Below are 234,218 nucleotides of genomic sequence, written 5' to 3'. Positions count from 1 at the left end.
TCAGGAGCAGCTGTAGAGGAGCCGGATCCGCCCTGCATTCTGAGCCGGCAGCTCCCTTGCAGCCCAGTCCGGCAGCACTGTGCAGGGCCAGACCGGGTTTTGTTGTGCTGGGGAGCGCAGCCATGTGTCCGGCTCGGCTCGCACAGAGCCCAACACCCTGTTCTGAGCAGCAGGGTAAGGGGGCCAGGGAGGTTCTGGAGGGGGCAGTCAAGAAACGGGGGGGGGCTTTTTGGGGGGAGTGGAGAAAGTTTTGGGCAGTCAGGGTACAGGTAGGGGGTAGGGTCCTGGGGGGCAGTTGGGGGGGGTCTTAGGAGGGGGTAGTTAGGGGACAAGGAACAGGGAGTCTTAGGTAGGGGGTGGGGTTCTGGAGGGCAGTTAGGAGCAGGGGTCCCAGGAGGGGGCAGTCAGGGGACAAGGAGCGGGGGGTGGGGAGCTGGGAATTCTGGGGGGGGGCTGTCAGGGGGCAGGAGTGGGGAGAGGGATCGGAGCAGTCAGGGGACAGGGAGCAGAGGGGTTTAGATGGGTTGGGAGTTCTCGGGGGGGCTGTCAGGGGGCAGGAGTGCGGAGAGGAATCGGAGCAGTCAGGGGACAGGGAGCAGAGGGGTTTAGATGGGTTGGGAGTTCTGGGGGGGGCTGTCAGGGGGTGGGGAGTGGTTGGATGGGGCGTGGGAGTCCCAGGGGTCTGTCTGGGGGTGGGGGTGTGGATAAGGGTTGGGGCAGTCAGGGGACAAGAGGCAGGGAGGCTTAGATAGGGAGTGGAGTCCTGGGGGGCAGTTAGGGGCAGGGGTCCCAGGAGGGGGCAGTCAGGGGACAAGGAACGGGGGGAGGGTTGAGGGTTCTGGGGGGGCGGGAAGTGGGAGGGGCAGGGGCGGGGCTCCTCCCGTCCTCTTTTTTGCTTGCTGAAATATGGTAACCCTATATTAGACATGGTAACCCTACTGCTGACTGAATCCTCCTGTTCTCTCCAGAACGGGTCCAGCCTTGCCAGCAGCAGGACAAGCGTCCCCTTCCCATGTGCCTCAGCCCTGCCTGGTCAGACGCCATCACCTGTCAGTCCTTGGCCTCCCAGGCTGCCAGTGATGGGAGCAACTCTGGGTGGTGGCTCGGGTGACACAGACACCAGACCACTAGGAATTGGGTGCGGCCCTGTGGGACAGGAGAGTCTCGCAGAGGGCACTTGGGGGACTCTCCTGCCCTTCCCAAGAGCAATAGCACCCTGTCCTAAGAACATAAGTCTGGGATGAGGCAAAGCTTGTCATTAATTAGCCTGGCTAAAGAGCTGGGTGGAGCTGCTCCGGGGACAAGCTGGCTCGCTCCTGCTCATGGAGGTGAATTCATCTCCCTTCCCAGGAGCACCTGCTCTCCCTTTCATTCCCCACCAGGCAACTTGTGCCAGGCCAGCGAATGGCCACAGGATGGGAATGAGGCCTGGGCCCCGCCCCAATCTCCTGAGTCTAATGCAGCTGCTCACCTTGTCCCCCATCAGCTGCTGGGTTTCCCCCAGGAGGGAGTAGGTGACAGGGAGAGAGACACACACACATTTGTCCTTCTGGTTGCAGGGCTTGTGTCCTTCCAATCCCATTGGTGGCTGCACAGTGGGCAGAGTCCTCGCTGCGTGCCCGGCGCAACAGAATTGCAGGGCGTGGTGTGGAACACAGAAAGAGATAGAGAGACTCATCCTCCAGCCGGGGTCAGTCTGAGAGAAATTGGCTGGGGTCCCAGTCTCACTCTTCTAGCGGGTGCCATTTCCCAGCTGGGTTCCTTACCCCTCTGGTGCAGCAGCAGCTGGTAGAGCCGGTAAACCCCCTCCCTGGCCTGCCGGCTGATGTCCTTGGCTGGGTCACTGACGGACAGAGCTAGCTGTGCCATGTGGTGACCCATCCTGGGGAATTCGGCTGAGTTCTAATGGACGGGAGAGGGAGAGGGGACTCCATCAGCATTTTCCTGTCAGCTCCCAGTCCCCCCCGGGCCAGGACTCTCCTTCCCCTCAGCCCCTCTGCAGGAGATGCTAGAGCCAGACCCTTAATTTCCTCTGCCCCCAAGGAAGCCTGGAGCACAGGGCTGTGGGCAGGGCCCTCCATGAGGACTTGCTTCCCCAGCTGCTCCAGGATGACAGGGAGGCATGAACCTGGAGCACAGTCCCCTTAAAAGCCCAGAGTCACCACTTAACCAGGACAAGAAGAACTTGACTCAAGCCAGGCTCACTCTCTGCTCTGACTCTGCCTCCCCAAGAGGAACACTCCTAACCCACAGCCCCTGCAGCAGCAGATCCTACAGCCCGTCGGAGCCAGATCACCTACGCCTGGAGTCAGGAAGCTGGGGTCAGAGGTCACTTATGTCAAACTCAGGGAGGGTGATGGTGAATCTGAGCAGGGCCGTGCTGCTCTTAACGGCCCTGGCTCTCTCTCGCGGCACCCTGGACACGATCCAGTAGTTAATGTGCTGTGGGGAAAGGAGGCAGATCAGGATCAATGGGCAGGTGCACGTATTGTGGAAATGAGACACAGACACACACCCATCCCCAGGGGGCTGAGACATTGTGCGCAGGGTGGAATATCTGATTCATTGATTGCAGAGCTTTGGAAGAGGATTGTTGCCCGCAGGACGATTCTTGAATCCTGCAGGTCACAACTTGTCATTGTCTCTCTAGACTGGAACAATGTTCAGTGTCGGGGCTGGTCCCATCCTCCCTGCACTCCTGATTCCTGAACAATCCCCTCAGAAATCTCAGGGCCCGTCGGAGAGACGGGCTGATTCTCTGGGACCCTCCTGTTTCTCTAGGAAGGAGCCTGTGACTCTTCTCTGAGGACCCTCTTCTGGATCTCCCAGGAGGGGTTCAGACTCTCACTCCCCAAGCCAGCCAGGGGCCCTGTGGTTAGTGCTCAACACAACCAGGCAGAGCTCTGGCTTGAAGTCCCAGCTCCTTCCTCTGTCCTTCAAGGAGGAAGGGCCTGACACTGCATTGCACTGACTGCCCTGACCAAGGATGCCCACTGGGGGCTCAGCTAGGAGGACAGACTGGAAAATGGATCTAAGAGTGAAGGTAAAATTGCCCCCACCCCTCTCATCGGGCTCACCTCCAAGATGTACTGGAGCCTGTCGGTGTCTGGGGACTCTGCCAGCAGGTTCCCCAGCATGGCGTCCAGGAGGTCTGGCAAGACCCTAGGCAGATCCTGAAAGCAAGGGAGAGCCATGGGTCAGAGTTAGGGAAACTGGGGCTACACCTGCCACAGGATGGGAAGTGGGGTCTCTGGGAAGCACTGGTGAGACCCCAAACACATATCCTGGCCTCTCTCATTCACATCCCACTGCAGGCAATTAGCAAGGATTCATGGCAGGATGACAGCTGGCTCTTCAATCCATGACTTTAGCTGATCTACCTGCACTTGGGTGGTGTCCTTCTCCATGCCCAGGGTGAAGACGGCGTGCAGGGCAGCTCGGAGGAGGTGGGTCTCCAGCTCTGGCTCCAGGGCAGGTGTCATGGTGCTGGCAAGAGAGAGGAGCCGGCATTAGACTGTGCAGTGCGGGGATGGGACTGGCACCAACATGCAGGTGAAACTGCAGGGAAATAGGCACAGGCTGGCGAGAATGGAAACTGAGGCACCGAGCCAGGGAATGACAAGGCCAAGGTTTCTCAGACAGACAGTGGCAGGACAGGAATAGCACCTGTTCCCTGGACCCTGCTGCCCCTCCTGTATCTGATCCTGGGTGTGAGCCTCTCCCCAAAGCCGTTGCAATGTTACTGGAGTGAAAAGAACAGCCCAGCCAGGAGAGAGTGAACCTTCCCCCCACCTCTGCCAGAGGAGCCACCCTTGGGTGGTGACCTGGGAGTGGGAGGGGCAGTGACACCCAGCCGTGGGCCTAAGCAGCACTGGGGTTAGGGGAACTGGGCGGGAGGGTCTCGGTACCTGAGGTTGCCCACAGCAATCAGGGAGTTAGCGAGGACGTCGCCGGGTGGAGAGTTATCAGGCAGCTCCTCAATGAGCTCCTGTGAGACCCAACGGAGACAAAGGAGCGTGTGAGATTCGGGCCACACTGACACTTCTCAGTGAGGAGATTACACAGCCAGGGCCCCACACAGCCAGCAGGATCCCCCCACCTGCCCCCCGCTCCTCCGATTCCTGCCCAATAGTGACCACTCTCCGAGTTTCTCCCGTCTCTTCTCCCCAGTCTTCAGCCCCAGCAATCCCTGCCCTCTGCTGCCCCTCCAGCACCAACAATCCCCCATCCATTGGCCTGGGGAGACCCCTGCCCCTCCCATGTCTCTGTCTTTCCTCCAGCTGCTGGGCACCGTGTCTCGCTCACCACAATCCTCTCCGCCACAGCCGCCTTGCAGCAGTGCGGCTCCAATGTGTCCTGCCCTCTCTGCTGTGCAGCGAGACGCGGGGTGGATGGCGAGCAGGAACACGAGCTGCTGGGCCTCCTCCTGCACCCACCAGGAGTGGGGTTAGGGGAGAGAGAGCCAGTTAGCCAGGGTCCTCCCTGCCCCACACAGCAGCTGCAGGACTCAGGCCTGAATGGGGGATAGTGGGGACCCGCCCATTGTCCAAATCACCCACCACTCCACCACAAGCAGGGTCAGGAACTGGGACAGTGCCTGTGGGGGGAGGAGACCCGGCTGGTGTGTGACAGACACCCCCACCTCTGGGGTCCCAGATCATGGAGGAGAAAGGTCCCCATTAGGGCTGGTGGATCATCAGGGACAAGGCCCTCTGCAGGGGGTCAGGTGCTGGGAAGGGGCAGGACAGTCTCGGTTCCAGCACAGCTGGGATACGTTTGTACCTTTTCTCCGCCTTGGAGCTGCTCTCGGCTGTTATTGAGAGCAGCCTCCTCTGTGGCCACGTCCACCCATTCCTCCTCCTCGTCCCCTGAGTCCCTGGCGGTCCCTGCACCAGGGAGAGAAGGGGACAGGGTGACGCCTGCTGCCACTTGGGGGAAGGACAGGGGCACGATGGGGCAATGTGTCCCCTTCCCACCTCCGGGACCCAGGGCAGATCGGGCCCCACACTCCCCCCTCTCAGTGATGCCTTCAGCCCCCAACTCCTTCAGGAGCCCATAGCAAAGAGACCCCCCCACGCTGTCCTGGACTCCCTGGGAGGTGCCTCCCCCCAATTGGAGCACCAAGGACCAAAGTGGCAGCATCTAGTGTTAGTGGGGTTCATGTGGCTCAAGCCAGACCCCTGGGCTGGGGACCCGCCCCCATAGCACTGATTGAGGGCCTGGGCCCAGGATGTTCACAGCCCCGCCCTCACCTCTCTCTGAGCCCAGCCTGACTCCTCACCTAGAACAAAGCAGCGGCGTCCATCGGCCTCGCTGCTGCCCGAGTCCCAGGCACTGCTGCTGTCCCATGGGGAGCGGGCCAAGCTGCTGGTGGTGGGACAGGGATCCTCCACCTCCTGCCCTGGGGAGGCTGGAAGGTCCTCAGTGACCGGGCAGGGCGATGCCTCCTGCTGGGAATCAGGGCTGGGCTCCTGGGGCCGCTGCTGCCCACACAACATGCCCCAGAGTCACCCTGCCCGGCTCCCCTCCTGCGCTGGGTCCTGCCTGCCCAGCCGCAGCCTGGCCCAGCTCCATTTCGACCTGGCCTCTCCCACCTCGGTGCCTGCGCTGGGAGCGGGTTTTCTCCACCAGAAGGCTGGGCACTCCCACCTCCTGGCCTGGCCGGGAGCTCCTTCCCCGCCAGTGGGGACGGAGGAGCCGCTGTGCTCCTGGGGAAGATGGCAGCTGCTTCCCTCAGGCTCTGGGGCCACCTGCAGAGCCTTCTTCCTGAACATCCTCAGGAGCCTGGCCATCCTGGAACCGAGCGGGGAGCGGGCGTGAGTCTGGGGTCAAGGCAGCCTCTGACTAACCAGCCTGTTTGGTCCCTCCCCATCCCTGCCCCAGCCAGAGCAGCTCCTCCTCCCACCATAGGGGTGCATGTAATGCAATCTACACGCACTGGCAGGAGTTCATTGCATGATCTGCTTCCTGCTGTTTGGTTCTGGGCTGTTGGAGTACGGGCTTGCAAGCATCTGTGCACACATATTATACTAATTGCATCTAGACCACATCTCCCTAGTTTGTTTGTGAGAATGTCCTTATTAACACCAAGATGGATCACATCTACTGTTTACCCACCTCCACTAGGCCCGTAACCCTGCCAAAGAAGGAGCTAGGATTGGTTTGGAATGATTTGTTCTTGACAAGTCCATGCTCACTAGTCCTAAGAACCAAATTGTCCTGCAGGTGCTGACAAACTGATTGTTTAATAAGGAGTTCCAGTATCTTTCCAGATATGTTAATGGATGGGAAGACGTTCTTTTTGAGGGATCTCTGACGAGAACTGGGGCACAGCACTTAGTTTGTTGAGGCCATAAAATGGAGACAGGCACCTCTTCTCTCCTCCCAGCACCCCAGATACCTAAAAAGGTGGGACTCACATCCCTCAATGGGCTTTAAAAAAGACAATGGTTACAATGTGGCCTCGACCATTTCTGGTTTCTGCAGACTAGATGTTTTAGCAAAGTTTAGAATTCCTTGGTGCTCAATACCGTGAAACTCCCCTTTCTCCTTCACAAAGGGCTTTAACGCCCCTTATCTCACCGAGGCTCTCGACTGCCCAAAGTTGGAGAATTGTCCCTGTTCCCATTGCAGAGCACCCCCCACGACACACACACAGAGTCCTCCTGGTGGTGGGAGGGGAACAGAGGAAAGGACAGAAGATGTAAGAGATGAAGAGAAAGGAGGGAGGGATGGAGGAAAAGGTAAAACAAAAAGGACAAACCCTAATGTCCCCAGTGATTCTAAGGGACAAAATCCCAGGTGGGGAATAATATTCGACCACCTTAAGCTAGTGTTTTCCATGCCTAGAATTCAGCTGGCGCCAGATGCATAAGACTGAACAGGTTCCAAACCTCTCGGAGGCTCTTACCTTCTAAACAGGGATGTCTGTTTTCTAGTAAAATCAGGAAAAACAAAAGAGAAAACTCAAAAGAGGTTCCTCCTGGTGCTCATATACGTGAACCTAAATACTCTGTCAGTCCTCAAAGAGAGAGACCTCGAGAAGGAGACTTGCTGAAGCAAAGCTACAGGGGACCCTGAGGTTTCCCTGGCCCTGCGCCCCTGTCCTGCCTGGCTGATGTCAGCATCTCTCTGTGAGGTCACCACCTCCCCAGCACCTTTGACCAATAGGCTGAAGTCCTGCAAAAGGCCTTTGTGATGTCACTGCCACACCCACCCCTCCCCTGCAGTGCTAATGTTCTGCCGCAGGCCAGACACTTTGGAGGTTTGAGCTACTCCCTGTGGATCACCCCACTCAATGAGTGTTCATTCTAGGAAGCAAGCCAGCTAGACAGTAAAACATCACAAGCTGCTCCCAATGCTACACTCGGTTTCTCAGAAATGAGTAGACTTTATGGGCAGAAGAGACAGAGCATCTAATCTGACCCCCTGCATATCACAGGCCTCCTGTCTACCACAATAGCTACTGTTGGGGTAAACACATTCCAGAAAGGCATCTAGTCTTTATTAAATGACATCAAGAGACGGAGAATCCACCACTTTCCTTGGTAGCTTCTTCCTGTGGTCAATCATCCTCGCTGTTGAATATTTGTGCCTTATTTGTCATAGGAATTTGTCTCTTTTCACCTTCCAGCCATTCCCAAACCTCAGCCAGTATTTGTAGGTGACAAATCTCATGAATTGTCACAGATTGCGGTGTTACTAGAGGAGGTTTTGGAATTAACTGATAAGTCACTGGGACCAGATGGCATTCACCCAAGAGTTCTGAAAGAACTCAGATGTGAAATTGCGGAACTACTAATTATGGTTTGTAACTTGTCCTTTAAATCAGCTTCTGTATCCATGACTGGAAGATAGCTAATGTAACGCCAATATTTAAAAAGGGCACTATTGGTGATCCCGGCAATTACGGACCAGTAAGTCTAATGTCAGTACTGGGCAAATTAGTTGAAACAATTGTAAAGAATAAAATTGTCAGACACATAGAAGAACATAAATTGTTGGGCAAAAGTCAACATAGTTTAGGTAAAGGGAAATCGTGTCTTACTAATCTATTAGAGTTCTTTGAAGGGGTCAACAAACATGTGGACAAGGGGGATCCAGTGGATATAGTGTACTTAGATTTCCAGAAAGCATTTGACAAGGTCCCTCACCAAAGGGTCTTATGTAAATTAAGTTGTCATGGGATAAGAGGGAAGATCCTTTCATGAATTGAGAACTGGTTAAAAGAAAGGGAACAAAGGGAAGGAATAAATGGTAAATTTTCAGAATGGAGAGGGGTAACTAGTGGTGTTCCCCAAGGGTCAGTCCTAGGACCAATGCTATTCAATTTATTCATAAATGATCTGGAGAAAGGGGTAAAAAGTGAGGTGGCAAAGTTTGCAGATGATACTAAAGTGCTCAAGATAGTTAAGACCAAAGCAGACTGTGAAGAACTTCAAAAAGCTCTCACAAAACTAAGTGATTGGGCAACAAAATGGCAAATGAAATTTAATGTGGACAACGTAAAGTAATGCACATTGGGAAAAATAACCCCAACTATACATACAATATGATGGGGGCTAATTTAGCTACAACGAATCAGGAAAAAAGATCTTGGAGTCATCGTGGATAGTTCTCTGAAGACTTCCACGCAGTGTGCAGCGGCAGTCAAAAAAGCAAACAGGATGTTAGGAATCATTAAAAAGGGGATAGAGAATGAGATGGAGAATATTTTATTGCCCTTATATAAATCCATGGTACACCCACATCTTGAATACTGTGTACAGATGTGGTCTCCTCATCTCAAAAAAGATATACTGGCATTAGAAAAGGTTCAGAGAAGGGCAATTAAAATGATTAGAGGTTTGGAAGGGGTCCCATATGAGGAGAGATTAAAGAGGCTAGGACTTTTCAGCTTGGAAAAGAGGAGACTATGGGGGGATATGATAGAGGTATATGAAATCATGAGTGATGTGGAGAAAGTGAATAAGGAAAAGTTATTTACTTGTTCCCATAATATAAGAACTCCACTAGTAACCTCCCTCCAGCCTGACAGTTCACCTTTCAGTACGACCCGTTGTAGTCTCCCCTTTAACCAGTTCCTTATCCACCTTTCAATTTTCATATTGATCCTCATCTTTTCCAATTTAGCTAATAATTCCCCATGTGGAACCGTATCAAATGCCTTACTGAAATTAGATCCACTGCGTTTCCTTTGTCTAAAAAATCTGTTACCTTCTCAAAGAAGGAGATCAGGTTGGTTTGGCACGATCTACCTTTTGTAAAGCCATGTTGTATTTTGTCCCAATTACCATTGACCTCAATGTCCTTAACTACTTTCTCCTTCAAAACATTTTCTGAGACCTTGCATACTACAGATGTCAAACTAACAGGCCTGTAGTTACCCGGATCACGTTTTTTCCCTTTCTTAAAGCTAGGAACTATGTTAGCAATTCTCCAGTCATACGGTACAATCCCTGAGTTTACAGATTCATTAAAAATTCTTGCTAATGGGTTTGCAATTTCATGTGCCAGTTCTTTTAATATTCTTGGATGAAGATTATCTGGACCCCCCGATTTAGTCCCATTAAGCTGTTTGAGTTTGACTTCTAACTCAGATGTGGTAATATCTACCTCCATATCCTCATTCCCATTTGTCATCCTACCACTATCCCTAAGCTCCTCATTAGCCTCTGAAAGACTGAGGCAAAGTATTTGTTTAGACATTGGGCCATGCCTAGATTATCCTTAACCTCCACTCCATCCTCAGTGTTTAGTGGTCCCACTTCTTCTTTCTTTATTTTCTTCTGATTTATATGGCTATAAAACCTTTTACTATTGGTTTGAATTCCCTTTGCAAGGTCCAACTCTACATGGCTTTCGGCCTTTCTCACTTTATCCCTACATGTTCTGACCTCAGTAAGGTAGCTTTCCTTGCTGATCACTCCCATCTTCCACTCCTTGTAGGCTTTCTGCTTTTTCTTAATCATCTCTCTGAAATGCTTGCTCATCCAACTTGGTCTACAACTCCTGCCTATGAATTTTCCCCCCTTTCTTGGGATGCAGGCTTCTGATAGTTTCTGCAACTTTGACTTGAAGTAATTCCAGGCCTTCTCCGCCTTTAGATCCACAAGTCCTTCAGTCCAATCCACTTCCCTATCTAATTTCCTTATTTTTTTAAAGTTAGCCCTTTTGAAATCAAAAACCCTAGTCACAGATCTATTTTTGTTTACCCTTCCATTTAGTTTAAACTGAATTAGCTCATGATCGCTCAAACCAAGGCTGTCCCCTACAACCATTTCTTCTAAGAGATCCTCACTACCCACACCAAATCTAAAATGGCATCCCCTCTTGTTGGTTCTTCAACTACTTGGTGAAGGAATCCATCAGCTATCACATCTAGGAAAATCTGAGCCCTATTATATTACTAGCACTTGTCCTCCAGTCTATGTCTGGGAAGTTAAAGTCTCCCATGATCACACAATTCCCATTAGTATTTACTTCATTAAAAACATTAAAGAGGTCTCTATCCCTATCCAAATCAGACTCCTGTTCTAACAGACAGCAAACCCCCCAAAGACAGGGATAGAGCCCAGGAATCGAGATGGTGGGGAAATTTCATTGAAACCGTTTCTGTCCGAAAATCCCATTCAAACTAAACCAGTTTGTTTCTTGAAATCATATCAAGTGGCATGAAAATTCTTTGCAAAAATATTTTGTTGCAAAACAAAAGCATCTTCTGTGTCACAAAAAGAACAGGAGTACGTGTTTGTCTCGTCGCACACAAAGAGGAGACACTTAGATCTCAAAAATTAGATAAGATGTTTCAGTCTGAGCTAAGTAGTTGCTGCTCTTAACAATTGCAACATAATAAAATACAAATAAAATAGACTATTTCAGCCATTCTATTATGTCATAATCTGATCTGAGTAAACATGATAGGACACCTCATCTTATGCACTGCTCCTAGTGACGCTCTCCAATAGATCCCCATCCTCCACCTGTCGGGAGGTAGGTAGGAGCGGATTGTTATCCCTACTTGAAAGAGGGAGAAGCTAAGGCTGAGAAAGGAGAATTGACTTGTCTTAGGTCACACAGCCAGTCCGTGGCAGAGTTGGGAATAGGACCCAAGAGCCCTGATTTTCAAACTAACCATCGGATCTTGAATTTCAGACATTGAATGACCTGAATAAAGTGCTCTCAAGTGAGTTCCAGACCAGCAAGGGTTCATAGTAATTATTCAGCAAGTATTTTAGGAGAACTGGAATGGTAGAGAAAATAATGAACTGCAGAGAAGCAGCAAAATTTGTCGAACATATGACTGGTTATGACTATTTACTTGGTCTTAAAAGAAAACAACAGGGACCTGAGTCTCCTCCCTGTCAATAACGCCCTGCTCAGCCAATCAGGGTAGAGACCGAGGGGCGGGAGGATGAGGGTTCTCACCAGAGAGCCCAAAGGATGGCCCAGGTCACAGCTGGGGATCACTGTCTGAGCACTATTTCAGCCCCACATTTTTCGGTGGACCTCCCACAATGGGAGTTGTAGAGCAACCCCCACAACACACACACACCCCTCCTGGTGGTGGGAGGGGAACAGGGGAACAGACAAAAGAAGTAAGAGACGAAGAGAAAGGAGGGAGGGACGGAGGAAAAGGTAAAAGAAAAAGGACAAACCTTAATGTCCCCAGAGATTCTAAGGGACAAAATCCCAGGTGGGGAATAAAATTTGGCCACCTTAAGGTAGCGTTTTCCATGCCTAAAATTCAGATGGCGCCAGATGCATCAGACTGAACAGGTTCCAAACCTCTCAGAGGCTCTTACCTTCTAAACAGGGACGTCTGTTTTCTAGTGAAATCAGGAAAAAGAAAGGAGAAAACTCAAAAGAGGTTCCTCCTGGTGCTCACGTACGTGACCCCTAATACTCTCTCAGACCTCAAAGAGAGATCTCGAGAAGGAGACTTGCTGAAGCAAAGCCACAGGGGTCTCTGAGGTTTCCCTGGCCCTGCGCCCCCGTCCTGCCTGGCTGATGTCAGCATCCCTCTGTGAGGTCACCACCTCCCCTACACCTTTGGCCAATAGGCTGAGGTCCTGCAAAAGGCCTTTGTGATGTCACTGCCACACCCACCCCTCCCCTGCAGTGCTAATGTCCTGCCACAGCTTGCCAGGCAGGGCTGTGAGCGATTACCGTGAGTGCTAATGGATTATGGGTGCTCAGCCTAGCCGTATGTAACCCAAGCCGTGTGTGGAGATAAAGGACACTGCTTAATAGTCTCCTGAGAGCCTGCTGTCCAAGGGCACATACTGTTTCAAGTAGCATGGCTGGAGCTGTGATAAGGCCACAGAGCCAGGAAAGCTGAGAGCAAAGGTACAGGATATTTCTCCCCTTTACAGCCGCCTTCTCATTTGGTACCAGTCCCATGGCCAGCAGCATGCAGGTCAGAAACGGGAGGCCACCGCTGGTTCTGGTCTGGCTGTGAACGGGATGAGGGAAGAGATGTGAGGAGCTGGAGAGTGAAGAGGTCTAGGTTGGGCAGAATTAACCAGGCCTGTCGGCTGGGCCTCCCCTTCCCAGCAGCTAAGCCAAGCGTCCTCGTTCTGAAGACATACTATTTACGGGAGTGCCCACAATGAGCTCGGTGCTTTCCTGACGTTCAAGGCGGGCCGTGCCGGAGAGCTCCCAACCCAAGGATGGAGCTAGAAGTCAGGGGAAGGGGACCACCAACCAGGCAATGTATCCACAAGCCAGTGCTGGTGTAGGCTTGGGTCAGACTGGGTGGAGGTAGCTTGGCAGTCAATGGAGCTATGCCAATTTACACCAGCTGAGGAGTTACCTCTGCGTCTTTATGAGGGACTTGGCTATGGACAGGGCAAAGGCCTTGCAGATGAGCAGAGAGAGGCTGGATGTGGCCAAGTGTGGAATAAGCGAGGGTGGGACCTCCCTTTGGCCACCACCAGGGCACTGTGTGTCGGGGTGGGGAGAGCAGTCCCACAGACTCCTGAGAGGAGCGGGTTTCATGCTGATAGCCTGGCACACTGAAGTTCTCTGCTTGCACTCAGAGCAGCTACAGATGCAGTGCTTCCCTCATCCTGCCCCTGCAAAGTGCCTCAAACCCTCCCTGGAGATGCAGGAGTAATAAGACAATTCAGGCTTTAGACTCATTTATTTCTTAGCTTCTCTGCTGGGACTGACAGTGAATGCCCACTCTGTGGTGGGTCTGCGATGCAGATGCCAATACTACAACTAATACTTTACATGTGGATGTATAGACCTTTTGAGGATCTCAAAGCTCATCACAAAGGTGGCTAAGCATAATTAACCCCCGTGTACAGCTGGGGACACCGAGGCACAGCTCCCACAGTGCCCAGTTGAATGACTTGCCCGAGGTCACAGAATCAGGACTAGAAACCAGCTCTGACTCCCAATCCCCCGCCTTGACCACTAGATCACACCCCCTCCTGCTAGAAACTGGACTGAGGCCACCAGCTCAACACATCACATAGCCACTGAGCAGACAGGAGTGGAGAGTGACTTGGTCCCCCCTAACCTGGGCCAAATAGTTCCATAGAGTTTAAGGAACATAGGGACCATTTGAGCATCTAATCTGACCTCCTGCATATCACAGGCCATTACATCTCACCCAGTGACCCCAATATGGAGCCCAGCAATTGGGGTTAGACAAAAGCATTTCAGTCCTTGAGAGACTAGAACCAAAGCCAGGGAAGAAGCGGGGGGGAGGGAGATGGGCGGGGAGAAGAAAGAGAGGGAGGCCATCAGTGGGAGGAAGATGGAAAGGCCTATTGGGAAGAGGAGACACTTCTTTGCTGAGTTTCCCATCCCTTCCCTGGAAACACCCCTTGCGTGTGAGGGGCTGACTCCAGCCAACGGGCCCCAGCCTCTGTCCACAGCACCAGGGCCTGGATAGACGAGGGGTCGGCCACCTTTCAGCAGTGGTGTGCCGAGTCTTCATTTATTCACTCTGATTTAAGGTTTCGCGGGCCAGTCATACATTTTAACGTTTTTAGAAGATCTCTTTCTTTAAATCTATAATATAGAACTAAACTATTGTTGTACGTACAGTAAATAAGGTTTTTAAAATGTTTAAATTAAAATGCAGAGCCCCCCGGACCGGTGGCCAGGACCCAGGCAGCGTGAGTGCCACTGAAAACCAGCTCCCGTGCCGCCTTCGGCACACGTGCCATAGGTTGCCTACCCCGGGCTAGACCAAGGGACGTTTCCGGGGAAGGACCTTAACAGAGACAAAGCAAAGGGCAGCGAGGGTTAGTTTGGGTGAATTTCAGTGCACAGGAGAGTGGCAGGCTGTGATGCAGGCACGTGCAAGGCAAGCTCCCCCCTCCCACCAGTGCCTGCCTGGATACCCTCACCGCTCTGCCAGCCCTGGCTGCAAGCCCCCCCCCCAGCCCGGCCCGGGCCCCCCAGCCCGGCCCGGGTTTGCATGCACCGCTGCTCCGCTTTGCGGGGCCCCAGCGCCCCATGCCTGGACTGAGGCTCCAAGCCGGGCAGGGCTGGGTCCTCAGTCCCGCTAAGCAGCGCAGAGCAGCCAGCGCCCCCTGCTGACCGCACCTCGGCACTGCACCCACAGGAGGAGGAGGCGGCCCCCGTCCCAGATTCGCGCATGCGCATCAGCTACCCGGAAGTGGGGGGGGACAGACCCTCCCCCTCCCGCAGCGTTTCCCCGTCCCTTGGCCTCCTCGCACGTGCGTGCCGTGCTGCCTTTAGGGCGATCACGTGACTCGCGGCGGGCAAGATGGCGGCGGCCAGCGGGAGGCGTGAGCGGCTCTGAGCGCGGGGGGCTCCATCTCTGAGCGGGGAACGGGCGGGCCCGGGGCCCCTCCCCGCCATGTCGCGCCTCATCGTGAAGAACCTGCCGAGCGGGGTGAGTCCGGGGTGGATGGGGATGATCCGCCTGGGAGGGGCCAGCCGCGGGGTCCCCATTTGCGGGGGCATAGCCCCGAGGGGGTCCCCATTTAAGGGGTAGGTGGGGGAATGGGCATAGACCTTGGGGGGAGTCTCCTCTTGGGGGGAGAGATAAATTTGGGAAGGGGGGTTGGGGGAGGGGGAAGGATGGCTGTAGTCCTAGGCGGAGGTGGATTGTGGGGAAGGGGTGGGCTTAGTCTGGGTGGTGGTGGTCCTACATGCAGAGGAGGATAGGATGTAGCCCTGGGGACGAGAGGTGAAGCGAGGGAAGGGTCCAACTTGGGGAGGGATGGTTAGGGTCCTGTGGGGGAGTAGAGGTAAATTGGGGGATGCACTTGGCAAGGAGGAGAGGAGGATACAGTCGGGGGGGCGGTGTCCCATGTGGTGCAGTGTGTGGGCTATAGCCGTGGGGGTGGGAGGGGAGGTGAGTGGGGGTATCCCATACTGGAGAAGGGCAAGGAGAGTTTGGGGCCGGGTTTAAGGTGAGTTGTTCGGGCTGGAGGGACAAGGGTTAGGGGCTGCCTCTAAGTTGCAGGACTAGGGGGCACAAGTTGGGGATTGCGCTGCATTTTAGGTCTGAAGGGTCTCACTCACTAACCATTACGCTAGGATTCTTACCCTGGGCAAGGAGGAGCTTACTTCTTAGGCTGAGTTGTGGAAGTCATGTGGTGGTTGCTGTTTGTTCTGGGTCAGTGACAGACTTGTGCTTTACAAGGCACCAATACAGAGCTCCTGCTCTGAAGATCTTGGTGTGACAGACAGATATAGAGACAACAGGGCTGGCTTGCAAACTGAGAGGGAATTGGACTGTTCTCAGTATAACTTGTACTTTAATATTAGGGTGATGAGGGCTACAGCAGTGGTGCCCTAAACATTGTGTTTCTGAGGCATCATAAAGATGAAGCCCAAGTGTACTTCGACTGTGAGCTTTTCAGTGCAAAGACTTGTCTATAAACCACCTTCCACCCTTTTGATGTGCCTCCCTGATGCCCATCCTCTTTTTGCAGATGAAGGAAGATCGCTTCCGGAAGCTGTTTGCAGCCTTTGGCACGCTGACTGATTGCAGCCTGAAATTCACCAAGGATGGCAAGTTCCGCAAGTTTGGATTTATTGGCTTTAAGTCCGAAGATGAAGCCAAAATGGCAATGAATCATTTCAACAAAAGTTTCATAGACATGGCCAGAATCACGGTGAGTTGGCCTTAAAATGAAATGTTTGCTTCTTTCTCTGGGAGAAGTTTGCTACTTGATATTATTTTACTCTTTAGGATGAATTAATCGTGTTTGTGTATGTAGAGGAGGAGGGGAGCTTCGCTAAACTCAACTGGCTATACTTCAGTGGTGGAGCCTTGTTTATGGACTGATTCTCAGGCATCCCGGTGACTTGTGTTAGTAATTATCCCTGCTGCTGTTCATGGAGCCAGGTTTGATTTCTAGTCTCTTGCTCCCCCCCAGCAAGGGCTAGGAGTACTGTGGAAGCTAAGGAAAGAGTCCTTTGCCCAGTATCCAGCCTGAATAAGCAGGCTATGTACTGGGCAAATATGTGGGAGATAAAATCCTTCCCTTCCTCTGTCCCCACGAGCCACAGAGCAGCTGTGGAGCTGTTGACTACTTGGGCCCAGTAGCTGGAATATATTCTCAGACTCCATTCAGGGGTTGGGGACAGGAGGATCTGCCGTGTGGATACTTCAACGTGATCAACATGGCATTCCTCCAGCATCCTATTTCCCTGGACTCAGTGGGACCATACCAGTTCCTCTGCCAAGGGAGCCACTGCAGCGGTAGGGCATGATCTTCAGCATTTGCTCTTCAAGCAGAGGAAGGCAGGTGAAAATCTTCTTAATTTGATGGTAAGGGGAGCAGTCCGACTCAGGTCTGCAATACAAATTGAATCGGTTGAGTTAGTCTACTCTATCCTTTGCTCCAGCCGTGCTGGTCCAGGCTAACCTGATTTAAAGTCTCAGATTTCTGGGCTGAAGTTGTGTGTACGCTTCTTAACGGTATTTGAGAAATTTACATTTTCTCTTGTTCTATGGAGACAATGCACTGGATGACAGTGGAGAACATAAGTTTGTTTAAATATGTCCAAAAATGATTAATATAATTACAGGCTTCCCTCCACTGAAGAACCATAAACATATGGTTCTGAATGGGCCCTTAGCATGGTAGTGTCTAAGCCTTTCTGCTTTAAATGCAACTGAAATAATAAAAAGTAGGACTTGTTAAAAGGGGGCTCCTTGTTGGTGGCTCTTTTCAGGTAAAAAGAACAGGAGTACTTGTGGCACCTTAGAGACTAACAAATTTATTTGAGGATAAGCTTTCGTGGGCTACAGTCCACTTCTTCGGATGCTGTAGCCCATGAAAGCTTATGCTCTAATAAATTTGTTAGTCTCTAAGGTGCCACAAGGACTCCTGTTCTTTTTGCGGATATAGACTAACATGGCTGCTACTCTGAAACTTTTCAGGTAGAGTTCTGTAAATCATTCGGTGACCCATCGAAGCCCAGAGCTTGGAGTAAACACTCCCAGAAGCCTTCTGCACCAGAGAAACCCACCGATAAGCCCAAAACAAGTCCAGCTCCCACGGAGACAAAGAAAGTAAGTCACACTTGCTTTCCTCGGGTATGCGACATGGACATCAGAGACTTTGTCTGGGGAAGTGCACCCTGGTGGCTGCAGCAGGCGATCTGGAATTCGGGGATCCCGTGTCCTATTCCTGGTTTACCATTCGCTTGTGATCTTAGTGAGCACTTTCTGCCTTTTTCCTGATCTGTATAATGGGGTTCGTGGCTATCTGAAAAGTATGTGTTTGCTTCTTTCAGGATAAAAAGAAGAAAAATACAACAGGAAACTTAAAAGAGGTGAGTTGAGAAGAGCAGCATGTGAAAATTGTCCATTTGAGAAGAGTTTGATATAGAAAGTATGGGGTAGAAATTGCTGAGTAGTCTCTGCATCGATCCTGTTCTCGGAGCCAGGACTTCTGGGTTCTGTTCCCAGCTTGAGCAAGTCACTTGACCTTTCTGCGTCTGTTTCCTCATCTGTAAAATAGTGAACTTTGTAGTTGTCTCTGTTGCGTGCTTAAAGTGCTTTGACATCCTCAGGTTAAAGGTGCTTTATAGAAGTGCAAAATACTTATTAGACCATTAAGAATTTCACTTGTTGCCTCAGAGTTACTGTCTGCACTTGTGTTTAATTAGTAGCATTATAATTAGGAAGGAGTACTGCTTCCAAGGCTGTTGATTCAGGTGAGACAGGTGGTTTAACTATGATGTAGCCTATAACACTGGATGTAAATGGAGCATAATTGTCCGCATCTCATGGAAGGGAAATCAGCCCTGGCAGGTGAAAAGCAGACTCCTTCCCTTGAGATCTTATCTGCGAGGAATTACACAGTGACCCTGATCTAAACTTGGCTACATGCCCCAGTGTCTGTCTTCACTACTCATGTGTGTTGTTTTTTCCAACAGCTGGAAGGAGATGAGGCATTCAGAGAATTTTTGGTGGTTCATCAAAAACGGACTCAAGTGGCCACTTGGGCTAATGACATGTTGGCAGAGGAGCCCAAGACTGGGAAATCGAAGCCGGTGGATGATTATCTGAACTTTGACTCGGATGAGTCAGAGGAGCTCAGCGAAGAGGAAGAGGGCAGGGGCAAATGCCACAAGGAGCAAGAAACCACAGGCACCAAAAGTAAATTTCTCCCTCGGCTCTGTTCATCCTTCTCTTCAATGGTGTACTGATGTGGGGCCTGATCCTGCGGCATGCTGAGCAGCTCCTGGAAAATGCTGTGTGCCCTCAGATCCTATTAGAGGTGTTGGGAATTGCAGTAGCTCAGCACCTCACAGGATCGAGCCCTATATCCCAAAAGAGGAGATACAAACTGCGTAGTAACTATGGTTTCAGCACGTTTTATCAGTGTGGGTAACAAAGGGTGAGGCCCTCAGTCCCTCTCCACTGAGCCTCCACTGAACTGCAGACTCCCTGGTTCATCTGCCCAAGTGAATCTCTCCCATGCCTCAGTTTCCCCTCCCCTTTATCCATGTTGTCTGTTTAAATTGTGAGCTCTTTGGGTCAGGGATTGTGTGTGCATACGGTACCTACCACAATATGGCTGTAATTTTGATCAGAGCCTCTAGGTGCTACTGAAAATCAAATAATTGACTGAACTGAACTCTTTTTTAGGTGACACATTTAAGTAACTATCACAGATTGAGGTGTTCATAGAGAGGGTTTTGGAACAAACAAGAATAACAACCCCTAGCTCTTATCTAGCACTTTTCGTCAGGAGATCTCAAAGTGCTTTACAAAGGAAGCCAATAACTGGGGAGAAATGTAGGTCTCCGGTGAATCAATGAACAATGCACATATATCCTGGCCACGTACCGTGCTTCAGATTTCAGCCGAGAGTCTGATACTCGTCTGCCTATTGGTCTCCATTTGCAAACCAAAGCCAGCTCCTCTATAAGTTGTGCTCGCGGCAAGTCCGTGCAAAACCACACTTGTATTACTGTTACCTTGGCTCCTTCCCTGCCACCCAACTCCATCTTTGTTCACCTGTCACACCTTGTCCTAAACTAAGATGGAATTTTCTGGAGCAGGGCTTGTCTTATGCCTGTATAGTGCCTCGCACTTCAGTGCCTTGGGTGCTGTAGTGATATGGATAACTAGTAATGAAGAACCCATTAACGTGTTTCCATGTCCTTGTGTATTGCTGATCCAACTTTTTAAATAGCAGAGTGTTTTTAGTGCCAGGGAAAGGCCGACAGCCTGGAAAGCCAAGTTGATCCCTGTAGGATGAACGTTAGCAGAGCAGGATTCTCCCCGCTGTATGGAAAACCTCAGTGGCAGGAGGGAGGCGTTCAGATCCATGGCCTGTTTCGCCCTTGGTCTGTTTGCTGAGAGAGTGTAATGCCAATTGCACTGGTGACTTGTGATGGGACCCCTCTCTGCTGGGAATCACCAGACCATCTAATCAGTATCACCCAACAGCCCATTGGATAGTAACAGCTTCTCATCCTTACCAGCTGTGGCTGGATTTGATCACCTGACCCGAGAAGAGGCAAGGGGATTGGTACTGGGATGTAAAACCTGAGCCATCCTCTGGTGCCTCCTGTGCATATAGGGCGTCTGCTCTTGCAGTAGCCCAGCTGGGCAAAGGGCATGTGGGGGCTTGTGCTGCTATGGGCCGTTTGCCCCACTGGGGAAATGGGGTGTGTGTGCATGCCCAATATCTAATGCCCATCTCTCTTCTCTCTGGCAGTAAAGAAGAGCCCCAGAGAGAAGGCAGCTGCCAGGGCAGAGCTCTCCGATATGGATTACCTGAAATCTAAAGTGGTGAAAGATTCCTCGTCTTCCTCAGCCGAGGAGGAGAGTGAGGAGGACCAGCTGGACAGTGAGCAGCATGAGGGGGGAAGCGAGGATGAGAAGGAGCCCAGCAGCTTGGAAACTGTCGGTGCCCAGGTGGAAAAAGGGGCAGAGCTGGAAGGACAGAGCAAAGGGCAGGGGACAGTGGTGGAGAGGAAGAAGAAGAAAGGAGCAACATTGGAGGTATAACCGAATTAGAGCTGGGCCTGAGTTGTAACCCTGGGTGCCAGCTCCTGGCTCTGGAGTTGAACTTGGCAGCTGCGGTCCATCTCCATTCCTACGGGGAGAGATTTCCAAATCTAATGGTCTGTGTCCTCCTGTCCCTCCCGTAACACTGGGTTTGCAATGAATAATCACTGTATCTATTCTAAATAGATGCATTTGTGAGAGAGGGAGGATGGCCCGGTGACTAGGGACTTGGGAGACATGGGTTCAAGTGCCTTCTCTGCTCAGGATGCTGCCAGGAAACACAGGCATGAACGGGGACATCACGGGGAGAGGGGAGCAAGGTCTCCTTTCATTTGAGCGATCTCATAAAGGCAAACACTGTACTAGCAGCCATTCAGGATGTAGCAAGCACAGATGCGAAGTTTTGGGCCTGCACCTGATTTTAGTCAAACCCAGATATAACACAGTACATGGACAGTTTGTGTTTTGGGTTCAGTTCCCTTCTGTGCCACAGACTTCCTGTGCAAACTTGGGCGAGTGTCTTAAACTTAGTGTGTCTGGCTCAGTTCCTCTGCTGTACAATGGGGATAATAGTTGCCTACCTCACGGGGGTATTATGAGGTGCTCTGACAGTACAATGATGGGGGGCCATATAAATACCTGTGCTTTTGTTTTGTATGTCTCCCCGTTTAGCGTTTTGTCTCAAAGGGGCAGTTTTCCATAGTGGTCTCAAAATCAGTCCCCTTGGTTGTCAAGTTGTGGGGCAGTGCATGGAGAAATGTGAAACGGATTAAATTATTTGACCATTGAAGGGAATTTAATGGTACGTTCCCTTACTGTTACATCATTAGGCTAGGTCAGATACTCTGAAGTCTTTGGGGATGTAATTGGAGCCATCTTGTCTAGTATGCCCTTGTCTAGTATGCCTTGTTAGTCACAGGATGCCCAGGGCATATGTACAGGATTACTGCCCTTAGTAGTGATTAATCCTGTGTTTTACTGTCTCGCCCAGGTTGCACTGTAACTGACTAGACATGCTAGCCAAAACTTTGAAAAATGACTAGAGATTTTCGTTGCCCAACTTGACCGACCTTGAAGAGGCCTGAATTCTAGAGGATGGGTGGTTGGTGCACTCCGAAATTTGGAGCCCTTTAAGATGTCTCACATACAGTTGGCCACGCGGAATCATCAGCTGTTTTATGAACACTCTGGCACCTGTGACTTTCCCTGACTCTGGGGGTTGTCTCTAAGTACCCGAGCAAGGAACGGGCAGAAACTGGGAACTAGTTATCTGCATGCAGGCTCAGGCCTTTGACCTTAAATAAGGCAGGAACCTCATGGAGTAACAGAGCTGCAGGCCAAACTAGGGCAGGTGCTGTATATATGTGGGATCTGTTAGACCCACTGGAGGGCTGAAAGCTTGAGGCTCTCTAAGGCAGGGCTTGGAAAACCTACTGGCCTGCCAACTAGCCACATCTACATGTCAGAAGCGGATATAAAAGATGAGGTGGAGATCCAGGGGTAACCCATTTATGTGAATCCCAGCCCTTCCATCTCCAAGCTTCTGGGATTCCCTGATTGCTGCCCAAGGGTGGAAGGGATGTTTGTTTGTCTTTCATATCCCATGTGTGCCCATCAGCCGTAGTGTATCAGTGCCTAACTGAACCCTCTCCCCACCTCCAGCTGTTGGAAGGGACGAAGCGCTGTTCCTCTCTGTTTCCGCCCTATCTGGGTCTCCTGACTCTGTATGTGAGGGGTGGGAGTGAATCATCTGTTACTCTGTCCTTTCCCCAGCCTCCTGCTTGCTGGTAAGACTAGCTCCATGGCATCAGGCCTCCAGCTCTCCTATCTTTACACTGTGCGGCCGGCCACGGTTGTCTGTCTGTTGGTCCGGAAACTGTTCCAGATTAAACCTCTTGCTAAGGATGACTTTTCAAATGTTGTCTCTCACTTTTTCCTCTGTCCACCTGAAGAATCGGGCCAACCCCAATGTAGCCACCACGCCGTACACAGTGAAGCTGCGCGGTGCCCCGTTCAATGTCACTGAGGTACGTGCTCTGCCATCGTGGCCTTCCCGCTCCCTCGTTTAGGGCTTAAATCGTGCTTGCAACAGGGAAGAGGACGATGGTCCTTGGATTCCCAAGGTCTGCCATTTAGCAGTCAGCAACTTAAACCAGCAGGTGCTGTGCAGGGGCTTCTAGGTATCTGCAAGTTAATGGGTTAGTTATGAGAATGGAATCTGGCTTGGTATGTTTAGACTGGGGGGAGGGATAGCTCAGTGGTTTGAGCATTGGCCTGCTAAACCCAGGGTTGTGAGTTCAATCCTTGAGGGGGCCACTTGGGGATCTAGGGCAAAATCAGTACTTGGTCCTGCTAGTGAAGGCAGGGGGCTGGACTCAATGACCTTTCAAGGTCCCTTCCAGTTCTAGGAGATGGGATATCTCCATTAATTAATTAAAGACTGTAGAGAGTCCCTTGGACTCTAAGTCTGTCCCTGGCTGTGTTTATGAAAGGTTTTTGTAGGATCTACTCAACATTCGTAACATTTACAAAAGTAGGCCCCCGAAATCTGCCCGACTTGCTAAAATTCTTGTTTTCCTCTTTTCTATTTGCAGCAAAACGTTCGAGAATTCCTCTTGCCCCTGAAGCCGGTGGCGATCAGAATAGCAAGAAACGTACATGGGAATAAGACAGGTACTGGCTGCGGGGGGTTGTGCATTGTGGGTGCAGGAGACAGCAGAGATGTCATTAGGAATGCTCTTTCCGTGCCGGCCTTTGCTGTCTCCTGTAGCTGTGGTTCCAAATCGCTACGAATTGCCCCATTTCTCATACCTCAAGTTCCTTTGACTTACTCCAATCTCCTTACCTTAGGCTAGGTCTACACTAGCGGGAGTGTCGACCTAAGATATGCAACTTCAGCTACGCGAATATCTTGGGTCGATTTACCTGGCCGTGAGGACGGCGGCGAGTTGACTGCTGCCGCTCCACCGTTGACTCCGTTTCCTTCCACCTCTCGCTGTGGTGGAGTTCCGGAGTCAACAGCAGAGCTATCGGGGATCGATTTTATCGCGTCATTGATCGATCACTACCCGCCGATCCAGTGGGTAGTGTAGACGTACCCTTAGAATGGAGTTATGAGGAGTGACACCATCAAAATGGTGTCCTTTGCCCTACAGCTCTGTTCCCTGTGTGCAGTGGGCCACTTTGGTTTGCTTTGCTGACCAGTGGGATTTATTGCTTTCTGCAACTCCAAGCCCCGCAGAGCCAAATGGGAGATGGCTTCTGTTCTGGTTCATGCATCTTCTGTAGAACTGTTAACTGGAATTTGGTTAGAGGTCCTTTACCTTGAGGTTCAGCTCTTAACCACACCTGGAACCGAGTTGGGTCATGGTTATTGGTGATGGTGCGTGGACCAGAAGGGACGCAAAATGAATCCAGGGCTGGTAGTGTGTTTCCAATGTGTATTGTTTTCTTTTCATAACCTTAGGGGGGTGCATCTTCTATCCCGTCATTCATTCGAGGCATGTAAAAACACATGGAACGCATGGGGTGTAGCTGCCAAATCAGTTTACGACCATTTACATGCACACAAACAAGAACAAAAGTCATCTTAAGCAATCATTTCTCTTTAATGAAAGATCCCTTCCTGTCTGAAATCTGATAGTTGGTTTTCAGCCCAGAGTCAATTTGTAATGGGAGCTAAACACGTGTTTATGGAGATCCAATACAGAAAAAGCTGGCATCGTTAAGTTGTGCTTAACTGGCTAGTTAGTGCCAGTGTGTGTGTACGTACGCACATCCGCATACCCCAGGTGGTGCTCAATTGAACCTGATTTCCTTCCAGGTTACGTCTTTGTTGATTTCAACGGCGAGGAAGAAGTACAGAAAGCCTTGAAACGAAACAAGGAATACATGGGTAAGGGCAGCTTGTAGGTCCTCGTTACTGACTGTAATGGGTCTGTGGGTGTTGTGATGCTCTGCTGTAAGCCCTCTTTGCTGTTAAAGTGTCAAGTGGATTCTGGTCTGTCTCTTGATTTTGCTCTGGCAGGAAATGATGTCGATCACGCTCGCAGACCAAACGCAAAGAGCAGCATGATCTATAACCCTGAGTCTGTTGCTCAGGTTCATTAAAGAACCAAATGCTAACCTGTCGCAACCTAACCAAGTAGTATGGGGTTGGGAGAGCAGGGCGTGTCATATATAAGCTGTCGGACTCTGGCCCAGGTTGGTATTGGCTTAAAGCTGTCGTCATCTGCTGACTGGCTGGCCTCTGTGAACCAAGTTAGTGAATTTCAGTCCAGTAGCCACATCACAAAACCCACTCTTTCAGTTGGGAGTCTGAGCAAAGAGGTCAGGGATTGGCTGGGTCTTGGGCACTCTTCCCTTTTCTTCCCCACAAGTCCCACCATGACAATGTGACCGAAGCTTGCTGTGCAGCAGCCTATGCTGTATCTCTGTCTCTGGCTGCATAGAGAGCTCTGACCTGTCAATGTAGCACGTTTCACCCTCACTAACCCTCCTGCAAGAAACCTTTCGGGGAGCAGTCCCAATCTTGGGATCTCTGCTGTACAGGCCAAATGCTGCAAGCTCGCTCTCAAAGTCACTTCTCTGGTATCTTCAAAAACGTCAGTGCTCTGGGATCAGAAGCAGTGGGCAAGAAACGAGGAATTCTGTCTTCTCATACTAAATGACACTGAGATGGGTACCATAGAAGCCGTTACAGTAGAACTCCAGCACTTTTGTAGCTCCTGGTGGTAGGCCAAAGCTCCATTATGCACCTGGGCGAAGTGTCTTGGTCATTCCATTTGTCTTAAACCTAAAAACGATGATTTAAACCTGGCTGAGATGGCACAGTGGGTTAGTGCTGGAGCCCTGTGTTCAAATCCTGCACTTATCCCAGTCCTCAATGAAAGCCGGTCCTATATTGCAAAACCATTATTGCATGGAAGCCCAGGACTGGAATGGAGAGAGGTCATGAGAACTAGAATGCGCTGCCCTGACTCTGTGAGGCGTCTAGCCAGTGGTGTTCTCTCATTTTGAGGTGCAGCATGCTTTCCCCAAAACATCATTAACATTCTTCTCCCAGAGATGGGGTGGGCTGCATTCATTTGGTGGGGGGGAGGGGGCATTCCACAGGAGGTCAGTGGAGTTTTTCCAGCTTACATCGGCAGTACATTTGGCTCAGTATCTTTGGAGACGACCATATGTTTTCATTGTCTGGGCTCACGTCCGGCTGAGGCCTTTGGAAGTGCCTGAGAGGTAAGGTTCCCCTCTGTGTTGTGTGTGGCAGGTGGGCGCTACATTGAGGTGTTCCGAGAGGAGAGTGGGCTGAAGATGAAGCTCACCCGGAAGGGCGAAGACCAGCCCTGGCAAAGGAGGAAGAAGGCTGATGAGGAAGAGGAGGACCTCTCTGAGTCAGGAAGGCTCTTTGTCAGGAATCTCCCTTATACTAGCACCGAGGAGGACTTGGAGCAAATATTTTCCAAATATGGTAGGGAATGGAGCTCCACTCAGCTTCCTGCTTCCCCCCAGCAATCTGAGGGTTAATCATCAGTGCTCATTTGGGTGCAGGGGAGGAGACAGCTGTGGTACTCTGTTAGCCTGCAGATGCCCAGATACTACAGGGATGGGCACTATTTTAAAACTAAATCTTTACAACTGGAACCCATTTCAAAACTCACGGTCATGTTTGACCTCCTGGTTGGCAATCTCTGTATGGAGGAGGCCATCTAGGCTGAATTCCCTTCCACCTCCATGACATCTCCTCCTAGCTCAGGGTTGAGTAGGATTTATGGAGCCCCAGTGTGCCACTGGAAGAGAGAAGATTGGGTGATGAACTGCCTCTCCTTCTGGCCCCGGATAGATCTGGGTGGCCTGTAAGTTGCCTAGTCTATGCAGCGCATCAAGAGGCCATGTTCCTCATGTCTAGATGCCTGGGGAATCAAGGCACATTGCTAGTGGGGATGTTATTCCTGGGGGAATTCTGCGCCACTGTGCATGTGCAGAATTTATGTCCCCCACAGATTTCCTTGCTTCCCTGCAGAAAAATGACTTTCTGTTGGGGAAGCAAAAGGAAGCCACAAGAGTGGTCATGTGACTTTCCCCAGCAGTGTGTTTTGGGTGCCCAGGACAGCTGGCAGAGAGGTAAATCACTATGGGGCAGGGGGCGGGACTGGGGAAGACTTGGCTGGTGGCTTCTACCCTGCACCTGGCTCAGCTGCCAGGCTGGGCTGGGGAGGACGGGACTTCCTCTTCCCCTGCATGGCATCTGGGGCCGGGTCAGACCCACCCCCAGATTTCTTCCCTGGTTGCAGGAAGCTCTGCAAACTCTCTTACCCCCCTGCTTCCTGTACCCATTGCTCCTCAGCTGCAGGGGTGGGTTCCCTGTACAGGGAGCTGCTCCCCCATCCGCCCAACCCCTGTAAATCCAGACCCCCTCATACCCAACCCTCCTGCTGAGCCTCACTCCCCTGTACTCAGAACCCCTGCAATGAGCCCCAATTCCCCTGCACCTCGACCACCCCGACGAGCCACCCGCATCCCCACCCCACCGAGTCCCCACTAGTTGCACCTGGATCCCCACCCCACTGAGTCCCCATCCTGGGGGAGTGGGGGTGGAGATGTACAGTGATCTCCCACCTCTGGGCAGCCAGTGGCCTGTGCTTCCCAATGCCTTGCTGGAGCCTCCACATTTATTTGACAAATAAAATTTGCAGAATTTTAAAATACTGTGCGCAGAATTTTTAATTTTTGGCACAGAATGCCCTCAGGAGTAGGATGTGGGGGAAGTCGGTATTCCTGCTGGCTTGTACCAACTTGGTAAATAAAGGTTTCCGTATCCATGCGGTCAACCCTTGAGCAGGCCCAGATTCTCTGAACGCACATCTCCTTGCACGTGCTAAGCTGACCCAACTTTCGGGCTTCGTTCCATCAGCTGGGCTCCTGCAGAAGACACCAGCTCAGAACCCTGCTCTGCAGTGCCTGAGAAGGGGGCATGTCTCATGGAAAGGATTTGCCTTTTGCAGGTCCCCTGTCCGAGATCCATTTCCCCATAGACAGTCTGACCAAGAAACCCAAGGGATTTGCCTTCATCACCTACATGATCCCAGAGCATGCAGTGAAGGCCTTCGCAGAAGTGGACGGGCAGGTGTTTCAGGTACAGTGACACTAACTCGCCTGCATGGTTAGGTTGTGGGGGAAGGGATGTTGGGTCACGGATTATTGCCAGAAGGTCAAATGCGTCTGGTGGTGCCACGGTGCGCTGCTCAATGGGATGCTCAGTGCATTGAGGAACAGAGCGCTGTCAAGATGGGAAGGGCGAGGGCAGTAGTGTAGCAGCACCAGTTTGCGTGGGCCAGTGGGTTCCAAAAACTCCAAGCTGCTGCTCGCTCGGTGCCATGCAGAGATCATATGCTGTTACCAGAGGGAAAGAGGTTGGAGTTCATTGATCTTTCAAACTCCCTGTTGGGCTGCTCTGGTGCGTTGCGTTGATGCCAGCTTGAAGTGGCAGAGAAGGAAGGGGAGGTCCTCCCAGGTCAGGTTGAAAGGCCATTGTGGGAGGAAGTTGCATGGGAGTGCTGCACTGACTAGTTCATCTTACCTTGAGGCAGCGAGACTTTTTTTTCGTGAATGTGGATTCAGAGGCACTAGGTCTTGTGCTGTCTGTCTCCTAGGGCAGGATGCTGCATGTGTTACCTTCCACCATAAAGAAGGAAGAAGGGGAGAACCTAGATGCTGAAGGATCCTCTTCCTACAAGAAGCAGAAAGAGTCCAAGGACAAAGCAAACAGTGCCAGGTACAGAGGGGAGTGGCATCACACAGCAGGGGCCTTTTGTTTTAATATGGCACTAACTGCAGAATTCCCCTCTGGGACCAGAATTGAAATGTGTGCGGGGTATATTAAGGAACAGGGCCAGGAAAATGACCATTACATTGCCCCTCCCTTGACTCTAGTGTCCTCGCATCTTCTCTCTTTCTGGCCTCGGCTCAGCCAAAGAACCGGGATGCTTTTTTGGCTCATAGGAGTTGCCTTACCAGATCAGTCCTTCTAATCCAGTGTCCTAACTCCAGCGGTGGCAGGCTAAACAGAGCCCAGCCAATGCTCTGTAACTGTGTAGGAGTGAAGCATGTCCTATTCCACCGAAATGCAGCCTTTCTGTTTTCTCTCCCACTACTTACAACCCGCTTGCTCCCCCATCCTCCTCCACATTTTATCCTCTACCCTTCCTCCCATTCAGTTTGTGATCCTTGTTGGCCCGCTGGGTGTCTCTTCTGTGTCACTCTGAGGCAGATGCCAGTTGGAAGGTGTGAATGATCTTACAATTTAGGCCTCTTATTTAATTTTCTCTTCCTCGGCCTCTAGCTCTCACAACTGGAACACGCTGTTCATGGGCACGAACGCTGTGGCAGATGCAATCGCACAGAAGTACAATGCCACCAAGAGCCAAGTTCTCGATCACGTGAGTTGGATTCTAGCTGGGGAGCAGCGTTTCAGTCTGTGGATGGAAGCGTGTGGCCTGCAGCTTAAAGGCTGCCGCTTTGGGTGTCTTTCTTCGAAGGGTCTTAGCACACCTCATGGTACCATGAACTACGTTTCCCTTAGTACACGTGTCCATGGAATGCAGGGTGGATTTGATTTAAATCAATTTAATTTAAATCACTAGTCAGGAAGACTCAATTTAATCATGGTTTTCTACATAAAAGTGCATTCTTGTATTAAGGTTATAACAACAAACATTGTCTTCACAACTCAGAGATAGATGTAGGTTTCATTTTTAGAAGGTACACACTATACCTTTTTAAAGTGATTTATTTTGAAAACTTTTCAGATTAGTTTTACAGCTATATCAGAAAATAAATGATTGGTTATTTCATTTACCAAAGGTAATTAAAGCAGATATTTATGAAGTCACTGGCAGGTGAACTATCCAATTCAACAGGTTAATCATTAATATTTGGAGGATTTTCTTGCCATGCTGTATTAAGAGGAGAACATCACCAGACAGACATTTAAATTGTTTTGTTTAACTAAAACAACAACGTTATGTATTCTGGATTTTTTTTTCAACAGCAAACATATAATATTTTAACAAAACAAGCATGAATTTTTGAATTTAGTTAAACATTCAAGTTTTTTAAAATAGGTTTGTTTTTGTTTAAATTGTTTTTAACTAAAATAGCTAAATGAAATATTTTTTTTAAAAAAACAACAAACTTTTTAAAAAAACAACCACTATCATTTTTGCTGTTAACAAGCACGTTATCTCTGGGGACAAAAATCCACAGTTTGAGAACTGCAAAACTAAGCGTCTCTGATGGTATCTTCTAGACTGAGCACTGAGTCCCATTGGGTAGGTAGAAAGATTAACCTAAATAATCTATACAGAAGCCCCGGGAACTCCATAAAATTGGGTTCCTAATCCATGAACTGTTGGAACTCATTTACAAAACTTTTCTTAAACATGACATGAATATATTGTCTCATACTATAGAATTAGAATTTATAATCCCTATTCCATGATGAGATACATTATAGTTCAAAGGTATCTTAATTAAAATGATCTTTTGCTTTTTGAGGGAAAAAAACAATGATTTAAATAAAAATCTTTTTTTTTTTTTTTTTAAAATCATTGATTTTTATCCACCCTGATGGAATGGCTCTTGCTGCATCTCAACTTTTATCTAGACTCTTAGCTCTTTTGGCTGCATAGCGCCTTCATAGTGTGAACCCAAGTGCTGCTGTCTTAACTCGGCACTAACAACTCGATGTGGGCGGTATCTGGGAGTTCATCTGAATGGGGGTCACTTGCAGAGTGCTAAATGGAATACAAGGTATATCCAGGCACCTGGGTCATCCAAGGCAGCTCTTTTTACTTAGCAGTGCCCGACATTCCTTCCTGTTCTCTGGGGCGGGGGGTTCAGTAGCACTCGGCATTGGCCTAACGCTGCTCCCATTGAAGTCAATGGGAGTTTTGTCATTGAGGTCAATGGGAAGCCAAGTTAGGTAGATGCTTGGTGCGTTTGAAAATCCCGCTGTGAGTGGTAAGCGGGAGGCTGCAGCAGGGTGCCAGGTGGGTCCCAGTGGTGAACAGGGGATAACAGGCAAACTTGGGCCTGGTGGATAGACTCCGGTTCAGGAAGCAGGAGCCCCCTCTCTCAAGCAGGTGGCATGTGGTTTCTACCCGCATCTCTAGGCTAAATGAGGACATATTGGGCAGTCTTACAGCGGGTGTTTCAGGCTTTAAAAGGAGCAAGTATGTTTCACAAAAATCATTCCTGGCTCTGCCTGCATAATTGGAACAGTATTCACATGTGTCAGCCTTTCACCTTGGAAGATCTGCAGTATAGCCCACTGAAGTCAGAACTGACATGCGTGTGAAGTCTCCATCTCGTTACTGTGGAAAAGTGGTACCAAGCACCCAGTGGCTGGGCTGGGTCTGGTCCCTGTATGCACGTTGTCCAAACCACATGACTTGCATTCTGTAGAATCTGACTGCTTTTATTTAATACCCAAGTAGCTCCTAGCTCTTGTGTGAAGAGAGCCTGTGGGATGTGATGGATGTAATGTTGGTTTAGGCAGCATGGCACAGATTTCAAGGTTTGCCCTGCTCAAGTCACTATATTCACGTGTGAACTCTGAAACCTAATGAGAGATCAAAGGGCAGATATTCAGATAACTTAAGTGCACAAGTATAGTAGAATCCCTATTTGAACTAATTGAGGGTTGAGGAGTTCATAAAACAGAAGATCTCAGTTACAATTTGTACAGTGCATAAGCTGCAGTATGGCGCCCTGCATCACTTGTTCTTCAAACCAGTGCAAAGCAATTTTCAGTGCATTGACAGCATCAGAATGTGCAGGGATGTCGACTTGTTCTTCATTAACATCACTTTTGTTGCGTGATAATATTTTTGGTTTTGTTTTGGTTTTTTTGTTTTTTTCCCCTCCCTGTGGGGAAAAAATGGTTCCTATAACTGGTTATTCATAACACCGGTGTTCGTAAAATCCAGGCTGTGTTGTATGTGCCTAATTTGCTTCACAATTACTGCAGTTGTGTGCTCATAACTACACACAAGTGGCCAAGTAGACACCAGCTGAAATAGCTGTGGTCCTAAAACCACCCTACGTAACACTTTACTGCTGCATTCAGCACCATTCGTTTCACTAGCTGAGGACTGAATCGTGTCCTCAGTTACAAGGGGTGGAATTCCCATGGGAGTTGCATCTGCGTAACAGCCCGGTATGTGGACCTAAAAGCTGAGTTATGGCCTACGAGTCATCAGCTAACCTCAGGATGACGTCCTGGCTTGACGGAAGTCAGCGGAGCCAAGATTTCATCCTCTGTCTGTATGCAAACCTCCAGTTAGGCCCGAGTCTGAGTGGCCTGGGTGTTGCAGGTGCTCGGCACCTCTATAGTTTAGGCCTGTTATTACTGGAGTAGTTTACGCTCCTGGCTTCGTCACTCTGTGGATTTCACCACTGTTGCTCTCGTTTGCAGGAAGGCAAAGGCAGCGTGGCCGTGAGGGTAGCTCTGGGCGAAACCCAGCTAGTCCAGGACGTCCGCCAGTTCCTGATCGACAATGGAGTCAGCCTGGATTCCTTCAGTCAGGTGAGGCGCTTCAGTAGCTCCAGCTCAGCAGAGACCCTGCTCGCTGCAGCAGCAGATGGCTTATTTCTTCTCACCGTAGTGTCCGGATATTCAGGGGGTCGGGCGTTCAGGAGAGAGTGTTGCAGGATAATGGCGTGGGGGTGCTCTCTGTGTAGGGCTGGGTCACTCATCCATAAAAACTTGAATGGGTGAACAGCAGAGAGAACAGTCTGTACGTTGGCAGTCTGCTCCTGGCTTAGCTGGGTGCGAAGAGGATTGGGAACATTGGCCTTTCAGCTCTCTTGATCACATGGTGCGCAACACACACAAAATGTGAGGCTCCTTCCCCCTCTGACATCCCATTGTTTCCTAGTGCTTAGTCCTTACAGTGCCTTGGCTGGAAGCTGAGGAAAACCCTAAACTTTGGAGTCAGTGGCACTAGGATTTGGAATGTTTCTTCTCCAACTTCCAGGGAAGGTGAACACATTTGACCTGGCTCCCTTCAGCCTCCTGTCATTAGAAATCTCCCTTCAGGGCTTTTCAGTCTGCTTGTGTTCTCCTCTGGGAGTGGGGAGGGATAGCTCAGTGGTTTGAGCATTGGCCTGCTAAACCCAGGGTTGTGAGTTCAGTCCTTGAGGGGCGGGGATCTGGGGCAAAAATCTGTCTGGGGATTGGTCCTGCTTTGAGCAGGGAGTTGGACTAAATGACCTCCTGAAGTCCCTTCCAACCCTGATATTCTATGCTTCTGCAACTCCATCAGAAGCCTCAAGATAATCTCAAAGAGATTCTGAGATGCTTGAGTATAAAAATGTGAACTACATAGTCCATACTCCATTTTTTTTCTGGTTTTCTGTTTTACAGATATTGGGTTTTTTTGTTTTTTTGTTTTTTTTGTTTTTTTGGTTTTTTTTTTTTTTGGTCCAGTTTTGAGTAGAGTAAAAACAGCCATGTCTGAAATGGGTGCTAGGCTAGAATAACCGGCACGGCATCTTTGCATGCTAAACATCGCTGTTCACAGACCTCATCAGCACAGCTCCGAGGATAGGGTTTCCTGGCTGACGGCTGGTGCAGGACCAGCTGAACGATCACAGCTCATTAATAGTTCTCAGCCTTCCCGCTCCAGCCCTTAATATCCACATGTAAGTGTTAAATAAGTCAGTTTAGGGTTATGTACTATCTTCTCCCCACCCAAGTATCTCAAATGGTGGGGGGTTGATCCTGATCCCCTCAACTCTCATTGAAGTCAGTTGCTGAGATTGCTCAGCCCCTTGCAGGATTGAACCCTAGATTCACCCACCACAGAAATGCGTCCAGCCTGGAGTGGGACGTGGCAGCTGTTTGAATGCCCGCAGCAGTACGGAGCTAGCTGAGCTGCAAATGGAGAACAGCGGTGGGTGTGACTGTATTGTACCGTTGGGAACTGATGCGCCCTGTGAGTGAATGGACTTTGTCTATTGGGCCCCCCTTTTCAGGCTGCTGGAGAACGGAGTAAAACTGTGATCCTAGTGAAGAACCTCCCTGCCGGTACTAAAGTGGTGGAGCTGGAGGAGGTCTTTGGCCCACATGGCAGCCTCGGGCGAGTGCTGCTCCCGGAAGGAGGGATCACAGCCATTGTGGAATTCTTGGAGCCCACGGAGGCCAAGCGAGCCTTCACCAAGCTGGCCTACTCCAAGGTAAGCCTGGGGACAGCAACGTGCACCATCTGATGTGGAACTCGCATTTCGGGATAGGGGATCCAGGCTAGGCGGGCTAATGCAAATGCACCCTCTTCTCTGTCCCAGCATTGGCACTTTGAGAAGCCAGGTAGGAATCATTCGATCAGGTATCAGTATCTTAAAGCCTCAGATGTAATCATTAGTAATCAAATTCAAAAGGGTGCAAGTTCTTGCTCAATGTGGAGGGGCTGAGGGAAGCAATCTCTAGAAGTGGGGAGAGGATCAGGGCACTTTTAGGAGAATAAAATCCCCCTCCCCCATGTTGCTAGCAAAAGTCACCGCTGTTAGCAACGTGCAGCGTAAAGTCTAGTTATAAAAATCTCCGCTGTTTCTTGGGCCTTCGGTACTGTTCAAACTCAGCCCTAGAGAAGGCTGCTGAACCCCTAGTGAGAACACACCCTGCGGGTAGAGCATGCGGCTGTGCCTTTAACCTCCAACCAGCTTCCGTCTCCTGTAATATGTCCCCTGAGAAGGTAGAGCTGAGATTTGAACTTATGCTCCCTCCCCCCCATCCCCAAAGACACTTCTCCCCTGTCTTGTAGACATCCCTTGTATCTGTCACCCTTGCAGTTTCAGCACATCCCTCTGTATCTCGAGTGGGCTCCCATGGGTGTCTTTTCCTGCCCACCCCCTGAGAAGAAACAGCCTGAGATTCCAGGAGAGGAAGGAGAAGCCAGGCTGGGAACTGGTAAGAATTTTGACTTGGGGGAGGAGGTATTTACTGTAGTGTGTATAATCCTGCTCTTCCTGTAGAGCAGTGGCCATGCTGTTCTTGTCCTAACTGGATGAGAACCTCTGCCTTACTTGAAGTCCCCTCTTGAAGTTGCTTTGAGGATCGTGTGTCTAGAGACGAGCAGAGCTTCTCTTCCCCCATCATGCTGCAGGGCGCTCGACTGCTGACCTGGGAAAGCAGCCGTCCCTAGATCTAAGCAATACATTAGTACACTTGCTTGCTACTGCCATTTTCTCCTTTTGGGTTTTTGGAAGCCAGTGCTGGTGTTGGAAATGGGGTTAAGATTTGGCGCACTAGCGGGGTTCAGTTGGTAGCATGTGTGAGGTCAGAGGGGTGAATAGAGCCAAGCTATTAAGCAGTGTGGGAGAATGATTGTGGCTCAGAAATGCAGGGGCAGCGTTATTAATTTGTGTTACCATAGCACCCAGCGGCCCTCGTCACAGACCAAGACCACATTGTGCTAGGTGCTGTACAAGCGCACAACAAAAATACAGTTCCTGACACAAGCGGCTTACAATCGAAGTACAACATAAGAGGCAACAGATGGCTGTTGACATGCTGGGGAGTACAAGTGAATGGTGAGAGAGTGTTGGGCAGAGTGAGTGGTAGAGGTCTGTGCACACCAACAGCCTGACCGTTGCCATGTTTTGCGTAGGCATCCTGACAGAGGAGGGATCTGCAGGAGGGGAATGAGGTAGGTGAGCCGTTTATGGGCAGCGCCTCCCAAGCATACGGAATAGTGCAGGAGAAAGCACGGAGGGGTTTGAAAATTTAAAAAGTGGGCAGTGGAGGATGGCCTCATGGGCCGAATGTCGCCAGCTCAGCAGCAAATGAGACTCTATGAAGGGCCTTGAAAGTGATGCTTATCTTTGATGCGACAGAGAAGGGGGAGCCGGGGAAGGATGCAAAGAGTCAAAGCGATGGGCAAGGGAAATGATCTTTGAAGCCGCATTCTGAATGGCCGCGAGCGGGGATTTGTCAAGGCCAGAGAAGGATGCTCCAGGAATCAAGCCGCGAGGCGATGAGAATTTTGTAGCTGTGTGCATGGATAAGAGGGGCCGTATCGTAGAGGTGTTATGCCCAAAGAATCGGCAAGATTTAGATGCAGCCTGGATGTGAGGACCTAGAGAGAGGTCTGAGTCGAAGATGACACTCAGGTTGCAGGTTTGGATGGTGGTATCCCATCGTTGAGAAAGGAGGTAGCGGGGAGGGCTTGCAGGGGAAGATTAGGAGCTCGGGCTTAACCATGTTTAGCTTGAGCCGGTGTTTAGAGATTCATGAGGCAGTGTCAATGGCAGGCTGAGTTTTTAGTCTAGACAGGAGACGGGGCTGGAGTGAAGAGGTATCTCTGAGTTGTCAGCACAGAGGTAGTTGTTGAATTTGTGTTTGCCAATGAGATTACCCAGAGATGAGGTGCAGAGGGAGAGGAGAAGAGGACCAAAGACAGCCCTAAAGAACCCCCACAGGGAGTTGAAGGGTGGATGAGGAGGATCCCCCAAGGAACATGCTAAAGGAGCGATTAGAGAGGTAGGAGAGGACAGAGTCAGGGAAGCCATGGGAGGACAAGACTTCAAGAAGAGCACAGATGTCTGTTGAGATGGCTGCCAGGTCGAGAAGGATGAGGATGGAATATTTGATAGGATAGAGAAGGGGGAGCCAGTGAAGAGATGCAAAGAGAAATTGCTTGCTTAGACTTTCCCCTTATTCGGCCTTAACGCAAATGCAGTGTGGACCAAGAAAATGTGCATCTTGCTTGGTTGCAATAGTTATTATGCTTCATGTGCTTTAGTATTAGTTCTGGTATCCAGTCCCAAAATTTGCAAATTCCTTTGTTGAAGGAGGGTGATTTGAGGAGTTTCAGGAAAACTAGGCAGATGAGATTAAAGCCAGGCCAAAAAAAGGCAGGAATTGTCTGGTTGAAGACCTTTTTTCCTGCTCCTGAAACACACGCATTGCTAGAAGATGGCACTCATGCCCAGGGCCGAACAATGTAGCAATTGTGCTAGTCTCATTGCCAGTCTCAGCTTTGTGTCTATGAAGCCCAGCCAGTAGGAGAATTTTGAAACCAGTGAATGTTTCTGGCTTTGTGCGAGGATCTATGGTGGCTTCTGTTAAAACTTCTGATCTTGAGCCTTCAGCAGCCAGTCAGGGGGAACACAGGGCATGGTCAGTGCCTTGAGACGCTCAGGATTGTTCCTGATACAGTAGTCTCTCGTGCTCAGTGTAGGCCATTTTTAAATGTCTTGGTGGATGGGACTCACTCCACTTGCAGTGGACATGATCACACTGTCTAGGATCTTGCCTTTAGTTGAGGCACTCCTGAGACTGTCAAATCTGGTGACTTTAGAGGTAGCCTCCCTGGCGCTTAGATACTGAAGGGACAGCTTTTGGGTAATATTTCTGCTTTAGAAAGGGTATTATGATGATCATTATTATTATTATAGCCCAGACCCGAAGAAGAGCTCTTCAGAAGCTCGTCTCTTTCACCAACAGAAGTTGGTCCAGTAAAAGATGTTGCCGCACCCATCTTGTGTCTCAGTTATTCCAAGAAGCAGCATAAATAGCTTACAGGGACTCTACACAGGCCACCACCCTGACTAGAGAGTTCTCTCCTTGGGCACGGTTGGTATAAATGGAGACTGAACTCTACAAGGAGGGTCGGAGAAGCAGTCCCAGAACAAGAGGACGAGCAAGGCCAAAACATGCAGCAGTGCTTGTGGGTCTCAACCAGGTCAGGTCCCCATTGTGCCAGGTGCTGTGTGAACATATAGCAATTAGTCTCTGCCCCAGAGAGCTTAGTCTGAAAGGCAAGACAGATGAGATGAATGAAAGGAATGGTTTTCGGGGAAGGATGAGATCGTTGTTACAGCATCTGACTAGGACTTGGGAGAGCTGAGTTCAATTCCTGACTCTGCCACAGCCTCCCAGGATGAGTCACTGAAGCTACCCAGTGCTTCAGTTTCCCCATCTGTAAATTCGGGGCAGTGCTTTCCTACCCCACAGAGGTGTTGAGAATAAAATCCCTCGGTGACTTCGGGGTGATGGGATACCATGGTGATGAGGGCCCTATCAGTACTGAGATAGGAAGGAAGGGTGAAGTAACACCAACAGTAGCTGTGATGGGGCGCTTTAGTATAGACAAGTATCAGGAGGTCGCCGTGTTAGTCTGTATCCATCTGAAGAAGTGGGTTTTTTTACCCACGAAAGCTTATGCCCAAATAAATCTGTTAGTCTTTAAGGTGCTACCGGACTCCTTGTTGTTTTAGTATAGACAACATGACATGAAAGCAGATCGACCCCCTCCCCCAAACTTTATAACAAAGCCTGTTATTGACAGAATTTCCCCATCAGAGAGAGGGGATCGACACAGCTGAGCACATGCCTGTTGTCTGCATGTGTTACATGGTGCCCTCCTCTAAGGGTCTAAAGAACCTAATTGAAGGGCCAGGCCTGAGGATCCCAGCTTTGATTGAACAAAGGAAGGTAGCACCAGGCAGCAGGGCCCAGACCAGCTGATCGCCTGGCTGGCAGGTCATGGAGCAGCGTGTGCATTTGTGTGCTTGCCTGTGTTAATTTCAAGCCCCACTGCACGCCTTGTGTGGGTGAATTCCCACTGCTCTTATGGTAAGGACGTGACCTTTTTTATGTCTTTCCCCTCCCCATCCCTGGGGCTTTTAGCATTGCTCTTGCATATTTGGGGCCTTAAACACTTTTAAAACCAGTACGGAAGGAGGTTGGAGAGCTGAGGGTTTATTATTTGTATTTATTTTTTTCCCTGGAAGCCTTTTCAAGACCATCAGGGAGGTGGAGGGAGCTGATGAAAAGCTTTTCCCATTCCAAGTCCTGGGGGAGGGACAAAGATAGGGGCAGCTGTTTTATCTCCCCATAACCGAGACCCTCACCTCCAGATAAAGGGCTTTAAGCACAGGAGCTCCTGGAAAGCTGCTTCGGTTTGATAATGGTCTTTGCTGTCAGCCTCTGGCACCGTATGCCTGGGGGAAGGTGTGGGAGGGAGGCAGCAGTAAATTCCTTAGTCTGATTACAGCAGAGCCCCATGTGGCTGTGTGTGACTGTTGTGCTAACCGTAGATGGAGGCACCTTTCCCCCACCTTAAATCTTTCCCCTCTTCCAACCCAGTTGTCTTCAAAATCAATGAATTTTCTACTCAAGTTTGCTGGTTTCCAGCAATTGCTAAAAGTTTCTCTTGCAATTAAGAGTGAAAGTGCTTGGCCAGAAAAAAAAAAAGACTCTTTTTCAGGGCAGAAGAAATTTCCAGTTGATCACTTGTTGCTCTGACTTGTCTGGTTCTAAGCAGCTCTTTAACCAAAGCAGGGATCTGGGTCCGCTCTGGAACCAACCCAGCTCATGGCCCTGTTGTCTCAGAAGAACATTCCTATTCAGCAGGATAGCAGATGACCAGCAGTTTTGGAAGGGCTCAGTACAAAGGGTAGATGCAGTAGGAAGGCCAAGCTAGGCATACGTCTGTGGCACCATGTCCGCCTTCCGGCACCTCTCTAGTGGAATGAGTCAGATCCTTCTCCTCTTGGAGACCATAAAAACTCCAACCACCTCCCGGGAATTGTAGTGGGGCGAGATAAGGCTGATTCAAAGCCCCGTGCAGTCGGTGTCAAGATCCCTGTTAACTTCAGTGTGCTTTGGATGAGGCCCAAAGGCTTCAAGAGATCTTACACCTTCCTCTGAAGCATCTTACGCTGGTCACGAGGTGATGTGGTTTGGCAACTCGTGCGTATGTGGTGAGGCCTGGAGAGAGCTGTTGGTGCCCAGTGCTGGTGCATGCCACGCTGGAGTGAGAGAGGGGAATTGCAGTCAGCAGTGGAGGTGCCCAGGGTAGGCACTAAAGCTAAGGAATTAGGCAAAGCACCACATTTGGTGCTCGGATACAATGGTAGTGGAGGGCTAGGTGAGCCTTTAGAGAGATTGGGGGTATAGTGATAGCGGTATGACTGCTTCTCGGCTCTCTGTTGTTTCTGGAGCTGCCTTTGGGTTTGCACCCCAGCTTTTCTGCAGAGAAGGGAGCCCAGGAGCCTGGCTGTTGGCAATACCTTCCTCTCTGAGTGGGTGTGTTTCAGTCACTCTTCTACCTTGCCTTGGTGCTGGGTGGGAAGGAGGACAGCATGTGGGTTTGAGTTGCTGATAATGCCGGAAGCCAATCATGGGTTGTTCACTAACGCCAGCATTTGGAATGGAGATGGGAGCAGGTGGCGGATGGAGATGTTGGAGTTCCCCACTCTGCATGTACATCATTTTCTGGGAAGCTTGGGGCACAAGGCAAATCTCCAGTTTAGATTCTGATATTAGCCTCACGCTCTGCGTTGTGCATCTCTCCTGAGCCTGCCTTTCCCTTTCTCACTCCTCTCCACCTCCTTTCTGGACAGCCTCTCCAACATCCTCAGTTGTTGAACAATGGGTGTGAAAGGGCCTTCCTCAGAGAAATGTGAAGTTCTTTTCCCCTTTCCTTTCCTTTTTCTTTTCTCTTTGAGGCAGAGATAGAACGGCTGCATGTTCCACTGATGTTAAAAGGACAACGTTATCATTGTTGCCATTTCCATTAAAGCATAAAAGGGCCATTTCATGCCAGAGCTCTTGAAGATTAATTAGAAGTTTAATGCATTCGGTTTGTTTTTTGAAAGTGGAAAAAGGCCGGGGGAGTCTTTGTGGTGCTCGCTGTGGTGAGCGAGTTAAACGAGTATGAACAAAAACCCGTGAAGATCCCTTTCATGTACACAACTCTTTAAAACCTGGTTACAGCCCCCAACAAAATGGAATGAAGCAGAAGCTGTTCACGAAGGGGATGTGTTGGCACAGCGAACGTGACTGAAGATTGGCCCATAAACTATTAAAAAATGAGACCCAGCATTTGCTACCCTGTTGATTCTAGGATGTTGTGCAGAGGGGAATTCTGTTGTCTCTCAGTGCTGGAGGTTCCTTTGTGGTGCACTAAACTGTAGCTGAGGTGAGGCAGTTGTGTTAGTGATGGCGGTTCCCAGGTGCTACTCTGTAATATGGTGAGTACCAGGGAACGCTACAGCAGAGTCATCATTAACTGTGGTATTTCAGAAGAGCAGTACAATTGTGTGTTGATTCCCAAATGCTATGATCTGTATTGTAGTTCAGCTGAGTAAGGTCTATAGATCATGGAAAATAAACTAACAGAGCAGATGCGCTACTGTATTGGCCGGGTGCTTTAGGAGCATGGCTGCCATCTTGAACCTGATCCTCAGCTGTCCTTTTATCCAGTCAGTGAGTTGAATATTTTGAGGTACTTTATGCACCGATGCAGGAGTAGACCTTGTACGTCAAATACTTGATTAGCAGCCTATACTGGCGTAGTAGTGGGTATTTCAGGCCATTGTTCAGGGATACTTGTAGAGCTGGACAAGAGCCCAGGGTTGAAGCAAGTATCTACCTAGGCTTGTCACCATAGTGTCTGGTCTCCTGGGAAATAGGATGGCGTAGGTCAGAATTCAAGGATGTTAGAAGAACAATACATGGCTTACACTAGCTATCCATGCTCTGGCTGCGTGTCCAAGACCATCAAGTTCATCCCCAAACTGTTACTAAATGCACCTGGAGAAATGAGTCACTGTAGTCTGGGCATTGATGGCTCTGATGGTGGGGTCAAAATACAATAAATCTCTTCAGTCTCCTGAACTGCCTGGAGTTAGTTATGTTTTATGGTGTTTATGGTTTGTTCTCTTGCTTTACAGCTGGTGATGAAACTGAGGAAGCTAAAAAGGGCTCAGAAAAAATAGCAGTAGACGAGGAGGAGGACGAGGACGAGGATGAGGACGAGGAGAGTGTTCCAGGATGTACACTGTTCATCAAAAACCTCAACTTTGCCACCACAGAAGATACGCTGATGGAGGTGAACAAAGGGAGAGGTGGTGGGACTGGGTGTTGCATGTATCCAGCAATGTTCTGTTTAGATGGAGCAGCTCGGTTTGAGTGGTTTGGTCAGGGTCAAACAGTGAGTTTGTGGCTCAGCCTGGATTTAAGTCTTTCAGCTGCTCTACTGTTTGGTATTTTAAAGCTATCAATAAAGCATTCGTCAGTACATATCTTTCATCCGAGCCTCTACAAACATTGAGCCTCCTCTGGCCCTTATGAGGAAGGTCTCATAGCCATTTTGCTAGGGTAAAGAGTAGTAGAGAGGTGAAGTAGCTTTCCTAAGGACATACAATAAGTCAGTGGCAGAGCCAGGAAGAGTAACCTGAAGTTCCTTCTGTTTCCTTTCCCAGCCACTAAACAACTCTCCCTTTTGCTGGTTGGAGACAGTAGATGTAGCTATAGACCATGCTAGAGCTTGTTCTCCAGCTTGGTTGTGAAAATATTATCCTGCCCAAATTGGGGCTGGTGGTAACTTTGAATGCCCAGAGAATCATTCAGTTGGGTTTTTTCATTCACATCAATTGTCATGTTAGAGGGCAGTCGAGTAGACTGTCTACCTGGAAAGTTTACCAGCCCAGGCAGTTTTCAAAGGCTAACTTAATTGCTTAGACATCGCTAGCAATCCATCTCCAGACTACAGGGTGTTACCCCATCCTGTGTCCCAGTAGAGGTGCCCCATTTCCCTTCTCTTTCATGCCTCGCTCATGGTTGAAACACCAAATGTTTCAATAATCTCCCATACAAGAAGTCAAAATTGGAGGAAACTTATCCATCCTCCTTTTTACTGCCCTATGTATCATGAATCCAAAGGCCTTGAATTTGTAAAGTTGATGTGTTTAAGGGAACCACAAATTCCTGTAGATTCACCGGTACCTAATTAGGTCCAATCCCTTCACCATACCTTATATTTATATTAGGACTGTGCAGCATAGAATTAAGCTTGGCAGAATTCAGTTTTTATTTTTTATAATTTTGATGGATAATAGCAATGTTGATTGCTAGCATTTTTTTGTTTTAAACTTTCACAGTTGTGGGAAATTATAGGAGGGGTTAGACCGGGGGAGGGGAGCGGGGGTAGTGTCAAACAGTTATTTAATGACAGTAGATGTTGAGATTCAAAAAGCTAAAGCTTTCTAGCTGTTAAAACATAAATTGTCAACGTCACACGTCAAAATATACAAAGTAAAAGTCCTTAAACTGTAGTTCTCAAGCAGCATTTTTCATTGCCTGTTTCAGTTTTGATTATCATTGATAGAAATATGTTTGTGTGTGTGTGTGTGTGTGTGTGTGTACACAGTGAAATCCACGTTTACCGACATTTGCCAATAAAAATCGAATCCTTCCAAGCCTACATATAACACAGCCGGGCTGCCACAGGCACTTTTTGGTACCTCCCATGCAGTACTGGAAAGAGAAAAAAATCTAAGGATATTGTAATGAATTGGCAATTGTTAGACAGCTTTTGAAGGAGCCAGTGTTTGGGTGGAAGCATTCTTTTAAGTACTTCGGTATTCTGTAGCAATGATCTAAACCACTGCAGCTTTCCGTAGCTAGAGTGCAGTGTGTTGGATAATTACTGAGAGAGTGTTTTAAATAAAGGCTGTCACAATAGAATGCATGACGTATGTCTTTTCCTTGTTCAGTGTGCGCGTCTCTCTGTGGGTTGACTTTGTCTGTTTCAGTTGCTACAAAAGGGGAACGTTGTCAAAGGGTTACACTTTAATTACAAAGAGAACTAAGGACCGTGTAAAATTCTTTGCAGACGTTTTCCAAAGTGGGAGCTGTGAAGAGCTGCACGATCTCAAGGAAGAAAGACAAAGCAGGTACTCCTATGAATCGCTGTGCATTTCCTTCTGCTTGGGTTGGTTGTGGTGATGCCTTGTGCATTCATCTGTGTGGGCAATTGGATAGTTGATGTTAAAAATCTTCATTATGTGCCCAGAAATGCATATGTTGAATGACTGAAAACGTAAGCCCTAAAAATCAAGTGCTGATTAAACCGGGAAGGTCATGCTCCAAGGTAAGTATTATAAACCATGGTGGGACTCGTAGTGGGTCAGATGAAGGCTCCATGAAAATGTCATAGGCTCTACTTCATGCCATGGGCTTGTGAAGAGTTCAGTCAGTTTTAAAAAGAAACCTCACAGGCACATCTGCCTACCCAGCCCCATGTTTGCTCATGATCTGTGGTACACACATGATCGGGTTTAAGGACAGAACCATGTCTGGTTTCACTCTTACCTTCCAGGACAATCAACTTCTGTCACTGAAGAAGGACTTCTGTAGCTTAGTGCCATCCAAGTTTGGAAACTTGCCATTGTATTTGCTGCTCAGGGCCTTGCTTATGGATCCCTGAAGTTATGATACCATGAGCCTGTTTCCTAAAAGAGTTGCATGGCCTTGGGTGTTGAAAATTTTTGCTGAATAAGGAAATAATTAAAGGGCTGTAGATCAAGTTAGCTTTTCATCGTCATCTCTAGCGAATGGCCCATGCTTCAGCACATAATCTTGAACTGATAAGAATGACCATATAGGGACTATGCTAGTTTGCATTTCTTCTGTGTTGCTCAGAGGGACAAGTGAAATTTAGGGCACCACCTAGGTGATAAAGGGAAAGACAGCAGCTAATGTTCTCTGGCTTGTAAATAGATCTCAATCCTTCCCTCCCTTGCCAAGACATTTGCACAGCGTTTTGGAGAAGACCTAATATGTATGAGCCCTATGCTCCTGGCTCTGTAGCAGCAGTTAGTTAGCTGCTTCTATATCTGCGCACTTGCTGTACTGCTGACATCCCCAGTGGTGTGGATAACCAGCAAGGGATGAAGAGTCATTCTGTCAGCTGCTGAGGCCTTTGGAAATAAAGGGAGAAGGCTCTGCCTGGCAAGTGGGAATAGGGCCACCCTAAAGGGCTGACACTGTTTTTACATTAACCAATGGGAGAGTGGAGAGCATGAAATCGTTGGTTCCTTTCCCCAAATTAATTGAGCTCCAGGTTTGGAATTATTTAACAAGCCGTTTCCATTCACATATATAGGACGAGAGTTCAGGCCCCCATATGCTGGGCACTAAATGTACGCAGAGACACATCCTCTCACCCCAAAGAGCTTCCCCTCTAAATACGACAAAGGACATATTGTCTCCACTTCACAAATGGTCAATGAGCACATGCGGTTTAAATGAGCTGCCTATGGATACCTGGGATTTTTGTGGCAGAGCCAATTCTCTTCTGACTCTTAAACCAGGGCTCTAGCCAAAAGCCCATCCTTTCTGCCGAGGGATCTACCTAGACGACAGACCAATTTAAGGGTCCATTTATAATTGTTTTTATTGGCTTGTGCAATGTATTTCCTCCTTGATGGCCAGAGTGAACTCTTTGGTGGGTTTCAGGTGAAAAATACAGTCAAAACTCCAGACTCAGATTTTACATCCATCTAAAAGGAAGCATACATTATTACGGGGGGGTAACTTTTGTCTGAATCAGGCACGTTAGGAATGCCCAGAGAATGCCTGTGTCTGGATTATGGTGAAAATTTCATTCTAAAAGTTTACCACTGCAGCAGTGCAGGAAAACCCTGTACATGAACAAATTTGTATGTAAGCAGTATGATCACTGACCTTTTATGTGCATAGCTATCGTTTCTGTAGGACCGATGGTTAGTGTTTTGTTTAGTTGCATTCACAAAAGTTACATATGAAATGGATTTCCACTATACCCAGGTGTTGTACAACTTTCGTTGCGTCATCCCCAGGGTGACTGTATCCTGAAATGTCACAATATCCGTTAGTTTTTTAATTCCCCATGGCTCCTTTGGGGCAGGTTTAGTCCAGCAAAGCTCACCCCGTTTCTAGCAGCGTTGATTCACTTTTTCGTTGTCTGTCATTAACCAGTCACAAGGGCCTATCCATTGTGCAGGCCACTATCAAATGCTTTTCGCCAAAGCGTTTATGGGGCTCTTTCCTTCCCTTTCTGACAGGAACTTTACTTCCTATGGGCTTTGGATTTGTGGAGTACAAGAAACCAGAGCATGCTCAGAAAGCCCTCAGACAGCTCCAGGTAACCATGGGTGACGCAGGCAAAGGGGAGGAGTGGGTGGGTCATGAGGCACCGAGAACCCTTCCAATATTTGTTTTTCAGTAGTTATCTACAGGCTGCGACTGAAGTCAGAGCCCCATTGTGCTGAGTGCCGAACATACCCCTAGTGAGATGGTCCCTGCCCCCAAAGGGCCCACAAACTAAAGACAAAGGCTGGGAGGGGAAGTAACTCACTCAACATCACATCAGTGGCACAGTTGGGATTAACTCAGGTGTCTTGACTCCTATGCCAATGCCCTGGCCATTAGACCACACTGCTTCCCCATCTGTATTGTGTACTCTTCACCTGTATTAGCTGCGCTTGGGTGAAGGAGAATTGAGATGTAAAACTCCTTCTCCATTTTTAAGGTCTCTTTCTTTTTGCAAACTTTGTAACTTGCTTTTTTAGGGTTGCTCAGTAGATGGCCATCAGCTGGACGTGAAGATCTCCGAAAGGGCCATCAAGTAAGTCTGCCTGATTCCTGTCTGACTTCTCTGCACCAAATAGACTTAAGCAGCAACAGCCCTTGATTGCCCAGAATGGCTCGTTCATTTCTTTACAATATGGTTGCTGATGGCGCTTTGTAATTCAGGTGGTGAATAGTGCCAGTCTTAAATACACATTACTTGGTAGGCTGGAACCATCCTAGCTTATGGAACAAATGTTTTTCCTGGGCTCTTTCAGATGATCAGGTATAGGTCTTCAAAAATAGCAGTTGTGATGGTGGTAGTCCAGTGTATTAACTCAAAGGTGTAGCCAGTTGTTTGACTGCATGCGCTGTTTGTTCTTAAAAATGTTAGAGACCAAATAACTAATTTTAGCCATATTTATTGTCTAAAGGCAAAGTCGGACAATTTGAAAAGGAAGCATACATATCTTCCCTCTGGGAAGCAATCCTTATCTGGCAGCGTGTTCACCTTGCGCACAAATTGTGCTTCAAAGATACACATTGCAACTAGTAGTATTTATACTATGTTCTTTTACAAGTTACAGAATGCTTTGCATATCACTTAAAGTTTAAGTTTAACCCACTGGTTTATGCCAGCTTTGTCCTTAGCACCTCCCTATATTTTCCCATATCTTGGGTTGAATTGCTGCATTCCAAGTGTTGATGAGCCATGAAATACTCCCAAAGTGTACTTGGTACAAAGGGTTCCTGCATCCTTGCTTTGACAAGTTTCCTATTTTCGAATGCCAAAGCTGATTTCTGCTTTGCAAAGTGTTGTGGGATGTATGACATAGGTGAACAGAATTGTGGGAAGAGCATAATACATTGTTAACCTAATTTCCCATCACTGATGTATATTCTATTAATACTGTGTGCATAATACCTATTAATATGGTATATTTTTGGCCAACAAGTGGATAGGAATAAATGAAATTTGAGGTGGGAATCTGCTTTTATTAGACTAAGTACAAAATAAAAAAGGAAGCACTGAGCTTCTGGGAATCGGAAGAACGCAAAGCAACACTAAATGATTTCACCACTTAAGTGAGAGAGGCTAGATCTAAGGTGAACTAAACTAGAAAAGTTGTCACAAGGGTCTCCTTGGGGTAATTTGCTATTCTCCTCCCAACTTCTTAAAGAAAAACATCTTTCCACTGTCATCCTCATCTGTCCTGTAGATGATATTGTTCTGTGCCCCTTCCCTCACGCTGAAGGCATCTTTGTTAGACCAAGGGGAGCTGCATGGGACTTCCCTTAAGGGCCCATCAGTACAGCTCTTCGGCTGCAGTGGGGTAATGCACCACTCTGTACATTAAGGCCCAAGAATTGCTTCCACTTCCTGCTGGCTTGGACAGCCAGAATCCGTGTCTTGGAATCAAACCTGATGGCTTTACACAGAACCATGAACTGTTCATGCTATTTACAGCCTTTCAGAGACCAGCTAAAAGTGAAACTAAAGGCACAACCTGTGCTTCACTTACACTAATTTAGCCAGTGTTACAAACTTCTCCATGTTGTACCAGAGCAGGTCAGCAAACCAACGGAAGGGTTGGTTTGTTCCAGAATGGTAATCCCTAGATAGTGCTTTATTTACTTGTCTTGAAATAGCACCCAGCCCAGAAGCCCCTGTCAGGATTTGGGGTCCTGTCTGCAAGATAATGCACAAACACATAGGAAGACTAGGATCTTTTTAAACCAATGAGGCAGATTTTTATATATTCCAAGTATAACTGTAATCAAACTGTTCTGTTCTCCCACCTGGTCTACGAAGTGTCCATTGATTCAAATAAGAAGCCATTGAGCAGATTGATCAGGAAACTGGACTCCAGAATGTCTAGATTCGTAAGCTGGAAGGAACCAGAAAGAGAGAGGTCTGTGTTGTGTGTTGCTCTACAGTGTAACTTACCATGTCTCCGTTGATTTACAGGCCCACTGTGACACCATCCCGCAAAAAACAAACGCTCAAGAAGCAAAAGAGCTCCAAGATTTTGGTCCGAAATATCCCATTCCAGGCAACCGTGAGGGAAATCAGAGAGCTGTTCAGGTAAAGAAATCTGCTGCTGCTCATTTACTCACTGGGGCATTGGTGGCTGCTTTTGGCAGGTGACCTTGCTGTCTGATCATAAATAGTCCGGAACTTGTGAGATGTGTATTTAATGCAAAGATGGACGTATGACATGAAATAAGCAGATAACGCCTCTGAGCTCCACTTGGAGCAGGAGCATGTAGGGGGGGAAGGGGAGGCGCATCAGTGAGCGGGTCGTAGGGTCTTCATCCTGAGGGCCAAACTGCACCAGCCTCTGCCTGAATTCGAGTAACCTGGGGCTGCACTAATGTACACCACCAGTATCTGGTCCCCTAGGGACCATGTGCCCACTAAGGATCCACACCGAGATGCCCCAATACATCCCTATCTCTTCTGACATGTTCCCTGTGCTGCCTTGGTACAGCTGGTGCAGGAGCTGAGTTCTGTACCCCAGCTCTTCTTGACTGAGGCAGTTCTCAGCTGGTGGGTAACAGACAGAATCTGGCTCCTTTGCACCTCTTAAGCAGTGCAAAGGGTTCAGATCATAACTGAGAATCTGGCCTCAAATCTCTCCTTGTCCAGAATATGTTCCGTGGCTTTCCCAAGAAAGTGAGGTGTGAGGAGCCAAGAAATTGGCCAGACAGCAGATAGGATTGTTTTACATACAACTAACCAAATTCCTCCCCAGTCCTGTACACGTGACACCAGAGTTTGTGCACGCCCTTTGTTAAGGAGCTCCCAAAGCTTGGTTCTCTAGCAACAATTAACCTCATATAAAATGGCGTGTGCGTGTAAAGTACTTTCTACAGGACAAGGGTTGCCCCAAGATTGGGGGCTCTTATATCTTGTATGCTTGTACTTTGACTGTATAGTGATAGAGGGCCTAAAAATGGTCTAGGCCCAAAATTTGGATCTTAACGTTTTTCAAACTTCTTAGGATGGGGAGGAAAATTGCCCCTGGATTTCTAATCATACGAGACCTGTCAAGTCCCAAACTTAACTCTTTCTGCCAGTTGTAGAGCAACCAACTTGATGCGTCAAATTGCCAGTGCTCAGCTGGTATCCACAGTTTACCGGCCAATAGTCCAAATTATAAACGGCGCCAGGTTGGCTTTTGGTTCTGTAATATATTCAGGGGACAAGAGGAATCTGTACTTGTCCAAAAGATAAAAGCTCAGTACAGAGAGATGTTTTGTTTCATGTTAGTAAAAGGGCGTTGAAAAACCATGCATGGTTGAGAAGGTGGGGGTATGGGAGCAGTTTGATGGTGTCTGTTTTAAGGAACAGAAGGCTTCTGTAGCCCATTATCAAAAGCGTGTTAAGAACAATGCATGTTAATCAGGAAGCAGTGTTCCACCAAAATGTCAGTTTCACTTAGTTACACAATATATTTAGGAACACATTATTTATCTTCAGAACAAAAGCCAGCAAAGAGAGAACTCAGCTGATTTAATAATCTCTACTTATTTTTCAGAAGGGCTAAAAATTTGCTCACAGTGAACATTATTAAATGCCAGGCGTTCTTCTGGGGCTTTGTTTAAAATTGTATGCCTTTGCCATAGGTTTAGATCCTTTGGTGGGTTTCTTTTTGATAATAATTTTTTAGTTTAAAACAATTCTTTGGAACCAGAGGCATTTCCCTCACCAAGGCAGCAGGGGGCACTCTTAGTCTTCCCAGGAAATAAAGGACAAGAGGGGAACTGCAGTTGTTGCTCGCAGACAATGACACTGCAGACCAATGGTAGCTCTGCCTGGAGAGGTTAAAGGCCTTGTGGGACAAGCCTCTTCTCTGTTGTTTCACATGTTAAAAAGCCACTTTCCAGCCACCCAAGTGATGTCCCATAACCCACTTCCTTTACTCCACTTCTGAATTATTGTCTGGGCAGGGTATGAAACACAGAAGGTTTAAAATCCTTTTTATTCTATAAAAAATGTCTTCACCTTTCAAGCTTTGTCACGTGAGCTCTCCCTTTTAAATCTACCCAAGAATAGGTGTTAGCAACGCTAGCTGTTTGAAATGGACAATGATTGATTTGTTTAAACAGTGCCGACTTTTGGAGGCTTACGTTCATGGATTGTTCAGAGTTGCAGCTTACTCTGTTCCTGTCTCTCTTCTAGTGTTTTGTCGATTCAAAGATCCATCATCACAGTGCTTAGCCTCTCTGTGGAATGAGGATTATGGTTTAGGATGCAATACTAGCAATCTAAGATATGTATAAAAGCCTGCCTTGTCCCTGCACTCCTGTGTTGTTGCTCTCCTCTAGCCAATTCAAGCTAACCTTGAAGACCTGCACCTTGGTCGTGGTAGTGGTGGGTTTTGGATCACTTTAACAAAACTTTCATAGGAAGAGGGAGGATGAAGACAAACACTTCTAGAAAATCCATGCATGGGTGTTAAATTAGTATTGCTTTCACAAACCTGTAGCTTGCAGGGGATTCAAGGTGCATGTCTGGTTTCAGAGGTTTGGGGATAAGGTTTTAATCCATAGGGAGTGCGTTGGAAAGTGAAGGTACTCCATTTTCTTCATGTGCATTTGGTGATGGTGAACACTGCTGGATTGGCAGTCCTGGAGTCTGAATCCTTTGTCTAAGCATGGACAACACTGGAATATGTTTTCCTCATACTGTATCTGTCGTCATACTTGAATCCTGGCCTGGAGGGACTATCTCTAATAATGAGGGTATTTCAGGCTGTCTGCTCTCTTTGCTGATCAATTTATATCTGCCCTTTTCCAATATGGGAGAGGGGAGACAAAAAACGTGTCTCGGGTGAAGACTTTTAATTCTTTGATACTATATTGAGAGGCTCTTAAGCTGTTATTTTCAAAAACGATTAATGATTTTGGGTGTCTAATTTGAGACCTGTGAAAAGGCCTTATTTTTCAGAGAGCAGTTCCTGAGCAATTTCTGAAAATTAGGTTCCTTTAAAACGTGTCATGCTGGTCCCAGATAATCACCACTTCCCGTCAGAAGTCTTGATCTTAATGCTTTGTTTCATAGCCATATCACTTTCTACACCAAACTTAGAGCGCATAAAAAATGGAGGCATTATTGTACAGACTCGCATCACTGAACATGAAGTTACAAAGATTTTTCCCCTCCTAAAATAGGAGCAACTAAAATGGAAAAAGGTACTTTACATTTTCTCTAGATCAAATAGGACTTGTGGAGGGGTGAACACTGTAGGCTGCCTTCGTAGAATTATAAATGCACATGGTGCACACTCCACTGAATAAGAGCTGTCATAAAATCAGATTCAGAAAAAGCTGGTGATGGGGTCGAGTGGGGCTTCTTTCTGGAGGAAACATAAGGTTTTTGGAAACTTGCATGTAAATTGGGCAAGATGTATAAACCCTCTTCTAAAATCAGAACTATCTGTCACTGCCCCATGCTTCAGATGAGCAGAGGAAGAAAAACAGGCTGCCCACTAGCCTCATTATTTGCCTTTGTCCATTTAAAAAAAAAGATCGAGAAAATCCCCAAATTCAAGGTTTACTTCCAGACTAAACACCAAGTTATATAGCTTTATATGCAGATTACGTTATTGTACATCCGATCACCTCCATATTCTACCTGTAGGAGTCTAATTCATACAAATTTAGTAAGGCTTTCTGGTTACAAAATTTGTATGGACCCTCACCCTTAACAGGAATAAGGTTACAGCTATGGGTGCGGGGAGGAGAGACACAGCTGAAAATAGTGCCAGCACATGGTTATGGTTCCTAGGAATAAATATCGCATATCACATTGCTATGTGGAAGTAACATTCTGTTTTAGAGAAACCAATGGGATTAAAGATTGGAATATGATACTGGACAGGTTTAATGTACTAAAAATAAATGGTCTGTCCATTTTATTCTTTTTCAAAGGCTTTGTTGCCTATTGTCTTTAAAACAAGCGTCCCCCCCCCCAAAAAAAACAAAACAAAACAAAAAAACCCCACAACTCACTACGTAGTGCTTTTAGAAGAGCAATCTAGCTAAACTAGCCAGGACAGAAGTGCCCTCTGACCGAAGAAGTAGAAACCGTCATGAATCTAAAACTATATTATTACAAGGGGCAAGATTTGGAAATTGGATCTGTTCTTCTGGAAGAAAAAAAAGGATGGGTGAAGGATACAGTTGATAAAATAGGTCGATTTTTTTTTTAACTAAGTCTTTATAAAGTTATTCTTACGTCGTTATTCATTTCTTCAAAGCTTGGAATGACCTATGAAAATAGGAGTTGTTACCAGAACGAGCTCTTCATTCCTCATTATGAGGGAACACTGAGATATAATGAAGCATAGTGCAAGACACACTTCATGTTCACACCTTTCTCCAAGTAAGGGAGGCTACAGGACTAGTGAAAATTTTCCCTTCCCCAAGATATCTTCCTGCACTTGAACCCATAGAAATTTTCACTAACCAAAGGCAGAAGAGAGAAAATTGTCGATTAATGGACAGTGAGGTTTTACTCATATAAGAACTATTAATTGGTACGTTCATCTCCTATATGCTCGGGTATATGACCCACAAAAAATGCTTAGATAGCTAAGCACCTGACACCGATTATTGTACTGTGGCTGCAATTTTAAAAGTGGGAATGGTTATTTTAAATATTTTTAGTTTCAAATGAATTGCTAAATCCTTCTAGCAGCTTAATACCCAGTACAAATCTTTCTGATCAAATTATTTTCACTCTTCAACAGTTCAAAATATTGTGCCATAGAAGACTCCTCCATACAACCTCTGGAAACAAAGACTAGGCCGACGTATGCGCATTAACAAACAGGATTGCTATTAATGCTAATATAATGCTTTCTATTTATTATATTTATTACCCCTGTAAAACGGAAGCAAAAACAGATCACGTATGGGAATATAATGCCGACTAAAATTATTGTGGGATGTGTCAAGTTTGAGTGGACTAAAATGCATAATCAGTGGAAGGATATAACACAGATAATCAACTTGTCTGTATTAGTGCTTGTCTACATTTAAAACACTGCACTGATGTAGCTGTACCGCTGTAGTGCTTCATTGTAGACGCTACCTAAGCCGATGGGAGGGATTCTCCAGTTGGCGTACTTAACCCACCTCCCCAAGAGATGGTAGCTAGGTCGATGAAAGAATCTTTCTATCAACCTAGCGATGTCTACAGGGGGAAATAGGTTGGCTTAACTACGCCGCTCAGGGGTGTGGATTTTTTACACCTCTTAGTGACATAATTAAGCTGACTTAATTTTCTAATGTAGACCAGGCCCTCAGAATGTCACCTAAGGACCAGACTGCATTTTCACATTCGTTCAGGACAGTAAAATGTTAATGAATTTTGTCAAAGACCGACGAAGTGGGTATTCACCCACGAAAGCTTATGCTCCAATACGTCTGTTAGTCTATAAGGTGCCACAGGACTCTTTGTCGCTTTTGTCAAAGACTTGGTGTCTGTCACTGAAGATCCATAATTAGCGCTGGTTGGGAACTGGAATTTCCATTCTGTGGGGAAATTCTGAAATATTTTATTCTGAGTCTGATTGAAAAGCTGAAATTTCCCATAAAATGAAAATTTCAAGGCACGTCAATTTGGGACTATCAAAATACTTTGGTAATGTCAAAATGTTTTGATTCATTTTGTTTAGCTTTTATATTATGTTAACGTATGTAATATATACATATAAAATATTTTAATATAAAAGTTGAAACAAACTGAATCAAATAGTCACAATGAAACATTTTTACCTTGTTGAAATGAAAGTCTAAACAAATTGTTTAGACATTTCCCCAATGAAAAACTTTGTTGAATTTGACATGTCACCATGAGATATTTAGGTTTCAGTGAAACTGCATTGGTACAGCAGGTCAGGATTAGCAATGTACCAATGCAAAAAAAAAAAAAAAATTAGTATGCATGAGCAGAAATAGCACAGGAAAACCTGGTAATCCTGGAATGACCAAATGCTACTGCCACTTGTCTTTAGATTTATATTTAATATCAGCTTTTGGCTAGAATTGTTTGAAGAATCATATTTGTGTACGAAGACACACGAACACCCTTTGTCTCTTAGGGAACATTGGACTGCCCAGGGAGTAAATTAAAATGTAAAGATGCTGCTGTTTCTCCTGGTGCTGAAAGCTACAACATTGTGTCTTATTTTTTTGTTAGAGCATGTTCAGACTGAGGAAGGAACTAATTAGGTGGTTGAATATGCCACAGATTTGCCTCTTGGATTTTCCAAAGAGACCCGTGTACTGAATGCTCATCTGAATGACGGCCTCTTACGAGGTGGATAATGTTCCTCTCCCAGTCTCGTTGGTGGATTTCCTGTAATGATCACAGTGCTGAAGCTAGCTGGAATGACCTGCTTGTGCTAGAGTGGGAAGGATGCATGGCTAATGTGGGCATTGGTTTATCTGAGAGCAGCTAGGTCCATGGATAATGCAGTCCAGATGATATGCCTGATAACCAGGCAAATGTCTAATTTCGAAGTGGAGCTGAAGTCCTCTTTCCTACCCGTATTTTTGTCAGTGGGTTATTGTTAGAAGGTGGTTGAAGAAGAAAGGAAACAGTGGTTCTTTGTAAAGCAGGGTCTGTAAGCATAAGGACCAGAGTGGGCCAACCGCAGAAGACAAAAGGGTCATTGGGGAGGAAGGCTTGGTTGGTGCAAGAGGCGCATGAGCAGTAGGGTTGTGCAGGATTATGAAGGTGAATCAGGAGCTTGAACTTCCTCAGGAAGAGGAGAGGAAGTCGGCGAGAGGATTTTAAATGGAGTCATGTAGGCCAAACGCAGTGCTCGTAAGGCGGGGACCAGGAGCAAGGTGAGAAGCAAAGAAGGGAGGAGATTGTAGTAATCAAGGAAAGTGAGGACCAGGACATGGACACATGGATTTTAGGAATAGGAATGAAGAGGTAAGGTTGGGTTTTAAAGATGCTGAGGAAGAACTGATAAGATTTGGTGATTTCATCTACTTAACTGACTGCAGAACTGATTTCATTGGGTCTATCTGTAGATGGTAGAGCTAGACTAAAATACATCTGAGATGTAGGTGTATGGTGTGTGTCTACACTACGCATGAATTCATGTGTATGTAATCTTTTGTATAGGTTTGTGTTGCTCAGTCTGTACATTCACTAGTGGAAAACCTCTATTCTGGAGGCCCAGTTTCAAAGGTGGCACCTAAATACAGTATGCAGATCCTATACCTGGACATTTATTATAGGTGAATTAAAACAATCTTTGATGTTTCATTTAGGGCCAGATCCTAAACTGGCATAACTCGGAGTAGTTTGTTTGTCAGCTGAGGATTTACCCGTTAGTGTTTAATTCTGGATTTCAGCTTCCTGTTTAGGATCCTGTGTTGGACAGTTGGGATCCTCAGGTCTGAACACACAAAGTGTTGCAACTAGGAACAAGCCCTGTGTGCTCTGCAATTGCACAGGTTGAAGAATTGTGATGTAGAATTTAAACTGGAATTTGATCTTTGAAATATTGCACTTCTAGCCCTTATGCTTGTGTTCTGGCCCATGCATCCTCTCCCTGATTAGGTGGGGTTTGTGGGGGGCAGGCTGGGGAGCACGGATAGGAAGTGCTTTTAAAAAAAACAACAGCAATTGCTTGAAGCTTTTTCATCAGTGCATTTGTCCCAGCTACTTGCCCTCACCCTTCCTGACTGAGAACCTCTGCGCTGTAGGTGTCTTTCCGCATTGCCTCACAATCCTAAAGGGATGGAGTTTCTCTGCTCGGCTGCACTTCCCCCTCCTCCAGAGCATCTCTGGGAACTGTTTCTTCCTGTAGGTGTGTGCCTCCTGCTAGGAGAGTGAATGGCAGCATTCACAACAGGTGGGAAGAGGCATTCATTAACAGTGTGTGGGTTGGGCTGCAGTGGCCTCACCTGTTGCGTGATCTTTGTCCCTTTTGTTTTTAAGTCTTTTCTTTTCTTTTATCCCTGTTTTTTTGCTCCCTGATGGAAATGACTAAAGATTAAGTGCTGGTTTTAGCCTCTGTTCTTGAGGCCTGTGTACGCTACGGTTGCGGTCATGTCTGGTTCCATTCTATAGTGTAGACAGCACTCAGCCCTTGCACATGTCCAAGGCTTTTGCACATTTCAGGGACACCCAATCTGCATTAGTTGGTGGGGCAGGGAATATCTTATGTTTGTACAGCGCCTGGCACAATAGGGTGTCCATTCCTGATTGAGGCCTGTTGAGGCTATTGCAATATAAAGAATAATAGAACAGTGTTGTAACTTGCTGTGATTGTGTTGCTGTTGTCAGGGCCTTAACAGTCTGCCCCTGGTGCATGCTTACAACAAGGTCTAACCCAGAGGATTTACTAATAGTTCCACACACCAGCTTCAAAACACCAGGTTACCTCTGACAATAGGAAATTGTGCTTTCCATAAAAGTGCTTTTATTGAAATCAAATTGCAGATGCAGATTCGAGAGATACTAGTACCTACTTTCAGATGCAAATGCAGGGATTGTGCACGTCTGTGTCTGTCACCACATTAGAAAAGTGTCCATGGTTTTTATAAACGAAGATTTTCTTTCTTCTTGAGGTGCTGGAAACCCGAACACAGCAGTATTGGACTAGTGCATGAGAACACGCAAATGAAACTGACCAGTCTAGTTTCACTGGCCAAGATGAGCCATGTAGGAATCAGTTAAATGGGTTTTCAATGTTCTTTTTAAAAATTGAAACTGAAAAGTGTTTAACAGAAGAATTTTTTTAACGCTGTCTTGACAGCATTACTTCAGTGGATCTTTCCTTTCTGAGGTCTGAATATTAATCACAGTCGTTGGTTTTAGTGAGTTGCTAACAATCCAGATCGCGAGCCTCCTCATTGCTCCCCTAAACCTCTCTGCTGAGCCATTTTCAACTGCCTGTTCTTACTCCGGCGGATTGTCTAATGCAAACTAAGAATTTCCAGGGTCCCTCAGTGTGATTTTTGCTGATCTGGCTCTCACCGATGCACTAAGCTGAACCTAGTGATGGGGCTAAATTAGTTTCCTACACCCCGTTCCTTGTTTTCCATCAGTGCTTTTCTGTTTTTTTTGCTTGAAATGCCATGTTCAAACGGGTTACCCTCTGGCAATCTCCCACCACCAGCCCCACGCCGTATCTGTGCTGATTGGTGACTCTAAGGTTCGTGTGTGCATGAATGGGTGCTTTTTAAGTTTCTTCTTCATAGGAAGCAACTTGCTGAGCCCCAATAATCTAGTCCAACATCTCCTTTGGATACCCATTTAGTGCTATTCATATTACAAGGTGGTGTTCTTTTGCCTGACCTGTTAAAAAGAATATTTTTGTCCTCGGGCAGAGGCAAAGCATGCGTGTTTGCAAGATGCATGCTTGACTATTAAGATGGCTTTTAAGTTGGCCATAAGGGTTTTTAGAAGCTGCTATATAGAAATTGTAGTTGCCTGACATCTAAAGCTGCTCGCCTCTAAGTTTGTAATTCAAGGAACAACCAAGATGGAAAACAAGCATTAAAAAAAAAATCCGTTTCTATTTTTAGATTTCTTGAAATGTTGAGAATGAAAAGCACTTTAATTTTTTGCACTTTCACCATGAAGCTAGACAGGTCAATTTCACACTCTTTTTCAGTAGTACATAGTGTGTTTTATTTTTCAGTCTTCCTCCCTTCATGGGAATGTCTTAACAAAATTGCATTCTATTAAAGACACCCAAATGCTTTCCATTCATGTTGACACTTGCAAAATCCATTCTTTGCATTGTTTTAACAAGCTGCATCATTGGACTGATGTTATTGATGTTCCTTTCAATCCAGTGGAATTTAAAATTCAGATATTTTAGCAAGTCTTCGCTCTCCGTGCTTGTGAAAAGGCACAGTACAGTTTTATAAACCGCTTGTAAGTTGTCCTTTCCTCCCAGGAACCTCAGCCTTGCAGGTGAACGGATACCTAGCTTTTACTTATTTTTGCCTCTTACGGGAGTGGTTTGAGGAATGGAGCCCTCGAAAACCCTGGAAGAGCAGTTGGAATGTTCAGTGTTCGATTTGGTGTGAGAGGGAATCACGCAGCAGCAGAAACACTGCCCCGCCCCATGCCCAAAGCCGCCATGGTGAAAAAGACAAGTCAGATGGAATTGAGACCCATCCTTATGTCACATGACCAAAGCATGGATGAAATTAGAAGCCAGCCTGACTCTTGCACTAGGAGAGACCTTGCTGAGATTAAGGGTCGCCTGACCAGACTGGAAGTTGTGAACCAAAAGGAAGCTGCAGCATCCATTTCTGTCTGTGGCTGGAAAAGGTCAAGTTAAGCTGGTTCTGTGGTAGCCTCTTAGGGCTGGCTTTCTGGACGTCAGATGGCAACTCCCAACTGCTCCAATTTATAAGCTAAATATAAGCAAGGAAGATAAAAGGAGGTGGATAAGGATATGCAACAGCCAGTGCCTGCCAGTGGAACAGTACAAATATACTGCTTAGAGGAAAGAATGAGACAGGGTGGTCTAGTGGATAAAGAATTGCACTAGGTCTTGAGAGACCTATTCCTGGCCATGCCGCTGGCCTGCTGGGTGACTTTGGGCAAGTCACTTCCCCTCTTTTTGCCTCAGTTTTCCCCTCTGTAAAATGGGAATAAAGATACTGACCTCTTTTGTAAAGTGCTTTGAGATCTACTGATGAAAAGCTCTAGATAAGAGCGGGGTGTTTTTTAGAATTAAAAGCTCTTCCTCATCATAGTTGATCCCACTCACCTTGTCAGATTTCAGTGGCCTCCTTTCTGTTTAGTAGCCTTGATCACGAGAGCTCCCATAGACTAGTCCGCTAACAAATGGTATCTGGGCACAGAATATCCTCTCCACTTCCCTTGGGTTGGGGCCCTTCTTGGCTTTTGCACAGTTGCTTCATCCCTGTGTCCTGGCTCTGAGGTCTTTTCTGCTACCCTTTATTATATTTGGGGTCGGGAAGGAATTTTCCTCCAGGGTAGATTGGCTGAGCCTCTGGAGGTTTTTCGCCTTCCTCCGCAGCATGGGGCAGGGATCACTAGCAGGAGGGTCTCTGCCGATTGAAGTCACTAAAACACAGGATTGGGGACTTCAACGGCAGAGTCCAGGGAAGGGGTAGGGATGGTTTTATGGCCTGCAGCATGCAGGAGGTCAGACCAGATGATCATAATGGTCCCTTCTGACCTTAAAGTCTGTGAGTCTATATGAGGCAATGATCTAATCCTTTATTCTGAACAGTCTAGGAGCTGCATTTTCTGACTTGACCTGGGGGGTTGGAGGAAGGGGCAAATGCCTCATGGTTTCTAGCTCCCTTGTGTGGAGATTCCTTTGTGGGATTCATCTGAGGTCCACCACTTAGGCTGGAAGGAGAGGTCAGTCCAGGGACTCCTGTATTCCAAAGCCCAGGGTGCGATCAGAGCACCTCCCCAGACCGGGCCCAACTGCTTCTAGCAGAATCTGGCCTTTGAAAAAACTTACTCTGCAATACAATTGCTTACATGGAGCCAACTGCATCTTCAGAGCTGCTTCCCTGCAGAATTGCCGCTGTTTGCACCTAAAGCCCATACACATACTGCTGCGTTTGTGCCCGAGTGGCATGCTAGCAGCAAAGGGGTTAAAGTGGAAGCAAGGGGTGGAACCAAGGTATTTCAGATGCTCATTATTCATTGCCAACTTTCCCCAAAATCGTATTAATTTCACGCTGTCACGCAGGACTGCGCTGTCTTGCTCATCAGTATCTGGGAAGGCGGGAGCTGCGGTGGGATGGGAAAAGAGTGCACTCTCCCTTCAGAACTGCTGGTATTTGGAAAGATCATTGGTAGCCTCTCTCTGCTACAGCACCGGCCCAGCACGTTCAGGCTGCCTGGGTTCTGGGGGAGGGAGGCTGGATCTAGGAAATGGGAGGGGCACGTCTCCACATGATGGCTTCTGATGATCATTTTCCACCCCGCTGCTTGCACAAAAGCCTCATGAAATTAGGTCTGCTGCAGCAGGCGGGTCTACTCTGCAACCTGACGGCACGGGAGAAGGGCGGGAGGAAACGGCACTACCTGTAGGGAATGAGGAAGCTGTTACACGTTGGACTTCGGTAAAAACCTTCTTTACATGCAATTGCCGTCTGTGACTGGGAGGATTCTTGAAATGGCAGGGGGCAGACGTGCAGTCAGGCTGTGTCTATAAATTACTCTCCCGTTTTAAAAATCTTCCATGGACCGGTCCTCTGCTTACCTCCTTTTTGTCCCTTCACCTAGTCCAACTCTGTTGGTGCAAGAGCCTTCAAGTTCCCGACATCTGGAGCTGGATCTCTGCCTTTGAGTCTTCATCTCCTCTCCTAATATACTGTCTTGTGTTTTATGTAATACCTTTTTCATCTTGAAGGGATCCCACGGCACTTTCCTAACTATATATTTAATAGCACTGAGGGGGTGGAGCCACATCTGGGGCAGAGGGCAGCAGCCAAGCTTGCAGTGTGCTGTACAACAGTCAAGGAGATGAAAAATTGAGTCCAAAATTCTCAAGTCCGTGAGATCTCCACGTCCATCGAAGCAGAGATCATGGCCTTGGCCTTTTACCGTCTGAAAAGAGCCTCTCCTGGGAAACTTCAATTTACCCATCTCGGAAGAAGAAAGGGCTGCTAAACCTTTTCTGGGTTGTGGCTCCAGGGACTTCAGCTGGGGCTTAGACCACTCAACTATCCCCTTGGCCTCATCTGCAAACCTGCCTCTCCTCTCTTGCCAATGCTGCTTAACGTTCTTCTCCCTTTTGTTTTTATCCTGTAGTTAAAAAAAAACCCTTTGTAAAGTGCCTTGGGATGCAGCTTGTCTCTGAGGTTCTACGCAGTAAGGATGTGTGATGTAAAACGCTCAGCTTTGAGAGCTTAGAGGAGTTGCATGTAGACTCACCGGGGCAGATATTTTTTTTAGAGGTGTTGAGCTCCCAAAACTCGAGTTGGAGCTGCAAGTGCTCAGTTTCTTTGGAAATGGAGCCCAGCAGCTTTTTGCCTTCTGTTCCTTTTTAATCTCTTGTTGATCTCCCTGACTCTGAATCTGCATTTTCACGGGTACAGTGAAAGTTGGACCCCCAGTATAGGTACAGTTGCTCCAAATAATACCCTAGTAAGAGACCTTTGTTGGTGCGCTGTGCTTATTGTTAACTCTTTGAGCAGTGACGATTTGCAGGAATACCCTATAGAAACTCATCAGCAAGGTTTGCAGGGTTACATTTGAACTGTGTGAGGCTGCCAGCTCTTACTATCTTCCTTCTCTTATTGTGTGAACAAATCTGTGGGACTATTTCCAGATGAAGATTAAGGGAACTGTCCAACCTTAAAGATACTCTGCTTGAAGAGAGTCAACCTTTCTGCCTCGTTGCTCCTCCGTGCACGTGCTGTTCCTCTAGAAACCCTCCTCTTAAAAGAGAACAAGTTACTGTCTTCAGTCCCTCTTTCCCTAGACATCATGAGCAGGTGTTATGTATATTAGGGAGGTAGCATTGTCCAGTTGAGAAAGCGCCAAACTGGGTGTTGGGAGACCCAAGTTCTGTTCCTCACTTTGTCACTGACTTTCTACTTGACTGAACAAGTCACATCACAGCCCCGTGCCTCAGTTTTCCCATTTGTGACACGAGAATATGCACTTCTGTAAAATGCTTTGAAGTCTATGGAAAAAGCCCTACATAAGTGACAAACACTACTACCTTGTTGCTCCAAGCATCTAGGATTAAGGGGTCCTCCCCAAAAAACTTCTTTCATATGACTTAGGCTGCTCCAAGAAGACTTGCCCGCTTTCTTTAGATTGCAAGCTCTTCATCTGTGTACAGTGTTGTACGCTGTGGGGACCCCTAGTTGTGACCCAGTTTATCATCTGCAGCACATAGGTTTAGAATTGAAATAACCAGAAGATACACTGCTTCCTGAAGTCATCCCTGATCTAGGTCTTCTCCAGCTGATTTTCAGAAGACTGTTTGCTTAAGGATCGCTTTGTTAGTGCAATACTCTTAATTTATTTTAAAGGGCCAACCACACTTGTTCAAACCTCAAACCAGTCTTCGTGGGGAAACCTCATGTACTCAGAGAGGAAGTAAGATACAGATTTTTAACAGATGTGGGTAATTAACCATCGGAACAACTTAATCTTGTGATGGATTCTTCATCACTGGCAATTTTAAAATCAAGATTGACTATTCTTCTGAAAGAGATGCTCCAGTTCAAAGAGGAATTAAAAGATGTGGAGAAATTGGAAAGGGTCCAGAGAAGAGCAACAAGAATGATTAAAGGTCTTGAGAACATGACCTATGAAGGAAGGCTGAAAGAACTGGGTTTGTTTAGTTTGGAAAAGAGAAGACTGAGAGGGGACATGATAGCAGTTTTCAGGTATTTAAAAGGGTGTCATAAGGAGGAGGGAGAAAACTTGTTCACCTTAGCCTCTAAGGATAGAACAAGAAGCAATGGGTTTAAACTGCAGCAAGGGAGGTCTAGGTTGGACATTAGGAAAAAGTTCCTAACTGTCAGGGTGGTTAAACACTGGAATAAATTGCCTAGGGAGGTTGTGGAATCTCCATCTCTGGAGATATTTAAGAGCAGGTTAGATAAATGTCTATCAGGGATGGTCTAGACAGTATTTGGTCCTGCCATGCGGGCAGGGGACTGGACTCGATGACCTCTCGAGGTCCCTTCCAGTCCTAGAATCTGTGAATCTGTGAATGTCCTGGGGGCTGTTACATAGCATACTCCTGGGGGAATTCTGTGTCCAAAAAAATAAAAATTCGGTGCGCAATATTTTAAAATTCTGCAAAATTCTGCATGTTTTATTTGTCAAAATAACACAGTATAATTACACCAGTTTCAATTATTTTGGTAATTTATTTCAAAATACCTGTCAGCAAGTATGTCTGTAACAATACAGACAACAAAAAAGTTTCAAGAATTTTTTTTGACAAATAGATTCCTTACTAGGCATATTAATACAGAACTTTGAGTAATAATTCATTTAAACTACAATACAGAAACATATTTTCTGTACCCCCCAATCAGCCCCCCCCACGCCCCATGTGGCCCTGCACCCCCACTCAGCCATCCACTCCCATTTGTCCCTGCATCCCAACTCCCATTCAGCCCCCGACCCATCCTCCCTCCCCCCCCCCCCCCCCCCCCCCCAGCCCTTCTGGACTCCAGTCTGTGACATCCTCCCACCCCCAAAGCCATGTGCCCCACGCTGGCCGTCCCCGCATGTGCCATGCCTCCTGACTTGGCCCCACAGGCAGGGCGCCGTGAAGAATGCAGCCTCTTCTCTTCCCTATCTGAAGCTGGGGCTGCTCCTGCCCTGAACCAGCTACCCTCTGTCCTGATGCCACAGCAGCCCCTGCTGGGTGAAAGGTGTAACTGCAGCACCTCTCCGGTAGAATGTATTTCCTGCAGACAAGAAAAAATTCTGTGGGTGCGAATTCTCCCAGGAGTAACAGGAGGTCAGACTAGATGATCACAGTGGTCCCTTCTGGCCCTGTAATCTATAAATCTATTCTGCTCTGAGTCAACCTATTTCTGACACGTTAGTCAAAGTCTGTGTTTCAGGTGAAATGTAAAACCCAGACCACGTCTGCTTGTGATCTTTAAAATCTAAAATGTAACTCTTGCCTGCAACCCTAGCAACCAGGTGCACAGACAGATACTTATCTAGGTGCATGCATATTTTGTGAGCATCAGTGTAGGTGCCTAGATTTGAAAATGTAAGCCTGAAGACTTCTTCACCTTTTCCCAGCTGTAGGAATGGGAGCCCTATGTTGACGTAGTCCAATTGTAGCTTTGGGTAATTGCATCCTATTTCCCTAAATTTTCCCTGCAATTTCATTTGGGAGAAATTATTCTCCTTCCTGACTCTCAAAACAGTATGGATGCATTTGTGGCACAAAACAGCTGTTTTGTCCCACCCCAGAAGTGGCTGCATTTCAGCCAGGGGAAAGATCTCTGTAGCGTATACTAGCTTTAAGTGCTTTGGGTCTGAAAATGCAGCTTATAAACATAGAAATGTTTGCTGCTTAGAAAAGGTGAATTCCACTCTCCCTTTATAGGCATGTCTCTTTAAAACATTTGGTAATGGCAGGTTATTTTGGGGTATCATTTCCTTTCCTAACTTCTTACAGGAGTTGTGTGTGTTACATCTCTCTGAGTGTGCAGTGCCAGTGGACTGAGTAGAGCAATGATCCCACCCCTCTCTGATAGCCCCTCATTTGTATCTCATTTTCACGTTATCATCCAGCCCGTGACTGCAAGGCTATTTTGACAGCATCTGTCAGCAAGGTGCAAGCGTCTGCCATCGCCTCTGATTGGGTGCAGACACCTATGGCATTGTGCTGAATGTTATTACAGATGTTTTAGTGGTGAGGGGAGGAGGGGGAAGCAAAACACACACGTCCCCGTACAACGTTCTGAGTCTTCAGTGAGCCGTTCTGTGGTCTCTGGATTCATTTGCATTTTTCTGGCTCCCGCTGGAGAATGGAGCCATAAAATGCTCAGGCAGTGTGTGTGTGTGTGTGTGTGTGTGTGTGGTTTAATTTGTTTTATTTAAGAGGCTTTTAGTTGGGAGGGGGAGAAATGGAAGAGGGTGGTAAAGCCATCTAAGCAGCCACTTAGTCTCGTCAATGTCTATTTATTAAATTAGTGAGGTTACGTAGCCAGGGTTCACAGCTGCTATTAGATGGGCTTGCTCTGCTTACAATATATTGCATGCCAATACAATGGGACCATATTGAAGAGAGCTGTGGATAGGTACAGCTTTGCTTGAGTAAATCCCATTTGTACATTCTTGAAATTTATACTGAAATACTGTAGAATCTTACTAAATTAATACCTGATCAAGGAATAAACCATTTTCCCTCTTCCTCTCCAGACAGTATGAAAAATGTAAGCTACACTAAAGCAATCTAGTGTTACATGATCAAAGTGGACGGACTTCCTGTGCCCCAAATTCAAAGCACGCAGGAACCCTAGTAAACACACAAGTGCAAAGAACACAATTTTGGGGGTGCAATTAAGCTATGCTTTTATGGTGTGATTACGCTAAACATTAAATGGTGATGTCAGTTTGCAACAGTTTATTAGATTGATCTTAGTTTTAAAACGTAGGATACTCTCCTTCAAACACTGGGCCTTATTCTCCTGTATATAAAGGTCCATTTACCCTGCACTGGTAGCGTAAAGGGCCCTTAACATTAGCATAAATTATGTGTAATACGCTTTTACCCCCGCACAGCAGTGTAGTGTAACTGAGGATAAGGCTCATGAATGGAACCACTCATGCTAGCAAGCATGGTTTATTATTCCTTTGTATTACTGTATTGTTCCACTTAAAAATCAGGACTCCCTGGGGCTTGCCACTGTACATACATACAGTGACACAGGCCCCCATCTGAAGAGTGCACAAAGTGTGGAGAAAGCAAATGCTGTTCCTCATCTATAGATGGGGAACTGAGGTACAGCCGTGGTTTGCCCAAGTCCGTGGCAAGGCTGGAAACTGAAACATCTTCGGCGTCCCAGTCTAGTGCCAAAACCACAAGACCATCCATGTTTCCTCGCCTGGTAATAAATATTTCTGCAGAATTTTTCCTGACGACTTTTGTCTGTATATGCTTGTACCATGGTCATATCTGTATGTGTACATAATATACATGAGAGCCCACTTAAAAGGATTAGCTAGCTCTATTATACTAACGCAACATCAACTGCTCATTACAAATGCAAACACAGACTCTTAAAACTAAGTTCTGTTATATAACATGTGGACAAAAGTATTTCTTCACTTCACTTTAAAACTGATTTAAGTTGGTATGACATGTTTAAATTCTGAATATATATATACCATAGATCAGGGGGTTCTCAAACTGGGGTCATGACCCCTTAGGGCATCACGAGGTTATTACGTGGGGGGGGTCGTAAGCTGTCAGCCTCCAACCCCAAACCCGCTTCGCCTCCAGCATTTATTAGAATGTTAAATATTTTAAAAAGTGTTTTTAATTGATAAGGGGGTGGGGGGTTGCACTCAGGGGCTTGCTGTGTGAAAGGGGTCACCAGTACGGAAGTTTGAGAATCACTACATAGATTGCAAAGCAAATCTACAGGAAAGTAAAAGAGAACGAGCTTTGCAGTGTCCATTTGTAAAAGAAGGCTGAGCTTCTCTGTTGTCCGTAATGCTGCTATTTCCAAGGCTGTACACGCTTCTGCTGTTACCCTCCCTCGGGCCGATACGCAAATAAGGAAGTCAACCAAAAGAGCATCTCTTTTGGGAGACTTACCCAACACTTTTTGAGAACTATGGATAAGTAGCCAGAGGTTTGCAGAAATACGATAAAGGTGTCTTGGAAAAAAAAACCCTGTAAAAATAACATTTTCTTGTACACTGCAGTTGTATGCTTAATAAGGTGCTTATAAAGAGAGACAACCTACAGCCAATAGATACTGAGAGACGAGGCTTTATTTGTGTTGTTGAACAGAAACAGACACCCAAATTCAAGCTTCAAATACCAAAAATACTGTGTCTCTGAATGGTTCCCCCTCCCCACCCCCATTTCATCAGACTCTGAGTGGGTATGTTAACTCCATGTACTAATGCTATGTCCAGTCCCAATTTTAAAAAGATCTGAAAGATGGGTGTGGAAGTTTTTTCCTCTTTGGAGTCCATGCCACGCTATCAAATCTCATGATTGTTGTTGTACTCAAATAATGAGAACAGAGGCACTTAATGTGAACTTCATTTTTAATATATTTGCATTTTTAAATCTGTTTTCTTGTCTGTTCTGATTAAAATAATTAATCTGGTTACTTTTGAAGTTCTTTTGCAGCTTTATAGGAATGGAAATTCTCTTACAAATTGTAGCTATGTTCAGATAGGTGTCTGCCTAAAAATATCTGGTGCTTCTGTATTTATTCTCCATCAGATCAGATGTAGTCTGCTAAAACTGAACCTGAAATTAATGTCTTTCAGCTACTAGCACCATAATCTCAGCCTGGTATCTAACAGATACTCTGTGTAACACACTGGCTAAATCGTTGGGGCTTTTCTTGGTGACACGCAAGGCACAATAGAATGTGTTCTCAGTTACTTATGTCCTCCATGGAGCTGAGAATTTAAATGTCTGGCTTTGAAACTGATTCAGAAGGAGGCTCTGGGAGACTGGAGTTGTAGTGTGCTCTCCTGGGACTATTTTTTTAGTTTAAATTATTTTTGACCATAGCTGCAATTTAAACATTGAGAGTGGGATTTTCAAGGGGAGGGTTTTCTAAGGGAGTCGGGCACCTAGATCTCAGGCCTGACTGAGCTATGGGCTATTTTGAAATTCCAGCCTTTGTGTCACTACCGTGGTGACTTGGTGCTTTTGAACTCTGAGGCCCTGCTCCTGCAAGGTGATCTGCACAAGCAGAATTACAATCTAGAGCCCCAGCTCATGTGGGGTGCTCTGCCTGGCTGGAGTTCTCACTTGGTTTCAGCCACACACACTGTCTCGCATGGTTTGGGGCGGTAGATCTTCCTGTTGATACATGTAGGTACCACCTAGTGACCCCAGGGGGAGTTGCATCTGAGAATCAGAAGGCAGAACTTGGCACCTTGGGGTATGTCTGCACTGCAGTTAAACACCTGTGACTGGCCCTTGTCAGCTGACCCAGGCTGCGGGACTGTAACACTGCAGTGTAGATGCTCGGGCTTTGGGACTCTCCTCCCTTCTAGGGTCCCAGAGCTTGGGCTTCAGCCCGAGTGGCTACACTGCAATGTTACCGCCCAAGTCAGCTGACACGGGAAAGCCACAGGTATTTAATTGCAGTGTAGAGACAGCTTTGGAGTTTGCTGTGTGGTGTAATTTTTAGAAGTGGGGATACTGACCTACTAGGCTGTAAAACTGTGCAAACTACACTGTAAGTCCTAGGCAGGTCCAGCGAGGGGCAACCTCCTCTGTCTACAAAAAGCCTTTTCATAGAGATTCTGCACTAATTTCTACTACGCAAAACCCAGGTGGAGGCCTGAATGAATGTGGCCCAGGGGAAAACATCTGCAATGAACTAGAGCAGAAAGTCACCCATAGAGGATAACTACAGCATTCCTGAGTGGCGCCATGAAGGTAAACAATCACCACATGCAAAAAAATCAGTGGTGGCTCAGTTCCTTTCCACCCCCCGTACTCAGTATGAAACTAAGCTGTTAGTTTCCACATGTGCTCTGATACAACGCCCTCCCCCAAATAACTATCTAAGCTGCAACATAAAGCAATATGTGATAGCACTGCCTTTGTTAGGATGGGTAACCCATTCTGCCTTGGGTATTAACAGTTCCACTAACCAAGGGCTTTGTCTGGCATCAATGGAATGAGGATTATTCACCTAGTATAAATACCAGTGTCTTCTTTAAAAGCGTGCTACGAAGACTGAAAGGTGGTACTGAGATAGAAAGACTCTTATGAGCACAGGCCTTGGGAACTGAGCATGGTCACCCATTTTGTGAGAGGGGAGATGTAACTGATTGATCTAAAGGAGATTACGCTGGGATTTTCAAACCACCTAATGGAGTTGGATGCTCAGTTCCGTTAAAATTAACGGGGATTGAGTGTCAAAGCCCCCTAAGTGGCTTTGGGAAAATCTCCGTGTATAAGCATATATAAAGTTTCAGGGCAAGATTGTTTCTAGCTTCAGTTGTGTAACACTAGTCTACAATTTTTGAGAAGTTGTCTGCTTCAGAGATAAAATGTGCTATTTATTATGTATTTTGATGTGCTGAATTCAAATATGACAATTAAAACAACTGATTGGCTACTGTTTCTAAGATCTTTAAGTTTTTACATTTTATGTCTATGTATATTGTAGATAGTAGAGTTTTAATCATAAATTGTAAACCTAGGTCTTTTCATGTGTTTATGGTTGCTTTACATGATATTTCACCTGTCCTGTTTATGTAACACTTTAAAAATCAGCAAAAGGATTATATAAATAAAATTTATTATGAAAGAAAAGGCAAAAAACTATTATGTACATAGTTTAGTCCTATTCAGTGTCTACTCAGCGCTTCTTGGCTTGTCTCTTGTATTCATTAAATGGAGCATCTCTTGTCACTGTCCAGCAATAGTCTGCAAGCATTGATGGGCTCCATTTGCCCTGATAGCATTTCTCCGTTGTTGCAATGTCCTGGTGAAATCGCTCGCCCTGCTCGTCGCTCACTGCTCCGCAGTTCAGTGGAAAAAAATCTAGATGGGAGTGCAAAAAATGTATCTTTAGTGACATGTTGCAACCAAGGCTTTTGTATGCCTTGAGGAGGTTTTCCACCAACGACCTGTAGTTGTCTGCCTTGTTGTTTCTGAGAAAATTTATTGCCACTAACTGGAAGGCTTTCCATGCCGTCTTTTCCTTGCCACGCAGTGCATGGTCAAATGCATCATCTCGAAGAAGTTCACGAATCTGAGGACCAACAAAAGACACCTTCCTTTATCTTAGCTTCACTTAACCTTAGAAATTTTCCATGAAGGTACTTGAAAGCTGCTTGTGTTTTGTCAATGGCCTTGACAAAGTTCTTCATCAGACCCAGCTTGATGTGTAAGGGTGGTAACAAAATCTTCCTTGATTCAACAAGTGGTGGATGCGGAACACTTTTCCTCCCAGGCTCCAATGACTGTCGGAGTGGCCAATCTTTCTTGATGTAGTGGGAATATCTTGCACGACTATCCCATTCACAGAGAAAACAGCAGTACTTTGTGTATCCAGTGTGCAGACCAAGCAAGAGAGCAACAACCTTCAAATCGCCACAGAGCTGCCACTGATGTTGATCATAGTTTATGCACCTCAAAAGTTGTTTCATGTTGTCATAGGTTTCCTTCATATGGAATGCATGACCAACTGGAATTGATGGCAAAACGTTGCCATTATGCAGTAAAACAGCTTTAAGACTCGTCTTTGAATCAATGAACAGTCTCCACTCATCTGGATCGTGAACGATGTTGAGGGCTGCCATCAAACCATCGATGTTATTGCAGGCTACAAGATCACCTTCCATGAAGAAGAATGGGACAAGATCCTTTTGACGGTCACGGAACATGGAAATCCTAACATCACCTGCCAGGAGATTCCACTGCTGTAGTCTGGAGCGCAACAGCTCTGCCTTACTCTTGGGTAGTTCCAAATCCCTGACAAGGTCATTCAGTTCACCTTGTGTTATGAGGTGTGGTTCAGAGGAGGAGGATGGGAGAAAATGTGGGTCCTGTGACATTGATGGTTCAGGACCAGAAGTTTCATCCTCTTCCTCGTCTGACTCAAGTGGGAATGATTCTGGTGCATCAGGAACCGGTAGTCCTTCTCCGTGGGGTACTGGGCGTATAGCTGATGGAATGTTTGGATAATGCACAGTCCACTTTTTCTTCTTTGACACACCTTTCCCAACTGGAGGCACCATGCAGAAGTAACAATTGCTGGTATGATCTGTTGGCTCTCCCCAAATCATTGGCACTGCAAAAGGCATAGATTTCCTTTTCCTGTTCAACCACTAGCGAAGATTTGTTGCACAAGTATTGCAGCATATGCGTGGGGCCCACCTCTTGTCCTGATCTCCAATTTTGCAGCCAAAATAAAGGTGATAGGCTTTCTTAACCATAGTGGTTATACTGTGCTTTTGTGATGCAAAAGTCACTTCACCACAAACACAGCAGAAGTTATCTGCACTGTTCACACAAGTACGAGGCATCTCTGCTCACTTTGGCTAAACAGAAATGTGTCCCTTTGCAAAATCAAACACTGACAAATAAGAGAGCACGACACTGTGTGATTTCTAGAGCTGATCTAGGGCAGTTTGTTCAGCAGAGAGATGTAAGCTTCGTTATGATTGCATCATCCATGACTTCTAGGAATAACATGATGCAATTCATATCATGTATGACGCAATACCAGCTTCAGATTGCATCATTCATTGTTTTGCCTAAAAAGCAAGTACTGTCCAAACCCAGTCATAGATTTATTCATAGGTCCAGTCAAAGATGTATTTTAGTCATTTCTGGTTTAAATTGAGATCCCTTCCCTTTATAACTCACTTATCCTCCGCCATTCCCAAGTCAAGGGTCATATATACTGACCCAATAGCATATCTTGAAAACTAGAGCCAATCAACAATTTTAAGCATCATTTTTGTTCTCAGTGACCCAGAATTAGTAAAGTTTGACTACATTTATTTCAGAAGCATTTTGGCTGTAGAGCAGTGTAATTTGTGATCAGGGTTTTAAAGTACAAGAATAAATTTAGATAGTAAGCAGATACCTGTCACTGATCAACACTCTGATCAAGCAGTTATACTTCCCGCCCTGCAGCATTTAAAAGAATTTGAGGTTACTGTGGACTTAATCGTTTTGGGGGGAACAGACTGAATATGTTTGCAGAGTCCATTCCCAGAAGATCAAGCAATGGAGCTAGCTAGACTTTATAGCTCTTCCAGTTTAATCCATTTCTGTAATTCTCTAATTCCAAAGACATTCCAGTGGGGATCTCTTAGTCGCTATCTCTGTGGACCTAGCAGAGATCACCAACATGCATCTTCCGAGATGGGGCTTGAACTAGGTTTTCCTGCAGGCGAAGTTAGATTATTTGGGCTCAGCCACCCAGCATTCCCCACCTCCCCTACTGCCACTATGGCTAGTTAAATTATTCTGTAGGAGCCAGCACAGTAGAGCTAAAGTACTGTGACAGTTGTACCATGGCAACTGTACCTGTCTATGTCTGTCATTCTCCTCTAGCTGCAGCTGAGAAGCTGTCGAAAAATAATCATTATTTGAAAGGTAGAAGGAGGGGGCGGGGAGGGAGAAAAGAGACAGAATTTAAGACAATACAATTCTGCTTCCACAATCGCTGCAAATCTGTGCAGACCTGGGAAAGGAAATGCCCCTTTAACACTGGCTTGAAAATAAATCTCTTTACAGAATTTAGTATCTTGCACAACATTAAACCTTGCAAAGTGGGATTAAATGAAACAAAATTAAGAAGCCAAACCTGATACTAGCACCTGTTTAAAAATGAGTTAAATGGAGGGATATTGAAATTTTAAACCCCTTCACTGTGCTGCTGAAAGAGGATTTTTTTTTGCCCAGTTTTTGGAGTTATGCTTATTCTGTTTAGCATGCCGCCTAACTGTGTAATTAGACGATAGACTGGAGTAGAATTTAGTGCCCATAATACCAGTTATAAAGAAGAGCTCTAATTATGGACATCTCAGGTAAATAATACATCAGGGGCCATGGAAGGGCATAATTATCGGTCTGAAAACCTGCGTAATTACTAATTTACTGGGAATTTCAGAAAGCTTTTGATAAGATCCCTTATAAGCAACCGTGAAGGAAAATAAACTGAGTAAGGGGCAAAATGTTGTTACATTTCTGAAAACAGTCTAAGCAAGGGGAAACAGTGCTAGTGAATAGCGTCTTAGAGGGCTCTTGGGAGGGGAAGGATGGGTTTGTGGGGAGGGTTCTGGGCTAGTACTAAGGAGACCAGGGTCCTGATCCTGGCTTTGCCTCAAACTCCCTGTGTGGCCTTTGGTAAATGTCAGCCTTGGTTTCCCCCTCTATAAAAGAGGGTAATTGTTACCTATTTCATATGGGTGTTGAGGGCAAATCGATAAGTACTCAGAAGAAGCACATTTGGTGGCCCCTGAGCACCATAGAAAATTCAGTTAACATGGTTAAGACCTATGGGTGGGTATTGGGACAGTCGGGTTTCTCTGTGCTAATGATTTGGAAGGTGGTTATATAGTGAGGTGGTTGTGGAGAGTTGCCAAGTTTAATTCACAGAGCAAAACACCAATGGAGCCCATACCCAGATGGATTTAAATTTCTCTGGGAGAACAGAGCAGGCGGATGAGAGGCGATATATATGGATTAATATACTGGAAATGTATATTACAGTTTTCCTCCCCAAATCTTCTCTCAGATACTGATGGGCTCTGAACTTGTAGGATCATGTGAAGGGAAAGAGACTTAGGAATTGGGCCAAACTGACTTCAGTGGAGTCGTATATTAGACAGAACCACACACAGCTTTCTACCCCGTATGTATCACGTGTTTATTGAAAAGCAGAGGGGACACTTTGTGAGTTATAATCAAATAACACCGTAGCCACCTCACTTGCAGCACTGTACCTAGCGCCCATCCTCCCCTCTCCATACAGCTGTGAGAAGGCCCTGAGAAGGATGCTGACTAGAGGCAGAGAGGATAAAACTGGTGAAATACTGACAGTGTGCTAGGCTTGTATATTTCAATTTTGAAGTGTATTTGTTTCTCCTGCGTTGAGACTTTTAGGATGATGATTAAGGCCTCCCTTAATTTGCGATATTGCGGATCTTGCAATATTAGGCTTCCATCGCAGTTTTGACAGCGGGAACCCAGCCGTATGTGGGGGCTGACAGGAGAAGCCCCTGCCGCCCTGGGCGGCCGACAGCAGGAGCCCCCACTCTCAGCCCCGCACACGGCAGAGCTCCTACTGTTAGCCCCGGGATCCCGCTGTCAGCCCCAGACAGCTGATAGCAGGAGACCCCACTCCCAGCCCTGGGCTCCCACTCTCTGCCCCAGGTGGCTGACAGCAGGAGCTCCCATTGTCAGCCCCACACATGGCGGGGCTCCCGCTGTTGTCAGCTTTTCCAAATTACCGCAAATAACGCAGGTCTGTTATTACTTTCCACAATTTTCCTTGGCTTGTCCGCAGCTCAGCCGCAATTATTTGACAATCATCCCACCATTCAAGTAGGGCCTTAATGATAATGAATGTGTTAAACAAATACTGAACGCCACCTTGGGCTTATCTCCCTGGTGGGATTTTGCTTGTGGTTTGGGGGAGTCCAGGTCTACAAAAGCTGATGCTTAATTCTCTAAGCAGCTACTTCGCCTCTGTTAGCAGTAGATGCAGTATGCATTTCTTCTGTTGTATACCACGCTTCCTAGCTCTGCCGGGATCCTGAAGCTGAGCTCTGGGCTTGCTCCATCTCCCACAGCCATGACATCACGTGATCTATACAGATGCCTTTAATCCCAAGTGTGTGGGAAGGTGTAGCAGGACCCAGCAATAAAACTTCAATCAACAATGAAAACAAATAAGTCAACTGGTGGTCCCGTGTGAGAGGAGGATATTGGCTGACAAGAAGAGGAAGGGGAGAGACATCAACCCATTAGCAGGAGCATTAAGAAAAGAAGGGATTTGACATGACCGTCAGAAGACAAGAGGGGCGAGACACTCAAAGAGTTAGCGCTAGAAGAGCAAAGGCAAGGTTCTTAGCCCTGGTGCTAGAATCCTGAATCACAGGGAGAGAATGCCTGAAAGGATGTGAGCGCCATGGTGGGGGAGTGAGGAGAGGGGAAAGGTAGGTTTGGGACAGCCCCTTAAAAGGAAAAGTGAGAATGATAAGGCAACAGTTGCTGGCTCGTCTGAGCTCAGCAAAGCGGCAGCGAGAGGGATGTGCTGGGATAGATGTGACTGGCAAAGCTAAACAAAAAGAAATGTGCCACCCTTATGCAGTGGCTGAAGAGAGATTTTTGGAAGAGCTGCAAAGAGTGCCCACTCCAGGAGCTTCACTCCCTGCATACTGCTCACTTCCCCAGCAACGTTTTTTTCCCTTTTTGTACCTGTTCACAACATGTCGTTTTATTTTACCACTTGAAGTTGGTCCCATTGACTAATCCCCACCTCTCCCTATATTCACAGTGAGCTCAAAAGAGAGAGAAAAAGCCACACTTCATTTGCAAGTCCTTCCGCTGCGTGTGTCGCTAATGACCACTCTAATTATGATATTGCACAGTTTCCTTCTTCAGGGGCTGCCTAATCCAGCTGCCTTTTGACATCTCATTGGACCAGGGGACGTTTGAAAATTTTTGCGATGAAAAGCAAGTGGGTCTGGGGTGGAAGAGCGACCACGTGAGAGCAGGTCTGATTTTTGGCAGCAACACTTGGTTGTTTCCACCTACTGCTCCCTCTTCTGCTGTATCACAGGTTCGCTGGTGGGCCAGTTCTCAGAGAGGCTTTAGAATTGTTTTCCAAACGGAGGAGCGAAGCAAGAGGGGGGCCAGTGTGTAAGAAAGTGTTTGCAGTGGGGAGCGGGGTGTGGGGGGGAAGTCAGCAGAAATTAGCATGAAAGGCTCCTCTGCCGTGCTGTGGATAGCGAGCGGGGAGATAAAGCGAGAGCGTGCTTTGTGCCTAGCCGGCGACATGATAATTGGCTTTCCTTCCTAGCGAACTTTGCAAATGATGCTCTTTAACTCATTGGCGAGATAAACAGTTGCTGTGGCAGGTGCGCCGAAAGCGCCGTCTGGATGTAATTAGACATGTTCGCAAGAGAGCACCCTGAGAAATCTAACCGTGGCATTCATTCTGGGCACTTCCCATGGGCCACGCCACCCACCCCCTCTCCCTCTCTGGCACTTCTCCTTTTACCATGGAAAGGAAAGTCCTCCCGCTGACTCGCTTCTGTGTTAGTTTGGACCACGTGTGCGCCACAGAATAACTGTTAGGTGCCCTTTGGCTGCAAAACCCCAATTGACCAGCTGATTTTGAACCCTTTCTCTCTCTCAATCACACAGGGCTCGAGGCGGTTTGCCTTGTTTGCAAACCAAAATCACTCTCTTGTGTCTTAAAACTCATCAGACCATTTGGAGTGTGTCATTATTTTTCTTTACTCCTTGAAAATGTTTGCATTTGCATTGCACCTTTTTTTTTTTTATCTCAATGCACTCTGCTAGCACTAATTAATTAAGGAATTAAGCCTCACACCGCTCCATGAGGTTGGTAAATATTATCCCTATTTTGCAGGTGGCAAACTCCAACAACAGGGCTGTTGTGACTTTCCCAAGGTCATACAGCAGATCTGCTGCTGAGTCTAGAATAGAACCCACAAGTCCATTCTCATGTTATAACTATTGGATTATTTAACAGGCCAAGCAGCTGATTAAGGGTTAGCCTAGCTCTAAATACTGGCATCTGCTTGAGCTCTACCCATAAGGGTTAGCACTGGCTTTTAAAGATAGCCACTCTTGATTTTCATGGGATGTTTAAATAGGGTCCAGCCAAACAGCATTCCAAGCTGCTACCATTATTTCACGGAGTAGTCTGCCTACCTGGAAAGCTTGGTGTCGCCTTGAGAGCTAAAATATTTGTGTTTTCTAATTCTACTTCTCTGTCATTCTCAATCTAGTCATATAATCTTCAGGGAAATGAGCTATATAAACTGAATGGGATTGCAAAGCACATACAGCATAAGTCAGGATCGTTTAACTCACTGCTGAAGTGCAGCTCCTTCTGGGGTGGAACATGGCAGTTGTCCAATAGGGCACGCCAACAGTGTAGGTCTGGAAATGGAGAAAAGTTAAGTACCATCTCCATTTGAAACTACAGAAGGGATTAAATAGGCAGAGAATTGTTATGCAAGATGGAATTTGGCCTGGACACCAAGGCTAACAATTCTACTCTTGTTAAAAGTGCCATGGGCTATAAATGACCATAAGTAGGTGGGGCCATCTATTTTCCATGACACCCACAATATGGCACCTCCAGGACAGAGTGCCTCCCAAAACTGTTGTAGGGCATTCGCTTAGTGGTGACTCGGAAGAAAGAGTGCCACATGCAGAATCAGCATCACCATTTCTTGCAGAACCCCTGACTTCCCTTGCAGATCTCCCATCCACGTACCGGCTATGCTTAGCATGCGAGATCACCGTTTGAGATGGCACGTGCAGTCGTTCTCGACTTCTCTTACCTCTTCCTTCCTTAGTAAAGGCGCTTCTGTATAAAGGAGGAATCTGTTTGCTTTGTGTCCAGCGTTTCCCTCTTCCACAAGGCATACCCCCTGTTTCTGGCCGCCTGCCACAATCCTTTCCACAGCACTAGTTTGAGAGGCCTCCACACAAGCCTTGTGGTGTAGGGTGAGCAAAGCGCCAACCAAGTTTGAAGACAAAGGTGCTATCTAATAAAGCCTGGGAAGCACACTAGTTGGGTTCTCCTCCTCATCCATGCTAAGAGGACACGTGCTTGTAACACAGGATTGGGGGGTGAAAGGTGGTGGTCAGTATTTAGTGTCCTGTCCAACAGGATTACCTAGTGCAGACGAAGTCAATCGGTGAGAAGCTACTGCATTAACCTTGTGTTCAGATTCGCCCCTTGGGGGGTTATTGTGGGAGTAGCCCCTTCTTAAGATTGCTTTAGCTCTGCAAGCCAATGCCTGTTCTGCTGGAAAATACCTCCAACAACCTTCTCCTGCCTTATTTCTCAGCCGGGGCTGCCGGCAATAAGAGCGATAGACTTGTTTCAGCATGTCAGAAGGCTTTACTCCATTCCTGCCCTCCTTCCCGTGCATTCATTCATTAATTTTCCGAGGTTACCGAGGAGACATTATTGATGATGATGATAATAGTAATAGGGAAGATATGTGGCAGATTAATTCCTGAACTCTCTAACAGGATTTAAGCTAACAAGAGAGGAGGGCTTTTTTCTCCTTCCTCCTTTCAGATATTTCCTGTGCTGGGGATAACGACACCAAAGAGTGTTAAATTGGTTCTGAATGTCCACCTCTGGCTGTCCACATTCTTGTAACGATTTCATTAGTTTGAATTATCCACGTTATTTTCTTGTAATGGGATTAGCTCTACCGGAGTCAGCTGAAGACCTGAGGGGGAGGAACATTCTGCTGTGTATTTCATTAACTCTCTCATGTAGGGGGTGGAACTGACCACGACTCAGCCCAGGGGCAAAACTATTTGGCAGGGTCCTTCGTTCCAAAAGGAGAAGGGAAAAGAAAAGAGGCCATTATTCCTCTGTAATCAGTAAATCGGTGCAGGAGCAGAGACTGGCAGAATAGTTTGTTGGCGAATTGCTATTTGGGGGTGATGTATTAAAAAAAAAAATTAAGAAAATCATTGCCAAGCGAAGACTAAATTTTGCTCAGATGATGCAGAATTTAGGCCTGATGCTGTAGACAGCATTTTGCAGGTCAGTGAAGGGAGAAGCTACACTGCGCTTGTGCCTCCTTGGGAACTTTGCATTCATTGCCCAGAACGCCCTGTGTTACTGGCAAACTGTTAAATCTTTTCTTGACTAGACTTTGCAATGTAATCAGCACTGGATTTGCTTGGAATGGGAGATGAGCTTTCTAGCATATATATTTGGGGGAGGGAGGGGCATGTCTCAGGGGTGATTCCTTGCAATAGTTAGATTAACCATCTTGTTCTTGGGATGCACTGTATATTGTAGTCTCTTGTGCGACCATTTGTATAGATCAGTGGTGAAATTATGCTCTCCCTTTCCTTTTTGGAGTCTTTCAGCTGAGTTTCCTTTGATTAGCTAGTGACTAACAGCTTATCGCACTAATTCTGATTGATCTTTGCTCAGTGTCTACGGTCTAAGAAGAATGACACCATTTCAGAAATTTATAATGTGAATGGGCTAAATTATGGAAGCATCTAGTACAATCACTGATATTTATGTAGTGCCAAAGGCATGCTAGACACTTTGCAAAGAGGAAGAAAAGCTCCCTGCCCTGAAGAACTTACAGTCGAAATAGATATTATTCAGACGGAGAATGGGATGAAAGGACACAGCAAAGATGCAGAGCAGTCAGGGTTAGAACATGTCTTGCTGAGCCAGCATTTCTTGGCTGATTTCCTTGTGGTGGCATCACAGCAGAAGTAGGTCTTGAAGGGAATTTGAAAGAGGAAGGGGTAAGGGCCTAGGGACAGTATGCAGGGGCAGCTGTGGAAGAAAGCACAGAGATAGCTGTGGGAGACGTGGGCAGACAGGTCATCGAGGCTGAGGTTGGTTCAGCAGTGACTTCAGGTCACAGGGGCAACACAAAAAGAAGAACAGGAGTACTTGTGGCACCTTAGAGACTAACAAATTTATTAGAGCATAAGCTTTCGTGGACTACAGCCCACTTCTTCGGATGCATCATTTATTAGAGCTTATGCTCTAATAAATTTGTTAGTCTCTAAGGTGCCACAAGTACTCCTGTTCTTCTTTTTGCGGATACAGACTAACACGGCTGTTACTCTGAAAGGGGCAACACAATTATAGAAAAGAACAGGTAAATAAGTGCAGGAGGAATATAAAGGAATTTGATGGTGAGGACACAAAGCTTGACCTAAACATGGTGGAAAGCGAGGACACCAGTGGAGGTATCCAGGTATGAGGTGATGGAGCCGGAGTGAAGAGTGTGGCCGAGGGTTGGGGGGAGAAGGAGGGGCAAGGGGTGTCAGCGAGGAGGAGGGTACAGTAATTGAGATGAGGGCCTGGAAAGGACTTTTGGGGGCATGGACAGCAAGATGATGATGGACCTTGAGATGTTATGGAGGCAGGATTTAGACATGGCCTGGGTTGTGTAAGGCAAAAGAAGGGGGAGAGGTCAGTGATGGTCCCTAGGTTACAGGCCTCAGTGACAGGGAGGATGGTTCTTATTGGCAACAGCAACAGGCACCACAGGGGGATGTGTATGTTGAGGAGGCACATGTGCGGCCATATTTATTTGTATTCTCCTTCATGTTCACCATTAAAGAGCACAAGTGCTAACACCAAATATCTGGGGCCTTAGGTGCCAAATAGGCTTTTTTGTTATCCGCCAAACTAAACCAAGGATCTCAGTCCATTTAATAGTAACATACCATCCTCACGGTCAGCAGGCCATGGGCTCCTTCTTCCAAATCGCCTGTTCCCAGCTGAAGACGAGTCTAGCAGCTTCCGTCTGCTTCTCTCTCTGTTCACCCAGTTGGTTAAGAGGAAATCCACCCAATTGCTGGAAGAGTTGACGGTGTGGTGGGAATATTATTGACTTCCAGGATAGCCTTGCAGACAATCTGCAAACCTTGTGCTGCTGAATATGTTTCAGGGGGAGCACTGATGTGCCCCACTAGCTGGGGTCTTGCACAGGAAATCCGCTCATCTTGCTCATTTGCCACCTGTGACTTTTGGCTTGCCTCGGTGAATCCTCCAGGTCTCGCCTCTCTGAGTTCCTGCACTTTGTGGGTTGTAGAGGTGCAGATCGGGGCTTGTGCGCAATTGAGGAGAAGTATGCGACCCTTTCTTCCTGAATCCATAGAGATGATTCACCCCAGTAGGGCCAACGTGCTGTTGTCTTTGCGTGAATGTTGATCGGTATGAAGCAAAGTCACCAGTGCATCTTTTACGGAGTGAGCGGTGATGCACCCGTGGCCCTGTGAGTCCTGTCGCGCTCTGAGGCAGTGTATGAACCCTGGCACTGATGCACTAGGGAGGGAATGTTGGTATTCAGTGTGTGAGGAGCCTTCTGTCTTGGCTCTCACTGAATTGTAATACCAGAACCACTGGGTTTTTTTTACTCTGCTCCATTGGCAGGTATGTAGCACAGTACAAATGAGGGAATTCAAATTCCTGTCCCAACATCTCAGCTCAGTCACTAGTTACTTCAGAGCGTTTGAGCTCTGGTCCTGCCCACGGGTGTCCCATGAAGAAAGGGTCAGTTGCCATTTCTGAGTCTCACTGGTTTTTTCCTTCATGCATAGAGAGGAGGAGATGGTGTGGGTCGCACAGTGTGTCGCTTTGTGTTAGTAGCTCCAACAGCAAGGTTCCTCGCCAACCCTCTCTGATGAGTCCAATGTGCCACACACCCATCAGGGAACCGTCCCCACTCCCCCCAGAGAGAGAGCTGCATTTTCACACTCACACCTGTGAGCAAGTGGGATTTGTGTACATCGCAGTTGGGTATAGGGAAAGGAGGGGGGAATGTCATTGATCTGAGCTGCCATAAAGCACACCTCCCTCTTTGTACGTGTGAATGCATAGCACACCCCTTCAAACAAATTAGAAATGTGAGACCGCCTCCCTTTGTTCAAAGCATAAACTATCTTCCCCGGATAAGGGATATCCCATTCAGGAGAGGGTAATTGCCCCCCCCCACCCCCCAATAGCTAGATGAAGGAATAATTGGATGCGTGAGGTGTGAGTTTCTCCACCGAGGTGGCAAGGGGAACATTAAAGGCCCAGTCTCTCCACTTCATTCACAGCTGCTCGTATGGTAATTGCTGTGTTATGGTTTCTAATTATCAGCACAGTGGGGTGGCTCTTCTCCCTCTCCCCAGCGGGGTCATCTGTGCTGCTGTTGGGCGTCCCGGTGTAACCCCTTCTACTAGGGCGACCATATAGCATATGGGGAAAATCAGGACAGGGGTGGGGGGTAATAGGAGTCTATATAAGAAAAAGCCCCAAATATCCAGACTGTCCTTATAAAATCGGGACGTTTGGTCACCCGACCTTCTACCCAGGCCAGGTCTCTCACCGAGGTAGCCTGTGTGGAGTTCCCTTCTGAGCCCCTCAGCCGCTGCTCCGTGGATACCACTGTCAAGCAGCTCACATCTGGTGGAGCTGGCGTCTATCCCCTCCAACCCTCTCCGTCCCCTACGCCCAAGGGACTCAAACGTGCTCAGCTCCCATGGTGTCGCTTGCTTTCCCGGAGCCCCTCCAGGCGTGTTAAATCTGTCCTGCCACCCGGGTTGTGGGTATGCCCACCTCATGCTCTTGCTGATTTCCTGCACTTCGGGTGAGTCTGAACGTCAATGGGTTTTCAGGTCATCTCCCCAAACAAACAATCCCCAGGGTCAGTACAAATGATTATAATAACGTGGTGGTGATAACAGCAGGAGAGCTAGAGGTGGAGTTCAGCATGTTTCCCTCACTGACCTCTTCCCTGGGCTTCTTGTGGGCAAGACACAGGCCTGGGAGGCAGAAGAACAGGGTTCTTTTCCCATCTCTGTCACAGCCTGCGTGTGTGACCTGGGTCAAGTCACTTAAGCTTTTTGACCCACATTTTCACAGGTATGTAAGTGGTGTTCTGCTCATTGTTCTAACACCTGACTTAGGAGTCTCACTCTCATTGAGATTTCTTCCTGTGGGAGGCATATCATATAAGATCAAGGTATAATTCATATTCTTCTGTGTGCATGTCCCATGTCAAAAGCACTTCTTCATGCTCTTCACACTAGGCAGTGCCACCGAAGAACCAACATTCCAGGGTGGATTTGATTTAAATCAAATTGATTTAAATCACTAGTCAGGAAGACTCGATTTAATCATGGTTTTCTACATAAAAGTGCATTCTTGTTGGTTGTTATAACCTTAATACATATTCTTCACAACTCAGAGATAGATGTAGGTTTCATTTTTAGAAGGTTCACACTATACATTTTTTAAGTGATTTATTTTGAAAACTTTTCAGATTAGTTTTACACCTGTATCAGAAAATGAATGATTGTTTGGTTGTTTCATTTACCAAAGGTAAATTGGGAGGTGAACTATCTCCAATTCAACAGGTTAATCATTAATATTTGGAGGATTTTCTTGCCAGGCTGTATTAGGAGGAGAACACACCAGACAGACATTTAAATTTTTATTTAACTAAAACAACAACGTTAAGTATTCTGGATTTTTTTCTTCAATAGCAAACATAATATTTTAACAGAAAACCATATGTCCCTCACTTCTCATATTTATCTCCAGACTTCTTCTCCTTGTCCAGATCTATTCCGCCCCCAACAATCTTCTATTCATTGAACTTTTTGAAACTTTTCATTTTTAAAGAGAGGTAAGGGATTGACTCTGTACACAAACTTGCAGAGGGACAGTAGAGTTGAGGTCTGTTATTTCTCACCTCTCTATATTTATTTATTTTAAAACATGTTTGCTGTTAACAAGCATGTTACCTCTGGAGAGACAAATCCACAGTTTGAAAACTACAAAACTAAGCATCTCTGATGGTATCTTCTAGACTGAGCACTGAGTCCCATTGGGTAGGTAGAAAGATTAACCTAAATAATCTATACAGAAGCCACTGGAACCCCATAAGAGTGGGTTCCTAATCCATGAACTGTTAGAACTCATTTACAAATCTTTTCTTAAACATTACGTGAATATGTTGTCTCATATTATAGAATTAGAATTTATAATCCCTATTCCATGATGAGGTATCTTTGAGCTATAATGTATCTTAATTAAAACTCTTTAGAGAAGTGTTTTCCTCAAAAAGCATTTTATCAAAAAAATCATTGATTTTTATCCACCCTGCAACATTCCCCTGTTGGAAGCATGACCTGATGTTGTTTGGGCACTGGTCTGGGAGCCAGGAGACCTGCGTTCTAATCTGACCACCGACCTGCTGGGGTGGCTTAGGCAAGTCACTTCCCCTCTGTCTGCTTCTTTTCCCCTCCCACCCTTTGTCTTGTCCCTTCAGACTGTAATCTCTTTGGGGCAGGGACTATCTCTTACTAGGTGTGCATAGACCAGCAGGGCCCCAATCATGGTTAGCTCACCCAGGCACCACTCTAATACAAATAATAATAGAGAAGTACATGGAGTTCTTGTAGTCTCAATTTTCCCCAGCCGCCTTGTGGGAGACTGGTTCACCTCCGAAAACAATGCAATGTTTCTGCCGCGTTTAGACTTGAGCACTCCTGCTCTCCAAGGCTGATGCGTCTCTTCTGTTTTATTCTGTTTGTTTGTTTCCTTAGTACCATCTCAAAGGGGGGGGTTGGGGGGGCGGGAAGAGCTACGAGGAGCAGACGTGCAGATTCATTTTGAGGGTTCATAATGCTACATTTACACACCGCACTGCCTGAGGAAATTGGATAGATGAATGCCTGGTCATGCTGCCAGTGCAGCGGGTTAACTCCCTGGATTTAGCTTATATCATTTCACGAGAGCATTTACGGCCTTTACTGTGTTTAGTCCCGGTCGCTCTTTGGCATTGTAGCATCTCCAACCCTTTTGTGTGTGTGTAGATTTTCAAATAAAATAACACATCTATTCAGACCCAGTCCACATTAAATATTTATTGTCTGCAATTGGTGCATATGTGTATGTTGACTGGACATTGAAAAGAAAAGAAAAGAAAAGAAAGGGAGCTAGAGCTCAGCTGCAGAGAAGGTGGCCTCTTGTGGAATTTCTAAAATGGCAGTGTGTGTGTCTCTCTCTCTCCGGGGGGTGGGGGGAAGGTAAAGTATTCAAAATCAGCCTTTGGCTCTCTCACAAGCTACGTTTCCCTCTGCCCCAGCCCATCAAGGGCTCTGAAGTAAGAGAATAGCTTGAAAAGAGAAGCCCATCGGACAGGAGTGGGAGATAACTGGAGTCAGGTGCCTGATTCTTTAATGCTTTACAAGTTAGGATGCTGCTAAGAGGATCCTCGCTTCCGCGGGGAGTGAAGAGTAGAACCTGTGGGAGATGGGGGAGCTGTGCCCGGAAAGACCATGCTAGCACTGTGAGCCTGCCTGGCATGGCTTTCAATCCCCATGGGCTCCTGTCCTTTCCTGGTTCACAGCAGTGCCCTATGTACAGCAGCTGATTTTAAATACCGCCTGAAAGGAATGGGGAGCTCACCATAAATTGAGGCCGAGTGTGCTGCTGCCTAATATTAAACAGTTAATGAGGAGGAGATGTACTTGTGCGTTCAGCACCGTGTACAGTGGTCCAGCGCAAATCCTCCCTTTCCTCCCAGGAGAGAAGAAACACGCCAAATACTGCAAAGACGTCTTCTGCTGTGTTCGGGAGTTAGGGTGACCAGACAGCAAGTGTGAAAAATCGGGACGGGGGGGGGGGGGGTAATAGGTATCTATATAAGAAAAAGCCCCAAATATCGGGACTGTCCCTATAAAATCGGGACATCTGGTCACCCTATCAGGAGTGTCCAATTGGAAGATCCTTAGTAGCCAAGATCTGTCACTGAATGTGGCCTAGAGAAATGGTACAGCATTTGCCTGCAGTGATCATTCTGTAGCTGTAATGCCTGCAAGGCATACATGAAAGGGGACATCCCTTAAAGGCACTGCCTTGGCTCATAAGTGAGGTGGGTTTTTAGCAAAGTATTGTTACCCCGTCTCTTCTTCACAGCACCTTTGGAGAGCTGAAGACCGTCCGCCTGCCAAAGAAAATGGCTGGGACAGGATCTCACCGTGGCTTTGGATTTGTGGATTTCCTCACCAAACAGGATGCCAAGGTGAGCTTAGCGGCACAGTCCTCTCTCCCTATCCCTCCCCCTTCCAGCCCTCCAGTGATGTCTGCTTTCTGGCCTTTCACTTAAAGAACAACGGCCTTGTCTAAAGTAGGATTCAGCCCAGATTTCAGCAATCAGCAGCTTACTTTATTGTGGCTTTCCTTGGCTGCACTTGGATTGTGCAGTGGTGCATCTTCCTGGGTGCTTGGCCAGCAATGGTTGGACTCATTGCTAATTCCCAATGTAGGCGAGGCCTGAACTGTGGAATTACCGTCTGAGGCCTTCACATACAGGGGAATCTGATTGGATGATCACAATGGTCCCTTTAGAGCTTGGAATCTATAAATCTAGGAGTAGAGTTTTTGACTGGCCAGAGAAGCTGTCGTGACAGCGCTGCTGTCGTGTAAAAACCCACTAAATGGTATTGTGTGGCTCGGTGTTGAATAGCATCGCTGGTGGAACGGACACAGGTTTGGAAGTTAGGAAGATTCCTTGGTCCAGTCCTGGTTTTGTCACTGGTTGACTCTCGCTGGACAAGTTATTCCCAACTTTGAGCCACCATTTCCCATTCATAAAATGGAGATAAAGATACTTCCCTAGTCCCACCCTTTGTCTGTCTTGTCTATTTAATTTAAGTGCTTTAGGGCAGGGATTGTCTCCCACGATTTGTATGTACAGTGGCTAGCACAATGGAGCCCCGATCTCAGCAGATACTATTCTTCTACAAATAAGAATAATCCAAGGAGTTCCTGGATCCCGATTGTCTGGCAGATGGCAGCCTGGCTCCAGTCAAAGGAGTCCTGATTGGGGCTGGAGATAACATGTACTGAGCCTGTCCACCTCAGCACCCTCTACTGGCTGTTCTATGTGTTTATAATTTGTCTCGTATGAGTTGCTGTATCCCGTACCCTGAGGCACGGGGGTTGGGACTTGTGGCAGGGAAAAGCAGCAAGACTCAAAATGAAGGTTTTGGCTTTTCATGCTCTGCTGCTCCCCTTCCTGCCACCTATGCCTGTAAGGGGGACAGATGCATCAGAGAGGCTTCCTAGGCTGTCGGCTTGTCTCCACGGCCCAGGAAAGAGTAAATGCCACTCCCAGGCCTGGTTTACACTGGGCGCGGGGGGGGGGGAGGGGAATATCGATCTAAGTTACGCAACTAAGTCAATGTACTTAGATCTACTTACCATGGTGTCTTCACTGCGGTGAGTCGACTGCTGCCGCTCCCCCGTCAACTCCGCCTGCGCCTCTCGCGGTGGTGGAGTACAGGAGAGCGCTCAGGGGTCGAGACACGATAAATCGACCCCCGCAGGATCGATCGCTGCCTGCCGATCCGGCAAGTAGTATAGACATACCCCCAGAGTCTGTTCAGGCCCTTTCTCCGTGGCACCATTTACTGGCTGCACTGACAATCTTTAGCAAGTCCCAACATGAAACCAGTTCAATGTAAATCCAACTCCCTGCCCCTGGCAGTTCATCCCCAGTCTTCCCACAGAGACTTGGGAGTCCCTCTTTTCCAGGGCCTGCCACCAGACCCACTCTGCTTCCTCTCTCAGGCCCAAACACCTGCTCTTAAAGAGGCCCTGCCTCAAAACAGGGCTGGCTGTCCCCAGACCCCCTGCCTCTAAAGGAGCAGACTTCTCTGTTGCATGTTTCACCTGGGCATCATCCCTCAGATCTGTAGTCCCGTGTGTGACTTCGTTCGTCCCTAGACACCGACGTAGCAGTAACTCTCGAGGGCATAGAACCTGTTGTGCTGGGGCATTGTCCTGCCTGGTCTTGCTAAGAATCCGAGCGTACAGTAAGTGTGCCACCCATCGAGAGATTGCTTTGTGCTTTTCTGCCTTTTAAGGAAAGTAGCTTTGTTTTCGGTTTCTTTGAGGGATTTAATTGTCTTAATAAAGTGCACACCCAAGTTCATTCTGTTGGCCGTCTAGAAAAGAACGAACCTCGTATTGATGGGTAGGATTCTGAATATTGTAAACACTTGCATAACTGGCTCCCGGTTCAGTGCTATGTGAACAAGAGAGGGGGGGAGGCAGGCTGAGAGACCTCTGAGCTGAATTGTTGTGGACTGTGAAAGAAGAACCTATTGTAAGGGGTAACTTGGAAACATTTTGTAAACGGAAAATGTTTGTCGTGTGATTAAAAGCGCTTTTAGTTCCTGTGAACTGCCTTGTCCACCTGTTTCGCAAGCCGATTATGATGACTCCGAGTGAGTGAACTGGAATTTTCATAACAGCATAAAGGAACTGGGCACCTAAGACTCTCTCAGAATCCATTGTGTTTCAAATGGGTCTTTTAGAACCAGATTCTGAGCCCCTTGCTCACGTTGAGTAGGACATTATTCCCCAAGTAGCCTGTGACAGCCAACTCTTGTTAATATGGCTTCTGGTCCAATGGGGCCATGATCACCTCAGATGCTCCTGTAGTAAGATTAATAATCCACTACTGAAATGCAGCCACCTCTGGTGTATGACACTACTGCAGAACACAGCAGCTCTAGACACATTAGAACAGGAACTGAAGGGTATCCCCTCTAATAACGGAAAGTGAGGAATGATATAATGATCAGAATTGGAATGTAGCCAGGGCAACCGTTTTTAACATCCTAACTCTTGTAAAAAAGCACCCTGGGATTTTTAACAACCGCGGGCCAGGTCCTTGGTTTACATCTCTTCTGAAAGATGGATGTCAAGTTTAAAGGGAACTGGTTTTGTGACTGCATGGAGGAATTTGTTTTGCACAGATCAGTGTTGCTAAGCACATTGATTCTGATTAAAGCAGCACTAATTTATTTGTACGTTTCCTAGAGTACTCACTGCAGAGAGTTGGGTTGTTTTTCGCTAATACTGCAAGCAGAGTTTCTGCTTTCTTTCCCCCCTGCTGATATAAAAATACATCTGGTCTCCAAATAGAAATTGCCCATTCAGGAAAGACGTTCAACCCTTTAAAACAAACTTGAGCTCAGCTGGCATTGTAGGGAATGTCCTCAACTGGGACTCTTTCTTTTTAGGACGGAAAAGAAATTTGTCAGCAGTCTAATGTTATCAAGCCTTTGTCCCTCTAATGACGCTGGCCCCAAGCCTCTTATGCTTGAGTGTTTAATAGGGCAATGGGGAATGGAGAAGCAAAGCAGCAGGGTCCCCAAAATTAAAACAGCATTTAGAGATGGTGAGCCATAGCACCCAAGGGAGATTAACTGAGCAGTCGTCCAGTCTCTTGATCTATGACTTTCCAAATCCCCAGGCCATCAGACACCGTTACAAGCGGACTATCTCTTCCAGCTGCACAGCCCAATCCTCAAACAGCTTGACTAGCCGCTCCTTGGTTTTGGAATCCATCGCAGAATTGCCCTTCTGGCTTTCAAAACACCTTCCATCAACTTGTCCCACCGCACCTTCTAGGCCACCTCTTCCTCTCTCTACCTTTCCCTGTTCATTTTGGCGTACCCAACACCTGCCTCCTCTCTAACCCTTCCCAGGGCCTGGCTACCAGTGCTCCCGGCAGCACCACAGTTCAATGGCTCATCAGAAAGCACATTTTGAGCATGTGTGTGATGCTTCCTGGCTGTGTTCTGGATTTAGCTGGCTGGTTTTCTTTAGGCTTTTTTGGAAATGTTTTGCATGCTGTTGGTTCACATCTGCATGGGCTCTAGATGCCTTTTAATGAGCACCCTGGAAGTGGATTACAAATAAGCAACATTTAATTTATTACTGAACTTTACAAAGCATTTTGGGGTGCAGTTTGCTTAAATTTGCAAATGAAAACTGCATTAGGCTGATTTAGTCTATTCACAGCACATGGAGCAGCCATGGCTAACTCAGCTGGCTGACTCTCCCAAAGCCATATTGTAATTTTAGGACTCTGTAAGTGGCACTTAGCTAGCAAAGAATTCCTGCCATAACGAGCTGTTACATTAAGCTAAACCAAACAATGTAAAATCAGACCCACAAGGGTTCAGAAGCAAGTTTTAAGCATGAGAATGTCCTTTTCTCCTTGGACACTACGCCTGTAGTTTTCATGCAAGCCCTGAGGCATTTTGAAAGCCGGGGAAAATCGTAAGGGTGGTGGAGAGGGAAGGATGCTGCTTCGGATTTTCATTTACCTGGCTTGGGTTGTACTAGCAGAGGTTGCTGCTGCTAGGTTGTGGTGGAGTTCCTTTTTGATTTGCATTCAACAATCAAGGGCACCAGGAGCTTTTAAAGGTGTATCGATGTAAAGAGATACTAGTAAGTGGATGGTTAGAAGTCTCTTCCAACGAGTTTCAGTCTTGGGTGAACAGCTGGCCACAGCTCTGGTTATCAGCCAGTAGGTCGGATGGGGATAAAGTGTGATCCTAAGGATTGAATTCACCCAACCTCCTCTTAGAAGGTGACCTGAAAAGGAGAGGGGGGGAGAGAGAGAGAGAGTTGGGTTTTGCTCATTTCCTTTATGATGTAGAAAGAACATCAGCATTTTTTTCTCGGTTTATATTAATGGTATCAAGAATGTCAAGTCTCCTCTTGCCTGTTTTCTTTTGGAGAAATTCCAGAGGTGAGGGTTTGGGAGGAACCTTCTCAGCTCTTGAGATGTAAACAGTCTGAATAGAAAAAAAAATCACTGTCCGTCTGTATCACGTGTGGTTTCTCTGGTGGCTTTGCAATATCTTACTTGTTCACTGGTTGTCCATAGATGCTTCCAGTGTAGACATGACCTGAATTTCTAATGTATTTAAAAAAAAAAAAAAGGAAGGGGGAGGATTAAAAACAAAAGAAGAAAAAAATCCTTGTAGGCCTTCTTCATATCGTCTAAAGAAATTAAAAAATGGCACAAACATATCTTCCCTTCCCCTCCACCTTCTTTTGGTCATCTTGAAGGTGGACCCACAGACACTACAGTTCCCAGCATGCAGACTGGATGGAACATCCCAGCATGCTGGAACCTGTGGTTTCACGGGCAGCACCCTGCATTAACAATACAGGTGGCTGCAAACAGCTTCATTCGATATATATGAGATGCCCAGTTGCCTGGCAGGTGGCCAGCTGGACCCCCCAGTAGGGCAACATGTGGCTGCCCTGGCAATACGTGCTCGTTCCTGGCTGTTCTCAATACAGCCTTTCTCTTCTTCGGGTTGTGGGAAGTGAGAAATTAAAAAGTATAAATTAACAAATGAGACCTAGTGATTAGAGCTGCAGTTGTTTGCCAGGGGTGGAATTGCTCTTTGTGCCAATGTAAACAGCCATCACAATTCCCTGCTCCCGAGTCCTCCCCCTACCCCTTGACTATTTGTTTAAGCCAACACATTGCTCTGCTAATTGGGTAACATTCCATGTGAAAATAGGCCTTTAAAACAACAGCAGCGGCAAATAAAAACAGCTGTAGCTGCAAAAGTACTAGGAGGAGAAAATACACCCAACTGAAAATTAATGCAGCCTTCCTTTTCTAGTTTAGGATCATATAGTTTAGAGAGGAGAAGAAGAAGAGAGAGATGAGAGGTCAATAAAATAATGAATGGGGGAGGGCAGGCAAATCAGGAACTCCTGTTCACACTTTTTTTTTTAATGTTAGAATGGGGGAGACATTCACTGAAACAGGCAATATATTGAAATGGCAATTTTTTTAATGCAACAGATAATTAACCCGTGGAATTCATTGCTTCAGGAGCATTGTAGGAGTCGCACAAAAGGATTAGACATTTATATGGATAAGAACGTCCATGGTTATGTCTGGATAAAAATATATGCAGGTTATAAAGTTGCCTGCTTCAAAGTATGAACCAGCCATCAACAGAGTAGGGCCAGTAAGAAAAATAATACTCCCCCCTTCCTCCCCCCTTTGTCAGGTTAGTCCCTAAGGGTATGTCTACACTGCATTGTAAACCCGCATCTGCGGGATCCGGGCTTGTGGACTCTGTATTTCCAAGCCTGCGCTTGAATGTCCACTCTGCATGATAAACCTGGATTAACGCTTGCTGGACCCAGGTCTCACAGCCGTGCTCACACATCCACACTGCACTACGCAGACCTGCCACTTCGGGTCAGTCGCTCGAGCTGCATCCATACTGCAAAATGACAGGACTTGGACGGACTCAGGTTGTGACCCGTCCCTCAGCAGGGTCTTAAGATCTGGTTCCTGAGTGTTTGCTGAGCCAAGTCAGGCTGATTTGTGAGAGGATGGAAGGGGGGTTGGGTTCAAATAGACATAACCTGTCCTTGCCCTTCTTGCAACTTCCTCTAAAGCATCTAAGATGTCACTGTTAGAGACAGGAGTCAGACTATGTTAATTCTGGTATCCTGACCCAGTGCCAGTCTGAGTAACTACATACAATACTGTCTGTCTAAATTGTCCCTGTTTTAATTGCATATGCTGTTCAAATCCTGTGCTGAATAGTTGTGTAGTGTTGCTGTATGCTGTTAAACAGCTCTTGTGTTGCACCCCAGACATGGCTGCATTTCACTTCCTGGTGAGTTGATGTGTTTTTCACTCTACATATGTGTAAGTCACTGTAGGTGTCCCATAGAAGTCAGTTTACAAACCTTATAATCACGTTTTATTTCAGCCTTATCTGACACATTTAAAAGAACATTTTAGTCTTCCTGTCTAGCCCTAGCAGTGTCTGGGCTTGTTCTGAAGCACTTTGCAGTCCCTTGGAATGAATGGTGCTATAGAAGTGCTGGCTCTGTGTGTTTGCATAACGGGGCCCACTCCTGCAATGTCCCGAGCACAGTTCTGAGGATCAAGCCGGTGTTTCCTGAGCATTCCCATTGATCAGCTGAGGATATAGAAAGTCTGTTGTGTTAATGGTACTGCCGGCATTTGTGCCTTCAATGTCAACGTGAAGTCATGGCCTTCCTAAAGCTCTTTAGCAATAGTAAACAATAGGGAAACCTTCAGACCTTTTTATTGTGTGAGAAACAAAACCACAACAATGAAATAGGAGGCAATTCCATTTTGGGGTTCTGGTGCATCTGGATTTGCTCCCGCGACTTATGCGATCACCTGCATTTAGTGGAAGGGAAGACTTCTTACCCCCAGTAGCTGGAGTTCTCAAAATGCATTGCCTCAGCGGACCTACTTAATCATAAAGCTGTGCTCTGGAATCATGCTCGTGTTTCACACTCTCACTTTGACGTACCAGGAGAGTGACATGGTCTGTGGTGTTGTCATAGATTCCATGGCCAGAAGGGACCACTGTGGTCATCTGGTCTGACCTTTCCCGGTGTGAGAGGCATAGGTGACTGCTCCCGTTCTAAGCAGAAGACCACACTCACGGTTGTACTGCTGTTGTGTTGCGTACACCTGGAGGCAGTGTGGAATGGCACGTCCAACCTGGGCCAATGTTTCTCAACCGCACCCCGTTTTATGTCTCCTCCCCCCGCCCCCACCAAATGCATTCGTAAGAGACCATGCTGCAGAAAACTGCTCTTCCCAGGAGACAGCGCAGTCTTCTAGGGTACGTCTACACAGCAATTAAACACCTGTGGCTGGCCCGGTCAGCTGGCTCAGGCTTGTGGGGCTTGGGCTGTAAAATTGCTGTCTGGATGTTCACACTCGTCCTGGCGCCCGAGCTCGGGGACCCTGCAGAGCCGGAGGGTCCCAGAGGCCAGGCTCAAGCCCGAGCCCAAATGTCCACCCTGCAATTTTTAGCCCAAGCCCAGTGAACCTGAGTCAGCTGACCCAGGCCAGCTGTGGCTGTGCCGCAGGATTTGTACCCCTTGAGTAGCTGGATTTCAAGGGGAAGACTCTGTAATGAAGGCGTTTAGGAACGTCAGCACCTTGTCTGGATCATGAGGTGGGAATGGGCATTGGGGGATGGATCACTTGATGATTCCCTGTTCTGTTCACTCCCTCTGAAGCATTTGGCAATGGCCACTGTTGGAAGACAGGATACTGGGCTAGATGGACCTTTGGTCTGACCCAGTATGACCGTTCTTATGTAACCCCCCTTCCTCCACGGTTGGATGCCTTGGGGTACCAGGAGTCCCTGTAGATTTTTTTGAGGTGGAGGGAGGGTAGTGTCTATTACTTAACCCGTACAGATATTAAGTTTGTTTCCTTACGTGCAATTTCTTTTTCCCCACCCCCCTTTAAACCTTCAGAAAGCCTTCAACGCCCTGTGCCACAGCACACACTTGTACGGCAGGAGGCTGGTCTTGGAGTGGGCTGACACGGAGGAAACAGTGGAGGCCCTGAGACGGAAAACAGCTGAACATTTTCACGGTAATGTAGTAGCATCCAGACAAATGGTAAATACATCCGAGACCAGTACGTCCCTATCTGGCATGGGTCAGACCAGTTCTTTCCCAGGAGCTGTCTGTTCTCGTGGGTTGGCAAATGGATGGTGGAACCTGGGAACGTAACTGCAAGGTGTATTGCTTGGTGGGTGTGGAAACCAAGGATGTCTCCTCTGCTTTGAGAGTAAAGCGCACCGAGGAGCAATGGCGGGAAGCCATGCCCTGGTAATGCAGGTTGTGCCAAAGAGAGGTGGCAGGAAACATCCTGACTACGCTTTTGCTCATGCCTGCCTGTATGCATCTATATGTTAACCCTTTATGTACTTGCTGGAGCAGTCAATCCATGAAATGATTTTCTGCAGTCCATATTGGTTCACTAGTCTGACAGCGCTGTGGGTAATTTCAAATATGTAGGCATCTCAAATAGGTAATGGTCAGGAAGCTGTTTTGATACCCATGGCTCTGAGTAATAAGGCAGTGGTACTGTACAGTATGGCCTAGTGGATAGAGCATTGGACTGGAACTTAGGAGACACTGGGTTCTATTCCTGGCCCAGCCAGTGGTCTGCCGAGCCTCAGTTTCCCCCTCTGTAAAATGGGGGTAGTGCTACTGATCACTTTTGAGATCTACTGATGAAAAGTTCTACATGAGAGCACGATATTGTGTGCTTTGACACACTGAAATGCCACATCCCCACATGCTACCTTAACACACAGCATGTTTAGTGCCTGGAATGGCTACTTTACAAGAGAGACAGGCCTCCAGAAGGAGGAGGATGAAGTCCAGGTAAAAGTGGAACAGATAAGAAGTTGAGAGTTGAACAGACTTGTTTGGATCAGATTCCAGAAACTGACATTCCCATAGATAACCCTACTGCAGACTTGTATTGACAGCCATTGACAAGTGCCAATGCGTTGGTTGGCAAATATTTGTGTAAGAAGCTCTCCCCTGGGTTCAAGGACTATGGTGGAGATCAATGCTCCTCCTTCAGCCTTTCAGCGCAATCTGCCCCCAACAGACACATGCCAGCTGCCTCCAGAAAAAAGGGTTGAGATGAGCAATTCATTCCAGGAAAGCGTTGAAAGCAGCAGTTTACGTACATGGCGATGAGAAGCAAACCACTTCTCCCGCTCCCTGGAATAGAGGACTGCACGGGCAGTGGTTCTTGACAGACATTCAGGTTGGGAAGGCAGTCTCCAGTGAAAGGGGTGCGCCTGGATCCCACCAGGCGGACCAGCTGTTGAATGTGAAGGGGTGACAGTCAGCTGTTGGTGAGAGGCAGGAAAGCAAGTGAGCACTGGAAATAAGACCCAAGCCACTGGTGTGACCTAGATAGCACAAGGGAGGCCGGGCGTGTGCAAATGCCTGGGGATGTCAGTGCACCAAGCAGGAGGAATTGTGCACAATTGTGCTCCAGACATGGCACGTGGAATTGGGATGTAAGGTGGGGAAAGAGGCTTCCTCAGGGTGACCCTAGAGGAGAAGGGGGGAGCTGCAAGGAAGTTGATTCATTTGTCCCTATTATATTTAGAATTGCCTCCCCCTCTGTTTTTGCAGTCTCCGGAGCCCCTGTGCCACCTGGGGGAGTCATTTTAAAAACTGATCTCGACTTTCCCTGGTGTCTGCAGATCTAATAAAAATGCAGACGGCTCCCCCTGCTGTGTCAACCTCCCCCTTAGCCAGCTCTGCCAACAGGTCATACTGGGCTCCAACGGGTGCCCTGATTTCTGTGCACTTGTTCTCTGTCTGTTTTTGTCTTCCCTGCGTCCTTGGGATCCTCATGTCCTAACATTTGTATTATCTGCCATGGATAGAAGTTGGAAGCCAAACGGGCAGCATGTCCCCAGATCTTGGCTGTGGAGCGAGAGAGAGTTCAGTAAGCCACATCGGTTTGGAACTGAAAATAAGAGCAGTGTCTGGCTTGGAATCCTTCTTGGTGTGCGAGTGCTGGGAGATGGGGAAACAGACCCAGTAGACTTCCACCCCTGCCCTCCCTACATGCACACTGGCCACTTCCCCTGGCAGGGGCGGCTCTAGCTTTTTTTTTCCACCCCAAGCATGGCAGTCAGGCGGCCTTCGGCGGCGTGCCTGCGGGAGGTCCCGGGTCCCGCGGCTTCGGCGGCGTGCCTGCGGGAGGTCCCGGGTCCCGCGGCTTCGGCGTACCCGCCGCTGAATTGCCGCCGAATCCGCGAGACCAGCGGACCTCCCGCAGGCATGCTGCCAAAGGCAGTCTAACTGCCGCCCTCACGGCGACCGGCATTCCGCCCCCCGCTTGGAGCGCTGGTGCTTGGAGCCGCCGCTGGCCCCTGGCTAATTGTTACTTCTAGTTGGCATTCAGTTACTTTGTGCTTAGCCCTGTTTTCGGGGAAATACACAAGAGGCTGGACCTAGTGGCCTGGACTCAGGGCTTGAACTGGAGTCCACTGTGAGGGCATCTACTTAAAAGGAATGTTCATGGCCAAGCATCTCTGTGGGACAGTGAGTGAGTGCATTCAGCTGTTAACTGCTTCAATCCCTCTGGCGATGCTGCATTTGTTTCTTTGCTTGGATCGTAAGCCTCTTGTGTTTGTACAACGCCCTGATCCAAATTCGGCCTTGTAGGCGCTTCTGAAATATATGTATTTAATAGCAGTGCACCTTCTGGACCTGAGTTCAGTGGTTGCCCGAGAGCCCAGTGTGACTCTATCTGGGACGTAGCTCATCTCCTAGTGGCCTGGAATTTTCTATTTCAGCATATGGTCCTGCAAAGCCACCCCCAAAGGGAACCTGACAGGGTTACTGGGAGCTGGACGGGCAATGTGTTCCACCAACTCTGCATGCCTTTGGTGTTGGAACGTGTGGGAGACGTAGACCATTGCTGTAAGGATGCAGAAAATGGAAGGGCTAGAAATAAGCATAGGTAAACTGCAGCTGCATCTCTCCCTTCCATCAGCAACCTCTCCGATACACCTTCACCATTGTTTTGGTCAGAATAGCACGTTAGCTGGGGGTGGGGAGAGGCTCATTTTTTCCATTGGTGGAGCCAGGCACATTGTGGGTCTGCGCTGTGCGATACCCAGCTTTGTGCCAATGCACTGCAGTTCTGCTCTGAAACCTCTCTGACCCTCCCCGTCTAGCCCAGCGCTGGAACTCGAATACTGTCCTCTGAGTGATTGTTGTAATAAGTCTAAATGTCTGTGCCTGAGAGCCCCAAACTCGTCATTGGTGACTGAAGCCAGATACGATGAGATTGTAATCCAAAACCGCTTCACCATTTATTCCCTGACCTCCTCCATCCCGTCTCGCCACGCAGCTAGTTGTTACTGTGGCACAGATTGTTATAACCACCCACGTGCTCATCTCTCCAGCCGTGCTTCCTTCTCCGCGCCGGCCGATAAGGGAGCTGTTCTGACCACAAGCACCCATCGAGCAAGGCCGCGGTTTAGATTAGCAGAGTGAGAGTGAGTCATGGAGCGGAACGTTTTTCATTTGTTGCCAGCCCTGAGCATTCCTGCTGAGGGCACACGTACTGTGAACATACAAACACCACCTGAACCCGCTCCGCTCTGCTGAGGCCCCGCGCTGCCTCCTTTGCAGAGAGCACGCTCCATTTTCCTCCTTTCGTTCTGCTTCCCAGCGAGACATTTCCATTGAAGCACATGGTCTCCCCTGCATTTAGTGCACCCCCAGTTCTTCCAAATAATGTGTGGGGCAGCCAGGTTTTTTATGTGCAACCAAGCTTTACTTTGAATTTGAGAGCAGCTTTTACCCACGGGGTCGGGCTCTTGGCCGTGTAGATCACAGCTTTGTTTTCTTTCTCCCGTGTCTCCCAAGAGACAGAGAACACGCACCTTGCAATGGTCGTTTCAAAGAGGAGCATAAGTCGCTCCAAAGATCAGCAGCCTTAGAGGCAAGTTAACTAGAGAGCAGAAAGCGTCAGTAGGGACGGTTGGGAGCTCTGCTTGTCTGGGTACAGCATCTTCTGTCCCTCCTCCCGCTCCCCTGAATTGGATTTCGAAAGTGAACCCACATAGCAAGCAAAGAGGGGAATGCTCTGGCGGACATGTGCGTGGGAGGGAGCTCAGGAGAGGAAGAGAAGTGAGCGTGAAAGCACAGCGGAGGGAAGTAAGTAAGCTGCTGGCTGTGTCTCATTCATCCAGAGTGCAGTTCAAACAGCAGGCTCGTGACTGAGAGAAGCTTTCAGTCCTTTTGCAGGCCGCAGTGCCTGTGAATTCAGCAGAGCGCATATAATAGTGCCAAAAGAATCTGATGCAGAAATCTTTGTTTGCTGGCCTCTCAGGCAGGAGGGAAATGGCTTTGTTTGGCTACACGCTCAGGTTGTTTTTTTAAAAAGTGCCCCCCTTCCTGTTCTTTTGTTAATAGCAGGTAGGGCAGTGCTGTGGGTTAATGCTCTTGCCTGGAGACCTGGGTTCAAATATGACTTGCATCACTAGCAGCCGGCAGCCAAGCCAGCACCCCACCACCATCTCTCCCGAGACTCACTCGGGCTGTGAGCTTGTCCTGTCTTAACAAGCGAAATGGGGTCAGAGCTGGTGGTTGCTTGGATTGAGAGACAACCCCCGCCGCCCCCCCAAAGATCCAGAGTTGCTGCAGGACGTGGTGCTGGTGAGACAGTAATTGGTGCTCTGGGTAAACACTGACATAGCGCCTAATGGCACTGGGGGTGCTGTACTGGTGGTTTTATGTTTGGGTGACACGTCAAAGCAAGGTCCTGACCATGTGTGGTCATTGGAGATCCCATGGCACAAGAAGAGGGGTGACAGCTGTGTTGCCCTGGCCAGTCTTCAGTAGCAGTCCTTGCCGTCTTCCCAACGTTATTCCATTGCATGCATTTCTGAGGTCCCTTCCCCTTAGTACCTAGGCACCACGCCCTGAACTGATTACCTGCCTCGACAGCGAGGAACAGGTCCCTGTAACAAAGCTGCTCACTGACCAGGAGGAATGCAGGTGTAGTTTCCAGTGTGCACAGCCATGATTGTGTCTCATTTACCTGGTAGGGGAAAGCCGGCAGGATGGTGGCGGGAGAGAGCTCACATGGGTCAGGTCTACACTTACCTCCGGGTCTGGTGGTAAGCAATCGATCTTCTGGGATTGATCCCAGAAGTGCTCGCTGTTGACGCCGGTACTCCAGCTCGGCGAGAGGAGTATGCAGCATCGACGGGGGAGCCTGCCTGCCGTGTCTGGACCCGCGATAAGTTCGAACTAAGGTACTTCGAATTCAGCTACGTTATTAACGTAGCTGAATTTGCATACCTTAGTTCAAAATAGGGGGTTAGTGTGGACCAGGCCAAGGTGCCTTCTCCTAGGTAGCATTCTGTTTCCTGGCTCTTAGTTTGAAAGCGGGCTCTGCCAGCCTCAGTGGTGTAGGATGGGCATGGGCAGGGTGCAGGCGAGAGATGATCTTCAGGAGAGCCAGGCTCAAGCCCATTTGGGGATTTAAAGAATGGAGGCTGTGTTATTGAAATGGACCCAGAGTTCGACTGGCAGACCGTCTAGCACAGTGGTTTTCAAACGTATCTTCTGGTGACCCAGTTGAAGAAAATTGTTGATGCCCGTGACCCAGCGGAGCTGGGGATGAGGGGTTTGAGGTGTGGGAGGGGGCTCTGGGCCGGGGCAGGGGGTTGGGGTGCGGGAGGGAGTCAGGGTTCTGGGCTGGGGGTGCAGGCTCTGGGGTGGGGCTGGGGATGAGGGGTATGGGGTGCTCTGGGTTTGGGGAGGCTCAGGGCAGGGGATTGGGGTGCGTGCTTACCTCGGGCAGCTCCTGGTCAGCCGCACAGCAGGGGTGCTTAGACAGGCTTCCTGCCTGTCCTGGCACAGCGGATCGCGCTGTGCCCCAGAAGCGGCCAGCAGCAGGTCCAGCTCCTAGGCGGAAGTACACAAGCAGCTCCGCGTGGCTCTCACCCAAAGGTACCGCCCCTCCAGCTCTGATTGACCAGGAACCAGCCAATGGGAGTGTGGAGCTGGTGCTCGGGGCAGAGGCAGCGCACGGAGCCCTGTGGTCCCCCTGCATAGGAGCCGGACCTGCTGCTGGCTGCTTCCGGGGTGCAGCACGGTGTCAGAACAGGTAGGAACTATCCTGCCTTAGTCGGGCAGCACCACTATCGGGACTTTTAACGGCCCGGTCAGCGGTGCTGACCAGCGCCACCACAACCCAGTGCCTGGCATTCCGCGGCCCGCTACTGAGTCGTCACCCGCAGTTTGAAAACCACTTGTCTAGCACGTGCAGCGTTTGGTGGACCAACATGAGCACTGCTTATGAGGAGGGCTGCTATCCGCCTAATCGGCTGTGGTTTCCAGGTGGCTTTGAGTCCTCCTACAGCAGTAACCTAGCCTTGAGGGCACCAAGGCATGTACCACTTTGACCAGGGCAGCATCTGAGAGGAAAGGGAGAAGGAGGAGGAAAAGGCATTTCTGCCTCCCCGAGCTCGTGCCCAGGAACAGAGATGAGTCCACAGGACCCTGAGACATGGAGAGCAGACAACCTACATTAAGGGTGAGGTCACTATTGTTACCAGTTCTTCCAAGTGCTCCCTTCCACCAATAGCTCCCACTTCCGTATTGCCGGGAGTGAACTACTTTTCATGCTGGTCCCTATTGTCCACAGCCGAGAAGGACAATCGGAGCTCGATGTCCTCTGCAGACTGACAGCGCAGCAGTCCCTTCCTTGAGCTGACGGAGCATTCTTTGCTTCCTGCCCTAAACTCTTGTGCAGCGTTACTGTGCAGTGTTCAAGAGCTGCCTCGTGCCACACCAGAGGGGCTGCCTTTCTGTGGGCAGCGAAGTGATGCCTGTATAGTTGACAAAGCACTTTGGGATCCTTTAGGATCAAAAGTGCCCCAGAAATGCAAGTGATTTGTATTCACTGAATAAGTCTGTAGACTCTGGTCATGTCACGCCCAGGACTGATATGATGAGGTGGTGCCCGTCTGTATCACGCTGCCTTGGCGGTGCTATAAAGGCAGAGCTGCGGAACTACAGTACGCCTGGCTCTCTTACTGGTTATTAATAAGACTTGCACAGAAATGTGAGAAAACCATTAACTTGTCATGGAAGTTTCGGCACATACTAGAATAAGGCAAATGTCTGGGCAGGACAAACACGTGATGGATATTCCATCTCCCTCGCAGGTTTCTGAATATACCCTTTCTAGTCCTGTTGTTCTATGTTTCATGCTAATTGATAGTAAAACTTAAGTATTTTGAAACACGGGGGGAGGGGTTATTAAAAAAGCCCTTTTTCAGTTTCTTCTTCTTTGTGGCTGCAACAAGGTTGTACAGGTATTTCCAACATTAATACCCCATGTGTCCGCGGGTAGGACAGGCTTCACGGTGCCAACAAGGAGGGAGATGGGTTTGTAACAATGTCTCCATTTTTTTAGCAGTGGATGACACATGTTGGTGCACTCTCCAAGACTACTGCGGCCCTCACTTTCACTAAATGTTTGACTTGCACCAACAATAAACTCCATCCTCTTCATAGTGATTCTCTTAGACCAGTGGTTCTCCACGACCAGACCATAGACCTGCGATCTCCTTGATAGTTTAGGAAGGCAGCAAGCCGGTCACTGGTATCAAAAAGGTTGAGAACCACTGTCTTAGACCATATGGATGGGTGCCCTTTTTAGCATTTCTATACATCAAAATAAGTTTAGACTAATAGAATTTAAGGTCAGAAGGGATCACGATCCTCATCTAGTCTGACTTACCAGATAGCACAGGCCAGAGAATCTCCCCAACTGATTCCTGCATCCAGACTATGACTTCTGTAGCTATCTTTTAGAAAGATATCCAGTTTTGACTTGTAGACTGCAAGTGGTGGAGGAACCACCATTGCTAGAGAATTTGGTCCAGCGGCTAATTTCCCTCACCGTTAAAAGTATGCACCTTATTTCTAATCTGCATTTGTCTAGGTTCTTCTTCCAATCGTTGGATCTTGGTTTTTGGGTTTTGCTAGACTAAAGAGTCATCAACTATCAGAAATCTCTTCCCTATGTAGGTTTTTGCAATTGTCATCAAGTCACCTCTTAGCCTTCTCTTCAGCAAACTAAATAGAGAGTGTCTTCAGACTCTCGCTTGTTTTTCAGACCTCAAATCATCTTGTAGCTTTTTTTGAAACCTTTCCATGTTTTTTCCAACTTCCTTTTTGAAAGGTGGATACCAGAACTGGACACAGTATTCCAGAATGGTCTCACTATGGCCATCTACAGGGGCAGTAACACCTCCCTACTCCTAATTGATATTCCTCTGCTTATGCATCCAAGGATTGCGTTTGCCCTCTTATAATATATCAGTATAGCCTCTTTTTAGTGCTCTCTTTTTAGTAACTCCGGTTTGTATACATTTGCTCTTAATACACAAACCAAGGTTTTAAATATTTTTTTCATACACCACGCCGTTAGTCTGTGGAACTCAGTGCTATGAGATAGCATTGAGGCAGGAGCTTAGCTGAATTCCAGAAAAGTAGTAGATGCTTTTATGTTCAAAAAGAACATGGGGAAGAAAAAACAATTGTAAAGGATAGAAACTCTTCTGCTTTAGTATCACAGGGGTAGCCGTGTTAATCTGGATCTGTATAAAGCGACAAAGAGTCCCGTGGCACCTTATAGACTAACAGATGTATTGAAGCATAAGCTTTCGTGGGTGAAGACCAACTTTGTCAGACGCATCTTCTGCTTTAGGGCATAAAACAAGCTAGAGGTCTGCTCGGGTCTGATTTTTAAGCCGGAACCAAACCCAAGCTCACCTGTCCCAAGCCTTCTCCCGGAACCCGATTCAGCGACACTGATGCCTCCTGCCCATGGGGTTGGCGCCGACTGCTGCATGCCCTGCTCCTGCCGCCCACCGCCCCCTGCTGCGCTGTGTGTGCTGTGCAGTGAGAGATGCTGCCATTCCTCGGCACGCTCGCACCACAGCGCGCACAGTGCAGGGAGGTGGCGGCCTGCAGGAGTGAGACACGCGGCTGCCACCGTGCTGATCCCATGGTGAGGAGTTGAGCTGACCCAGCCGCGGCCCAAGGGGTACTTGTACTTGAGTCCCCATTGGGTTTAGGTCAGGTTGCAGGGCTATAAAACAAATACTAAGGGCTTGTCTACGGAGAGATGGGAGAGTTAATTCGAATGATCTAAAGATGTACGTAAAGTGGATTAGTTAAACCACATTAAACCCCTGCGTGAACACTTAATTCATTTCTAAAGTGAATTAAACTAGACTGAATTAAGGCCACTTGAATTCTGACTAAGTGCATCCACACAGGGATTTAATGCGGTTTAATTAATCCACTTGAAAAATTCATTCGGATTAACTCTCCTGAGTGTCGCTGTGTAGACAAGCCCTAACTGGGGGGTGTCGGGAAGAAACTTCCCCCTGTGGGTAGGTTATTATGGGGTTTCTTCCATTTTCCTCTAAGGCATCTGGTGCTGTCCACTGTCAGACACGTGCTGGGGTGGGCGGCCCACTGGGGTTATCTCTTAGGGCATTTCCTATGAGCTTGTATGGCAGCTGCTCTCCATTCAGCCATTCGAGGCTCCATCGGACCCTGCTCCGAGGACTTACACAGGGCTCTGGATTCCTGCAGGGAAGGAGCTGGGTGATGGGAAGAATTTTCCTAGAATATTTTGTTCCTTCTACACTTGAGGCTGCTTTGCACACAAACCAGTGCACGATTGAACTGGGAGCTGAGCCCGGCTCATTTTGGGGTGCACCTCGCTGTCACCACTCCAGTCCTCCCGTGGCCTTTGGAAAATGGGGGTTGTGGATGCTTTCATGGAGTCTGGTCTGTCCAGTCAGTTCCCAGAGGAGGTGATGCCTCAGAGAGGGGGACACATCTATGACCAGACACAACCCCCTCTTGCCTTCGGTAGCCTTTGTGATTCCAGACAGCAGTACCACCGGTGTCGGCCTGCCAGCCTCCCTCGGCCTCTCTCGCTCTGGCAGGTGGTGTTTTGGAACTATTTCCGAGCGAGCCGGTAATATCCTGCACACACTCCCTCTCTCCCGGGAGCTGCAATCCGTGCAGGGAAGGTACTTGCTCCCAATCCAGCTAAATTACTATTGACTTGTGTTCTCTGTGCTCCGCAAACATTTCACTCAGCCGTCACCAGCGGGGCCGGCGATCTCCTGCCAGGGGTAACTTGGAAGGCCAGCTGCGCAGGGCCGTTTTTCCTGCTCTTCCCCATCGATCAAAGAATTAAACTGACGGGAGGGGGAATTTCGCGCTAAGCTGAGGAGAGGGAAAGAGTGACTTTTCATTGGAAAGATGCGGGCGGCGAGCGTGGGTGTGTGTAGGGGTGATGGGTACGTCCAAATGGAAAGCATGTGGGGGGTGGGGGCGCGGTATGGCAGGGGATTTGTTTCATGTTTCAGTGCTAAAGAGGCATAGAAAAAAACAAGGCAGCGAAGCAGCAACATTTTATAACCAGTTCCTCTCGTTCTGCAGGAGGCTGTGGTGTGAACAGACGTGACCGGCCAGATCCTCTGCAGAAGGCTGTGGGGCTAATGTAAAGAATGGGTCAGATCCTGAGATGATGTAATCCTCCATTGATGCTAACAGGATCTGGCCCATTATTTACAATCTGCATCAATGGAGCTGCACCAACTTACACCAGCTAGGGATCTGGCCCAGTGGTACTTCCTGTGACTATCAAATCCAGTGTTGTCATCCTTGCGTCCTTTGGAAGGTTTTTTTTAGAGGCTTTTTGGTGGCCACCTTTGCTAGATGCATTGTAGAGACCCCACCTGTAATAGTGTTTGAAGAGCTCCTCAGCGCCCGTGTTTGTTTTCATTTCACCAGTATGTATCTCCCTTCCCCTCTGCTTTATGCCTCTGGTTTGGTTTTGTTTTTCAGAGCATCTGTAACCAATGCAAACATGTGCCGTAGCCAGAGAGTAAAACCCTGCCGGATTAGTGTGACAGCCTCAACCCCGCCATGTGCTAATCCCATGGTAATTCCCTGTTAGCCCCCGCCCCCGTCGGCTTTTGCTATTGTCTAAAGGAAGCAAATGGCATCGTTAGCAGGCAAACCTTAACCAGCTTGGAGCAGCAGAGCCGCGGCGCATGCACCAAAGTCAAACCAATTTGCTTCCCTTTTTTAGAAGGTGCGCAAATGGTTATGTGCGTTTCCAGCAGCTGCCTGCCTGCATCCTCTCTGGGAGTTCCTAGTCTGGAGAGCAAGGGCCTGCTTATGTGGGGAGTTAGCGCCTGCCTCTAACATATGCAGCTGGACACCCACACTGAGAACAGGGCCCCATTGTGCTGGGTGCTGTACAGACACATAGGAAGAAGCAGTCCCTGCCCTGAAGAGCTCACATTCTAAATAAGCAGAGAGGTTGAGACTCACCCAGAGTCACTCAAGAAGTCGGTGGCAGAGCCAGGACTTGAACCCAGATCTCTTCTACATTGCATCAGGGCAAGTGTGTGTGTGTGTGGGGGGATCCTCGCTGGCAGCTTGTATTTTATTATATTGTTTTCATTTGATGCTGATCCAAGGTGCTGTCTTGGCAGCGCTGCAGATGGAACTCCTCTACCCACAGAGCAGTATGGCATGGGAAAGCGTCCCACACCTGCAGCCCTATCAATGTGCTTTGCCTCCACCCTGCACAGTACAGTAGAGCTCGCCGATGGTTTGACGGCAGCTGTGGCCCTTTTGTTCCCGGGCACGTCTGCAGACGCTGCTTGTTGTTGCCAGTTGCAAGGGACGTGATGATGTACACACTTGCCTACTAGGGCTTGGACTGTGGCGACAGACTTATTTTTCAGAGGCCACCAAATCACCGTCGGGTGGTGGAAACGTTCATTCGCAGTGATCTGAGCTAGATTGCAGCTGACGACCTAGAGGCGGAAGGCTCTGCGTTCCCATCACTCATCCCCTTAGCTGGCCAGTCCCCCTGCAAGGAGGTGGAGAAGCTCTCTCCCGGATAGGGTCCCATTCCCAATGCTCTGTGCAGCCCCTCTCAAGACACTTCAGCTGTCTATGCCCAGCTGCTGAAATCTCCCTGCTACAGCTATGTATACCTTGGCACGTACTCATTTCTGGGGAGCCGGAGCTGTAGTAGCTACTACAGGGGTGTCAGGACTCTTGGATTCTCTTCCCGACTCTGCCACCAGCTTCCCGTGCGACGTTGGCCAAATCCCAGTTCTGTCTGCAAAACAGCAAAGAGTCGGCCGGTTTCTATGCTGGGCGTTTGTGCAGAGTGGCGTTTCAATGAGTTTCTGCTTTCAGCTGTGATTTTAATTATTCAGAATTAAAATTCAAACTGTTGGAGGCCATGCAAGTTCTCTCTCAGGCAGCAGAAGGGATGCAAAGCACTGGAGGTAACTTTGGATATTGAAGGACAGATTTTACAAAGCCCACAGGCCTGCCAGTGAGACCCATGATGTTTCAGCCGCTGTTTATAGGCACTTTAGCAGGTTAGGGTAACAGTGTAGGAGGGTGGAAGGTCCAGTGGGACTTGGGAGACCCAGATTCAATTCCCTGCCCCCCCCCTTCTTTTGTAACCTTGAGCAAGTTACAGTGTGTCTGTGCCTCAGTTTCCTCTCTGTACAACGGGACATTAGCCCTGCCCTACCGCACAGGGGTGCTCAGATGCCGTAGGGATGACAGTCATGTAAATTCCTCAGACAAATGGAAGGCTGAGGACCGCCTGTCTCCCTCTTTTATACCGCCACCATTACAGTGCGGCTGCTGCCTGTGCTCCTCTTTTTTCCCCGTCCCCCTAAACGCACCTCTCGCACAAGCCTAGGTAGTCAAGCAGCTGGCGTGGTATTACCACGAAGAGCCACCAGTGGTGGAACTACCTTCTCCAGCGTGGGGCGTTGGGGCCCAGGTTTGGTAAGCTTCCAGGCACACTGCGCAGCGTTGGAAGCTGAGGAGTGACCCGGAGGTGAATGTGAAGTGCCTAGGCAAACACTTGAACGCTGCCTGATGCAGTGCCCTCTGTCTACATCCTGTGCTCCTGAGGAACTAGTCAAGCTAAGCGATAACCCCAGATCTGGGCTGGGATAAGCGGTGATGTTGATCTTTTGAGGGAGAGCAAGATGAGACCCTCAGGCTTCCTACGCTATTATAATACACACAAAGGGGCCATGTTTGGGTTGCCCTGTGGAACCTCGATTCCGGCCGTTCCTATTGTTTTGAGCGTTTGACTTTGCAACGTTCTTTTAACTCATTTTTTGTCTGTGATGAGTAGCTTATAAAGGGTCAATAAGTGATCAGATGATATGCTGATAGGGGTGGTAAGTGTTAGATAAATGTATCAGTAGAAGGTTTAATTGACGAGCCGTGGCTATAAGCAACCGAATGACATGTTTAATTTTTGACAATTTGCTGTTTATTAAAACAGCTGCCCATCAATTGCTAACCCTTTACAACTATGACTATAACCGTAATATAAGGTATAACCCGTTTAGACACCAAAAAGCAACACAAGGATGATTAGGGCTGCTTTAAATTTTGGAAATTTGGAGTTAATGTTTCTAGTTAAGGTTCCATCAGCAGCCTTCTGATCGACAGCATCTGTCTCCAGTTCTTGGTTCCCCTAGACATATGCAGCTTGCTTCTGATCTCCTTTACTCTGGTATAACTCCGCTATCATCAGCAAAGGTACTCCTGAGTCACCCCTGAAATCTGAACCCAGCCCTGTGTGCTCACTGTGCGCTACATATGAGTTAACGCTGAGGATGGTGGTCGGAGGGTAACCGTACCTCTTCCCGCTTTATGCAGTGTGGAGCGCAAAGTACCAGTTGGACTCGGTGCACGTATATGGAGAGCACGTTATCCCTGTTTCTCAATAACAGAGTGAAGTGTGACCTCAAGTTACAGTGTCCTCCCTAGTGTTGCGTGTGTGTCATTAGGACTTCTGGGGCACATCCCAGGGTTCTTCGCACTTCAGTGAGCTGAGCCGCTGTATGGTTTTTTTGTTTTTTTTTAATTGTAGGAGAACTTGTCTGTCCTTGTGGGCACACAGGGTGAATTGAGGGAAGGCACTAGAGGACTTTCAGCACTTGAGTGGCTTAGCCTGTGTCCTCACTGAAAAGCAGGTGGGTTACAGCCCCAGTGAAAGCCCTGCTGCCCCAGCTAGCCTAAGTTGAAACCATCACCACACTTGGGTGAGAGGGTTTTGTGTGTGCAGGGGAGGGAGATTGGGGAAACACCCAGGTAGCAGGCTGGGCTAATTCTGACATCCCTGAAAATTAGTAGAAAGGTGATCTGAGATGAGTCAAAGATGACTGTGGGATTGGGTAGTATTAGGGGGGCCGTAGATGGCGATCGGGTAAGGATCCTAGGGCAGAGTTAAGGTTACTGGTGGCTGTGAGGTTCCAGAATTTCAGATGTTTCAGTTCGTCACACGTTTCCTTGTCAAGTTTAAGCAAGACACAGCTGCAGCCTTATGTCTCACTTTAACAATGGGAGGGTTGCTCTCTTAATAGATCATTCTAGCCTTCCTCCTGTCTCCAGGGGTCTGACGCTGAGCGGAAGCCATAGCAGGAGAATTCCTCTTCCCCCTCCCCCCCCCATCTCCCCTCCCCTTCGCCTGTCTCCCACAGCATTCCTAAAGTATAGAAGTCGAGGGAGAAATTCTGGCATTCTGTCAAGGAATTAATTGAAAAATAAAATCATTAGATGGGAACTCCAGAAATGCAAAATTGTTTAAGGGGGGAAAGAAGGGGTGTGAGCTTTTGTCAGGTTAATTTCTTCTGTATTGATGCTTTGTGACATTTCCTTGTTGTTTATCTTCGGCAGCAGCTGTAATACTAAAAGAAAATGCACAGCTTGTTCCATTTATTTATTTTACACCTTTCTTCAGTCCTACGGTATGTTTGTTTGTTTGAGAAACCCAGCGAGGCTTTTGATGTCTGAGAGCCGGATTTAAACAGCTGTTCTCCATGTGGAGGTGCGCTTCCTCATGGGAGGAGGGGGGGTAGCTTGTCTGTCTTTCCTCAGCAAACAGGGCTAAAGGTCTCCCTTGGCTGGTGTCACTAAGCTGGGTGATAATTTTTCCACGGATGCTCTCCTGGAGCTTGAAATGAATTCACTCTGGCCACGCTCGCTCTCCTCTGGGTTCACTCTTGGCAAGCATATCGCCCAGGCGGGTTATCCCTAATGTCGCACCTTCCAAAGAAAGCCACCGTTAACGGTGTACACAAGAGGGCTCACCCCAGGTGCTGGTGCCATGATCCAACATGGAGACGGAAAAGCCCCATGTGATTTACATGACAAATCCCAACTAGCCAGCACAGCTCGTGTAACGTTCGTGATCAATCCACATTGCTGGCCCGTGGACACACAAATGTAGCACGTAGCCCTGTCCTGGGTGGATCATCCACCTCCTCCCTGACAAATAGCAGTGGGACCCTCAGTCCTGACTTGAATGCCTCATGGGGGCTTAAATGCCCATGAGCCGTGCTCCTGTATAAATGGATTCAGTAGATCAGGGTACATCAAAGGAGTGGGCACTGCAAGGCATCCCACTGCATACTACTTTAAAGCAATGTGGGCGTTTGCTTCCAAACAAAGGCCTGTCACCGCAGGGGCCGCAGCAGGAGAGGGGTTAAATCTCCCGCTGGCTTTGGAGGCAGTGAGGCGTAGCTGTCGCTCGCCACCCCCTGGAACACCCGGCCCCAGGGAGCGCCCCTTATTGGGGAGTGGGTCGAAATCAGGCTGCGTCTGCATGGCACAGCCCCAGCGTCGTTAACATCAGCCAAGAGAGTGACAGGCATTTAGTTCATGCTTTGCCGCACCTGCCCTTCTGTTTCCGGCTGCCGCCGCTGCCACAGCTCCCATTACCTCCCTGCAAATTCAATTTCCAGAGGCCATTGTGCACTGCCAGAGCCTGATTATTACGAAGAAGCAAATGATAGTTGAGGGCTTTAAAGACGAGCTGCTCAGGAGAGCTAGAGCGGGGGAGAGGGAGCTAACGAGGATGGCGTACGCATCCCGGGGGATCGGGGCAGCCAGCATCCCTCCTCTGCACGCCGTCCAGGGGACATTATCCTGGCGGGGAAGCTGCCGGTTGCCTTGCCCCCCTCCTCTCCCCGGGTCAGTATCCCCCTCCATGTGCTCTCATCTCGCTGAGACCAGGTGTGCTGCCCCTCTCTCCTGCTCTTCACCCCTTTGCTTCCTGTGATGAGCCCCTCTGATAGGCTCCGCACGCACGAATGACATCTGGCTGCCCCCCATAGGGCACAAGTGTTCTCCCTTGTCAGAGAGGAGAACGGGGGATGATCTGCAATCCCCTCCCATCGCCCCCCAACACACACTCATCCTACAGGGCAGCAAGTGGAAGGAGACGGACTCCCTAGGAGCCCTCTCCTGCCCTGCCCTCCCCACTGCTACAAAGACAACCCCACAAGAGTCAGAGCAGTGCGGACGCTTCCACAGCCCGTTCTCTTCCTTCCCACATCCTGCCCCAGGCCCCATGGAGCAGAGACCAGGGTGCAGGCTCACTTGGCCTTCTGCTCCTCTAAAGGTGAGAGGAGACCCTTTCAGCTTGTCTGGGGTGGAGAGACGTGATCAGAGCTCAGGCCTGAGAGCTAGGAACGCCCGCGTTCTAATCCCAGGTGTGGCAGCACCGGGCTCTGAAGCGTTTGAACCCGGTTGCCAGCCCTGTGCACTGCTCAGCCTGGGCAGGGGTTGGGAATGCCCCTCAGAAGCTGGCTGCAGTGAGGTGCAGATGCATGTCTTTTAATTGTGTCTGTCTTCTCTCACCCCGCCCTCTCCTCTGCCATCTGGGCCTGCACAGATTCCCCAAAGAAGAAGAAGCGTGCTGTGGCTTTGGACGAAATCCTGGAGCAGCTGGAGGAGGACGGGGATGACGATGCAGGCGACTAGCAGACTCATCGGCTGCTGTCTGGAGTCTGAGGGTATGTGTTCCACGCAGGGCGGGGACAGGTCCTCTCAAAATTCAGTTGTTTTATTATTTCTATTACGGTAGCGCCTAGGAGCTCCAGTCAAGGATCAGGGTCCCATTGCGTTAGGTGCTGTACAAAGACGGCAGGCCCTGCCTCAGAGTTAGTCTTCGTGTTGGCCTGGATGCAACAGCTGGTCCAAAAAGACAAATGGGGATGGGGGAGGATTCAGGGTAAGGGTAAAATAAGCTGCTTAGCAGAGACTCAGAGGTCACAGCCCACTGCTTGCCTGGTCTTTTCCAAGGCGCATGGGCCTTTTGGCTACAGCGAGTGGCAGCTCTTATAGAAGCAAAGGGCAGGTTTCCTTTCCGTGTGGAAACAGCCCCTGCTCTTCCCTGGTTATCTAGCTCCTCTCATCCAAACTTCCCAAAGCACTTTAGAAACATTAAGTCCACCGCCGGTATTAAGTGTCATGACTGAGGTCTCTCAGCAGGTCAGTTGCAGAGATCGGAGAAGACCCTAGCAGTCCCGACTCTCACTTACCAGATGGCACTGCTTCAACGGCTGGTTGTTCCATTAGCTGGAAGCAGTTCTTGACTGGTTTGCGATGCCCCCGTGTGCAACCTGTCACCCTCTCGCCAGTTTTTTTGTCATGATACTGGGGTGATGGATCAGAACCGGGTCCAGTTCTGGTGCCACGTTTGGGCTTTGGGGTGAAATCGGTCACCAGACTGCTCGCTTTATGTGCTTTCACGTGGCTTTGAGAGGAAAGGGGGTGGAGCTGGAGAAGACCGAATTCTCCCTCACCTGCCCCTGCTCCGTTCGAGGAAACAGATGGGCTGCCAAAAGAGCCTGCCAGAGACCAGCCAGCAGCTGTTGCCACAAAATGGGTAGCTTGGCAATCTCCTTTCTCCTACCGCCACCGCTGACTTGCACCGCCTCGCTCTATCTGTAGGGACCAGGCACCTCAAGGTCACTGAGATGTTACCACGGGGCTGGATGACAGCTGTGCTGTTCAGACACCGCTGTGGCATTCTACAGTCACCTGCTACAAACTGCTCTAGACGGCTGTCGTATTGGAGGGGTTTGGCTAGCTCAGGGCTCGCAGCATGCAGCCAGTCCCCTCTAGAGTCTCGGGTTTGCAGCGAGCAAAAGCGTCGCAGGGATGAAACGAGACTGAGATCTTAGTCCCGTTTCTAGTGGGCAGGTAGCTGCCGCTCCATCGCAATGAAATCCAATTGGACCTCTCGCCATCTCAGCAGAGAGGCCAGAGATGGAGTGTGGGACACAGACAGTGAGCTCCTCTGACCCAGAGGGCTGAACACTCTGTGTATCGTGGTGAGCCAGTGTGTGGGTACCATGCCCAGATATGCCGGCTCTGTGCAGAGAAGGCTTGTCAGTCTGATGCTTCTCATCAGGGCTAAATTCTCTGGCAAAGTAGGATGGAAGTGAAACGCTGTGACACAAAACAAAAGCCACCTAGCCCCAAAGTGGCATGTAATAGGATTCAAGATGTTGCACTGCCTTCTTTCTTTGACTGGTAAGCTACTTAGAGTGTCTTGTTCATGCTGCCTTGAGTGGTAATTGGCATTGCTCCCTGGCGTGGGGCACAGGGAGGGGACAAAGTCCCGAAGGCTCTAGGGAGGATGGAACAGCTTCTGTGGAAACCATTGCACGCTAATAAATAAGCCAGGCCTGCTGCACCCTTCTTTGCCTGCGATTGCAGGTTATAGCTCCCCGCAGCAAATCCCGCGCCCCCGCAGCAAATCCTGCTCACCCAGCACTAGTGCCCACAACCAGTGGTGCTCGTGCAAGGACAGTGGCTGCTACAGATTTTTTTTATGTGCATTTGCTTATGGTGTGGGGGACAGATACGGATGGCACATTTCACCCTTAATGTGAATTCCAGCCTTCCACTGCACGTTTTCAGGTTTAACTTAATATTCTATTCATATAGTTGGTTTTTTGGTTGCTGAGTTTCTAGGGAGACATTTATTTGGGGATTATTTTTTAATTGGGTAGATTTATCGTAAACTCCTCTTCAGTGCAGGTGGCTAGACGTGGCTGCATTTTCACCTTCTGCATGTGCAGACGTGCGCAAGACAGTGCTTCAAATTGTTGCACCAATCAGAAATTTGTGTGTGTATTTAAGTGCAATGACTTTCATTTCTTCCTTAATGATGTGTCAATGCGGCTCCCGCTGTAGGTGCACTGGCCCCTCAGGCACTCCATCAGATGTTTTTGAGGAGCAACATCCATCAGGGCTGTACACATGCCCTATGCCACCTCACGCTCCTGTGTGAGGGCATGAAGAGCTGAGAGGTCACGGTCCCTCCGTTCTCTGACTCGGCAGCGACATGGTTCCTGGCGACTGTCCGACCCACTGCTCTTTCGTGAGCTTCAAACTCATTAGTTTTGTAAAGAGACTTGCATCGCTTTCCTCCGTTGTTAATTCTTTGAAACGGGACATTCCAAAACTAAGAGAAAAAGATCAAGAGACACCCACCCGGGCACAGCAGGGCAGGGTGTTTCATGCTAACTGCCATGGTGGACTCCAAGCCTTCGGGGTTTGGGCTCTACCCGACCTACAATGAACTCATCCCTCTCGTCAATGGCACAGGGATTCGTGCGCCCTGGGACATTGGCTCAGACTTCACCTGCTCAAGCAGTTGATGCCTGTCACCTCAGCCTGGAGGAGACATCCGCCTCCGAGGAACCCATGGGGTGACCCTCAGCAAGTTCTTCTCTGAGCAGACACTGCATCCTGGGGTCTAGCAGTGAGAAGAAAGGCAGGAAGAAAACCCCGTCAAAGTCAGCACTGATGACATTGATGCCAATCACCCAGCACTGGGGCCACCGATGCAGCTGAGTCCAGCAGCCACCTCAACATGTACATGGTGCCACTTGCCAGCTCTGGTTCAGGGCAGTCGATTCTCCAGTGAAACCCCTGGTAGACAAGAAGGTGGAAGTACTGTATCATGTCAGTAGGAGCTGGCTGACACCCTCAAACACTTGAAAAGGGTTTCCGTTCTCAGTCCCCTCCCCAGCAAAGGTCTTCATCACAGATGTGTCAGAGACAGGATGGAGAGCTCACTTGCACCACCTGTAGATCTGAGTCACCTGGTTCCCAAACAACAGGGGGCTGCATGTGCACATCCCAGAACTCAGCCATCAGAGTGGCCTGTATGCCATTCCTGCTTCTTCTCCAAAACTCAGTCGTGGTGATCGTCGCAGACAACATGATGACCATGTGCTGGATAAACAAGCAAGGGGGTGCCCACTCCTCACCCCCCTGCCTCAAAGCCATCGACTTCTGGAACAGGTGCCATCAGAATAGGGTAACACCAGTGGCCCGTCACCTCCCAGGAATCAGACTTGTGAACAGGCAGTTAGTGACCACCACATATGGTCATTGCACAGACCCATCACAAAAGTGACTTCCAACAGTGGAGACCCCCCGAGTCAGACTTGTTCGCCACAAGAGCAACACGCATTGTCCGAACTTTGTCTCCGAAAGAGGCCTGAGTCATTCCGAATTTCTTCCTCCTGCAGTGGAACCAAGAGTGTCTTTCTTCCAATTCCCCTGATTCCCAGAGCGACTTCCAGAATCAAAAGAGGCAAAGCCATGTCCCTGAGTTGTTTTCTCTGATGGTAAAGCAAAACCCAACAAAGGAATGAGCTCAGACTGGGCACAATTTTCAAAATGTCTTGGGGTCTGACGTTCCATTAACTTAAGTTGAAAATTAGGCTCCTAAGTCATCTACGTGCTTTTGAAAATGTTACCTGCTCTGAGGACTGTGTGAGTAGAACAGGTCAGGAAAGGCACCTGCTCATAAACCTCTTGAGGTTACCCAGGTGTCACGGGATGACGAAGGCCAATTAGGGCATCTGCTCTCCCTGCCAATCCTGGGGTGCGCCCTAGTTTTCAATTGCTTTGCCTGGTCTAGTTTTAATATTTCTAAGGAAAAGGTCCCCCCACACACACTCTTTCAGTCTTAGCTGTGTTCTCAGAACTAGCCCCTTGTGTGCGCAGATAGTCTGCCAGCTCTTAGTGGCATGTGTTGATTTTGTGTGATATGTATTAGTGTGAGAGAGGCTGTTTTTCTCTGTGATAGCTGTCTATTGTTGCAAGACTCTTACCAATACGCCTAGCAGTGGGATGCTCATAACCTTACTTATTATTGGACTTTTGTTAAACCCACAACACCGGTGGCCTCCTGAATAGTGACTCAAAACACATCTGGGCCTGCAGCTGACCAATAACCTTTCTAATATGTCTGCCTTCCCGGGCTCCCGTTTGTGACGGAAGCACACTCAGCATCAGGGCTCTGCTGATGAAAGGAAAGGTGGCTACATGACCACAGGAATAATCCAAGTTGGGTTAAATAACTGTCTGCTCCATGCTGTGCGTCTGGAATAAGTACAGGGCCTTGAGATACCATTTGTCCTTTTGGAATGGCTCTAATATAAGGATGCCTCCAGATGCATCTGCTGTTAACACCTTCCTCTTGAGAAGGGAGCAAGAGGAGAGACTTGGGGGTGGGGAGGGAGCAGCATGAGGGGAAAGGACGGTGAGCATTGGTTAGAGCCGGGAATTGCACAGGCAGGGTAGAGTCTGGCAACAATAGACACAGAGCTCTCCCCATGTACTTCTGGCTTGATCCAGAGCATTCTGCCCTTCCAGTCCTTTGTAGGCACCGGGAACAAAGGTTCTACCATCATCCCTTTAATGTTGCCTGCAGCTCCAGTCATGCCGAACTGGACTGTTAAGTATCTACATGGGGAACAAGTATTGAATAATGGACTCTTCAAATAGCAGCGAAAGGGTGAAGGTGATCCAGGGGTTGGAAGTGGAAGCTCGACAAATTCAGACTGGAAATAAGGGGTCAACTTTTAACAGTGAGGGTCATTAACCACTGGAATCATTTTACCAAGGGTCGTGGTGGATTCTCCATCACTGACAATTTTTACAGTCAAGATGGGATGTTTTGCTAAAAGCTCGTCTCTAGGAGTTATCGTGGGGCAGGTCTCTGGCAGGAGGTTACGCAGGAGGTCAGACTAGATGATCACAGTGGTCCCTTCTGGCCTTGGAATCTAGGAATCTGTGAACTGCATTGGTGGTTTTGTTACTTGACCAAACGTCCACTTGGTAATAGGCAAACTCACTTTTGCTTGACGCCCAAGATTTAGGTTCATCTCTGCAGTGGAGCAAGACTAGTGCACTAAATGTCACTGTAGCCCTTATGCAGTGCTTCGCCCTGTGCAAACATGGATTCTCCCAACACTCTTAAGAGGAAGGATGGACATTGCCCTCATGTTGCAGATTGGTAAACTGAGGCACGGAAAGGTTAAAGTGGTGTGTCAGTTTGTCAGGAAGAGGGATGGGGTTAAGACTGATTGGAAGCTCTTTGAGGCAGGGGCACCATCTTCTTGCTCTGGGTTTGTACAACTCCTGGCACAATGGGATCTGGATCATGACCAGACTCCTAAGAGCTACAGTGATATCCATGATTAATAACCATTGTGGCATTCCTGTCTCCCGCTCAGTCCATGGTACCTTTATCTACTGTGCCTTTGGGGAGGGAAAAACAAAGAGAAAGCCCTATTATTGATCTCCGATAGCTGTGAGGTCATCAAGATTATGATGATTTCACGGCATGAAATTGAGAAGACAGGCTGGGTAGAGATGCATCTTTTGATGGGGAAGTTTCCAATTGGCTTGTGCAGATGGAATTTGCATATTTGGAAATGAGAACTAGAAGGCTGGGTGGGGGGGGGGGGTGGAAATCATGTAAAAGATAAGTCGAGATTCTGGTTCATTTTAAATGATTTTTTAAAAGGTATGGCTAGGGAGCGAGTAGAGGAGTGGAAAGACGACAAATAGTTGATATCCATTCTATCCTGATGACAACTGGTGGGGGTCAGAATGGGGGTTCTGACTCCTGCCTTTTTAAAGCACATGTGGAAGACAACTTAAGCAAGGCTTGACGGGGTTGTGGGTTTGTTGGGTGTCCCTCCCCCCTTCCTTTCTTATTGTCTTTTATGGCAGGGCAGATTTCTTGCTGAGCGTCTCTGTGCTGTGTAGCAGCAACGAAAAGGATTAGCGCAAGCAGAGCATGTAGGCTTTAGAGAACAGAGCAGAGTTTGGTTTCAACATCTAATTCAATTTGTTCTGCCGAGATTGAAATATGAAATGGTTGCCAGTCAAACGTTCAAAGGCGCAGGGGAGGGGGGGAAGGGAGCCTTCTCGCATTTAAATTTTAATGAAAATTAATTTAACCCTTTGATATGTTTTAAAACATGTTATTCCCCATTGGTGTACAGGCTTTTCCTCTTTGAAAGTAATGAAGACTTTCTTTTCCCTTAATGATACTTATCTCATTCAGCAGTTGGCATCGGCCAATTTTTCAGACAATTTAGTTTCAAACAAATCTCTTTAATGTTGGTGGGGGAAGCTTTTACCTGTATATACATATATAATATATGTATGCGTGTATGTACATATGTGTGTATTGTTATGGAGGCGCTGATCACAGCTACGCAGTTTTGTGTGTGTGTGTGAGAGAGAGAGAAAATATTATGGAGGTGCTGATCACAGCTCCATGGTACAATTTGAGTTGATTTTTACTCTTGGAGCAAGGATTCAACTTCTTTGTTATGTAAGAAGAACACCATGAAGTCTGCCCCTGAAATTACAGCACTTACTCAAAAGGGATTTTCTGACAACGTACAAGTATATCCATTAATTAGTTTGAATTGAAATGAAATTGTAAATGTGTCCTTTAAGAAATTTAGCACCCATCGTAAGACCTTTTTTGGTCTCAAATGAACCTAATGATGGAATAATACAAACTCTTCTCATTTCCCTTATCGTTAATTCCCCAAATATCCCTATATTGATTTTTAGCCTTACGTGCATTCTCAACATGACCTCCATCTTAATGTATTGGTTTTGGCTGGGAATTATTAGTATTATTTATTATTTGTTTTACGGTGGTACCTAGCGGCCCCCGTCATGGATCACAGAACAAATAAATATATATTTAAATGAAGTGTTGTCAGTCAGATCCTCCGGTGGAGTAAATTGGCATAGGTCCATTGAATTCTGCTGATTTACCCCAGCTAAGACTCCAGCTCAGTTGTGTGTTGGGAAGAAGAGAACTGGAGCCCAAAGACCACAGAGAGGGCGGTGATGACGGGGACAGGGTTTTATTAGAATTGAGCCTTTTTACTGAGTTAGATAAAGTAATATGGTTTCATGTAACTGAGCTTTAATGCATAACTGCCCATTGCCAAAGGCCTCAGTGGCAGCAGTACCTACTATGGGACAACAATAATACCGGCTTAATACAGACCGTAATAAACCTATCAGCCGAGATTTTCAACAGTGATTTTGAGTGCCCCTATTTTTGGGGCATCTTAAAGGGTTATGAATTTTAAGTGCTCAGCAGTTCCTGAAAATCAACTTAAATTGGGCATCCAAAATCACAAACCACTTCTGAAAAATTTTGGCCAGGGTCTGTGGGGTTTCTCTGATCCATCCCATACCCCCGACAGAAGGGAAACCACAGGGGATAGCCTGCAATCCGCATGTAGATGTTAAACCAGCATCCAGGCCTGCTGTGCTGTTGTTTCCCATGCTGTACCCTGGTGTGACGACGAGGGCTTTTATTCATCTTGTGTTGCATGCGAGTCTTACTGTCCTATACTAATCCTGCGTGTACCTCAGTTTCCCTGTGTACTGCACCAATATTTCGGTGGTGGGAATTGGGGGGGTGATTTTTTTGCTGAGGCCCTCGGGGCAGGTGAGGCTGCCCAGCTGTCTGCACATAGGCTATGGCCGGTGCCTTTCATAACCTGAGACACCCAGGCGGGGGATGCGACCAGGTGACACGTTTTGCCCAGGAAGCAGGACAGAGACGAGGAGGAGGAGCGGTGGGCGTGTTGGAGGTCAGGTGGCTGGAAGCTGGGCAGTCTGCTTGCGGGGCCTGGAAGAGGGGAATTCCAGGGCGTCTGGCACAGGACTCACCAAGATGGACTTGGCTGAAAGTCATTGATTTCTGTGCTAACAAGTTCTGTTCTATATTGTGTTCCTGCTGGCTGAGAGTCACTGCGGAGTTGGGGTGCAGGGCCCTCTGGCTTCCCCAGGAGCCCTGCCCAGGCAGACTCGCTGCGGGAAGTGCCCGTGAGGAAGGTGATGCTCAATGCTCTGAGGTCAGACCCAGCAAGGTCGAAGCTGTGTAAGCGTCTTGCCCTAGCGACAGTCTGCTCAGAGGGAGGAGGCTTCCCCAGAGTCCTGACTGGCTTCGTATGGAGTAGTTCCAGAGCATCACCCGGTGACCCCGTGACACCTTGTATTGCTGCCTACTCAAGAAAGCTTGATGATCTGTGTGTGTGTGTGTGTGTGTGTGTCCTTGCATCACTCTGGTACCTAGGTCCAGGTGATTTCTTCATATCTCTACTGCATTTGCCCTGGCCGGAGCATATGTTGTGGATTTTGGCTGCTCTGGGCTCTATTCCAGCTGTACCTTTACAGAAGGGAGAACCTGAAAACCCAGCACCCGTTTGGCTAACTGAATAAAGGCCTGTGACATACTGGGGCACAATCCAGACCGGCGGAGGGCTGTGTCATCCCTGCCCTGCAACCTTGGATGTCTTACAATGCCTTGCTGAAGTAGCTCCCACCTGGGCCGCTCACAAACAGCCTTCCAGCGTGCAAGCCACACCCTGAGTGTCTGTATGTAACTGCAGTCTGCCGGTTACACTCTCTCTCACCAGCCTGGGTTATACTGCAGGGTGGCCCCAGGACACCCCTAGTCCCGGATCTTCTCCCAGAAATGTGTGTCCTGGACTGCCCAGCCCTCACCTGGACAGGGCAAATATTTTAAGTCTGTTATTCCTTTAAGGCAATCCTATACCAGCTTATTATCTTAACGAGAGTTACCCAGACACTTCAACTTAAACCCCCTGGATTAGATAAAACAGTAAAAGAAGTTTATTAACTACACAAAGATTTTAAGTGAGTACAAGTCATGAGGCATAAAAGTCAGAAATGGTTACAAGAAAAATAAAGATAAAAGGCTTTTTAGTATCTACTTAAAAAACTATCTCATTTCCAAAGCAAACTGTCACACCTCCTGCTCCAGCAGATTACTGACCAAACCTTCAGGTCAGGACCCCGCCCCCAGAGTTCAGGGGCAGTTTCCTTTTGTCGTCTTAGATGCAGAAATGAGGTGAGCAGGGAGAGAAAGAGGGGTGGCTTGGGGTGTTAGCCTCTTTTTATAGTTTCCATCCCCCTTTTGAAAAACATTTCCATCTGGAAACTAGGGGACAGTGTCTGTGTGGAAGGATGTTCCCTGCTGGGTTTTTTCCCCCGTCTGAGCCTCCTTGGTTTTGCCTTCCTGCTTGTTAACTCTGATTACTGCTTACATGCAAATTAAGGCAAACATGCGCTCTTTTGTTCGAGACAGGCCTTTTGGACCAGTTTGGTGCTATGTGGATCTTGAACATGCACTCTTAGCATCAGGCTGGGGAATCTTATAACTTCACATACAGTGTTGCCACACCCATTTGATCAGGACAATACTGAGTAGCAAATTATGAGTTTTCAAATGAAACCTGACAAGAAATACCTTGTACAAAGATATTACAGTATTGTGTAGGCAGTGAATTCAGGGGTGTATTCTGTCACAAGACCCTACCTACACCTCTAGGCAGAATTCAAAGAAACCAGTGCAGCGGACACGGTGAACGTTGTTTCCCTGCCCTTTGCTGGGGATGAAGGAAGAACTTGCAGCTTGCCGCGTTGTTGCAGCACACTCACTGCCTTCCCACGTCCGAGCGCCAGCCAGCTGCTGGATCCTGCAAGGGTGTGTGTAAGCTCTTTAGTCCTGTGGGTCGGTGCCGATGGTCATTCTCCTCTGTGTTACTCCTCTGTAACCCTGCCTGCTCTGCTCAACAACCCACAAAGGAAAAGGTGGCCACATCACTCCTTGCGACTTAGCTCTTTTTGCACTTCTCTGAGCAGCACGCACATCCCATGCATTCTCTCCCATTTTGGGTACCGCTGGATTCTCAAAGCAATTGCAAACCATGTGCCAGATTTTCCGAAGAGGATGCCTCCTGTTGAGGCGTGCAAATACTCCAATCTGTAGGTGAAGATGTAGGGGTCCAGCCCAGGTCCCCAGCCTGTCAGGTTCCCTGTAGCTGCACAATAATTGCAGGTTGAAGCAGGCAACTTGGTGTTTCAGCTGAAGTTACCAAAGTCTCTCAAAGGTCAGCTATGGAAGAGCCTGCGGTATTCCCCACCCATGAGCGAGCTCTAGTTTAGAAAAATACTAATAATGCCTGACTTCACCAGTAGATCTCAAAGCACTTTACAGACGAGGTCTGGATTGTCATCCCCATTTTTACAGATGAGGAAACTGAGGCACAGGGAGGTGAAGTGACTTGCCCAAGGTCACTCAGCAGGCTGGTGGAAGAGCTAGGAGTAGAGCGCAAGTCTCCTGAGTCTAGTCCAACGCTTTATCCATTAGGCCACACTGCCTCCCTCATTCCCTTTGACTGCAAGGGCAGCTAGGAAATGTGGCGGTAGTCAAGTTGCTTAACCTCGGTGTCTCAGTTTCCCCATCTATAAAATACCTTGTGTCTCTCCGGCTGGAAACGGCTGCATGCAGTAAGTGCCAGTGATGATTATTGTGCGGTCCACAGTACAAGTCCCCGTTGTTTGTGCAGGTGCGCTGTGATTTCTTTGGGGTTTTTTTTTTTTTTTTTATGTAGCGTTTTGGACTCTTTCCTTAGCTAGTAATTACGTTCTTTCATCATTATTTATGCCCTTTAAATTTTAAAAACCCTCTGCCTACCCTGCTGGAGAACCTGGCATCAATTATAGAAGATTGCATGGCAGCCCGAAACTACTCCTGCCTTGTTGGACTTTCACTCTCCGTGTCATAAGCCGGTGCTGTGTGCATGGGGCTGGAATGTGTTCTTAAGCCTCCTGCACCCAGCAGTCAAAATGCTCCAATTTTCTGAGCTCCTGGGTGGTGTTGGCTCTCTGTCCCGTAACCTCCAGTTTCCATTCCTGCTCCGGTTTAAAGCATCCCTCATCTCACCCCCTCCGTGCCTGCAGGTAACACAATGCTAGCGTCCACCTGCATACTGTGTCCCATCTAAGTGAACATCAGTGCTGATTGGGGCAGATCCAGGTATACTGGTTAACAAGTAAATTAGGGCTGTGAAAAGCCACTGTCCAGATTTTCCTTCTATGGGGTGTGTGTGTGTGTGTGTGTGTGTGTGTGTGTGAGAGAGAGAGTGATACACACTGCCTCCTGTTTTCCCTAAATATATGCATTCGAGAGGGAGAAAAATCGCATGGCAGAGACTGAGATTTCAGATTTATCCATTCATGAATAATAATCAGGCTCAGTAATTCACAGTAAATGGGTATCCAAATTGGCTAATAAGGAAGGCTTTCACCCCAAACTGGAACTAGGAGAGAGGTAGTGAGAATATCAACAAACGTTGGCTGAGGCATATGTGTACACGATGTGACCTGAATCGGTGAAATATGCAAACCAGTGCCGTACGCGGACGAAATAACATAAAAATCTGTCAGCAAGGCATGGAAATGGAAGGGGCGAGTGTGGAAGGCAGACATCTTAACATTCCTCCTGAGGGCATTGGCAGCAACTGCCTTCGGTATTTGACTTCAGCATCTGCGCCGGAGCTGGTGCAGTAGCTCCATGCATTCTAGAGTGAGCTCTCGAATTGAGCTGCCGTTCTCCGTGGTGAGGTTAGGAGCCTTGGTGGAGGAGCAGGGAGAGGTAGGAAATGGCCCCGTGGTTCTCTCCAAGTATATTTGAGCCAGCCTTTGTTGTTCCTCGGGAATGAACGAATACCCCAAACCAAACTGAGCGAGAGGTCTCCAGCTCTTTAAATGATCCGGCATTCTCTGGGAGGTCGAGCTAAATGATCAGAATGGTTCCTTCTGGACTTAACACCTATGAAGTGATGGTTTTTCTGAATTCAGTGCGCATGTGTTTTTGGGGCAGGGAGGAAGGTGTTCTAGCCTGACCAGCAGAATCTGCCAGGCTCTTTAAAAAGCCCAACTTCGGGGTGAGTGCCTCAGCAGTCTGTTCAGGGAGTAGCGGACGCGTCCTGTACTGTGTGCTGGGTTGCCCTTGGTAGTGACGCTGGCTCTCCAGCTAGAGTTGAGGCCATGTACACACCCAGTCGATCCAGAGGAAAGGAATGGCGACCAGACTCTTATCCCTTTGTGGTACAGTTGTTACTATTCGCCTTGAGTTGTCTAGCTCCCAGAGAAACCCTGATCTGTTGGGCCTATGGAGCTCTGAGTCAGTACAGAAGATATTCACTAATCTAGGAACCTCAGTCTCTCCTCAAACCACCATATAGTCCTCCTAGGCTAGGCCAGAATTATCTGAACTATGAACTGTGGAGTAAAGGTTGAAAAGGGCTCGTTCTCTTCCCTATGTCACACCAGAAGATAACGAAATATTGGAACTCCAGAACCTTTGACCTCCACTGTCCCCCTCAGCCATGAATTCTCCTTTCTTCTTGCCATTACCTTCACCAGCCAGAGAGAGAATAAAGGAGTTGGGAGCACAAGGCTGTAATTCACACAAGAGGCTGTGAGGGCATCAAACCATGGCAGTGCAGCTTGAGACGATGGTGTGCAGCAGCAGAATGCAAGAGTGTATGGCTGCCTCTCAGTACCCTCCTACTGTTCTGCAGGTCTACTGCATGTGTCACAAGTGATGGAGCAGTCCCCATCAGTTCACTATAATGCTCTAAGACTGGGGCACCAGGTTGAACAAAGGTACTGTGTAAATGATTGCACACAGCACTGCTTATAAACATAAATGTGTCATTGGAAAGATGAGCAAGCGGAGCTGAGATGAGGTGTACATATAATAGGGAATTGTGCCCAGAAAGGCTTGTTTGTTGCCCGTGTACTCCGTTATAATAAAGGAGGGCACTCAATGGCAATAAATATAAAACTAATAATTGCATATAAAACTATTTCCCTTTTTAACTTGTGGAACTCACTGAGGCAGGATACTGCTGAGTCAAACCTCTTGGTGACATTTTTAATAAAAAATTAGACCTGTGAATAAGACTAGCATGTGGCTTTTCACAGGGATGCAATCAGATGAGCTTTCATCCTCATCCCAGACTATAAAACCATCAACGGACTGAGTTTAGGAAGGAACTTCCTCCCTTGGTACATTGTGGCACATGGAGGTGTATTTATAGGAGGTGTTGGGAAATTTCTCTGATACATTTTGCATTGGCTGCTGTTGGGAGACAGCCACAATGTTAGATTGAAGCCCTGCTGAATTATCTTTTGTCAAGCCGTGATGGCAAGAACCAAAGGGTGCAGGAAGTGAAGAGTTTGAGGGTTGTAAGAGGAGGGGAGTGGATGATGTACAATAGGATGAAACAGAGTCCTTGAAAAAAACAATGGGTTTTATTATATCCGCCTGTTCCAGGACATACAACGACCTCTGACTGGCAGGGACTAGGGCAGAACTTCCTCCATAGGCAGGATTTTCCGAAGTTGTCTCCTGCAAGGTTTCTGGGACTGCTCTGAAAGAGCTGGTCCTGGCCACTGTCAGGCCGGAGACTGCACTGGACTGATCCCATGTGGCAATCGGTATGTTCCTGGAACTGCAGGAAGAGGCTGGAGGATCACTCCTGCTTAGTCACACCTAAACATGCATCCTGAGCCCTTATTCCGTGGCTGCAAGTCATGCTGCCTTTGTCTCCCTGTATGAATATTTCTTAAGGGGGTCAAGGTCCCAGTTCAGTGCAGCAGTTTCTTAAGCACACGCTCAAATCTTTTTGAAGTCAGTGCGACTCTAGCATGTAGTTAAAGTTAAGCATGTTTTTAAGGGTAACATTTTCTAAAATACCTAAGTGACTTAGCAGCTTAAGACCTATTTTTAAAAGTGACGCAGGTACTTATGAGCCTACGGGAAAGTCTACACTACGAAATTGTTTTGCATGGCCATCCTAGCTCCTTTTGTTGACTGTGAGCGACCTAAGTGCTACGCCTCTCATGCAGTTGATTTAGTGGGGGGCTTACATTGGTGGGAGCAACATTGTAGTGCAGATCAGGCCTGAGTCTTATTCAGATTCCAAGAGTCTTTCAGTAGAGCTTAAACTCCTAAATCACCTACATCCTTTTGAAAACTTTATCCTGAGTGTTTTGCTCAACTGAAGCCTAAAAGACATCAAATGCAGAGTATATTCCATTGGCCGGCTCCTTTGCAATTCTAGAAAGCATCTCCCAGGGACCAGGGTCTGGTCTGATAGATCATCAATGGGATATCACAGCAAGTGGCTTGGTTCTTTCACTCGCTGTGCGCATGTGGGTGTGTATATGGGGCCAGATCCATATTTTATCTATTCCCAAGGGAAAAATTCATTGAGTTAAAGTTGTAAATATTTATCAATAACTTACAGGGAGGGGGGAAAAAACCCTTCGTGGAATGTTGTAGTATAAAAACACAAATGGCTGAAAGCCAAGAAATTCAAAGTTAAAGTTCCACTGAAAAAAGGGAAGGAACTATGGAAACTGCAGAGATAAAATACCCAACACAACCTTAGCTCTGCCCTCATCTACCTGCCAGCATGTGTGCTTGGCATGTTTGCTTATATGTCCTTCAATGTAAATCACAATAAAAAAGACACCTTTGCAACGTTCTAGGTGCCCTAACACAAAATTAATGCTATTTAAATGTTTATAACAGAACTAAAATGCTGCTGTTGGCTAGCAAAAATAGCCCCAACTCTCATCTGCTCTGTTGTTGGGCAGCATTTCACAGCTGTTAAATTACTTTTTAGATTAAGGCAAAACCTAGACCAACGTTAACAGTCCCCTTAGGTCATTTACGTAGGGCATTTCTATGGGCCGAGATCAACAGAATGCCGTTTGGCTGGGTTACCACTGATATAACGGTCGCGCCATCCTACGGTGAGATTTGGCAAGATTGCTACACAAAAGTGTGTCTCTTCTTTTCAAATGTAATTTTCTTCTGTTCTTGTGTTTCAAAACAAGCTGAATCTTACAAAACTTAGCCCACAGGGGGGATCGAGGAAGAGGACTGTTTTTCTAAGACTTCGATTTTTTTAGTATTTTGGGAATTCTTTGTCGCATATAGTAGGACTGCTCTGCCCTGGGATCTGTCTGATGGGTCAGCTGCACCCACACTAAAATTCTTGGTGTTTTGGTGCCCAAATTGTCCCCTCTGTATAAGCCCAGTTCCCCTAGATTGTGTCGTCTTTGCCACAGCACCCAGCCTCTGCTATTTGACAGTCCTACACCTTCACCTCCTCAGTCTTTACCTCTCCTCACACTTTTCCTTCTTCCTTGCTGGCAGTCCGGAAACAGATGTGAGCCACAGGGTTTAGAGAGTGGGCAATGACATCCTTTAAACACACAAAACGTGGGCGAAGTGAATGCAACTAGACACGCACCCCTGTGATTTTTGGTGACCTAAAATAACTTCTACACACTCTTGTGAATCAATCAGTTCTTTGTTGTATCTCGAACATGGTGTGAATAAGCAGCTATGAATTATAGGGTTGTTATGACAGAACAAGGAGCAGTGGTCTCAAGTTGCATTGGGGGAGGTTTAGTTTGGATATTAGGAAAAACTTTTTCACCAGGCGGGTGGTGAAGCACTGGAATGGGTTACCTAGGGAGGTGGTGGAATCTCCTTCCTTAGAGGTTTTTAAGGCCCGGCTTGACAAAGCCCTGGCTGGGATGATTTAGTTGGGGATTGGTCCTGCTTTGAGCAGGGGGTTGGACTAGATACCTCCTGAGGTCCCTTCCAAGCCTGAGATTCTATGATTCTGTTCCATCAAAGGGAGTCGGGTGATTGCCATAAACTTGAGTGAAGTTTGGTTCAGCAGATCCCTGATCTGAAACGCATTGATCCCAGTGTACCCCGAGAGAGAGGATGATGTTTCAGTTAGGAGTCCTGGATCCTATGCCCAACAGTACTACAGGTTTCTTGGGTCAAATTCTGCTCTTAAACGTGTGTGAGCCTGGAATGATTCACAAGGCAAGAGTGGCAGCTTCTGGGGTTATGCTAGTAGTAGATGAGAATAGAATGTGACTCCATGGGGGACCTTGGCTGAAAGCTTCGGTGATGCACTAAGATCACCAGTGATGGACATACGCTAAATATCCAGCCAGACCACCTTAAAGCCGTAGCTAGAGATCGATCCAGGTGATGTTTAGTCTGCAAGGAGCTATGCCCCTTAGGCCTTTGCCATGGTGATGATGATGGGACCTTGGCCAAGCCACTTAAATCAACACTTTCAAAACTGAATGCCTGACGATGGGCACCTGAATCAGTTGAGCTTGCTGAGCTTCCACGGGTCCCATCAAAGCCACTGGGCGCTGTGGACAATCAAGACACTTGATTTAGGTGCTTAACTGCAAGTACCCACATTCAAGCCAAACGTTCCAACCTTCCTGCGTCTCCATTTCCCCATCTGTAAAATGGAGTTTATCCCTCTCAGGGATGTTGTGTGGCTCAAAGGCTGCAAGGTGCTGAGTTCTGGCCCAGATCCAGCCAAGCTCCGAAGCGTGTGCTTAAATGTAAGCCCCTGAGGGATCCCACCGACGTCAAAGGGGATAAGCACGTGCGTACGTGCTTCGCTGCATCTTGCAGGATAGAGCACCAGTTCGTCCAAGTTTGAGTCAAGACCCTAAAATGGAAGCCACTACAACGTGGGTTAAAGTGGAGTTACTTAGGAGGGAGCCGGGTGTGAGTGAGAACAGAGTTTGGCTCCGGAAGTCTGTAACAGAGCCAAGAACTGAGCCCAGTAAACCCTGTTCCCCAGTTCTGTGCTTTACCCGTCCTCTGGCTTTGGGTCTATAACTGGGTGACTGAAAGCTGGTGACCCTTTCATAAGACTCTGCATTACAAGCCTCATCTTGCTCTCCACTGAACTGCCGTGTCAGTGGAGGGTATCCTGGGTAGTGAGTAAAGAAAAGGAGTAAATCCACTCCTCTCTTTCCTACTCGCTCAGTCAGGTCGGTGTCACTCATGCAGCAGTTTTCCCTGGATTACCGCACTCAGGAGTTATTACTGGGTTTGCTCACTGAGACCCCTTGGGCTCCATGCAACCAACCCCCTGCATCCATGCTCATCCCCTTCAGATGCAGTGGGGCTGCATCTGAGCATAAGGGACTCCTAGGTGGTGTGCATCGCAGGATCGGGGCCTGGGTCTTCCATGACAGCCCGAGTAGACCTTGGTTTTGTATCATGTGAGGCAAATTAAACTGCAAATGCTTTGTTTTGGTTTGTTCTTTTCTCCCGGGAGCCTGAGGGGTGGGATAAGAGGCCGTTGTTTAAAAGTGATTCTAAGAACGTAGCAAGGGACTAAACGAGAAAATCCCGATTTGCCAGCCACTGAGACAGGGCCGAGGGCTCGCTGAGGGTCAGCTAGAGAAAGCCTGGATGTGAGCTATGTGTTCTTCCGCCAGTAGGTGAAATGGCACTGGGATTTGGGGAGCCCAGGGACTGTCATTCTACTGCCATGTAGTCGTCTTTCTAGCCACGTGGAAAATAACCGCACAGGTTTCACTCACTCCAGGCATCCGGGTTTTAAAAATCAAAAACGGGAAGTTTAAAAAAGAAATCTGTGTTTAAACTGCTGTGTCTTGAGTCCCTCGCGAGAGGCAGTGGCTGCGTTTGCATTAGATAAAGGCAGGAGCGAGGGGGGATGATAGCAGACAGGGTGGCTGAAGGCAAGAACGTTGGACTTAGTTAGAATTCAGCCGTTAGATCTTTCCTTTCTCTCTGATGGCTGAGTGTGATTGACACTTACAAATTACCCAGCCAAAAGTGTCGAGTCTTTGACCCCTGAGTAACATCTTCGGCAAGCCTGAGATTTGCCAGCATTTTGTCATCTAATTACTACAAATCCCTTGAAAATTCACTGGCTGGTGAATTTTTAATGCAGGGCAATTTCAATGTGATGCATTGCCCAGATGGGTACGCGCGTGTGCGCTTTCACTCCCTCCCCTTTCTTTCTCATTCTCTCTCTCCTCCTCCATCCCTTTTGCTTACCTTTATTTTGTGTGGATTAAAACTTTTCCCTAGAATTGGGGAGCAGCAGTGTTCATGTTTAATGGGCATTTCACTTAGTGGGCGTGGCTTTGGAAACTTCACTTAGGGGGTCCGTGTTTCTTTGCCCCCAGCAGAAGGGCTGGCTGCTTTCAGGTGCATTGGTCTGGTCACTTTCAGCCTCCCCCCACCTCCACGCTGCTGATGCTATTTGCACATTGGCCTCTGCTGTGTGTGTATTTGGTGGCAGGACATTCTGTCCTGCTTTCTAAACAGTGATGAAAGGTAACAATGCTACATGGGTTTTTGTTTTGTTTTTTCTGTTCCTTCAGGTCGTCTGCTGATGGACACAGAGAGAGCGAGTGGCATCCATCCACCTCTGTATTCTGCAACCAAGAAGATTTGTTGCCATCTGAACCTGCTACACCAGGCCTTTAAACCAGAGGACCAATTCTTGCTTCAGACACAGGTCTGGTAGCCAGGCTTTTAAACCCAAAAGGGAAATGCACCTTGAATCTGCAGGTGGAAGACTAGCCTTTTTCATCTGCGAGCAACGCATGCCAGTCCACGTGCACCTGTGGAGGGCCCCGTTAAACCAGAGAAGGATTTCAGGCTAGAACATTAACTCCTTCACCTCAGCGAGGCGCACCCCCACCAGCATTGCAATCTGGGGAGCTGGCCCTTCAGCTGGAGAACGCTACCCCTCAAGGGAACATCAGTCGCTCACTTTTGTAACCGATTGTTCCCACTGCTTGAATAATTTAAAAAACATCCGTGTACATTTAAAAAAAAAAATTCAAGACTGTTACTAAAAGCAGGTGAATCCCTTTTTATTTCTATTAACCACAACTGGGTGTTTATCCGAGCCCACGAGGAAGGTGAAAATATTCGTGTTCATCTCTGAGCCTGTCATTTCTGTCCACGCTCGCAGCCAGCAGTGGCCCTTCCCTTCCCCGGTTTCAAAAGAAAAGAGGCTTTTGCTTTTCAACCGGGGGTAGTGGTTTACATATGTACACGGCTGATAAAGTATTTCACTTCGCCCCCTTCCCCCTGGGAATTGCTGTCTTACGGCAAAACTGCTCTGGCTAACAGAGGATGCAACAGATCACATGTGTTGGCTGCAAATGTTCTATTATATATATGTTTTATCACTGCATAGCTTTAAAAAAAAACCCTTCTCTCTGCTGTTGGCCAGATTTGCCTGGTTTCCCAAGGGAGTGGACGTGAGCCCAGTACGATCTCCAGTCACAGTGTCCGCTTGCTCCCTGGGAAGGTGCCTTAAGGCTTCCCTGGAAGGTTACATCTTGTGGCTGCCTAAAATGATTCCAGAGCTTGGGATGTGGTCTCAGTTCGTTCCCATCTTTATTGAAGGGGTTTCTGATGCACTCAGCATTGACCTAACTCTGCTCCCTTTGAAGGCGATGGGCGTTTTGTCATTCAGATCACTGGGAAGCAGCGTTAGGCGGATGCACAGTGCTTTTGAAAATCCCGTTCTGAGCATCAAGTGGGAAGCGGCTGCAGGACACCAGGCATGGCCCAACCTTGAACAGGGACAAACCTGGGCCAGGTAGGGCAGACGCTAGTTCAGGAGATGGTAGCCCCACCACTGCCCCTTTCTCAAACGCAGGGCGCGTGGTTTCCTGCCCTCTTAGATGGGGACTCTTACAGCTGGTGGCTCGGGTTTTAAAAGGAGAATTTTAAATGGCGGTTTGCTTCCATTGAAATCAATGGTACGAGTTGGGCCAACGCTGAGCAAGTGCTTTTTGAAAATCCTACCCCAAGTCTCTACTCAGAGGTACTGTGTCATCTGAGAAAGAACCAGGTCATCTCAGAGGTAACTCCTTGGGCGTGGCGGATCAATCGTAGTTGTGTAGAGGTCATTTACTCTTCGCATGAAGTGGTTAAACTAGAGATGGGCATAGTGGTGTGGTTAGCATTGACTGTGCATGTGGCACTGCCTAGTGCACAAAACTAGTCCCAGTGCCAGCTCCAAAGAGCTGACGGTCTAAAAGATGCACACCCAGGAGTGAGGTCACAGCAGGCAATCTAGAGGTGGTGAAGACTTAGTGGATATTAATCTAGGCGGAGATTTTTCAATAGAGTCCAAGAGGGTCGGTCCTGGGGACGGTTTTGTTCAGCATCTTTATTAATCATCTGCATGATGGGGTGGATTGCACCCTCAGCAAGTTCGCAGATGACACTAAGCTGGGGCGCGAGGTAGATACGCTGGAGGGTAGGGATAGGGTCCAGACTGACCTAGACAAATTGGAGGATTGGGCCAAAAGAAATCTGATGAGGTTCAACAAGGACAAGTGCACAGTCCTGCACTTATGAAGGAAGAATCCCATGGACCGCTACAGGCTGGGGACCGAATGGCTAAGCAGCAGTTCTGCAGAAAAGGACCTGGGGATTACAGTGGACGAGAAGCTGGACATAAGTCAGCAGTGTGCCCTTGTTGCCAAGAAGGCTAACGGCATATTGGGCTGTATTAGTAGGAGCATTGCCAGCAGATTGAGGGAAGTGATTATTCCCCTCTATTCAGCACTGGTGAGGCCACACCTGGAGTATTGTGTCCAGTTTTGGTCCCCCCACTACTGAAGGGATATGGATAAATTGGAGAGTCCAGCGGAGAGCAACAAAAATTATCAGGGGGCTGGGGCACGTGACTTACTAGGAGAGGCTGAGGGAACTGAGGTTATTTAGCCTGCAGAAGAGAAAAGTGAGGGGGGATTTGATAGCAGCCTTCAACTACCTGAAGGGGGGTTCCAAAGAGGATGGCGCTCGGCTGTTCTCAGTGGTGGCAGATGACAGAACAAGGAGTAATGGTCTCAAGTTGCAGTGTGGGTGGTCTAGGTTGGATATTAGCAAACACTATTTCACTAGGAGGGTGGTGAAGCACTGGAATAGATTCCCTAGGGAGGTGGTGGAATCTCCTTTCTTAGAGGTTTTTAAGGTCAGGCTTGACAAAGCCCTGGCTGGGATGATTTAGTTGGGGATTGGTCCTGCTTTGAGCAGGGGGTTGGACTAGATGACCTCCTGAGGTCCCTTCCAACCCTGAGATTCTAGGATTCTATGAAAGAGGCACCAAAAACCCTCAGATTCGGAAGCCTCGTGTGTAATAGTCTCTCACATAGTAATTGCTTTGCCTTTCTCCAGCGTCATTTGTTCTGTAATCTCAAAGCATTAATGAACCTTCTCTGGAGCCCTGTGAGGGGCAGTGTCATGGGTCCTGGGGATACCCACATGTGTGAGGCACCTCGCTGCCACCTGCCCTTAGCGCGAGGAATCCTGGTCTGTGCCTGTCAGCTCTAGGACACCCCTAGCCACAGACCGCACAAGCACTCCCCCACCAGCCTACGCAGCCTCTGCTGTCCCTCTGCAGGTTAGTGACAGATGCCCGACAGCCCCCGAGCCCTCCGAGCGTCCCTCCGCGGTGTCCAGCCCCTGTGCTACTGACACTCTCCGAGTTACCAGACCCGCTGTCCCCGAAGGAATGGTTCGCCCCCGCTTACCCGTTACCCCTTCGACCCCAGCTCTGCTTAACACACAGCGCTGAATTTGTTTACAGAAAAAGCGTGTGTGAGTTTATTTAACAGAGCAGAGATTCAGAGGATAGGAAGCAGAAATTAAAATCATAACACGCCTGCTAGAGCCTAAACTTAACTAAGCCGACATTATGTCATAAAAGCAAAAGCTCACCCAAAATCCTCCCAGTACATTACAGCCGGGCTTTGTGGTGATCTTTTGTTCACGAAGCAAACCCACTGACAGCTTACTTCCTACGTGAAAGATATCTTGTATCTCCTTGCATTCTCCTGGTTACACCAGATTAATCCTTGATCTTAGTCATACAGGACACCCTCCTGCTGTGTGTTCCTTCCTCTAGATTTTGTGATCTCTTATCGACTTTGTAGTCTTGATTAGCTGGTGATTCCGTATGCAAATTAACTTGCGTTGTAAGACACACAGTACACAATGGTCAGGCCAGAAGAGAAGTGTCTCCTGTCCATTGTGTGAATGGAACCTGTTTACTGCCTTCTGCTGACCTGTTTTACGTACCTTAAGAACACCGTTTTCAGTGTGTGAATATATGCATAGCTCTTTACGTATTATCTGTACTTACATTTTGCAGTGATTATGTTGATGAGAGTGAAACAGGCTTTCAGTACAGACCTTCCGTGGCACTCTTTGGTGAACCAGCATGTCAATGAAAGCGGTCCTTGAGTCACAGCCCGTTGTACATAAAGATTATACCCATTTCATAGCCCGTTCTTACCAACGTCTACATAACCAGATAAGAACTTGATTCTGCAGTGACCTCTTCGTAATCCTATCCTGGAGCTGAGCTTTTCAACTGGTCTGAGGAGTTGTTGATATCGATGGGAATTACAGTGGCGTACATTGGTCTCAACTTTCAAAAGCAACTAGAGACTTGGGTTGTCTCCACTATTAAGTGCCCAACTCGAGATGCGTTCAAGCCTAGTTTTCAGAGTGCAGGTGTTCAGATCTCAAGCTGCACCCCCCAATACTGAGGCAGCCAAAGTCAGTTTGGAAAATTTAGGGCCACTCTATATTCAATAGATAGTACATGCAATGGAGGGATAGCTCAGTGGTTTCACCTTTGGCCTGCTTTAACCCAGGGTTGTGAGTTCAATCGTTGAGGGGGCCATTTAGGGATCTGGGGCAAAAATCTGTCTGGGGATTGGTCCTGCTTTGAGCAGGGGGTTGGACTAGATGACCTCCTGCGGTCCCTTCCAGCCCTGAGATTCTATAAACCTATAAGCACTGGTCATTGCATGTACATGTGCATAGGTGGTTTCAACCCATATTTAAAGGAAAACACCAATGTGATATGAAATACATATTTTATCAATATATTTTAGGAATTTTAAAGAGTATGTCACTAAAACCGATTCAGATCTCCACTCCCCCCTCCACCCACCCCCCCCCCCCCAAAAAAAAGGTCAAGAGGAAGCCATCCTCCCTGCAGGAAGTCCAGTCTGATGATGTCATTTGAGACAGCATTTGAATTAATGAGAGGTGGGTGACATTAAACATTGTAAGGTAAGTCCTCCTGATGCTTCTGTAGCAGTTTAATTTAACCAGACACTTGTCTAAAAAAGTAACGCTGTTATAATATCCGGGTTTTTCCTCACGCTCGGCTGTGTTTGCTGTGTCTCAGCGGCATCATCTGACCGGACTTCCAGGAAGTGGAGCCGATGCTATTTGTGTATGGAGTTACTGGAACAGAAAATGGTAAGGCTAACTTTTAAAAGTTGATTTTTTTTTTCAATGTCTCACCTTATTTAAAAAAAACACGTGGCCTAAAGGATTGTCCTAACTTCTACAGTAAAAAAAGAAAAATGAATATAACAATCTGCCATCACAATGAAAAGCTTATAAATGTTTTAAAGGGTGTGCTTAAGCTTCCTGGGGCATTGTGGGAAGTGTAATTAGAGGATCGCCATTCCAGGCTTTGTAGCGCAGAATGCTTGGAAGTTAAGTCTAACCTGCTCTGTTAACAAGTTAGTGCTCGCTCATTTCTTTGGAACTTGACGCACACAATTCCATTCGGGAACAGGTCAGGGTCCGGGAGATAGTTAGCGTCACTTTGTTTGTGTGGATAGTTAAGTGCATGCTCCCTCTGCGGGGACTCCTTAAATGTACATAGGTGGAAGAAACGAAGAAACGTAGCGAAGAGGTGGAAATTAAACTGAATTACCATGAATATGGTGAATGTTACTGACGATGTTGCCATCGGGAAGGCCCAGCCCTTTTTAGCAACGGGTGCTGCCCCTCCCTCGGAATTGGCCAAATGGGAGCAGCTGGTTCAGCACAGCTGGACCTGCTTTGTTTACTGAGACCTGCCACCTGGTGACGCCGCAGAGAGCGGGACAGGAGGTAACCATGATATAGGGCAGAGGAGCCTGTGCGTTCGTGCCTGGTAGGAGTCTACAAGGCCACCTCCCCTTCAGCTGTGGTCTATCCTAGGTACTTTTACAGCCCTTGTCCCATGGTATCTGAACAGATTTATCCCCCTACTGTGAGGTACCTCAGTATTATTCCCCAGGGGGGACAAAGTAGATTAAGCAATTTGCCCAAGGTCACACACAGGAAACCTGTGGCTTAGCTGGGAATTGAACCTGGGTTTCTCGAGTCCCAGCTGGGTGCTGTCCTTTACTAGGCCATCCTCCTTACTGCATGGCCAGCATTAGGATAAAGTACCTCTACTTCCACGGACTGGATTAAGCGGGTCCCATTGTATTTAAATCACCTAAGAAAACAGTGCTGTCTACAAAACCACCAGCTCCACTTCCTGAGCTCCTTTGTGTTCTTTGGAGGTCTCCCAGCTCAGCACTGGGCAGACCTGATCCCACTTAACTTGTGGATTCTGCTTGGCCCAGCACAAGGTGTGTGAACTGTCCTCCCTGATGCGCCCATCTTCTCCCCAACCATTGAGCAAGAGGCTCCAGCTCTCTTGGGAACGTGGCGTTGCAAAGAGCCCTCTGGCCAGCCCCCATGCAGGCAGAGCTGGAGCAGAGTTTATTACATCCAGAAGCAGGAGCAGAACCAGGCAAAACAAAAAGGCAAACAGACCCAGAGTGAATTTGCCCTGCTCTGCGTGCTAGTGGCCGGGCAGCAAATGCGAAGCGGGGTCGGCCAGCGAGAAGTTGGCTTTTCATAGGCAAGAATTCAAATTGTGCTGCTGGGAGTGTCTAGAGAGCTTTGTGCAGAGTTTCTGAGTATGTGGAATTAGACTGGGAGTGAGTGTGAAATTTGCAAAATCCCCCTGGATCTCACAAGGTAGGTATGTCTCATTCTCACCCTGCAGGCAGGCTGTCGAAGGGGGAGTGTATGGGGAGATGGTTTCTCTCCCCCCCCCCTTCTGCTTTTCTGAATGACCATTCCCCCCTCTCCCCCCCCCTAGTTTTTTGCCACTAGGAATCACCCAGGCTTGTCCAGACAATGCAAGGGCAGGGAGTTGTGCAGGGAAGATCATTTCTATGGGACACATGCATTCTCACTTGGCCTCTGTCTGCAGGAGGAGGTGGGGTAGCGGGGAGAGAGAGAGGTGAAGCAATCTAGTGAGAAATGCAACAATAAGAGCAAAAGCTGAGCCACGTCAATCAAGAGCCACCTCGCTCCTTCGTGGGTGAGGGACCTTCTGGGGGACCATGTGCTTGGGAAGGTGTTGGATGATGGAGGTTGACAGGCTCGGGTGAATTGCCCGTGGGTGATCTACAGATTTCTAATGCCCCATCACCAGGGTACCCAGGAGGTAAACAGTCATAAAAAGACAATGGGAGAATTCAACAGAACTGGGTTCCTTCTCAGAAGCAGACCCTGCTGAGATGGGTGGGAAAGAGAGTACATGTGTGATGGCTGCCATCTTGGCCAGAGCAGTGGGGATTGAACCACGGACCAAAGCATGAGCTGTTACAGCCTGAGCTATGAGGCAAGGCTCCGTAGCTGGAGCTATAACAATCCTAACCTCTGTGGATTGGGCACGGGGGGGCCAGTACCACACTTCCTCATCGCTGCCTTCTCACTTGGATGCTGATCGCCACTTCGGACTCCCCTAGTCATGTCGGGTGGTTCCTTAGTGCTCAAGTGGTTTCCTTCATTCCACTGGGGCCAGCGGGGAAATCTGGCCCTTGAGGCGGGACATCCAGCATCTATCTTCCCTAGGAAGTGACAGACTCTCCTGCCTTCCTTGTTCACCGACACTGAACCTGACACAAGAGAAAACCCACCCCGCTTGTATTTAGCCCAGTATTAAAGCAGATTGTGAATTGGTTTCGTCCCTTCCCTTGGGCCCTGTCATGTGACTTTGCTCCTCAGCAAGATGGCCACCTCGAGCACCAGCCTCAGAAATGCCAATTGCAATCACGTCCTTTATAAAACATTTCATCATTTGTTCACCCGGCCAAAGGCTTCTTAGTGTGTGGTGTTCTCTCCTGTGGGGTGGAACCACGCAAGGGAAGGCATGCCCAGTAGTTAGGGCACTAGTCTGGGACTGGAGAGACCTGGGTTCAAATCCCTGCTCTGCCACAGACTTCTGGTGTGACCTTGGGCAAGTCACTTAGCCTCTCTGTGCCTCAATTCCCTATCTGTACAGGGCCCTGCCTCACAGGTACACTAGAGATGGTGAGGCGCTCAGATACTGTGGTAATGCAGGCCAGATAAGTACCTTAGATACTCAAATAGGATGCATTTAATACCAAGATTTCTCAGCACTGTGTTTGGCACATATTCACCTACAACAAGGTGAGGTGCATGAGTTGGAAAGACTATGTGCACAAACTCGCCACCCCTCCACAAACTCTGCAGGTGTGGGGGCAGGGAGGATAGACAGGACCTCCCTGGACAGGACTGCTGACTCTTCAAAGTGCCTCTGCTAGCCCCAACTGCAGCTGCTTGCTGCTGCCGGAAGTGCCTTCTTTTTCACATTAGTAATCGTGGTTATTACGGTAGTGCCTAGGGACCAATCTAGAACAGGGCCCATTGTGCTGGGGACTGTCGAAACACAAGGTGGTAGATCGTCCCGGCCCCAAAGAGCTTGAATCTAAATGAGATGGAAAATGGAGATCCTGGACTTTTCCAACAGTTCCCTTCTTCAGTCAAAGACTTCAGCCACCCTGTCTCTTCCTCCTCCCCATCAGCACCTCTGAGAACTTTGGCAAACCGAGGTTAAATGGGCCGAGGACTGACTCTGGCGTGTCCACTTCCCAGTTTTCTTCTGCATTGTTTCATTCAGTGATTATTTCTACACAAGCTGGATCTGACCCTCCCAAAGACATGGAGTGTTGGTTCTGAGAGGTATTACAGTTGCAACTCTGCTTCTCCCACTGAATCTGAATCCTTCCTGCCCAGTCACATGTCATTTACGGCATCGAACAAGGCTCCACCTTGTTGTGTTTCTAAACTTAACTTTTCCACAAGGATGGGTTGTTGGCCTATCGCTCAGCCCCCAATCTGGAGGGCCAGTGGGCTGCTTTTCTCTGGGTCCCTATCCTCTGGCCTGTTCAGCTTGGATAACCCACCAGAAATGTAAACTGCTACCAGCTGAGCTCTCAGCGTCACTGGAACATGCAAACCTTCTCACCACACCAAGGTACAGTCTCCAGCGAAGGCCTCTCCACTAGAAGGAATGAGGAAAGACTGCTAGCTGTGGGGAACCTCCCGGAAGTCACTTCGATCCCTGCCTCTCCCAGCAGAAATATCTAGACAAGAAAGGTGCATGTAGGAATGCTGGCCATGGGGAGCTCCAGGCTGATTAAGCATAATGCTGAGCACTAATACCACTTCGGATGCTTTTCATAGGAGGATCTCGGAGTGCTATGGACAGAGACAAGGGGCTGGGAGCCAACGACTGATCCACCATGTGTGGAGCAGCAGCTCTGGAAGCCCTGTCAGTCAAGGTGTTCTCTTGCAAAGGAATCACCATCAAAATAGGAGAGCGACGTTTCTCAAGTGACGTACCGTCAGCCTCGCTTTGCTTTCTAGTACTAAGTTCACATGGGATGGAAGTGAACAGGGGTCTGTAACAAGGACCTGATGGATGTAGATTCTAAGCTGCACTGGGCCAGGACCCTGTCATCTTACTTGGCTTGTGAAGTACCTATCTCACTGTGGGTGCCATATACAGAGTAGGAGGCAGGAGTGGGCAAAGGGGCGTTTTCTTTTGTCTCTCTGCAATTTAACACTGATGAATGGGGCACCACAGCCTAACAAACAGCGAAGAGCTCTGGTCAAACCAGACAGCCGACATCACTGCATTGGTAATCTCAGGAGCTGGGCAGATTTGCTTGGCAGTTCGGGCATGCACCTGTATTACGCACCTGTGGCTTCCCAGTGAAATACCAAAGCCAGCCATGGACATGAGCTAATAGCCTGCCACACAGAGAGAGCTTGAGGGGCTGGTGTGAGCCGTCTCCCTCCTCTGTTCACCTCAGTACTTCTGTATTTGTCAGAGGCAGCTACACCCAGGAGAGAGGATTGCACTTTGTATGGAGTTTGGTCCCCAGTGTCCACTGGTCATTGCAAATGCCAGACATGTAGCCCCCGTGAGGCCTCTGCTACCCTTCGGACTGCATTGACTTTGGGGGCAAGGGGTGCATTGCAGGACTAGGAACTGCACGGCTCGCCCACAAAACGGCTTTGCAATTACAGTCGGCAGCACTCCATAAAACCCTGCAGCTCCCGTGTAACTAAGAAGTAATTAGTGCCACTTTCTATAGCGAGTAAAACCCAAATGTCAAACAATAACAAAGCTATTAAGTCGTGTTTTTACTGCATATTTGAAGCAGGACTCGTGTGTGTGTGTGTGTGTGTGTCTGTCTCCTTTCTGCCAGAGCAATGGCGTTCCCTTTGGCTAGATTCATTTGCAGGAAGAGTCCATGATTTTAAAGTGACTGAGCAGTACAGACCCATGTTAATCACACGCAGAGTTCATCCTTCTTGGGAGGGGACATCTGTTCTCTCACCACACAGGGCGCTTTTCTGTCTCTTGGCAGAGCACAGCTCCTGTTGGTCCCTCTCTCCGTGAGGTTGGTTTTCCTGTCCTTGACTTAGAAACTGGTGTGTAGAGGTCTCAGCCCTCAGCGGGACCGTGGGGTATCCCACTGCCTCGCTCTGGTCCGCCGTCAGTCCTGGTCCGGCGGTAGTATGGGACAGCAAACACACGGTTAGGGGCTCAGGTCCTTAAGTAGGGGCTGAGCCAATAGGTCAGGAAAAACCCTGGGCCCTCAATCAGGGAGGGGCAGCAACCACGCAGTCTGGGGCCCAGGCCCTCAAGCAGGGGCTGAGCCAATAGGTCAGGAACCCAGACCCTTAAGCAGGGGCTGAGTCAATGAGCAAGTGGTCCCAGCCTCTCTAGGCCAGGGAAAGGGGGAGTCTGCCACCCAAGGAGTGGGTGGCAGGGGGGACGCAGGCCCTCCCACTCCACTGCGTCCCAGCCCGGGGCCCTAGCAGCGGCGGAAACTCACTGCTGTCAGTGGGGATCCTGGCCGCAACACACTGACGTAGGCTCTGGGTGTGCTGCAGCCAGACTGGGGTCGGCTGCCCCCGGGCTACTTCCACACTCCCCCTCGTAGGGTATCTGGGCCGTACTAGTGTCCTCGGTGCTCTCCACCAGCATCGGTTCCTCCGGGTAGGTAGCAAACGGTAGGTTCGGCTCCTCCTCGGGGATAGCTGGAAAGGGGCAAGCTCAGCTCCTCCTCGGGGTACCGGGCGAGGGGTAGGCTCGGCTGACCTGGTGAGTCCTCAGGCCGGTCGCGGCCTGCTGCTGTCTCCCAAGCGGGAGCTCGGCCGCAGACATCTGCACTCTCCAGCGGTTTGTTCTCCACTGAGCTCTGCAGGCGGGCTTTTATACTTCCGGGTCAGCGCAATGACCTCTGAGGGGCGGGCGCCAGACCCAGTGGCTCCGCCCACATTGGTGTTAGGGGAGGTTCGGCCCTCAGCGGGGCTGTGGGGTATCCCACCGCCTCGCTACACGGTGTCAAAAATATTTGGAGTCGAACAGACTGTCAGAACCAGCTCTTTCCCATGAACGGTTCCGGTTTGGATGACTCTGTGTTTTCTGATGGAAAACCATTTCTTTGGAAAATTCCCAACCAGCTCCAGTCACCATACAATGGTTCATCTCCATCTGCGTGTGTCCCACGTGCGCATCAGTGTCTGTGTGCAACTTGCCTTGGTAAAACCCGCTCTTGGATTCTGACACGAGCCAGCCCTGGGGTCTGTGGGATCTCAAGTTATTGTGAAGGGGAAATCAGATGAGATTGCCACCCCATCCCATAGCTGGATGGGGGCACATGAAGGTCTGGCAGTGGTGTTTCCTCCCCCTCTACTCTTCCTGCTGGCAACAGAAACAGGGCCATTCTGTGAGCTGCAGATCTTTCATGGGACATAGGTCCATGCACCCCCAAAGCCCAGGAGCTGCTGGCTGGGTTTGTGCTTAGGCCCAGCCTAGATTCCAATGCAGATTCTTAAGGAAGTACTTTTTTCCCCCAGGGCTTCTTCAGCAAACCCCAATCAACTGGCACTTGCATCATTCTGTGGCTTACACTCTTTGGTGAGGCTCTACCAATACCTGGAGGCCAGGCAGCAGCTGTCTCCATGGCTTTGGGATTGTAACTTCACCTAGCTCACCAGAAACATCCCTGTCCTTTCTTCTATCGGCCTACTCAGCCAAGGCTCACCCTTCTATTGTGTTCTTCTATGTAGGTTCTTATCCATCCGGTGACGGGACGTGGCTCACCACTGCGGCGCCTCCTGCTGGATGTCCCAGGGATCAGCTCTGCTAGTCAGTATGCCCTCTTCTGGTGGTGTCTCTGCCACCATCACCTCCGCTCCTGGACCCGTCACCCCAAGGACTGTGGCATCCTCTTCAGGGCACAGCCCTCCAGCTGTGTCACACTCGGTTTTCCCCCCTTCCAGGGGAACGGCAGTCCACTGTCCAGCCACTTTTTCCCCATCACGACAGTCTCTGAGCACTTCCTGCAGTGCATTCTTTCTCTTGCCCTTCTCTGAGGGGAGAATCGGGTGTGCAGTGGAGCATTTGGTTTTGATTTTTTAAATGGACACATTGCTCTGCATGTGGAGAAGGCAAGGCAGAGAAGTCCACCTTGGAGCAGAAGGTGGGCAGGTTTGAGATGGTCCTCAGTGCTTGTGTTCATTGCACAGTCTAAAAACGAGCTCTGCCCTGGTGGTAGAAGGTTATTGTGTCTGGGGAGTGGAGTGGTTGACCACAGTCTTTGTCCTGGAGCTTTAGGTATCCTGGGCCAAGGCCACAGAGTGCCTTGAAGCGAAGGACGGAGACCTTGAACTTGACACCTCAGAGAATCATAGAAGTTAGAGATGGAAAACATCGGAGACGGTGCAGTCCGCCCCCTGGCAGTGCAGTGGATGGGTTATTGAGGCTAAGGGACTGCCATGAAGCAGTGACCGTAGCCTCCAAGACACTTTCCCTCTCCTGATGATGCTGGGTGAAAGTTACCAAGTTCGGACGCAGGAGTCCCGACTCCCAGGCACAGGAACTGATCACCTGTCCATTTATTACTGTAGCGCTGCACCTTATCCTCTAATTCGGACTCTGGTTGTGAGTTATTTTGGGGTGTACGTGAATGTAGGTCCTCAGGGAAGTAGCTGGCTAGAGCCAGACATAGTACAGTGCAAGGGCTGTGATCTCCGGTTGGGGCAAGGTCGGAAGCCCGGTCCGGAGCAGGATAGAGTACCCCCAGCCCTGCTCTCTCACATCCGCTCTGCAGCTGCCCCTCAGTCCTGACCCGTCGCACCAGGTCTGCCAACATCGCCCAGTCCTGACCTACAATATCCCCTTGCTCTTCCAGTCCTGGGCTAGTGCTCTCCTTGGGCCTACAGGCCCAGTGATACCAAACTGCTCCATCACTCCATGCTTCCGTGAAACTAACAAATGTGTGACGGGGATGAAATTTCAGCTCAGGTAATTTCACTGGGACCTGCAGCAAAATGTTTTGACTTTGGCTAAAAGGCCAGTGAGTGCCCTGACCTCCTGGATCCTGACAGGGATCTTGTAGATCCTGGGGATCCAGCTCAGACCTTGCAGATCTCTGCTTGAATAGGCTGGCTTGGTCGTGGTCTGTTTTGTTGATGGGAAGGTAGCCAGGCAAGAGCCAAAAGTGGCACTGCCTAGCATATCTCAGGCTGGTGCATGTATCCGGGCCGCTGAGCCACGGTTCCCCGGTTCCTGAGACAAACCCACCCCCGGCTTTACACAGAAGGGAGGCACCGGAGCCTTGTAACACCCTCCTCTGTTGCCAAGGCAGCGGCTGTGGCGTGTCACAGGCGGCGTGAATTATTGCGGCAGCATATGCCCCAAGGCTTTCCGTGTAAAGCCCGGCCTGCAGTGAAATGGGATCCGGGAGCAGGGCAGCGAGGGCAGCCGTAAATCGCCCTTGGAGATGAAGCACAGCGCTGTCCTCTCTGCTGGGGGAGGGCGGGGGGGGCTGTGTTGCAGGTGGGGTGTGCTTGACAGAGGCCACGGCTCTGCATATCTTCAGGCTGCCAGGGTGCACTCATGTGGAGTCAGCAGGTAGCGCTGCATACTGAGCAGAGCGGGAGCGCTGACCTTGGACCTGCGCCTGCCTGCTGCAGAGCATTCCCCACCACTCTCCTTTATTGTGCCTCTCCTCCCTTCCCTCGTGCTGCTTCTCTTCTGCTCTCTCCCTTTCTCCCAACCTGTAGGAGTAAAAGAAAGTCATTTATCTGCCTGGAGCGTTGCTCTAGGAACCGTCTCTTCTCCAAAGCCAAAATCTGGTCTCTTTGTTAGGTAGGATTTTATGCATTTCTGTTGGGCTCTTTTGTTGGTTTTTTTAATGTCTCCAGACTGTAAACCACAAACGCTTTGTCTCTCAAAGGGACGCAGCTCGTTGACTGTAGTTTCAGCTCAAAGGTGGTTTTTTAGAGGCAGTTTCATCTAACAGCTATGCTGGGATGGAGGAGAACTGGATTCTATGCCCGGCCCTGCCACAGATTTGCTAGGTGATCTTGGGCAAGTCGCTTCCCCGCTCTGTGCCTCAGTTTCCCGGACCACCCTTTGTCTTGTCTGCTTAGATCATGTGCTTTTCATAGCACTCTGTGTCTGTACAGCACCTATTTCAATGGGGCCCCTGTCAGATAAGGCTTCTAGATGCTACTGTAAATGCATACAAATAATAGGCTTTATTGTAAGTATATAAAATAAGCCATGTTAGTCTCTATTATGAAAATGTGCATTCAAGATTTTGAACATCTTTGAAAGGGGAGGAGGATGGGGGCTGATACAAGGTTGTGAACAACACGCCTCCATCCCCCCCACAGCCCAGGGTGTGCTGACTGCATGTCAGAAACTGAGCCCGATTCTCTTCTCCCTTACACCCCTCTCACGCCAACACTTCTCCCCTGCTTTCAGCAACACTACTCCTGATTTACACCAGTGCACGTAGGAGAAGGACTCTGGTGACGTGCCTTATGAGCGGCACCGAAAGCAGCCAGTTTCGTTGCCCAAGCGGAGTTCAGTGCACAAAGTAAATGTATGTGTTCAGTGTACGACCAAATTCTGTCCTCGGGGATGTTGGGGGAAAGCTGGTGCAACTCCACTGAAGACAACAGGGCTACGCTGAACTACACCGGTGTGTAGCTGATGGAAGAACTTCACCCTCGTTTAGATTTTAAAAATTATATGAACTGTAGTAATGGCAAGTGTTGTCAGGGCCTCGGCTAGGGACGTTACTTCTCATCAAGGATTTGGATCTTGAGAGGGACACTTTTGAATGCATCTAGGTTTAAACAAAGTGGGGCTACTGTAAAATGCTTTATGATTCAGAAAAGGGCCTTTGTTCAGTGCACGCTGGAAATGGACTGTAGCCATAAAAGGCAGTTCGTTCCCTGATGCATCGGCTCTTTGAATCAACGCTTCGTTCTCGGTCCTGATTTCTTGCCTCACCCTCGTATTGGTCCCCAGACTCAAGGGGAATGTCTCCCTCCCTCCCTCCCAGGTCTCCAAGTGGGGGTGAAGCGGCAGGAGTAGAATCACGTGGGTCACCAGCAGTGGTATTGTCCTAGAAGATCTCCAGGGGCTGAGTGACGGGCGGGAGGAGGGTTGATAGAACCCAGGCAGTGTTACCGGCAAGATGGAGCGTGGCTTCATCGGGGGCAGGGAGTGGGACTCCCATTGACTTCAAAGCCCAGGTTAGATCCTGGTGGTCAGCCCAGCTACATGCAGACTACATCCCTTCCCCAAAGAGCTGACAGCTTAAAGAGACAAGCCACAGAGGGGCAGAAAGGAAGAATCATTCTCCCTGTTTCACAGGTTCAGAGTGGAGGCCCCAAAAATGTAAGTGTCTTGCCTCCGGTCACCCAGGAGGCCTGTGGTAGAATCACTAGGACCATCATTCCTGTCTCCTGTGCCCCAAGCATTGCCCCAAAGCAGCTATGGCCCCCAGACCAGAAAACTGGCAGGGGCGCGGGCATGCCCTGTTGGCTCCACTCCTTCCTTGTATGAGCTTCAGTGCACCCTAATTCCTGTTCTTCCGCTCCCTCTCCAGGAAGTCTGCTGAGCTCCACGGGCTCGATAAAGCCAAGTTCCTGCGATGCTGGTTCCTGCCTGGGCTGTCCTGCCACACAGCAGGTTGTTCTGGCTGGTGCCATTAACACCGGGGCTGTTGGACGGCACTCGGGCACTTAAATGGAACTTTCTGCGTAGCAGCAATTATATTTTAAAATCATTTTTACCTTCTTCTCCCACTCCACACTTTATAAAAAATTTTAAAAGGGGGGGGCACCCCTAAGGGTTTCTGGGAGATCCAAACCCCTAAGACAAGGGACGTTCATTGCCCCCACTTGCTGCACTTACCCGGCCCAGCTCTGCCCCACCCCCCTGTGCCCAGTTCAGCAAAGCGTTTGAACACGTGCTTCTCTGTAAGGGTGGTGGGGTTGTCAAAGGTGCCCGTGCACATTCGGGGCCCAGCTAAACTCCCTCTGGGCCCTTGGAAAATCTCCGGCCTGTGTGCCTAAACCCTGTTGATTTCCGTGGGCCTTAAATACGCGTGTCGAGTTAAGCAGGCACTTAAGAGCTTTGCTGAATCAGGGCCTAACGGAGGCATTGCCTTCCCTCAGCCCTGTTGGAGCCTGTTGGGATGGCACATAAAAATGTGATTGCCTGCCAAATCTGGGCTTTCGTTCTGCTGCACGACCCCCCTAGTGCCTGGGCGTGGGGGGGGAGCACCTTCTAGGCAGAAATGCTGTTCTAGGTGTGACGGACATGGGCATAGGGACTGAGATTTTCTTTTCCCCAGGTGTGCTCCACCTCCATTCTGCCCCGAGGCCCTGTCCCCCAAGACTCCCCCACTTCCTTCTCCTCCCTCAAGGCCCCACTCCTGCTTCGCACCCTCCCTGAGGCCCCTGCCCACTCACTGCTCTCTGCCGTCCCCCAAACCCCTCTTCCAGCCTCCAAATTGCTGCTTGGTGGCACCTCCCATCAGCTGTTTGGTGGCATCTCCAATCAACCAATCAGAGTCCCCGCCAAATAGCTGTGGCTGGTGGGTGTTGAGCCCCCTCTTTTTTTTCCCCCCGTGGGTGGTCCAGCCCTGGAGCACCCACAGAGTCGGCACCTATGGACATGGGAGATGCCGGTAATATTTCATGAATAATATATGTTCCATCTGTCTGATTGTTATGGTGGTACTTGCTGTAGGGTTACGAAGGGTTAATGCCCTCCCGTCCAGGAGACAATTAGCTTCACGGTGCCCTGCTTCCCAATACTTAAAGGGAAAATGCAAGAGTCTTTCCCCTTAGAGTTTACCTTGGTCCATGCTGAGGCCGCCTGGCTGGCAAGCAGGGGTATAATCTCAGGGGGCCTCCAGGCAGGCAACTGCAGAACTTTGGAATGGATGAGAAGCACAGGGGGAGACAGGCAAGTTACAGGATTCCTAACCCCAAATGTTCCAAAATCATGAGGCAGGCTCACCACCAATCACGAGATTGGCTTTCAAATTGTGAGATTATGTCAAAATACTAGATTTGGTTTTTTGAGGGTTTTTTTTTGCCTTCTGCTTTTTGAGCCTCTAGGGTGCACTGGGGTCACATTTTGATGCTTTCTCCACAGCCCCGAGGGCCAGAAGCTTACGGTTTCACTAAGAACCAAGGCTGAAATCGTCACATCTGCACATGACTCCAGGAGCTGGGGCTTTAAGGAAAACAATGATTATCCTGAGACCCATGACAGAGTCATGAGAGTTGGCAACAACTGAAGTTACGTCTTCACTGCAAAAAAACGAAGGTGTGTTCTTCATTTGGGTTAGCTAATTTGGGTTAAAATAGCAATGAAGACACAGCAATTTGGGTTTAAACTAGGGTGACCAAATAGGAAGTGTGAAAAATGGGGATGGGAGGTGGGGTGATAAGGTCCTATGGGGGGGGGGAGGGGAATAGGGTCCTATTGTGACGTTCCCCTGGTGTTATCCAGACCGGTGATCTGCTAGGCCACTCCAATCCTTGACTCTGGGAGCCAGCCTCACCCTGCTCTGCTGTGAGAACCCCCACTCCTGGGCTGTTCACGCACAGCCTCTGGCATGTGAGCTGCTCCTTGGATTGTGCAACCAAATGACACTACCCAATATCTCCGGTCCCAGACACAACCCTAGGAACCTCCATCTTGCAGTGTCCAGTTATGCCCACTGGATGCTGCAAGCTTATGAGTTTGTCAATTTAACAAAGAAATTGATATGTACCAGTCTTGTTCTCCCAAGGGGATTCTCTGACATGCTTAAAACCAAACGCACGGTTTCAAGTAGAATATACAAACAAATGTATTAACTACAAAAGATAGATTTTAAGTGATTATAACTCAAAGCACAAGAAGTCAGATTTGGTCAAATGAAATAAAAGCAAAACGCATTCTAAGCTGATCTTAACCCTTTCAGTGCCCTTACAAACTTAGATGCTTCTCACCACAGGCTGGCTGGTTGCCCTTCAGCCACGCTCTCCCCTTTGGTCAGCGTTCGGTGTGATGTCTGTAGATGGAGGTGGAAGAGAGAGGAAGAGCATGGCAAATGTCTCTCCCTTTTATCATGTTCTTTCTTCCCTCTTGACTTTGCCCCCCTCCCTTCAGGGTCAGGTGAGTATTACCTCATCGTAGTCCCTGACTGACCAAGGGAAGGGGGTGACTCCCTTGAGAGTCCAACAGATCTTTTGTTGCTGCCTAGGCCAGTGTCCTTTGTTCCTGTGAGGCTGAGCTGGGTTTGTCCCATACATGCCCTGATGAGGTGTGAACTGCCCCTCTGTTCTGGGATAGTTTTGCCTGGGCCTGTTTTAAGCCATGAGGACACATTTTCTCCCTCATAACTATATACATGAAATTATAGCCTATAACATTACTATAACAACAATGCTCCGTGCATCAAGACACCTGACACGACAAACTTTGCATTGGATACCACACATTGTGGGGAGGGATAGCTCAGTGGTTTGAGCAGTGGTCTGCTAAACCCAGGGGTGTGACTTCAATCCTTGAGGGGGCCACTTAAGGATCTGGGGCAAAAATCTGTCTGGGGATTGGTTCTGCTTTGAGCAGGGGGTTGGACTAGATGACCTCCTCAGGTCCCTTCCAACCCTGATATTCTATGATTCTATGAATCATATAAGGATGAACATGGGGGTGCAGGGTGTTCTCCGGAGATGCAGAGTGTCAAACCTATATAAGGCAAAGCCCCTAATATCAGGACAACTGATCAGCCTAGTTTAAACTCTCATTAGCAGTGCCAGTTCAACCCCACTATAGCCTTGAGTTGAACTCCTAATGCGTTTACAAGCCACGTTGCTGTGTCTTCATTGCTGTTTTAACCCAAATTAGGAACACCCCTTGTTTTACAGTGCAGACATACTTGCAGGGAAGCAGTCTGAGCCCCAGTCCCAGGAGGTGGGGGTGTCTGGGATAAGCTAGGCCTCCCTAAGCATCTAGGTAAGATAGAGATGCGCATGGATCTTCCATTGTGTTAAGAACCCTTTGCACTGGTGATGCCTTGTTCCTACTTTTGAGATTAAAAATACTTTGTTTTGAAAAGTTTGGTTTGAGGGCCCCATGCTCATCTCCAGCTCCTGATGGGAAGATTGATCCTGCGGATCAATCGCAGCTGATGCCCAGGGAATTACAGCAGAGACCAGCCTGAGAGTGGGGTACTCATGGGTTTGCCCCTTGTATCGTTACAGGCAAAGGGCCTACCAGCTGAGTGGATGTGTTCAGTGAGTTGGAAGCAGGGGTCTAAGGTGCCGCTAGCCCTTTATCTGTGACATAGAACAAGGGGCCTATAACAGATTCTCTGGCAATTCCGAAAAATCAGAAGAGAAAAATCATTTGGGGTTGAACCAAAAATCTAAATTTTTCAAAAGTTTTGGCGAATCAAAAAGTCTGGGGGGAAAAATCGCTTGCGGTCAAACAAAACATTTGAGTTTGATGTTGAGCATTTGTAACCAGTTTTGATGGTTTTTTTTGAAAAATTAAACAGACTTTTAAAATGAAACCGTTTTATCCTAAAAAGCGACAGAGAGTCCTGTGGCACCTTATAGACTAACAGATGTATTGGAGCATAAGCGTTCGTGGGTGAATACCCACTTCGTCAGATGCATGTGGTGAAATTTCCAGAGGCAGGTATAAATATGCAGGCAAAAATCAGTCGAGAGATAACGAGGTTAGTTCAATCAGGGAGGATGAGGCCCTCTTCTAGCAGTTGAGGTGTGAACACCTAGGGAGGAGAGACCGTTTTTGTAGTTGGCTAGCCATTCACAGTCCTTGTTTAATCCTGAGCTGATGGTGTCAAATTTGCAAATCCAGATCCAGACTAACATGGCTACCCCTCTGATACTTGAGTTTTATCCTAAGAAATCAAACATTTTGTTTTGAAAACATCCAAATGAAACACTTTGATTTTTTTAAAAACTACTTTTAGGGTTTTTTTTTTCAGCTGACACAGTTCTGGGAACCAGACATGAACTTGCGAAACATTTCGGGGTCGCCAAATCTGCATTTTTCAACGAAAAAAGTTTCAGACAAAACATTTGTCCCAATTCCATTGGGACAATAGGAAATAAACTGGAATCTACAAAGTAGCTTTAAAATAAAAACAACCTGAAGCCTAAATAAGCCTCCATGTTAAGCAACTTTAAAGAAGGGAAAGGGTGACGGAGCACCTGACATTGCACTTCTGGGCTCGGATGGACAACGGGGGCGACCTGATGGCAAAGACCATCCTAGACACTTGGGTCCAGATCCCCCAAGGTATTTAGAAGCCTGGTTCCAACTGTAATGCATGGGAGTTAGGCTCCTAAATACCTCCGGGGACCTAAGCCTTAAGCCTTTTGCCCCCTCCAAGTTTGCGGCTGAAGCAAGAGACTGTTGTGGGGAGAAGTTCAGAGCAATTAGGCAAAGGTGGTGGAGGTGTCTTTCTGTCCAATTCTTGAAGCACCCAAGTCCCTGCAGAGGCTGGTCAACCCAGGGAGGAGAGGGCAGGAGGGTCGGGAAATCCAGCCTGAAGGGTGCGGAGCTGATGGATAATAAAGGGAAGATTCCCCAGTCAAACCACTGAAAGTTAGTTCTTCTCCAGCCCCTTCCACCAGGCAACTGATGGGCGCTGTATCTGGCTTTTCCCTGTGAACCTCTGCAAATGTTTGCTTGTGCCACCCAGGGCTGAGCTCTGCCAGGGTTGGGGCAACCAAGCTTTGCCACACGGTGCATGCCTGAGCAGTAAGTGAACCTGCTTGGAAATGGAGCCTCCATCTTTACTGCAAAACTCCCTTCTCCTGGAGGAGTGCAAATGGGAAAAGCAAGTGTTCTCCTCCAGTGCTAGCAGCACAGTCCCACAGCGTGGGAACAGTCCCGGAGCAGGAAGACGGGTTGCAGGCAGATGTCCATTGGCAGAGCTTGCTAAGGACTGCACGAGTGTCTCAGGGCAGGAGTCAGGTACTTGGGCAGTGCAAAGCTGGAGACCAGGGCTGGAAGGGCAGGGGGAGCGGCAGGGCATTGGTAAAACTCTCTGGCCTGGAGTCACAGCGGTGCTGCAAGGTCTGGCCTGAGGGCCGCTGGCAGAGTCGTGTGTGGGAGGCCAGAACGGGAGTAGCAGGGGGCTGTGGCTGAACTAGCAGGGGGGGCGGCGGCACGAGGGCAGTTTGCACGGCCCTGCTGCCCATTCCCTATCACCCTCCCCACGGTCCCAAACCCAAAGATTTCCTCAGCTGCTTCCTTGCGGCTTAATTCCCCATCATGCCCGTCAGGGTGCAAGGAAAAGGCGAAAGCCCTGAGGCAGCTGGCCAGCCGTGGGGCTGCTCCCCTTCCCCACCCCCAGGGCTGGCTCTAGCCCCTGGGAACAAGCCCAGCAGCCGGTGTGACAAGGACCGAGTGTCCCTGCTTGTTAGACTCCGAGGAGTGGGCGAGAGCGAGATAGCGCGAGGAAAAGGACGTGTCAAATCAATCATATTTAAACAAAAGCCTCTCTAGCCCAAGGGGCCTTTTAAAAGCTGCTTATTTAATTAAAAGTCCCATTTTCCATATTTATGGCCCTTATTCAGTTAAATATTAACCGCCTGGGCCAGGGCTGGTTTATTCTTTGGGAAGAGACGTGTTGGGAGGTTCATTACTGCCGCCTGGATTTATCAGATAGCCTCGCTGCCAGACAGCTGGATCAATGAGGAACCGTGCTCACCACAAACACGCCGACGCTGCTGGGCAGGCCGAGGCAGGAGGGGTGGGGAGAGGGCAGAGAGCTCGGCTCTTAAGGGCTGGGTGGGCTTCAGGGGGGCATGGGAGGGTTGGTTGCAGGCCATGGGGTGTGGTGAGAAGACGGGGGCAGGAGGAAGGGGAAATCAGGTGTGTGGCCCAATCCCATGTGCGGGAGAGGTGAGGGACCTGTGGAAGGACGAAGTAGCAGGGATATGTTGGTCTAAGGTGGCCCTAGACCCTGGTTTGTCACCCTGGGGGAGGAGGAGATGCCCGGTCTCACTTGGTGCGAGGCCTGTCATGATGAAGGAGGGTAGAAACGCGATGCTTTGGGGTGGCTCAGGGAATTGTATTGGGAAGGGAGTTTTCGTACTGGGCTGTGGATAGCCAGGCCCAGGCCGCCTGGCCTGGAGGGAGCTGCACCCCTTCAAGACCCCGTCAGCAAACGGCTATTTGCCCAGACGTCTCCAGTGGGGGCAGCTGAGCTGGTTGCCTGTGACCTCAAATTCAGGAGGCCTCCCAGGCCGAGGCCTGAGCACCTAACATAACATGAGAGTCCCAGGCCGGGCTTGGAGCTGGCGTCCAGGTCTCTGTGCTGGAGGCCAGAATGCGCGGCTCACTGTCTCCCTCAGCCAGGGTGACGCATTGCCCTGGGGATGAAGTCGCAGGCTCTCATGGGCATTGGGACCAGCCTGCACCTATCCCAGTTGGCTACTGGCTCAAAGCACAGAGCTGACCATGCTCTGGCTGCTTCCTGGGCCTGAGCCGTTGGTGCGAGGTGAAATCTGTCACCATGGCTTGACAGCGGCCGCCGTCTGCATTTGGTGTCAGGGCGCGCTTCTCTCATTGGGGTGAAGGGCCTATTTTACGAGAAGGTGATGGGTCTGAGTCGGTGCCGGATGGCGCTGAGGAAGGACACGGCTTAGCTAACAGGCCGCTCCACCAATGGTCTGGTGGGCCATTGTAATAACCGTCTCTCCACGCTATGGGTTCAGCCCCCTCAGCTTCATCAGGTCAGGCCACCTAAAGCTGAGACAAACAAAGCTGAAGGGAAGAGGTCTATGGAACCAGCAGCAAAGTCCCAAGCTGCAGCCTGGCCTACTTAAACGTCTTGTCAGGAGTGAAAAAATCACCCCCCGACAGGCATAGCTGGCAAAAGCCCTCGTGTAGCTGCAGCTATATCGGCAAAACAGTCCTTTGGCCAGCATGGTTCATTTGGGGAACTGGTTTGAACTACTCTGGCAAAAGGACTTTTCCGATGGACAAGCTGCCTCACGGCTAGGAGGGTTTCCCCATAGAACTACGCCAGAAAAGCCTTTCTAGTGTAGACAAGGCCTGAATCCAAACCAATTCCTCTCAGTTACTTGCTGAAGGTTAAACACCAAATCTGGGGGAAAGGTGGGATTAGAACTCAGGCATTCTAGTCTAGTTAAGAGCTTTAGACCATGCTCCCGTTTCTTAAGCCGCTGCTGCAAAGTCTGGGGCTATAGGAGGAAAAAAGCAATCTCCCCCCCCCCCCCTTTTTTTTTTTTTTTTTTTCCTTTTTCCACACCACCTTTTTCTGCAGCTTCAGCAACAAGGACACTGACTTTTACACTAAGCAAAGAAAGAAATTTCACCCGGGAGAGGGAAATTCATGAACGTCTCAGTCTTGCCACAGGTAGTTTTGAAACTTAATTATAATTTTTGCCAACCCCTACACCTTGCATTAGTTGGCAAAAAGAGTACACGCCCAGGATCAAATTCAGACGCCCACCCCAATGTTCCTTGCATGTGAAAAACTGACCATGCCGGACCAGACCTCTGGTATGTTTCTTAAACTCCATGGAAGAAGGCCCAGATCTATACAAAGCTGATCAGACAAATACCCTGTTTCCCCGAAAATAAGACATCCTCCGAAAATAAGGCCTACTTACAGTTTTGCCTCTCGTTGTAATATAAGGCATCCCCCCAATAATAAGACCTCCCCGATAATAAGGCATCCACCGATAATAAGGCATTTTTCATTTCTGAAAAATAAGACATCCCCTGAAAATAAGACCTAGCGCATCTTTGGGAGCAAAAATTAATATAAGACACTGTCTTATTTTCGGGGAAACAGGGTAGAACCGATGAGTGGGCTTATGCCACATTCCAGACCTGCGAGATGAAGGTAAGCAACAGGCCCGTCTATACTGTCAAACCATGTTTGAAAAGCAACCAGAGACAGAGCGGTCTTGTGCATTGGGCACTCGACTAAAATGCAGGCGTAGAGCAGGTTGGAATTTTTTTTTGACATCATTTCTCCATCGAAAAATGACATTTCATAAAAAAGGGGGGGGGGGATTTTTTTTGCAGGAAAGCGTCAGTTTTGATGAATTTCCCATTCAAAAAAAAAAAGGGGGTGGGGGGCCAACATTGTCAAAATAGCCCTTTTTGATATTGTCAAAATGAAAAGTGCAGTGCTTCGATTTGAAATGATTTTTGGTTTCAAAATTTAAGTTAATTTATAGTTAAAAATAATAATAGTAATAAAAGGCAACATTGACATGAAATGTTTCAAAATTATCAAAACATTTAGATGGAACCAAGCTGTTTTTGGGGGGTGGGTGGGCGGGGAGGTGGTGTTTTTTGGATTATCAGTTTGTGAAAAATTTTGAGATTTTGACTTTTCATCCTGATTCATGATAGGAATTTTTTTTAAATCTCCAAATTTTTCCCGTTTCCTGCCCAGCTCTGCTCAGGAGACCTTCGGTCTAGCACTGTTTCTGCTACTAATCTGCTGTGAGAACTTGCATGAGTCACTTCTCTGTGCTTTCTCGTACCATTTGTCTGTCTTAGCTATTTGATTGTGAGCTCTTCAGGACTGCGACTGTCTCTTTCTGTGTGTTTGTACAGTGTCTAGCACGGTGGGGGCTTGTTTGGTTGGGGCCTCTTGGTGCTACCATCCTGCACATTAACAATGAGTTTGAATTAAACTTAAGCACAGTTCCAGATAAACCGATTTTGAATTCAGTGGAGAAAGCTCGACACCTGGATCCAAGTGCAGGGGTGTTCTGGGCTGGAGATGTGGTTCTAGTCTGTAGCATTTCTCCTAGTTGAGAAGAGACAGGATTCAACTGTCATGAGAATAAAGGAGGTTCTTTATCAGAGCCTGTGGTTGTCCTTGAAAGACTAATGTAGTCTGTGCTGTCTCATTTCACCCACACAGGGTCTCCCTGAGTCCTGGCTTAGACTAAATACTATCATACTGTATTGATATTGCAGTAGCATCTAGGAGCTCTCATCAGGGCCCTGTTGTGCAAGGTGCTGCACATACATAATGAAGAGATGGTCCTTGCTGTCAAGAGCTTACAGGCCAAGGGTAAACAGTTGTGTGATTGGCTGCTGACTACGCTGCAGGGTCCATGTCTTATATTCTGACACAGGCAGGAACTTAGGATCCAGCATGGTGAATAGAGTTTGCACTGAGAGCCAGACTAATTCTGAAACTGAGTGAGCTGGAAGCTCTTTAAACCAAATTCCAAGTCATTTTTCAAATGTGGTTCGAAGGTCCGCGCAGACAGGACCTTTGTAGAAAATGCCTTGATTCTGACAATGCTAGTAAATGCCTTTTGGCGTAGTTCATACCAACAGACTTCAGCTTTTCTAGTGGGAGGGAAGCAATGGTCATAAGTGTTCTGCTTTTCCCGTGCTCCTTATTGGCTAACCCCAATGGTTCCTTAGCCCCAAATTTAAATGTCCGGTGGATTATGATTAACCAGGCCTCGTACTCTTTGCTGCAAGGCTGTGTTTGTAGTCACGAGAAGCCCAGCAGCAAGGTTAAGATATGACTTGATCCCAGTCTATAAATAGCTACATGCGGAACAAAGATTTGATAATGGGCTCTTCCAGCTAGCTGACAAGGGTGTAACATGATCCAATGGCTAGAAGCTGAAACTGGACACATTCAGACTGGAAATTAGGCGTACATTTTTAATAGTGAGAGTCATTAACCACTGGAACAACTTACCACGGGTTGGGGATTCTCCATCACGAGCAATTTTTAAGGCAAGATTGGTGACAAAAATGATTAGGGGTTTGGAACAGCTTCCATACGAGGAGAGATTATATAGACTGGGAGTGTTCAGCGTAGAAAAGAGATGACTAAGAGGGGGATATGGTAGAGGTCTATAAAATCATGAGTGGCATGGAGAAAATGAATAGGGCAGTGTTATTTACCCTTTCACATAACACAAGAACCAGGAGTCACCCAATGAAATTAATAGGCAGCAGATTTAAAACTAACACAAAGAAAAACTTCTTCACACACGATGCACAGTCAACCTGTGGAACTTGTTGCCAGAGGATGTTGTGAAGGCCAAAAGTGTAACTGGGTTCATAAAAGAATGAGGTAAGTTCACAGAGGATAGGTCCATCAATGGCTATGAGCCAAGATGGTCAAGGATGCTGCCTCATGCTGTGGGTGTCCCTCTGACTTGCAGAAGCTGGGATTGGACCACCGGGGATGGATCACTCAATAATTTCCCTGTTCTGTTCATTCCCACTGAGGCATCTGGCACTGGTTACTGTCAGAAGACAGTACTACCAGACCATCTACTGGGCTAGATGGACTATTGGTCTGACGCAGTTTGGCCGTTCTTATGTTCTAATACTAGATTTGTTTTTAAAGTATACACTCTAGTTCTAACGGGTTTTAATTCAGGGAAATCCAAAGGCCTGTGTTGCACAGGAGGTCAGACTAGATGGACGCAATGGTCCCTTCTGACCTTGGAACCTATGAAGGTGCCTTCAATAACCAGCTTTGCCCTCCAACATCCATGCGCACGGAGGGGTGGTCCCTGCAGTGCAGTCAGCAACCAGGCCCATGACTATTGATACTTGGACTGTTGGGGCAGGGGCCCTCTTGTGTTCTGTGTGTGTACAGCACCTAGCACAATGGGGGATCCCTGACTGCAGCCTTTAGGTGCTATTGCCCTATTCCATGTGCTCCCCGTTCCCCCAAAGACCCAGGGGCTAGTTGCTCATTGGCTATCTCCAGCTCCATGATCACTCTGAAGCTCCAAAATTTACATTAAATTAACAGCTGGAGCCAGGCAAAATATTCTCTCTCTGGTTTCAGTCCAGGCCCCAAAACAGAGCAGGGAGCAGAAATAAAATATTATTTTAAAAACAATTACACCACTTTTTTCAGGCAAAGGGATGTGGAGAGGGACCGAGATGGTAGGAGCCAGAGGCCTCAAGTGCCAGGCCTAAGCACACCCTAAGGTTGCCCCCAGGACAGACCGTGTGCCCTGTGTGAATGAGAAGGGGGTGGCTATGTGGGGGGGACACACAATAGCTGCTGTTGCCATCCCCTCCAGAAAGGGGGACCTGCTTCTGAACTCTTGTTGCTCCCCCTTGTCATACAAGGGGCGCCGCGAGCCAGTATCCAAATGTCACGTTGCTTGACAGCGTCCTGCAGCCCCCCACCCTGTGAAGCTCAGGGATGTCACCTGACATGCCCCCCCCGGGGGGAAAGGAGGGTGGGCAAAAGCAGCCTCCCGCACCAGCCCATCGCGGGCAGAAATCTATGTCTCATTTTCATATCTAGCACACCAAAATGACACCAGACCACACAGCCGAGCCCCAACAGGGACCTATGTGTGGGGGGGCAAGTAATGAAACAGAGCTAGTCGTTTTCTCCTGGGAGGCGGGGTGGGGTTGGCGCTGGGATGGGGGGAGAAGGCGAGAGTGAGCGAAAACTGCGGGGCTGGTGGAGAAAGAGAGAGAGAGACACCAGGTTATCAGAGAAGTGTGAAGACAATAATGCAATCTGACATTTCTGAAATGAGCCCCCCTGGTTGCCCTGGCAACGGCTCACGTGGGAGCAGTTCCCGGGAGACGGCTCCGAGATGTACTATAAATGATGTTTGATTAGAATTTAAATCATTTAGGCGGAGAGAAGATAGGCCTTTTGTCAGCAAGGGGACCTCTGGGGGGTCAGCTGCCGAGCAGCTGGGCTCGAGTGTATTAGCCCCGGCCGCGTGTTTCGCCAGGGCTGGGGTGAAAGGTCAGCCGGGGGGTTGATTACTTTTGCCCTCTCCTTCCTGCGAGTTTACAGTAACCTTTCCAGACGGCCAAAGTGGGATCTGGAGGCCAAAGCAAACACTGTGCAGCGAGTGGGGGGAGGTGGGGGCAGTCACACTTTGGTAATGTAACTGGCTTCTCAAACTCAATATACTCGGAGAGATCGGGCCAGAGCTCCAGCTGCCATAAATCAAAGATCCATTTTCACACCAGTTTGCTTCGGTTGAGGATCGGGCCTGCGATTTTACTTCCTTTGGTGTAGGATTGCAATCGTGCCTCTTGTGTAGAATAACAGGGACATTTCAAAAGTCAACTTTCTCCCTCTTTAAAGTTTTCCTGGCCTAAAGCCTCCTGTGTTGTCTTGAGACCTGTAGTGTTCTTCCTGGAGGAGAAGAGACAGGGTGGGGGTGGCATGGAGATAAAGGGGATGGCTCTTCATTAAGATTACTGGACATAGAGAAGCACCTGGGGTCCTCTCTGCCTTTCCAACTCTCGGCCTGTGCTGCCGAGTCTTGGCTTTGTCACAGAAGGAGTGGCTGAATTTGTGATTGCTTTGAGGGCTTGCATTCCTTTGATCCCAGGTGCATCTTTTAGTGCCATGTGATCAGCAGAAGATGAGGTGGGGGGAACCAGTAGATGAGCAGATGGACCTGATGGCCCTGCTAGTTTCTGAAAACTTTAAGCTTTCATTTAAACACCAACCAACCAACCAACTTCTGAATGTGACCCGCCGTAATGCTGTCTACTTAAGTGTATGGGCCGACGCAAACAGTATGTCCAACAGAGATGTGAGTGGGCCCTGTCCATGGCAATGTGGTGTTAACTCTTGAACTCACCCACCAACATTGCTTACTCTTGCACTGTTGATCATTTTAGCAGGAATGCCTACACCCTGGGCAGAGGATTCTCTGAGAATGTGAGAAATGAAATGGGCAACACAAGGCAGATAATAATATATGGAGATATACCTATCTCATAGAGCTGGAAGGGACTGTAAAAGGTCACTGAGTCCAGTCCCCTGCCTTCACTAGCAGGACCAAGTACTGATTTTGCCCCAGATCCCTAAATAGCCCCCTCAAGGATTGAACTCACAACCTTGGGTTTAGCAGGTCAACGCTCAAACCATTGAGCTATCCCTCCCCCTCATGACATAAGAAAGCATCTGAACTCTTACCCTGAACTAAAACTCAGGCCTTGGCTACACTGGGGCTGTACAGCGCTGCAACTTGCTGCGCTCAGGGGTGTGAAAACGCGCCCCCCCGAGCGCAGCGCTGTAGAGCGCCAGTGTAATCAGCGTCTGCAGCGCTGCATGCTCGCTCGCAGTGCTGCAAGCTGTTCCCCTCGGAGAGGTGGAGTACTTGCAGCGCTGCGAGAGAGCTCTCGCAGCGCTGGCGGCGCGACTACACTCGCACTTCACAGCGCTGCCCTGGCAGCACTGTGAATTCTCAAGTGTAGCCAAGGCCTCAAATGGAACTACATTCCATCCCCCCACCTTGCAGGATTGAAAACAAGTTATAATTGCTTTTAAAATAATATTTTATTTCTGCTCCCTGCTCCATTTTGAGGCCTGGACTGAAACCAGAGAGAGAAGTGCTGGGGTCAGGAGGCTGTTCTGGCAGGATCCGTAGCCTGAAATAAAGCAGGAAATATTAGAAATGTCGCAAGGAATCCTGATGTTGGGATTTTGCAGACTCCACCCAATACAACATCCTTGCACAACTGTAACCCCTGGGTGAGGATGTGTTACGGGTCCCTTTCTGTGCCAATCCACAGAGAAGTCTGCTGCAGACCCAGCTGGGGAGTCTTGCCTCTTTAGCTTAAACTGTAGCAGCTTATGCTGGTTCCCAAGCATGGACGTACCGGTGGGGTACCCAACATCAGAATGTGATAGCATCACGTTAGCCCCAGGGACAACCTGAGCCGCGCCCAATGATCTGCAAATGGTGCTGTCAAACCTGGGTTGGTCCTGTGAAAATCGGCAGGTGTCAACCTAAATTAAGGCAACTTATTTCTATGGCCAATCATCTGCCCTGACTTTAGGCCCCATGTCACCTCATTGGCTCCCGTGAGGATCGATGAGGAGGGGAGAATTGGTCCCTATGATGACTTCTTAGGTTCACATGCTCTTTTTAATGTGAGTTTCATGGTGGATTGAGACTCCTGGAGATTCCTGTCTACAGCTCCTTCTGCCAGTGTGCCTCAACCCTGATGTGCTGGGACCAGAGCTGAAAGGGGGCTGAGAGTTTATTCTCTTGTCCTGTTCAGTCCTTGGTCTCTCTCTGCTGAGGCTACTAACAATGGTGCTCGCAGACAGATGTCTGCTACGTCCTGAACCACGTGCGCTAGCTTGTTTCATACAGCCCACCAATCTTAACCATCAGATGGCAACAATTTTTGGTCATTGGGTCAAATCCATGACTGATGGTAACAGAATATGGACCATTTTTCAATTCCCCATTGCCATCATGTCCTCCAGTCTTGAGTTAATATTTAAACTGATCAGCCCTTCATTTCAAAAGGTCAAAAGTCTGTAATAACTAATAGTCTGTTTCCCAAACGGTCTGAGCAGTACATGTAAGATCACTCCCATTTTGACCCCCAAGAACCAGAGTGTTATTAAAGGTGAAGTGCCAACCTTAATTGTGAATTTTCTCTCAGAATCTTTGGGACTTTAATGTAACATTTTTAGGTTCAGTGAATTTTTAGAACTTGCTTTTCATTCCCCTGAAAATGCAACTTGATCATGAAATTAGAGCTAAGCTAATAAGTCTCAACAAATAATGATCTAATGAATTTAGCCTCCTTTCTGGTTTGTGGCATGTCCATGAATGATTCACAATGTCCTCAAAAGTATTCATAATTTGAATGTATTCAACAATGATCTTTCCAAACTGTTTTTAACCACATAGCTTGATCATGAATATTAACACTACATGAATATTAGCATTCCACATTGTGTTTCTTAATAGTGGTTTGGCCAGTAAGTCACATGGTACAGCTCAGTCTCCTGATTGGATAAGCATGAAATCACTGCTGAGGCCAGTACTCATACATGCAAATTTAAAATTCTTCGTGCACATCGCTTTGAAGTTCATTTTCTGCTAATGTGTTGTCCAGCAAAACTCAACCCCCTGAATATGCCCAGAAAATGAACATGAAGAGAAGATGAATGTGACTGAAGTGAATCCATTTATTAAATAAGACAGATTTCAAATCTCCAAACCCATCATGTCAATGTCCAGTGCAGTCAGTGCTTTCAAAGATGCGTTACCGGGGCTGTGTTGAAGCTGAGGCCTCTGAGTGGAGCTGCTGACTTTAACCAGGTCATGCTATCAGGTTCTTGAAGTTTCATATTCCAGTTTGATGGGCCTGATTCTGATTTCACTGACACCGGTATAAATCAAGAGTGACTCCATTGAAGTCAATGGCATGTCACCAGAGTAAAACTACATCAGAAAAAGGATCAGTCCCGGGTGTATCTTACTATTTTTAAACAGAGAAAATATATAGGTGGCTGGCTGCATGGGGAGATGAATGTAGCAAATGGCTCCTGAGATGTGGCTATTATGGTCATCAAATATTGTGGTCTATGCAGCAGACCCCTGACTGCAGGAATCTTTACATTCACTTATCCTGCACATACCGAAATCGTTTATTTTTTACATTCACATATGGGGCGCGCACATAAATATTGTATTTTTTGCATTTGCATATGTAGCAAACACTACTATATAGATACATTATTTATGCATGTGCTGTATATATGAATGCATATATTTTCATAAGCAACATACATAAATACTGTATTTTAGGCATTCACATATACAGCACATATATGTATACACAGACAAACATACTTAGCATCATACATGTCGTTCTGTATTTCTTAAAGTCAATGGGAATTTGGGGGGGAGGGATGCAAGAGGAATAGAGGTTCCATTGATGCATAGAAACAAGAGTAATTCTAACTACTAAGTAAATCTACTAAGCATTTTGTTGAGTAGCCTACTAAGGAACTACAAGGAAATATATAAAGTCACCACTGCCTCATTGCATGAAGATAGTCAGGAAAGGCTTTGCTGTGATGGTATGTCAGAAGTACAGAGTATTTATAACATGGATTTGAGGCCTATGTAATAAAGTGTTAGTCATTCATCAAATGCACATACAGGCAGGCTGTGAACTTCAGGGACTTTTGGGGTGGGATCCCTGATGCCATATTACGTATTCTGCAGATCCATCATAATGAACACAGGGCTGAATATAGCGAGGGAGTCAAATCCAAATTGTCTAGCGGAAAACCTGAGCAACAGGTGCCAATTCTTTTCTTGCGCCGATTGAAGAGGTCAATTTCCTTTGACCAAGGTGGGATCTGGATTTCGGAAGCCTCCGCTGTGATTGCATATGAATGATGTATGGGGTTGGAAGTCCCTTTGTTATCAGAGGTCTGTCTTTTTCCCCACCAGTCTCCCTTTCTGTGCTCTGAAAGATCAGTCTCGTAACAGGTTTAAAGCATTATTTTAATTAAAAAGGCTTCTTCGGTTTCTCGGTGTGTTTTCCCTGAGGTGACTGTCCTGTACTTCTAGAATGAAACATACCAGGGAGGATGGCAGCAGAGAGCTATCCAGATGCCTGGAGAATTATCTGCAGTGAGAAGAGATGGGTAACACACTGTAACATTTGAGTCCGGGTTGGATTTTATGCTCCAGTCTATCCTCCTAGATGAAGCCCTGAATGCCCACCTGACTGCATAGAGGCAACAGCCCCATGTTTCCTGGCCGTATGCAAAGTAAAATGCTGCCTGTGGTGCAAAGCCATGTCCAGGAGGGGAAAACTTCCAGCCGAACAATGCATCCCAGCGAGGCGGGATGGTGCCCCGCAGAGGGGAGAACATGAGGTGCCGAGCACTGCCCAGCAGTCTAAGCACAGGGGACACAGCTGCACCATGCAGCAATGTTGACAGAGTGAGATCTGTCTAATTGGGCACTCGCTGAAAGTGTAAACCTGTTACAGGAATGGACTTGCTGTTCAAGCCACACGCCTGCTGGGTTGCCCAGGGAAGGCCTTTGGTAACTTTTTGACACCCACGTTTCCTGATATGTTCGGCATTAGCTCTCCTAATCCAGCCAGCAGAAGAGACCTGCTATAATAATAGGATGTTGTAAATGCAAAGACGAGTTACCAGTACATGTGATGTAGGAAGACTGAGCCGAGATTGCCCCAAATGTGTTACGCTTAAGTCCTCACCTGGTTTGAACGTGCCACTCTAATAGCTGGTTGGCCTGGCCAGTTAATCTGCCTATTAGATGAGCCCGACAAGGTAAATTTGCTTCACAAGTTGCAATTTGGACGCAACTGACTTACACGTGTGGGTTTTTTTAAATTAACACTGAATTGATTTTGTTTTTGTTTTGCAAAATTGTAGGCTCAGATTTACAAAGGCATTGGGACTCACAGGTCCAATTTAAATGGATGGGGATTCACACATCCAAATAGCCTTAAATGAGTTTGTAAATCAGCCTGTGCCACTGAATGGTGACCCTGCCACAGACAAAAAGCATTCGCATTAGAGGGGACCAAACCATGCACTGGAGAGCCAACTTTCCCAAAGCCAGGCGCTACTTGAATCCAGCGTTCTCGTTTAGCCCATGATAGACAAAAAGGTGGGCTGCCAAATTTGGAAACAGATCAGACCTTTCTCTCATCTGGGTGCTAAGCAGCTCTAGATTTATGAGTTGGACCTATCACTACTTCAGATACAATGAGCCCTCGCCCTACCCCAGACTTTCATCCAGAATTGAGCAGAAACTTGGTGGTTTCAGAAGCATTTCAGTTTCCCCTCTCTTTCATTGTCATGCAGCCTCTGCATTGCCCAGCTCCAGCTGCCCAGGACAGGAACGCTGCCCACATGCCATGTTACTGGGAGCAAGACTTGGCCAGAAACTGTCACTAAATCTCCAGCCTCGTTCTATGGGCTCTCAGGTCCAGTGCATTGGAAAAGAAGCCTCTGAACTTTTGGGTGGGTGTGTATCTGAAACCAAACGCTGAGCCTTTCCAGTCCAACCATTGCTACGCGCATGGTGCTAGTTGAATCTTTCAGCAATGTGTTATGAAAGCAAGTGCATCCTTCAAAGGGGAAAAGCTAGTGCATGGAGTCATGATCTAATGCCTGCTTGCAGCTTGATTCTTATTCACATGGTTATTGGGACAATAAAAGTTACTCCCATGTCCCCTCTGTCACCCACTAACCAACCTACTCTGCCAACATCCAGTGCACCCTCAGCCAATAAGGTATCCATCCCCTTCTCCGTTCGTAAGACACCCACTGTATTGACATTGCCCGTACCCATCCCACTCTCCTGTCCCGTTCTCTCAGCTGGTACCCATCCAATGCTATGTTGGCATGGTATCCATCCTGCCCTCTCAACCAGTACACAATCCACTCTCAGCTCATACCTCTCCCATTCTCTCTCACTGGCCTTTGGTAGCTTTTTAACCCCTACATTTCCTGCTGTGTTCTATGTTCGATCTCCTAATCCAGGCAGCAGGAGAGACCTGCTGTAACAACGGGATGGTGTTACTGTGGATTTACACATCGTGGCTAAGGGTGAGGCAGCAGGTGGAGCACCGAGCTGGGAGTCAGGAGATCCCAGGCTCCTCTGTCAGCCAGCTCCTGTGTCTTGCACGGCAGCATGTGCAGGTAGAGCTAAAAGCCGCTCTGTTCCTGGGGCACGAGGGGAAAAAGTCACTGATCAATTCGCCCAGAGAAATTGCTTGACACTTGGATGTAAAGATTCCCCTTGATGGTGTTTGAAAACAACCCCTTGTTTTCCCACCCCCAAATCAAACAATTTCCCTCCTTGGTGAATACGGGTTAATCACATGCAGCTTGCCCTGCAGCTGAATGGGACCAAAGTTAATCGGAATATTTTAATCATTGCCATGTGCGCTGCTCATTATGCTGATTTTCTTTTGTGGCCGCCTGTGTGGGTCCCCCCCCCCCTTGGTGAGTAATACAATCTGCAGTTTTGATTCTTACATTTCCCTTGGGATCCAAAGGAAAAAGGCCTTACCCCATACCAGGGGAGCATAAGCAGACCAGCCCTTAGCCCCAGAGGGGCTGCCATCATTCAAGGAAGATAAAAGATGATGCCCTCTATCCAGCAGCTATCACAGAGCAATGATGCAGGAGAGATGGGTAAGCAGAGAATTAACACATCCTCTCACTTCTCTGCTGGCCTAGAGGCTACCTCCAAAAACAGCCACTTTCAAAAGCTGCATCTCTAAAATGTTGCTCTCTGGACTCCTAGGCGCAGGGTCCGTATTGAGAGCAGCAGGTTCAGCTCTGCCGTGAAGGGGAAAGGTAGCTGAACATGAAGGCTTGCCGGCTAATGACCAGCAGCGGCTCTCTCTAGCCACAGCCTGCATCATTGGAGTAGCTGAGTGCTTCACAGCCAGACAAGGGTTTTGTCCTGGTGGCACCCCATGAAGTAAGGTAGTGCTGTTAGCTCCATTTTACAGCTGGAGAACCAAGGCACAGAAAGAGTAGGGCCTGGGTCCTTAAAGGTAAATCAATCAATGGAAGTGAAGAGCTGGGCTTAAGGTTACACAGGAAGTTTGGGATTGATCCAGGAGTTGAACTCGGCGTCCTAATTTCAAGGTGAGCACCCAAACCATGGGGCCACTCTTCTATAGAAGGGAGATCAGTAAACCATCTGCCCCATCTCTCTCTCTTCCCCACCCCTTCCTTCCTAAAAGAGAGATGATTACCATGAAACCAGCTTATAGGGAATGTGGACAAAACAAACCTCTATGGTGATGGAGAGCCCTGAACTGGTTATTCTGTACTGTGCCCATCACCGTGGCATCTGAGCACCTTCCAGAAGTGCTTTAAGTAATGCAATGAGCATTTGTTATAGGTGGGTCTGATCATCTGTCTCCTTTTCTGCAGGTGGTCCAAAAAGGGACACGTTTCACGCAAAGTTTCTTGTAAAATGTGTCCCTCTATTTATCAATAGTGTTTGAACTTTGTTGACCATCTCCACACCCTCTGTCTCCTGGGGTGAGGAAATGATCTAAGAATTTGTTTATTTTATTGTAATAGTGTCTCTGCTGTGCTCTGTTGGTATTCGTGAAGACAGGTGGAAGACATGTGCCTTGCACCTGGAACGGAAACTCTAAGTAGAACTTGTTGGGAATTTCATTGAAGAGGTGCCTCAGGTGCAGGACAAAATATGAGACAAAGTGTGAGCTGCCCACCACATTATAACCAATAGCCCTGTGCTAGGGCACTTACCTGGGATGTGGGAGACTCCTGCTTAATCCCTGATCTGCCCAACACAGAGCAGAGACTCATAGATGAATGTCCTTACCTCTGGGGTCTCTCTCTCTCTCTCTCCACAAAGAAGTTTGACGGGTCACATTTTTGTTCCAATACAGAACAAAAACAAATTTCAACATTTTTCATGAAGCACAAAGCTCATTTTCCGACCTGCCCTAGTGATGGGATCCATGGTGGTTCTTTGATCACGTAGTGTTTGTCCCATGGTCCTAGACTGACTCCCAAGAAGGCTGTCTTCTGCACAGACCAGCTTTGCCTTTGCAGTAGATGACTCCATTGTGCCTGAGGAGCAAAGCTATTTTGGCCACTCATCCTGGAGCTTTAGGCTTCGGACTTCTCAATATCCTCGGCCCAGAGCATTCAGCACGTTGAAGAGATGGTCAAAGAGCTTGAATTTGACTCTCTAGAGGGTGGTGGTGTGTGAGCACCGGAGATGAGAGACAAGGTCCTGAGTTTTAACCCCAGCTCTGGGTAAACCAATGGGGTCAAATCACAAACCAGGACATCATATAAAGCTCTCAATAGCAGCAGAATTTCATTACGGATGGATTTGTCTCAAACCCAGAAGAGTCCAGCGTAAATTAAACAGATAAACCAGGCCCCTGCCTCCTGACCCAAGTTTTTCTGCAGAGCTTAAGCTGCTTGGTGGCCTTTCATCTAAAGGCCAGGTGACTTGCAGGCTCTCACCTGGTCCCTGGTCTCAGACCCATTACCTGGGATGTGGCTAATTAGTCACAGATGGAGCTAAGGCAAATTCCATTAAAGGGCCATCCCACCCTGTGACATTGCTTCCGCCTTGCTGTGTGACCTTTTACAAGCCACTTAACCTGTTCCTGCATCACCTTCCCCACCAGTAAAACAAGGATCATGCTGTCCAGGGCTTGTCTACGCTTGAAAGTTAACACTGGTGTGAATGTAAAGCCCAATAGCTGTGCCTGAATAACTATTGCGCTTTGTATTCACTCTGCTCCTTACTCTGAAACAGCTTTCAAGCGTAGACAAGCCCTGAGCTAATTTTGACTGGACACTCTCTGCTTTGTGCTGATTGGGTGTTTGCTCCAACTCACCCTCTCCCTTAAAGGTTTTTCACCTCAGGCTCACTCTACACCTGCGCTTCTCTCCTCCCATGTCTTCCCCATCCCCATCCCCCCCCTGCCTTCAGTATCCCCTCTCCCTTCACTTTTCTTTCCATTTACCTCATCCCCTCCCAGCTAAACCACCTTTAACAAACACATACAGCAAAACAGGGCACTAACGTGATGTTTGCCACCATCACATCGTTACCGTTGCTTAGACATTCCACCCCTTTCCCTCCCCTGCGTCTGTCTTGTCTACTTTGATTGCAAGCTCTTCGGGGCAGGGACTGTCTATTCTGTGTTTCGTACAGTGCCTACCACAAGGAGGCCCTGATCTTGGTTGCTCCTTAGGCACAATCTGAGATCCAGACTTGAAGTGAGGGACCCAGAGAGCATATCTCAATTCAGCTTTAATTCCTGTAACAACAGGGTTGTATGGGACTGAGGTCAATTTGAGTCCTTCAGTAACCGACAGACGTTCCTTCCTCTTTGCTACAATCGATATCAGGACTGGGCAGAATCCACCGTTCCTGGAGTTGCTGCGCCCATTGGATACTAACTACCGCTCCAGATACTACTTCTGAATCTGCCCACGTCAATCCCCCTGCTCCTTCTTTACCGACCCAGTCCAGCTCCCACTGCCCTCTCCATTGACCCGTACCACAGGAGGTGGGGGGGCTCCTGGATCAGGAACAGCCAAGGGGGTGGGTCAGGGAAGAGGAACTCTGCGAATGCCTGGACGGCTGCAGCTGGGAGCCATGCCAATCTTAAAATGGCCGCCACATTGTGGTGGCCATTTTAAGCATCCAGAATCCAGATCTGGCTCACATTTTGAAGTCCGCTCTGTTTAAGGAGCCACCCAGAAAAATTGCCATTTGGGCTGTATTAAAGGGAGTCTGTTCAGGCGGAACTTGAGGACGTGTGAGGGGAAGGGGAATTGCCAAGGGAACAGGCCTCATAGGTCAGCAATGACTGTTCTTACCATAAATTAGAAAACTTGCGTATGGCACAGGGATACTCCATGCTCATGCCCTGTAACACAGACAGGCACAACAGGACAGCAGCCCTGGAGATATCGCTTATGCCGGCTGGCTTGGTGGTTCCAATAGTCCTGTGAGTTTGCCATCGCTCTAAACCCCTCACAGCTCTCTCTTATACGCAAATATTAATGTCCAAATCCGTTCAGAATAAGGCTTCCCCATTTCAGGCCCTGTGAAGTTGGATGTGGCATGACACACTATGAAGCTTCAACCGCCGATGAATTTGCAGACGACGGGTCCAGAAAGCCCAAGCATAATAGACAGCCAAAGGTTAGTGAAGCTGTTTTGCCAAATTTATGCCTGTTCCTCTGACTGAAGGAAGGGAGGGGAGTAGAAGCCAATGGGAGCCTCGCAGGAGCCGTTACTGCTGTGACTTGATAGCCTTATATATCACGGTGTATAAATGGCTGCGCTCTACGAAGTATCGAGCGGTGTTTGTAGAGAGACAGTGCTGGCTGTATCAGTGCTCCCTCGTTCATCATGCTGCCATGGGTACCTGGCCTCACCCGGGCTGTGTGGAGAGGGAGAGAAGCCGGGTTTGTCAGACAGGTGGCCAGCCTCCTCTCCTAAATCAAATTGTCCTCCGGCTTGCTGGTATGACCGTGTGTCTGCCTGCGTCGTACGTATGCTTATGGAAATTGCACTAGGTCACATGGGTGTAGATTGGGAATAATTCCAAGTAGGTCCATGGAGTTACTGCGGATTTACACAAGTGTTGCTAAGGGCAGCATGTGGTGAGGCAGCAGGGTCTAATGGCTGGAGCTCTGAGCTGGCGGTCAGGAGAGCCAAGTTCTAGTCCCGGCATTGCCGAGTGATCTTGGCCAAGTTGTTTCCCTCTCTGTCTTGTCCATTAAGCTCTTTGCAGAAGCAGCTGTCTCTCGCTATAGGTATGTACAGCACCAGGCACAATGGGCCTGTGATCTTGGTTTTGGCCCACAGCTGTTTCTGTACCATAGTATGGATTCATGGTCTTACAATCTGAAGCAAAATAGCCACTGAAGCCAATAACCTCTGCTGCTGATGCGCCGCTGTTGAGTTCTTCAAGAGGGACCCACAAAAGGATGGCTGGTAGATATCTAAGTCTGATAGATAAGATACGGATAGGCAGGTAGTCTGAGACAGACATCTCCACAAAGATAGGTATGTGCAGTCAATAGTAGTTGTGATAGATATGATCTGGATGGGTCAAAGACAGATAACCACGGGCCCAGGTAGACATGAACATGGAGAGACAGCAGTGATGTATGGGTAGCTCCACAGACTGACAGGAGCACTGGCTGCTAGGTACGGTAGATAAATGGGATGGAGAGCTAGAAGCAGGTGATAGGATAGGGACAAGAGGACAAATAGGCCTGGTAGGGCGGGCTGGACAGAGCTGCTGCTACAGGACTGGACTGCAGTGTCAGTTATATAGCTGCACCTCCGGAGTAACTGCTGTAGTCAATGGACTCTGGTGTGGCTGAGATCAGAATCTGACCCCCTGAAATACATAGAAGTGTGTAGAGAAGGGTAGATGTAGGCAACAGAGCTGTGCTGGTGGATAGGAGAACTATTCCCCTCCCCCAACCAATACTAATCATTTTCTATATAGACTTTGGGGAAGCTCGTCCACCCGGACAGAATGAAAAGCACACCACGGACAGCGGGAAGCCGGATAGCTATGAGAGGCAGGCAATGGAGAGACGCTGGAGAGAGATGGTGAGCCTGCTGGGGGAGCAGGTGGATACTGCCTCTGCTGTAGCTAACCTGGTTTTCTTTGCATCGTCATTCCCAGGATTACTGTGCCTGAAGTGGTATTGCCAGGATTAGGCCAAACCAAAGCCAGGTAACAAGCACAGACTGAGGGGCTCAGGGGACTGGTAATGGGATGTGTCGCCTGTTGGCCATTGGTTCAAATCTTGGCTGGGGCAGCTGGTGGAGTGGATGTGTTGCCCCTATATCATGTGTGCTCTTTGATTTCAGTCTCCAGGGCTGGGGATCCTAAACTGAAGCACTGTTTGGTGCTGTACATCACATTCCTGCAGTGGTGTTTTCTAGAGGTGGAAGGATGCCTCAGTCTGTAACAGCAACTCCTGAGACATGCTGTCATTGACTTCTTCAAGGAAAATCAGAATACCTAAACGCTGCTCTTTGTTCAGCAGCCTTTACGTTCCCTGCACTATTGACTTGTTTGTGGCCTACGCTTCCCAGGGTGGATCTGACGTCTCTTCCTCTCTCCCTGCAATTCACACAGAGCAGGAATTGCACTATAGTGATAGAGAAGGTCTGAAGTAGATGCACTGATGGATGAAAAGCCCTACCTGAGTCTGTCATACCTGGTGCAGGCCATGGGATGGGTGCACTTACCATACTAGAGAATGGGATGCTCTTGTTAGGGCACCGTGGAGATCATGCTTTATAACAAAGTGCCACCTGGCCGTGTTGCAATGAAAACTGGGGATTACGAAAAGTCACACCACTGGGTAGAGATGGGCTTGATCCCTCAAGGTCCTGCTGAGCACTCTCCCTGAAGTCAGTGGCAGCCGAGGGTGCTCAGCCCCTAACAGGATTGGCCCAAGAGTTTGGATCCAAGCTCCTCTGAAGTTCTAGTTGAATCTGTGCTGAGATTTTTGGTTGGGCCTGTTATGCAGGGAGAAGCCAGGCGTGAACTTCGTATCCACCGATGGCTGCTGGCGTTCAGATCTGGGCCTTTGATTATGGTCAGCCTTTAATAGGAGGTACATTACATACAATTTTATTTTCTAGCTTTCGATTGGGTGAGGAAGATATGTCCAGAGACTAGGAGTCTTGAATGACAGTGTCTGATGGGCCAAGTATACAATATGGAAGGATGCAAAGGAAGGGTTCTCCAGTATCCTAATTGTCGGGAAACCTGGGCTTTATTCTGTGCTCTGTCAGAGACTTCCTGTGTGACCTTGAGCAAGTCACTTAGCCTGACTGGGCCGCAGGTCCCCATCTACAAAATGGGGACAACAGCACTGCCTTACCTCCTGGTGGGGTTGTAAGGATAAATACCTTACGCACTGTGAGGCACTCAGATATGATGATGAGGGTCATGGACAGAAGGCTATTTAGCTAGGTTCTGCCAAGCATTATTTGATGATTTCCCCCCTAGTTAATATGTTGGTTTTGCTTTACGGTGAGCTATTAATGTCCACAAGGGATGTTTTATTACACGTAGTCTTTTAAAAAGATGGTATAGTGGCTGCTACCTATGCTGCAGATCAACTTCACATGCACAGGGGGAAAAAAGACAGGAAAAGGATAGAGGTGGGGAGCAGAACAGATGCTAAAGGGCAGAAGAGGGAAAAGTGGCGAGGCTAAATATATATAGTTTTTTAAAGCTGTAGTGCCTCTTTCTGCTGTCACAGCACTCACCTTGTCTTTTTCCCTGCTGCCTCTTTACATTATACACCCTAAGTGGCTTTTATGTGCTTATTTCATTTAATGGCATCAGGCTTACAAGTGGTTGGTGAGCAGTCAAAATGAAAATCCTCATGCTTTTTTCTTGCATTAAATCAGAGCTGGGAAGAAGAAATCATGCATTTTTTTCTCTGTCATTACAGGACTGGTCCCTATAGACAAGGCTCTGTGGTGAGCAAACCCTAAATTATGCACCATGGTGCCAATTCTGTGGCACTCTGGTGAAAATTTTGCAACCAGCTTTACATACATTTGAACTATTAAAAGGTTTTTTTGAGTTAAATCTGCAAATGACTAATGCATTCAGCCCAGTAGCTCTCAGATCATTCATTGAGATATTAAATTCAATTTAATTTATGCTGTCACTGCATTTTCAGTATGCTCCACATTTTTGCATCAGTAATGTCTTTAGTGTAATCATTATGTTTCAGAATCAACAGTTGCCATTGAGATGGGTAGGGCAGTTTGTGCTGCTTAAAGCTCTTGTTTCAGCCTCTCTGCAGACTCAGGAAGTCAACACGCTGCATTTGTGGCAGTAGGTTTTCAGGGTTCACAGTCATGAAGGCTAGAAACATTTTTCAAAATGAAATCACAGCAAGGGGTGAATTCCATGTGTGCGGAATCAGGGACTACATTGTCTACAGTATGGTCATCAGTGCTTTGTTCAGTCCAGTTTTTAATAATTCAAGCACGCAGGGATCCTATTTATCTCCCTTGGGAATCTATTTCACTGTCTAAATCCCTACTCACCTTATAAGTGTGCTGTTGTAACCAATTTGTGATACTCCTGTGGCCCAGTTCGAACAGACACAGCTGAGTTGCAGCCACATAGCAGTGTTTGTCACCGTTATGCATCAGCCCTGTTTGTACATCCCCAGGTACCGCACTGCCTAGCTGTGTTTGTATCAGTGCATCCTGGGAAAATCCAAGCACCTCTCCCAGAATGCCAGAGTGTGCAGAGCAACACCTGCAGTACGTGACTCAGTGCTTGCTGAGGTGTCCTACCGCCCTGAGGGCCCCACTCTAGCAAAGTCATGAGCACTGACTCTGTGGGTGCTCCGTGGCTGGAGCACTGTTCAGCGGCAGTGCCAATCAGCTGTTTAGCAGCTGGGGAAAGGCTTGGGGAGGGCGGAGACTGAGGGAGGGGGTGGAGTGAGGGGAGGGCCTTGGGGGAGAGGGTGGAGCAAGGGCGGGACCTCAGGGGAAGGGGAGGAGCAGGGGCAGAAAGAGGTGGAGCAAAGGTGAAGCCTTGGCAGAAGGAGTGGAGTGGGGGCAGGGTCTGGGGCGGAGTGGAGGGTGGAGCACCCCCAGGGAAAAGTAAAAGTCGGCGCCTATGAGCAAAGCGCTTAAGCCCATGCTTAACTGAAGCACGAGTGTGGTTGCGTTGAAGTCAGTGGAACTCAAGCACTTGCTTCGAGTTCAGCACGTGCTGAAGCACATTCCTGAACAGGCATGGGCTGCTGAATCAGGCCTGAACGCGCCTGGAGAGGCGTCTAGGCAAGCCAGTGTCTAGTACTCCAAGAGAGCATTCTAGCCATTAGCGTGGGGTGCACCCTGAGACTAGAGGGAACAACATATTGGATTTAAAATCCTCTGCATTAGACCTCCCTTATGACTAGGCTAACACAGTCAGTCCAGCCCTATCCATGATGCAATGTACCCTCCTGATTAGTCCAGTGGCGGTGGGTGCCGGGGACGAAAACACGCTGGGCCAGTTAATTTTGCCTGACAGTGCAAAGACAAGTTGCCAACTCACGTGGGGCCAATATTTATGTAGTAAAGTGGTTGCCAAGTGGTTAACTGGGTTGCTCAGAGTATTATGGGTTGGACTCATGCTCCACCCGTCCCGGACCTCATATTTTAGTCAGTGGGAGTCTTCCTCCCCACTTTGTTTTGAAGCAATGAAGTGAAGCATAGAGTCAGGTGTTAAGGCCAGAGGTCTGACCTCCTGTACCTCACAGGCCACCATCACCACCCAGCCCCCGTACACTAAACCCAGCAACCGAAAGGAGCCAAAAGTAACACAGCCCACAGGGGCCGAGACTATTGTGTGCCATAGGCAGAGAACAGGCGGGACTGAGGTGCACCGTGCCCAAGGCCCCCGCAATGACAGGAAACAAGTGAGATGGACCCTGACAAGTGACCTGCACCCATGTGCTTTGGTGGAAGGTAAAAAATACCCCCCCAAGCTTCCTGCCAATCTGACCTGGGGGAAAAAGTCCTTCTCAACCCCACACAGGGCGATCAGTTAGACTCTGAGTATGTGAGTAAGACCCAGCCAGCCAAGCACCTGAGAGAGGGAAAACACTCAGTGTCACCTCAGAGCTCTGGCCCCCCACATCCACTGTCTCATCTCCAGCCATGGCCATCCGTGATGCTTCAGAGGAAGGAGATAAACCGTCCTCCGTTTAAAAAAAAAAAAAACCCTCAGAATACATTGCAAGGCAGTTGGAAATCCTTCCTGACCCCAGCAGGTGGCTGGTTGAAACCCTGAAGCATGAGCTTTTAGGAAAAAGCAGCAAGTTCCCAGCCTGCAATCTTGTGACTAGACTTATTTTTGACACACCGAACAGTCCCTTTACAGAAGTTTAAATTTTATTTAATGCCCCCCCCCCAGCTTTTTACAGCACCTAGGAATTGAAATGTACCATTTTTTAAAAATCTCATTTGAAAACAAGCTGGTTTATTTCTTTGGGTTCAACTATTTTCCTGCTGTGCTGGCAACCCCCCAAACACAATAGTGGGTGAGAACTGCAGCGTGAACTTGACTCTGCACAAACAGGCAAAGGGACCAATTCACTTCCCCTGGCCAACCCGAATGAAGTACCAAAAACGGGACCAATAAATTAGATGATTACAGTTCTCCCTGTTTTAATAATGTGTTGATTAGCAATAATAGCACAGAGAAAAATTTTCTTTAAGTATTGCCAACTCCAGGCTGCAGTGATTCAAAAATCATGAGTTGCGCCCCCAAAATCATCAGATTGGTTTAAAAACCATGGGAGTTTTACAAAATAACCCATTTGAGATGCGTTTTATTAGTCTCGTTGTTTCTAGGTCTTTACAGAGCATTTGGGTCATGTTTTGAAGCTTTTCCTCCACTACCACAAGGGGTAGAAACTCTTAAAATTAAAGCTGAGATTCTCACATAGTCACATGACTCCAGGAGCTGGGGTCTCACCAAATATCATGACAGAATTTATGGCATCAGCAATTCAGCCCTTACCTACTCCAATGTGCTGACTTTCCAATGTGCTGGGGGGTGCTTGACCCCCAGCTCTGCCCCAGGCCTCGCTCCCACTCCATCCCTTCCCCCAAATCCCCACTCCCACCCCCATCCCACCCTCACTGTCCCACCCATTCTGTCCCCTCCCCCGAGCACGCCGTGTCCTCATTCCTCTCCCCTGCCCCCCAGAGCCTTCTGCACATCGTGAAACAGCTGATGGTGGTGGGAGGGAGGGGGAGGCACTGATCAGCATGGCCCGCTGACGGGCAGGAGGCACTGGGGAAGGGAAGAGGGGTTTATAGGGGGGCTGCCAGTGGGTTCTTGTATCATGGAGGTAGCCGTGTTAGTCTGGATCTGTAAAAAGCGACAGAGTCCTGTGGCACCTTATAGACTAACAGATGTTTTGGAGCATAAGCTTTCGTGGGTGAACGCCCACTTCGTCAGACGCACCCACCCTTTTTTGCCCGTGAGGGCTCCACTTCCGGAGCACCCTCAGAGTCGGTGCCTATGACCTACTCCTTATTTAGAACTTCGTTGCAAGTGGAGGAAGAGAAGAAAGGGAGATTGCTGTGAATGGGAGCATGGAGGTATAGGAGGGAGAGCTACTTAGACTCAAGGGTGGAGAGGCAGCCGGCTCCAGGCTGGGAAGGGGGGGCCCAGATCCTGGGTGCCGCAGCAGCTGCTTCAGCCCCTATGTGTCCCTCTCTCGTCTCTGCTCCCCCGCGCGCACTCGGGCTTATGTGGAGGATGGGGGCCACCCAATATTTCCAATGTGGTGGCACTTCCTTGAATCCATACTTATAGCATCTTCTCATCGAAAACAAGCTGACAGGCCCACTACAGAAGCACTTTTCCTTTGATGGCGGAGAGTGAGGAACGCATTTTGAGTCTTCGACCTCCAAGCATCACAAGCAATGACCACGTATTTTGGAATTAGCTCTTTTCCTGTTGAAGTTCTTCATTTGCATTCCACAGGCCCCAGAGAGGTGAAGGTATGTAGGTTCCTAACTCTCACTGATTCAGTGGGAGTTAGATGCTCAAATACTTTTGAGGAATTGGGCCGAAGTGCCTTATCCAAGATTGCACAGGAAGTCTGGCACTTTAGGGAGCTGAACTCAGGTCTCCCAAGTCCTCGGTTAACATGCTAACTACCAGGCCACCCTTCCTTCTCCAGAGTGGAGGGACCACAGATCGCGTACCAACTCTCTCTCTCCCATGTTGGCCTCATTTGTAGGATGAAGAGGAGAACAGATTGTGAGAACCTCACACGGGGCAGTCGCCCAACACATTACCTGCCGAGTCCTCTCGAAGACTAAATGATGGAGCCGAACAAGAGTGGCACCTTTCCTGCCTCTGCCGAGGTCTGTGGCTATGTCAGTAACACATCTCAGGGTCAATGGAGTTAGCTACTGTAGTGACGAACTGGCTGGTGTGTATGCACACCATTGCCCTCTGCTGGACAGGATTGGAGCTGCTCTACTGTGTGTCATCAACTCTCGACTGCTAACAGAGGTTTTTCTGTAGCTCAGGAGGTAGGGCTTGTGGTTTTGGAGCAGGGGGATCTAGCCAGTGAGAGTCCCAGATGGGATCCAGCCCCACTCTTGCCATGAAGTTCCCAGTGAGCAGTACTTTGGTAACTATGGATTCCTAAGTGGCCAGGGATTTATTACAAGCTACACATGCAATGTGAGAAGCACAACTGGGGATTTCCTGACTTGGGTGAGTTACAGTCTAGCCTTAATTTCGGATTAACCAGAGCTGCCTGCAACCTGATGCTTCTGCTTCATGGGGTTCACTGCGAACATGTCCCTTGGGTTCACTGAGCATGAGTTCACACTCCTCTAGAGAATCATTTCCAATTCAAATTAACCCCAGAGCTCCGTCCAAACCACAGAGCGACACCTGGTCTCTGGTGGTTAGACCCTCTGCTACTGTGGGCTTTGTCTGGTGTCTACGTGAAGCCATGAACTGGTCTCAAGTCAGCTTGCAGCTGGGCCCAAATTCCCTTGAAAGGGTCTAGCCAGCTCGCTTGGCTCATGTGTCTTGCTCCCATGCTCAGAGTCACCCTGATGACCAGGCGTGGGGTCAGGAAGGAATTTCCCCCCAACTCAGATTGGCAGGTTTCTGCCTTCCTGTGCCTGTGTCATTGGGGCATATTTCATCTAATCAGTTCCCTGCCACTGCAGAGGCCTCAGGCATTGGTGGCACCTCAGTCTCTCCCAGGTTAGTCTCCTGAACGCTGAAATGCTTTACTCAATTCCCAGTTATTGGGCTCAGGCTCGGAGTAACTGGTGAGAAGCACCAGCCTGTGCTACACAGGCGGTCAGACTGGGGGATTGATCGGTGATCGCTTCCGGCCTTACATTTTTTGAATCTGGATCCGACCAGCCTCAAACTTTGGAGGGCGAAGTTTCAAAAGCCAGGCCAGAAAGTTGTGGCTGGAGGAGCTCAGAGTCAGGTCTAGCTTTTTATTTGCCTGGAATAACCCTCTGACCTATACGGTAACTTGCCTCCACATCTCCCAGACACATGAGGGCTTGTCTCGGTTTCTTCTTGTAACTTTCCTATCCAGAGTTCCGTCCACTGGGTGTCATTTCAGTGGGCGTGACTCCCTAGACAGCTACAGAACTGGGACCGTGGCATTGTGATCTATCCATCTCATCCTCTCTTTCTCTTTTTCTCTCCCTCTCCTTCCTTCTTTCCTCGCAGCTGCGCTCTCCTTCTGCTCCAGCGTCCCGCTCTCTCCCTCTGCTCTGCCTCAGAGACATACATAACTCTCCCGTGAAATATATACAGTGTAAATATATAAAAAGCCGGCGTTTGCCTGCTGCTTATGTATTCATGAAATAGTAAATAAATTTTATGGGATAATGTGAAGGCTGCCAGGGAGCAGGAAGATGAAAACTAACCCTCTAATGAGACTCAGTGTCAGCTTAGCACACTCGGTATCGATCTGCCGGATCCAGCTGAAGCCAGCATGGGGGGGTGGCTTTTCCACAGCACCAGCCCCGGGCTTCGCTGACATGACACTTTTATGTCATTTGGAGGGGGTCATAAACTAGCCGAGGCTGGACACGCATGGTGAGGGGGGCGCAGCATTGGGAAATCGGAGGCCCGGAGGGTTGGGGTAGAACGGGGGAGTAAGATCAGGATGGTGAGTGGACCTGGGAGGGGAGGAGGGTAAATCACAGCGTGAGGGCTTAAGGGAGGGGAAATGGGGTTATTGCAGCGCGTGGGGCACAGAGGAGAAGGGGAACAGCCCCTGGGGTGCAGGGAAATCCCTTGTGTATAGGGAAGATAGGGTCAGACTCCATGGGATGTGGGGGTGAGAAGGCGCAGCGTGTAAGGCAGAGGGAGCTGGATCGCAATGCAGGCGGATTGCAGTGAGTGGCACATGGGGTGGAGGGTTGCAGTGGGTGGGGAGGGAATGATGTCAGCATGGGGGATACAAGGGGATCAGGGCGAGGGCGTCCAAAGAGCACAGAGCAGCCCCGTGCAGGAGCGACTGGGAGCGAAGCATGCCCGCGGGATGTGGCATGGGGCAGACGGCGCTAACTGAGGGCAAGTTCTAGCCTCCACGTTTTCTAGCTGTCTCCCCGTCCAGTCTTCCAGGCCGCTCCTTGCATGTGCGGGGGCCTGCTGAGCAGCTCAGCCAGCCGCGAGGCTGCCGGGGTAGTGACTGGCGAAAAAGGCACCGATTCAGGGGGGCTCCCGGTTCCTCCTTGCCCTGGCTCTGAGCGGTCACTTCGGATGCTGGCAGTTCCGTTGGCGAAAGGCCAGCCTCGCTTTGCCCTTCGGCACAGGGTTAAGCGGCGAGCTGGTTTTCGCCGGTGCCTGCTGCCTGCAACCGGCCTCTCTGCTGCCAAGAGAACAGCCCAGACCGTGCGGCTGGCTCGGCGACGGCCTGCAATTTCCTCACGCAGCAGTGTGTGGAATTGTACAGGCAGGAAGGGAGGTGGGCGGGACGCTGCCCCTGGCCGCCCTCCTGCTGGCGCCTGCCGAGGGCACGCTGAGGGGGCAGCCATTATGTTCTGCAAAGCACTTCCCTCTGCTCCCTTAATCCTCTGCTCCAGGACCCGAACTCTGCAGGGAGGGGCAACCCGCGGGTCAGAGGAGCCTTGGCAAAGAACCGACCCCGGGGGAATTAATAGGACAACAGGGAGAGTCTTTGCCACTTGGAAGAAGTAACAAGCTCTATCGCTAGCATCCTCCCAGCACAACAGTCTTTCAGCTACACCTCCGCGATCCTCCCGCCCTGCCTTGGTTTGCATCCACAATATGACACCTTCCTTCAGGGTCTGACAGGCAGGAGAATCCTTACCAGATGTGCTCGGCAGGCGGGGGTCATCGCTCAGGGAGCTGTGGGGAATCTATCTCCTAACAACAGCAGATTTCCCAGCCCTTGTGGCGTTCCCAGTCCTTTATCCCTGCGGAGCGCTGGCAGCACCTGGTGTAATCAAGGTTGCGTTAGAACTTTCATTACAAACAGATCTCTCCCCGCCCCCCCGCTTTTATTATTACAGTTGTTACTACGGCCAAGGTTTTGGGTGCCCAATCCCCATTAAAACGGAGGGGAATCAGACATCAAGCCAGACTGTTATATGCCACAATAATGCCCTATTGTGCCAGGCACTGAAGAAATGTTAGGCCCAGATCCTCAAAGGTTTTTGGGAGCCTAACTCCCAGTCATTCCAATGGGCGTTAAAGCACCTTTGAGTCCCAGCCCCAAAGAGCTTCCAGTTTAAGAAGATGACAGACAGAGGTTTGAACAGGTGGGAAACTGAAGCACAGAGAGGTTAAGTGACTTGCCCAAAGCTATGCAGTAATTCTGTGGCAGAGCCAGACATTGTACCCTGATCTCCTGGATCCCACACCAAGGCCTTAACCACAAAATCATCCTTCGCTCTTCCCTTTTTTTATAATGTTCTGAAAAATTCTCCTCTGCTGCTGAAATTTCCCCTGCTTGGGCTTTGCCTGAAGGAGGAATTTGGGGGAAGGGGGCGGTGAAAGTATTGTTAAGATTCCTTCAGCCATTTTTGTGCTATACAAGAGTGAGAAAAACAAATCAGTATCCCCTTCCTATTGCAAGACCATTTGAAGATGCTTTATTTGCTGGTCTCTAGCTCGAAAATGGCTGAAATTATTAAAAAAGGGTACTTAGGGAAATCCCCAGACATTGATTATTTTACTTTTCCCGTGTATAGTTCCATCTATCTGACCATCGCTAACTGCTTCAAGAACGTACAATCATTAAACCTCACAACCACCATGTGAAATAGGTCAGTATTATCACCTTATCGTACGGTTCAGGAAACCGGCACACAAGGAGATGAAGCAAAATTAGTCTGGCAGAACTGGGAAAAGGACCCAGCAGTCCCAATTTCATTCATGGAATCTATTCAGAAGGCACCTATTGTCATGTGTTTGAATGCAATGTACAAACAGATACAGTGGTTTGAGCATTGGCCTGCTAAACCCAGGGGTGTGAGTTCAATCCTTGAGGGGGCCATTTACGTATCTGGGGCAAAAATCTGTCTGGGGATTGGTCCTGCTTTGAGCAGAGGGTGGGACTAGATGACCTCCTGAGGTCCCTTCCAGCCCTGAGATTCTATGATTCTGAAAACTTTAAAAATATTATGGCAGAAGGACCAAGCCGACAACTAAAATACCCAGCCAGACTGCATAAAATGTGGCATAAGAGCAGACTCAGTAGAAGAGCAGATCATACGTTTTCCAAAGGAAGAGATTTCCACTGGAAAATGTTGATTCCACAAAATTGAAAAGTTTTGCAGGAATGTATGAATTTCATCAACATTTTTGCAGAAAATGATTGAAACATTTTGTTTGGACTTTAATGTGTATAACACAATATATAAAAGTTGAAATGATCCAGACAAAATGAAACATTTCAATAAGGTCAAAATGAAACATTTTTGGAATATTTTCTTTCTCCGAATTTTTTGTGATGTTAACATTTTGGCCCGACGCGGCTGAAATCAAATTTTGCAATCTCAGAATTTTCTACAGGAGGGGAATTCGACGGACTACTCAGTACGAAGGGCTCTCAACTCGTCCCCCTCCCCATCACCAAAAAAAAAAAAGGGAATCGGTTCTCCCTGAGTTCAGAGAAAGATCAGGCTCACTGATTCCTTAGAGCAGAGGTGGGGTAGGGCGGGGTGGAGGAGAAGGCAAAGGGCCTTATCAGCAACTACAGTACCACTGCCGGGGAACGACTCCTTGGATTGTTCTCCAGCAAATTCAGTCTTTCTAAGTGGGTTCTTGCAAGATGTCTGTGAGGAATTAAATCACAGCCCTACATGTCCAAACTGAGGTCAGGCCCCACGATGCAAGGTGCTGTACATACACAGTGGAAGCTACAGTCCCCGCCACAGAGATCTTGCAGTGTAAATAGACAAAGGGTGAGAGCAAAACGAAGTGGTTTGCCCAAACTCACATATCAAGTCAGTAACAGAGCCAGGACTAAAACCCCACTTTTCCAGTGCCTCGTGCAGTACCCTATGTGCTGGCCCACACAGAGCAGCCCCTAGGGAAAGTGGTTGCTGCAAAAAAATCGGTTGGGAGGTGTGCTGGGGTGTCTAAATTTCACACTGGTTAAGCCTGGGTTAACAGGACCCTGAGCCCAATTAGGGCACTGGCTGGAAGGGTGTTAGGCATAATTGATGTTCACAGAAGCTTGGGAGGAGCTGGGTCTTTGTAAAGGAAGGAGCACAGGGCAGTGGGAAAGAGGCTAGGGAGGAGACCCAGGGCATCTGGGAGTTTTTTCTCTTGGGCTAAAGCCAGGACCAGAGGATCCTAAGACAGAAAGAAGCCTACAGGCAGTGAAGCCTGGGGCCAGAAGTGAGTTGTCCTGGTCAGGAGGGAGCCAGAAGCGGTGGTGGCAAAGCCAAAGGGGCATTTGGACTGAACAACTGTGAGTGGTTTCAGGGAGAGAGGGACAAACTCTGCAATGGCTCCCTGGGTGGCAGAGAGTGAAGAGACCTGTGGGGAGCACGAAGTACTCTGGTGGGGTGAGGGGGAAGCCTGTGGAGGGGGAACAGGAAGATAGGGGCAAACCCTGTGGTGAACTTTGACACAAGGGTAGGAGCCCTAGGGGGTGCTGCGGAAAGGGCTGGGGATAAGGCCTGAAGAAAGGCTAACGGTAGGAAGGAGTCCAGGAAGGCAGCAGTGAAGTATCTGCTGGAACAGCAGTGGGTGCTCATCCTATGGTCTCTGGCCTGGCGTAGAGGCAGGGCCTGGGTTCCCCTACCGGCCACTGGGCAGATGTCACAAAGCCCCTTGACATCAAGGTTGATTTAAAACCCTGAGAGCAGGATGAAGGGCCGCAGGGCTGAGGCCAGGTGGAAGGACTGTGGATTCTCTGTTGGACTCTGTCCCCATGGAAGGGGTAGAACTAAGATATGACCTTGTCAGCGCGGACCACCCTGGGACTGGTACGACCATCCGCAGGGGCTGCTAAAGACCTGCTATGCCCTGCCCTGCCCTGCCATGAGGGGGTGCTCCAGCGCTGAGTGAACTCTTCTGCAGGGGTCTCCCTACAGAAAGCGGGATTGATCACTTGTATATTATTATGGATAGTGGAGATATTTAGCATTTGACAGAAACCTTCAACTCAGGGTCACAAATTGCTGTGTGACATTAGTTAATTTTAAACCCTAAAAGATTCCTGTGTGGTAGGGAAAGGATTTATGGACACTACCCCACCCACCACTGAAATGCAGCCCACTCTGGGGTGAAACACAGCAGCCACTGAACAGCAACATGACACAACAATTTAGGTCGGGCACTAAACACACTCTTTTATGATGCCCCGTGGCTGGTCTCCGAATCACCCTTCAAAACCATGGGGTGATGTTGGTTTCTTTTATCCAGTCTTTGTTCATTGCCTATGCAATAATGAGGGAGACCCCTTCGCTTATTCTGCCATTGAAATGCAGCCATTTCTGAGGTGGAGCACAAAAGCCGTTTAACTGCCTACAACAACCTTGCCTAACAATTTAACACCCAATATTTTTTTTTTCAAAAATTCTCCCTATTAAAAATACTGCTGTGGTATATTTCAAACTAGATATTCCTTGCTCCTGGGAGTCTATTCCTCAGGGACAATGACTAAGCCCCTGGCCTGGGCCCAGATGCATCCCTTCATCCAGCTATCCAATGGACAGCAAGCGCTGGACTCCCCTACTATTTCATCTTCAGGACACTCCCTGCTGTGTCAGGTCTCTTCAAGGGGGTGGAGGCTGATGGGGGGGGGGTCTGCTACCTATTAGTGGGCTGTTTGGCTGTTTTAATGCCGTTACACTTAGGTTCCAATTATGAATCGTTAATAAATCATGGATAGATTGTTTTTAATGGATCGATTCCTTGCAACCATAGCTCATAAGCATCTAAAGCACCTTCTACTTATGAGAAAGGAAGGCTTGTCCAATAGTTAGGGCATGGACTTGGGAGACCTGGCTTCAGCTCCCTGCTCAGGCTTCCGGTGTGCTCTTACGCAAGTGTCTTTGTGTGTGCAAGGGAGGTAATGGTGTTTCCCTGCATCACAGGATGGTGTGTGGATAAATACGGGCAAGATAGTGAGGCAATCGGGCCCAGATACTACAGTAAAGGGCCATGTGTCTGCAGACAGATGTGCTTAACCGTCCCTAGTGCATATTACTCATGCTTATAATATTCCATATTAATTCCATTATAAACTCTTTATAAATGGAACCTTAATATAATGGCCTGAATGGTGACGTGCCCCCAGATACCGTGGGGAGGGGCACTGGGAGAGACATGCAATAAAGAGAGTTATCTGATGTCAATGGGAGTTAGACCTGTGGCAGAATTAGGCCCTTGGTCTGTTTTCCTGTTTGAGTCCTTGCCTGGGTGCCCCTTCCATGGAGGGGCTACGGTACCCGAGCTTCTCCATGATGCAAACCCAGTCCTGTCCCAATGCCAAACTCAGCTATGGGGCAGCTTCCTCTTGGTGCTCTCCATCCTGCAGAGGTGCTGAGGACCCGACCGAAGCCAGCAGGGGCAGAGGAGATGCGGCACCTCACAAGCCTGGGCCCTTTCTCCATTGCAGAGAAAGCTGATCGCGTGGGGAGGTGGTGCCTGGGCTGCGTTTGGCTCCTCGCCTTCCTCCATCCCCTCCTCCTCTTCCGTTTGCATCCTCCTTACTTCTGCCCTTTGGGACTCCCTGCACAGCCCGGTCCTGAGGGTTAGCAGGTCGCACCTGTCCTTGGTCTCCCCTCAGCTGAGAGGCGAATGGCTGGACATACCAGGCAGGGGTAGGGATGCTGACACAGAGACAGCTGTGGAATAAAACAATAGGTGCTTTGCAGCCACTCCTTTCAATGCTGTTAAATAACCTTCAGCAGAGCTGCTGTGGCTACTTCCAAACCAAACACACACTCCTGTCTCCTCTCTCCCTGCCCACCTCCCTCCCCCACCCCTCTTTTTTCTTTCTTTCTTTTTTTTTTATGGAGGGAATGAGATGGAGAAGTAAAAATTATTAACCCCAGGGTCAGCTCTGGCTGCCTCATTCCTCTCTCTAGCTTCAAGCACTTTCTCCCTCATCTGTTTTACAGACACTGATGTTCAGCTCAACACATTTGCATACGCTTATTGCATTTATTTTAGTCTTTATCTATTTATTTAATTTTAAAGAGACAGAGTCTCATTATTTTCCTCCAGCTTGTAGTTAAAAGCCTTCTTCCTGAGGCCTTTCTTTATCGTTTTTCCCCTCCGTCGTTTGTTATGTGTGGAGTAGGGAAGGGAATGTTTGTTAGCTTGTTTTCCTTCCCTCCCGCCCCGCCCTCAGTTTCACTTTTTCTTTCTGTGTATTTCACCTTGATTGTGTTGAGGTGTGTGCACACAAATACCATAGAGCCGATAAGACCATTAATGATGAAAGAATGTATAGTGTTGCAAACTCTTCTGGTTTTAGCAGGACTCTTGAGGTAACTAGTGTTTTCTAGACCAGGGGTTCTCAACCTTTTTCTTTCTGAGCCCTCCCTCCCCCCAACATGCTATACAAATTCCATGGCCCACTTGTGCCACAACTGTTTTTCGGCATATAAAAGCCAGGGCCGGCATTAAGGGGTAGCAAGACGGGCAATTGCCTGGGGCCCCACGAAGTTAAGCTGCGCCGGTTTCGGCTTCAGTCCCAGGTGGTGGGGTTTGGGGCCTGGGCTTCAGACCCATATGGTGAGGCTTCGTTTGCTACCCTAAGCCCTAGAAAGCCTAATGCCGGCCCTGGTTGGCAGCCCCCCTGAAACCTGCTCACGGCCCCCGAGGGGGCCCCGGACCCCTGGTTGAGAACCACTGTTCTAGAAAACCCCAGCTTCTGGAGTTGTGTGAATATGAGAAAAATCTCCACTTTCACTTTTGAAAAGGTAAGTTTTCTAGCCCCCAGGGCTGCAGAGAAAAACTTGAACGTGTGACCTGAGTGCACTCTAAAAGCTCAGAAGCCAAAGGCAAAGGGGGGAATAAATAGGGTTACCATTATTTCCACAAGCAAAAAAGAGGACACTGGGAGGGGAGGAGCCCCACTCTAGCCTTGCCCCTGCCCTGCCCCGCCCTCATCCACTCCCTCCCTCTTCCCACCCCCTGCCCCCTCCGAACCCCCAACCCCCCATCCCTGACCAGGGCCGGCTTTAAAGAGCCCAGGAATTGGGCTGTGCTCCGGCCGGGGTCACGGGGCTTGGGGCCGGGCCGGAGCAGCTGGGGCCTGGGGTGCTCGGCCGGCGCCGCTCAGCCACGGCCGGGCTGGCACGCTCGGCCGGAACTGGGGCTGGTGCCCCGAGACCCGAGCCGGGCCGGAGCTGCTGGGGCCAGGGCCCAAGCCGCTGGGGCCGAAGGGAGCCGCTCGGCTAGGGCCGCACCTCCCCGGAGATCTCCTCCCCCTGCACCCCAGCTTACCTGCTGCTGCCGCCCACCCGCCCCTGCTTCTTTTCAGACTTCCCACGAAGATCTGATTGGCGGGAAGCAGGGGAGGGGGAGGAGCAGGGGGGCAGAGCGTTCAGGGGAGGGGAGGAGGGGGAAGACAGCTGCGGGGCCGGACGGTGTGGTAAGGCTGCAGGGGATGGGGGGAGCAGGGAAGGGGCTTTTGCTGCCGAGTGGCGCTTGGCCGCCGCTTTTCTGTCTATAAATAGCCGACCGGGGGGAAATCCTGGACATTTTTAGATTTTTAGAAATCCCCCCCGGACGGCTATTTATAGACCGAAAAGTCGGACATGTTCGGGGAAATCCGGACATATGGTAGCCTTAGGAATAAAACCAGTCACTTTTTAAAAAAAACCTTAACTTAAGCTAGTTTCATGATACTGGGGGGGGGAGGGGGCAGGCATGGTTTTGAAAGTTTGGGGATGGTAGTTCAAGATCGCCAATGTATAGAGAGTCTTTGATTTTAATCAGGAGAAGCACCCATGGTGATTCAGCGACAGTGCGACTCTGCAGTGCATCATGGGAGGTGTAGTCAGGCCAGGGCATAGGATCCATAGGAGAGAATGGGCACACGGGGGACCCAGAACTACCGCCATGATGCATCATGGTAGCTCCGGCAGATGCAAAGTTGAACATTGATCCAACCTGAAGCAAAGCGTTTCGTTCACTCAGCATGGATTTGTCAAGAGCAAATTGGGTCAAACCAATCTAATAGCTTTCTTTGACAGGGTCGCAAGCCTTGTGGATGGGGGGGAAGTGGTAGATGTGGTATAACTTGACTTTAGTAAAGCTTTTGATACTGTCTCGCATGACCGTCTCATAAACAAACTAGGGAAATACAACCTAGATGGAGCTACTGTAAGGTGGGTGGAAAACGGTTTGGAAAACCGTTTGGAAAACCATTCCCAGAGACTAGTTATCAGTGATTCGCAGTCAAGCTGGAAGGGCATATTGAGTGGGGTCCCGCAGAGATCAGTTCTGGGTCCGGTTCTGTTCAATATCTTCATCAGTGATTTAGATAATGGCATAGAGAGTACACTTTGGACAATACCAAGCTAGGAGGGGTTGCAAGTGCTCTGGAAGATAGAATTAACATTCAAAATGATCTGGACAAACTGGAGAAATGGTCTGAGGTAAATAGGATGAAATTCAATAAGGACAAATGCAAAGTACTCCACTTAGGAAGGAACAATCTGTTGCACACATACAAAATGGGAAATGACTGCCTAGGAGGGAGTACTGCAGAAAGGAATCTGGGGTCATGGTGGATCACAAGCTAAATATGAGTCAACAGTGTAACACTGTTGCAAAAAAAGAGAATATCATCCTGGGCTGCATTAGCAGGACTGTTGTAAGCAAGACACGAGAAGAAATTCTTCCGCTCTACTCTGCGCTGATACGGCCTCAACTGGAGTATTGTGTCCAGTTCTGGGCGCCACATTTCAGGAAAGATGTGGACAAATTGGAGAAAGCCCAGAGAAGAGCAACAAAAATGATTCAAGGTCTAGAAAACATGACCTAGGAGGGAAGATGGGGGGGGGGGGGAAATGGGGTTTGTTTAGTCTGGAGAAGAGACGACTGAGAGGGGACATGATAGGGTGACCAGATGTCCCGATTTTATAGGAACAGTCCTGATTTTGGGGTCTTTTTCTTATATAGTCACCTATTACCCCTCATCCCTGTCCTGATTTTTCACTTTTGCTGCCTGGTCACCCTAGGACATAACAGCTTTCGAGTACATAAAAGGTTGTTACAAGGAGACAGCATGGGGACTATGGTACTACTCAAAGTGAGAGTGTGGCATTTTCACCCTGAGCTGGAAGGTCTCTGGGGCAAGGACTGTCTCTCTCTGTGTATCTACAATACCTAGCGCAATGGGGCCATGATTTCAGTAGAAGCTTCTAGGCAGTATTGGAAAATAAATAAGAGGGGGATCACACACTTCGTAGCTCCTGTAGGCAGAGCTCAGTACACGCACAAGGCCTCCTTGCATCCTCCATCCCCCTCTTTCAAGGGCTCCCTGCAAGTCCCCCCACCCCTCCCTATTGTGTTCCCATTACGCCTCCCACCCATGCCAGGGGCTCTGTGTGCACCCGCCACTTTCTTTGTGCTCCCCCATTTCCCCCTCCCTGCCTGTGAATCTTTCTGCCTGAGAGCCAAGGCCTTCAGGGTGGCAATATTTTAAACAGTCTGGGCAGAGCTGAGATGGGGTGGCATTATGCTGGGAGATGTCAGTGTCTGACAGCATCCAAATCTTTGATCTATAGACCATTACAGAGGCAGCTGGAGCAGTGACGCTGCTAGCCAGAGGCTAGGGACCCATGTCCCCCTTCCAGTGTTCTGACTTTTCACCTAATAAAAGTTCTTCCCATTGATGCCTAGAACATACCCTGAAATGCTGGGGTTGATCAGATGCAGCGCTCAGTGTCTATCATCTTACAGACAAGGGAAGCAGAGAAATTGAGTGTAAAGGTCAAGGAGGATGGGGAAGAAAGTGCAAAGGCTGGGGGCAGGGGGCAGGCAAATGGGTGATCAGGCTGGTATCAGTGAGTGTGTGGAGGAAGCCGGGTCAGTGCAACGAGAGTAGCTAATTAGAGAGGGGTGGTGCGGAGAAGGGCTTTGAAAATGAAGGTCAGAAGCTTGAATTTGTCCTGGAAAAATCTGGCCTGAATGGATCTGTCTACTTCCCCAGAAGTGGTAATTGCTTTCACTTTAAATTGCACTGTTTCTCCCTGTTTTGTCCCTGGTTACTTTCAGCTACGCTGGGAATCGGGACCGTTTGTTGGCTTCCCCACCTTGGTGGCCAGGATTTCAGTACGGCACTGCCTGCGGCTGCAGCACAAAAGGTGCACCCAGCAGGACGTGGGCAAAGGTGGCTGTGAGGCACCTCTGCACCTGTGAGATTCTGGGCTGCTCTGGCAGGAGAAACCAGCCTCCACTCAAAATTAGAGGTGCCCTGGGGGTGCTCCGAGTTATGCCAGCCCTCCTGAGGGCTGTGGTGTCGAGCAGCCCAGAAAATTTGTGGCAGTGTGTGCAACAGAGATTCCCTGACAGGTCCCCCCATGTTTCCCCTCCCGTCTCTGGCCTCATCCTCCCCTCTTCCCAGCACACTCCCTGAACTGATGCTTGCAGGGCTGGCAGCAGAGGGCCATTTAGGGTGGGCTGACATTACCTGCACTGGGGGATTTCCACTTGGGTCTTTTAAGTCACACTTCTGGCCCCATGTGCCCTTGGAGTAGTGTATAAAGGGGCACGAGGACAGGAGACAGAATCTATCCCCATGGACGGAAACCACTGTTCTAGAGAGATGCTTGGGCCACCCCTTTAGCTACACCTCTTCACGTGTAAACTTCATACCCCAGCTCTCTTGAATGGGTCTCTGTTAGGGACTGAAAGCTGTGCTGGGAGCAGGTCAGGTATGAGTGGACAGGTCGAGTAAGATCCTGGGGGTATCCCCTCTGGATTTCTGACCAGAATTTAAGAATAACTCAAGAGACTGCCCTGATAATCCATCCCAGGCTTTCCATGAAGCATGCTGGAGGTCTGGTGACTACCTGTACCTGTTCAGTGGGGGCACGGTCAGGAAAGTTTTGCACCCCATTATGGGGTCTCAGTGCCTTGATGCAAGAAATTCCCCTGAGACATTGAAGGTGTTTGTTTAGATTTGACTGCTTTCATAAAGATGGTGCACATGGCAGCAGCTGCTTACAAAATAATGGGACACTTCCCTTTTATTTCTCCGGGGCGTCCATTACGGTGCGATACTGACGTGATCAGGGATTGCAGCGTAACTACAGAATCATTGGAAATTACTTTATTTGGGCTCTGTACAAAGAAGCGTGCCGGGCTCCACTAGCTAGCACAAAACTACTGTGCTTCTCTTTCCTGGACCAGAGGAGACCATCGCAGTTCTGACGACTGTGGGAGAGCAAAATAATGGGGTGCGGGTTTCCAGGAGACACCAAGCTCATTATAAATGTGCTGCAAGGTTTTTTTCTTTTCCAGAACGGCTGGAATTATCCGTATACAAAAAGCTTATTTCTTAACATGTGTCATTCTGAGGCCCTTTTCACTGCATCTTTGTTGTTGTTAAAACCTTGATGGCAAGGTTGTCTTTGGCAGAAAAAAATCAGTCACTTTGTTAAATTCCTCCTTGCTTAGAAAACAAAAGCCATAGAGCTGGCGGTCTGAGCACGTCATATCCAGCCTTAGTAATACTGGAGTCAGTTTAAATGCTGCTTCCCTAAAATAGCCTCCCTCTTACATCAACAACAGGCGCTGCATCTGGTTGAGCCCCTACTGAGGGCTGAGTTACTAAACAAAACTGGCATGTTTAGGCTCTGTGGTGTATTTATTGATGTTGGGGGGAGAGGGGGTTGAGATTCAGAGAAGGAAATCAATGCAAAGATAGGGTTTTTTTTTTAAAGAAAACGTGAGCCTCGACGAATACAAACATAGACTCCCAAGCGGAAGAGCCAAGCTGTAGGACGGCTACCCACAGAGAAAAGTTTTCTCTTTACGTGGTGCACCTTAAAAATGACACTGCTGTTCGGGCAAAACACACACAGCCATATTAAAATGGACCCACCATCAGGGCCATGTTCATGGACATAATTTACATATTTTTCTCTCTCAATTTCAGTGACTTTTTTTTGGAGTGTCCAAGTGAATCTTAACTAACATTCACAGCTCCTGCCCTGGGTTAAAATCCCAAACTCCTCCCTAGCACTCTCCCAGAGATGGACGGAAGCAAAACCCATCCCAACCAGCTCGGCCCCATCTTTGCTTTTTCGGAGGACTGGAATAAAACCCTCTAGCTGAATTCAGAGCTGGCAAAGAATGGCCTGGTTCCTAGAGTCCTTGTCTGTCTGTTGGGAACAGCACAGAAGATTAGGTTATTGATTTGAGTCCAGATCTTCAAAGGTATTTCGGTGCCTACCTCTCATTGATTTAAATGGCAGCTCGGTCCTGAAATATTTTGAGGATCTGGTCCTGTGTAGCTGTGGAATCAGTTTGCTTTGCTGAAGTTTTTCTCTCTCTGAATTTCATGCCGGTGAAAGGATGAGGTCTCTTCCAACCCTAATCTTCTATGATGGCCATCCTAAAGGCTGTTCAGTCATTCCCAGAAGAGGGACAGCACCCCAAGCATCCTGACTCTGCTACACCAAAGTGCTTCTATTTTGGTTTTGAGGGATCATCTCCAGGCATGAGAAAGGAGCCCTGTCTCTGAGCCTTCTCACGCACTTACCTACTTCCTTGTTGATGACAATGACCTGGAACCCATGTCCTATCTGAGGCCCTGAAACATGTTTATGGAAGTCACCTTGGTTGCTAATGCAAAGGTGCTAGCCTGGGACTTGGGAGACCGGGATGTGAATCCCTGCTCTGTCGCAATCCCTTGTGTGACCACAGGCAAGTCTCTCTGTGCCTCCATTCCCCATCTGTAAAATAGCCCTGCCATATCTCTCAGGGGTGTTGTGAGGAGAAGTGTGTTACCAGTTGTGAAGTGCCTCAGGTACTATGGTAATGGGGTCATAGAAGTACTTAGGATAGACGCATTTCCATCTTGGCATGGCTGAGACCTCATTCAGGACTAATCCATATAGCAAGAAAGTAAAGGCAGCATTTACATTTCAGCATGAAGGGGGGACCAGGGACGGAGGTTCTTGGAAGGCCGGGGCATTAGATGGATGTTATGTTTTCTGTCCTTTCTGCAACAACAGGGAGACGACAACAGCGCCTCCTGTGGCTAGAATCTAGCTCCTATTGCTCTCCCTCAGTTGGGCAACACACTGATTAAATTATCTCAGTTTGTCCTTTTTTAAATGGATGTCTTTTCTTAAGTACTGATTTACCACAATTAAGTCTCTCCCACCCACCCCCCAAAAGAATTAAATTAAATGTATTCTGTCGGAGGCTTGGCATTTCCAGGAATTGCTTGCAGATCTTCAGAATGGTCCAAGATGCTATTAGAAGCGAAAGGGGAAGAATGAAAGGAAATGAATGGTGGGTGAGGAGGGGAAATTCATAGCTCCGCTGATACACCATGATAAATAATTATGAGTTATTAATTTTAAATTACATCTTTAATGCATTGCATGATTTTAATTCCCACTACACTATTAATATAGGGACTCTGGATTTGATTAATTTAAAGCAGAACGGAAAGGTGCCAATTAAGGGGACTGTCTGGGAACTTTCAGGTGACTATAGCTCTCCGAGGCTATTTCCCTGGGCGGAGGAAAGGGCCCGGAGAAGTGGGGTGGTAGCCAAGTGCCACAAGGCAGGTGAACCCTTTGAGGCCCTAATGGTAAACTGCTCAAGTCGTCTTTGTTTCTGAGATTTACCAAATACATCACCGAGCGCATCGCGTACTCGGCTTAGTGCAAACAGCTCGTGGGACAGGATGCTTCGGAATCAGAAGCCATAGGGTTAATCAGTGAACTCACTTCATTATTTTACCACGTAGCCGTGTGCTGACTCCAAACTGATTGCTGGTATTCTGGTCCCAGCTGGAGCCCCAAGCTCCCATTGGCTGAGGCATTGTACACCTAGCCAGAGAGAGCCCCTGCCTCAAAGAGCTTACAATTAAAGGGCAGATGGTCTAAGGCAGTGGTCTCCAAAGTGGGGTCCTTGGGGATGCGCGGCAGGAGGAGCGTTTTTTTTTTTGCTTTGGCAGTTCAGGTGGGCGTGTCCGAGCGGCTTTTTTTTCGCTTGCTTCCGCGCGGCAGGGGGTGCGTGCTCAACATTTTTTTACTGATGGGGTGCACGATCAAAAAAAGTTTGGAGACCACTGGTCTAAGGCACCAATAGGTGCTCAGTTCTCATTGAAATGAGCAGGGACATACCAAAACGAAACAACGCTCCCAAGCGGGCCCAGCAAGGGCAGGGATCCCCATCTCCTGGCTCTCAGGCCACTGCCCTACGTGCTGGGCCGTACTGAGTCTGGTGCAGATAGGTGCTCTGCCTTTATCCTGGAGGCTGACTTTCCCCCTCCCTCCATCGGCAATAAGGAGCACGGGGCTGATAGGCAGAATGCAATGGTTTTGCTTTGAGCCAGGCTGAATACAGAGCTTAAGAAAAGACCCCGTAGTGGGATGGGGAAAGGGGTGGTGTTTAAATTATTGAGGTTTTCCCTACTTATTCCAGTTTTCTCTGAGCCAGATCCTGAAATACCTGCTGCTTTCTACGCTGGTGGTGGGGCGGCGACTTCCACTGGTGGCAGTGCTATCCCCTAGCTGAGACAGAAGCAAGTAGGGGCTTCAGAATTCTGCTCCATATCAATTGTGATTGCTAAGGTCCCAGCATTGATAAAGAACGTCCTTTCTCTTGCTCTCAAACTAAAGAAGCTCCCCCACCATTGTCAAGATGTATTCAGAGACCAGCCGCAGCTGGAGATGGGCTGGCTCAGTGCTCTGAGAAGGTCCAGAGAATCCTTTTTCTAGATGCTGGGCTCATGTGTCTTGTTCACATGCTCGGGATCACACCGATCACCAGAATTAGCACTGGGAAGGAATTTCCCCCCAGGTCCGATGGGGTAGCGGTTTAGCTTTCTCTGCAGTATGGGGCAGGGATCACCACCTAGGATTATCTGGGTCTGTCCCACCCAATCAGTTCCCTCAGATGGTGGTGGCACCTCAGTCCTTCCTGTTCTCCGCCTGTGGCACCCAACAGTTGAGTCTCCCGAGGACTGAAATGCTTTAGGGAGGCAAGGTGGGTGAGGTAATATCTTGTATTAGACCAACTTGGGACCGACCCGACTACAGCCACTCCGCATACAGTAATGGAGGGGATTGGATTTAGCCTTTTGAAGTGGTTTAGCTAGACTAAAGTCATTGGGCTGAAGGTAAAGGTATCCTGGTGAAATGTAAAGGGTTGTGATATACAGGAGGTCAGACTGATCTAATGATCCGTCCTGGCTGTACACTCCGTGAAATTCAGTCATTGGCATTCCCTTTGGACCAGTCTGTCAGATGCTACACACACCACTCCTGATGGACCAATCTGCTCTGATTGTTACATGCATACAGCCTAAGAGAAGCTGGAAGGTTCAGTAACTGAGCGGCCTGGCTCACCGACTAATATTATTCCCGTAAGCGCTTTGTACTAAGTCCGGATTCACCAACCTAAAACCGCTCTTCATTTTCCAAAGCAGAAACCGTAAGCGCTGAAAGCCGCTAGGAGAACTTGTCCAGCCTTCAGTGTGACGCAGGTCCGAGGCACAAAACCCAGCTCTTCTCCCATTCCCCTGCTGGAGTTTAGCTGCAGACTCGAAGCTGCTAGAAGTTTCCTTTCGGAGTAAACTTCTCTAAGTGTGACAATCGCTTTAGCTTCCCAGCGAGGATTTACCAGGCTTCTGTTATCTCTCTGCAAGTCGGAGTTCTCCAAATGGGCATGAGAGAGCAGCCAGAGAGGTCAGCCAGTTAGGTTGCACAGTCGTTCAAAGCTCCGTTCCAAGAGGCATTAAAGACGGGATTATGTCTAAGAGGGTTAGGGAGGGAGGAGTGAAACAGGCTTGTCTTGCACAGAACCTGGGAGATAAGGCTGTGTTCTATAGGTGTGAACTCTCTGGTGTGCAAGCTGAGGCACTGATATTTTTGAGGAAGAAATTGGAAGGATAATACCACAGGCGGAGGGATCAAGTCGGAGTCTAAACCGCCTTCTTTCAGGCGATTGGGGGGTGGAGAGAGAGCATGTGCTCTCAAACTTTTTAACGTGAGTACCAATTGCACAACAAAACTTCTCCTTGTGCCGGACAAGTTCTAGCCCATGGATATGGGATCTCAGTCACAGAGCTAGCCCTCCAATCCAGTAGGGTTCTGTCGGTCACCTCTCTCATGGGCTGTGGCAGATTCTCCATCTTTGACTATTTTTAAATCACGACTGGATCCCTTTCTAAAAGATCTGCGTTAGGAATTATGGTGGAAGTTCTCTGGTCTGTTACACAGGAGGTCAGACTAGATGATCACAATGGTGCCTTCTGGCCATGGAATCTATAGCCATCACTAGGCAGCCTGGGCCCCTGTAGGGGGGAGGGATATCTCAGTGGTTTGAGCATCAGCCTGCTAAACCCAGCGTTGTGAGTTCAATCCTTGAGGGGGCCAGTTGGGGATTTAGTTGGGGATTGGTCCTGCTTTGAGCTGGGGGTTGGACTAGATGACCTCCTAAGGTCCCTTCCGCCCCTTAATATTCTATGTATCATGGGAGTTTCTCGGCTCCATCCACTCTTACTGAAGCCCTTAGGGCCTCCAGCGGTTCTGTATTCTCTGATCTGATTTAAGATGTTTATGGGGCACCATTCACTGCAGCATCTTGATGCCACAGCAATGAGCAAACCCATTTGGGTATAATAAAAACACTTGCCCTCTAGGACTGGTGTGTGGCCTAGTGCAGCAGCCATGCTAGCCAGAGACATAGGTTCCATCCTCTGACTCTGCCATCCTCTTACTAGGTGACCCCCACCCTTCCTTGTCCATTTAGTAGCAGGCACTGCACAGACACAGTCTATGGGACAACTCGGGGCTGGTTTAATAATAAGGAAAAAAAGAATCTCCAGAATTCAAGCCAAGCTGGTTTTGAAGTTCAATTAAATGCAGGTAGCTCTTTTGTTGCTTTTCATTTTCATAATACCACATATTGGAATAGACACGCTGAGATGTCACGTTTTTCTGCAACCCGCCTGGAAGCAGCAAAAATCTCCTCCGAGAGTCTGTTCCCTTGAGATTTCCAGCCTCATTTCACTGCCTCAGGAGGCCTGAGTAATTCAGAATTCTCCCCCCCCCCCGACTTTTTGCAGGCTTATCCTAGCCCCACGTCCACAATGTTCCAGGTTTCGCTGTAATTAACTGCCAGGCAATGACAGCAAATGTAGGGATGAACTCTGTTCTCGGTGAGTCTTCAGTGAATGAACGGCAGCATCTGTAAGTACTAATAGAGAGTTCTTAGCCAGAAAATGTAAAGCCTGACCCAAACTTGCCACGCTTTTCTTCTGTTAGCTATTATTCGTTACTGTGGCTCCTGCAGGCCCCAACTGAGATCATGGCCCCATTGTGCAAGGGGCTGCACAAACACATAGTGAGAGAGAGTCTCTGCCCTGAAGAGCTCACAAGCTACACAAGACAGCATAGGGGGATAAATTGAAGCACAGATTGTGGAATGACTTGCCCTAGGTCGTACAGCAGATCAGTGGCTGGGTTTATAAACCAGGTTTCCTGACTCCCCGTCCAGTGCCCTATCCACTAGACAACACTGCCACTGTGCCTTTAAAACTCCAAGAGTTTGGGCACCCTCCATTGCGGCCATTTTGGTCTCAGAGTTCCTTCAGCCTGTTAGAGAGCAGTCACACACACCATGCTCTCTCTCACTGGGGGATTTTATTTTTTCCCCCTTATTCCAAACTAAAAGAAATTTGATGCTAAAAGAACATGTTGGCCTTTGTCTATGGAAACAGGAATGATGCTCCTCTCTGATCATCAGAGAACTGTAGCTGCTTAAGGCCCAGAGCAATGTCAGGGGTCCAATTTTCAAAACCAGGCAGTTGAATTTGGAGTCAAGTGAGCACTTTGGGGAACTGGTGAAAAGCCAAAATTTCAAACAGGGTTGCCTAACGTTGGGCATCTACATCCATATTTAGACATTGTAAGCACCTTCAGTAAGAAGACTGAAATGGTTTAGTCAGTTCCAAGTTATCGGGCTCGGTTCAGGGATAACTGGGTGAAATTAATGCCCTGTGCTATAGGTCGGGATAGATTATCTAGTGTTCCCTTTTGGCCTTAAAATCTGTGAATCTAAGGACTGATTTAGACACCTACCTTGGGCCATTCCATAACTAACTTTATACATCCAGGTTTGGAAACTTGGCTTACCATTTCTGGGCAATTTTATATTGGATTCAGGTACGTCATTTGTGTCTGATCCTGAGAGCCAGGCTCCCTGAATGCCCACTCGCCTGTCGATCGAGGCTTTAATAAGGTTGTCCATCATTGGGATATCTGGGCACCGGTGTGTATTACAAGTCATCCCATCTTCCCATAGGATCTGTCTGTGCCTTGCCATGCCCACCCCTGGCATTCTAAAAATAATAAGTGACAAGAGCACAATAGCTAATGATGCAAATCAATTCCTCGGCCATGCCTGGAGCTGCGTTCAGGGTTAGCTGTTGGCTCTTCGGCAGCTGATCCCCTAAATAAAATAGATTTGGGTCTGGTTTCGTTCCCGCGTTGAGAAGAATGTCTGTATCGCAAGGGGATGTGGAGCTCATTTTAATCCTGCTTGGTCTTTCTGCTGTGAATGCTGTACTCACTGATCCAATGCCCATTAACGTTAACGGGCAACTTTCCATGGACTTTCGCAGGAGTTGAATCTGACCTTAAGTAGCATTTCCGTTCAGATCCTTTCTGGACATATAGACCCTGGGTGAAATCCTGGCCTTCAAAGTCAGTGGGAGTTTTGTCATTCACTTTAATGGGGGCCAGGATTCATTCTCTATGTGAAGTATAATGCCAGCCCTTTCTTTTCGTGGGGTTTTCCTATAGCTCCCCTCTCCTGCTTTCCCTTTGTCTCCTTTACACCAAAAGGAGGGAGGCTGCATAAACCTTATCTAAGCCCCACCCACCTTCCCTAAAATGGTTCATTTTGGGGGTTCATTGCAGAGGACATGCCAAAAACTGACCATGAATCCAAATCCCCATGGGCCCAGATCCTCAGCTGCTGTAAGCTGGCCTAGCTCCACTGCCTTCCTGGGAGCAATGCTGATTTACACCAGCCGAGGATCTGACCCTTTGAGTTTTTGAGATGGCCGTGGCAGGTCAGATTTCAGTCTCCATGCCTGACTCATCTCTGCGGGGTTGATTCCAGGTGGGAGCCAACCCCAGAAAGCACCTCTTGCCCAGTTCTGGTTTAAATACAGCCGAAATCTCCTTGGAATGGTTGATCACAGATTTCCACCTAATGAGATTCTGGTATCATTGGATCCAAACCTGAACCTTAAACTTGACTCTGGCTTCGACCAGTCAAATCTAATCAGCATGTTCATCCAAACACAGCCTGTTTGGTCGTCATGAATGCCCTCAGGGCAAGGACAGAAGGCAATAACAAAATAAGGTTTCTCCTCCTTTACCTGTGGATGAGAAGGAACAAGGAGCATCTAATCCTTATCCCTAGAAGTGAGGTAGGGTCGTCCACATAAAATCTATAGCAATAGTGAAGACCCTAGCAGACTTCATGGAATCTCTGGCACTTTTCCATTTGGGGATCAAAACTCTGACAGGACTAAAGCATTGGGGGTGGGGGATAGAAGAGGCTGTTGGGTTGCTGGGAACAAGAGGGATAGCTCAGTGGTTTGAGCATTGGCCTGCTAAACCCAGAATTATGAGTTCAATCCTTGAGGGGGCCATTTAGGGATCTGGGGCAAAAATCTGTCTGGGGATTGGTCCTGCTTTGAGCAGGGGGTTGGACTAGATGACCTCCTGAGGTCCCTTCCAACCCTGATATTTTATTGTGAACATCACTTATGGTGGACAGGCTTTCTCAAGGAGGACGGTTTTGCTAATCCAGATGTGCAAATCCAGATCTGACCATCCTAAAGATGGTCAGATCTGGATTTGTCTGATCTCCTCCGGAATACTGATCCACAGCTGGATCCCCTGCTTTTCGCCCAAATCTCAGGTGCTTTGGGCTTTGTGAGCTGCGTTGTCCTAGACCTTGTCTACACTACAGGGTATTTCAGTATAATTTATGTCACTCAGGAGTGTGAATAATCCACATCCCTGAGCGGCATAAGTTACACAGACTTAAACGTCGGTCTGGACCGCGCGATGTTGCCGGAAGTGCTCCTGACAACTGCCTCTCACTGAGACAGGAGTTATTAAACTGGCGGGAGAGCTCTCCCCTGTTGGCTTAGAACGTCTCCATCGCAAGTGCTACAGAGACACAGCTGTAAGTGCTGCCGTCTAGGGGTAGCCCTAGAGTAACACAGCTGTCATAGGGGTTCATAGCATTAAAATTGGTCTCTGATATTGCTGGGGTTTGATCCATTCATTGCTTTGAAAACTAGGCCTTAAAGCGGGGGTGCCACTTATACTGGGATTTTCAAAAACACCTAAGCAGTTTAGGCACCTAACTCTCATTGATTTTGATGGGATTTATGCACCTAACCTGCTTAGAATAGGGATAATAGTATCCAAAGGGGGCCCTGTGAAGATAAATACATTAATGATGGTGTGATGCTCATACTACGGAAACAGACAGAACCCTTATGCTCTGCCCCAGCCCAGCATAATCAATGATTTTGACAAACATTTTGTAGTTTCACCAGCAGATTTTGGTCCTAATTAGAATGGAGCAGCAGACAGAAGTTTTATTTCATGAAGAATTTTAAAATTGGGAAACCTGGCTTTGTTCCCCATCGGAACACGAACTGATCACTTGGAAATTCTGAAAAAAATTCATTGTCCAATTGAAACCCGTGTTCATAATACGACACATTTTTGAAGAAAATTCAAAACAAAGGCATTTCAAAATGAAAAATCAAAACATTTCGTTCAAAGGGGATGTTATAGCGTTACGTGAGCTCTTCTTTTACCCTGGTTTTCTCACCAAATGAAATTCCAGCACAAAGAACCTGACCTGGGGAAGCGTTTTGATTTGGACAGAAATGCACAATCCAACCGACTATGGTTTGGTCCATGTTTCTCTGACCAGCTGTAATCCTGACTGCGGTGAATTGGATTTGAAAGGCGTTCCACAGAGTTGTGAATTCCCCATGCTTTTGATCCAAAGACTCTCCCATACCATTGACCTCCATTGACGCGTGACTTGCATATCATGTAGACAGATACCTGACATGAGATGAAACCCTAAAGTCTTGCATGAGTGCTGCACTTTGTGACGTGACCTTTTCTCAAATGCTGCATGGGGAGACGGACCCTTTTGCTGTTGGGGAAACCCCTGCATTTATCCACTGGAATAGTCTTGTGGGCTAGCTAGCAGACAAAAGGGCAGTGGGCCATTAGCTGGAGAGGTCCATGGGGAGGCTATTGAAGGTGGCACAAAGGAATGGCACACAACACAGCAGTGGGGCCCTTCTGGAGTGTGTGACTGAGTGTGAGAGACGGGGGTTGAATAACCAGACTGTCCTCCTTGTCCAACTCGCTTTTCGATTTCCCCGTTGCTCTGGGGCATGCGTGACAGCTGCGCAGCTAAGAGGGCCTTAGCAGCTGCTTGTGCCATCTTGAAGGGGGCTGGTAAAACCTCAGTGGCTTCGGGAAGTACGGGCAGCCAGGCACGCTGCTCCCACCTTGCTGTGCAGATGGCACCAGGCCCTGCGGGGGTCTCCCCTCCCCTGCGCTGGCTCGGAGCAGAGTGGCAGGCTGGCAGCTTGGAGTGAGCAAGAGAAGGGAGGCACTGCTGCAGCAAACAGATGGCATCACCTGCTCTCCCTCTGAATGAGGGACCAGGGGAAGGGGGCCCCTGCCGGCATTGCAGAGAGACCAGGGCCTAGTCTGGCAAACAGGCGCTTCCCAGGCCCTGCGGGTGACACTGCATGGCATCACCCATTTTCTGCTTTCCCAGGCAGAAATAACCACGGTGCTGCTGAGCGTCTCTGGTGAGCCACTGCGCGGCCACAGGCGGCCTCCCATTGAAGCCATCAGGAGCTGACGGTTGCCTTCGTTCCCGGCTGACCCATCGAGCCGCCTTGCAGGTGGGCGTGGTGTTGCTAGTGAGCCCTTACTTGATTTCTGCCCTCCCACGCCCCCTCAGCCAGGGTATCCAGTCCAGATAGACCCTGGGATGCTGAAAAGCGTCGCCCCCTTATGGAGGGTCTCAGTTATTAACAGCAAAGTCCACACACAACATAAACAAAACATTCACCCCAACATCTCAGCTGGGTGACTAGGCCGGTCTTAGTCCATCTGTCCCTCACCCGAGGCCAGGGCTCGCCTCTACCCAGCTCTTCTCTCAGTGCCGGTCTCTGCCCCCGCTGTTAGGTCTTTTGCCCCTACCGGAGCAAGATCCTTCCCTAGCGAGGTCCATCTACTGTGACTGTTCTCCAGGGACAGCGGGTATTCCTTGCCAGGCCAGGCTTCCAGCCAGCATCTGGGGGACACCTGGCTGAGACCAGGCCCTCTTGGATGCCTGCAAAGTGCAACACTCTGTCTAGAAGTTTCCTCCCTCTAGGAGCCTCTCGGACAGACTCACCATTCTGGTGGATTCCCTGGAGAAGTCCCCTTTCAGGCTCCCTGCTCAGGCCTCTCCTGGGAGCTTCTCTCCACAGGCACTTCATGTCTCCCTTTGAAGTTCCCTCTAACTGAGCTTTATCAGGTCCAGGTGCTGGTTTACTAATCAGCCTTCATAAGGCCGGCCTGGACAGCCTGGGCCCTGACTCCCCATAAAGGGCAGCTGCCCCTTGACAAAGGTACTCAGCACCTCGCAGGATCTGGGCTCAGCTTGCAGGCTCTGTCTATGCTAGGGGTCTCCACCAATGTTGCTGCACCATGGGTGTAACGCCCCCATGCAGAGGGGCTGCTCTGGGGGAAGACAAACCGCATCCATGCAATTTACTCTAGCACATTATCACATTAAGCCCTGCCGGTGCCAACTCTGTTATAGGTGGTTGCAGCATTAGTGATTTGCACGGCTGTATCTCCACTGAATTCAAATTCCCCAAGTCTGGACAAGGCCTTGCTTACTTCTTACTCAAACAATATGCTCACTTGACTCCACTGGGGCCCAAGCCCCTAACGCCAATACTCAGCATCCCTCAGGACTTGGCTCTGGGAATCTCGCTGCAGTTAGGAGGGAGTGGAGCCTGCAGGCGATGCTCTGTGTCACTGTCTGGGATGTAGTCGGTAGAACTCTGTCCTCTATTCTGAGCCGCCCCTACACAGCACTTTGCTAGGTAGTAGCCTTCCTTCTTTGTCCACGACATGGTATAAGTTATAGAATCTCAGACATGACGGGCTGAAAGGGACCTTGAAGTCATCAAGTCCACTGAGGCAGGACCAAGTAAACCTAGATCATCCCTGCCAGGTGTTTGTCCCACCTGTTCTTAAAACCTCCCAATGACGGGATTCCACAGCTTCCCTTGGTGACCTAGTGCAGTGCTTAACGATCCTTAGAGGTAGAAAGGTTTTCTCCTAATATCTAACCTAAATCTCCCTTGCTGCAGATTAAACCCCATTCTTCTTGTCCCACCTTCAGTGCACATGGAGAACAATTGATTTCCAGCCTCTTTATAACCGTCCTTCACGTACTTGAAGACTTATCAGGTCCCTGTAGCAAGGTGGTGGGACACCCCACAGCCCCGCTGAGGGCCGAACCTCCTCTAATCCCAACGTGGGCGGAGCCACTGGGTCCGGCGCCCACCCCTCCAAGGTCACGGCCCCGACCTGGAAGTATAAAAGCTCGCCTGCAGAGCTCAGTGGAGCCCAGGCCAGCAGAGAGAGCAGACGTCCGTGGCAGAGAGAGCAGACGTCCGTGGCCGAGCTCCCGCTTGGGAAACAGCCGCAGGCCGCGACCAGCCTGCTGACTCACCGGGCCGGTCGAGCCTACCTCTCGCCCGGTACCCCGAGGAGGACTGGCCAAGCCTGCCCTGTGCCAGCTACCCCGAGGAAGAGCCGAGCCTGCCCCGTGCCAGCTACCCCGAGGAGGAGCCGAGCTTGCCCTTCGCTACCTACCCCAAGGAGCCCATGCTGGTAGAGAGCACGGACGACACTAAGACGGCCCAGGTACCGTACGAGGGGGAGCGTGGAAGTAGCCCGGGGGCAGCCGACCCCAGTCTGGCTGCTGCACTGCCAGAGCCGATGTCAGTGTGTTGCGGCCAGGATCCCCACTGACAGCAGCGAGTTGCTGTCGCTGCTAGGGCCCCGGGCTGGGACGCAGTGGAGTGGCAGGGCCTGCGTCCCCCCTGCCACCCACTCCTTGAGTGGCAGACTCCCCATTTCCCCTGGCCTAGAGAGGCTGGGTGCCTGATTGACTATTTGTTTGCTGCCCCGCCCTGACCTAGGGCCTGGGCTGCCCCAAACTGATCCAGCCCCTGCTACAAGGCCTGGGCCACTGACAGACTGTTTGCTTGCTGCCCTGCCCTGACCTAGGGCCTGGGCTGCTATAGACTTTGCCTCAGCCCTTGCTTAAGGGCCTGGGTTTCGGACCTCTTGACTCAGCCCCTGCTTATGGGCCTGAGCCCCTAACTGTGTGTCTGTTGTCCCAGACTGCCGCCGGACCAGAGCGAGGCGGTGGGACACCCCACAGCCCTGCTGAGGGCTGAACCTCGGCCCAAACCTACTACAGTCCCCCTTCAGGTTTTCTCAACACTAAAGATGCCCCGATGTTGTTGTAGGGTTTTTTTAACCTTTCCTCGTGGGTCGGGTTCTCCAAAGCTTTTAGCACTTTTTGTTAGATTTAGGAAACCTGGCCTATGAGGAAAGGTTTAAACAAAAGTTGTGTCTAGGCTTGGCAGAGTTTGATTTAAAGTGTTAGTTGTCAGTAAATGTCCATTGCAGCTGACACACAGAAATCGATTGGAGGGAAAAACATATCCATCGATACGTCAGCAAACGCGGCCCTCCCCCGCGCCTGCTGCCTGCAGGGACCCAGCCATGTGGCTGTGCAGGGCACCCCCTGCAGCCCCGCTGTCATGGCCTCACTCACAGCTGGGAGTTTGGGGCCATCCCCAGGTAGGAGCCACTCTGCTGTGGGGTGGCCTCCCCTGCGGCCGGTGACTTGTCTTCCTCATCACGGCATCAGCCAGGGGGTTCTCTGCTCCACTAGGCCAGGACTCTCCTGCACCTTGCACCTGGGTGTCTCAGGCCCCTTGGTCATGCAGGGAGCCCCCGGCAGCTGCATTGTCAGCCTGCCCTAACCCCCCTTAATTTCTCCCACCTGTGAAAATTTAAATTCATTGGGGGAGAAATGCTTACAAATTGAATTCTGCCAAGCCTCGTTCTATAGCAGTCCTTCCCTGTCATCCCTGTCACATAGCATTCCTCACAGCTCCACTATACTGCATTTACTATGGAATTGCAACTCCCAGTAGTTGATTTGGGGACTTGAACTGATTTTCAGGGCACCTTGAATCATTCCTTTAGAGGCCTGATTGAGGAAATCGGCCCAGAATGCCCACTTCTGTATTACTTCCCAAACAGATTTACTTGGTGCCATTTATTCCTCATCATGTTCTTTGTGCCCAGAATTGTCCCTGGTACCCACCTGTTTCCAGCCCTTTCTAGTACCTCTTCCTCCTGCCATTGCATCCTGAGCGCTACTTCTGAGTGAGGGTCCACAAGTAGCATCCTCTCCCAGCAGAAACAGGATATTGCAGAGACCAGAGGCACTCTAGCCCCCTGCCCCTCCCAGCAGGCTGTGCGGCAGACAAGGAGGTAGCTGTAATGGGACTGGGGGATTTTACCAGTACTCTTTCCCCTGCAGAGTGCACTGGAATCGCAAACCAGGGAGAAGTTCTCCTAGCTTCTCCAGGCACAGCCTCTCCCAGCAAGTCATGGATCAGGGAAGATCTAGCCACAGTGGCTGTAGGGAAGACTGTCAGGAATCCCTAAAGCAGTCACGGTAGGTAGCGTCATAGAAGTCCTAGTACCTGTTGGAGGGGTCACAGCTACCCTTGCAGCCAATGCCACCTTGTGCTTGAATCCCAGGAGCGCAACGTGGTGCTGGTGATTTAATAAGCGGAGTGTGTTTTATCTCACTCTCTAGTGAACCAGTGATGCCATGTGGTGCAAGAAGCTCTGTCCAGCTGGAGGAGATGTGACAGTCTTATCCCTTGTAGCCATCAACAACGAACCCTGGTACTTTTTACAAGAGACTATGTATGCTCCCAGTATTCAATTTTAGAGCATTACATTCTGCTTTCTTGAATTTCCCCTACTGTTTCAATTGGCTGCAATATATCCCTTCCTTATTTCTTCTTCTGATTTTCCATGTGATGTTACTTTGTGCTGTTAACCAGCTGCCACCTTTCACCCCAGAGGTGTGTGCATTTCGCTAGTGAGCGACGCAGCTCCTATGTCGATTTGTGAGGTTTCCTGGGGTGCTGTAGAACTATAAAGGTTATATTGTATGCTAGGACTGTATCACTCCATTTCCAGCAGGGGGCAGGATAGAGAAAGATGTCAGAGCACTGCCCACGGGGAAGCTGACAGCTACTCCCAAGCTAGCCAGAGTCACTGCAGGAATCTCTTATGCTGTAAGTAAGAAACAAGGGAACAGCATGCCAAGTTAGGAGAAAACCAATTCATCTTCCCTGACCTATTTCTGGACATGCTCTGAAGGGAAGAGAAGAAACTGTCTGTCAGGATCAAAGGAAATTATGCATGTTGAACTGACAACCGGTCTTTCTGTGAGTTCACACCATCAAGTGGCAGATTGGCACTGCTGTCTCTGTTAGATCCCCGATTTTTCCACTCGGCAGATCCCCTGGCAATGCTCACTATATTTAAGCTGATGGAACCCTTCCAAAGCTGGAGTGGCTACCAGCGGTAGGAGACAGACCCGGAAGCCAGCTAAATAACACGGGCCTGCTCTGTTACTCCCTTCCTTCCCCTGAGGTAAGGATGCAGTTGGATTGTAAGGGGGGGGGGGGTAGTCTAAGACCTGGCTCCTGGTGTAAATTAGAGCAGTCTTGGGGCTGCTCTAACTTATGCTCCGCTTCTCATGGCCCTGATGGGGCCTGAGGAACAGAGAACAAACAGTTCAGCGTACTATGGCCATGCCCGCTACGCTGTGGGGTGGGAGCACAGCCTTTGGTAGCCCTTATGCCAGCTCTACGCCTGCTGGAGAGGCCCTCTGCCCAGGAGGGATTCTAAGGGGCAGTTTTCCCCCAATTTGAGGCCCCTTTATGCTTTCAGAGCAGTATATAGGGGCCTTAGTGTAACCAAGACTCACGTGCTCTGGGGCAATTGAAAAAGAGGAAGCAGGAATGAACAGAAAACTGAGCTGAACCTTTCACACACACCACTTGAGTCATAAGAGGAATGGAATTTGGAGCTAAAGCCTGTCCTCGTTTATGCTTCGTCCAACCTCATTCTGGTTGTGCTGGTGTAACTGAGACCAGAATTTGGCCCTTGATGTCCTAGTAACCACTGGGCTTTTGTCTACCGTATACACACACGTATGTGCCCACGCACAAAGGATAGCAGGGAGTGTATGAGGTCAGCGTTGAGGTACGTTGGCAGAGCTGTGGGGCCATGTACCCAGGAAAAATCCACAGGGTACTGTGAGCATGGGCAAAGCGTGGCTGTGGGGCTGGAATAGGAGCAGGTGCCGCAGTTCAGTGCTGAGATGTGCTGGCGGAGCTGTGTGGCCAGGAAGCCGCTTACATATCATCTCCTTGGTGTATCACAGGCTCAGCATGGCCTCGTGGGTTGGGCACCGGACTAGTAATCAGGAAACCTGGGTTCTGGGCCTAGTGCTTACATGTTATGTGACTTTACTTCTGCTTCCTCTCTTTCATTAGCTGATTTCGTGTGCAAACTCTTTGGGGCAGGGACTGTCTCTTGCTATGTGTCTGTACAATGTCTAGCACAACGGGGCCACGGAATAACCCCTCTTCCTTACCGCCCTGGGCACTGAAATCATTGTGGAAGAAAGAGGGCGTCAAACTCGAATCCTCCCCCTGAGCTGTCATTTCTAGGTGTGTCCAAAGTTAATGATCAAATCCCTGAGTTCTTATCTAGCCCTTGCAGGGAGCTGGAGCCGCTTCTAACCAGATCGACTTCTAACCTTTGTGGGAAACCCTTGTCTAAGCACGTGGCTTTCGTTTTGTTGCCCGGAGCTCTGTCGCTCTTGGATTCACAGGGCAAGGTAGAGAAAAGCCATTCCGCAGAGCATGGAATTAAATCCAATCCACCGTCGCTAGACAGAGATTTCTTTACCCTCCTCCTAATACAAAGCTGCCCTGGTCCCTGCGCTCCCAGTTTCAAGCATAAAAATGATACTTTACATGCGGTGCCGCCTCTTCTCAAAGCATGCCTGAGTTTCGGCTCCCCAGGCCGCTGAGGGGCAAGGAGTCTTAGTAGCTCCATTTTACAGATGGGGAAATGGAGGGGAAAAGCCAACACTTCCAAACTGGAGAGCCTACAGCTCGGCACCTAAACCCAGGGCCTGATTTTTCAGAGGGGTGAGCATCTAGCAGCTCCCATGTTGCAGGGAGACTGGCTTTATTTTAGCACCTTGTTATCATGTGGCTGAAGCCAGGCTGGGCAAACGCTCAGTGCTTGATGCCCAGTTCTAATGTTTCCTAGACTGAATGGGCAGGATGGGAGCCTGGCGGTGTCTTTCCGCTCAAGGTTTTCCCAACGTGCACACAATGCTGCCTCCCCACCAGATCCCATCCCTCACCTGCAAGGAATGATAAAGGTGTTCCCCAATCCCCTCCCCTCCGTCTGCTCAGGGTGTGTCTATGCTGCAAGGCTTGCTGAGTGCTGTCCCCCAGGCCATCCTCACACAGAACCCGGGAGGACGTGAGGATGTGTGCGTTGGGCTGCACTTTGAGCTGCACCCTTATCCACCCACTTTGCAGTCTGGAGCGCAGGTACCTGAGCTCCTGTTTAGCTAGTCCTCCAAGGCCATCCCACAATTCCTGGGGCCTGTCTGTCCCAGCCCATCTACCCACTCACCCCTTGGACTTTATCATTGTCCTGCCAAAAGACCCATCTCATCCCACCTCACCCAAAGCCCACAACCACCAGCAGCTGTGAGCTGGAAAGACTTCTGTCTCCAGGGATGGAAGGGGAATGAAATCTCTTTGTTCCATTAATTTCCATCTGCTCCAAGCTTAACCCTGACGCGGAGGAGATATCCTGGGGGCGAGGACAACTGTAATGGCTAAATTAATTGAGGCTTTGGGTTGTCTCTCGGCACTTTGCCAGCAGCACCTAGCCACAGCCCATGCGGCGTCCACTCTGCTGTTCAATGGGACAATGTTCCCTTTTGGAGCTGCAATGAACCTAGCGCCCATGAAAGGTGCGTAACGGACAGCTGGTGTCCTCTGCTCTCTGCTGACCAGGTACAGCAAGGAGAGCAGCAGCACAAGCGTCCCTTGAGTCCCGCCTCCAATATCCCTTATTCTTGCATTGGGTGAGTCCATCTCGAGGGATAAGAGGGGAGCCCATTCAGTCCTTGCCAATACGGAGTCCTGCGGTGGGGATGGCTTTTCTGAGTGAAATCATTGTAAGGCTCTTTTGGCTAAAAAAGGCGGTTGGACCATGTGATGGGGTGTCCACCCCACACAGGAGTGGAAGGGGCTAAGGGAGGCCAGATGGGCCAATTAACCTAGTAGATTGGAGGCTGAGAAGAAAGCTCTAATTAGAGGAACAGGCTCACCTGGGCTGGAGCAAGCAGGGCCTCTATAAAGCCAGGTAGCTGGCTGCAGACAAAGGGAGCTGTTGCTGGGAAGGGCTGGGGCTGCCGCTGCTATTGGGCAGTTGCTCCCTGGGAAGAGGGGGGAGTGTTTAGGGGGCTGCTGCTGGGAAAGGCTGCAGGGAAGTAGGCTGCAGTCACACTCTGAGTGGAGGGAGTTGGAGACTGGCAAACCCAGAGAGGGGGGAGCCAGATATGTAGGAAGAAGCCCAAGGGAACAGGAGCTAGATGTAGAACAGCCCAGGGACCCCACAACAAGCAGTCAGTCCCTGTACAGGAATCCAGTGTAATGGGGAGTGGCAAATGGCATTGGAGATACCATCCAGACATCAGGTCTGTAACAAGGAGTAATGGTCTCAAGTTGCAGTGGAGGAGGTTTAGGTTGGATATTAGGAAACACTATTTCACTAGGAGGGTGGTGAAGCACTGGAATGCGTTACCTAGGGAGGTGGTGGAATCTCCATCCTTAGAGGTTTTTAAGGTCAGGCTTGACAACTCCCTGGCTGGGATGATTTAGATGGGAATTGGTCCTGCTTTGAGCAGGGGGTTGGACTAGATGACCTCCTGAGGTCCCTTCCAAGCCTGAGATTCTATGATTCTATGAAGACTGTGAGCTCCCCGGAAGGGGAGGACTTTAGTGACCTGGCCAGAGTGCCAAGCCACAGGGAGGAAGCTGCAGACCCAGGAGTGAGTGTGGCAGGAGAGCAAGGAAAAATGGGAGAAGATCCCACCGGAGGGGGAGAGCAAGCGGGTACAGCTAATCCCCAGGACAGCCAGCAGGAGGCGCAGGAAGCAGTGAAGGGCCCCCATGACAGAACAAAACTTTTGCAGAAAATGTTCATGTTGGCTGATGTATTCAGGGATGTCCTCAAAAATGTGGGAACTGATTTTTATAGATCTGGAAGAACTTTACCAAGGAGGTCAGCATCATTGGCCCTATTTTACAAATGGGGAAACAGAGGAAGGAAATGACTCGCACCAGTCACCCAGCAAATCAACAGCAGAGCTAGGACTAGCACTCGGGTCTCCTGAGTCTCAAGCCATGGCGCGCTATTCATTATGCCACATTGCCCTGAGGCTGAGACCCAACAGCCCATTTCACAGACCGCTGAGCACTCCCCGGATTGTAATGAACTGCTGGTAATTAGTACCAGGCACTCTTATTGGTGGCTCTGTGCCCTTGTAATTCGGCACCATTGCATGTATTAAAAAGCATATCAGTGATCCATCAAGAGAATGAATGTACAGGCTGTGTTTCTCTAGTATCTGAGAACAAATGTTAATAGATTTATCACCTAAGCAACATTCCTGTGCGTGAGGGAAGTATTATTACCCCCATCTTAGAAATGGGGAAACCGAGGCACGGATAAGTTAAGTAACATGCTCAAGGTGACGCTGGAAGGCTGTGTCAGCCAGCCCTGCTTAAACCCAGCCTATTGTTTTTTACACACAAGACCATCTTTCCTCAGTGAAAGAACCAATTCTCCTCCCAGCCTCAAAGATCAAGAACTCCCGGTCCCCAGGTAGGAACCTGTTCCATAGAGCATCTATCTACCTGCATAGTCCCCATCACTGCCTTTCACAAGCCCCGGTGGGCAGTTAGAAAATGTTGGTATTCCCATTCTACAGACTTGGGGAAACGGAGGCACGAAGAGGGACGCACAAGACTACACAGGGAATGTGCAGCAGAGCAGGGTATAGAAGCCAGATCTCTTGTGTGCCTGCATCGTGCTCGAACCACACAAGTATCCTTCCTGGCTTGGTTTCTTGCAACAGACGCTCCATTTGCCAGCCAGTCTCCTGGGCTCAGCCAGTCTCCCGTGGAGGCCTATGGAAAATATCCCGTCCTGCGCCACTGCTGTTTGTTGGTATTTAAGGCATCGCTCCATTTCAGTGCTAGCCTGGGTGCTGTGCGTTTGTTTATCTAGCAACAGAAGGCGTCCTCAACGGGAAAAGCAACCTCTCCCCCCAGCCCTCCCCACGCACAGTTGCTCACACACCCTGCTTAATGCTGCGTGGCGAGAACAGTCGTGTAATTATGAGACATAACTAAATAGAGAAGCCACAGAGCGTCATGCCCTCGGGTTACCTTCCGACGGAAGCCAGGCCCTGCTGCCAGGGAGCAAGGGGGCTGATGCGCTACGTGGAGAGACCAGCCAAGTCAGGAATCTTAAAGGGACAGGATGGGTTTTGAAGCATAATGATGAAGCCAAGGGACAAGACGTTTCTAATTTCATTTGCATGGATCATTCTGTGAGGCCTGGGATGCTCTTGGAGCCTGTAACTAGACTGGGCAGATTCCCTCCCCCTTCCTTATCCAACCTCCTCCGAAAAGGAAGTTGAAGCCCAAGTCTGACGTGGGGTGAGGGACTCCCTAGCGGTCCTGAATAGAGCTCGTTGGGAATTCGTCGCTGAAACAGCTTCCCAAGGAAAAATGCTGCTTTGGTCATAGTCTGAACGTTTTATAAAAAAACCTTGTAGATTTTTGAGGAAGTTTTGTTTGGAACAAACTCCCGCAACGAAACCTTTTGGGAATGTCGGAACAGCTCGTTATGACATTTTTGGAATGCAACACTTTAATTTTTTTTATTCAAACTGGCTTTTTGAAACCAAATTCCTTGAATTGTTTTTAATAACGTTTAAAAGATCGAACTCAAAACAAAACATTTTCATTTTATCCGAGTGAAACATTCTGACCCACCCGCACTGAAATGGATTTGGAATTTTGGGTTTGCAGGAAATTTTGAAATGTTTTGGTTTCATTCTGCTTCGGTCCAGTCCCTGCCCAGCTCTAGTGACAAGAGTCCTAAGCTGCGCTTACCATCCTTGGGGGCTGGGGACCCCTAGATCTTCTTGTGGGGTGTCCAGGGCCTGGCCACATCAGGTCCTGAGCTGCTATTACTCTTGTTCTTCCAAGCACTTTGCAGAATCACAGCCCACACAGGCCAAATTCTATCCATACGACTCTTTCTTTCAGTGCGGTTAGAGCAGAATTTAGCCCTTCCAGAGCTGCTGGACGATTTAGCCTTTATTTATTTATTTGTTTGTTTGTTTGTCCAAAAAAAACCCACAGAAAACTTCAATTTTTCCGATAACCCCAAACAGAAAAAATTGGTAAAAATGTTTTTCTGTAAAATAATCATAATAATTCAGTTTTAGAAAACCAAAAACTTTTCCCAAAAATGTGTGTGTGTGGGGGGAAGATGTTTGATTTTTTTCATCAAAAAATCAGAAATTTTAACAATCATCCTTGAACATTTTCATCTCTTTTGAAAAGACTCTTTCGTCCAAGACTGATTTTGATGAGAATTTTAACCAGCTCTAAGCCCTGCACTAAACGTGGCTTCTTTCGCCCCTCTTCTGTGGTGCAACCCTTTCTGAACTGCTCTAGAAAGTCTCCTCGGAGGCACCGGCTAAAGGGGAAATACATGGCTGGGGAGGGGAGAATGCTGGTCTTTATAAACCGGGGGCAAAGGATGCTTGTTTATAATCTGGTTCCAGGCGGATTGACATCGATCCCTCCTAAACAGGACTGAGTCTGATCTGCATAGATCTCTCCTTCTCCGGGGCTTACGAAAACATCCTATCCCATTGGCTAGCTAACGATTCGGAACCACCCCCCGTAGAAAAATAATTAGAGGGCGGTAGGTGAAACTACATAACACACTTAAACTGCTATGAAATTGGCCTTTCTTTGATTGGTACCCTCCGATAGGCAGCAAGGCTCGCACTGGGCCAAATTCATCCCTGGTATAAGCCCATTGATCTCAACGAATTGCACGGAGGATGAGCTTGTCCCTGTATCTTTCTGCACTGCACATGTACAGTATTAAAGATACGCTCTGTATGGAAGATGTGTGTGTCCACTGGCTAAGAAGGGCACTAGTGGGAAAGCAAATGTGTCATGCAGCAAGGTAACCATGCAGTTTGGGGGGGTGAGATGTAGGAGCCAACAGAACCTTTGGACCAAACATGCCTTTTCATCAGACTCCTAAAACAGTTCCTTCCTCGCCGTTATTTTCAGACAGCATTGACAGTACCATAAATATTCACACCTCTTCACAGAACATAAACCCTCCGGCCCAGATCCACAGAGGTATTTAGGCCCCTAAAGCCCACTGAAATCAGGGGGACTCTTTGAGGCTCTGGGCCTCTGAGCTTGTTTCTCGGTGGCCCTTCACCCTGTGCAGTGATAGACACCAGTGGAACGTGAGTCCAGTACGTGCTAGGTCAGAACAGTAACGATCGATGCTCACTTTGCAGGGGTGCAAATGATGGCACAAGCTGCAGATCCCACATGCTCTGCCCCAAAGACTTTCCACTCTAAATAGGTCTGGCTTGAAGTCGCCTCCCTTAATGTTTGCAAGGGGCATGTACAGACAAGGAGCCCAGACAAACCCCTCTGCTGTGTGGTTCCATGCTGCACCGTGAGACGGGTAAAGCAGAGGGCGGGGAGGCATGCAGCTAGAGTGGCTTGCCCGCCTGCTGACTCCTTCTGTGTGGGTTATGTGGCATGCTGAGTGGAACTGGAGAAAGGAGGTCACAAGGGCTGCTTGAAAATTTTCACTCAAAGCCACTTTTCACCAGAAAATTGGGATGTTGATGTAATTAAATTTTTCACGAATAGTGCCTGCTTTCTGCAGGAAATTTTTATTTTTGGTGGAAAGCCCCAACTTCAAAACTTGCATTTGGAAATGCTGCCACAGTGCCTCATGGGAATTGTAGTTCAGTTGCTTCATGTCTCCAGTCGCCTCTCTGGGCTGAAGTCTCCAATCAGACTACATCGCCAATAATGCACTGTGGCCAGAGATCCCAATGATCAACCACTGGAGTGAGTTTTCAGGAGCCACCTAGTTTTGTGTGGCACTAGGGGCTCAGGAATCCAAACCAGGACCACAAACTCTAGAGCCTTAGAGCTTGTCTACAGTTGAAACAAGACAGCAGCACAGGTTCTCCCATCGCCATAGTTAATCCACCTCCCCGAGAGGCAGTAGCTAGATCGATGGAAGAATTCTTCCCTTGAAATAGCGTCATCTACACTGTGGCTCATGTCAGCTTAACTGTGTCTCTCTGGGGTGTGGATTTTTCACACCCCAGAGCAACAGAACTGGGTCAACTTAACTTATAGACCTGGCCTTAGCATGTAACGCTGGCCTCTCGCCATGCTCTTTCCCACTACTCCGTCTGCATCACTTACTGCTAACGAAACAGGTTGTGCATGATATCTTCTCCCCCCTCAAAATAACTATTTGACAATCTAAGGCCCTGCTGCCCTTCCCCCAATGTAGACATGTAGTTGCATCTGGAGTCTGCCATCTGGGAGGATGGAATATGTCCTAAAGTGAAGTGGGCAGAAACAGCAAAGAAATCCCATTAGCAGTGTTGGAAAAACCAGTCGGCTGTTATGTGTTTAAATTCATAGTTTGTTTAAAATGTAAACCCGGCCCTTGCTCTGGGCATGAGCAATATACGGTATTATCATTAATAGAGCATGTGTACAAATCCCTCCACCAGCAGGGGGAGTAGCTAATTAATTGGCTTTCACAGTCTCAAAGAACAATAGAGTATTGCGCTTTTCTTTTATTGGCTGCGTCCCGAGTCCAGTATGGAATGAGCCAAATTCCCGTGTTTTGTCTGCATGTTCAGAGACTGTCCAATTAACCAGCTCAGGGAATTAAGCGTGCACTGTGAGTTGCTACTGGAGATGGCTGAATTGCTTCTTGCAAAAAACCAAAATTACCTGTTGGATTTAGCCCTTTCTTTCCTGTTTGCAAACGGTCGGCGAGCCGGTGGCGACGGCTATAGACTTGATCAGGGCTTTCAGCTCTTGGATGGATATTGTTTGATTCCATGGTGCACTCATCGGAGATGCAGTGCAAGGCACAGCCAAGCAGGAGAAGGACACAGGTGGCCACGTGTTGCTTCTGCATCCTCCAGATTCTGGGTTGCTTGAGGGGCTATAAAACCGCCCATGGTGTCAAGTACATCCCCGGGGACTGCTCTTCCGGCTACCTGTGCTCGCTGCCTGGGCAGAAATCCTTGTAGCACCACTGGCCTGTCCCCCTCCAGCGCCTAGCCCCAGCCCCGGGGTAACGTAAGGCAATGCCATGCCTGCTCTGGGGAGTTACACACACACCTGTTGTGGCACATGAACGGAGGAGGGCAGAATCTGTTCCACTTGGTGCAAATACAGTTTGTGAATTAGGTTGCTGTGTTGGCTATTTAGTATCTGCTGTTCACCCGGTGTGATTGGACACCTAAGTCACATGGTGTTGCGTTTGTTCCCTGGCCAGCACCCTACGCTGTGTAAACAGGAGGAGTTGCTATTGTTTTGCTGTTCTCTTACATTCTCTGAACATAGGGGCTCAGCAAACCCTTTGAGACCACGAAACGGGCTTTCTAAAATGGCTCTGAGCGCCTTTCAGGTGGGGAGTGTGTCCTTCCCCTAGTAGGCACAATGCTTTCCCTCTGCACAACGAGTCTTGCGCCTCACTCCCCCGAATGGTTGCGAATGAAAAGTGGCCGTGAACGCCAGCGCAAGGAACCGGCATGTCTTCTCTGCAGGGAGAGTTGTGAATACTCTGTTGCTTGTGGCTTTGTCTTCACGGCAACAAAAGATGTATTCGTGCGTCAAGCTAGCTCTCTTGATATAAAACTCTAGTGGAGACAAAGCACAGGTAGTTTGACCTGGGTACCTATTTCAAGGTAAAGTTATACCCCGACCTGGGGTTTACCTCCACTAGCTACACTGAGCTAAACACTCCAGTGCCTTGGCTCTACTTTTAACATAACAGCTATTGTTGTAGCAGTGACATAGCCTATGATCTCTCCCATCTCTACTCACTACTCCAATGATTCCTTAGGGGAGGCAGTTGGTGATGTATGCAATATCTTGCTGTATCTTTTCACATCTTTAAACCAGGCTCTAAAACCAGACCATGGCACTCCCCCAGAGGATGAGTGTGGGGATCCAGGCCTGGATAGTTTGTGATTTCATAGCTATAGGGGAAAAAATCTTTCTTGCGATTGGTCATTTCTTCCCAGGGAGGCCCAGGGCTGCTCTGACAGCTCAGGGGTCGGGTGTATTGGCCCCCCGGTTTGGGAGGTGTGACTGGAACAGAGAGGGGTCGTGCAGCTAGACTGAAGTACACCAGCAGAACTCAGCTGGTGCACGACTGGGAAACACTGGGGCTGGAGGAGTCAGGACTGAGATGCATTGGCAGAGCTGGGGGGTGAAGGGTGCACAGTGCCCATCCCTCTTTCAAGAGGCCTGTACAAATAATCAGCCCGCTCCTCTAAACACTTGCAATTAGAACATTTTGCCTGTGAAGATAATGCATCTCCCCATCCCGTCAGTGACACTGTGGATCCTCTCGGCTCATTGCTGCCTGGGATACCATTGGGCAGAGTTATTTCATCTCTTCCCCTTTGAGCAGGGGCCAGGCCAGGGTCAAAGAACAACTTCCCAGCTTGCATTTTCCAAGGGCAGACTGTGCCACTGCCTGGATTTTGACAAAAGGGCAAAGATGCCTGGTTGATTTCTTTACAGAGACGCGTTGGAGCTGGACACATCTCTACCAGCCGGCTGGGCTGCCACTAGGGTCGCTGAGCTCTCGAGAGTCAGTGAGTAGGAATTTCACTTCGTCACCATGCTGCTGCTTTTGGATCTCAGGGTTTGAGTTCTAGGATGGGCCCATTTCTGAACCCAGAATTAAGACCTCCGTATTGGCCTCAACAAATCCCGCTCTGCAAATAGCTCGTCTTTGTGCTGCCACTGCCTCGCCTGCTGGCTCCAAGAGCTTTCCACTTAGAAACCGTGACCTGACGCCTCCCAAGCACCAGATGTTCAGGCCTGCTAAAATACCCAGGGAGGGGTCTGGGTGCCCAGTGGTGCTGGAGATGCAGCAGCACCCCCTGACTTGAAGTGGAGTGTTACACATTGGTTCAATGGCTCTCAGCAGGGCCGGTGCAAGGAATTTTAGCGCCCTAGACGAAACATCCACCTTGCGCCCCCACTCCCACCCCCAGCTAACCCCATCCCCCTGTGGCAGCTAACCCAGCCCCCCACCTGGGGAGCCCGCCACCGCCCCCGCCCGGGAACTCCCCCCCCCACAGCTACCCCCCCCCCTGCAGCTAACCCCGCCCGGGGTCCCCCCCTCCCCCCGAGGCAGCTAACCCCGCCCGGGGAGCCCCCCCCTCCAAGGCAGCTAACCCCATCCGGGGAGCCCCCCCCCGAGGCAGCTAACCCTGCCCTGGGAGACTTCCCCGCCCCCCGCGGAAGCTCACCCTGCCTGCCCCAGCTCACCTCCGCTCCGCCTCCTCCGCTGACCATGCCGGCGGCGCTCTAATTCTCCTCCCCTTGCAGGCTTGCGGTGGTTGGAGGAGACTTAGAGCTGGGGCTGTGTGCTCAGCGGAGGAGGCAGAGTGGAGGTGATCTGGGGCGGGGAGTAGTTCCCCTGTGCGTGTCCCCCCCCCCGTTACTGTGGGCAGCCCTCCCCGCGCTCCCCCCCGCCCCAGCTTACTCCACTCCACCTCCTCGCCCGAGCGGGCTTTTAGGTGCCCCCAACCACTAGGCGCCCTAGGCGGCCGCCTAGTTTGCCTAAATGGTTGCACCGGCCCTGGCTCTCAGCACCCCCGCTACACAAATTGTTCCAATGCCACTTTGGGTGTCCACTTATCTGTGGTCTTCACTTCCAGAGCTAGGCTCAAACCACTGAGGGATGCATTGGGTTTTTTTAGCTGGCCCCCTCCCCTCTCCGCTGTCAGGAGGAAGACTTACAGCAATCACAGCACTGGGCTGCAAATATTAATTATCTCCTAACTGCTCTCCAGGCAGCCATTAGATCTCAGCTCGCTGACAGCTGTTCTCGCAACCCTACCCAAGGAATCGACAGGCGTAGGAGGGGAAATGGATGGGGGTGATGGTGGGGGGGTGTGTGCAAGCAAAGGAGTGAGGGTGCAAGGGGGGGGGAAGGATTGGGTTTCCCCAAAACCCTATAGCAGTGGCTGTGCAGTTTCAATGGACGTTTGGTACCTAAGTCCCCTTAGCACCTTTGGAAACCCTCTCCTACGTAACTAGACAGTAGAGCTGGTTGGGAAATGATTATTTCTTCCCCACAAAAACATGTGGGTTTTCATCAAAACTCCAAAATCTGGGGGGCAGGGGTGTGTGAGTAAAAAAAACCCAGCTTTTTTATTCCTTTGGATGAAAATGATTTTGGTTTCGTGAAAAGCTGCATTGTGCCACAGGGTTGTTTAAGGGTCCTTCCCCCCCTCACACCACCCCCAAAAAAAAGTTGTCAAAAGGATTTTAACCGGCTCTACTTGACAATGCTACTGGAATGGTGACTACGGCTTCCTCCAGCTCACCTTCTGTGGGCTTGTACAGCTGCTGGTCCTTAGGACCTGAACTCTTTCTGGTGTACTGTTGTTTTTAGCCTCCATTCCAGCCATTGGCACAACTGCACTAGAGTAAACTCATAGCACAGCCTAGAAAGATGGTCCCAGGGTTAGGCCTAGCACTGGGGAGGTCTGGATTCAAGACCTCACGCTGCCACGCGCTTTATGTGACCTTGGAGAAGTCAGATAGTCTCTCTGTGCCTCAGTTTCCCCTTTGTAAAATGGGAGTAATAGCACTGCCCCATCTCCCAGGGGTGTTGGAAGTTGCTCGGGTACTATGGGAATGGAGACTTTGAGCTAGAAAGTAAGATGAAGTACTTAAGGGAGAGAGACAAAAGGGCTGACTTCAAGCCCAAAGTAAACTTGACAGACGTGAATTGCATCTTTCGTTGCCAATGCTTGAGATTTGGGGCATCTGGCCATTGTCCTAAACCAAGCCAGTGACTCATGACCTTGTCTCATCCCCTGCATTTTTCCACCACCTGAAGCGTTCCCTCCACAGAGAACTCCAGGGGCCTGAAGTAACATAACTAGGGACTTGCTAGCCAGTGGCTGAGTGCAACACTGTCTGCTAAATTTATGTGGCCATCTCTCTTTATATCCATCTATCAAAAGGCAGAGAGGGAGCGGATACCAATAAGTAGCTAGTTAACTAAATAAATGAATTAGGTAGGCCTATGTAGAGATAAATCTCTCTGAGAGAACATTTAGACGTTCCATATTTGAGCTGGATATCATTTAAATTACCGCTCTACCTCCCCTCGACGTGTAGGCCCTCATTACCGTGTTTTTAATGCTCCGGGCTTAATTGCAATTGCTGCAGCCTTCCCCTCCAAGCTCCTCATGGAAATTAGCCCAGCTCTTCTGCCCACTTACTGTCCAATCCTCCCCGCAGCATGTGCTTTTCCACAGCCCCGGGCTTGCCCCACGGCTCAGCCTGGCCAAAGAGAGAGAGCTGCCTCCTGCAGGAGGGGGTCAGGACTGCTTTGCAGCGGGTGCACCTGCACGGAGAGGATGGGAGGTGACACCTTCCCAACCCCGGTGGAATTGGAAGGGAGGGTCTGGCAGGCTCCCTGGAGAACTTGCCTGCTTTTGCAGAGTGTGGTGGGAGCTTATCCCAAAGCCGAGTGGCTGAACCCTTCCAGCAAGAGCTGCACGGCACCAAACCCAATACTTGAGGGGATGATGCCCTCCCAGTGCCCCTGCCTGTTCCTTGTGATCTGCAGTGCCCTCTAGTGGCCACCAAGAGGAAAGGCTGGCCTCTGGAAGTAGTGGTGCAGCAACCAGAGAACATCAGGAGAACCTGTTTGGCAGAGTGCAGGTTTCCTGAGAAGTTAAGCAACCAAGAGCACTGCCCCTCTTCTGTCCCTATAGAGGCTATTTCCCTACCATCCATTAGGGGAGGCTCATGTTTCATCACCTTCTCTTCTTCTCTGCTTAAATATGCTGTTATCTCCACAAGGTGGGAAAGACCCCATCCCCCCAGACAGCACCACTCACCCCCAGAAAGAGAGAGGCAAACTGGAGGGGGAAAAGAGCAAGAACTGTGACTGATGGGCTGAAAGGATTGTCCAAGAAGGGAAGAGCAAAATAACTCAACTAGCAAAATTTGGCACCATGTGACCCAATCCAACTCCTACTGAAGTCAATGGAGCCTCTTGTGTTGACTTCAATGGCAGCTGGAGTGAACCCAGGACAACCCTGTGGCAATATAGGCATCGGTGGTACGAAGAGGCATGCTTAGGAGTAACAGGGTGCAGTTCAGAAAAGGGAAATTTAGTAGGAGACAAAGAATTTCCCAGCAGCAAGAACTGTTCCACTGACATTTAGATTCCACCGGTCTAAAAGTGGAAGCCCCATTGTATAGGGCATTTAAAACTGGATTATAGAAGCCCTGGAGAGCCTATGAGGAACCGTCCTTCAAAGGCAACGAGATAGGGGTCAGAGGGATCAGTCAGTGGATGTGTTCTTCAACCAGTGGGAAATACGCTCATGCCCCACACAAGTTGCATCTAGTTGGTTGTGCCCAGAGAAACACCAATGATGAGTGAATATTGAAACATGAAAGCAAAGCGTGAGGTCAGCCTCCACTGCTTGTGTCTGTAGCCCGATGCAGACCTTACACTGAGCATTCAGTGTTGGTCATTGCGGTCAAAGACAATTGGATGCCACAGCTCAATTTAGGTTATTATAACAAGAGATGGAAATGACCTGGAAGTCATCTAAGTCCATCCTCCCAGCATCAATGCAGGATTGTTCCCTACAGTACATAGCAACAAATTGGTGCCTCGCAAGGACCTTCTGCACAGCATCACCACTTGGAACTTCAGTGTAGCCGTAGGGACAGGATTTCCTGCTCTAAAAAGCACATGCCACCCCAACATTAAGGCTAAAGGCAAATCTTCATTATCTGTTAGCGGCAGAGGACCTATGAATCTCACAATAGAGTGCAGTTCTGATTCCATCCAGCAGAGGCCAGTGGCAAACATTCCCAGTATGTCTGAGTTGATTGCAATATTTAGTGCTTTACCCAGTGTACCTTAGTTTGATATATTGTGAGTTATCCAGTCCAATTTTCATGAGCTCAGACAGTGGGGTCTTCCACCTCATTCCTTATGTCGTTTCCTACACAAAACCAGGGCTGCCTGAAATGGATACTCTCCTTACACACTTGTGTTATATCCCTGCTCTTTTCTTCTGCAAGGATCCCAAGTCATTGAATATTTGCAAACTTCAGCAAAAGGGAGACCCCAAACCAAACGCAAGCAGAGCTTCCTACAACCAGGCAAGGGAGACAGCAGATGACTTCATGAAGGTCATTCCCTAGGAACCTCATGCTGCTACTGTAGTTTCCATGGGAAGCACTCAGGTACTATGGTGGTAGGTTTTTGAATAGTGTCCATGATAAACAGATTATTTACATTACACTGATAGCTGGAAGCCCCTGGCAAGACAAAGGAAGTGTCCTGGGTGATTGGAAAAAGGCAAATGTAGTGCCCATCTTTTAAAAAGGGAAGAAGGAGAATCTGGGGAACTACAGACCGGTCAGCCTCATCTCCATCCCTGGAAAAATCATGAAGCAGATCCTCAAGGAATCCATTTTGAAGCACTTGGAGGAGAGGAAGGAGATCAGGAACAGTCAACATGGATTTATCAAGGGCAAGTCATGCTGACCAACCTGATTGCCTTCTATGATGAGATAACTGGCCCTGTGGATATGGGGAAAGTGGTGGATGTGATATATCTTGACTTTAGCAAAGCTTTTGAAACGGTCTCCCACAGTATTCTCGCCAGCAAGTTAAAGAAGTATGGGCTAGATGAATGGACTATAAGGTGAATAGAAAGCTGTCTCGATTGTCGGGCTCAACAGGTAGTGATCAATGGCTTGATGCCGGTATCAAGCAGAGTGCCCCATGGGTCGGTCCTGGGGCCAGTTTTGTTCAACATCTTCATTAATGATCTAGATGATGGGATGGATTGCACCCTCAGCAAGTTTGCGGCTGACAGTAAGCTGGAGGGTAGGGATAGGGTCCAGAGTTCACTTAGGATGGAAGAATCCCATGCACTGCTACAGGCTGGGGACCAACTGGCTAAGGGGCAGTTCCGCAGAAAAGGACCTGGGGATTTGTGAACGAGAAGCTGGATATGAGTCAGTAGTGTGCCCATGTTTCCAAGAAGGCTAACAGCATGTTGGGCTGCATTAGTAGGAGCATTGCCAGCAGATCGAGGGAAGTGATTATTCCCCTCTATTCAGCATGGGTGAGGCCACATCTGGAGTTTTGGGCCCCCCACTACAGAAGGGATGTGGACAAATTGGAGACAGTCCAGCAGAGGGCAATGAAAATGATTAAGGGGCTGGGGGACGTGACTTATGAGGAGAGGCTGAGGGAACTGGGCTTACTTAGTCTGCAGAAGAGAAGAGTGGGAGGATTTGATAGCAGCCTTCAACTACCTGAAAGGGGGTTCCAAAGAGGATGGAGCTTGGCTGTTCTCCGTGGTAGCAGATGACAGAACAAGGAGCAATGGTCTCAATTTGCAGTGGGGGAGGTCTAGGTTGGATATTAGGAAAATCTTTTTCACTAGGAGGGTGGTGAAGCACTGGAATGGGTTACCTAGGGAGGTGGTGGAATTTCCATCCTTAGAGGTTTTTAAGGTCAGGCTTGACAAAGCCCTGGCTGAGATGATTTAGTTGGTGTTGGTCCTGCTTTGAGCAGGGGGTGGGACTAGATGACCTCCTGAGGTCTCGTCCAACCCTAATCTTTTATGATTCTATTATCCATCCCCATTTTGCAGAGGAGGAGTAAGGCACAGAGATTGAGGGCCAGGTATTTAGGAATCTAAAGGTTCAGATAGGTGCTTAAAGGGATTTTCAAAAGCATCTAGGCACTTCTTCTTCTCCTCAGCATATGCGCAACGTGCCTCAAGGGGCCAGTGACCAGGCTTCATCACCAAATTTGGTCTGCTGGTTGGATCATTAGATTCCCCAGCCCGGGTACTGAGTGTGACGTGAATGCTGATCCATGCCCCCCATCTAGGCACTTAACAGTGGGAGTTAAGCACCTACGTGCTTTGGAAAATCCCACTAGACACTTATCTGCAGCTTTTGACACCTAAATACCTTTAAAAATCTGTCCCCGAGTGATTTACACAAAGTCACACAGCAAAGGAGTGGCCGAGCCAGGCCTTGAATGCAGTACTTTTGAGTTCCAAGCCAGCGCCTTTCTCCCAAGACCGTCAAAGGCACTAGAAAAAGCCTGGAAGAGACAAGTGAGCTGGAAAAGGGACAGTCACGAGGCCCGCTGATTTGGAAGGGAAACAGAGAGTGGGTTAGAGGGGAGGCAAGTTGTGTAGCGGGGTGCGGGCAAGAGGGACAGAACTCAAGGGACGCGTGCTGCAGTCCTTTGCAGTGGAAGCTTGTCAATAATTGGAAACCTCTGTTCTCCTGCCCTTTTCTGGTCCTTGTTGTTTAATTGCACTGGCTAGCAGTTCATGAGAAAAGCTGCTCGGGGGGCCTTATCTTTGCTTTCACCATTTTTCTTTCTGGGAAATGAAGTTAAAAATCCCTTCACAGCCGCTCCAGCGCACGCAAAAAAAAAAATTAGTCCCCTATCACTATTTAACATGCACTGCTAAAAACTAGATAAACACGGGCCGTCACTTGGAGATTAGCTTCTCACATGACTAAATGATTTATTTAGAAGATTCCTTCTCTTCCCCCCTCACACCCCCCCCCGCTTTTTCCTTGGCTAAGAACATATTAATCAGAAATTAAAGGCAGAAAGAGAGTGAGGGATGGAAGATTGAATGACAAAGAAGAAATGGAGGGAGAGAGAAGGAACCCATGGGCAAAAAAAATGCGGCTGGAGAAAGGGAAGAGTCAAACAAGAAAGGTGGAAAGAAAAAATGAATGCAGAGAAAAATGGAGAGGAGAGGAAGTGGAGAAAAGGAATGAAAGAAGAAGGGAGGGGAAAAATAGAAAGACAAAAAGAGCTGAATTTGCAGAGAGGGGAAAGCAGATAAGGGAAGAAAAAAGCAAAGCAGGATGTTGAAAGAAAGCAAAATGGGGGGGAGGGGAATAAATAAAAGGTGAAGAGGGGGAGAAATGTAAAAGAGTGAAAATGTAAGACCGAGAGAGAGAGAGAGCCTTAATTGTGTGAAACAGGAATTCGGAGGCTTAGCCTGCTCCCTGGGGGAGTGCTGTCCCTTTAATGATTAGAGTGTTTATCTGGCTGGTATTACAGGCCTTCCAAAGGGGTACGGAAGCTGACTGGCTTCCCCCTCTAAGCCTTCCAACTGGGACAGGGATCGGGAATTTCCACTGCCCCCCACCCCTGCTTTCACACTCCAGGTGTTGATGATAACGGCAAAACCCGCCTGCTCAGTCTGGTTGCATCTTTTCTGCCTCCCTGGTCAGGCGTGAATGAACTGGGGAGGGGAGAGGGGTAATTCTCACCAGGGATTTTCAATACTGGGATAAAGGGAGAAACAACTCGGCTAGGATTAAAGGGGAGGGGTCTCCGCCGGGATAGGTGCTGTGCAGTGTCCCTTTTCTTTTATCCGTCTAGATAACCAGGCCTCGAGGCTGAGGCCTACAACGATAAGGAGATTAGGGGATTGGCTCATTTGTTGTGGGATCCTCCAGCGGGGATATTCTACTCTCTATAGACCAACCAGAAGGTTATCTAAATAGGCTAGACTTGAACTAACCTAGAGCGATCCCCTTTGTCCCAGTAATGTCCCACAGAGGAGAGAGAGGCAGGCGCGGGAAAGATGGGTAACCATGATTATTTCATTATCTCAGGCTTTAACAAACCCAGCGTAGCTGGCCCTGGCCAGTGGGGAAAATTAGCTTCTCCAAGTGAGACAAATTTCTAACTGTCCCATTCATTTAGATGCAGGTAAACGACAATGACCTAAATTATCCCCACTTGAGCCTTCGCTAAAGTTGGCATAGAAATGAATTCTGTTTATCTGAAATGCTGATTGTTCAACTGTTTGGGATTTCCCTTGCCATTTAGGGGGCGATTTTCAAAAGTCAATTGGAGCTGGGTGTCTAATACCTATTTTTGCCTGTGTACATTTCTCCCTTACAGAATTGGATCTAGCTATTTATTTGTCTGTCAATCCCCCCACACACAGCATGGATCACTGGTAGCTATAAGGCCTAACATTTTTGCTCTAAGGTCCAATATACCTTTTAAGGGTCAATAGCTAAGTCTAGGAACAAATACTAGGAGCCCCGGATGAACTAGAATTCCAGCCTTTCTGTGATATAGGCAGCATCCTTTTCTAGCCCAGGCAGGTCTCAACAGTGTGAGTACTTCAGGAGGTGATGCCCTGAGCTGTCTTTATTTCTTTAGATTTAAATACTAGTGAACACTGTTATTGGTGTTTTTCAAATTCGTGGAGGTCTGTGTGTGGTAACTAAAGCAGCCTGACTTTCCAGGCCGAGGGATGGAAAAAGTATATCAACCAAAAGTGGTCTCTAAAATAGGTTTTCCAATCACTTTGCTCCAGAGGGTGGCATCAGCATAATACGAGATGGAATGGGGTGTATTGTTATTGCAGTAGCCGTGGGACTCCATTGTGCCAGGCGCTGTATGAAGCCAGTTCCAATAACGCCTATTTCTCATAGAGCTCAAAGCGCTTCACCATCGTTTAATGCAGGTAGCCTCACAACAGCCCTGTGAGGTAGGGAAGTGTTGTTATCCCCATTGCACAGATGGGGAACTGAGGCTACGCAGCTTGCGCTCGGTCACACAGGAAGACCGTGGCAGAGCCTGGAACTAAACCCAGCTCTCCCATGTCTTAAGCCAGGCTCCTAACCACCGGACCATCCTGCCCCAAGGAGTTGACAGTCTCAGTATAAGATCAGAGATGACCCACCCACATGAATACAGACAGCCGGAAGAGTGCAAGGAACCAAGGGGAAAATAGAAGAACAGGAGTACTTGTGGCACCTTAGAGACTAACAAATTTATTAGAGCATAAGCTTTCGTGGACTACAGCCCACTTCTTCGGGGAAAATACTGGCTAGTAGGATAGGCAGTAGTCTTCGTACACTAGCTACCTAAGCATTGTTTCCTCTGTGAGTAATGCAGCCATTCCAAGTTCATGCCAATTAACTCTTTATACCACCACATACTACTATGTGTCTGCCCACTATTATAGCCACATAGGCCAGATTTTCAAAGGAGTTGAGCAGCCCCCATCAGCTCTCTTGTTCTGTGTAGCTGCTGGGCGTTTCAGGGGTTGCAGATAGTAACACATAGATAAAGACACTACTTTTGATATTCAACTCTCGGAACACGGGGCACTGAGCAAATCTGAACACCCAACTACTTCTCTGGGGGCCTCAGTGGGGCTGGGCGCTTTTGAAAGTCCAACCACTTATTTAAGTGGCTAAATGGGAGCTGATCTTCTTAGGAAGATGGGACATAGGACAGGAAGAGACCTCTTGGGTCACTGAGTCAGTCCCCTGCTATCACAGGCAGCCCATGATATCACCACAGTCATAAACCTACCAAGCTCTGTCTTAAAACTAGCTGGGTTGTTTGCCCCCCACTCTCCTACTAGGGGGGCTATTCTAGAACCTCCCTCCCCTTCTTCTCATTTCCAGCCTCAGTTTATTCATTTTGGCTGAAAATCTGGCCCATTTTTTTTCACCCAAGGAAAGATGTGGTATTAAAAGCACCATCCAGCCCATTTTTGGAAGTAGTGTCGTCCTCTGTTCCATTACTTTAGGCATGGATTTTTCAAAGGAAGTTAATGGAGTTAGAAACTTGACTCCCGCTGACATTCAATGTGCTGGGCACCTAATTCCCTTAGTCTTCTGGCAATCCCAGCCTTAGAGGTCACACCATTATTCTGAAGGTCGAACCCCCGACCTTCCCAACCCTTCATAGTCACTTAAAGCAATTTGGTGCCACCAAGACGACTTAATTTTGAAATTCACGTTTTCTAGACGTTTTGGGGGGAAGTTTTTCTTCAATTGCATTCCCGCTATCAGCCTGATGTCAATGGGATTGGGGGTCAGTGTGGTCGTAAGTTTCAGTAGGAGGTATGGCCAACATTCCAAAACCACCCCAGCCAGGAGTGTGACATGACTGGTGCTCTCCGCTCAGGAGAGTGCCAGGATTCGAACACCAGCGCGCGCTGAGTATTAGGAACAATTTGCAGCTGTGGGTGAGAAATGTAAACAGCACCTGCCTGCACTGTACCTGCCTCTGTCTAGTGATCTGGGGGATATCGAGTAGCAGTGCGGCCGTGTTGTGGTCACTGGAGATGGCATTAGTGAAACCACTGCTGGAATACTCTGTCCGGTTTTGGTGTCTGCACATCTAAAAGGATGCCGACAAATCGGAAAGGATTCAGACAAGACATCCAAGTTTGATTCCAGGTCTGGAAAACCCACCTTTCAGTGAGAGACCAAAGTTTATTTCATTTATCCAAGGGAGTAAGTGGTGATTTGATCCTGGTCTATAATTGCCTACACAGGGAGGAGATCTCTGACAGTACAGGGCTCTTTAATCTAGGAGACAAAGGCAGAAGACGACCCAGTGGTTGGATGCTGAAGCTAGACAAAACAAGGTGCACATTTTTCACAATGAGAGTAATTAACCTTTGGAACAACTTCCCTAGGGCCCTCCAAGTCTTCAAATCCTGATGAAACGTCTCTAAAAGAGATATTCTAGCTCCGCTGGAAGTTCTGGGCTTGACGCAGGAATCACTGTGAGACATTCCTGCACCTGTGTTATGCAGCAGGTCAGAAGGGATGACCATCCCCGTCCCTTCTGGCTGTACAAGCTATGAATTTTGTTCCCTTTCCTTTCACAAGCTCTAAAATTCACCCACCAGATCCAGACCAAGACCATGTTGGTGGCTGGCGCAGAGGCAAAGTTTGTCTGTCTTCATGGGCAGAGGGCGCTTCAGGGACAATTTCCAACCCACATACATGGGCTCTGAGCTAAATTCTCAGTTGCAGCCATGCAGCCCTGCTGAATGTGGATAATGAATGTTGCAGCAATGAAGGTGGGACCGTAGCACTGAGGGCCTTATGAGTCCACATACACAGGAACACACATAGAGACGTGCCCCAGAACACCCTTCTGACACATGCATGTGCACAGAGCACCAAATTCTGCTCTGCGCGACATCAGCCAATGGGTTAGACTCACCACCCCTGGTGCAGATTAATCACCCCTTGCTCCAGTGACATCACGGCGTCCCCCAGCAAGGAGTCAAATCTGGGAAGGACAGGCACCAGTGCCACCCCCACACTCTTCTGAGGGGGGTCATGGCAGGGAAGGCAGCTTCCGTTGCTGCGGGAGGTTCCATTGGATCCCTGCTGGCAGAGGATGCCAGTGGGATGCATAGAGTTAGCACCTCTTCCAGCCACCCTGTATCTACACTTCATTCTCTAGCCTCAGAGCAAGGTCCAGCAGGTGGACTATTGGGCAAAGACTCAGGAGCTCTGGGTTCTATTCCCAGGTCTGCTACTGACCTTCTGGCTGACCTTGGGCAAGTCACTTCCCTTCTGCGTGCCTCAGTTTCTTCTCCCACTCTGTGTCTTTTTAGATTGCAATCTCTTTAGGGTGGGGGCTGTTTCTTACCATGTGATTGCCCAGCACCCAGCACACTGGGGGCTCAATCTCACATACTACCCTAATAATAATTACTTGCTTCGTACCGCCCACATTTTGAGCCACGCTGGCCCTGGCAGGTAGCCCCCTGCACACAGATTCAGGCAGGCATAGATACACAACCTGATGCATGTTCCCCGATACAGAGAGTGAGAGGCACAGATATACACAGCGCAAACACACACACATACAGAGATACAGGCACCGATACACACCCTGGGACATCATTCCCAGCCCTGCTGCCTGATAGCCTCTGTGTTTGTGCTTATCTGCCCTATGACACCAGGAGCCTGGAAATGATTTTTTTTTTTGTTCCTCTACAGCTGCCTTTACATTTTCCTTGAGCCTCTTTTCTTTTCTCTATAACCACACAAGATCAGAGCACAGAGACGCTCCCAGAGACTGACAGCCTGGATCCAACCCCCTCTCCTTTTTTCTCTTTCCTTTCTTTCTTTCCCTCTCTGGTCACCCTTTTTACTTAGTCTTTTCCCATACACTCCTTTCTCCTTCCTCTTTATTTTATCTCGATTTGCCACAAATCTGTTCCTCTACAAAGCAGCTGCCATCTTTGTTCTTTGCCATTATCAGCCTCTGCACCCGGGCCCCGGCCGGGCTGCCTGGCAGACAATTGCTGACTAATAGACTGTCTGAGAGCTATTGTCGACTGTGTCCAAGGCAGATCTATCACTGCGGCCTATCACCCGTGCTGCACTGACACCCAGGTGGGGAGGAGCGGCGGGAGGGGGGAGAGAAGGAGGAAAAAACATACACATCCCTATTGCAAATCTCCACTCTGAAACACGCAGGGATAGGTATCTTCAAGATATCCACCCAGCTTCCCTTCGTCCGTCTGCCAGGATGGCTCGGGGAGGCATAGGGTGGCTAAAGCAGAGAGATGGCACGTGGAACGAGGGAACTAAATAGCACACTGGTATTTCAGATGTATTCGCAAGTCAGTGCAGCCAGGTCTGGGGTTTCCAGCTAAAACAGGCGAAAGGCCCAGGAGTGAGGTTTGGAGAAGCAGTCAAAGGTACAGCTTCTGCTTGGCCTGGGGGCTTATTCTAGGGTGCATGGCTGATTTAGGGGAGCTATCAGTGGGCTGGGGAGCTTCTAGGTCTCTGGCTGGAATCCCCCCCAGTTTGGTAGTGACTGTGGAAGATGTAACCAGCTGGCCTCTGTTTGGTGGTCTGTGTGAAATGAGTGGTGAGGCTCAGAGTACAGTTCCCCTAAGGCAATTATCTGCATCACAGAAACCACCGGCGCCCTCCTCGTACAGGAGAGAGACCGAGGAGACTGAGCTCATTTCCAGAGGTGGTCTTGCAAGATCAGAGGTGAAGGACACGAGGGTTGATGCTTGCGGTTCTAATGCCTGTGCGTGCTGTATCTATTCTGCTGCTAAAGACAGAACTTCAGCTGTTAAATCGGGCATCTTCCTACAGCGCTGAATTCACATAACAAAAAGAAACCACTCTGGACCCCTCCTAGGCTCTCTTGTAGGCCTGAAACTGGGTACTGATCCAAGGCAGGAGCTGCTGAGGTGCAAAAAGAAAATGAAATAAACTCAAAGTATGCTTTTTGGACTTCTGAAAATGGTTCAGATCCTGGGCAGAGTTTGGGTTCTGTTCTTCGAGCCGGCTCACTCTTATCTACCACTGCTCCAGCCCTGCCTGGGGGGTAAATGGTAAGCCCTTGGGGGGGTGGGAGGGCAGATGTGTCCTCCCTCATCTCCTCTCAGCAAAATTACTCCATATTCATTAATAAACAGAATTTGGTGCTTGACCCACTTCTAGAGGCGTGAAAACATTGTCTACCTTCCCCTGACACTATGTTGTTAGCTGGCTAAATCTTCCAAAGTTGGACTTCTTTGGCTATGTTTTTGGTCTTGAATATTTATGTATCTATCTGAACTCTTCCAGTAGTTCAACTGGAAATAAGGGGTAAATTTTTAACAGTGAGAGTAATTAACCATTGGAACAATTTACCAAGGGTTGTGATGGATTCTCCATCACTGACCATTTTTCAATCAAAACTGGTTGTTTTTCTAAAAGCTCTGTGATACAGGAAGTCAGACTGGATGAGTCCAATGGTCCCTTCTGGCCTTGGAATCTATGAATCTAAACTCTTTCCTGAAGAAACATTGTCTTCTATTGTCTAGCTCTGGGTTTCATACATCTACTCTGCCAATTCCCCTTAACTCTGACCAGAAGGCTGAATAGAGACAGCCCAATCTGTGGCGCGAAAGAAGAATTTGTTTTATTTGAGTCTTCTCTTCAGCTCAAACACGACATGACCATTCCTTCCTCAAAGAAATATGTTGTCCATTAATGTCCTTGTTGAATATGGGATTGATTCCCATGAGATCTTTCACCGCAGAGATCTGGGCTGGAAGCTGATGGAGGATATGACTACAATTTTTGAGTCTTGGTGTCTTGACACTGCGTCCCTCACAATGGGAAAAGCGATCATAGAAGTTGTCTGCTCCTGCTCTGGACAGTCTCAGAATTTGAACAGCAGGGGGGGCTGCAGGTCAGGATGACTAAAGGGCATTGGTCTAGCTGGGGGGGGGGCAGAAATAGCAGGGGGGTCAGGACTGAGGTGTGCTGTAGAATAGCAGTATGAGGCGCAAGTCAAATGCATCAAAACATCGATGTGAGCGCCTGGGACTAGACTAGCCCCGGGTCGGATTGAGGGGCACCGTCAGGGTGGTGTGGAGGAGCACAGGGCTGTATTAGCCATGGAAGCTGCAGGTCAGGATGGAGATGCACTGGCAGACCTGTCCGTGCTATCCCTGGTTTAGACAATTGCTATTAGTCTCTTACTCCCTTGAGTGCGAACAGGCATCCACCAATATTAAGGGATGGTCCCATGTGGTAGCCGGAAAGGTAGATTTAAGACGTGGTTTTTAAAAATGAAGGAGAAATAAAAGAGAATTTCAGAAAGAAGCCCTGAAAGATTAGGGCAACTGTCTCATAATTAGCAATGGGCGTGGACTTTATTTTAACCCAGTGTATGTATTTACTGATCTATGCGTGTGCACACCAGGTGAGCTGAGCTGAACGGTTCATTTCCCAGTGGGTTTGGCTCCCGCTTGCTGGAAAGTTGTGAACAAAATGACCAGCCATGCATTGAACCGGCTTACACGGCTCTCCATATGGAAATGAAGATAATCCAGGTCTGAGCTTTGTATTCTCTGGTAGAGCGGGGAGCAAAGAGGGAGTTGGAAAGGGTGGGGGGGGGGCGGATAGGGAGGTTTAGAGTTGGTGTCAATCCAGGCCCTATCACAGAAACAGTTTGCTGCTCAGACCGGGGGAATTTATCTGGGTGTCTGTATTCCTGCTCCCCTCCCCCAACCGCCCTACACCCCTTCTTCACCAGCATTTTTTTTTAAGTCTCACCCTCTCTAACGCCGGGTGCTGGGTGATGAAGACTTTTAAAGGAAGCATCAGCACAAAGGAGCGGGGATTATGGGTAAGGTCAGAGTGCAGGAGGGATTAGAGATATGATGTATTAAGAGGGCGCGATAGGCAGAAATACTTTCCGTTCCTAGGAAGCCCGTGTTAATTGAGGGGGGTGGGGGGAATTGTCTCTTTCTTTCCTGTCTCTCTCTTGCCCTAACCTCCCTCACGCTCCCCGAAGCTGCTTACCATGTGTTTTGTGCGCACTTAGCCAACATAGGTGGGAAAGCAGAGAGGTTGGAACAGCTTAGATGCCATTTAGGTTCGCCTATGAGCCGTTCTTCGCTTGGATTTAGCCAGCTTACCCCTGTTTCAAATGCCGTTGTATTTTGGATGGAAGCTTGCCAGGTTCCGCAGGCGTTTGACAGGCCTAGGGTCTGCCAGTGGCAGGTGCAACTTCCCATGTCCTCCTTGCACACATTTCTAGGGGCACCTACCTGGCAGTGTCGCAGTTCAGGCATTGGACTGCGGCTCTGCAGACATGGGGTCAACTCCCAGCTCCGCCACTGCCTTGTCAGGTGTCCTTAGGCAAGTCACTTAAGGAATGTCAATGCTGTGGCTGGCTGTGTAATTCCCAGCTCGGGTAGACGTACACATGCTAGCTCCAATTTAGCCAGTGTGCTAAAAAAGTGGCATGGCCACAATGCAAGGGGTGGCACTCAGACTAACCACCTCCGTACAGTCCTCTCTGAGATCCTAGCTACGTGCTCGGGCAGCCAGCCCAAGCTGCTGCGGCCGCAGTGCTCATGTTAGCTCGATTCAAGCCAGCGCATGTATGTTTAGGCAAGCTGGGAACTACACAGCCAGCGGCGCTGCAGACCTACCCATCCTCTTGTGCCTCAGTTTCCCTTCTCTGCACTGACATTCCCTGTCTCTCTCTGTCTTGTAAGCTCCGTGGGGCAAGGACTGTCTCTCACTACATGTTTCTCGTTTGCTGAGGGAAACAGAGCCCTGAGCTCAGCTGGGCCTCTAGGCGCTACGGTAATATAAATAATAACAAAACTCAAGTGCGTAAAGAAAACTATGAGGCCCAGCTGAGAGGAGGCGTAAATCGCACGCGGTGATAACTTAGCCTGAGTGATTGCAAAGTGTAATGGGTGGAAGGGTAAAACTGAGGCAGGAAAAAGTGGGCCCTTCTACCCCCTACTTATTCGCTCACCTTCTATTGGTTTGTTTTCCTGCTGCTGTCCTGGCCTTCCACCCTTTTCTATGTAAAGTACACCCCCATGCAGCAATGTACTGATGTGTAACTTGCCCCATCCCCTCCCAATTTTGCTCTGTGATTTTCAAATCTCTCGCGGTGAGCTAGTGGGCAGTGCACTAGACTGCAACTCAGGAGACTTGTGTTTTGTTCCAAGCTCTGCTAATGGCCTGCTGGGTGACCTCGGGAAAGTCACTTTGTGGCTCCGTGCCTCAGTTTCCCTATCTGTGAATCAGAGCAATTGATACTGACCCCTTTTTGTAAAACTCTTTCAGATCTACTGATAAGAACTAGGTATTATTATGCTATTCGAGACATGGACTTGGAATGGGGTCAGGCAGCAAGGCCATTCTCCAGCAGAGTTGTAGCCACCTTTGTACCATGGGGTCTGAAATGTCCTGAATCTCTAATACTCCCCTCTGCTCCCTTCTCCCCATTTCCCCCCCTCCTCAGTGCTACACTGTGTGTGATCCTTCTCCACTGCTTTCTTGTTTTAAAGTGATTCTTTCCAGAGATCCTTTTGCTACAGCGTAGAATGCATGAGATCCTTTTGCCATAACGTCTAATACATCTCATTATACTGGTAACATGTATAATACTAGGGATCCGTTAGCTGGCACAGCATTTGCCTTCATATGTAATGATTTAGCCCCATATTTACATTTCAAATGATGTTTTGTTTAGAGCGGGGCGGGGGGGGGGGTGCACTGAACAATTTATTCAGCAAATTTAGGTCTTTCTCCTTTTTGCAAACTGGCCTCCATTTGTACTTTGGAGAAATGAGATGCATGTTTTCCCCCATTCCTGGTAGAGCCAAGAAGAGAACCTCGACTAGCCAGGAGCAGAAAGCAGTTTTGGAAGAGTGTGGCTGGTCTTCTGAGCAGGAACATTTTCAGCCTGAGCAGAAGAAGGTGACCAAAGTTGCCTCTCCCAATCTCAAGCATACAGGGTGAAATAGGGACAGGTGTGGGCTCCTCTGAGAAGACATAATCTTAAACCTCATCACTAGCTCTAAAATGCCATAGTGAGAAGTGTCTTGGAAACCCCCAAGATGCTTAACTACACCAGCCTGGGTTGCCTTCTGCTCAGCAGTTTCTAGGTTGTGCCTAGCCTTGCGATACTCCACAGCCACACGGCAGAAAACCTTAGCACCCTAATCCTACCCACACAGGTGGGCTCAGGCCTGTGATGTAAGAACTATTCCAGCAAGAGGACCCGCACGCTCATTTTCCATTGGCTGGATTTGAACTGGTAACCTAGAAGCAAAACTGCCACACCTTCTCAGTCATCCAGGAAATTACTGTGCCTGTGCTGAGCATGTGCGTAAAGTTAAGCAGGTGCTAAAGTGCTTTCCCTAATCAGAGCCCCAGCCCCCGACATTTTGTCTGTATAACTCAAAAATAGATTAGTTGAATTGATGACACACACACAGAGTTTTACTTGTTCCAAATAAAAAAGGATTATGCTTGCCAAACAGAGTATTACTAATTAGACAGACTTTCTTATTGGGTCCTTGTAATAAGCCCCTTGAAGTGCTGTTAACATAGTTCTAATTTTAGGAAAAACTAAGCAAATAATTACATGATTCAAAATTATCTACAAAATTAAATCATTCTTCACTAGAATTTTTTTAGGCTTTGAGTTGTTGGGTCTTTTTCTTTCCTGGCAAAACACAGGGCAGTAATTGTGTCATTTGTAACAACTGTGTCATCCACATAAGTCTTCTTTATTTTAGTCCTTTTTTTTTTTTTTTTTTTGCTAAGACAAAATATACAGCAGAATCTTGGACTTAATGACAGTGAGCCCCACAATGAGTTAATAAATGGGCTAAACTAGTGTGAGTGAGTGATTGAGCTCAATACAAAAAAGAGAGAGAGGACTGTTTGATTTCTAAGGCATTAAGCTGGGATTCAGGAACTATGCGTTCCGTTCTGGCTATACTACAAACTTCCTGGGTAGCCTTGGGGCAAGTCCAATGGGAGGGAAAGGCTTAAAGGATCAGGGCCTTAGTCCTTTTGTGTCTTGTTTCCCCATCTGTAAAATGGGGCTAACAGTATTTCCTTTCTCCCATCTTCTGTTTTGTATAATTAGACTGTAAGCGGGGTAGGTACTTTCTCTGACTGTGGGCATCACCTGGAACAATGTAGTCCTGATCTGGGCTGGTCAAAACAAAAAACAAAAAAAAGATTTCCCTTTTTCTCAAAATTTTGGCTGTTTGAAATTCAAATCAAGCATCAAAACATGCTCATTTATTTCCCCAACCATAGTTTAATTTTAATCTTTATGCCCATACTTATCTGTATATTTGTCAATGAAATATAGTGTGTTTTATAAAAAGAAGAATTGGTGGAATCGTATTCCCCAAATAAAAAAGTTTGCTGGATTTTGGTGCCCCTTTTTTTTTTAAAGCTTCTTGAATCCTCTGCAAAGTTGTTCCAGTCTCTGAGCATCTATTGGGTATTTGAAAATAGTCTGTGCGGTTTGTAGAATAACAATTGGCTGGAATAACTATGTCTATAACTATGTCTATAACTATACCAGTGTAGTGCAAAGCTGTACAACTTTTGTGTGTAGACAAGGCCTTAATGTAAAAGAGAACCAGGCCCATTGTGAGTCAGCTGTGGCCTGAGCCAGCCAGTGACATGAGCGCAGCCCCATCATTTAGGCAAATGCATTCTCCTCTTGGAATTGTAAGCTTCTCGCAGCAAGAACTGTTGCTTGATTGCTCTGTGAAGTGTCATGCACTTCCAAAAGATCATACCAATAACTAAGCTTGAAAAGGTGAGATTTTTATCAAGAAATGTCTACACATGCAAATCGACGACAAAATATCTCCAGCGATCGTAATTGAAATTTGCAGACAGGCAAAATAAGACAAATGTTGCTTGAGAACGTATTAGAGTTTGATTTAAGCCTATTTACTTTGTGTATTTTGACGTGGAATGTTGACAATTTGTGGTTTTAACGGTTATAGAGCTTTAACTTTTGGAATCTCTGCATCTACTGTCATTAATTAAGTATTGTCTAGAGCCCCCCCCCCATAATTTAGACACAACAAATCCTGCATCTTGACAGGGGGGTAGACTAGATGACCCTTGCGGTCCCTTCTAATCCTATGGTTCCATGATTCTCGCAACTGTGAACATTTAAATGGATAAAAATGAAAATAAATGCTTAAAACCCATAATTTTGCACAGCTGTGAAAACTGTAAAAGATAACGTTTAAAAAAAACTGCTTAAAATAAGCATTGATGTTGTCCATCAAAATTACTTTTAAAACATTG

The 234,218-nt window shown here is 48.5% G+C and overlaps 1 protein-coding gene across 1 annotated transcript; it reads left to right on the top strand.

The window, feature by feature from the left end:
* Positions 1-14,665: 14,665 nt before the first annotated feature.
* Positions 14,666-129,188, top strand: RBM19 (RNA binding motif protein 19). Its single transcript, XM_054006694.1, has 25 exons — positions 14,666-14,878; positions 15,927-16,109; positions 17,384-17,515; positions 17,740-17,778; positions 18,385-18,607; positions 20,178-20,464; positions 22,423-22,497; positions 23,065-23,143; positions 24,294-24,365; positions 25,740-25,940; positions 27,475-27,605; positions 28,123-28,244; positions 28,812-28,908; positions 31,947-32,057; positions 33,509-33,709; positions 34,322-34,439; positions 41,213-41,370; positions 43,156-43,216; positions 45,368-45,447; positions 45,875-45,930; positions 47,842-47,958; positions 84,771-84,876; positions 92,952-93,072; positions 109,822-109,942; positions 128,367-129,188. The coding sequence occupies exons 1-24, from the start codon at positions 14,843-14,845 to the stop codon at positions 109,908-109,910; spliced, it is 2,895 nt and encodes a 964-aa protein (XP_053862669.1). The 5' UTR covers positions 14,666-14,842; the 3' UTR covers positions 109,911-109,942; positions 128,367-129,188.
* The last annotated feature ends 105,030 nt before the right edge of the window (positions 129,189-234,218 follow it).

Source organism: Malaclemys terrapin, chromosome 16, assembly GCF_027887155.1.
Source record: "Malaclemys terrapin pileata isolate rMalTer1 chromosome 16, rMalTer1.hap1, whole genome shotgun sequence".
NCBI lineage: Eukaryota > Metazoa > Chordata > Testudines > Emydidae > Malaclemys > Malaclemys terrapin.
The sequence above is the reverse complement of the archived record's forward strand: the minus strand, read 5'-3'. Positions and strand labels throughout refer to the sequence as shown.

Excerpts from the sequence above, each read along its gene's own strand:
- RBM19 (XM_054006694.1), top strand. The coding sequence starts at position 14,843 with ATGTCGCGCCTCATCGTGAAGAACCTGCCGAGCGGG. Across the intron at positions 32,058-33,508 it reads GCCTGGATTCCTTCAGTCAG|GCTGCTGGAGAACGGAGTAA; the intron begins GTGAGGCGCTTC and ends CCCCCTTTTCAG. Across the intron at positions 45,931-47,841 it reads ATCTCCGAAAGGGCCATCAA|GCCCACTGTGACACCATCCC; the intron begins GTAAGTCTGCCT and ends GTTGATTTACAG.